Consider the following 288358-nt stretch of genomic DNA (forward strand, 5'->3'; position numbering starts at 1 on the left):
AACTTTCCGACCAGCTTTCTTCAGCTCCCACCAAGTGGTTTGTTGGATACCCGATAAAAAGACAACTACAACCATGTCATCTTTTTTTTCCTGAGAGGTACCTGGTGATGAGGTTATATAGAACCTACCACGTTCTGTATTGATGGCTTCAACGGTCACGTGAAGAGCCTACATTAAATGCGGCTAAAGACTTGGTTGTCCTCAGGCATGTTTCGTGTACTTGGGCAGTGTGTCTATCAGTTCTATCATTGTGAATTCCATACCATCATTTATTTTGGGTTTCCATTCTCTACATTTTTATCTTTGTTGTTTTCACACTCACAGTTCATAATTAATTTTGGGTTTTCATTGTCTAGATACTATTCCCATTTTCATTGTGTTTGGGCTTCTTAAGGCTTTTGGTGGGTTTCATTGAAATGGTGGTTTTCGATCATGTTTAGTTTAAGCACACGTTTGTGCAGAAGGGAGGTAATTGTTTTCGACTAATGAATTCAGGTACCTTTCAATTTGACATTCTTTGCTTCTATTCTTTGCATTTTTCCTGTGTGTTTTAGTGCTTCTTTTTCATGTTTATCCCTTGTAGTTAGTTTTCTTGTGTTTGTCCTCTGAAAATGTAGTATTTGGTTCTGCATTGTCTTTGGAGTCAATGCAAGTATATTTTAGGTGCTCTACGATTTTAGGATTTTACCATTGTACTGCATGCATTTGTTGGGGGTTATTTGACCTACGTTGTTCTAGTGCTCTTTATTTTTGTTGTTGTGTTTGTCAACTTAGGGTTTTGATATATACCTTTGATTGAGTTATATTTTTTTTATATGAATTTCTTTAAAATGGTCTCATAGTTGATGAAAGTATATTTCAAGTCCACAACATTTTTAGGATTTCGGACTTCTGCTATGTGTATCTCTTGTGGGTTATTCATGTTGCTTAATTTAGGGTTTTGAGATATATAGCTGTGGACATTTCAGGTTCTCTACGTTTTTCGGGTTTCAAGGTTGCACTATTGGCATCTGTTGTGCGCTCTAAGTTTCGATCATTTTTATGAACGTGCATTTTGGGTTCTTTGTGTTATATATTTCAATATCTCTGCATTTCTCTCGCAGTTAATGAAAGTGCATCTCAGGTTCTTTGCATTTTTTAGGCTCTTGTCCTTTTCTCTTTCAATCTGTTCTCCACTCCTTTGATATATGTATGTGTATCTATGTGTACATATGTATATATACATATACATATATATGGACACACACACACACACACACATATATATATATGTGTGTGTGTGTGTACGTATATGTATATGTATATGTATATGTATATGTATATGTATATGTACATAAATAATAGAAAGGAATGTTGTAATTTATATTCTTTAAGGGTTGTTGTCCTTTCTAGAATGTATATTGCACATTCACCTAGAAGGAAACGTTGCAAATTATACACTTAAAATTTATATAGTTTTTGTGAATATTTATATATAAGTAGGAATTCAAATGTATGTATATGTACACGTATATAAACCAAGGGAAACTTCAAGCAAGGTTAGAAGATTATTTTAAATCCAAAACATATGAAAAACTCAAATAAATGCATAAACTAACACAAATATTACCTTGCAAGAGAGGAGTCTCTCTTGTTCCTCCAATTTGGACACTCTTTGAATCCAAGCATGTGCCCCTACTTGACTCATTTGGATTGGTCCAATGGTGGGATGTGGATGGCTCTCCAAATTGTACAACAATGGATGAATGTGGATGAGGATGGATGAGCTTCAAGGATGGATTATGGATTCAAACTAAGGATATGATATGGATGCTCTTCATGGATTAAAACTCAAACTAGCAGCGTGAAGTTACTTGGATTGTGGATGATCAAGTGAGGGGATGGAGACCCCAATTTATAGAATTGAATAGAGGAAAATGGATCGTCAAGATTGAAGAGGAATGGAGGGCTAGAATTTGAGAGGAGAACACATGGATCAAAGGACAATGGCATGAAAAGGGGAGTGGAGACCAAGAGATTTGTCATAAAGGCATTTCTTGTCTTCATCCTCCTCAACATACATGGGGAAGAGTTCCCAATGCACCTAGGAGAAATAAAAGAAATTAAAAATTTCTTGGGGGATGCACATGGAATTAAAAATTCCTAAGATATTCTGTGCATGGAGATTGGAAAAGGGAAAAGGAATTTTAAAATTCCTTGGGAAGGTGAGAAGCATGAAAATCTCAAATTCACCCAAAAAAGGGAGCATTTAAGGTGAAAGGTAAGAAGGGGGACAAAGAGGATTTAGCCATAATTATATGGTTGACTTTTGTGTCTAATCATGGGGATTAGGTACTAGCAAGGGATTAGGGGGATTATTTAGAAGAATTAGGTGAGGATTAGGAGCAAGTGGGATTTGTATGAGGATTTGACTAGGAGAGAGAATGAGTGGGGGAATTAAAAATTGAAGAATAATGCTAAGCAAGATTAAGGGAGTTTCTAGAAGAATTAATTAGACTAATGATGGATTAGGACAAGGTGATTTGTAGGAATCACCTAGATTAATTAATTAATTAAAAGGGGGATTAAGGAGAATTAATTTTTTAGTACTTGAGAGGAAGAAGGGGGAAAAATCAATAATTGGCCTATAGTAACAATATTAATTAGATTAAATTTAATTAATATTGAGAAGAATAGAGACTAACCCAATTAAATTAATTAATTATGTAGAAGGGTTAAATTAATCAAACTAATTAATTTAGGTGTCTACATTTCGTCCCTCTTTTACACAGTGGCAAAATTTGGCGATGGGTAAAAGATAGAAGAAAGAGGATGCCCCACCGTAAAGTGTGGGTGGTGTATGCCCCCTCAAGAATTTTTCTGAATTTTTTGAAAAATTAGCGGAAAATTCTCGAAAACAAGAAAGAAAGAGAGAGAAATAATAAACATATGAGAAAGAAAAGAAGAAATGTTTGGGGAAATGCGAGAAGAGATAGAAGAAAGGGAGATACGACGGAGCGGGCCCGCGAGGGGGCCTCATATAAGCCACACAAGGCCCAATGAAAGGTCATTGTCACACATAACTATTAGAGAAAATCATAGCCTAGAGAGAAAAAGGAGAGATGGACCACATTCCCAAACACAAGCACCAGGCCAGAGGGTTGTTGGCACAAGAGGCCTGCTTATGGTCTATCGGTATGTACCCTGAGCCCACCTTGTGATTTGATAAATTTATGGGTAGAATTTAGGGGCTAAAATTAGGCCAAAATTTTAGTGGGATGGATGCATTGATCGTCATTTCAACAGATGTGCCCCTAGGTTAGCGCGAGCATTGGCAAATAGAACCAACACATGTGGGGATTAGGGGTCTAAGGGGGGTTTTAGGGCGGGCATACACACGTGGCACAAGCACCCGCATTGATCTAAGTTAGGGTTTAGATCAAGGGTGGGAAAAAAGGGCACTTGGCGCGAGCGCCCCCGCCGATCCAGGTTAGGGGGAGGGAATAGGGGTTTTAGCGCATTCGACTATGGCATCGTGTGAGCGTCATGAGTTTGGTGCATGCACTGAATGAATCAGCGCGAGCACCAAAAAAAGAAAAAATGAGGAATTAGGGGGGAGGGAAGGTGTAGAAGTTAGCATAGGATGCTTCAGGAATATGATAGGGTAGAATTAGGAAGAAATGACAAAGGCTAATGAAGTAGTTTGTGTGAATGCAGTCGAACTTACGACCACTGGCATCGAGAGAGAACTGGTCAGTGATAATGTGGCTATACAGGCGGTTAGGAGAGGATGAGCTAGAGATATTAAGTGCCATAGGTTTGGATTTTGTCAGCCAATGGTCAAGGATTAGAGCACAAACCATTATGATGACCACGTTGGTAGAGATGTGGGATAGCAGGATGTGCACCTTCCATCTGCCCACAAGAGAGGTCACTATGACATTATTGGATGTATGGACAATCTTGAAGATCCCCATTCGCAGCATGATTCCTGAGTACAGGTTGGATGCAGCAGACCTCTATCTATGGGAGGTTTGTGATTGGGATGCACTACCGATGATGGACAAGATGCAGATGCATTTGGAGAGGGTGATGGAAATCCGGTATATTCCTCATTTGCTTTTCGTGATCTATGGATTTCTTAGTGGATGGGTGATGCTTGACCTAGGAGGGCATGGATTTCCCATTGGATGGAGCAGGTGTGTGTACTATATGGTACATGACTGCATAGAGTATGCATGGGGATCAATGATGCTTGCTTAGTTATATCATGATATGGATTTAGTCATGTATAGAGATTATGCAAGTCTATCAACAGGGGTTACCTTGCTTCATGTATGGGCATGGGAGCACATTGCAGTGACTCAATTGCTCGGGGTACAAAACAGGCAGCCATGATGACCATATACAGATTGATACAAGGGATTACTGCACAACACACAAATAGGGGCTATATGGTTTTGGTGCCATATTTTTTATGAGCTCATGCAGTTTACATGGCGGCCATTTTTGGACAACGAGTAGTGGAGGGGAGACTGGAAGCTGCATTGGGTAGGTATGGAGATGTGACTTTTTGGTAGGTCTATGTATGTTATGGAGTATTATGCACCATATATAATGGCTCAGCAGTTCAGGGAGATACAAGATATAGTGGTGATATACCATTATACCCACAGATTACACGGGAGGTAGGCTTGTAGGGATAGACTATGAGTCCATTGGAAGGGAGGACTAGTTTTCAAACAACAACCTACCTAGTCTAGGATGAGCGGAGGGCGACACGAGAGGATCCAAGTACTATAGGAGGGCATAGGAGCTAGTGGAGGGCACACCTACCATTACAACTGACTATTCCAAGGGTGTTGGAGGATGATGAGGTGCAGCCAGTCGTAGATGAGATAGTTGGGTGAGAGGAGGATGCTCCAAGGGATAGGGATACAACAGGAGGAGTTAGGGGTGTCATGAGGTAGAGGAGGGGAGTGGTACGAGGGAGAGGGCCATGGGTGGCCATTCCAGTATAGGTGGCGGTGGCAGTGATAGGCCAGGTGGTAGGAGAGGGGGAGGGGGGAGGAGATGAGGTAGTGCCCATGGATATCCTTGATGTACAGGCACAGGACACTAGAGTGGAGGGTGGTGAATGGTTTCTTAGGCATATTTTGATAGGATCATGCAAGAGAAGGATGTTGCCAGAGCAAGAGTACACTCACTTGAGGATGAGATGCAGGTGGAGAGGGTGAGAGGGGACAGTTTGCAGGTGGAGGTGGGGAGGTTACAATGAGAGGTTGACGATTTGACAAAGAGCCTACAGATGGCTCAGATTGATGTGGAGGATCTATAGAGGGACAGTTAGGAGGTAGAGAGGATGTTGGAGGAGGCAAGGATAGGGACTTTCGTTAGGGAGCCGCAAAGCACACTGTAGTAGAAGGATGAGGAGCTGAAGAGTCTTCAGACTAGGGTACAGAGGGAAGAGGCAGATGTGACTCTCCTATGGGGGAGAGGGACTCAGCACAATAGATGTTAGTCTCTGTAGGGCTATGGCAGATGTACTCTAACATGATGTAGTAACAAGAGAGGGTGGAGAGGGCAGGATGGGAGGCTGCATACTACAGAGGGTTATATCACGAGGTGGCCCCAGCAAAGTAGAGGGTAGCATCGTACACAGAGAGTGTACAATCTCATAGGACCCATAGCCAACGACCGACTCAAAGTCAACAGACAGAGGGATTAGTGCGTATGAGGCCACCAAGGATAGGGGAAGCGAAGGCATCCAGAGGAGGAGGAGGGGATGAGGAGGGGGTTGGAGAGACAAGAGGGGGAAGGTAGTCTCCATGTCACATTATATATTATTTTTGACCCTTCGGTGCGGCCATTGTACTATAATTGCATTAATGAAATGTTATGTTGTCATTGATGTCAATTCTAACCGGTAATGATGTTGTTATAATGTTGTTTTGCAACCGGTAGGAAGAGTTAGTGAAGGGAACTGTAACCGGTAGGTGAGTTTATGGAGTGAACTGGTATTGCTAAGTATTGGAGCGTTGAACAGGTAAACCCTACCTGTTGATATGATAAACCCTAATTGATTAAGTTTGTTATATTGGTTTATAATCTGATGATGAGCGGTAATGATTATGACATATATGCATACTGTATGAGAAGAGTTTCAAAAAGTTTTTTGCGCATTGAGGTAATGGTTTTTATCTTGGGAATGAGCAAGTATATTGCATGTAATGAAAACCGCGTGATGAGTTATTGAGTTCGATGAAGCGGTGATAAAGGAGCGGTCAAGGCTATCTTGAAGGATGTGCAGAGATTGTTATGTAATCCAATGGTCATACTTGAACTGACTCGTTTGTAATCTCTATGGCAATTGTGTTACCGACCTATTGATTTGTTTATAAGGTCGATGAGTTTTTTTGTTTCAGAGTTGGCAAATTTCTAGTTGAGTGTGGTTGCCAAAGCGGATGATGTATCTGCAGTTTGTGTAAAGGTAGATAGGAGCATGAAAAGGATCTGAACAAGCAAGTGTAGTGATATTCAAATAGATCAACAAACCCCTATTGTTTACTAACAATTACAGCAGTTAAAATCCCCTAACTGGGTAGTCTCTAACAAGCTTAGTGTTATTCAAATCCTCTAACCAGTTGGTCCATTAGCTTGGATTTGAAATCCTCTACCGAGGCTACTCCTTACTGGGTATTGCTTTTAATAGGGCATTATAGTCAATCCCTTAACTGGGTGGTCCCTAACAAGATCTGTTCTTAACAGGACTTTTGTAAAGCTTTAATAGGCTTGGCTCCTAACAGGGCGAACTTCAGAAGAGTTAAGAATACTTGTGGGTATTCATCCCCACTGTGGTTTTTCCCATTTGGGTTTCCATGTCAAAAATATTGTGTCAAGTGGTGAATATTTTTGTGGTTATGTTTACTATGGTTAAATTGCTTAACTACTTAATCCACTTTGATATGTTATTTTAACTAACAGCAATCTGAAATGAGGTTTTACTTATGTTACTAAAGTATTTGGATGTTTGTGAGTTTCAAGTCATTTACTATTAATTTGTTATAACAGTCAATCGATTAAACTTGACAGTGATATTGCATTTGTAGTTCAGTGGTTTAACTTGTCAGTTTAGAGTTTGCTTTGAGAGGTTGATTTTGAGATTGGTGAAAGTTTATATCAGTTTTATATCTATTGATTCAACCCCCCCCCCTCTCAATACTTGACCGGATCCTTATTCTTTCATCATACCATCAATTTATATAAGATCTTCTCAGGTCTTCTAAGGTCTAAGCCTAATAGCTTGAGGTAAAGATATTTGTAGAAAATGATGAAGAAGGAGGGTCCAAAGTTTAATAGAGACAACTACAGAATATGGAGTGATAGAATAAAAATTTATATTAAGAGTCTAGGAAATTCAATACTGGGAACATGTTGGTACCTAATATGTTGCACTTAGTGGGATTATGACTGACGATCAGAAGAAAGAGCAACAAGAAAACAATCAAGCACTAGAGGCTATTATCAGTTCTTTGTTTGATGTAGAGTATGTTGATATCCATGGTCTGGAGACTGCATATGCGGTATGGAAGAAACTTGAAGAGATTTATAGCGGTGATGAACATGTGAAGATTGCCAAAGAAGAGAGTCTAAGAGGAAATTTTGATGACATGTGGATGGCTGAAGGTGAGAATATTCAACAGTATGGTCAAAGGATAAAAGAGATAGCTAGTGAGATCAAGAGTGTTGGTGGTAAAGTGGAAGATTCCATAGTGGTTAGAAAGGTGTTGAGAACCCTTCTACCAGTCTAGGCTATTCGAGTTGCGGCCATTCAGGAGCTAAAGTCAATTGACAAAACTAAGCTAACCTTTGACTCCATCATTGTTAAGCTTACTGGTTTTGAATTAAATGGTTATGATGGTAGTGTTCAGAAATCTGAATCTACGTTTAGAGCTTTAGTTTCTAACCCATCTATGAGGAAAATTAGAGATGTGAGTCACAGTTATGAATCTAGATCCAGCAAAGAAGTTGATGATGAAGATAGTTTGTTTGAGATTGAAGCATTGTTGGCGAAGTGGTTGCCCAGAGGTACCAGTAAATACAGAGGTAAATTACCTTTGCAATGTTTTGCATGCAACAAGATTGGGCACATTGCAGCTAACTATGCTAATGGTGATAATAAGCACAAGCGAGAGAAGTTCAAGAAGTACAAGGAAAAGGCAAAAGAGATTGTCTTATTGCAGTTGATGGTGGTATCACTGATGAGGAATCTGAGGGTGATGCTAATGAAAACATTATTTTTGTAGCCATTAAAGAGGAGACATCTGATCAGAAGGCATTAGTTTCTCTCATGGATAATTTTGATGATTGGATCATTGATAGTGGTTGTTCACATCACATGACCAATGACCGGAGAAAATTTATCTCTTTGAAGGAATTTGATGGTGGAGTTGTGAGATTTGGTAATGACTCACCCTCCATGGTAAAAGGTAAGGGAACTATTTCTTTTAATGGGAAGAGCAGTGCAGATGATGTCTACTAGGTTGAAGGACTAAAACACAATCTTTTGAGTGTTGCTCATCTCAATGACAGAGGATACCCATTGGAATTTAAGAATGGTATGTGCAAAATCTATGGGAGAAAAGGTGAACTGATTGCAACCGGCTAGCAGACTAAAGGTAACTTGTTTCACCTGAATACTAAAGTCAACAATTGTTTAATTGCTAAAGTAGATGATAGTTGGCTTTGGCATAGGAGATTTTGTCATATAAATTTTCATAACATTGTTAAAGTGAGTAAGTCCAAGACAGTGAGAGGTTTGCCTCAGTTGGACAAACCCGTTAATACTATATGTAAGGAATTTTAGTTGGGAAAGATGACATCCTCAACTTTTAAGAGCAAATCTTTTTCAATGAAACATCTATTAGATTTGGTTTATACGGATCTTTGTGGACCAATAAGGACCAAAAGTATTCAAGGTGACAGATATTTTATGATCTTCACTGGTGATTGCTCAACAATGATGTAGGTCACATTCTTCAAGGATAAAATAGAAGCATTTAGTAAATTCAAGGCATTCAGGGCCTTAGTTGAAAAGGAGAGTGGTAAGAAGATAAAGTGTCTGAGGACTGATCAAGGCGGTGAATTCACTTCTATGGAATTCACTAGATATTGTGAAGAAAATGGTATCAAATTGCAGCTTTCTACACCGAGGACACCACAACAAAATAGTATTGCAAAGAGGAACAATCGATCAATTGTTAAAGTTGCTAGAATGATGTTGATACAAGGAGTTGTAGCGAAAACTTTCTGGAGAGAAGCTATCAGCACAGCTGTCTACACTATGAACCATATTTTGGTAAAAAGAGGTAAGGATAAGACTCCTTATGAATACTGGTATGGTAGATCACCTAATGTCAGTTATTTTAAGATATTTGGCAGCAAATATTTTATTAAGAGAGGTGACTATGCTAGTAAGTTTGAGGCTAAAAGTGATGAAGGTATATTTCTTGGTTACTCCACCAAGAGTAAGACTTACAAATATTATAACAACCGGACACAGAGAATCATTCAGAGTGTTGATGTTCGAGTGGATGAGTATCCTGAAGTATCAGGACAAACTAGTGTGGAGAAAAAGGATAAAGATCCTTGCATTTTGTTTTTGGAACCAGAACCAGTGAAGCCTAAAACTAGTAAAGAGAATGTTGTCATACCAATTCAACTGGAGCAGGTAGAGTCAGAAGAAGATGATTTTAATAAAGAAGAAGAACCTGAAGATAATGATCATATTATTTTGAGGTATGTGAGACTCAATCACAATCCTGATTAGATTATTGCAAATAAGGATGTTGGAGTGTTAACCAGAAGAAGAATTAGAGAGAATTCTTGCATGATCTCCACTATTAAACCTAGAACTGCTAAGGAAGCATTTGGAGATGATCATTGGATTAAAGCTATGGAGGAGGAGCTTGATCAAATTGAGAAGAATAATACATGGACCCTAGTACCCAGACCGGTGAATAAAACCGTGATAGGTTCTAAGTGGGTATTCAGGAACAAACTGAATGAAGATGGTATAGTAGTCTAAAACAAAGCTAGATTGGTTTGAAAAGGTTATGCACAGAAAGAAGGCAAAGATTATGGTGACACTTTTGCACCAGTTTCTATATTGGAAGGTGTCAGGACTTTACTTGCATTTGCAGCACATAAGAGATTCAAAGTATATCAAATGGATGTGAAGTTAGCATTTTTGAATGGAATATTGGAAGAAGAAGTATACATTGAGCAACCAGATGGTTATGCTTTGACTAATGAAAAAGACATGGTATGCAAATTGCACGAGGCACTATATGGGTTAAAGCAAGCATTGAGAGCATGGTATGAAAGGCTTCATTCACACCTAATGAAGATAGGGTTTCAGAGAACCAGTGAAGGTAGCAACATATATCTCAAATCTGAAGGAGATAAGATACTGGTTAGTGAAGTATTTGTAGATGATATCATATTTGGAGGCAATGATGACATGAGAAATGACTTTGCAAATGAAATGAAAAGTGCGTTTGAAATGTCTCTAGTGGGAGAGATAAAAAATTTCATAGGCTTGCAAATACAGCAAATGAAGAGTGGTATTTTCATCATATAGTCTAAGTATGTGAAAGAGGTATTAAAGACATTTGGTATGAGTGACTATAAACTAGTTGGGAAACCAAAGGTTACAAAATTTAAATTGTCTAAGGAAGATGAAGCCACATATGTTGATGAAAAGGAGTACGAGTCAATGATTGGGAAATTGCACTATGTTGTTCACAGCAAACCAGATATAGCTCATGTAGTTGGTCTAGTTGCTGGATTTTAGAAGAATCCAAAAGGAAACACATTTGATAGCAACCAAGAGGATATTCAGATATTTGAAAGGTACTATTGAATATGGATTATGGTATCAATATGCAAGTAACTTTGACTTGAAGGTGTATACAGATGTAGACTGGGCAGGTAATGTTGATGATAGGGAAAGCACAACCAATGGAGCATTCTTTCTTGGAGGAAGACTTGTTTCATGGAGTAGAAAGAAGCAGAGTTGTATATCACAGTCTACTGTTGAAGCTGAGTATGTTGCAGCTTATATGAATTGTATCCAAGCTATCTGGATTAGGAACATTCTGGAAGGTTTCAAGATGAAGTTTACAAAACCTGTAAAGATCTTATGTGACAATAACAGTGCCATAAATATTTCCAAGAACCCTGTTTTGCATGCACAAACCAAGCATATTGAATTGAAGTATCATTTCTTGAGGGAAAAAGTGCAGAGTAAAGATGTGATACTGGAGCATGTTTCTACCAAGGAGCAGCTTGTAGATATCTTTACTAAACCTCTTCTGAAGACTACTTTTGAGTATCTTAGAAGTCAGCTGGGGTTTGTAGCACTTCATGAGGTCAACTGAGCATGATGTAGAGTACATCGGTCCAGGAGCTACTTGCATAATTTTACAACAAGATTGGTGTAGAGTGGATATATTCCACAAGGGGAGCATCAAGTTGTAGGTTGTTGATGTTGAACAGTGAAGTTTGAAATTGTATGTCTTACTTTCACTTTGGCATTGTTGTCAAAGGGGGAGAAGATTATGTGAGAAGAATTGTATGATTGACATATAGAAGGTCTATAGTCAGCTACCAGCTGAAGACAAGGAGAGTACATGGTAAAATGTAAACTAGGTTTCCTATTCACAATCATAGCAATCAATGGTATTGATATTTGTATTGACATCAATGCCAAAGGAGGAGATTGTTGGCATTTGCATGAAGATTGCATTAATGAAATGTTATGTTGTCATTGATGTCAATTGTAATAGGTAATGATGTTGTTATAATATTATTTTGTAACCGGTAGGAAGAGCTAGTGAAGGGAACTGTAACCAGTAGGTGAGTTTGTAGAGTGAACTGGTATTGCTAAGTATTGAAGAGTTGAACTAGTAAACCCTACCTATTAATATGATAAACCCTAACCGATTAAGTTTGTTATATTGGTTTATGATCTGATGATGAGCGGTAATGATTATGACACGTATGCATATTATATGAGAAGACTTTCAAATAGTTTTTGGCATGTTGAGGTAATGGTTTTTATCTTGGGTATGAGAAAGTATATTGCATGCAATGCAAACTGCATGATGAGTTACTGAGTTCGATGAAGCGGTGATCAAGGAGCGGTCGAGGCTATCTTAAATGATGTGTAGAGATTGTTATGTAATCCAATGGTCATACTTGAACCGACTTGTTTTTAATCTCTATGAGAGAATTAGGTTTTGTTGTGTTACTGAGCTATTGATTTGTTTATAAGGTCGATGAGTTGTTTTGTTTCAGAGTTGGCAAATTTCTAGTTGAGTGTGATTGTCAAACCGAATGATGTATCTGCAGTTTGTGTAAAGGAAGATAGGAGCATGAAAAGGATCTGAACAAGCAAGTGTAGTGCTATTCAAACAAATCAGCAAACCCCTATTGTTTTCTAACAATTAGAGTAGTTAAAATCCCCTAACCAGGTAAGCTCTAACAACCTCAGTGTTATTCAAATCCTCTAACCAGGTGGTCCATTAGCTTGGATTTCAAATCCTCTACCGAGGTTACTCCTTACAAGGTATTGCTTTTAATAGGGCATTATAGTCAATCCCTTAACCGGGTGGTCCCTAATAGGATCTATTCTTAACAAGACTTTTGTAAATCTTTAACAGGCTTGGCTCCTAATAGGGCAAACTTCAGAAGAGTTCAAAATACTTGTGGGTATTCATCCCCATCGTGGTTTTTCCCATTTGGGTTTCCACGTCAAAAATATTGTGTCAAGTGGTGAATATTTTTGTGGTTATGTTTACTATGGTTAAATTGCTTAACTGCTTAATCCACTTTGATATGTTATGTTAACTAGTGGCAATCTGAAATGAGGTTTTACTTATGTCAGTAAAGTATTTGGATGTTTGTGAGTTTCAAGTTGTTTATAGTTAATCTGTTATAATAGTCAACCGGTTAAACTTGATAGTGACATTGCATTTGTAGTTCAGTGGTTTAACTTGTCGATTTAGAGTTTGCTTTGAGAGGTTGATTATGAGATTGGTGAGAGTTTATATCATTTTTCTATCTAGTGATTCACCCCCCCTCTTAGTAGTTGACCGGATCCTTATTCTTTCATCATACCATTAGCAATGCCCATGGATATCCTTGATGTACAGGCACGGGACACTAGGGTGGAGGGTGGTGACAGGGTTTCTCAAGCACATTTTGACAGGATCATGCAAGAGAGGGATGTTGCCAGAGTGAGAGTACACTCACTAGAGGATGAGCTGCAGGTGGAGAGGGTGAGAAGGGACAGTCTGTAGGTAGAGGTGGGGAGGTTACAATGAGAGGTGGACGATTTGACAGAGAGCCTGCAGATGACTCAAATTGATGTGGAGGATCTGCGGAGGGAGGGAGAGGAGGCAGAGAGGATGTTGGAGGAGGCAAGGACAGAGACCACCATTGGGGACCTGCAGAGCACACTGCAGCAGCAGGATGAGGAGCTGAGAGTATGTGGACCAGGGTGTAGAGGGCAGAGGCAGATGTGACTCGCCCTATGGGGGAGAGGGACTGAGCACGACAAATCTTAGTCTCTACGAGGCTACGAAAGATGTAATCTGACATGATGCACTAGCGGAAGAGGGTGGAGAGGGAAGGATGGGAGGTTGTGTACTATAAAGGGTTATATCATGGGGTGGCCTCAACAAAGTAGAGGGTAGCATTGTACATAGGGAGTATACGATCTCACAGGACCCATAGCCAACAACCAACTCAAAGTTAGCAAACAGGGGGATCGATGGGTATGAGGCCACTGGGGCAGGGGGAGCAGAGACATCCAGAGGAGGAGGAGGGGATGAGGAGGGGGCTGGAGAGACAAGAGGGGGGAGTTAGTCTCCATGTCACATTATATATTAATTTTTACCCTTCGGGGTGGCCATTGTACTATGATTGTTATATTTATTTTTTGAGAAACATATATGTGATATATGATTTTTTGGTGGCGCTTATATATGCATGTACTTTGTTATAGACATTATGATGGACATTATTTATTATTTTATGATATGATGTATTTGTGATGATTATGTGTGTGTTGTGTTGACCTATTTGTGATGCGGGATGGATGTTTACATATGCATATGCTTATGATATGTTATTGACACTTTGATTGTTGCAGGATGGATGCATATATATGTTTTAGGATTTTATGATGTGGACGATGTATGATATATTATTTCTGGATTTTATGATGATTTGAGAATGCATAATGTGATTAAATGGATTGATCTATAATGAATATGTAGACTATGAATAGTGCAACAAAATTGGAAATGCAAACTAAGTGACGTGCAATACTAAAAAAGAGTAATACAACAAAATTTGAAATGCAACCTAAATGATGAACAAAAAATGAGTAATGCAACAAAATTTGAAATGCAACCTAAATGATGGACAAAAAAATTATTAATGCAACAAAATTTGAAATGCAACCTAAATGATGCACAAAAAATGAGTAATGCAACACACGAAAGATTAATGCACCAGATAAAAATGAGTAATGCACCTATATGAATAATGCAGAATTTGTTTGAGAATATGCCAATCATAATACAATGACCTTTAATAGGATACAAGAACATCAGGGGGGATAAATTAAAGTCTCCAAGATGTGAAAGGGGGATATGATGGGAAAAATGAGATGATATGAGATGGATAGGGAGATTTGTTGTGCATAAAATGTGGAGAGCCAACCTAGTTTGATATTTCAAAAGGTAGTCTACACCACTAATTATAAGAACCAAGATGTCATGAAAACCCAAGGCATGGACTGACTCTCAGACAAATAAGTATGCCTTGCACACAATCCTAAAAGTGTCGATAAACACTAATGCAGGGTTGTCAGTATGTGCAAGGGAAACCTTCAAACACACCATACCACAAAAACATGCCCCAGTATACCCCTTTCCACAACATACCAAGATATAGATTGATCCTAGCAGCCATGAGTAGGAACAAGCATAGGATAAAATGATGCAAGTCAAAGCAGACAAATCAAATCATGCAAACAAAATGCACAAGGCCAACTGGAATCTCTTGCCAAGAGTAGGACTTAGGATTCACGGATATACTGTCAGATAGGGGAAGGATGCATCCTGATGGGCAGAAGTGACTGATGGATGTAAATAGGCAATAGAGTAGATGATATGAACATTTGTATGCAGATATGACACATGACTATTGAGACCTGATGGAGTGCACATGGATGGGCATTTGAATAACACGCTAATCAAGAAGAAGTTGAAGCTCAGGACTAGGAATTAAGCTCAGCTAACTGAGATGGAAGCTTAGTATGAAGGGATGAAAGCTCAGTTTAATCAGACAATCCTTATTCATGATTTAGGAAAAGACTCACTATCATATGGGTGGTCATTTTGTGGAGTGTGACTTAGTGGATGAGTGGTCGGTTTTCATGCTAGAATGAAAGGGACAATCGGCAACAGACGGGGTGAGGGATACCATGGTAGAAGGTTTATGTAGTGGTGAGTATGGATATCTGGTGAGTGAGTAGTGCAGATAGAGTATGACCTAATAGACGATGGATCTTGATTATTTACCTTGACGCCTGTGAACAAGTTTTCACCAAGGTACTTGCCCATAGCACCACAAAGTGGTTTTCACTAATGGACAAATTGATTTTTTATTATTTTTTCTTTTTTGCTTTTTTCATTTTTTGTACTCTTCTTATTATTTTTTGATTTTTTTGTATTTTTTATTTTTAGATAATTGGCAACCTTCTAAGGACTAGGCATAAAATCTCTTCAAGTGCATGATGTTCATAGGCTCATCCAAGGGATCTCCTTCAGGAGTAGCCAATTGATATGCCCATGATCTATACTTTGTTGTGATTACATAAGGTCCAAGCCAATTAGGCTCGAACTTGCCCTTATTTTCTCTTTCTTGAATTTTTTTTTGATTTTCTATAAGGACAAGATCACCCACTTCAAATTCTCAGGTTCTGACCTTCTTGTTGTAGCTCAAGCCTAGGTGATTTTGATATACCTAGAGATGATTAAACGCCTTGAGTCACCTTTCATCCAATAATTCTAGCTCTTGTAGCTAGTCAACTATATATTCCATGTCTGGGAGGATATTCTGCAGTGACACCCTTAGGGATGGGATCCCGATCTCAAGAGGGAGGACAGCTTCAGAGCCAAAGATAAGGGAATATGGAGTGATGCCTGTGGGTGTGGTAATGGAGGTACGATAATCCCATAGAGCAGGATGGAGTTGGAGGTTCCAATCACAACCATCTTCATTGACTATCTTTTTAAGGATTTTAATTAAGGTTTTATTAGAAGCCTCATCCTGAGCATTACCTTGTGGGTAATAGGGGGTGGAGAAGCGGTGTTGAATATCAAACTTCTAACAAAGCTACTTAACATCCTGATTTTTGAAAGGTCTGTCATTATCTGTGATAATAACCTTGGGGATTCCATATCGACAGATCAAATAGTTCATAATGAATTTAGAGATCTATTTGTCAGTGGTGAAGGTAAGAGGGATGGCCTCCACCCACTTGGTGAAGTACTCAGTGGCGGTAATGATGAATTTATGGCCATTAGAGGATGTAGGGTGGACTTTCCCAATGAGATTGAGCCCCCACTATGAGAAGGGCCAGAGTGTGATAAAAGGCTATAGATCTTGTGATGGAGCATGAATCTTGTTGCCATGCTTCTAGCAAGGGATACATTTCTTCAAATAATTGTATGCATCTACTTCCATTGTAGGCTAGTAGTATCCTGTTCGTAAAAGTTTTTTAGCCAAAAAGAGACCACTTGAGTGTGCCCCACAGATACCTTTGTGCACTTCACATAGTGCCCATTTAGCCTCTTATTTGTCTAAACACCTTAAGAAGGAACCATCAAAATGCCTTCTAAATAGGGTGTCTGCAAGGATAGTGTGATGGGAACAACAATGAATAAAAGTTTGTTTTTGGGTTTTGGTGAGGTGTGGAGGAATGGTGCTATCTCTTAGGTAAGTGAAGGTCTCTTGATACAAAGGGGATTTGGGACCAATGAGTATGCACACCATTTCAGAATCTAGTAGATCATATGTTGATATGAAGAGTTGCTCGACCAAAAAATCACATTTCTAGTTGTGTGTTGGCATTTGAAGGAGGGAACCAATAGTGGCCATTGCATCCACAACTCTATTATTTGTGCGTGGAATCTGATCAAACTTGATTAATGTAAAGTGCTTCTTAACATCCTCAACCATACTTCGATAAGGAATAATCTTGTCATCTTTTGTTTGGCACTCATCATTGACTTGTTTAATGACAAGTTGGGAATCACCATAGACATGTAATTCCAATATCTTCCATTGGATAGCCAAATGGAGTCCAGTGATTAGTGCTTCATATTCTACAATGTTGATAGTGCATGCAAAGGCTATCTTGTATGATTTAGGGATGCAATCTCCTTGGGGTGTGATTAACAATATGCCTACCCCGATCCATAATGGGTGCAAGAACCATCAAAGTATAACTGCCATGTGGAAGATGTAGTGATAGTCATTATGAATTCATCTGGGAATTTTGTGAGGATAGGGTGATCACCTAGAAGAGAAGCATCGACTAGCTAGTATGCTATCACTTGTCCTTTGATTTCTTTTCTATCTACATATTTGATGTCGAACTCACTTAGTAACATGACCCATTTAGTAGTTCTTCCAATGAGAGAAGCCTTTGATAAGAGGTACTTGAGAGGGTTGATCTTAGCAATCAATTTTATTATATTTTTAAGCGTGTAGTGTTGGAGCTTTTGTGTGTTGAAGATGAGTGCTAAGCATGCTCTTTCAATAGGGGTATAATTAAGCTCATACCCTACTAATGTGTGACTAATGTAGTATATAACATTCTCTTTTCCCTGATCATTTGTATGTGCCAATAATTTCCCCAATACCACTACAGTAGGTGATATGTATAAAAGGAGTGGTTTTCCTAGAATGGGAGGCATAAGAATTGGAGGTGATGCAAGATATTCCTTGAGTTTCTTAAAAGCCTTTTGACACAGGGATTCCCTTTTGAATTTGGTATCCTTGCATAATAAATGTGCAAATGGGTGATATTTGTCTACAAGTTGTGAGATGAAGCATCTGATGGATTGGAGCTTTCCTTGGAGGCTACGCAATTATCTAAGGGTCTTTGGGGGAGGCATTTCCATGATAGCTTTCACCTTTGAAAGATCAATCTCTATGCCTCTGTAGGAAACAATGAAACCTAGCAGTTTCCCAAATGTGATGCCAAAGATGCATTTATTGGGATTTAGGCACAATTTATACTTTTCCAATCTTTCAAAAATTTGCCTTAGGATAGGGATGTTCTCATGTCTTGTCTTGGATTTTCCTAGGAGATCGTCCACGTAATCCTCCATGATTTTGTGCAAAAGGTCATGGAAAATTATTGTCATTTCTCATTGGTATGTGGCTCCAGCATTCTTGAGACCAAAAGGCATGACTTGATAACAAAAGGTGCCCCATGGTGTTGTGAATGTTGTTTTGTCTCGGTCTTCCTTTGTGATCCTGATCTGATTGTATCTAGAAAATCTATCCATTAGTGATAACATTTCATGTCCTATTCTAAGACTACAGTCATGTTTATGTTGGGGAGTAGAAATTCATCCTTAGGGCAGGCTTTATTCAAATCTTGAAAATTTGTGCAAATGCAGATGCCCCCAGTAGGTTTGCCAACAGGTACAACATTGGATACCCATTCAGGATAATCTATTGGTTTTATGAATCTAGCATCCAACATATTTTGAAGCTCTGCTTTGATGAGGAGTGCAATGTGCCGATGCATCTTGTGTAATTTCTGCTTAATTGGTTTTGCATCTGGACTAATAGAAAGATTGTGAACTACCAAGTCGAGATCTAGGCCTGGCATGTCAGCATCTGACTAGGCAAAATTAATCTTTGTTTTTGTGAGAAAATTGATAAAGTTTTGTTTCTCTTGAGATGACAAGGACTTAGCAATGAGCACGTTTTTGGGGGTGTCTTCAGTGCCGACATTGACAATGTATGTTTCTTCTATCAGGAAAGTTGACATGTCGTATTGTGGAGGCACAATGGTAGGGAGGTCAAGTCCCTCATCCTCAAGCACCTGATCCAGGTTTTCACTTTCGGATAGCCATTTGTTTTTACTTTTTCCTCATCCAAAGGTGCCTCGGGAAGGTTTTCACCTAAGGAATCATGATTTTTTGTTTATTATATTTTTCGCGACTAAGGGCATTGACCTGACTACCAAAGCATTCATTCTCATGTAATTGAATCCCATGAAATTTGTTGTAGTCTTCTAAGTTGCACATAGTCAGGAGAGCCATGAGAGCATTATCATCAGCACATATGTCTAGAGCAGGTTTGTCTTGTTGGTCCCAGTCTATAAGCTCAGGGTGAACAAGTTGCAGCTCATGTGGGGTGGAAGGGATTACAGGGGTGATAGTGCTGACATGGGTGTCAAAAAAGATATCCTCTTCGTACTCAAAAGACATTTCTTGGAATTCCTCTTCATCAGAGTCTTCGACATCCAAGGAGGGACTTGAAGGGGTACCAATGATAGTGATCTTAGGTACTGGAATATAACCTAAGCCCCTGTTATACTTGTATGAGATGGGATTTATTAGTACTTTGATTACTTTCTCTTTCGGCCCCAGGTCATGTCCTTTATAACCCATCTTATCCACTATGGTTGATGCTTTTAGATACATCTTCTTGGGAATATTTGTTGGTTCTTCATCTTCTTCGCAGTACAACCAGGAAGAAACATCTGCCTTGAGACTCCCTTCATCAAGTGGGCCCCATTGCTTGAAGGTGGTATCCTTACATTGTATAATAGGTTTCTGATCTTTTTTTTATTTCTTTGGGCTTGCCAAATGACTTAGGAGATAGGGGAGATTTCCTATTAATAGTACATCATCAAGTTTGTATTCTCCACATCCATTGTCTATGATCTTGATCTTGGGTTCTATTTTGGATGAGGTGGAGGCAACTTTAGATGTGTTAAATGGATGAGATGGAGCGGGTCTATTTAATGGGCAACGATATGGATGTTTTCCCTCTAAGAGCTTGCAATACTGGAAAGGTTGTGGATCACCTCTGATAGTGATCTCTCTACCATTGAAGGTAAATTTAAGGCATTGATGGTAAGTGGAGGGAAAGAATTGAAGGAAATGAATCCACGGGCGACTAAGGAGAATGTTATAGGGGAGATCAAGATCCAAAACTTGAGAAGGGGTCTCAATTGTAATAGGGCCCACTTGAAGAGGTAAAGTGATCATTCCTTTGGAAACCCTCACTGCATCATCATAGGCTTTGATTGTGATTTGTCGTGATGTATCAACTAGGTCCTCAGAAAGCCCCAATTTCTTTATTAACTTATATGTACAAAGATTGAGTCCAGATCTACTATCTATCAACATGTGTTTCTAGATAAGAGCTTCAATATGCAATGGTTTATTATGATCATCATCTGTGGGAGCATCATTGGAGGTGAAAACAAGGTGATGTTGGGCAACAAGGTTTCCAATGAGGGCTTTAAATTAGGCAGCATTGATGTTGTTGGGGACATGTGACTCAAGGAGGGCTTGTTCCAAAATCTCCTTGTGGACAGGGGAGGTCTTGAGGAGCTCTAAGATGGAGATCTATGTGGGGGTCTTCCCAAGATGGTCAAGGAGGTCATATCAGTGGGTGGATGACATGGGGGGAGGGTTTGGTGGAGGAGGGGCTCCTTGGATAGTTACCCTCCCATGACGGGTAGTTACATTGCAGTCATTCTAAATGTGGGAAGCGGAAGGTGTGGCGCCTTGAATGACTATTTTAGCAGGATTGGGTCTACTTGTCGATTGAGGAGGGGTGATACTTCCTTGAACAGTCATCTTAGATCTTATTTGAGAAGTAGGTGGGTTAGCTCCTTGGATAGTGATGAAATTGACATGGTTATCTATAGGTTCAATACGACCCACCAAGAAGTCAAAGCCGGATATATGATTGGTATACTCATAATTCACAGCATTAGATAATGAGGTCTTGCCTTTGTCATGTTTTGGGAAGGGTTCCTAGTATATCTTGACTTTATTGTTATTATTACTATAGTGGATGAAAATCAATTTTTTTATAAAGGAAAACACTAGTGCTTCATTTTTTATGGCCTTGGGCCATCAATCAGAGTGATTTTCTCAAACTATAGTATAGGGTACAGGGGAGGGAGGTTAACTCTGCAACCCAATAGACATGTACAAGTGTTTTCATACTTGTGCTAGTAACATGAAAACTAAATACAGTTGAGGGTTGAAGCTTTGGTGAGTTAGAATGGAACTAGAAAAGAAGCTAATACCAAAATGATGAATTACGGATGCAAGTCATGAAACTTGTACAAGGAGCAATTGCATTCAGTTTCCGGATAAACGTTTTGATCAAGATATGGAGTAACAAGAAGGAAGACAAAGGAAGGCAAGGTAAATTGATGCCATTTGCTCAGGCCCATATCCGATTCAAAGCAAGAGGGGAGAGGGTTTTCATTTCATATCTTATCCAAGAAGTGATAGATGTGGTCCTTGAATTTCCTATTCATGGACAATTCTTGGAATTTTACTTCTCCTGAAGTATTTCTTTTCCATGAGCAGTAGATTAGATCTTGTACATATTAGAATAGGTTTCCTTTCTATTTAGGGCTACCCTGTCTAGGTAGTTCCCTTTTTGGTCTGCTTTGCAGCTGGTCTACTCCACTAGATATTTTTCATCCTCGTACCATCCTAGAGTGATGGTCATCCCCAACTAGAGCCTCTAATAGTCCTGAAAATGACTATGCAAAATGGGGTGTCTCTAACAATAATTCTAGATATTTTGACTCTCTACTGTTCTCTATTTTCGCCCTCAGGGTTTATGTGTTCCTGGATGAATTTTTTTTATAAACCACAGGTCTATTATGTTTTCGCATTACCTTTTTCATTTTAAAGCATGAGGGTCTTTACCATCGTCAAAAGGGGACCGCGTTCTTTCCCTAGGTATTACTTTCTACTGACCTTTTAAGAAAATTATGTCTTTTGCATGATGGCCAAGCCCCCTCCTTTTTTATATTTCTATGGGCTCTCAAATTCCCTAAGTTTGACTTTAATATTTTGGTTTTTATTTCCTTGATTAAATGTTGAGCTAATAAGGATCCCATCAATTTGCACGAGTTTCAAAAGGATGGAGATGTTTTGACTTAAGCAGAAAAGATGCTCGTGAGATAACGGTGACTAAGTGGACTATGTAAGCGACGCATAATGAGCGAGAAGATTGGACGGCTCCCGCAAAACCGTGATGAAAGATGCAAGGAAGTTAAGGACCACGGCATCGCAAGATGATGCCACATGTCCCAAGCGGGTCAAACAAGTTCGATAGCAGGGTAGCTAACAGAGCGGAGTTCCCAAGATGATTTGGTGATGCATCGTCAAGTTTTAAAGGGCCCACTTGTTACGTGGGACGGTCAATATCAGTATTGATCGATGGTGATAATGCGATTTTTTGTGTTGGACAAATCAATGGTAGAAACAGAAGAGGTTTTCAAAAGGAGTGATTCAGACTATCTCAGTGTTGTTCATGCAGGAAAGCAAAGGCAGAAGGCAATAGGTATGCCGACATGGAAAACAAAGACAAATTGAGACAAGTGGATGCAGACTAATCTTCAAAACGCCACTTTAATGGGTGTTTTGTTAAGTCAAGTTGTATTTGTAGGACAAAGCTGGAAACACTTAAGGTGGCAATTTTTGCATGTTTTTATTGCCGCTATAGAGAGAAAATCAAGTTTTTTTAGAGAGATGAAAGGGATAAGGATAATTTTTTGAGCTGGAAGTGAGATGATCAAGGACCTGTCAAAAAAATCATAGGATGTGTACTATCATGGTTTCTCACAGTTAGATAGAAAATCAAGAAACTATTGTTGAGAAACTTTCAAAAGATAAAAGCTCAGTATCCAAGAAGAGGATTCTGGAGCAGAGAATTTGCAGTTAAGGAATCAAGAAATCAGAAACAAGATCGTTCACATAAGGTAAACTTGGTTAGAAAAGAAGTGAATTGGCGGTTTAAGTTTGACGATTTCTTGACTTGATGCATATAGTTTATTGAGTCCGTTTGTTGCCAAGATGAGTAGAAAAGCATTGAAAAGATGATTGTTCCATGCATAAACACCGCTAAGAGAGAAGTATTTTAATTATAAATACAACCTTGTGGTGTCTTCAATTGGTAGAAATAACAAAGAGTTCATTATTTTCTCTCAAGATTTTAAGATGATGAAGACAATTTTTGAGCCATATCGTGCCAGGAGTTACACTCCAAAAGCAGGTCGAGGATCACTGATAGCTAGCCACTCTATAGCATTCTCCCTCTTTGTTTGAGTCACCTTTTAGGAGTGAGACAATCTGATTTGTTTTAATTTTGCCTATAAGTGGGGTGCAAAGATTGCAGAAGTATTAAGGGAACACCCTCCTGGGTTTCACAGAGCCCAAAGTGTAGAAGGATAAATAAAAATTCCTTGTTATATTGTTGGTCCAAGTACTTGAGTATCCTAAATGGTCCAGAGGTTGGCCCCTCCATGCATAATTCGATGGCTCAACTTGGTTTCCGTCTCTAGGGGCAATGCAAAAACCTCACCAAGTGCGTTTTGAGGAACCAACATGATGATTTTTATGTATGTTAGTACGTAGAATCACCTTGGTGGATGGATGAATTTATATGATTCATGGATTTATATGTGATTATTGTTCATGTGGATTATATGACTTATGATGATATGATGGTGTATACACCTAAAAATGGTCTGAAGATAATTAATTAAATAAGCAATTATTTAATTAATCCCCCTTCCTAATTTAATTGAATTCATTAGCAATTTGATTAAATTCCCCCTTTCATCTACTTATTAATAAATCTAAGGATTTATTCATTAAGTTCATTTCATAGTCCCCTTTGATTAATTAATTCAAATTAATTAATCCTCCCCCTATTTCAATCATTTATTCTAATCCTCTAATTAATTAAAATAAATCAATTCATGAGTTGTTGAAAATTAATTAGTCTTTTCCTATTATTTGAATTTTTAAATTCAAATTACCCACATGCCTCCTAACTTCTAACCACCTAATCTAACCATCCCTCTAACCTAACCCATTCCACCATTCTGGGGTTTGCCTAATCCTATCCTACCTTGCACATCCTAACCTCCTTATCCTAACCTCTTAAGGTGTGGATATTCTTCCCTTGAGACACATGGAACTTTGGCCACATGTCTCCTCCCTTGGACACTTGTCACCACAGAGATGACAAGTGTCCTTTCCTCCAACCTCTTCTCCAACCTCCTCCAATTTCACCCTTGATATCTTCAGACTCAATCTTGACCGTTGATTCATGCCACCTCATCCCTGGCCTTGGAAATCCTATAAATATCACCCATTTTGGAGCACAAAGGATCCCATCTCATTATCAATTTAGGCATTGTTACTATAGGCATATCATTTTAATCATTGTTATTGTAGGCAATTGCATTAGCTTAATTTGATCATTTTCTAGCATAATTATTGAATCATGTAGCTTAATTAATCTCTTTTCTAGCTTAATTGCATCATCATCATAGCTTAATCATGCATATCATTAGCTTAATTAGTCTCTTGGATCAACCTAGCATAATCAATCTCATCTTTGCATATCATTGTCATTTCAAATCCTCCATCTAGGTGTAGTCAAGTCTTTGGGATTTTTTATCCAGATCTAAGAGAAAATCCATACTCGAATCTCTTAGGAGGCGATAGGTCACTTTGTCATGGTTCATCTTTCCTTTTCTTATTATTTACTAACCATGCTTGTAATGATCTATTGAGTGTTTTGTGTTGCAGTTGTAGGTATCACACTTCACAGGCACAACAGATGGTACTAACCCTATTTCATGACTATGATTCTTTGTGATGTTTTATGATTTATTGTCTACCTATCTGTGTGAGTAGAGACGATGTCATATCACTCATTGCGAGTATGATATTTCGTCACGATTCTCTATCACGTGCCTTCTTATTATGATGTATATTTATTGTATATGTTTTGTTTAGTGTTTGATGCAGGTACCAGACATCGACTCCACCTGGCTTCAAAGGTCTGAGAGTGTCTCTATCCCAATGACAAGTTATTAGACAAGACATAGTTTCCCTCACACACTATAGGTATAAGTTGTGTACCTTGTCGATTGCACCACGATGCAAATTAAGGTTAGAGTCTTGTGTCATGTTTATTTTCCTTTGGTGTAGGATGTTATAAGTTTATGTTTATTCCTAGTTAGAGATGTGTGATTATTTAATTATTAAATATTTATCTTTGAATTGATTGATGTTTATTTGGTTTAAGTTATTTATCATTTCAATTATTGTTTAATTGAGATTTAATTATTATTTTATTACTATTTATTTATATTTTAATTGAGTTTTATTTAATGTTGATTAATGTATTTTTATATTTATTTGATTTTAATGATGTCTCTTGTTATAATTTATTTATGGTTATTTATTTCATAATTGTTATTTAATTAATTAACATTATTTAACCTATACCTTGACATTTAATGGAATTTATAATGAATTGTGTATTGAGGATTATTATTTATTGGTTGGATAAAATATTATCCATGTTTATTGTGGATTATGATTCTATATTTTATTTAATTGTTTTTCTACCTACCCTTTTATTTGATTGGTTGGATGGGGAGGTAGTTAAATAAAAATATATTTATTTAATACCTTCCTCAAACTTTGAAAAGGTAGGTATAATATATCAATTATAGAATATTTTGATTGGTCGAATTTTTATATAGTTTTGGGTTTAATTTTTGAATAATTCGGCTTCTTGTGCATTCATAGGGTTTGGAATTTTTGGGAGCTTTTGGAGATTTTGTTTGAAGAGATTTAATTTAGCTTCAGATTCGATTTGTTGGAGGATTCTTGCTAGATTAGGAGCTTTCTACTTGAGATTTCATTTCTTTGCTTCTTTTTCCAAGTTGGCTTCATTTTCCTGCACTCAGCATTTGATTTTGAAAAGATTGTTTGTCATGTCCGCAAAAGACTATCTGGGGGACTTTGAATGAAATTAATTTGATTCCTAAAATAAAAAATTTGTAAGGAAAAAGATTACATTGTTTTGCACTTGATTTGGGAAAATTTGGTTGTTGTTTGCTGGGTATGGGAAAATGCTTCCTGGGGTTGTCTAAGATTTTAAATGTTGCTTTATGGTTTTGTGTTAGTATTGTAAAGGCTTTAATTTCCTTTGTATACCCTATTTTAGGGGCTTTTTGTGTTTAGGGTCCTATTGATTATGTTGTATGGAAGAGGTTGCGCCTTCAACTCTTCCAGTACATTGTTTTTGCCAGTTGAAGTCTATATTTTTTCTCGGGTACCCTTATTTGAGTCTTGGAACCTCTATTCTATTTTGTTTGTGGTTTTGGTGAGTTCTAGGTCATTTTTGGATCAATTGCAGGTCTGTGTTCAAACCTAGACCAATTTGTATACCTCTTTGTTCTTTTTTTCGCAAGTGGATTCCCAATTACAAAAGCGCTAAAACAAGTGACAAAAGCACCACTATGGGAGTCAATAGCACCAAAGTAAGAGAAAGGCACCAAAATAGGATCAGGACATTTTTGGTTAGGGTTTTTGACCTCCCGGTTGACTTTTCTTGTTGATTTTGGACTCTAGAGGCTAGGGTTTGCTATATTGATGATTGTTGGGCACTATTCCATGCTTGTGTGCTATGTTTGAATCAGTTTTGGGCTCCAACAAGTATTTTTTCACTTGTTTGTTGAGGTTTGAAATATTGCTCCAACAAGATGTATGCATCCCTTGTTGTTGAGGATGAGTATATGCAGCTCCAATGAGAGGTTGTGTTCTGCCTCTTTGTTCAGGACTATGTGGTATCATTGGATTCATATTATTGCCCTATTTATGTGTTTGTATCACTTTTGAGGCTCTCTTTATTGTTTCATTATGATGCTTTGAGATTTTGGCATGACTCTAGATATATGTCATTGGTTGGTATGTTTATAGTTATCTTTTATGATTCAGTTTGTGTCTGATATGTAATGACTCTTGGATGCTTCCCTTGATAAGTTTCATGTTGTAATGTGATGTATCTTGTTATGTATTTACCCTATGGTCTAGGTCCATGGTTGGGAGAGTGGGATCTTGCATGTGTTGGACCTAGGTCATGAGCATTAGATCTCTAGGAAGGGGGTCTAGACCTATGGAACCACATGAAGAGTTTATATTGTAATTCAAGTAATAACAATAATAATAATTGATTAGTGGGTTTGGGTAGCTAGGAATTCACCTAATCAAGATTAAGAATATGATGTTTGTATGCCCCAATTGGACAGACCCAAGGAGATGGATTTGGGATCTTAAATTGGGAAGACTATTGGAGCGGTAACTTGTACTCCCTTGTGTGACTCCAAGGTGGAGATAGATGCCACATGAGGTTAGCATGTGATGACACTGTACCCCACATGTGTCCATTATCCATTTGCCTTGGTTTTTTATTATGCCTCTAGAGGTTGATTGCTTTGATTTAGCCATGTGATGTAGTTTGGTGTTGTACTCTTATGTTGGAGTCTTGTGAGGTCATATTGTATCCTTTGGTTGATAGGTGTCAACTTAGGCCTAGAGTGTGGGTTGGAACCTTGTGTCATCTCCTAGCATGGGGGGTGGTTCCTATTTGGTTTCACATGGTCGGGTGGTTTGATGCCTTCTTCCATTGGGATATTGTTCTTGGATGTTAGCATGTGTGGATTGGACTCTTCATCATGTGGATATTCTTGGAGTTGATTTCTATGTACATTATATCATGATGCTATGTATTTGTAAAAGGAAACAAGTACCCCTATGTTATGTATCTTCACGTAATGGTTTATGCAATTGAAACAAGATAAGATGTAGTAGTTAAGAGAAGTTCTCATTGTGCATTCATAGAAGTATTGGACACTCATTATGTAATGCTAGATTATAGTTTTAAGTAAAAGAAAGAAATAGTATTTTGTACATTTGTATTATGTTGATATTGTATGAATGAGCTTATGGGAGATAAACTTAAAAGATTAGTAGTTGTTGTTTTAGTCTTTTCTTAAGTGATGGAAATCATTTAGGTGCGATGTAATGTGTTGCTTAGGAGATTGAGTTCTTGTCTTAAGTAATTGTAGTGAAGCTTACAGAATATTCTAGACTTATTGGAGAGAACGATTATATAATCTTGATGCTTTTTTGATGAATAAAAGAATGGATAATAGGGGTATTTGATTTGGTAGTTTTACTAAAAGGATCTAAAGGAGCATGTTATGTGATTTAATTATGTCTATGCGTTATTGATTTGTTATAATTGTGTGAGAAGTAATTATATACGTTGTATGATAATTTATGATGTTCTAGATGGATATGTGAAGTGATTGAGTTGTGTGAAGTAGTGACATTGAGATACCCTAGGGAATGATCATGCATTGTATGATTTAATGATGGAGTAATGTTAATTGTTGAAATGGTTATTTCGCTTGCGCAATATGGTTTTATGGATATGTTCATGTTGATTTATGCATTCATGTAAGTTTTTTAAGATGTTTTGATATGCTTTAGTTGTAAAGCCACATTATTAGCAACTAGAATTATGAGTAATGATGGTTAATATAAAAAATAAAAAATAAAAAAATGTCTTTTTGTTAGTAGATTTTTGTTTATTTCTCTAGGGTATTTTGGCAGGCATTACATCTAGTATTAGAGCCCATGTTCATATACTGGGTACTCTGGTTTCATATGAGCCCATTGTGCGTGATTAGCCTATTAGCAGGTAGCCTAGCGGTTTATCCTTGCTTGTTATTCTTTGCATTAGTTGCCTTAGATTCTTGCTTATATTATCTTTTGCATATTTGTTTAGACAAGATGCCTGCTAGAGGTAGAGGTTTTGGTCATGGTCATGGTGGTCATATGGGTACTCATCAGAATCATCATCCTGAGGTTTTTGCAGAGTCACACCATGAGGAGCAACAACAGAAGGATCAATAGGTGGAAGGAGCACAGGTTGGTGATGTGATTCCATAGTTGGTCAATGCACTTCAGAATCTTCTTAATCATTTAGGATTGGGACAACAAGAGAACCGAAAGGAGGAGTCTCGCCATTCTGGTCATGAGGATTGAGCTGAGTACTAGGAGCATGAGAGGGAGCATTCACGTTCACCTCATAGGAGAGGATGTTATACTGAATCAAGATGTAGTTGTGAATGGTCACATGAGAGATCTCCTTAGGTCTCGTCTCCCTACTTTTGATGGCTCTGGCAGTGGATTGGAGGTGGAGACTTGGTTGCTAGATTTGGGTAGGTGTTTTTCTATGCATCCATATGGTAGTAACACCAAGGCTAAGTGTGCGATTATGCATCTTCAAGATTTTGCTTCTACTTGATGGCCACAAAGAAGAAGAATCTTCGTTCGGATATTGTGATAGTGTCATGGGAGTTGTTCCTTGAGCGTTTTCGTGCACATTTCTCATCGGATCTTTGGAGACAACGTAGGGCTGATGAGTTCCACGATTTGAGGTAACGAAATATGATGGTAGAGAAGTATGAGAAGAGATTATATGAGCTTAGGCAGTATTCTGAGATAGCGGATGATGATACGATGCTTGTGCAATATTTTCTTAGAGGTCTTGACAATCGCATCCATGGTGATGTTCACGGTTTTGAGCCCAAGTCCATGGAGATAGCCATAGAGAAGGCACAAATAGTGGAGGAGAAGTTGTCTATGTCATCAGGAGGTTCGTATGTTTGCATGATCTATCAATGCTCCAACTGTAGGAGCAAATGTAAGAGGTGCTCAGCCACAGGGTTAAGGATTTTCTAGGAGATACCCTTCAGCTTTCAGGAGTAGATAGTGATCTTGGAAGAAGTTTGCATGGAGTCAGGGTGTTTCTCGAGGTACTAGATCACAATAGGAAGCATGATAGGCGATCAGTTCCCTCCTACCCAGCATAGAGCTTTCAGTAGTCTAGTAGAGGCAGTATGCAACAGTCTAGTGCTCCTCCAATTGCTTGAGGATTTAGTAGAAGGAATTGTTTCACATGTGGGCAGCAAGGTCATTATGCATCTCATTGCCCTTAAATATCCACATAGATGTCCAGATAGAGGCCAATGTCTTTCGAGCCTACAGTTGGTGATGCAGGTAGATCCCATCATGTTTTTGTGGTGGTTGATAACCGTCAGGATGAGCATCAAGGAATAGTTGTTGAGACTACAGGTGAGATAGGTGGTATCTCTTGCTCAATATTGTTTGATCCTAGTGCTTCTAATTCCTTTATTTCACCTTCTTTAGTAGAGATATGCGGGCTTGTTGTGGCAAAGTAGTCTAATAGGTGGCAGGTTGAGTTGGCCATGGGATCCAAGGTAGCTATGGATTCCCTTGTACATGGGGGTGTTTTGGAGTTGGTTGTGCTCTCTACCACGGTGGATCTTCGTGTCTTATCTTTGGAATCCTATGGAGTGGTGTTAGGCATGGATTGGATTGAGTCTCATCAAGCTAAGATTGATTGTCGGGGTAAGAGAGTATAATGCTTTGCTAATAGCAGGAAGAGTGTGGAGGTAATAGGTATTCATTGACCTATTTCTCTTCGCATGATTTTTGTGATGCAAAAGTGTTATGTGTGCCAAGGTTGTCAACATGTTGCAGTTAGAGTGGATGAGTTGGATGAGGGTGAGAGTCGAGATGATGTCTTTGCTCATCATAATATTTTGTAGGAGTTCTCATATGTGTTTCTAAGTAAGATTATAGGTATGCCACTAGGAGAAGAGCCTATATCTAAGGCTCCTTATCGGATGACTACTCAAGAGTTGAGTGAGCTGAGGTTGCAGCTAGAGGATCTATTTGTAAAGGGATTCATTTGGCCTAGTGTTTCTCCTTGGGGTGCGCTAGTATTGTTTGTGAAGAAGAAGGATGGGTCTCTTCGGTTGTGCATTGATTATAGGAAGTTGAATAAGGTGACGGTGAAGAACCGTTATCCTTTGTCAAGGATTGATGACTTATTTGATCAGATTAAGGATGCAAAGGTCTTTTTTAAGATAGACCTCAAGTCAAGCTATCATCAGTTGCGAATTCATGAGGAAGAAATTCATCGTACAACTTTTCACATGAGGTATGGTCATTATGAGTTTACAGTGGTGCCTTTTGGGTTGACGAATGCTCCATCGGTTTTCATGAGTTTGATGAATGGAGTGTTTAGGACCTATCTCAATAGATTTGTTCTCATGTTTCTAGATGACATTTTAATTTATTTGAGGACAAAGGAGGAGTATGAGGAGCATATGAGACAGGTTTTGTGGTGCCTTCACGAGAACTAGGCGTAATGTGGTGAAGTGTGAGTTCTTCCAGTCTGAGGTGAAATACCTTGGCCATGTTATTTCAGGAGAGGGTATCACAGTTGATCACTATAAGATTCAAGTGATTGTGGATTGGCCAACACCCACCAATGTGGGTGAGGCTCATAGCTTCATGGATCTTGGAGGCTATTATCATCAGTTTGCTTAGGATTTATCCAGGATTGCTCATCCTATTACTTCTCTTCAGAGGAAAGGGAAGAAGTTCAGTTGGTCAGAGAAGTGTGAGATGATTTTTTGGATCCTTAAGGAGCATTCGACCAATGCACCTATTCTAGCAGTCCCATATCCTTTGGGTGATTTTGTGGTATGTACACATGCTTCTTTGGAGGGTCTAGGAGCAGTTCTCATGCAGGGTGGACGTGTGGTTGCCTACAAGTTACGTAAACTCAAAGATCATGAGTTGAATTAACCACTCACAATTTAGAGTTAGTGGTAGTGGTTCATGTGTTGGTTAGATGGAGGCATTTTCTTCTTGGGCATCGATTCAAGTTGCATAGAGATCATCGCACTTTACATTATATCTTTACGCAACCGAATCTGAATGCTAGGCAGCGACGTTAGATGGAGTTTCTATGCGAATATGACTTCGAGGTGAAGTACATACAAGGTAAGGAGAATGTTGTAGCAAATGCATTGAGCTGCAGGAGCCATGGGGCATCAACATTATCTCTTAGTGTCGATTTGAGGAGTCGTATTCTTAGTGCACTCCCATTAGACGCTTGGTATCAGGAGGTCAATACAAAGAATGCTTCAAGGAGGCATTTGGATGATAGATAAATAGGTCATTCATTAAAGTCTGATGGTCTTCTTCGACATTTGGGACACATCTACATCCCACCTTCAGATGGTCTTCGAGCTTTGACTCTATCAGAGGCTCACAGTGCACCTTACTCAGCACATCCAAGTGTTAAGAAGATGCATGCAAATTTGCAAGAGTTGTATCATTGGGCATGCATGAGGAGAGACGTAGTAGATTATGTGTCATGTTGTTTGGAGTGTCAGTGGGTGAAGGCAGAGAATCGACATCTAGTAGGTTTGTTGCAGTCAAAATTGATTTTGGAATGAAAATGGGACATCATATCTATAGATTTCATTGCCAATTTGCCTATATCTTCACGTCATCACAATGCTATTATGGTCACCATTGCTAGGTTGACTAAGGTGGCTCATTTCTTGTCGGTCAGATCATCTTACATAGTAGAGTCAGTGGCTCGTATTTTCATGGAGCAGATAGTGAGGTTGCATGGTATTCCTTGACGGGTCATATTGGACCATGATCCAATATTCACTTCAGTATTTTGGAGAGCCCTTCAACATGATTTAGAAGAACAGCTGAACTTTAGTTCAATATATTATCCGGAGATAGACGGTCAGACATAGAGGGTTAACAAGGTGTTGGAGGACATGTTGAGGATGTACATCATGGATCAACAGTCTAGATAGGACGAGTACATGTTGAGGATGTATGTCATGAATCAACAGTCTAGATGGGAGGAGTACTTTCATTTGATTGAGTTTGCATACAATAATGGTTATCATAGTTCAATTGGTATGTCTCCTTTCTAGGCATTATATGGTCGTCTCTGTCATACACCCTTGAGTTAGGACAGATTGGAGGACATAGTGCTTCTTGGTTCAGAGATGTTGCATGATATGGAGCAGCAGGTGAGGCGTATTAGAGAGCATTTAGCAATAAAACAGGATAGACAAAAGAAATATGTAGATGCTCATCGGGTTGATCGTTAGTTTTCAGTGGGTGACAAGATGTTTTTGAGAGTGTGTCCACGAAAGAGTCCTATCCGATATGGAAAAGGTTCTACGTTGGTGCCTCATTTTGTAGGACCATTTGAGATTTTGGAGAGGATTGGTCATGTAGCTTATCATCTAGCCTTGCCACCCAACTTGTCCCGCACCCATGTTGTGTTTCATGTATCAATTTTGAGGCCATATTTCCCTGATGTGACACATGTTTTGGATTGGCATTTATTGCAGGTAGATGACGGACAACTTTCTCTAGAGCTCATATGCATTCTTCAACATCGAGGGCTAACCCTTAGGGGTTGGGACATAGAGTAGGTAAGGGTCCAATGGGATCCAAATGATGATTCTTTGGCGACTTGGGAGGATGTTGCATGGATGAGAGAGTTATACCCCTATTTGTTCTCAGGCTTCCAGGAGTAAGCCTAGGCAAAGGGGGGGAGGATGTAGTGTCCCTCCTAGACTTGCACTTTTATTTTCATTTTGATAGACTTATACAGACATATGGTGGATATGTAGATGGTTACTTATGACTTTATTACTTTCCTAGATGGTATTGTTGATGCTAGTACTCTATGTGGATTTATGTTATTTGATATGACTCATCATGTTTGGAGATTTATGTGATTGATGATGTTGGACATACTATATGATATATGACATTTGATGATTCTTATGTATGTTAGAACTTATAATCACCTTGGTGGATGGATGGATTTATATGATTCATGGATTTATATGTGATCATTGTTCATGTGGATTATATGACTTATGATGATATGATGGTACTAACCCTATTTCATGACTATGATTCTTTGCGATGTTTGATGATTTATTGTGTGACTGTCTGCATGAGTAGAGACAATGTCATATCACTCATTGTGAGCATGATATGTCATCGCAATTCTCTATCACTTGCATGCTTATTATGATGTATGTATTGTATATGTTTTGTTTAGTGCTTTATGCAGGTTTGTAGGTACTAGACATCGACTCCACCTAGCTTCAAAGATCTGAACATGTCTCTATCCTAATGACAAGTTGTCAAAGATGACATAGTTTCCCTCACACACTCTAGATCTAAGTTGTGTACCTTATTGATTGCGCCATGACGCAAGTTGAGGTTAGAGTCCCATTTTCCTTTGGCGTAAGACGTTATAAGTTTATGTTTATTCCTAGTTAGAGATGTGTGATTATTTAATTTTTAAATATTTATCTTTGAATTGATTGATGTTTATTTGGTTTGATTTATTTATCATTTGAGTTATTGTTTAATTGAGATTTAATTATTATTTATTGACTCTGAGTTTTATTTAATATTGATTAATGTATTTTTATACTTATTTGATTTTATTTGATTTTAATGTTGCCTCTTGTTATAATTTATTTATGGTTATTTATTTAATAATTGTTATTTAATTAATTAATATTATTTAACCTATACCTTGGCATTTAATGGAATTTATATTTATTCTATTTTATTTTATGGCTTCTATTATTAACATTTATATTGAATTGTGTATTGAGGATTATTATTTATTGGTTGGATAAAATATTATCCATTTTATTGTGGATTATGATTCTATATTTTATTTAATTATTTTTCTACCTACCATTTTATTTGATTGGTTGGATGGGGAGGTAGGTAAATAAAATATATTTATTTACTACCTTCCTCAAACTTTGGAGAGGTAGGTATAATATATCAATTATAAAATATTTTGATTAGTCAAATTTTTATATAGTTTTGGGTTTAATTTTTGAATAAATTCAGCTTCTTGTGCATTCACGGGGGTTGGAATTTTTGGGAGCTTTTGGAGATTTTGTTTGAAGAGGTTTACTTTGGCTTTGGATTCGATTTTCTAGAGGATTCTTGCTGGATTGAGAGCTTTCTACTTCAAATTTCATTTATTTGCTTCTTTTTCTAGGTTGGCTTCGTTTTCCTGCACTCATCATTTGATTTTGAAAAGATTGTTGGTCATGTTTGCAAAATATTGTTTGGGGGACTTTGAATGGAATTAATTTGATTCCTAAAATTAGAAATCTGTAAGGAAAAAGATTGGATTGTGTTTGCACTTGATTTGGGAAAATTTGGTTGTTGTTTGTTGGGTATGGGAAAATGCTTCCTGGCATTGTTTTAGATTTTAAATGTTTCTTTATGGTTTTGTGTTGGTTTTGTAAAGGCTTTAGTTGCCTTTGTATACCCAATTTCAGGGCCTCTTTGTGTTTAGGGTCCTATTGATTCAGTTGTATGGAAGAGGTCGTGCATGCAACTCTTCTTGTACAGTATTTTTTCCGATTGAAATCTAGAGTTTTGCTCAGATTCCCTTATTTGTGTCTTAGAACCTCTATTATTTTTTTTTTTATGGTTTTAGTGAGTTCTGGGTTAGTTTTGGATCAATTGCAGGTATGTGTCCGAACCTAGACCAATTTGTATACCTCTTTGTTCTATTTTTCGCAAGTGGGTTCCCCATTACGAAAGCGCTAAAACAAGTGACAAAAGTGCCACTCTAGGAGTCAATAGCACTAGAGTAAGACAAAATAACTAAAACAAGATTTAGACATTTTTGGTTAGGGTTTTTGACCTCTCGGTTGAATTTTCTTGTTGATCTTGGACTGCAAAGGCTAGGGTTTGTTGTATTGATGTTTTTTGGGCATTGTTACATGCTTTGTGGTATGTTTGAATCATTTTTGGGCTCCAACAAGTATTTTTGCACTTTTCCTTTGAGGTTTGAAATGTTGCTCCAGCAAGATGTATGCATCCCTTGTTGTTGAGGATGCGTATATGCAACTCTAGCGAGAGGTTGTGTTGTGCCTTGTTGTTGAGGACTATGTGGTATCATTGGATTCATATTATTTTTCTATTTATGTGTTTGTATCACTTTTGAGGCTCTCTTTATTGTTTCATTATGATGCTTTGAGCTTTTGGCATGAATCTGGTTATATGGCATTGTTTGGTATGTTTATAGTTATCCTTTATGATTTAGTTTGTGTCTAATATGTAATGACTCTTGGATGATTCCCTTGATGAGTTTCATGTTGTAATATGATGTATTTACCCTATGGTCTTGGTCCATGGTTGGGAGAGTGGGATCTTGCATGTGTTGGACCTAAGTCATGAGCATTAGATCTCTTGGAAGGGGGTCTAGACCTATGGAACCACATGAAGAGTTTATATTATAATTCAAGTAATAAAAATAATAATAACTAATTAGTGGGTTTGGTTAACTAGGATCACCTAATCAAGATTAAAAATATGATGTTTGTATGCCCCAATTGGCAAGACCCAGGGATATGGATTTGGGAACTTAGATTGGGAAGACCGTTGGAGCGGTAACCCGTGCTCCCTTGTGTGACTCCAAGGTGGAGATAAATGCCACATGAGGTTAGCATGTGATGACAATGTACCCCACATGTGTCCATTATCCATTTGCCTTGGTTTTTTAATTATGCCTCTAGAGGTTAATTGCTTTGATTTAGCCATGCGATGTAGTTTGGTGTTGTTCTCATATGTTGGAGTCTTGCGAGGTCATTTTGTATCCTTTGGTTGATATGTATCAGCTTAGGTCTAGAGTGTGAGCTGGAACCTTATGTCATCTTCTAGCACGGGGGGTGGTTCCTATTTGGTTTCACATGGTCAGGTGGTTTGATGCCTTCTTCCATTAGGATATTGTTCTTGGATGTTAGCATGCGTGGATTGGATTCTTCATCATGTGGATATTCTTGGAGCTGATTTCTATGTATATTGTATAATGATGCTATGTATTTGTAAAAGGAAACAAGTACCCCTATGTTATGTATCTTCACGTAATGGTTTACGTAATTGAAAGAGCATATGATGTAGTAGTTAGGAGAAGTTCTCATTGTGCATCCATAGAAGTACTGGACACTCATTATGTAATTCTAGATTATAGTTTTAAGTAAAAGAAAGAAATAGTATTTTGTACATTTGCATTATGTTGATATTGTATGAATGAGTTTATGGGAAATCAAGTTAAAAGATTAGTATTTGTTGTTGTAGACTTTGCTTAAGTAATGGAAATCATCTAGGTGCGATGGAATATGTTACTTAGGAGATTGAATTCTTGTCATAAATATTTGTAGTGAAGCTTAAAGAATATTCTAGACTTATTAGAGAGAATGGTTATATAATCTTGATGCTTTTATGATGAATAAAATAATGGATAATATGGGTATTTGATTTGGTAGTTTTACTAAAAGGATCTAAAGGAGCATGTTATGTGATTTAATTATGTCTATGCATTATTGATTCATTATAATTGCATGATAAGTAAATGCATAGGTTGTATGAAAATTTATGATGTTCTAGATGGATATGTGAAGTAATTGAGTTGTGTCAAGTAGTGACGTTGAGATACCCTAGGGAATGGTCATGCATTGTATGATTTAATGATGGAGTAATGGTAATGGTTTAAATGTTTATTCTACTTGCGTAATATGGCTCTATGGATATGTTCATGTTGATTTATGCATTCATGTAAGTTGTTTAAGATATTTTGATATGCTTTAGTTGTAAAGCTACATTATTAGTAACTAGAATTATGAGTTATGATCGTTAACATAATTTTTTTTTATCTCTTTTTGTTAGTAGATTTTGGTTTATTACTCTAGGGTATTTTGGCGAGCATTACATCCTACTTTATCTTCAAAGGCATGGTTAAAGAAGAAAACACAAAGTACAATAAACTAAATAGTCGTCGGGAAATTACTTTAGACCAATGCTCAATATTGAAACACTATGATGATAGTATCACACCTCCTAAAAAGGTTTCAAACTTTACGCCAATATGTGAGATTGCAAATTATAGTATCTACACTTTGGTTAGTATTGTTGGCATTTTAGTTGATATTGGGAACCCCACAATAGTGCAAAGAAAAGATGACACACAAATTATGCGCAGAACTCTGAAGGTTAATGACATATTGAATTTTTCTATTGATGTGAACCTTTGGGGTGATGCATGGCAAACTATAGATGAGGATTTGGAAAAAAAAAACATTGTACTAGAGATTTGGTTATCATTTATGTCATAAATGGTTGTGTAGGTTACTTTAATGGAAAGGTCATTAACAACACTATTGCGATAATATTGAATGTTAATCATTCTATCCTAGAAGTGGAATCACTTATAGCTAGAGGGGAATTAACATCTGATGTAGTGTTATTTCCCTCAACCCCTAGACAACTTAATACACCATATACGAGAATGACACTTGCCTCCATTTTGGAACGGTGTACTGTTATGACAGATATTATGAAAATGGTTGTTAGGGAAACCATTCAGTTTATCAAACCTGATGCTTTTCATATCCTACTTGTCTCCTAAAAGTGAATGGTAAAGAATGTAAAAAAAGTGTATTGAGCAGAATGTCGATGAATGGTTCTATCCTAGATGTCAAGTGCAAGTCCCAAAGTGTACTTATTGGTATTTATTGCAGGTTAAGATTTATGACCATACTGACAACATGTGGGTTACCATTTTTGATGAAGTGGGGACAAAAATGTTATGAATCCCATCAAAATAACTTTACATGCTTCAGTATGACACTGATACTTCTACTAAAGCCATTGATCTTATCAAAGTTGTTCACTACAATTGTTATGTCCTTACTCTTCACATCAAAACTAAGATGTACAACTTTGAGAGAAAATTGAAGACAACAATTACTAGGGCTTCGAAGGTTGATTTTGAGGCTGAGTCACAACTCTTGCTTTCAGAGATTACTCAAATCACTAGATCTACATAATAATTTTGTAGTTTTCTCAGTTCCCTGCATTTTCTTTGTGCTTAAGAACTCATCATAAATGACTTAATAATTTTGTTTCTTGTGTTTTGTTCACTAGACTATATTGCCACCTAATACACTTCTTTTCTTGCTATTGCTATGGAGTTATATATAAAATTAAAACTAACTTCAACATTTATAAAATTATCAAATTGTTTTCACCATTATACATCTTCTATTTTTTGTCCTCTCTAACTTTTCATATGTTTTTAAATAATTGGTTGGCATCTCCTGCACCTAGCTCAAATTAGCAAATTGTGTACCATCTTACCTTGCTCGTTGCTATTTTACCTTCCTTTGCTTCCAAATCATGCGACTACCATATTATTTGTGTATGTTGATGTATGTTGCATTTCTATTGTTAATACAATTGCTCATCCCTAGAAATTTAAATGCTACTTATTATTTACCTTTAGTATGCAATTTTGCTGGATAAATATTTGTTGTTGTGTATGGCTGTATTCGAGCGTTCCTATTTGTATATATTTATTTTGTAATTTTTGTATTAAAGAAATATTTGCACTTGTTAATAGATACATATTCACAGGTTTCTATAAATCCATAACATTGCATTGTGGCATACATTTACATTTCCATATGCATATATAAGTATCTATGCTTAAGTATATGTTTTATTATGGGTACATACAACACAAAACCCATCTGCACTGGGTATGCATACATCTCTTTGTTCATACATCTTAATGGTTGTCTATGCACATACAAATGTATATATGCACACACACAAAAATATCTTCCAAAAAATATGTACACGTCCATATATAGGTATATGTGCATAGATAGATAGATAGATAGATAGATAGATAGATAGATAGATGCATGTATATATGTATGTATGTATACATACATACATACATACATATATCATGTCTACACCAACCACTTCCTTCATTGTCAACATTGCATGTCTGCAATACTTCTTCTACTACCAAAGCAACCTCCTCATACTATGTAACCCTCTCAGATTGGTATACACTATAGGTTCCATTTTTGCTTTCACATTTATTCTTTCTAAACAATGTAAATTTCATCACTTCGCACCATTTTTTGTTTGGTTATTATTCATACATACATACATACATACATACATACATATATCATGTCTGCACCAACCACCTCCTTCATTGTCAACATTGCATGTCTCCAATACTTCTTCTACTACCAGAGCAACCTCGTCTTACTATGAAACCCTCTCAAATTGCTATACACTATAGGTTCCATTTTTGCTTTCACATTTATTCTTTTTGAACAATGTAAATTTCATCGCTTCACATCATTTTTTGTTTGGTTATTATTCATTTATGCCTTGCACTGACCCTCTTTTCTACCTTTTTTTGTTTGTATACCTTTTAACAAAATTTGTTGGAAAGATTATTTTTAGACGTTCCATAAATATCCAATCTTCCTTGTTCATTACTCTGTAAACATGTAACTTTTTTCTTCATTTATTCCTGCACATTTCTTTATTACTAAAACCATTTTCATTTGATATCTCACTATCCTTTTGCATTCCATACAGATGCCTTCAGTTGCTTGCCTCTTCCAACAAATTTGCATTCCACACCATCATCTCACATATTTAACACTTGAATGGTTGCATTCATTTTTTTTTTTGGTAAGTTCTCCTTTCAACGTTATGCCAACTCACTCTATGGACAATTATCTTCCTCTCTACATTTTGTTCATATACTTTTCATTTATTTCTAAATCCATTTCCATTGAACCTCTTGCTTTCTTTCTTGATTTGTTACTGATAGATCCACTTGCTTGGCCATTTGAAAGAAATTCCATTCCATTCCACTTGTCTCCCATCTCTAACTCTTACTTGCCTGCAAAGTTTACTTTTGTTGTTAAGTTCTTCTTCCAAGCTTCTGCCAACTCCCTACATTTATTTCACTCTTTACAGACAACATTAATACTTACATTTTATCTTTCAAATTGCAGGTTCCAACAACTTTACAACTATCCTGGAGTCGGCTGAAAGCACCATCATCAAAGCCAATTTACAGTTTATTGCAAGTACAATTTCCCACAAAGAAAAAAGTGCAAGATCATATATGGTTCTAATTGTCTATACAAGGCCATATCATCTATGCATATGTACATTTATCACAACTTACCACTAGTATACTTATATTCTAAAAAATATATACGTAAAATAGTGCCAAGAGATATCACATAATTGTCTTGCATGTTTATTAGTTGTCAAGAAGGACATGGAGTTAAATAATGTTGCACTCTTTCACTCTTATTAAAGATGTAAACATTTCATATACTTAGAGACAAGTGACAACGATTCTATTTTATTCAGAGTAATAAAATAATAGAGAAACTAAAACATGCATATAGTTACCTGTCATCTACATGTCAAATTTACTCAAAATCAATTTTTTATTTACAAATATTTGTATGTCATTGTAGATGCCTCTCGATATAAACATAGCTTTCCTCTTCTCTACCTACCCACACAAGAAATATAATTCTACTTGTTTACCCAATTGTACATCCATATTTCAACAAGGAAAAAAAATAATGTCTTGTATGGTTCTCGTTGTCTATACTGGGCCATATCAAACATATTACCGTGTTGTAATTGGTGTTTGCCAATTTCTCCAGTTGTACATACAGATTTCAAAATGACAATATTCTAAAGGTTTCATTTCATACTCTTTGCTTTTACTATGTACATTAAATATTTCTAAATATTCAATATATATTATTCATTTTTATATCTTGTTTCTCCCACTCTTTTCCTTGCATCATTCTTAATGATTTTTCACTTTCTTATTCGATATGGTAAAAAAACTACAATTTCCATTCTTTCTCGCATTTGCTTAAAGATCCACAATATTCTATATAATAATGCCCCTTTATTGCTTTTGAAAAAAAAAGCATTTATTTAATACATTCAACTTCAAACTACTATCTGTATACACCTAAAAATGGTCTGAAGATAATTAATTAAATAAGAAATTATTTAATTAATCTCAATCCCCAATTTAATTGAATTCACTAAGCAATTTGATTAAATTTCCCCTTTCATCTACTTATTAATAAATCTAAGGATTTATTTAATAGGTTCATTTCACCCGTTTAATTAATTAATTCCCTCATCCAAAATCATTTCTTCTAATCCCCTAATTAATTAAAACAAATCAAATTCATGAGTTGTTGAGATTAATTATCCTTGTCATATTATTTGAATTTTTAAATTCAAATTCTCCTAACTTCTACCACTCCTAAACCTAACCATTCCTAAACCTAACCCATTCTACCTACCACCATGTCCCCTTTCATCCAACATCTTCTAGAACCTTTGTGACACTTGTCACTAAGTGTTCCCTTTCATCTAACTCCTTCTAGAAGCCTCTTGACACTTGTCACCATAGAGATGACAGATGTTCCCTTTAATCCAACTCCCTTTGCCAACCTCCTCTAATTTAACCATTGATATCTTCAGATCAATCTTGACCGTTGATTTCTACCACATCACCCCTAGCCTTGGGAAATCCTATAAATAGACCTCATTTTGGAGCTCAAAGGGTCCCAATTCATTTTCATGTCCCAATTTCATATCATTATTGCATATCATTTGATTATTATCTTATGCATTGTTACTATAGGCATCTAGCTTATAGTTTATCAGTTTTAGCAATGTTATCATGCTCAATTTTAGCTTAAATCTTAGCTTAATCATGCTAGATCAATCATTCATGTAGCTTAATCATGCTATTTTTGCTAAGATCGTGCATTTTCATCTTTCAAATCCTCCATCTAAGTGTAGTCAAGTCATTGGAGTATGCATAATCAGATCTGAGAACATTTTTCATACTCGCATTTACTAGGAGGCAATAAGTAGATTAGCTATGGTTTTGTCTTTCTTTGATTTAAATCTTTTAACCATGCTTGTAATGATTTATTGAGTGCATTGTGTTTGCAGGTACATGTACACTTCACAGAGCACGGGATTTTGGTGCCCACCGTGGGGCCGAAATCATCATTTTCGGCCTCTTAATCTTCAGCAAACTTCATCTCTACCAGATCAGAATCATAATGTCGTACGAGTTGATTTTCTAACTCGTACGAACTACCTTTTAGCCCAGGACAACACTTCATCCTGACTCGTACTAGGTATATTTCTGACTCGTACGAGCTTTTACATTGAAAATTCTTTATATTTTCTAGCTCATTCCTATGTCGTACGAGTTGATTTTCATTGTCGTACTAGAGCTAATTTTGTTTCGTATGAATTTATGGCTTCAAAATCTTATGTCGTACGAGTCTGCTTTTATTCCTGTGCGAAATCTAAATTTGTGTCGTACTAACTGATAAATCATGTCTACGAGTCTCTGGTTCTGTGATTTTTTGAAAAACTGCAAATTAGAATTTTCAAGTTTGTCTATACGTTGGTAATTTGCATTTTTGAAGGCCTTCTGGTCATTTTTAGCCCTTGAAAGTACTTACTCTTTGAAAATCTCATCTACAACTCTTGGAGACCTTTCCAACGAGTTAAACGATTCATAATTTTGAGTCTCGAGTAGAAAGTTATGCCTATTTGAAGTTAGGATAAAATTTCACATAATTTTTTTGAAAATTTCATAATTTGGATCACTAATGCTAATCTTGTTATGTCTATGAGATGTTTGCAGCCTAACTCTTTTATGCAGGATGCTTGTCAAAGATACGCTTGTCAAAGACAAATTCAAAACACAATCATGACTACTAATGGATCTATTTTGCAGGTTGCCTCAGGATTCAACAAAAAACTTTGTGTATTCTTTAAGATTTTTAGGCACACTTCAATTTGGGCTTAAAGAAATGAACAACTATGTCTTATGTGCTTGTGATGATAGGCGAGTATGCTCTCACCTTTCTTAGGTGATCAGAAAGCTAGACTCATCTTTTGCTTTCATTAGTGCATTTCTTTAGCAAGCCTGGCCTCCCGAGGAGTTATTAACTCTTAGCCCTTAAGGCCGGTGAGAGGGGAACGACCTAAGTGGGAACGGCTAATGCCAAGTAATCCAACCCACTATAAAATAAATGTGTTTTTGATGAAAATAAAAGCAACGACAGTGCTCGGGAATAGCTCTCCTTCGTACCTTCAGGTATATCAAACCTTGGTTGTCAAGGCTGGGAGACCTCTTAATTGAGTTTATACCCCAACGAGCTGAATGGATCCCTTACTAGTGCCGGTTAAAATAGAAGCTACCCGATTCACCTCTGAAAGGGTGATAATCTTTGTGTAAGAGAGATAGTAACTCTCCCAAGACACTTGCCATATCGTGTCCCCATTAGTGTTTGGAGTCAGATAATACGGCGTTGAGAATCCATTGCATGAGACTCAACGGCCGTATTCTGATTAGCTATTGGGTGTGTACCTAAGTCAGCAAGCAAAGGTTTTCATTCTTAGCCAAATTCCTTAGGGTTTAGCTTGATTGGAGTCATTTATCACATCATGTGTTTGCTGTGTATTCATCCCTAAATGAGAAAATCAGACACCTAAAAACTGGAAAACATCAACAAAACATCATCAGAATTCAAAGATCAAAATCAGCAAAACAAACACTTTTTACCATTCTCTGCAACTTGTCGTACGAGCTTTTATTCTCTGTAGCATGAGTCATAATCTTTGTTAGACAAGTTAACTTGCATAAAATCATTTGTTGTACTATCAGCTATCCTATGTCGTACGAGTTAGCTGTTTTGTCATATGGTTCATAAAAGTGTGTCGTACGAGCATCTGCTTTTTAAATAAAAAACTATTTTCTGTCATATAGCTCTGTATCTTGTGTCGTCCTAAGTTGAATCTTATGTCATACAAAACTCTACATCTGTTAGTCTAGAGTTGTGTCTTACATGCTTGTTTCAGGTTTATCATTTCTGCCTGATCAATTTGCAATAAATATAAACACATGTTATCTGTCAATCCATGCTTAGATTGTCTTCTTGGTTTGCTTGGTCAAGTTATCATCCATCAAAATCAGACTCTAGAAGATAAACACCTCAAGATTTTCAAGTGCTCACCCCCAACAAGTTCAAAATCTAAACATCTCAAAGTGCATTATCACCCTATTTGATAAACTGATCACTCATACATAGTTTCTCATCAGGATCAATCATCCTTTATCACGAAACTAAAACGTTTGGTCAGGATAACCTTGTCCCACATCGTAGGATAGATCGTTCCTACTGGACTTGGTTCTTATCAAATCATCACCATTGCACTCCTAAACCGAAGATCGAAAAACTTGCAAACTTTTAAAAACTTGAATCCTCTTTTAGTGTCATATCACTCTATCGTCTTGACATTGACTATTGATCACTTACCCAAAAAAACTTTTAGACAATGAAACCCCTGAAATGGAAACAGGAACATTTGCAATAGCTGAAAATCATATGAACATGACATACCAAAGCAAAACACAAGAAGAAAACATGACAAGTCAACATATCAGAGCAATCAATCAAGTTCAAAATCAAAATCCAACTATGTTAAAACCTCACAAGGATTCAAATACATCTCAAAAGAAAGGTGGCTCTTTTATGCACCTCTTAAAGAGATCCCTAAAGGATTTGGCTAAAGAAGATCAAAATCGTGCACCTATATCTAACAATGATCCATCCATCCATAAGCAAATTGACACTCCAAAGGCATCTATTCCTACACCTCTTGAAAGCTTGCAAGAACCTTCCATAACATCCTTTCCAAATAATGCATCCAAAGCTGAAGTTCCCCAAGGGATATCCATAATTGCCATCAAACCTATTTCAGAGGATCCTATTCAAAGCTCATCTCCTTCATATCCAAGCATTAATTCATTGCAACATCCCCATAATGCTTCCTTGCAAATTGAAGTCCTCATTCATAGAACGCTTGTTAAACGTGTCCTAATAGATGGGGCAACTGGCTTGAACATTTGCTCTATGAATCTTGTCCATGATCTAGGCTATTTAGAAGACGCAACTAATCCCCAGAAAAGAATAAAAATCAAAACATCTGGTGAAGATGAACATTACTCCAAGGGAATTGTGATATTACCTATTAGAGTGGGACCCTTGCAAAAATATACAGCATGCCAAGTTCTAGACGTGGACCTACCATACAACATACTCTTGGGGAGATCATGGATTCAGGACATACAGGCTATCCCATCAACATACCACCAGTGTGTAAAATTTCCCTACAATGGACAGGAAATCACAATATCAGCAGATTCAAATCCATTGCAGTGTTGTAGTAATCTAAAATCAGCCCAAGAGGTCATTGTTTCACATAACAGAGAGGTAGCAGCTTCAAGCAAACAATCCAAGGAACAATCATTTGCATCAATTCTGTCAAACATGGAAAAACAAATGCAGCTGAAAGATCAAGGGAACGACGAATATTTGCTATCATGGAAAAACAAACAAGAGCAACTTAAAATTGAAAATGAAGAAGCAGATATAGTAGTCGATGTAGTTCACAGGTATGCAGAACAAACGTTAGGAACTAGCCTACTTGAATCAGAATCACATGCGACTGACATGGACTTAACTGAGGATGATCAGGATTTTCTTATGCGAGGTCATTCTGATGAGAGTATCATTCTAGACATGGAAATACATACTGAAAGCCTTGACATCTCTATCATGACCCCTAATATCTTTGAAGCAATTCAACCTGAAGATCCTTTATCCTTAAGCTATCCTAAACCTATGGACTGGGAAAATGAAGGACATACCACCAATGATACCTTACCTAATGACCATGCCATATCCTTATATCTTGATGAAATCAAACCCGCAACAACTTTCACCAGGGATTCCGCTAACGTATCTTCAAGTCAAATGGATGTCAAATCTCCTAGTCGCAAAAGTGAATATCAAGAAAACAATATCAGGTCTAATGCTGAAAACCATTTATTGGCAACATTAGATCAGAAAAAAGTAAAAACAAAGGATGCATCTAATGGTGAAAACCTCCTTGGGGCACCAAAAGATGGGAGATTTGACACCTTACCTAAATGTTATCAAGAGAAGTTATCTATCCTAATAGCACCAGCAAAGGCATTTATCATTGGCACAACTGATCTACATCTAGCAATTTCTCTATAAAAACTAGCGAGGCAAAGATATTTGAAATCCTTCAAAAGATGGCAAATCAACTTTACTTGGTCATATATAGACATTCCAGGGTTCGATCCATATCTTACAATACATCACCCGAATATCAGTCCAGGACCAAACATCAATAATGGAACACAACATGGATCAAGAGCAAGCATTAATAATGGAACACAACATGGATCAAGAGCAAGCATCAATAATGGAACACATCAGGGATCAAGAGCAAGCATCAATAAAGGAACACAACATAAATCAGAAGCAAGCATTCTATTCATCAAAATGGTTGTAGAATGGAATATTAAACAACTTCAAGTCTTTGGAGACTCTCAGCTTGTCATTAATCAAATAAATGATGACTATCAAACAAAAGATGACAAACTCCTACCTTATAAAAAGATGGTGGATGATATCAAGAAGTACTTTGTAGAAATCACTTTTGAGCAGATTCCCAGAAATGATAACAAAGCAGCAGACGCCATGGCTACACTTGCTTCTCTATTACAGACACAGGAAAATCAACAACGTTATGAATTCTTGGTTGAAGAGTTGTTTCATCCCGCCTTTAATTGTCCTAATTCCCAAACCATCTGTCAACTTATTGGACACGATTCCTCTCGCTATGGCCAAACTTACACATACCTGAAAGATAATATCTTACCTCCCGACTTATCAAAGAATCAAAAGAGAAACTTTATTCGCCAATCATCTCATTTTACTCTCGTTGCGGATACCCTGTATAAATGAGGTCTAGACGGTACTCTCTTACGATGTCTCGAACAAGAAGAATCTAAGAAGGCCTTACATGAAGTCCATAACAACATTTGTGGCACTCATTCAAGTGGTCTTACCCTTTCAAAAAAACTCATACGCTTGGGCTACTATTGGCCGACTATGGAATGAGATTCTTTTAAGATAGCAAGAACATGCAACACAATGTCAAATCCATGGGAATTTGATCCATGCACCAGCACAAGAACTACATGCTTTAGCAACATCTTGGCCTTTTTGTCAATGGGGACTTGATCTAGTAGGAAAGATAAATCCTTCCTCATCTAATGGAAACAAATTCATCCTTGTAGCTACTGAATATTTTACAAAATGGATTGAAGTTGTACCTCTCATAAACATCATAGGAAAACAAATTGCTGCATTTATCTTGAATTACATCATTTGTCACTATGGAATACCAATGACCATTATCACTGATAATGGGCAACCATTCAAGAATCAAGATGTACAAGAGTTATGTGAGAAGTTCAAAATCCAGCACAGATTCTCCACACCATATTATCCACAAGGAAATGGGCAGGCAGAAGCATCTAACAAAACTATTCTGAAAATCCTCAAAAAGACAGTGAATGATGCTGGGAAAGATTGGCATATTCAACTAAACCCTGCTCTATGGGCCTACCGCACTAGTATCCACACACCAACAGGTGCCACACCTTTCTCTCTTGTATATGGATCAGAAGCCATATTGCCAATCGAAGTAGAGATACCTTCTCTACGTGTATCACTAAAAGGTCTCATCCTAGATGAAGAACAAAGAGTATCTAGACTACAAGAATTAGAACTAATCTATGAACGAAGACAAAATGCCTTTGATCATCTAAAGGTATATCAACAAAGAATGTGTTGGAGCTATAATCATAAAGGTCAAACCACAAATCTTTCAAGTGGGAGAACTAGTGCTAAAGGAAAATCCACGCAACCAGGCAGATCGAGAAAAGAAAGGCAAGTTTGAACTAAACTGGTTAGGTCCATTTGTGGTCACAACAGTATTTGGATCAGGAGCATATCAGCTATCAAAATAGGATGACGATCAGCTCGAGGAACCTATCAATAGCATGCACCTGAAGAATTTCTATTTCTGAAAAATTAGAAAAATTAAAAAAAAGTGAAAAAGCAAAAAAATCAAAAACAGTGAAAAATTAGAGAAAATAAAAAAAAAAGGGAAAAATCAGAAAAATCCTAAAAAGTGAAAAAGAAGAAAAAGAAAAAAAAAATCAAATATCAGAAAAAGTGCAATAAAAATAGATGGCGAAAACCTGGCAAACAGACTCTATCTATCCGCTAGCTCTTCCATCTATTAGTTCATGCATTCTTTCTGCTTGCATTCATCTTCCATCAGTGCTGACCATCATAAAGGCTTTGGACATACGCAGACATCCCAAGTGGCTTCTTACCATGGTTTGGATCATTGGATATATCATAATGACTTTGTTTCTAGGATTGGGGAAAAATCCTACACCTAGCTAGGGGCAAAAACTCTTGATCATTTTGAGCTTAATCAAACAAGTAGAACAAACAGTTAGACAACTCTTATCAAAGTGAAAACTGAGACACATCCAACAGTGAACAAAAGATCAAACTATCAACTATCAAGCTATCATGAAGTCAATCTAAGCACATCACACACTTTTTAGTGTATAATATCTTTTTGAATAATGATTTTAACATGATTGTTCAATTTTTCTATATTGCTTTTCGCTATCATGATTTCTTAGTGACTCCAAGATGTCATTGACTAGAGGAACAAGGAAGAAACATGATATTTTTCTTGTCTGCTATCTGAAAATTAATCATTAATATGTGCAAATTTATCTCGGGACATGATCATCGGAGTATCATTGAAGACATTTCCGATTTGCGTATTGAAATGATTAATACTGCCTGTTTTACGCAAACAACACTCAAGTCATCTCGGTTCAATTATACCTAGATCATTGTATTAACTTGCTATATCAAAATCCAAGAAAGAAGTGCTCAGGTCATCATGGTTTAATTATACCATCGATGTTTGCACTCACTTCCCACATTTCAAAAAGTTCAATGATGATAAAAAATGCAAAATAATCCAGTGACTGGTCTGGTCATAGCTTTGCATTCCATTACATTTTATTTGCATTTTAGCTTGCATTTCATTCTTGCATGGGATCCTAAACGCTCCTTTTATCCAAGGTTAAATCTATCACAGGAATCATCAAAGCATCATCACAAGTGTATACGCAATCAGAATGACTCATATCTCTCATGATATTATCGACCTAGCAAAAATATTATGCTATCTCTCTCAACAACATCAACAATCAACATATCCAAATTTCTGCAACTTGATATCAACAAATTGTCAGTTCTTTATCTATCAACCTTATCAAATCAAATCAATCAATCAAACCTAATCAATCCTACCATGTCTTATATAGGATGAATCCTTTCTGAAACTAGACGATCTGATTTTGATTCATGTCTTATACAGGATGTGTCCTTCCTGAAACCAGACATTCTGATCATGTCTTATACAGGATGAATCCTTCCTAAAACCAGACACTTTGATCATCGTTATCATATACAGGATGAATCCTTCCTGAAACTAGACTGAATCAAATCAATCAAAATTTTTCAATCTTATCCATCTAAGCAATCAAGCTAATCAAAGAACTCGCATTTTCATCAAACCACAGTTGCAGAAATCAAATCAAATCTATCGGGATATCAATCTTGCAAAACTCCAAAGACCAATTATCTCAATCGATTTCCCGAGGGGGCATCATCATATTGGAATTTAGCAATCAAGAGCTGGGGCATCCTATCAAATCAATATCATCATCAAAATGAGATTATTCTTTGAATCAACACGTCATCACACCTAGCTTCAAAGAGGGGCAAAATGTATACACCTAAAAATGATCTGAAGATAATTAATTAAATAAGAAATTATTTAATTAATCTCACTCCCCAATTTAATTGAATTCACTAAGCAATTTGATTAAATTTCCCCTTTCATCTACTTATTAATAAATCTAAGGATTTATTTAATAGGTTCATTTCACCCCTTTAATTAATTAATTCCCTCATCCAAAATCATTTCTTCTAATCCCCTAATTAATTAAAACAAATCAAATTCATGAGTTGTTGAGATTAATTATCCTTTTCATATTATTTGAAATTTGAAATTCAAATTCTCCTAACTTCTACCACTCCTAAACCTAACCATTCCTAAACCTAACCCATTCTACCTACCACCATGTCCCCTTTCATCCAACATCTTCTAGAACCTTTGTGACACTTGTCACTAAGTGTTCCCTTTCATCTAACTCCTTCTAGAAGCCTCTTGACACTTGTCACCATAGAGATGACAGATGTTCCCTTTAATCCAACTCCCTTTGCCAACCTCCTCCAATTTAACCATTGATATCTTCAGATCAATCTTGACCGTTGATTCCTGCCACATCACCCCTAGCCTTGGGAAATCCTATAAATAAACCTCATTTTGGAGCTCAAAGGGTCCCAATTTATTTTCATGTCTCAATTTCATATCATTCTTGCATATCATTTGATTCTCATCATATGCATTGTTACTATAGGCATCTAGCTTATAGTTTATCAGTTTTAGCAATGTTATCATGCTCAATTTTAGCTTAAATCTTAGCTTAATCATGCTAGATCAATCATTCATGTAGCTTAATCATGCTATTTTTGCTAAGATCATGCATTTTCATCTTTCAAATCCTCCATCCAAGTGTAGTCAAGTCATTGGAGTATGCATAATCAGATCTGAGAGCATTTTTCATACTTGCATTTACTAGGAGGCAATAAGTTGATTAGCTATGGTTTTGTCTTTCTTTGATTTAGATCTTCTAACCATGCTTGTAATGATTTATTGAATGCATTGTGTTTGCAGGTACAGGTACACTTCACAGAGCACGACACTATCCAGTAAATAACTTACACTTTTAGACATTATTTCTTTCTAATTGTCCATGGCAAACAAAATGACAAAATTATTATTCTAAATTTAGTAGATTATCTCCGCAACATTTCCTAAATTTACCATTTGAAAACAAACAAATCTCAAAAAAATAATAATTTGTGTATAGTTTTTCTAATTGATTGAACTTCAAATAGTGCTATCCATATAATACCCTTTTTCATAGATTATAATCCTTTTTTGTATACTTGTAACGAACACACTTTTTTTAAACACTCGATTTTGCAACAAACTTGTTAAAGGATTTAATTTATTTTTGTTTGCTATTTAAATTTCATTCGCCTTGCTTTTTTTTAGTATTGTAGGCTACAATGTCTGTGCCCACATGCTTATTCCAATATATTTTCTTTCTCATTCTTTTACAAAGTTTGTTAATTTTCCTCCAAATAACACTAACAAAAAAGGACAAAACAAACTAAACAAACATTTTTGATTGCATGCATAAAGTATAAACCACACAAACACTTATAACTATCTCTTGTTGATCTTTGTTTTGAAATACTTCATAGAATCTCGCCTATTTTAAATCAAACACACTTGACATGTCACACTCTTAAATTTTTTTCTTGTTTTGGTTTCCTGCTTTACATTTGCACTCTTAACCATGGCGAAATATAAACTGTGCATAGACACATTTTGCTTTCAAAATGACTTATACTCTTGAATATATTGCATCTTAGTTGTACAGATTCATAGTTTTGTTTGATGTGACAGGGGGCTCGTCTTGGCGATAAGCTGCTTTAGGCCGAAAAAAGAACATGTCAATGAGGATGTTGTGGTCTTGGTGAAAAATTTAAGATTTCAAGGGGACCAAGGATGAATTTGAACTATTTTGCTCAATTGTCTGATGGTGGTTTATTCAAGTTGGATCCGACCCAGATGATTTTCTTCACTCAAATTGCAATTGGTGGGAGCCAATCATGAGCTCTTTTTGACAGCCATGGGGATGTTCAGTATATCTGAAGGCCCTGATTTTGTTGTAAGTGCCAACATATATAGGGGACACTCTATTTTCTCGTGCCTTTCGGGTTCAAAGAACTATAATGTATTTGTATCTAAGGGAAAGGTTGAAGTCCATACTACTAATGTTGGGTTTAGGATTGAGTTTTAATGGAATTCTAGGGTGGAATTCTTTTTGGGTTCAGATTGTTGAAGTGGTTTCTCTCCTTCAACATAGTATTATTAAACATTGAACGCTAATAAATAGCTAGAATTTAGTTCTTCAAATTTACAACATATCAAATAATAAGACACTAAATTGTTGGAACATTCAATGTTACATATATGTGTGCTTATAATCTTCAAATATAACTTTTATCCTCTTCAAAAACACTTTCCCTCGAATACAAACTCCGTCTTCTACAAAGTACTCCTCCCCAAAAGTGCATGCCACTTCTCCTAACCACAAGAAGAAAAAATATAATGCTACCCTTTCATTAACAAAAGCCCCAAACCAACAAAATAAACAATATATTGCTTTCATGCACTTGCTTGCTACTGCTTTTCCCATACATAACATTTTATAGGTATTTCTATTTCACTTACCATGCATAGCAATAACAAAAGCTTTTCATACATTCACCACAAAAACAAAAAAAAACAAAAAAACAGAGAGAACCAGAACAAAAAAACAACTAAACAATAAAAAAACAAACAAATAGCTATGCACCCCACAAAATTACAATCATAGACTCCTTCTCCCTATTGGCTTCTTCTTGCATGCAAACCATGCAACTGCTAGTTAAATAATATGGTATAAGTTGTAATATTCAAATCAGATTTAGATTTTAAATATTTTTCATTTTTAAAATATTTAAAAATAAACAAATAGTAAATGTAGGTATTCCACATATCTTAATCAATTAAAAAATAGTAAATAATAAATATAAATATTCTTAAAAATATAACTAGTAAATATAAGTATTCTATATATAAAAATAAATATTTAAAAAATAAAAATAAATTAATAAGATATTTAGTTCTAAATTTGATGGGGATATTATTATTTTCATCATAGAATTATAGGTGAAGGTTGTTTGTAACTTTTATTTAAAAAAATAGAGAGGATATTTTTTCATATTAAAGTTCTTTTTAAAATATCTTTGTTTTAAAAATATTTAATATAAATTATTTTCTAATCATAAAAATTTGGTGACTTGAAAATTTATTTTACAAAACATAATGTGAAGTACTAATCTCCTAATTTATTTTATAGAATTAGGTTGCATTAATAAATAAAATTCCCTTATAAAAATGTGTATTTATTAATTATATTACATCTAAGAACAAAAAAACATACATTTAAGTTTTACAAATAATTCAACAAAATTAAAATAAATAGAATTTTCATCAAATCTTATATTATGTATTCTCCTCTCAAGTTTAATTCTAACTTTGTAGATTTGATTCATTTATTTTCATACCTATAAATTCAACCCTTAAAGATTCAAGTGTTTTTTTTGAAATAAGGCTCAATGTGACTCCTTTCAAGCTAATCATTGTCTATTTCTTGCATCCAAGTATTAAATTGTGTGTTGAGTCTATTATAAAAGACATTGCCTCTCCCTCATTTAAGACTATTTATCGATTCCTTCATCCATCTATCATCCAAACTTATAGAGGGGTACTTATCTAGTTGAGTTACTCTCAAAATTGATCTAGCCTCTATCATAATGTCATGCTATATTTACATGTTTTGATTGCATTATCCTTTTGACAACAAGTTTTCAAAAACCTTAATTTCATAGAAGATCTTTGTATCACACTAATGGCAGGAACTCAACTCTCCTTTTTATCTCTTCCCCTACTTCTCTCTATCTATTTCTCTCTCTTCCTCTCTTCGTGTTTCTTCAACTCTCCTTTATATATTCTAGACTAACTAGATTAATGATAGGAATATGATGCTAGACTAATGATAGGAACATGATGCTTTACTTCCCTGGTTAAAAACAAAAGAAAGGGATGCAGGGCTTCGGCCTTAGCTCGTCCAGTCGTGGATCGCAATTTAAGGCGTGGGTATGCTCCCCATGGTCTTGAGTTCGAGTCCCCGACTATGTTAACTCTGTGTGTGTTGCTACCTTGTGAGTGAGTCGTACACACTAAGGGATTAGTCTTGCTTCGGCAAAAGACATCTCCGGATTCCACGATAGTGAATATATAAAAAAAATGGGATGCAAGGTCAAAGGCCTAGGGTGAGAAGAACGAAGTAGGGGAAGAGCCGGTGAGTGGAGAAGCGAGACTGAAGAGAGACCGAAAGATGAAGTTGACTAGAGGAAAAGAGAATGACATGAGCCCTGGGTTACAAGGAAATCTTGACGACGCGAAAGCCCCTGTTTTTCACTCACCAAATCATTTTATTTTTTCCTTAAAAAACATCCACATTACTAGGTAGAACATGAAGATTCACCTGACCCATACCTACCAACCAAGTTCACCAACTAATAACAAAGTCCTCCCCATTGATTTTAAGATCTGCAACAAACGGATGTCCTATCCTGGCAAAATTGTACAACCCTCACGGCACCATGGCGTCCAAAAAGCTTCCGCAATCTATCACTTGCAAAGGTACATACATTCTTCTTATCAAGATGATACAGGAATTTGGATCGTTGCTGTTCTGTAGCATTTGCATATAACAATAATTAATATTAATGGGTGATGACTCCAGCTGCGGTGGCCTGGGGGCCTGGGGAGCCTTTGAAGATGGAAGAAGTCCAAGTAGCACCTCCACAACCTCTTGAAGTGCGCATCAAAGTTGTATCCACATCACTTTGCAGAAGCGACATCACGTTTTCCGAGGCACAGGTCTTATATTTGCTTTGAACTCTTCTGGATTGTGTGTTCCTTCGGTTCACAGGTTTACCTATTTAGGGATAGGATAGAATAAAATAGAATGTTTTAAAGCTTTATCAGGTCAATGGCACTGTATGGGACAGTAGTAGATTTTTTTTTTAATTTGTTTTAAATTATAAATTTTGATTATTTAAACAAATTTTATTAAAAACTTTTTATACTTTTGTAATTAGTTTAAATGTTGCTGTAAGTTTTATTCGTTGAAGTTAAGTGTTTTTCTAATTTAAACAAATTTTAAAGCTTTATCAGGTCAATGCCAATGACACTGTATGGGACGGTAGTTGTTTTTTTTCTAATTTATTTTAAATTTTGATTATTTAAACAAATTTTATTAAAAACTGGTTTTACTTTTGTAGTTAGTTCAAATGTTGCTGTAAGTTTTATTTTTTGAAATTAAGTGTTTTTCTTATTTAATTATTCTGATTATACAAACTGCAAAATACACATACATTCTTTTTTCATTTTTCTAAGCTCTTTCATGTACTTATTTGTACCAAAAAAATAATGTGAAGATAGAAAAAAAGAAAGAAAGATTCTTTTATAATTCATGATACTGGATAGTCTGTATATAAGTGTACAGATGGCTTATAGTAATATGATACTACTCCATATTCTTTATATAGACACCTAACTATTCTACAAACGAAATATACATACCTTACCCCAATGAAATAACAGATAACCTAACTATAAAGATAACTGATAACCTAACTATAAATATCTTTGCATAAAAAATAGCAAGAATTTAATTTTGTTTCTATGTATTCCCCCTCCCCCTTTTGATTTATCTGTCAATATTTTAAGTTTGCCTAAAGCAGAATCCATGTCTAGGAACTGTTTACTAAGTACTTGATCAATCGTAAATGTTAGATCCAAAGTTATATCTTTAAGCAATGAATTAATTCATTAATTTAGGAAACCCAGTTTTCTGTGGGAGGCTTTTGAAGCTTGCTATTATATATCGTCAAGCAATACATTAATTCACAAGTTCAGGAAGCCAATTCTATTTCGGAGGATTTTGAAGCTTAACTTGATTCAACTGAATCCGTGGTATAAGGAATCCACAGATCTATATGTTTGTAAATTCTGCAGTCTCTATATGTACATCTGTGCAGTGAGAATCCTCTTCTTTTATAAGTATCCTACATGAATTCACGATTTGTTTAACAACAGAATAATTTAATCTACCTATTTGGGGCATGTCAAATTCAGATCATATTTCATTGCAAATTGAGAGTTATAGTTTTAATAAAAACAATATTGCTGATGTCTATAAAATAGAGACAATACTTGCTGAACAATTTGTGAATGGTGTGAATTTCTTTTACACGGAAAGGTGTAATATTAGTTGTCAATTTTACACTTCCTGCACGCAATGGTGAAAGCAGCAGGTTTCCCTGATTATATACTATTGGAAATCTTCTCTCCTCTATAATATAAGGGCCCGTTTTGACTAGTGGATCTACCCTAGAAAAAAATCACGGACCAATTTGTTTGTAGATTTTGCAGTCACAATCTGCACATCTGTGAGGAGAGCTTCCTCCTTGGTAAGTAAACTAAATACATTCAGAGCACATGATTTGCTTAACAGCAGAATAATATAAATTTTAAGCTATCTTTTGAGGCATGTGAAGTTCAGAGTATCATATTTCAAATCAAAATGGGAGTTGTAATTTCCATAAAAAAAAATCTTGTTGACATCCATAAACAGAGAGAATACCTACTGAATAATTTGTGAACGGTAAAATTTTTTTACACAGAAAGGTGGAAAAGTTAGTAGCAGGCACATAACTATAGCTAAGGTTAAATTTTAATTTCCTGCATGCAATGGCCAAACCAGCAACTCTCCCTGTTATGTAATATTAGAAATCTTCCTCGCCTTTCATACTATGGACCACGAAAAACTCTAAAAGGAAAACCCATTCCAACAAAAACCTTATGCTGCGTAACAGATTTACATTTGAAGATATGTGACAGCAAAAAATAAATAATGATTGGACAAGATTCATTTCATTCACTAGGTCATCAATTAGCAATTGTCCTAGTCTCTTAGACTTGTAACAATCACATCTTTCTAACAGACTCTGCCAACAATTCCATAAAAACCCACCCGTGAAAACCAAGGTTGCATGGTGTTGATGTGTCTTTTGTACACGACCTAAAGGTATTTTATCCTCTCTTGAATAAAGCTTCCCCGAATGCTGAAGATTTCGCCTAAGCATCAATCAAGGCAACTCCAAGGTTTTGATATGTAGGTTCTTTACTTGTGGATAAGCTCTTAGGTATGATGTGATTTGCTGGAATCACAAGGGGACTTACATCCGAATGCTTGAGCGTCTGATTTGTTGGAACTCAAGTCCTATCTACTCACTGGGAGAATGAAGAAATAGCAAAAGATGCAGGGTCTAGAGAGTCTAACCTAAGACCTAGAATGCGAGAAGATGGATGAACGACCAGGTGGAGTCCTTCTGGGCTGGGTCTCACCATCAGATTGAACAATCCGACACCAATTCAGTGCGATCTTCTAAAGGATGCTTCAAATATGTTCAAATCGTACACCATCAGACATTGGTCATCATTCAAGATAATGCATGAGCAATGGACGTGTAACGACTCGAGGTTAAGCTCGTTCTATGCCAATTGACCACGCAAGGTGCACTTACAGTCAGCAAGAGGCTAGTGGTTTGGACTAGGCAGATTCCATGAAAGTACATTCAATAATTTTCTCCATTCAATCTAATTATTTACCATCTCATACGAAGATTCAACAAGAGACCATGCATATTGTAAAGAAACGACACATTTCACCATGAATTCAATGAAAATGGAGTTTATTTACAATCAAGGGCAACAATTTCTTCCCTTGTCTTCCTAATCTACTCTAATTGCTATTTTATTCACTATTCTAGCTACTAACTCCTAACTCTTATCGATTCTCTGACTATTAACCTTTACAAATGAAGAGCTATGGCTTTATATAGAGAGCCCTTTACAAATTGATGGTTCTGATTTGACTTAGAATCAATGGCCAGGATTACAGGATAGAAACCCTAATTAGGGTTTGTTATTACAAACTTCCTTAGCCAATGAGAAAATTACATTCAAGGAATGAGGACCAATAGGAAGTAGGGGTAGGTACATCGAAGTTTGTGCCATCTCCGATGAGTCAGGTACATTGAATCTAGACATGTTGAGGTGGACCAATCCGACTGGAGGAAAAGTGACTGGGATGCCACCTTGTCTGACATTTGTGTCTTGGTTGATCATCCTCTGTCTTTTGATGTGATGAATGATGTACCTCTTTAACTTCCATGTGCTTGATGAGGCCTTCACATGGTCAAGTCATTTCTTTCTCTGATAGCATACTTTGCCTTGAAGTATTTGCAAGATCCTTCCTCTTTGTTATCATGTGGTTCCTTTGTGTGGCGAAATGAAGGTTTTGGAGATAGTTTGCAACTCTTCGAACACTTGTAGTCTTCCAACGCTTCAAAACACCTTGAGTCCTCCTCTTGTATTTGGAATGTCCTTGATGATGATGGGATTGGAATAGGTCGTCCTTGTCCTGACCTAACCTTTCATCTGCAAAACAAACCAAAAGATGATTAAGCACACATGATATATTTATCCTGGTCATAGCACTTTTACCTTAAATCATTAACAAAAATGGATCAAAATGGAATTTGCTTTAGGATCCTCCCCAGGGATAGGCCCTATAAGAATTTCACTCTGGACCCTTTGGAAGGGTCAGGAGCAAAATTTGAGTTTTAGCTCAATTAGACCTCCTTTCAATATTACCTTACCAAGATCAAGTCATTCTCCGCCAAAATTGCCTAGGAATAGGTTTTTCTCAAGGACCTAGGCAAAATATTAGACCTCCTAGGAATTTCGCTCTGGACCCTTCGGAAGGGTCAGGAGCGAAATTTTGCATTTTAGGCTTAATTCACATTCCTTTAGCTTTGAACTTCACTTGACCTTTGAATCGCTTTCTCCTGAAGACATCATTAACTTGACCCCCAAAAAGACCAAAAAGAAGGATTTCACTTTGGACCTTGGCCAAGGACAAGACCTATAAGGTATTTCGCTCTGGACCCTTTGGAAGGGTCAGGAGTGAAATTTGCATTTTAGCCAAATTTCATCATCTCCTTGCCTCAAATCTCTTCTCAAGGAAAGAACACATTAATCCCTGCCCAACCATGCCATAGGAACACAAATCTTGGTTTCAAACATAGAGAAAACTAGAGGTTCTAAGAATTTCGCTCTGGACCCTTTGGAAGGGTCAGGAGCGAAATTTGCAGTTTAGGACAAAATCTTCACATTTTGTGACCGCAACTTACTCAAATGCATGCCTAAGGATGCTTCTAATCTCAATCAACACTAGGCTTGATGCAAAATTGGGAGCAAAATAGAGGTTTTAAGAATTTCGCTCTGGACCCTTTGGAAGGGTCAGGAGCGAAATTTTTCCTTAGGCTCATTTCACACTTCTTTTCTCCTCTCTTTGCCTGGACTCTCATCTTTGGAGCCCTCTCTCATGAAAGCAACACTCGTTTGACCCCTAAGAAGGCCTGAAAGGAGAAATTCACTCCAAATCATGGCCAAGGATAGGACCTATAGAGAATTTCGCTCTGGACCCTTTGGAAGGATCAGGAGCGAAATTCTTGTTTTAACTCAAAACCTTCACTTTTGGTGGTCGCAAGCTATTCAAAGGCATGCCTAGGGGTATCTTCAAGCTCAATTCACCTTGATCAACATTTGTCTTGACACAAAATTTGAAGAAAAAAGAGATTTTGAGAATTTCGCTCTGGACCCTTTAGAAGGGCCAGGAGCGAAATTCAAGATTTAGGCTTGATTCTTCATTTCTTCAACTCCAATCTACCTCAAAAGGCAAGACTACATCACTCCACCCTCAATCACGCCATAAGAGCCAAGGTTTTGACCTCATCTAAGGAGAAAATAGGTGTTTTTAAGAATTTCGCTCTGGACCCTTTGGAAGGGTTAGGAGCAAAATTCCCAATCTTGGACAAAATCCTCACTTTTCAATGCTTTCATTCACTTCCTAAGGCAAGAACATATCAATCTACCCCCACCATGTCCAAGGAACAAGGATGTTGGCCCAAACAAGGAAGAAAATAGTGTTTATAGAGAATTTCGCTCTGGACCCTTTGGAAGGGTCAGGAACGAAATTCACACTTTGGGTTGATTTCACACCTCTTCTCTCCTCACTTCACTTCAAACTTGATTTATCCAACCTCCTTTCACCATAATCAAGGCAATCCACCACCAAATTAGCTCAAAACAAGGTCCTTCTAGTGCTTAAGGCAAAATAGAGGGTCAAAATGAGGATTTCGCTCTGGACCCTTTGGAAGGGTCAGGAGCGAAATTCTCATTCTAGGTTGATTTTCACCATTTCATCGCCTCAAACCTCCTTTCAAAGGCAAACATGCATCAAAGCCTTCCCAACACGCCTTAGAAGTCAACAAATTTGGTCATATCAAAGAGCAAAATAAAGGATATGGGAATTTCGCTCTAGACCCTTTGGAAGGGTCAGGGGCGAAATTCCTCCTTGGGCTCAAATCTTGACTTCATTCCCCACATTTCCTTGTTCCAACTAGTGTTTTGCCTTCACTAATGCCTGGGAATGAGCTAGTTCCTAGTTTGGGTCAAGGTGGAGTGCCCTATAGAGGAATTCGCTCTGGACCTTTTGGAAGGGTCAGGAGCGAAATTCCTATTCTAAACTCAATTTACCTTCAATTTGACTTGACTTCGCTTTAGACTTAATCCTTAATGCATTTCCTTCCCCATCTTTGCAAATTCTCTCAACCACTCATTGACTTAGGTCAAATCTTAGGTCCCTTGTGAAATTTCGCTTTGGACCCTTTGGAAGGGTCAGGAATGAAATTGGCGAATTAAGCTAAATTTCCTCATTTTTTCCATTCCAACATGTTCACAAGGCAAAAGATAGGTCACTGCTTACTCAGTCAAGACGTAAGAGAAAGCTTTGAGGTCTAGACTGGGAGCAAAAGATGCTTCAAAGGAAATTCACCCAAATTCCTCATCACTTCCTTGATTAAAATGCCCTAGGTCTCAAGAGGCAAGACTGCTAGCAAGATACAAGGGCTTCCTCAAACTCGCCCAACCTAGAAACAAGGGGAAGGCCTGACCCAGAGAAGGCTTCCAAAAGACCCTGACTTAGACCACCTATTGACTCATCCTAGCTCAAGCAGAGCCTGCCATCGAAATAATCTCTTTGACAACTCTCAAAATGCAAAGGCTAACAGACAAGAACCTAAAAGACCTAGAAAACAAACCCTAAAAAGCAAAAAAGGAGGGGTCCCCATTTACAATGGGGCGATTTGGGAATATGTCACAACACATGGGTATGGGGGTACTTGGAGACTTGTACTGGTACCGGTACTGCTATTTTTTCAAAATAGGAGACGGGGGTACTTTGAGACGTCAATTTGTTTTTTAATATAATTTAATAGTTTATAGAAAGTGTGAAAATATAATGACATTGAACTTTCAAAACAAGAATTAACATTAACTTCGAAGTTTAGGTACATAAATGTGAAATGAGTCAAATCTAAATTTCATTCAATCATGGTGTCAAAGTTTTAAACTGAATAGTGATTACATATTGAAAATAGCTTGATAAGCAAACAAAAAACTGAAAACAAAAATCAGAAATCTTATATCTATCATCTACTCTTCTTTGCCATGATCATCCATATCAAGGTCTTCAGCTATGAGGCTCATTAAATAGTCATCACTCTCAAATTTAGGTTCCTTTAATGGTAGAGTAATAGGAGGTAAATCAGCTAGCCATCTGCTTTAACCACTTCATCCACAATGGCTGCAACTTCTCCATTGGGTGAAATTTGGTCCCATTTTGCTGAAGGACCCTCATTGTATCTAGAATCTACACGAGAGAGAAGACAAAGTGAGCTATGAATACCAGGATCTTTGCTTTCTTTGATCCTAATTGGTTCCTCTTTAGTGAATTAATGAACCCATAAGTACTCCAATTTCTCTCACAAGATGAAGAGCTTGCTACTTGCGAGAGCAATTGTATTGCAAATGATTGCAATTCAGGGGCTTCAGCTCCATGGTTCCACCACCACTCTATAGGGTCTTTCTTTACTTTCATATCATATATAGCTTCCACAGAAGCAAAATCACCTTGCCCACATGAAAACTTATTCCATTGAGTCCTCATAACTGAAGCTTCTTCACCTTGGCCATAAATATTTTTAACCGCAGCCCAAAATCTCTTCATTACCTCTCTATCCTGACGTGGAGCCCTTGTTTTGGTCACTTCTATATCATACCATTTAGGATTAAGGGCATAGGTAGCACAATGAAGAGGTGTGTTAAGTTTCTTCCACCTTCCATGTAACTTTTCCTCTATCAAAGGATATAGAGAAATATCTTTTGCATCTGTTATCTTCTTTACTCTTTCACACATGGAATCTATTGCTTCATAAACCTCTCCCAAACATGCCTTGTCTGAATTTGCAAATCTGATCACCTCACATATGGGCTTAATAAAGTCAACAACAAACATAACATCAGCCAAAATATGCTCACCAAGGACCATACCTCTCACCTCAACTGCAATATTTGATGTAGATTGTTTCCAAGCTGCCCATGCATCACTAACAACCGTGGAACACAAAGCTCCTTTGACTTCACAAAGGCGGTCAAGAAGAATGAAGTAAGAAGCAAAACATGTATCAGCAGGTTTGAGAAGTTTTGCCTTGGCAAATTTACGATAAATGGCTTGTGTGTGGTGATGGTTACATATGACATTTGTATCTTTTTGCCCTTATCTATGAGATCTGAAATCCATTGGAACTTGCCAATATCTTTGAGTGCATTATTCAATGAATACACACAATATGGTGTCCAAAATATCTGCTCGTACCTCTTTTGCACCAACATGCCTGCTGCTTTACAAACAGGGGCAGCATTAGTAACAACTTGGACTACATGTGATGCTCCCACTGTAGAACACAAAAGTACTACTGAGAGGGGGGAGGGGGGGGGAGGTGAATCAGTAGTACACAAAGCTTTAATCTTTTTAAACAACTTTAAACTTTTACCAAGCTTTAATCTGGAAATTGAAAGTCATAAAAGATGGAATAACAAGAACACAATGCACAAGATTTTATGTGGAAACCCAATGTGGGAAAAGCCACGGTGAGAAATGCCGCTAGGATCTACTGTCCTAATCCGGCCTCATAATCTGTACTCCAGTTACAAAATTTTAAGGGCTCCAACCCTAAGGAGTCATCAAACCCCTGTCTATAAGTGCACCGACACTTTCAATTCCAAGACCTTTGAGCACCAACTCAAGTTTTAGAACAAGCTTTTACTTTCAGAATCAAATATACAAATTTTCTTTTACAAATCTGAAGTATCAAACTGATTTTTGTGCAAACTGAATAATCTGAAATTATAAGCACATTGAATCTGAAATTTATCTGTATATCAAATATCTTTCTGTATAAGCAGAATGTTGTATATTTGCAAGATCATATCCTGGAAATGACAATCAAATCTCTGTTTCTCTGATAGTCAAACTCATTGAAAAGATTGAAGATCTAAGACTTGTTGTCAAATTTTAGTAATGTTGTCTCCACACAAATTTCAGAACCCTGTTTCAACACAACGTTCAGAATCCCGTCTTAACACACTCAGAAAGATGTCAATCTGTACTAAATAGTCCTGTCACTGTTATGAATAAGGATCTGTAACAATTCTTAAACAATTCTGAACCTAAAGAACTAATCCGAAATAATATAATGATTCAATCTCACCAGAATTCTGCAGAATGAAAAATACATAGGAATATGACGTGTTATATCACCTTCATATCTGCTGTAATCGCTTTGTACCAGTCTCAACACACCTCTCTTTCGTGCAGAGAGATTTCTCAGAACAGAACATGTATTCTCCTTCTTTCACATATTTCACCCACCATCTTTTTGAACAAACCTGATCGAACTCTCTTATAATGCTTTCAGGTAGGACGGAAGTTATGATGTGGTTACATACAGTTAAAAGAAACTGAAAACTACCTACATAGTTACAACTTATTTTGGATAAAACTTCCTTGTTTACTTTACTGCCCAAGAAACATATGTCGTGTTTTTTTGTTTGTTTTGATTTGTGTTAAAAAACAAATCGATGTCATGGTTAATAAAAAGAATCAGTTGTAACTAAGTGATAACTGCCACATGAACCAAAACCGACTCAATAAATTAAACACCATACTGAAATCAATTGACCTTTTTTGAATAGCATTATCAATGAAGGATGATCACCACGTATTCATTAAGTTCCTCCATCACAATGAGAAGAAGATATGACAAAATGTGAGCACAAGCTTAAGTTTCTGTGGCATCAATTCACACAGTAATCAGATCGAAGGTAAAATAATTATCATTTCTTGATATGCTTTTGACTGACATTATCATCGAATGTGTTTGAAAAAGAAATCTGAGTATGCTTCTTAGTAACAGAGGATGATCAGCAGAGAATGCAAAGACAGATGTGTGTTCCTGTAGACATCAGTGACAAACTCAAGTCTAACACCCACCTCCTCAATTCTGTCACATAGCTGGTTATGAAGAAATTCTGCATTTTTTTCTTGCCCTGAACAATCTATTGCCTTCAAAAAATAAGGCCCTTTGCTGCATGTTACCATGATATTAAGTAGTGGATGATTCCTAGCATTTGTCGACACATCCATCACAATATTACATCCTTCTTGAGCCCCCACTCTTTCCAATGGTGCAATTTGTTCCTCTGATTGAGTTTTTTCTTTATCAACTAGAGTAGTGTGTAGCTTTTCATACCTAGGTGGTTTATAGCCTACTGGTGCATTATTGATAGCATGGACCATCTCTCCATAGAATGGAGAGCGAGCAACATTAAACGATATTCCATTTGCAGAAAAGAATCGTCCAATTGTTGCATCAACTGCTTCTCCACCTTGCACATCGAACAATCTTCCAATGGGGTTTGAGCTGCCAATGTGTGGTCTTTTGTGAGCCTGTTCAGTTGTTACATAACATATCTAGAAGTCACATCCACCTCTGACTCTATATTATGATTGTAAGATGTAGTAGTCGCCCCTGTTGTTGAAGCATGAGAGCTTCGAATAGCAACTTTCCCATCAACCCTTTCTTGTTCTTTCATAGCATCATATCTTTTAGACTCAACTGTACAACCTTCAACACCATTACATGGAAGGTGGAGGAAATGAGCCTTCACGCTCGTGTAGGTACCTTTCCATGTCAATGGACAAAGTTTACATTTGAGAGTGGCTGTTCCACCTGATCCTTTCGGCCCCGGAACACGGTCAACATACTTCTCGTCTTCCTCCACTTGACATTTTGAATCTGAACAAAAAATTAAAACAAAAGAATATTAGATTTTGACATTGTGTGCTTAATTTCTGAGTTTGATTATCTTAGGTCTAGTTCTCTCATTTTTTTATTGCTAATTTTGTGGTATTTGATTTTTGATTTCAATTTCTTAGTGTATAATACTTATGATTCAATTTGTTTACCAGTTTCTATTTCAAATTTTGTATAATAATTTATTAATTTTTGATAAATTGGTAAAAAAAATTATATACTTAGTACTATATTAGTAATATAGTACTGAGTATATAATTTTTTTTTAATTTTCCAGAAATTATTATACTGTTGTCAATTTAATAATTTATTAATTTATATAATTTACTACAACTCAGAAAAAAAATAGAAAATATATGCTCAGTAATTAAAAAAATTATACAGTGTATGCTCAATAAATACAATTATATAATAATATAGTAATATAAAGTTTAAATACACTCACTAATTAATTTTAACTAATTTATTAATTATAATTGACTATAAATATTAATATCATTCACAATGTAAATTAAGTTCAATATTAAAATGCTCGATGGTCGAGCATTTTAATATTTAACTTAATTTACATTGTGAACTAAAATATTTGATGGTAATTTAGTATTTACAGTCAAAGATTCAGAAACTTTTTTTATAAATTATAAATCACAATTGTTTTTAAAATAAAATCACATGAATATCTGCATGTAAATACACAACAAAATTGGAAATATTTGAACTGTATCTGGAGATATCTGCAGACTGCGTGTAAACATAAATTGAAATATTTGAATCGATGAACTTTGAATACCTTTTTTTTTTCTGCGAAGAAAATTGAATTCGTAAAATATCCTTTGTGCGACATAGAAAGGGTCAAATGTTTTTTGATCTGCAAAATCCCCCTTCGCGTGGCGTAGAAAAGGCTCTTGTTTGCAAAAACCCTTCGAACGACTTAAGAAATGGCTCAAAAAGATTTTCGTTTGACTCATAGATGTGTTTTGACGCGGTAAAAAAAGTCGCTTTTTAGGGTTGTCTATCTTTTCCGACGAGGAAACATTGGGATACCTTCTTTTGTCTCCACCTGTTATGACCTAATCACACATCACCCCATTCCAAATGGGGACCCCCTACGTTTTAGGCCTTCTTGGTCTTTTGGTTTTGGTTCTTTGGGTCTTTTGGTAGAAATCCCTTTGGTCTCCTTGGTTTGCAAGTGTTTTCAATGGTTTGATCAAGTCTGCAAGTGTTTTGAGCAAATTTGACTAAGTGTGGAACTCGTTTGGTCTATTTTAGGGTTTTGCTCTTCATACTTAGGTTTGAGGACTTTCTTAGGGTTTTGGAAAATCTGAACATTGCAATGAGGTTAGAGCCCTTCGAGGAAGCTACTAGTGAAATTTGAGTGAATTTTGAGTGCTTACTATTTTTAGTTTCACTGCGTCTCAGATTGGCCTAATTTTGCCAAAAATAAAACTTACTATTTTTAGTAGTTTCTATTGTTAGTAAGTCTATATTTAGTGTCACCTTGTCCCAGTTTGCCCTAATTTGATTTTTTGAAGTACTTACTATCTTTAGTAAGTCTATTTTGGCAGGTCCATCTTAGGTAGTGGTCAGGACATTGAAGGCTGAACATTCCTGAAAATCCAAGTCTAAATCTGTGTTGTGACCATTTCACACATCGCCCCATCGCAAATGGGGACCCCCTCTTTTTGCTTGTTTTTCGCTCGTTTTCGCTTTCGTTTTTAGGATTTTGTTAGTCAGTTAGTCGTCTGGGTTTAAGGTCAAGCCTTAGGGTTTTAAATTTTGCCTTTTCAGGCCAGAATCCAGTCGTTTTTGTGAGTTTTTGAGCTTCTTTTCTAGGATGCAAATTTTGAATGCAATGAATTCGCCAAAATGGTCTAATTTTCAATTGGAATGTTGATGCAAAGCTTAAATTTGTCTAAGTGTTGAAAGTGAAATGTGAATTTTTGTCCGATTGAATATTTGACCAAATTTTGACCTTTTTGATTTTTGATCCTGGGCATTGGAATTGATTTGTTTTCGCCTCGTGAAGTGTTAAAATGTGAAAAATCATGTTATTTTGGCCTGTAGGAGCTAAATCGCTCCTGTCCCTCAGTGAAGGACGGGAGCTCATTTTCAAATATCTCATCATCCCTGCAGAGTCCAGACAAATTTCGAGTTGGAAGTGATGGAGAACGGCGATATCTTTCCATTGAATATAAATTGAAGATTTTCATGAGCACTGAAACGCCTCCAGGAGGAAAATCGCTCCTGTCCCTCAGTGAAGGACCGGAGCTACAAATCAAATTTCGCCTTGTCCTTGCAAGATTTCGATGATTCGATGACTTAAAGAGATCCAAAGGAAGATGCTTCACCAAATGAATATAATTTGAGATGTAAATATGAAGGAGAATGACCCAGAATGCTAAAATCGCTCCTGTCCCTCTCCAAGGGACCAGGGCGAGGTACCTTGTAGCTCTCGTCCCTCTCCCAGGGACCAGAGCGATGTCCTTCATTAGACAGAATCCAGGCAAAAGTTAAGGCAAGTTTACGTTCAAAGACAAGGGAAAGCATGAGATGATTTTGTTGAATACAAATTGAAGATTTTTAAACGTCCACAGGGGTCCCAAAGGCCTAGTTCGCTCCTGTCCCTCAGGAAGGGACCAGAGCGATTTTTGTTATAAATGATTTTCTGGCCAAGTTACAGACGATGTCAAGGCATGGACGAATGGAGTGAGGCATCACGAGTCCGTTGAATATAAACTTGGAACCTGGCAAAATGAAATAAAGGCCACAAGGGATGGATCGCTCCTGTCCCTCTCCAAGGGACCAGGGCGATACAGTGGTGATGTTGCTTCTTATGCGAGTTTAAAATCAATCCAAGACAAGACGAGGGTGGCAAAGGACATTTCAGGGCGTCTTCATCATGCACAAGCACTCAAAGGTCGTTATAATGAGGAAATTCGCACCCTAAGACCTAGTTCGCTCCTGTCCCTCAGGAAGGGACCAGGGCGATGTTAGATATATTGGTCATTGTGTGCAAGATTTACGTAAGGACAAGATTTCGCAAGGTCTTAGAGGGTCCACGGAAAGATAGAAAGGTGATGCATGAAGATTTCAAACGTTAAATAATCGCCAAAATGGACTTAGGGACCATATCGCTCCTGTCCCTCTCCAAGGGACCAGGGCGATTTGTTTTGGATCCTCAATTTTGTCTCAAGTTCAAGCTAAGTCAAGACGTCATAAGATAGTATATGGTCCAAGGCATCGTTTGAAGATGATATGCAAGAGTTTTGAACGTCCAAATATGGCTAATCAAGGTAAAAGGTTCACATCGCTCCTGTCCTTTGGACAAGGACCAGGGCGATCTTATCAAAAGCACTTATGTTCCTTCAAAAAACGAAGCAAAACAAGGATAAGCGAGACAAGGGACGACGTTTGAAGGACATCACAACGAAGATCAAGGTTTAAAGTTGCCAAGGTCAAGGAGAAAACTTGGATCGCTCCTGTCCCTCTCCAAGGGACAAGGGCGATGATCCCTTTAATACGTCCAAATACCTCATGAGAACAAATGGAACGAACATGGAAGACACGAACAAGGATGTTATTCGCCAACAATGAAAGATCGAGGAGCAAAGATGCAAATCAAACGTAAGAAATTTAAAGATCGCTCCTGTCCTTTGGACAAGGACCAGGGCGATGAACATCCAAAAAGGACCTATGAACGCACACAAGGCAATCAAATTCGAAGGACCATCAAAATGATCAATGTTGAACGTGGAGATGAAGGAGTTGGACGTAAAAAAATGCAAAAATCAAGACAAAATCATGGATCGCTCCTGTCCCTCTCCAAGGGACCAGAGCGATGAGGTACGTCTCCTTTGTTTTCATATTTTTGGCGCCAAATGAACAAATTTAAATTTCCTTAAATGCTAAGTTCGATAAAAATTGAAAATCTTATTTATTTTGGCATTTAATATGGCATTGATCCTTTATTAATTATTTTGCCTTTATTAAAAATCGAAATTTGCAAATAAAAAACGCAAGGCATTAATAATTAATTAATTAATTAATATAAAATCGATTTCAAGCGCTCATTTAAGCAAGTCGGCCTTGTTATTTTATTGAAAATCATTTAAAAAAAAATGGTTTTATTTACCAAGTCGGCCTAAGGGATGAAAGGGTGAAAGCGCTATATAAGGGGGGTAAAACTATCATTGTTACATCATTGTTTTGTCATTCAAAGTGCGAGCTTTCATCCAATCGAAGGTAATGCGAGGTATGCTTGAAGAAGTGCGAATATTATCCAAGGTGGCGTAGACACTTCAAAGGTGGTGCGAATTTCATTCAACCAAAGGTGGCGCTTAATACATCAAGGGTGGTGCGATATCTTGGAGACTTCATTGGAGCGAATTTGTCAAGGATTGAAGACCACGTCAAAGGGTGCGAGACTTGCAAGATTTGGGTGGTGCGAACTTGAAGACCCATTTGAGCGAACTTGAAGATCACATCAAAGGCGAATTTGCTAAAGACTTGAAGATCACGTTCAATCCAAAGGTGGCGAAGTTGATTTTTTTTGAGGAGACCACATTGAAGACTATTTTTACCTCAATTTTGCCTAGGCGATCTTTTCCTTTTTTGCACTCTAGAGTTAGCTCTCTATTGAGGTATGGCGATTTAATTATTATTGCTTTATTCTTTCGTCGTCATATTTTAAATTTTTGAAGTTTTGAATTTTGATTCTCTTGGCTCAATCGTTGTTTTTTAGGAAATGATAACTCTAAAGACTTATCATGACGTTTCCTAAAAACCTCTCTCTCTTATCTATGTTATTCATTGCAAAATCTAGTCCTTATAATGAAATGTTGTGTAGGTATGGCGACCCCAAAGGCGGGAGCATCCACCAGCCGCTCGACTCTCATGAAAGAAGATCAGAAGACCGAAGAAGTGGAGACCAAGATCGTGTCGAAGTGGAGCAACATTGGAGATACCAACTTGGGGAACTTTAGCACGAAGAAGTTTCGAGAGGTCCCTTACATCGGCAAGCCATCACCTGTCGTCCGGAGAATAATAGAGAGTGGCATCATCAAGGCGGCCGGTTTTCCTCCAGCTATTCAGTGCCACGAGTTGATGATCGAGTGTGCCCGTCACTACAATCCACAGTCCAGGACAATTGTGTCCAACGAGGGAAACACTTTGGCGTACCTTTCAGAGGAAGCCATAAGTGAAGCCTTCCATCTTCCAGAGCACAGGGACATGATATACAAGAGCATTGAAGGAGCCAGATCAGTGTACGATGATGATCCAGATGCTTGCCTAAGCATAATCAATAAGAACTGGCTACTTAAGAGTCGTCCCCGTCTAAGCAAGGTACCGAACACACCGCATCGGATTGATTTCTAGGAGGAGTACAGAGATTTGATTACCATGCTCAACAGAGTTACAGGAGCACCTCATGCCTTCTATTTTGAGAAGTGGATGTTTTACTTCATCCAGGTGATTGTTCAAGGAAAGGGTACGATACATTGGGCTAGGATAATTAGCCATTGCTTAGACGTACAGTTGAGGAGACTCAGGGCTACTAAGTCCTTCCACATGAGTTCATACGTCATCTATGCCTTAATCAGGAGCGTTGAGTACGCAGGACTACCTCACAGAGGAGTGATTGGAAGAGGACCCGGTGAGGTCAGAGCTTGTGAATCCTATACCTTCTTGCATCATCCGCCAGGGAAAAACTACAAGTTAGTCAATGATACTTTCACGATGAACATCACAAGGACGTTGCAAGGTGGAATTCACAACAGATTATCTCAGGATGCCCAGGAGTTCATCAAGAGGTACGGTGCTTGGTTCATTCAGTTTCCCAAGTTCACTTACATTAGAGTGCATGGATGTCCTTTACCTCCATACATGTTGCCGAGATATCCGACAGACAGAATTGTGTTACTTGAAGTAACAAGGCAGTTGGCAGCGTATGTGAAGGCATTCAGACACAGACATCAGAATGGAGTTCAGGTACCTATTATTTTGGGTTATTCAGTTGAGGTATGTCCTAATGTCTTAGCCATGGATGATGCAGAGAAGGAGTTAGCCTTGTATTCTTTCTCATCTTTTGCTTGGAGAGAGAGCTTTGATCCATATGGACATTTAGAGGAGACGGTCGGTAGAAGATTTAGACATGAGCATCAAATTGAAGATTTTATGATGAACCTCCTAGATGATCTTGAAGTGAAACGTAAGATACATTCTAGATTGCCTTTGGATTTCATTAGGAAATGCAGGATTTACAGAGTGGCCGACCAAGCTCAGGACAATGGCAGGCACATCCAGTCCTCCTATGATCGAGAAAGTAAAACAATAAGTTTGAATTGGAATGAGCCTGAGCTCGTGGATTTTGATGCTTTGATGCCACCAGTCTTGTCTTGTACTCGCAGATGGGTAGACGTTCAGCATCAGAAGTTGAGAGAACAAGGCATAGCTATGTCTTTTACTTTGGAAGAGAAACCAGCCGAAGGTGGAGCAAGTGTGAGTGAAGGCAATCCTAATCCTAGGAATTCAGGTGAAGGTAACCTTTGATGTGCCAGTGAGGGCAATCTCCATCCGAGAGGTTCGAAGAGAAAGGAAAGATCAGAAAAGAAAGAGCCTTCCAAGAAAAAGCAAGGTGCCAATAAAGATCAAGCACCAGGTACTTCTTCTAGACCAGAGAATAGAACAATTCGAGTGGAAGAGTCCATGGAGTCTATGGTACAGAATGATAGGCAGGAAGAAGGACAGGCACAACATGTTTCATCCGATGGATCTCTCCAAGACTATGATTTAGATGATGGTAATGAAATGACATCTCCTCCCAGAGAAGAAGAAATAGTACATAAAGAAATTCAAGTTCAAGAGACAAGATCGAATATCCCAGATTGGTTGAAAGAAAGATTGACCAAGGTGATCGTAGTAGAGGACGAGGACAATGCAATTGATTTAGAGAGCCTTGTTGGACGTTCACATATAATAACAGAGAAGAAGAAGGCTACAAAGATGTCCAAGATGATTCGAGATGAGACTGGATCCAGAAAACTGCAGATAGCTACACCGGCAGCAGACAAATATGAGGGTGAGATCCTAGCAGAGGACTATCATATACAGACTATTGAGTTAGGACCATCCACAGCAGAGCAGACAATGGATGATGCTACCGACACATTTGAAGCAATGAAGGACAAGCTTAGAGAAGAAGTGGAAAAGAATAGAAAGCTTGAGAGAGAGGTCGGTGCATGGAGGACGTATTTCAGTCACATCAATGAACCTTTGGGATGTCAGGATCCAGTTAGGTCACCAGTGCAGGCATTGCCACTTCAATCAATCAATGAAGCAGAAAGATTCAGGAACCTGGTCCAGCGTACATGTAGTTGGATGGATAGATCTCATACAGTGGCTATAGAGTTTGTTACAAGGATGTCGAAGATCATTCATCAGGCTATCCAAGTTCTTGAGATAATCCACAGATTGATGGTAACAGTAGCTGCATTTGCCCATACCAAGGACGTTATCATCCCTGTCTTGAAGGTAATAAGACATACATCCAGAAGAATTTTAGCGCAGGAGAGGATCTTAGAAGGTGATTCTCACAGTTTGTTTCAGTGGTCAACCTTACTCCATATAAAGAGTGTTCTCTTCGAGGACATCAGTGTTAGATGTGGTCAAGTTGAGGAGGTGATCAATCCGATCCAGGACAGAGTATTTGAGGTACTTCGTACCATTCTTGGCAGAAGGATCGAGGTCGAGACAGATGTGGATATGCAGGAATTTGAGGATAGGATCAAGATCATCTTTCGCAAGGACGCAGATGTTACAGATGAGCAGTATGATTAGATGTATGCCACTATGCTCCTGATTGATAGAACGAAGGAACTTGAACCAACTTGGGACGCAGCTCTTCTAGATGCATTCGATCAGGTTATCCACTTAGAAGAGAGTATCAAGAATCTTCCCGAGATTCCAATCACAGAAATCGAAGGAATCGTGACAAAATTCATTGCATATGCTAAGAAAGAGAATTGGAAAGGGAATAAGATTCTAGATGAAAGGTTGTTACAGATGACATGACATCTTATTTCTCATTGGTTGATACCTCCTAGATTTTTGTGCCGAATTTAATATTTGGCTATGTATTTAATATTGTTCAGTAAAAAGGAGGTCATTTGTAACAAACCCTAATTAGGGTTTAGGTGTCATGATCTTGTCCATTGATTTGTTTTCAATCTGGACCTTTCATTGTAACTGGGGATGCTATTTATACCCCCATTTTTCATTTCATTTGGTAATAGATAATAGTCGAATAGTTAATAGAGTAAGAATCAATAGTTGATGTAAGAGAGATTAGAGTTAGAAGCAATTTTATTTTGTAGCAAGATTGAGTCTTGAAGAGAGAAATTCAAGCAATTGTTGTACTTGATGACTTGGAAATCAATAAAATATTGAAGTTATGGTGTTTTGTTGCAAATTTCTTGAGTTATCTTCATGGTTGTTTGGCATACTTGAATCATGCTCAATCGAAGTAGATTGTTAATTTGAAAGACTAAGTGTGAGATTTGATATTTGGTAGGATTCGCAATCCAAACCACTAGCTTCTTGCTGATTGTAGGAACGCCTTGCGTGGTCGACTGGAGAACACTTTGAGTCCTTAATCTTCAATTATCATTGTGTCTTGGATATGTACCTTCATAGTAGTGTCCTTGGTCTTTGATGCATTGAACATCATTATATTACCTTAGAAGATCGCACTAATTTCAATTGAGTTGTTATCTTATGGCAAAATTGAAGTTGGTTGAGTCTTGCCAAATCTCATCCATGCTAAGTCATTCATAGGGTTAGGCTAGATTAGACCTCTTAAACCCTATCCTTTTGCTATTTTTTTTTGAAAGTTCCCTTTTAGTTTAGTAAAATCTTCGAGCTTTGAATACGTAAGACCCCTTGGAGGAAACAGCAAATCACATCATACCACTAAAAAAGCTTGTCCACACGTGGAGACCCCACTAAAAGAACCTTGGAGTCCACCTAACTGATCCTTTTTGCAGATCTTCAGCAGTTAGAGACTATTTTCTCAAGAGAGGATAAGATACCTATTGGTATTTTATTCTGTGTATGATTGTGTATAAAATACACGTCAACAATCCGGAAAGTTGAAAAAGTAGACAAGTAATCAGAAAAAATGGCTTAGTATGAAATTCTTTCATGTAGTGGAAAACGCACGAAAATCCTTCTAGGGCAAGATAAATCTACTTCATTCCAAAAGTGGCATCAGAATCCAGGTGGTGAGCAAAAATGTATAAGGCAAGGAAATTTCCTAAACCTCACAAATTTCCTTCATCCTTGCCAAATTTTGCCCAAGTTGAAGATAGGGCGCTAGATTTAGGTCATGGAGGAATTTCCAAACTCTTCCAAAATTCCTCTTGCATAGTGAAATATCGCTCTTGGAGAAGAGAGGGCGCCAAAATGGCATGGTGGAGGAAAAGCAAGCAAGACTGATATTGGGTGCCAAAACAAGGTAGTGGAGGAATTTTCCTCCATGCAATGAATTCCTCCATAGGGTCAAAATTCTGCCCAATTTCGATGGTGGGTGCCAAACAAAGGAAGGGAAGGAATTCCTTCCAAAAGTCAAAATCTTCCTTCACAACAAATCAATGCCCAAACTTGAGGAGCATTAGACAGAGGGTAAGGAGGAATTTTCCTACATTTCTTGCTCCATGGTAGAATAGCGCCCAAACATGAAACATGGCACCAAAACGGTGAAGAGGAGGAATTTTCCTCCAAGATAGAAATTCTTGTGCACTAGGCAAGTGGCGCCCAAAGTTGGTGAAGGAGGGATTTTCCAAGTTTTTTCAAAAAATCCTCAAGTGAAATTAATGCCCAAGGACAAAATTGAGAAAGTAATTCAAGGCTAAGGAGGAAAATTTCGAAATTTCAAAGAATTCCTTCCTCGGGGAAGAAATGCTCCCAAGGTGAAGAATTTCAAAGCACAAGAAAAATTGGCTGTGTGAGAATTTTCTCTCTCTAGTACTCAGGACAAGATAAAATTCCCCCGACATGGAAAAAAGCGGTCAGTTGATGAAAAATATCCCTTCAAGATGAAGTGTGCATGAGAACACATAAATTTTCCTCGAGGACAAAAATCTCACTGGAAAGATTTTCTCTCTCCTAGAATTCCAGGCGTACAGGAATTCTTCAGAAGTGGACAAAATTGTTAAAATTCTTCCAAAATAGCATCAAGATGGAGAAGTTTTTCTCCAAGTGTGAAGAGGACATTTCACTGTTGGAATTCAAATCGGAGACTATGCCAAGTGTCTCTGTAGGAGAGCTGGAAGCCGTCTTAGCTAAATTCGTCACATTTGCCATAAATGAACAAGATAATGGTCATCCAACTTTGGACGAGAATCTATTGATTGAATGAAGGCACAATGACGCATTTATTGTTGGTGGACGTTTTGATTGAGTGGTGGCTTATTCATTGCATGGCAGCTGGCATATTCAGGGAGGTAGTGGCTCATTAATGCATAGTGGGCGATTTTAAATATAATGGGGCATTTATTGCATTATGGACGCTATTTTTGGGAGCAAAGAGCAATTAATAGGTAGTGGTGCAATTCTTCAATTAATGATTATTCCCACTAGTTGGCGTCATACTTGGAATTTTTGGTCAAACGCTAATTAGGGTTTTGCATGTTCAATCTTAGCCATTGATTGGTTTGTAATTTTGTCTGTCCATTTTTCTCATGGAGGCCTATAAAAGGGGGTCATCACTTCATTTGTAAAGCGGGGGAGATTGTATGAAATTGTTGCGATAAGCTATTGAATTAATAAACAGTGATATATTGTTCTTTGATGGTATACACTTGTGTTATTTTATAGCTCCCATGGTTTCACTTTCCTCACCTAGCCTAGATTTATTTCAAGCATTTAGATGAACAAGGTTGATTGCAGTGTTTTAAGGTGAAGATCGCTTGCTCATACCTTTTGTTGATAGATGATTTTTATCAATAGTGCAAGGTTGGACTAAGCTATTTTATGTGTGCGCCTAATCTAAATTGTTGTATGAACATTGTTCTTTGATGGTGTTCATCAATGATTTAAAAATCTTTCAAACACAACCTCTGAAGATTGCACACTTTATGTAGTTGTCTACTATTGGCAAAGTAAAGTGTGGTTAATCTCATTTGAGTCATTGCTATCTATTGAGTTCTTAGATTTAGAGTAGCTTTCTTAAACTATTCCTATTTTACTTTTAGCATTATCTAATTGAAAAGTCCCCAAAAAGAGTTATTTGTAGAACCTAAGTTACCGGTTCCGGTTCGGATTCAGGTTTGGATTCGGGTATGGATTCGCAGATTCGGCAAATTTATTTTTTTCTTGGGTACGGGTACGGGTTCGTCCATACATATATATATATATATTTTTTTTAAATTTTTTTTTTATATATATGTTCAAACTTCAAACATCAAAATTATATATGTTCACAGTTCCCAGTCCATCAACAATCTAGCCAACTTTAGACTAGTTGTTTTGAATGAGAGAAACCAGTTTCATAAGGTTGGCCTATCAAATCTATCCAGCACCACACCCAAAGAAAAATCATGACCCTCATACCTGAGGCAAGCACATTCAATAACCCCTTGTTTACAATCAGCTAGGCAACTGAGGACAGTAGAAAATATTTCAAATCAGGGAATCCATACAAGGTATCATCCAGCTCAGCTAGGAGACTGTTCATACATCTCATTACAATTTTTTAGAGTACTGTAAAGGTTTCCATACTTGGTCTAACTTTGGATCTGTAGAGCAACAGATAGTTGTAATTCTATTATTCCAGAGATAATAATAAAACAATTAAGCTGTCCTCATTTATTTATCTGTTCCTTTATAATTAATTTAAGTTGCAATCTAGCTATGTGAATCCAGGGGGAATAATATCTGTCGGTTGTAGTTTGCTGTGTTGAAAGGTCAGTGAAGTTTGGATAGTGTCACAATAACCCTAGGACATTACACCCGGGTCCTCCTTGGTTCAACTTGGGTCCCACCCGGGTCCTGCCCAGGCGGCTGGGTTCCTTGTGGGTCTTGCATGGCAGGACCCACAGGAAACCCAACCGCTTGGGCAGGACCCGGGTGGGACCCAGGTCGAACCAGGCTCGGACCAGGACCGGGCATGAACCAGGACCAGGACTTGGGCATTTTAGGGAAGAATCGATAACTGAGTGTAGAACACAACATGTCACTGAGAGGGGGGGGGGTGAATCAGTGATTTCAAACAATATCGAACTGTGTGCAACCGGTAGAGTAATGAAAACACTAGTGATCAAACACAAAGAATGCATCTCACAACACCGGATATATGAGGAAAACCCAATGTGGGAAAAAATTCAGTGAGAAATGTTGTTGGAGTCTATTGCTCCAATCTAGCCTCACAATAAAACACAGTATTGCAAAGATCTAGGGCACCAACCCAAGGAGCACCAACCCCTAATTTTATGGGCACCAACCCAAAGGAGCACCAACCCCTACAGCGAGCACCAACTCAGTGATATACAATGAAATAAAACTTATTACAATGAAAGAACCTTGTTACAAGGTGGTTTTTGTAACAGCTCCAATGAATACACTCCACTGGTTATTTTGTCTCACTGCTTCTTTTACTACTAGTTCACTACTCACTCACTCAGACCCCTTACTAGTCAGCCTCTGCCTCTCTTGACTTACTCTGATCCTCACCCTGCACTCTATTACTCTCTGATGCCTTCCTACCGGTTCAATCACTGCCGGTTTACTTGACTGTTATACACTGTAACAATTCACCGTTTTCCCTGTCTCTATCGGTTAAAGCCTCTTACCGGTTCTACCTTCAAATACTCAGTCAATTCAATCTTCTGCGATGAACTCTCAGATTGATTATCTCTCTGCTTGCTCAAGCGCACTCTCTTCTCGCAACTAGCATCATATGTCATCTCTTCAATCTGCATATTTATACATAAGCTTTCTCGCAAGAATGAGGTTCAAACTATCTGCGGTTAGGGTTTCTTCTACCTACCACGAACCGTATCAGATCACATCATATCTCCTCTCCACGATTTACAACCTGCAACAAATCAAGCTTCACCGCCATTTTCATTCCTTCCAGAACACGCTTGCTATATTTGGCAAACACGGCTCTGCTTTTTTGTCAATCACCATAAATGCTCTGGATGTTTTCTTCACCAAATCTGATCTGCTACTCAACATCCTGCATCGATCCTTACATCACAGTTCAATCTTATTCTGTCGTTCTGCTTCGAGCCGCAAACTTTTGTCATCATCCTGTGATTTATGCAGACTGCATTAAATCTCTTACCAATCACTGACTACTTCGATGATGCACTGTTCACTTGCCACTTGGAGACTACGTGGCATCTCAGTCGGCATCCAACTCAGCCCAGTCCATTGTGTCAGTTTAGACTTAGTCACCGACTAAACACACTACCGGTTTTTGCCTTTTGCTACCGATCTTCTTTCCCTATCGGTCATGCAGTGACCGGTCAACCCTTGTATCATCTCTTCACTGTTCTGCCGGTTACTTCATGCTAACTTGGATTGCTCCTGGTTCTGTGTTCACACTCTATGTAGTTCGACAATCATTACCTCTGTTAGTTTGTCTTTTGCTTGTTCATACATGCTGACCGGTGGCCCTGTTTACCAGTTAATACTATACCTTCTTGCATATTGGTTGACAATACACATGCTGATCATGCTATATCAGTTGACATAGCCTGTCTTACCTTTAGTTATCTCTATGCTTTCTTATGCTTGCTCACCGATGAACATCCATATCGGTAACATCTTCTGCTTGCATCTTGCATACACCTTGCATTCCGGTAGCCATCCATACTGGTGAATACATACCGATTGACATCAATGACAATACAATGCAAACAATCTCCCCCTTTGGCATTGATGTCAACACACTTTGCCTTTCTTCAACCAGTTCATTCTCCCCCTTTGACATCCATGACAAAGGGTACTAATAGTACCATCATCCACTATCATACCGGTTCCTTCTCTACCTTCTAGTATCCTCTATCTTTCTGCCTTTTTCTGGTAGAGCAGATCATAAGACTTTGCAATATCCGATCTGTACAATCTCCCCCTTTGTCCATCAACTGGTCCAAGAATCAAAAGATATGGCAGTGAACTCCCCCTGAACCATAGATCTCCATACACATTTAAGTGCATGAAGCAGGTGAAATCACACCTAACTTGTGGCGTAGATACTCAAATGAGCTTACCGGTAGAGGTTTTGTGAAGATATCAACCACTTGTTCACCTGTAGTGACATATTCTACCTTAACATCCTTCTCTGCCACCTTCTGCTTGAGAAAATGATGTTTGATGGCAATGTGCTTGGTCCTTGAGTGCATAACCAGATTCTTTGATATGTTGATTGCACTTGAATTATCACACCAAATAGAAACAGTGTCAGATGTTTCTACTTGAATATCCTTGAGGGTCTGCTTCATCCATAACACCTGAGAGCAACATGTAGCAGCAACAATATATTCTGCCTCAATAGTAGATAGGGAAACTGAATCCTGCTTCTTGCTGTGCCATGAGACCAACTGGTTATGTAGGAAGAATGCACCACCACTTGTGCTCTTCTGGTCATCAATGCAGCCTGCCCAATCAGCATCAGTGTAGGCTTGTAAGGTAAAATATCCTTGCTTGGGATACCATAGTCCATAATCAAGTGTCCTTTGTAGATACCTGAATATCCTCCTGATTGCATTCACATGTGACTGTTTGGGTGCAACTTGAAATCTAGCCACCATGCATATTGCCTACACTATATCTGGTCTAGAAGCAGTTAGATATAACAAACTGCCAATCATGGATCTATACAATGTTTGATCCACTACTGGTGACTCATCAACCTTGCTCAACTTGCAACTGGTCACCATGGGGGTACTTACCGGTTTGCTGTCTTCCATCTGAAACTTTTTCAACATATCTTTGGCATACTTGATTTGAGAGATAAATATTCCTTTATCTTGCTGTGAAATGCAAGCCAAGAAAGTATATCAGCTCTCCAAGCATTGATATCTCAAATTTTGACTGCATCTGATCAACAAAGTCTTTGCACAAAGTGTCCTTGTTGCCTCCAAAAATTATGTCATCCACATATACAACCACAATGATCATGTGGTTTCCATCTGCTTTAATGTATAGATTACTGTCTGCACTTCCCTTTCTGAAACCCTGCTCCTTTAGGTACATATCTAACCTTGAATACCATGCTCTTGGAGCCTGCTTCAAACCATACAATGCCTTCTTCAATCGGCACACAAAAGTTTCATCATCATGCATCAGAAAACCTTCCGGTTGTTCTATGTAAACTTCTTCTAAATTACCATTTAAGAAAGTAGATTTAACATCCATTTGATATACCTTGTATCCTTTGTAGGCAGAGAATGCTAAAAACATTCTAATGGCTTCAAGTCTTGCAACTGGTGCATATGTTTCTTCAAAGTCTATTCCTTCTACTTGAGAATACCCTTTGTACACTAACCTTGCTTTATGCCTAACAATCTTACCTTCTTCATTCATCTTGTTCCGATAGACCCACTTTGTGCCAATGACATTCTTATCTGTTGGTCTAGGAACTAACTCCCAAGTTTTGTTCTTCTCAATTTGCTGCAACTCTTCTTCCATTGCATCCATCCATTTCTGACTTTTGCTCGCCTCATTAATTGTTTTGGGTTCCATTTCAGTCATGAGGCAAAAATTGACTTGTTCATCATTCCGGGCAAGTCTTCTTCTGGTCTGCACACCATCATTCTTATTACCTAAGATCTGATCTTCCGGGTGATTTTTCTACACATACCGGTTGGGGGACTTGTTTTATACTTCTTCCGGTTCATTGTCAGTCTGAACTTCATCTTCATCACCGATGTCATTATACCGGTTTACTTGTGCTTGTCTTCCTTTATGCATATTTTCATCAACTCTTACATGCACACTCTCAATGACTCTTCTTAGTCTTTTGTTGTAGCATTTGTAGGCTTTGCTATGAGCTGAGTAGCCCAAGAAGATACCTTCATCACTCCTGGAATCAAAGCTACCTAAGCCATCCTGATCTCTTTTGATGAAGCATTTGCTTCCAAACACTTTGAAATATTTGACTGATGGCTTCCGGTCATACCACAACTCATTAGGTGTCATTCTGCTGTTTGTTCTCAACTGAACCCAGTTCAAGGTATATACAACAGTATGAATTGCTTCCTTCCAATACATATCTGGTATGTTTGCCTTATTTAACATGGTTTTTGCCATCTCTTTGACTGTCCCGTTCTTTCTTTCCACTACAACATTTTGTTTTGGTGTCCTTGGAGCTGAATACTATCTTCTTATTCCATGTCTCTCACAGTAATCTTCAAACTCATTTGATGTGAATTCTCCACCTCAGTCAGATCTTAGACATTTCAGCTTGCATCCACTTTCCCTCTCAACCATCTTCCGGAAAATCTTGAATCTTTCAAATGCTTGAGATTTGTCCTGTATTAAAGTGACCCATGTCATTCTTGAAAAGTCATCAATGAGGAGCATGAAGTCGGCTAGAGCTCTTGTTCTGGTTGGTCCACATAGATCAGTATGCACCAATTCAAGTGGCCTTGGAGTATTATGTTCTTTAGTCTTGAAGCTCACCTTAGTCTACTTTCCTCTTACACATTCATCACAAAATGTGCTTACCAGTTTGATGATGGGTGGTATATTTCTCATAGAGCCTTTTTTGCTTACTGTAACTAGATTATCAAAATTTATGTGGCCTAATCTCCTGTGCCACAACCAGCTCTCATCCACTTGTCCCATCATGCATTGGGACCCAAAGCATTCCTTCAGATTGTACACATTTCCATCTGTCCTTTTTCCTTCTACTACAATCTCACTGGTACTCTCTTTTCTTATCTGGCAACCGATAGAGTCAAAAGTGAATTTGTAACCTTTATTACACATTTGACTCACACTTAGTAAGTTGTGCTCTAAACCTTCCACATAATATACATCATGGGCCTTCAATTTTCCATCTATGTTCAGAGTACCTTTTCCTTTTATTTTGATGGAAGAGTTGTCTCCAAATATTACCGAACCTCCATTCCAATCTTCAAGCTTAATAAATTTCTTTTTGTCACCGGTCATGTGATTGGAACATCCACTGTCTACAACCCTTAAGTTCCTTCTCTGTGCATGCACGTCAGTCTGCACAATCAGACTTGATTCTGCCTTATTCCTGTCTTTTTCAACCCAAACCGGTTTGTCTTCCTTCTTCTTGTTTGCTACAATTTCATGTTCCGGTTTAACTATCGGTTTTTGATCTGGTGCTGACTTCTTTTGCTTGATTTTTCTGAGTTTGCAATGCTTTGCAATGTGTCCAAACTCTTGACAATTATAGCAATTCATATTGACATTAAAAGATGAACCTTTAAAACTATTGTAGGACACCGGCTAACTTCTCCTACATTCAAAACTCCCACGACCAAATCCATTACACTGATAACAAACAACATACATGCCTCAGAGTGCAGCAAATGAGTTTCTACTTTCAAAATTAACAGGGGGCTTATTCATCAGCCTACAATCAATAATTCTATGTCCAAACTTATTACACCGGTAGCAATAGCCATGGAATTTGGGTACATACCAGTCTTGTTGCTTTGGACCAGAAAACCTTTGTCTCACCGGATGTCTTCCTCTCATGCTGTTGATTCTAGTGAATCCTTCACTATCCACCTTAGGCTTGCCTTTATAATTTGCATACCGGTAAGGTGTGTGACCCTTCCGGTTCACAGGCTGATTTCTTGTAGCCTCAGCATAGGTCTTCTTACCGATATCTTTGCTGACTGTAAAGATTTGCTTCTCTTTACTTTCACTTGAGGAAGCGAATTGTATCTCCTTACCGGATGTGTCTTGGCTATTTGAACATTGACCTTCTTCAAATCCTAAACCACCGGTGTCTTTTGAATGCTTCTGTTTGCTCAACATCTTGTCTAAAGCTTCAGTGCTGCTCTCATACTTGCTCCTCATCTTCAATTCATCCTTGCTCTTTTCTAGCTCCTTTCTGAGCCTTACAATTTCTTCTTCTAGATTCTGCTGCTCTTTTTCCTTCTTTATCAAATCGAAGGATGTAACTTCACATATCCTCTTAGCTTCTTCCAACTGGAGTTGTAGATCAGAAATTGTTTTCTTGGATTCCTCCGAAGATTCCTCCAGCTGTTCTTGTTCCTCTGTAGCAGCATGCTTTAGCTTTTTGAGTTATTTTCTTGTTTTCTTCAACTCTTCAAGAGCGCTTATGAGCTCACCTTCTAGGTCCACTTCAACTTCAATATCTTCATCTTCCTCATCTTCAACAACCGGTTCTTCTAGTGCCATAAAGAGATTAACTTCTCTTTCATCCTCTTGGCAGTCATCTTCTGATGCACTTTCTTCATCTGTGGCATCATCTTCAAAGGTATATAGACTGTTCTGCTTCCGGTAGCTTCTTCTTTCTTGCTGGTAGACCTTCTTCTCTTTATCTTTACTGGAAGACCTGCCAGAGCTCCTTTGCTCATCTCCACCGGTTTCACCATAGGGAAATTTTGCAGCAAAGTGTCCTATTTTACCACAGTTAAAGCATTTTAGAGGCAGTTTTCCTTTATACTTACTGGATCCTTTTTTGAGCTTTCTTACAAAGTTTGCAACTTCAGTATCTGAGTCTCCACTAGATTTTCTATGAGCACTTTCTTCCTTACCATTTTTGGTGGAGTTGAAGGCAACTTCTTTCTTGGAAGTTCCTTCACCGGTTGTCTTCATCTCATAAGCAGTTAAAGAGCCAAATAACTCATCCATTGAAAAGCTTTTCAGATCCTTGGCTTCCTCTATAGCAGAGACCTTAGTATCATATTTAGATGTGAGTGATCTAAGTACCTTTTTGACAATAACTTTATCAGCTATTTCCTCTCTCAGTCCTCTGATGGTATTCATAGTTTCATCAACTCTGTGAAGGTAGTCTGCAATCTTTTCTTCATCTTTCATCTTCAAGCCTTCAAGCTGACCTCTTAGTGTTTGCAGCTTGGCCTCCTTGACCTTGACATCTCCTTCAAATAATCTCTGCAATTTATCCCAAATCTCCTTGGCGGATGAGCAGTGCATAACCTTGACAAATTCATTATCTGACAGCCCACTGAGAATATCATGTTTAGCTTTTGCATTGTTTTCATACTCCTTAGCATCCGGATCTGTGGGAGGAACACTAGGGACAGTATACCCATTTTTTACAGACATCCAAACATCAAAACCTAGTGAGGATAGATAGGTTTTCATTATCTGACAGCCCACTGAGAATATCATGTTTAGCTTTTGCATTGTTTTCATACTCCTTAGCATCCGGATCTGTGGGAGGAACACTAGGGACAGTATACCCATTTTTTACAGACATCCAAACATCAAAACCTAGTGAGGATAGATAGGTTTCCATTCTTCTGCTCCAAAAGGCATAGTTGGTTCCATCAAACATGGGGGCTTTGGAGGAGGAGGACTCATTTCTTGCCATTGTGTTCTTTAGACCAGAATCTACCCAAGCTAGAGAAAGCTTTGACCAACAGGGAACCTAAGGCTCTGATACCAATTGTAGAACACAATATGTCACTAAGAGAGAGGGGGGGGGGTGAATCAGTGATTTTAAACAATTTTCAACTATGTGTGTGCAACCGGTAGAGTAATGAAAACACTAGTGATCGAACACACAAAGAATGCATCTCACAACACCGGATATACGAGGAAAACCCAATGTGGGAAAAACCTCGGTGAGAAATGCTGCTGGAGTCTACTGCTCCAATTCAGCCTTACAATAAAATACAATATTACAAAGATTTAGGACACCAACCCCTACTGATTTATGGCACCAGCCCAAGGAGCACCACCAACCCCTAATTTTATGGGCACCAACCTCTACACCGAGCACCGACTCAGTGATATACAATGAAATAAAACTTATTACAATGAAAGCACTGTTGAGACATGGACCAGCTAGGACTCGAACCTAGGACCTTCCATACGTTGCTGGAGTGCTCTACCATTGAGCTACTGGCCCCTCTTGGACTAGTCCATCGTCGGTCCGGGTGTGGCTTATTTCCAACACCAACACCCCCCCTTAAGCCACACCTCTTGTGTGCTTGGGGCTCCTAGCCTGGACCTGGCTTTGATACCATGTTGAGACATGGACCAACTAGGACTCGAACCTAGGACCTTCCATACGCTGCTGGAGTGCTTTACCACTGAGCTATTGGCCCCTCTTGGACCAGTCCATCGTCGGTCCGAGTGTGGCTTATTTCCAACACCAACAAGCACCTTGTTACAAATGGATTTTGTAACACCTCCAATGAATACACTCCACCGGTTATTTTGTCTCACTGCTTCTTTTACTACCAGTTCACTACTCAATCACTCTGATCCCTTGCCGATCACCCTCTGCCTCTCTTGACTCCCTCTTATCCTCACCCTACACTCTATCACTCTCTGATGCCTTCCTATCGGTGTCGGTTTACTTGACTGTTATACACTGTAACAATTCATCTGTTTCCATGTCTCTACCATTTAAAGCCTCTTATCGATTCTACCTTCAAATACTCAGTCAATTCAATCTTCTGCGATGAACTCTCAAACTGATTATCTCTCTGCTTGCTCAAGCACATTCTCTTATCGCAATTGGCATCATATGTCATCTCTTCAATCTGCATATTTATACATAAGCTATCCCACCAAAATGAGGTTCATACTATTTGCGGTTAGGGTTTCTTCTACCTACCACGAACCGTATTAGATCACATCGGATCTCCTCTCCACGATTGACAACCTGCAACAAATTAAGCTTCACTGCCATATCCATTCCTTCCAGAACACGCTTGCTATATTTGGCAAACACAACTTTGCTTTTTTGTCAATCACCATAAATGCTCTGGATGTTTTCTTCACCAAATCTGATCTGCTATTCGACATCCTGCATCGATCCTTACATCACAAATCTCAATCTTATTCTATCGTTCTGCTTCGAGCTGCAAACTTTTGTCATCATCTCGTAATTTATGCAGATTGCACTAAATCTCTTACCAATCACCGACTACTTCGATGATGCACTGTTTACTTGCCACTTGGAGACTACGTGGCATCTCAGTCGACATCCAACTCAGCCTAGTCCATTGTGTCGGTTTAGACTTAGTCACCGACTAAACACACTACTGGTTTTCGCCTTTTGCTATCGGTCTTCTTTCCCTATCGATCATGCAATGACCAGTCAACCCTTGTATTATTTACTTCGCTGTTCTATCGGTTACTTCAAGCTAACTTGGATTGCTCCCAGTTTTGTGTTCACACTCTATGTGTTCCGGCAATCATTCGCTCTGTTAGTTTGTCTTTTGCTTGTTCATACATGCTCACTGGTGGCCCTGTTTACTGGTTGATACTACACCTTCTTGCATACTAGTTGACAATACACACATCTTGATCATGCTCTACTGGTTGACATAGCCAGTCTTACCTTTAGTTATCTCTATGCTTTCTTATGCTTACTCACCGGTGAACATCCACACTGGTAACATCTTCTGCTTGCATCTTGCATACACCTTGCATACCGGTAGCCATCCATACTGGTGAATACATACCGGTTGACATCAATGACAATACAATGCCAACATTATTTCATTGCCAAATCATTTGCAAGAAATTTCTTGTGTTGAAGTATGTAGTGACAGGAGATATATTCCTTGAGAGGCCGATGCTCATTAAGAATCACCACCCACTTTAAATAATGTTTATTTAATTATTAAGAGGATGTGTCTCTTACGGTTGACTCAAGGAGGAGTCACCTCTATTTAAGAGACGTCTCTCTTCACATTTGAATGGTCGCCTCTATCGGAGGTTGACTATTCAAGAAGGGGTACGATCCACATATTTATACATAAGGCTGGCTCATTCACTTGCATCGAATACATATACATTCTTCAGTTTGCTTCATACACACATACACAACAGTTCAAATACCTGTTCAAGGAGATTAATACTTGCTCTTGTTAATAAAGAGGTGCTCTTATATTAGTTGCAGATCGATCTGGTAACTGATCTCATTATTGGCCTTGTGCTTGGCCACATTGTAATCAAATTCTTTCAATATATATAAGAAATATTGTTGCTGGGTTTTTCCTTAAAAGTGGGAGGGTTTTCCTAGGGTATATTGCTGTGTCAATTGTTCAATAATTGTTTGATTTCCGCTTAATTTAATTCTGATCATAAAAACAATGCCTTGAAGTTACAAATTTTCCTAAATCTGCTTTAAGTGTGCGTAACTCCCCTTGGATTACCAGCATTTCACATCAACCCAACTGAGTTCACATCCATTGCATAATTGGAACCTTGGAGTCAATTGTATGAACTTGTTGCAATCTTAGCATACATTGGACTTTGATCAAGAGAGGATAAAGTGACCATGGGAAAGCTTTATTCTGTGTTGGTGTGGTCACAAAACACCCATCAACACCACCCATGTCTCCCAAATGAACCAAAGAATCTGCAAGCGCCTTCAGTACAAGATACGCAAACTAGTACCAGAGATGGGTACCAGGTGGTCAGGGAGACGTTTCCGTGCTACCTTGGTGAAAACTCATACTTAATGAAATGAACAAAGCAATTTCGTCCACAAAAGAATTATCAAATCATCTTGGAAGAAATAAAATACTAACCTAAAATTTCCACTATTCATAACAGTGATTTTATGGACCTGGAGCTGAAGCAAATTTTTTGCCTTATGTCATTTTCATACACACAAACATAAAAATTAAGTTTGTTATGTTCTCTGCTATGCTGCTGCTTTTTCCTGCTAAACAATCACATCTTTCTAATGGACTCTACCAACAATTCCATAAAAACCCACCCGTGAAACTGAAAACTCATACACAATGAAATGCACAAATCAATTTCGTCCACAAAAGAATTATCAAATTATCCTGGAAGAAATAAAATACTAACCTAAAATTTCCACTTATTCATAACAGTGATTTTATGGACCTGGAGCTGAAGCAAATTTTTTGCCTTACATCATTTTCATACCCTCAAACATAAAAATTAATATTTTTACGTTCTCTGCCGTGCTACTCCTTTTACCTGCTAATGAATGTCAAAAAGTGGGCACAAATTATAGGTGCAAGCATATGGAACTGACTCCATGTAGAAGAGGTCTTCTAGGGTTTTCATTATTAGGTGTTTTTACTTGGTGTGTATGCCATGCAATTGGATGCATGGCAGGAGCCATTGAACCCAAATGCCACCGAAACAAAAAATTGTTCAAATCCTGTATGCAGCAACCATTTATACAGGTTTTAGGCCATTCAAATGTGAAATGGCTGTGACTTATTTTATTTCTTGAACTGGTTAGATCTCTGTTTTGGGAGTTAAAAGTTTCTACTAAATATCTTCAGCGTAAATCTTAGCTTCCTCCAGTTTCTCTTTATAAAGTTTACACTATGCATATGTTATGGTAGCAGGACGCTTGTAAGGCAAGTTCGTAGTTACTGCCACAATAGCAAGTGTACCCCATATTGGAGGTCACATATCTAGAACTGGATGGGTGTACTCAAAAAAAATTATGGCAAATGGAAAAATAATCCCCTCAAGAAATGCTTGCATAGGTGGGGTATTGGGTGATAGGGGCACACACCAAATTGGTGTATTGCTTGGGGGTGACCTAAAATGCTAACTTTATCTTCTTGCATTTTGTGACTCTTCCGAGTCGATGCCAGTGGGTGGATTGTAAGTTCATGCGTATGCTTCTGGATTCAACTATGTAGAATTTGTTTTTGCATCAACGTTTCGTATCACACTCCGTGATCCATCATCAAGATGAGAGAGCTGTAGGATGTGTATGCTTTTGGATTCAACTGTATAGAATTTGTTTTTGCATCAACGTTTCTCCTACAGCTCTCTCATCTTGATGATGGTGTAGAACATAAAAGTACTACTGAGGGGGTGGGGAGGGGGGGGGTGTGTTGAATCAGTAGTACAAAACCTTTAAGTTTTCTTTGCAACTTTAAACTTTTACTGAACTTTAATCTGAAAACGGAAAGATATAAAAAGGCAACAACTGAATCTGAAAAAGATGCAACATTAAAAGCACAATACACAAGATTTTACGTGGAAACTCAATGTGGGAAAACCATGGTAAGAAATGCCACTAGGATCTACCGTCCTAATGTGGCCTCACAGATGAAAATTTTACAATACTTTGGGCACCAACCCATTAGAGTCACCAAACCCTTGTGAGCACCAACTCATCTGCTGTTACAACTCGCTGATCTGAGCACCAACTCAGTAACAATTACAGGATAGCATATATAAATAAAGATGTATGAAAGAAAACTTATGATCTTTTCAGAACAATTTCATACAAACTTCTGCAAACTATCAGTCTGAAAATTTGACAATCATCTTTCTGCAATCTGAAAGTACACAAAACACAATGTCAAGTTGAAGTAGTCTCTGTAAATCTTCTTCAGAATCTGTACTCCAACAAACTTCTCCAGTTCTTGTTATGACCACATTTCAGTGGTAATCTTCTGTAACTTGTCTAAAGACTCTGAATGCGAAGAACAAACTTAAATAAACTGTATACTGGAAAGATAGATTTAGCGAGATGTATTTTAATCTGTATGTAAAGATAGATAAGACAAATTCGCAGATACAGTATACCTTTCTTTTGACAATCACAACTTCTACCTTACTGCTGCAGATTACTGTCCAAATACAGACTGTTCAATTCTTCAATCTTCTGTGTATCAATAACTTGCCTTCCTCCAGTTCATGCCAGCTATTTACAGTATCTTTCAAATCTGCTACAAGTATAGTGATCACCGCTTTACAAACATTTTTCTTTTCAGTACGTATATCTTTTTTTTAACATTATTTCACACAACGCACACAACATTTGCAATTTAATGCGTCTCCAATCAGTTAGAAACTGTTTGCAAACAGTTATAACTATTCCCAGCCACTTGTGTAGCTTCATCATGGTTTGAACTTCCAAATAGTTATAACTGTCAACTGAATTTAAAAAACTGACTTTAACTTATCTCACGTAGAGATGATAAGTGCTTGTTTTTATTTACAATAAAGATGAAATCAATTTTCAACAGGATTTGCCCAGTTGGCGTTACAACTCACTGTTCAGTTATAACCGAACTCCACATACATAACCAGATACTCTTTTTTCTTAAAACTGAGTCTGATACAAATATAATTTGTTCAATATTTTTCAACACAAGTCTGAACCGATGATACATAGAGTTTAACACGAGCATAAAGTCAATAAGACTACAATCATTTTCACCAATTCAATCTGATTGTTCAACTTGACAGTAGTGACAAATACGTGGAATAAAGAAGAAAGCAACGAGTGAAGAAGACAAATCTGATAACAAAACCTTTCCAACCATTATTGTAAATATGATGTTGGTATGATTTCATTTCAGATTTAATTCTGTTTCATTTCGAATGTACTTTGTGGAACAATGCTGATTTCCTGTGATTTCAGATTCAACAATACTGAACAATGTTTTCCAGATTCAACAATACTTCACAATAACCACACTACGACAGGCAAATAACTTAAACTGTTGACATCAATGACAAGAGTGTCAACAGATGGATCACGGAGTGTGATCCGAAATGTTGATGCAAAAACAAATTCTACACTGTTGAGTCCACAGCATACACATGAATTACAATGGACTGAGGAAATCTAATCTCTCTGATGGATTGTTTTTTTTTTCAGTATTAAAGTGCAGGTAGCGCAGAATATTGGCCTATACATATAATATTTCAGTTCCTTTTCTGTTGAAGTTGTGTAATTGAAAAGCTGTGTTTTAATGGCGAGTTATTGAATCATTCCACAGTTTGTGGGTTTGAATGGAATATTCACAAGTTGCACTGTTTTGCTATTTGGGGAGTCAAAATGGCATGGTTGAACTACCAAAATTGCTCTAAAGCAAGTAATTGTGATACTTACTAAATGGCCATATCTACATGGTTTTTGGCTAAGTTACCGATTCAGGTATTGGTACGGAATTGCGGAATGAGCAAAATATTTTTTCCTTGGGTACGGGTGTGTCCACACACACACACACACACACACACACATATATATATATATATGTTCAAACATCAAAATTATAAAATATAAAATATCACTACCATTATTACAATGATACATTCCATACACTGTAACTTTTCCATACATAAATGATAAATCCACTTGCCAATGAATATTCATATATAATAAATGTGATATCATATTCATAATTTGCAAAAATGATGATATTCAACTTTCAAGTCTCAAAATGTCACGACACAATGAAAAATCAAATTACAAGCCATATGGCCTATGGGATTTAATCTCCATATTCATCTTCATCTGAAGCATCAAGCCCAAGCCCAAGGTCATCATTTGGTTCAAATTTAGCATCATTTGAACCACAATCCATTGGAATGCCACTCCCACTAGCTATGCCTCTCGCAAGTTCCATAGCTGCCTCGTCTACAAAGACTTGGGCAAGCTGTGCAACTGTAGCATCTAAATCAGCATACTCAGGGGCTAGATCCCAATTCCTTGTTGCACCCGCATTATATTTAGGTTTCTTATGTGACAATAGATGAAGGTTGGACTGTATGTAGACCAAATCCTTTGCTTTCTTTGCACCCAAATGATTATGTTTGATTGAGTAGATGGAGTATTGTCGACGTGTATTTTGTACACTATCAAACACAGAATAAAATACCTAAGGGTACCTTATCCTCTCTTGAATAAAGCCTTTGAATGCTGAAGATATCGCGAAAAGGATCAATCAGGGTGACTTCAAGGTTCTTTGCTGTAGGATCTCTACATGTGGATAAGCTCTCTGTGGTATGATGTGATTTGCTGGAATCACAAGGGGACTTACACTTGATGACTGAACTTCTGATTAGATTTGAATATTGTTGGAACATAGGATTTTACTGCCTTAGATTTAAAAAAAAAAGGAAAAAAGACGAGGGTGAGAAAAGGATCTAATCCTAACACTAAGAATGTAAGAGCAATGAATGATCTTTGATGAAATTCTAACTAAGTCTTGTTTTGACATCCCAGGACCATCTCCACAAGGTTAGTGCGATCTTCGAAGGAAAGCTTTATGATGTTCAAATCTTCACTGCAGGCATAGACACCATCAGGCTGATGCATATCAATGAAGAAGCGACAATTGAAGTTAAGCTTAAGCTAAATGATTCCAGTTGACTACACAAGGCAAGTCTACAATCAACAAACTGCTAGTAGTATGGATATACGAATTTCACCATCAATCAAGCACATTTCTTCCACTCATCTAATAACACGAAATCAAATATGAGAAGTATAGAGACCATGCAAACTGTGGAATTGACCCATAAATTTCACCATTTCTTCAATGAAGTTACAAGTCTCTTACAACAACATCTTGGCAACAATCTTTGCCTTCTCTCTCTACTCTACTCTAATTGCTATTCTAATCACCTTCTAACTACTCTCTATTCACTAACTCCTTTCTAACTGCTTTTTACTATCCTTTACAAATGAAGAGCCGGGGCTTATATAGTGCCCTCAATACAATTCGATGGCTTAGATCAATTCGAGATCAATGGCCAAGATTTTACAATGAAAACCCTAATTAGGGTTTGCTACAACCATTACATAACATTTAATGCTTGACTAATGAAATAATTGTATTGCTTGGACACATGTCCTCTTTGGAAAAATCGACCAATGGATAGTCGGGGTAGGTACATCGGAGTTTGTGCCATCTCCCATGAGATAGGTACATTGAATCTGGACATGCTGAGGTGGACCAATCCGACTGGAGGAGTGATGATTGGGATGCCACCTCATTTGACACTTGGTTGATACTTAATTTGGTAATGTTGAGAAGTTAGCTTTAATTAACTCTTCTAGAACTATCTGCTTCTTCAACGAACCCTTGCTCTGACTTCTTGTGTCCTTGATGTGCAGGATGATGATGTACCTCGTCTTGGAATACTGGACTGGAAGAGGTTGCCCTTATCCTGATGATGCTGGATCGAAGAAGGTCGTCCTTGTCGATGCTAGACTGGAGGAGGTCGCCCTTATCCTTGCTTGATCTTCTTGGAGGAGACCGTCCTTGATCTGGCTTGATTTTCCAACTCCGGGATCTCCATTTGATGCCTACACAAAATATTAAAGTTAGTCTTTTGAGCATCAAACCTCAAAGCATGAAATTTAAGACCTTTCAAAGGTAAAACTTAAGATATTAATTTGAAAAAAGTCATGATAAATCAAGAACTATACATTTTCAAATTAATAATGAATGGAATTTGGATCTTCAAGACTTAGACTTTACAAAATTGCAATGGGATCATGATAAGTCTTGAATGAGATCTTCAAAAAAGTAATTCTTCATACCTTCCCTTGAGTATTAAACTCTAAGAAATGATGCAAAAATAGATGAATTTCGCTAGGCAAAGTGTAGATCATAGCCTCCTCTTGGATGAATCACGCCTCCTCTAGCTTCAAAAGAATTTCACCTTCCACTAGCTTCTTCAAAATCTGGAAATTCGCCTTCAAATACCTTCAAAACATCTGGAAATTATCCTCCAATCTAGCAAGAAATTCGCCTCTCCAATAGCCTTCAAGATGAATTTCGCCCTTAAAAGGATGATTGAATGATTTGAATTGTGAAAAAACACCTCCAATATATAGAGCGCTCACCCCTTTGCTTCCTCTAGGCCGACTTGGCAAAAAGGAGGTTAAAAAATAAATAAAATCTCAAAAAGGAGAGGCCGACTTGATAAAATAATAAAAATAAGCCTTCAAGCGCTCCATTTTTAACTCTAATTTCACAAAAAATTAATTTTAAATGCCTTTATAATAAGAATTCGATTTTTTTGAGGCTCAAAATTAATTTATTAAATGCCACCATGTTCTTTATTAAATGCCAATTTAATCAATTCTTTCAAATATTTCGAAGTTGGTAATTTTGGCATCTAAAGCGATTTGGAGGATGTTAATGCCCAATTACGGTAAAAAAATACTGAATGCCACTAACTTCGCCCTGGTCCCTTGGAGAGGGACAGGGGCGAACTTGCAACTTTGCTCTTGCATTCCTCATTTTCTTGTCTAAAACTTCATATAGGCATCTAAATGGCATTTTTAACTGGATTTTTTGAGTTTGATTTCACTTGATCTCTAAGAGGAAGGTGCCTTTAAGACTTTTTCGCCCTGGACCCTTGGAGAGGGACAGGAGCGATTTTCCACTTTTGGTCTTAATCCTTCTCCTTTTATTTGTCAATTCTCGTTGTGGGGTAAGCAATGATCCCCTTCGTCCATTCAATGCATGCTCAACTTGCTTTTGCAAGGCAAAATTGATTTTCTAAAGATTTTCGCCCTGGTCCTTGTTGTGACGTTTTCACACATCGCCCCATTGCAAATGGGGACCCATGTTTTTTTTGCTTTTTAGGTTTTTTTTTTTTTTTGTCTTCTAGGGTTTTGTTAGTTAAGCCTTTGCATTTTGAGTGTTGTCGAGGAGATCAATAGGATAGCAAGTCCGGCTTGAGTGAAGTCCTGATCCTGAAATTTGGCTAAGTCTGAAAGTCCTGATCCTGAAATTTGGCTAAGTCTGGAATGTCCTGATCCTGAAATTTGACTAAGTCTAGAAACTGAAAAACCTCAAAAAACTAGATTTTGCAATATAACTCCTGGAGGTCTGAAACCACTCTCAAACATCCTGAAAGTATATATGGAATATAACTTAAAGTATAAGCACTTATACTTAAATGTTATATTCCATTAAAATTGTCCTGATAGAGAGTTCGAAAAGTCAAATTTCGCTCCTGACCTTCACTGAGGGTCTAGAGCGAAAACCGCTCATGTCCCTCTCCAAGGGTCCAAGGCGAATCGCTCCTGTCCCTCACCAAGGGACCAGAGCGATTTTATTCATATGCACATTTTTAGACCTTGTTTGGACTCGAACTTTTATTCATGGCGTGTAAAGAGGTGATATTTTCCTCAGCGAAGGAAATTTGAAGTGAAAAGTAAAAAGATTTGGCCCTGAGAGCAAAAATCACTCCTGTCCCTCACTGAAGGACCGGAGCTTGAAATCCAAAATTGCCTTGTCCTTGAAAGATTTGAACGATTTCGCGATTTGAGAAGAACGAGGGGGGTACATTTTACTCATTGAATATAATTTGGTTGCACCTCGAAGGAGAAAATTGGCCCTAGAAGTAAAATCGCTCCTGTCCCTCTCCCAGGGACCAGAGCGAAGTTATTAACAAGTTGATATTTTTGCCATGCCTAGACGCCAATATCCTCCAAATTGCATTAAATGCTAGATTCGCTAAAAAAAAAAAACTTGAAATATTTAATTAAGATGGCATTTAACAATAACGCATGGGCATTTAATTAATTAATTTAGCCTTTTAAAAAATCGAAATTATTAATTACAAAGGCATTTAAATTAATTAATTATTAAATTAAATAAAAAGAAAGAGCGCTTGGGGTATTATTTAATGTTTTTATAAAGTCGGCCTCCTTTTTATTTAAAATTTTGTTTATTATTTGCCTTATTTGCAAGGTCGGCCTCATGGGTAAGTGGAAGGTGAGCGCTCTATATATTGGAGGTGTTTTTTTTAATTCAAATCATTCATTCATCCATTATTCCAAGTGCGATTTGGAGAAGAACAACAAGGTGCGAAATTCATCTTGAAGGCTATTGGAGAGGCATATTTCTTGCTAGTTTGGAGGATAATTTCCAGATTTTTGAAGACATTTGAAGGCGAATTTCCAGATTTTTGAAGAGGAAGGTGGAGTTCTTTTCCAAGCTAAAGGAGGTGCATTTTATCCAAGGGAGGTCTTGATCTACATTTTGCCTAGCAAATTCTCCTATTTTTGCATCTTTTTTTAGAATTAATTCTCAAGTGGCTTAGTAAATTTAGGAAATGATAATTCAAAGATTTATCATGAGGTTTCCTAATTTAAAACTTAAATCCTCTTTCTAGTCTATATTTCCACGTTGCAAAATATATTACTAATTTTGGAATGTTGTGTAGGTATCAAGATGGCGACTCCAAGCTCGAAGGATCTGCAAGTCGGAAGGTTCTCCTCAAGGAAAATCAAGCCAGATCAAGGACGGTCTCCTCAAGGACGATCAAGCAAGGACAAGGGCGGCCTCTTCCAATCCAGCATTCCAAGGCGAGGTACATCATCATCCTGCAAATCAAGGACACAAGAAGTTAGAACAAGGGTTCGTTGAGGAAGCAAATAGTTCCAGATGAATTAATTAAAGCTAGCTTCTCAACAACATTAAGTTGAATATCTACCAAATTACAAGTGTCAGACAAGGTGGCATCCCAGTCATCGCTCATCCAGTCAGTGTGGTCCACCTCCGCATGTCCAGATTCAATGTACCTAACTCATGGAAGGTAGCACAAACTCCGATGTACCTACCCCAGCTATCCATTGGTGGAATTTTCTAGAGTGGACATGTGTCCAAGCAATACAATTTTATCATTGGTTAAGCATTAAATGTTATGTAATGGTTGTAACAAACCCTAATTAGGGTTTTCATTGTTGAATCTTGGCCATTGATCTCGAATTGATCTAAGCCGTCGAATTGTATTGAGGGCACTATATAAGCCTTGACATTTCATTTTGTAAAGGGAATATTTAGAAAGAGTTAGAATATAGTTAGAAGCAGTTAGAAGTATTAGAATAGCAATTAGAGTAGAGTAGAGAGAGAAGGCAAAGATTGTTGCCAAGATGTTGTTGTAAAAGACTTGTAACTTCATTGAAGAAATGGTGAAATTTATGGGTCGATTCGACAATTTGCATGGTCTTTATACTTCTCATATTTGATTTCATGTTATTAGATGAGTGGAAGAAATATGCTTGATTGATGGTGAAATTCGTATATCCATACTACTAGCAGTTTGTTGATTGCAGACTTGCCTTGTGTAGTCAACTGGAATCGTTCAGCTTAAGCTCAATTTCAATTTGTCGCTTCTTCATTGATATGCATCAACTTGATGGTGTCTATGCCTGCAGTGATGATTTGAACATCATAAAGCTTTCCTTCGAAGATCGCACTAGCCTTGTGGAGATGGTCCTGCGATGTCAAAACAAGACCTAGTTAGAGTTTCATCAAAGATCAATCATTGCTCCTACATTCTTAGTATTAGGATTAGATCCTCTCTTCGCCCTCATCTTTTTTCCATTTTTCAAATCTAAGGCAATAAGATCCTGTGTTCCAGCAATATTCAAAGGCAAATCAGAAGTTCAATCATCAAATGTAAGTCCCCTTGTGATTCCAGCAAATCACATCATACCACAGAGAGCTTATCCACACGTAGAGATCCTACATACAAGAACCTTGAAGTTTCTCCGATTGATCCTTTTCGCGATATCTTCAGCATTCGGAAACTTTATTCAAGAGAGGATAAGGTACCCTTGGGTATTTTATTCTGTGTTAGGCTATGTACAAAAAACACATCAACAGAATTGGCGCTAGAAGGAGGGCCTGAACAGTTGGACTTCAAAATTTTATCAAGGTACCCTCCTCCACGCTCGACAGAATTGAAGCAAAAGAAAGGTGAGCGAACACGAACTCTTGAATCCAAGGAAGATCAGTGGAAAGCTTTTTCTCAAACACTCGACGGAAGGTGATCGTTGGGTCGTCAGTTGGACTTACGCAAGAAGGAATCAAGCTGGAACCAGTTGAACGTTCAAGTTGAATCCGAGATATTCAAGATCTGTCTTATTCCAGAAAATCCAAAAAAAGTGAAAAATAGAAAATCCAAAAAAAAGTGAAAAATAGAAAATAAAAAAAAAAAAGTGAAAAATCAAAAAATCAAAAAAAAGAAAAGATTTCTCAATGGAGCGACAACAGTTTCACGAAGAGCAACAAGTTTATTTTCCTGAACTTTGGTGGAGATTAGATACACAACTTTATCCACAAAGATTGTCCAAGTTTGCAAGACAAGGGCAGTGTCGAGTCCACGAGACAGAGGAACATGATGAAATGCATTGCTTGAAGTACTTATCAAGGATGGAATCGGTAGCGCAGGGAAAAATCTTCTTTTGGGATGTCCCTAGGCCAGAAACAGAAGAAGGCAACTTCAGTGTCCCAGAGAGCAAAGATCCTCTTCTAAGCTTCATGTGGATGATCGAGAGTCAGCGCATTTTGAATGGCGAAATGCGTCTTGAGAACATATTGCTACCATTGTGGTGTAGAATTCACAACTCACCTCACTCTGAATTTACTTGCTCAGTATGTGAAATGGCTATCAATCAAGTCAGAAACCAGTTTGGAATGCCAACTTTGTCCGAGGAAGAGTGTATCATGAACAAATCTTGGGGTGCACATCTCGCAGCCGAATTCAAAAGAACCTATGAACAGGACATTGCTCCAACATCTGAATGTGAGAAGGATCAATTGTACGTTGATGATACCAATGCACTTGAGGAACAATGTATTACAGTGGATAGCTCGCCATGCCTTGCACCTGAAAAAGAATACCATGAAACAAAAGTTGAAGAATCAGTTGAGAATACTCAAACAATAATAAAGGAAGATCTAGGAGTTGAACAAGCAATTAAAGAAGACGACTCATCCCTTGAAGAATTCTCGTTTATGCTACAAAAGGAGATCCTTGAGATTGAATTGCAAGAAGTCTCAAATGGCCTCATTGAAGAAGACAATCAAGTTGAGATGTTGAACAAAGAGATGCAAATCGTCATAAGTGAGACCAGATATGAAGAACAATTCAAAGGGGCGCTTGAAGATTTCATTACCATTATGTTATTTGAGGAAGCATTGAAGGATCTTGTAGAGGAAAAACAAGTGGAATCACTGCCAAATTTTTTTCTAGATAAGCAAGTTACTGTGAGTGATATGATCCATCATCAGCTTCGACCTCCTGAGACTAAGCTTGAAGAAGACGAGACATCACCTGAGATTACATTTGATCAACTAGAGGAGATGTTTGAAGCTCAATCTATCAAGGAGACTCTCATTTTTGAGGATATGCTTACAATATTTCATGAAGATGCTTGGTTTATGCAAGATATCTCAGTGAAAGCAAAGAATCTTGAGCTATTCAAAGGGGCGCTGAGCTTGTTTCAAGAGGAACTTCCTAATCTAGATCAACATGTTGTGGATGCTCGTGGAATAGTTCATCATTAATGGCGACCTCCTGAAGCAGCTGGTGACCTCGCTTTCGACAATACAATTTCGTATGAGCCTGAAATATGCCAGGTTGTCTCTTTCCTTAATCCTAGCTTTGAAAGTTATTATGATTTTGATTATGGGGATTTTGGGAAAACAACTTGCATCTGGATTGATCATGGTCCTAACGAATTACCTCAGTTGATCATTTTGAGTGAAAACTTGCTTGAGTATGAGAGATGCATGGTGAGAGTTTGCCTTTCTGTATTTAAGGATGAATTTGCCCGATTGAGAACCATCACGTTTGCCATGCTCCTGTTGCACAACTTGAGAAATCATGTAAAGTCATGTATATATTTTGCTTCTTTGAGTCGTGTCGAGTCTAGGACTCTTGTATATAGGTTTAGAGTAGGTTTTCTTTTCATGTTTTAGATTAGAGGTCTTTTGAGCCTTGTTCTTAATTTGCCTTGAGTCATTTGACTCATGATCTAGTGTGGCTCAGGTAGTTTAGTTGTTTGCTTTCTTTAGACAGTTTGCTTTTGGTGTGCGTTTTAGTTTAGTTTGTTTTGAGTCGGTTTGCTTTAGTTTAGGTGTCTTGAGTGGGAGCCTCCATTTTGTGAGAAAGGCGTTTGTGTTGTTGCCCGCACACTGGCAATATCCTGGGTCTTATGTTAGACTCATTTCTTAGATGTCTATTCATGAAGTGCTTGGAATCCGAGGTTGTTCCTCTTTAGCTTTATCATCTGATCAGGACCTGTATTTGACTTGGAAGGGAATCATTTTCTGTGTCTTGATGCCGACATCTATTGATTACTATATCTTCACACATTAATAGACTCCGAGTCATTATGGTTTTCAGGCAAAGCTGTGATTGGTGAAAAATCTAAAATCTGGCTTCAGCGCCACCGCAATCCTCAAACCCTAGTAAGCTTTACTGCTTACGAGCCAAAGGAATTGACGGAGTGAAAAAGCAATATCAAAAGAAAAAAAAAAAAAAAATGAAATAAAGTGAAATATCAAAATTGGCTAAGGGGAATATACGAGTAACTCCATCGGGGCTATAGACGCCTGGCTGGCAATGGAGCAATGTTCGTGAGCTTGCGGCGATAACCTCGTCGAGACTATGGACGTCTGACTGGCAGCGAGGCTCTATCCAGGATGCTTTTGAAGTTCAGATAAACTACGTAGCTAATCACAGGGGAACCTGAAGGTTATAATTGTCTTGTCAAGAGGAATGAATACACTTGCACACACCTGGGTAATCAAAGACTAAGTGTCTAGATGTGGTCAAGGATTTTCCTTCCACTTTGAGTACATTTTCTAATCCCCTGATGAGCTAGGTTGAATTTTCCGGAGGTTCTAGGTGTCGATCGAGTCTTTATCTCTGAAATGTTTTAGGAACATTTATTCAAGGTGGCGCTAGATGTTGTGACGTTTTCACACATCGCCCCATTGCAAATGGGGACCCATGTTTTTTTTGCTTTTTAGGGTTTTTTTTTTTGTCTTCTAGGGTTTTGTTAGTTAAGCCTTTGCATTTTGAGTGTTGTCGGGGAGATCAATAGGATAGCAAGTCCGGCTTGAGTGAAGTCCTGATCCTGAAATTTGGCTAAGTCTGAAAGTCCTGATCCTGAAATTTGGCTAAGTCTGGAATGTCCTGATCCTGAAATTTGACTAAGTCTGGAAATTGAAAAACCTCAAAAAACTAGATTTTGCAATATAACTCCTGGAGGTCTGAAACCACTCTCAAACATCCTGAAAGTATATATGGAATATAACTTAAAGTATAAGCACTTATACTTAAATGTTATATTCCATTAAAATTGTCCTGATAGAGAGTTCGAAAAGTCAAATTTCGCTCCTGACCTTCACTGAGGGTCCAGAGCGAAAACCGCTCATGTCCCTCTCCAAGGGTCCAAGGCGAATCGCTCCTGTCCCTCACCAAGGGACCAGAGCGATTTTATTCATATGCACATTTTTAGACCTTGTTTGGACTCGAACTTTTATTCATGGCGTGTAAAGAGGTGATATTTTCCTCAGTGAAGGAAATTTGAAGTGAAAAGTAAAAAGATTTGGCCCTGAGAGCAAAAATCGCTCCTGTCCCTCACTGAAGGACCGGAGCTTGAAATCCAAAATTGCCTTGTCCTTGAAAGATTTGAACGATTTCGCGATTTGAGAAGAACGAGGGGGGTACATTTTACTCATTGAATATAATTTGGTTGCACCTCGAAGGAGAAAATTGGCCCTAGAATTAAAATCGCTCCTGTCCCTCTCCCAGGGACCAGAGCGAAGTTATTAACAAGTTGATATTTTTGCCATGCCTAGACGCCAATATCCTCCAAATTGCATTAAATGCTAGATTCGCTAAAAAAAAAAAAAACTTGAAATATTTAATTAAGATGGCATTTAACAATAACGCATGGGCATTTAATTAATTAATTTAGCCTTTTAAAAAATCGAAATTATTAATTACAAAGGCATTTAAATTAATTAATTATTAAATTAAATAAAAAGAAAGAGCGCTTGGGGTATTATTTAATGTTTTTATAAAGTCGGCCTCCTTTTTATTTAAAATTTTGTTTATTATTTGCCTTATTTGCAAGGTCGGCCTCATGGGTAAGTGGAAGGTGAGCGCTCTATATATTGGAGGTGTTTTTTTTAATTCAAATCATTCATTCATCCATTATTCCAAGTGCGATTTGGAGAAGAACAACAAGGTGCGAAATTCATCTTGAAGGCTATTGGAGAGGCATATTTCTTGCTAGTTTGGAGGATAATTTCCAGATTTTTGAAGACATTTGAAGGCGAATTTCCAGATTTTTGAAGAGGAAGGTGGAGTTCTTTTCCAAGCTAAAGGAGGTGCATTTTATCCAAGGGAGGTCTTGATCTACATTTTGCCTAGCAAATTCTCCTATTTTTGCATCTTTTTTTAGAATTAATTCTCAAGTGGCTTAGTAAATTTAGGAAATGATAATTCAAAGATTTATCTTGAGGTTTCCTAATTTAAAACTTAAATCCTCTTTCTAGTCTATATTTCCACGTTGCAAAATATATTACTAATTTTGAAATGTTGTGTAGGTATCAAGATGGCGACTCCAAGCTCGAAGGATCTGCAAGTCGGAAGGTTCTCCTCAAGGAAAATCAAGCCAGATCAAGGACGGTCTCCTCAAGGACGATCAAGCAAGGACAAGGGCGGCCTCTTCCAATCCAGCATTCCAAGGCGAGGTACATCATCATCCTGCAAATCAAGGACACAAGAAGTTAGAACAAGGGTTCGTTGAGGAAGCAAATAGTTCCAGATGAATTAATTAAAGCTAGCTTCTCAACAACATTAAGTTGAATATCTACCAAATTACAAGTGTCAGACAAGGTGGCATCCCAGTCATCGCTCATCCAGTCAGTGTGGTCCACCTCCGCATGTCCAGATTCAATGTACCTAACTCATGGAAGGTAGCACAAACTCCGATGTACCTACCCCAGCTATCCATTGGTGGAATTTTCTAGAGAGGACATGTGTCCAAGCAATACAATTTTATCATTGGTTAAGCATTAAATGTTATGTAATGGTTGTAACAAACCCTAATTAGGGTTTTCATTGTTGAATCTTGGCCATTGATCTTGAATTGATCTAAGCCGTCGAATTGTATTGAGGGCACTATAGAAGCCCTGACATTTCATTTTGTAAAGGGAATATTTAGAAAGAGTTAGAATATAGTTAGAAGCAGTTAGAAGTATTAGAATAGCAATTAGAGTAGAGTAGAGAGAGAAGGCAAAGATTGTTGCCAAGATGTTGTTGTAAAAGACTTGTAACTTCATTGAAGAAATGGTGAAATTTATGGGTCGATTCGACAATTTGCATGGTCTTTATACTTCTCATATTTGATTTCATGTTATTAGATGAGTGGAAGAAATATGCTTGATTGATGGTGAAATTCGTATATCCATACTACTAGCAGTTTGTTGATTGCAGACTTGCCTTGTGTAGTCAACTGGAATCGTTCAGCTTAAGCTCAATTTCAATTTGTCGCTTCTTCATTGATATGCATCAACTTGATGGTGTCTATGCCTGCAGTGATGATTTGAACATCATAAAGCTTTCCTTCGAAGATCGCACTAGCCTTGTGGAGATGGTCCTGCGATGTCAAAACAAGACCTAGTTAGAGTTTCATCAGAGATCAATCATTGCTCCTACATTCTTATTATTAGGATTAGATCCTCTCTTCGCCCTCATCTTTTTTCCATTTTTCAAATCTAAGGCAGTAAGATCCTGTGTTCCAGCAATATTCAAAGGCAAATCAGAAGTTAAATCATCAAATGTAAGTCCCCTTGTGATTCCAGCAAATCACATCATACCACAGAGAGCTTATCCACACGTAGAGATCCTACATACAAGAACCTTGAAGTTTCTCCGATTGATCTTTTTCGCGATATCTTCAGCATTCGGAAACTTTATTCAAGAGAGGATAAGGTACCCTTGGGTATTTTATTCTGTGTTAGGCTGTGTACAAAAAACACATCAACAGTCCTCCAGTGAAGGATAGGAGCACCTTTTGCATTTCAGGCTAGGATTATCAAATTTTAAAAGTCAAGTCTTTGTTCACCATGTTTTAGAAGACATTTCTCATCTTGCACAACCTTGCCTTAGCGTAATCTTGGAGGGAAATTGTTGATTTTGTAAAAATCGCTCTGGACCTTTGGTGAGGGAGAGGAGCGCTTTTGAGTCCTTGTGCAAATTCTTGATCGCTTCAATCTTCAAATTACCCTCAAGGCGTAGAACATCACACTTCACTCCCTCTTGAGTCTTGGAAACGAAAATATCATCTCAAAATGTAAGGTAAATGGGCATACTTGGAAATTTCGCCTTGGACCCTTGGAGAGGGACAGGAGCGATTTTCCTTATTATCATCAAAATTTGTGGTCCTTGCATCTCAATTCCACCTCAAGGTATTTTAAACATCATTTCAAACTTGTGCCTTGGCTTAGATTTGTCCAAACTTGGCGAGAAGTGCTGGATATTAGGTTTTTCGCCCTGGTCCTTCAGTGAGGGACAGGAGCGATTTTGTAATTTCAAGCTTATCCGTCCTTTGCTAGCCCTCCAAATTATCTTCAACGGGCAAAACACACCTTCTTCCATTCATTTCAATCACAAAACTTGTTTTGTCCTTGCAAGAAAATTGCACTTTTAGAAAATCGCTCTGGACCTTCAGTGAGGGACAGGGGCGAAATTATCTTTCTTGCCCAAAATTCAACAATTTTCAAACTTTCAAACTTTCAAATGCATCCAGTAACGTCCAATCTTCTCTCCGGGAAACCCTGCACAAAACAAGTTAGCCAAAATTAGCGAGAAATAAACTTGAACAACATTTTCGCCCTGGACCTTCAGCAAGGGACAGGAGCGAAATTCGCTCTGGACCTCCTGAGAGGGTTAGGAGCGAAATTAGCTCTGGATCCTCAGCAAGGGTCAGGAGCGAAATTTGACTTTTTGAACTCTCCGTCAGGATAATTTTATGGAATATAACATTTAAGTATAAGAAAGATATTCCATATATACTTTCAGGATGTTTGAGAGTGGTTTCAGACCTCCAGGAGTTATATTGCAAAATCAAGTTTTTGGAGGTTTTTCAGTTTCCAGACTTAGTCAAATTTCAGGATCAGGACATTCCAGACTTAGCCAATTTTCAGGATTAGGACTTTCAGACTTAGCCAAATTTCAGGATCAGGACATCACTCAAGCCAGACTTGCTATCTAGGTGATCCCCTTGGCGACACTCAAAATGCAAAGGCTAACTGACAAAACCCTAAAAGACCTAGAAAACAAACCCTAGAAAGCAAAGAAGCAGGGGTCCCCATTTGCAATGGGGCGATGTGTGAAAATGTCACAACAAGTATGTACTCCAATTCTACTCAGCTGAAGAACTTGCAACCTGATAAAAGTTAAAACATAATTAGAAATTTCTAAATTATAAAATAAAAATATTTTAATATGATAGCATCGAATGGAATTGGAGAACTATAAAAATAAAAAATAAAAAGATACATAGTATAAAAATGATATAATTGTGCCTGTCTTTTTGTCTCGGGTATGTGCACAAGACCAGTAACAAACTGTCTCACAAGCAATATTTTGTAAATTTCATGAATACAAGTAGCTAGGTCTAAAGGCTACATCAACACCTTCTCACTGGCTAAAACAAATACCAATAAGCAGACGTAATCAAGATTTCAAAGGAGTAATAACTACTTGATTGTTAATGTTCAAGTAGACTACATGGAGATAAGGGATATAGTTGATTCCAGATGTAAAATGATGCACACATCTTTACATGCAGTAGCTTGTTATTTGTAGCCTAAGCTACTTCGAAATGATAGACAAAATGATTATTAAGTCATAGAAAGGCTTTTAGAAACCATTGAGAGGTTTCAACCATATCCGATAGTTGTAAGTCTACTTAGACACCGATGTTTGAAATACTTGTCATGAGTTGACATACTTGGGTATAGATGGTGAATGAACCATGGAGCACAAACTCTTGAAATACAAGGCTTTGCTATTTGAATATTGGGTCCAAAGCACAAGTTCATAAACTTGTGAGTGGAATTGGAGTGGCTGAAACCACATTTGTTCCAGAAAGAGGAAAAAGTTGCTGTTTGAAAAGTAGAGAGATTTTTTGTACAGGTGCATTAATTTGCAATTGTTATGAACAAATTATAAAAAGACTTTACATCTTTTTAACAACTACAACAAGTTTCAGAATGCACAGTAGTTGTAGATGGGCTTGACATTTTGGATGGTGAATTGAGTAGTACATCTAGTGATGATGATATATCATCTCAACCAAGTGCTCTTGATGACTTGAGAATTTTTTTTAAGTTTTAGAGTTTTGACTCTTGATTGTCACTTTTTGATCAATAAATTATTTTTGCAATCATGAGTTCATATGTTTCTTATAGTTTAACTTTATAATTTTATCATGGTGTATAACTGTAGTCTGTGGCATTTTTTTATATAGCAATATTGTATTTTGACAATTTTTGTGGATTTATTAGTTATATTTAAAAAAACTCAAATTTTTATTAGATGAATTTAATCATGATTTTGTTTTAAAATATTTTCCTTGCTGAACTTAATTCAAATTTTATCATTGCTAAACATGAATCATGTGACATACGGTGATACATGTGCATGAAAGCAGGGATACGATGAAGGGCTCTAAATTCTTATCCTTCATTCTTGAAGAGCTGCTGTTACAAACCACTGAAAGCACTGTTTTTTCCATTTTAGGAGTCTGAATATCGTGCTGATTAGAGAGATGCTGCTAGGCACACTTTCTCATGCTGATAGACACTAAAAAACAGACCCTAGCTTGCTGAGGTGCTCTTTTCAGCGCTCCTTAATTTAGTCTTCCTTACATGCACCTAGGTACACCTATCGCTCATATTTGTTACTTAAGAGAACACTTCTGACACTCAAGTTCGTTCACATGCTGTTTCTGCCACTTAACCTGTCATAACAGACCCAGGAGTGCTTTTAGACTGATTTAGCCACTCAAAAGTTGTCCAACACTGCTCAAGCTTGCCATTTGGTCACCTACTTCCTCTTCACTCATGCCAAATAAGTGTTCAATCTCACCCTTGGCATGCTTTCTACTCACCTCTGCCACTTGACTGATGACTTAACTGGTCCAAGTGTGCTTTTACACATATCTGCCACTAACACCTGTCAATTATCGCATCCAGGCATGCTTTAGTCATTCATGCCACTTAAGACTGTCATCAAACCCGCAGGTGTGTGTGTTGGTCATGTCTGCCACTTAAAACACCTTTCCTGAGTTCCTCATGTTTGGTGTGCTTTTAGTGCACTTGTGTCACTCCACCTTGTCCTTTCCTTCAGCAAAGCATGCTTTTAGGTTCCTTTTGCAAGTTCAACTCTGATAGTGGCACCAATGTATTATTTGCAATGATGTTGTCACTTGAAATACCTTATATCTCCCAAGCATGCTCCAAAGCAGCTATTGGCACTTGAGTGTTGCCTTTCTTCATGTATAATGCATATCTATGCTGATTATGGCACTTGATCATCGGCTTTGTTAGTTGAGCTTCATGGTTTATCCCTTCTATTCTCCAATGCTCAGACAAACAATCTTCCATTGGACAGGCTTACTTGGTTTCCTGCGCATACATAGGCTGACAGACATGCAATACAAACATTGAAATGATGCACTTAGCCCAAAGCGAGACAAGCAATCAAACAAACAAACATTTCTGCCATCCTTAGTCTGTGACAATTTGACAGACAAATATGAAAAAATATGCACAAAGGATTTGACACTTATTGCAACACATTAGTCATCTGGACAAACATTTACTATGTTCTAAAACTAATGTTAGCTTATAGAAATCACATAATGTGTCATGCCCCCTCTTTGAAACTAGAGACTTGACCCAATACCCAAAGGACTTGCATAATTTAAACGATTCAAGTGTATTATGCAGGTATGCTTAGTAAGTATTTTCCTTAGAAAGAAACAAACTAATCACCATCAAGCCTAAGATGTGCAATTCTGATTGCATGTTTATTCTGCGATTACCTGGCAAGCACACAGGTTAATATGCTGGCTGTAATGGTAGAGTTACAGGCCTGCGATCCTTTAGAATCTACATTAGCAACAAGACAGAAGTCCAAGCACAATATTGAATGAATTAAGGAATAGTAAGGATCATTAATTAATTTTGTGATTAATTTCCAGTGTTCCACGACCGTTGGGGACGGGGGGTGGGATGCTGGTGCTGATATAGTTATACATATACTTATAGTACTTGAAAAACTAGTTTTGAAATGATGTATAACAGTATAAGAATTACATTTCAAATGAAACTATAGGAAATTAGTAAAACTATAAAATAGCAAAATTTGAAATAATAAATCTAAATACAAAGATTTCTTGAATGCTAATTGCTAAATAAAATTGTCAAATTGGAGATTTCTATTATATTGAAAATACGAATATCTGATGTCATATGAGATATCACAAAGTCTATAAAGATGATTACATGATTCATCATTGCAACGAGTAGCAAATATAGATGCTAATAGCAATAGCATTACAAAAAACAAAATGCCAAAATATCAAAACTCAAAATGTAGCGAAGGGAGGCCTCTAATCATCTGCAAACTCCTCATCACTAGAATTGTTGGACTCCTCAAGGTCAAGATCCCTCAAGCTCACACCAACCAACCCTGCATCTAAAGTGGTAGGATCTTCCTCATCAATCTGTGAAGGCTCCTCTGGCTCTACATCCCATCGTGTCGCTGGACTCTCCTTGTACACAAGTTTCTTGCGGTCCATGAGATGCAAAGCACTGTGTACAACCACAAGCTTCTCTGCTCTCTTAGAGGTAAGTCTATTCCGCTTAAGAGAGTGGATGAAGCTATATGTAGACCAGTTCCTCTCAACAGTTGAAGAATTGGAAACTTGGGATAGCAGACCGATAGCTAGAGTGGTGGTCAAAGATTTCAGACCATGACAATTCCACCACAAAAGTGGGTCCTCTTGTGCCATAGTTTCTATATCTATCTTTGCCACATCTAAATAGCCTCTAAGAGTGCAAGTCTTCCTCACTTAGTGCGAATTATGCTAGCATCTCTAGAGTCATACATCTTCTCTATGCACCTAAAGAAACCTGCCTTCATCTCATCATCCTGAATTGGTGTCACTCTACCCAGTTTAGCCTTTTACCACTTAAGATTCAAGGCAAAGGCAGCCATATGCGAAGGAGTGTTCAACTTCTCCCATCTGCGCTGAATGATTGGCTGGATGTGCTCATTGTAGAATGCTAGAGAGGGCTCCTTCACTCGCATAGCAACCCTCATTTGGTCAAGCATAGAGTTGATGCACTCATACACCTCTCCAAGGTTAGGTGCATCCCCATACCCATATCTGATGACCTGGAATACTGGAGAGACAATGTATTTTGCATCAGTTCAAAACACATCACTCTTCACTATCTCCATCACCCTTCTCCCCTGCCCTGTCTTGGCCTCGGCCCACCTATTCCACTCATTAGTCATAACCATGAGTTGCAATGCCTCTTACAACTCGATCATTCTCTCCAAGAGAATGAAATAAGATGCATATCTGGTCTCAACTAGTTTTAAGAACTTCTTCGCTAAGGTCCTGAAGAGTGCATGTGAAGTGTGGTTGTTGCAGATAAAAATATGCACATCTCTTGCATCGCTAACCACTCCTCTAATTCATTCAATCTTCCCCATATCCTTGAGTGCATTGTTCATGGTATGCACACAACATTGGGTCCACTAAATATGTCTATAGGCTGCCTCAATGAGTTTCCCTGCTGCTCTACACACATGGGTTGCATTTGTCACTACTTGGACCACATTTTGTGGCCCAACCTCCTCAATAGCCTCCCTGAGGACCTGAAACTGAAAATCAACATCTTTGCGATGCCTTGTACAATCAATTGCTCTACGGAAGTATGGGCCCTCTGCATATGTGACCATGATGTTGATGAGTGGACGATGGCTAATGTCCGTCCACCCATCCATAACTATGCTGCACCTAGATGCCACCCAACATGACTTCATCTTCTCCATCAAAATATTGATCTTGGAATAGCTCTTATCTAAGATCGAGGTCCTCAATTTCGTCTCACTTGGTGGCACATATGATGGTCCCCCCTTCACCACCATAGACATCATCTCCTTATAATAAGGAGACCGTGCAACATGAAATGGGATGCCATTGGCAAAGAAGAACTTGCCAATGGACTCATCTATTTCATCCTTCAACTGCACATTAAACAAATCAGCTACGAGGTTACTTTACGATGTGTGCAACTTGCTTTTCCTTGTCCCCCTAGCCTCTCGTGATTGGGGCATGGCACTAGAAGTGGAAGTGGGTGAAGATCTAAACATCATTCCTCTCGTCTGTGAAGACTGCAATGCATGAGGAGAAGTATGTTGCATTTGTTGGCTCTGCTGAAGGGCTGCCTTAGCAAACAACGTAATAGGGACTGAAACATCTGTGTCATCTGGAATGCCCCAAAGCTTGTTCATCTCAATTCTGTACTCTATATTTTTAGTTTCCTTAAAAAACTTACAATGATCCACACCTTTTCCTGTCCAAAAAAGGAAGTGTGCATTCACTCTAGTGATGCTACCAAACCATTTAACCCCACAAATGTTGCATTTCCACTTCCTTGTTCCCCCACCTGCACGTGATGTGCCTTCTACTCTTGAAGCAAATTGACTTAGAGGAGATTTAGGATCATAAGCACCCCTAGCGTATGGTGCCAACAACTCTGAAGGGCACCCTGTACTAGCTAGTGCACTCACTATGGTACTAGATTGGGCTCTAGGATTAGCCCCTTGGTCACCCCCCTTATCCTCAAGTTCAAATTCTGAATCATTATTACTATGAGAATGGATTTCCATCTCATCCTCACTCATGTCATGGGAGCTCATTGTGATAGTGACACTGCATTTCACAAAAAAAAATAAAAATTCAGCCTAGTTTAACAAATTGAAATACAAATTTGAAATTTCAATTTTGAAAACAAAATTTACAATTTATAATTTTATATTATTTAAAATAAAAATAATAAAATTTGATGTTGAACCTTGAGGGAAAAATGATGAATGATTCATTCATCATTTTGCTCTCAAGATTCAACATCAAATCTGATTTCGAGATGAAAAAAAAAAAAAAAGTTTAAACAAACAAAGAACTGAAAATCAGAAAATAAAACAAACAAAAAACAAGAAAAAACCCTACCTTGTGCTTGAAAAATCTCTCCAAAATGTTGTAGAATCCTCTTGCTCTTCTACTTGCTCCTTCTCACTCCTCTCACACTTGCACTCACTCTTTTCACTCCTTAAATCAGACTTCTCCAAGTTTTTCCTCCTCTTCAGCTTGCTGGAAAAAAAAATCAGACTTTCAAAATTTGAGCGAAATCACCCAATATGGTGGTTTTGTTTTGTTTTGAGGGAAGGGGTGGGGCTCATGTCAAATTAGGGTTACCCCCCAACCCCCAAAAATAACAATTTTTTTTTCTAAATTAATTTTTTCATGCCTTTTTACGTTTGGGTGGGGCTGCCACCTGAGAAACACCTAGATGTCTCCCAAGGAGACGTGGAGAGGTGGAGACGTTTCCCAAGGAGACTTGGGGATGTCTCCACGTCTCCATGTCTCCTTGGGAGATGTGGAGACGTTTCCCCGTCTCCGGCGGAGCACCGGTGGTAGTGACGGGACAGCGGGAGACGTTACGTCCCCATTTCCCTGTCCCGGAAATGTCCACATATCGGAAACGCGGCTCAAAAGGGGGGAAAACGCATTTCTGTCGAACACTGTTAATTTCCAAGTGGTGCGATCACCTAATGAGTAGTTAAGGGCCAAGGGGCACCATTTTGCAAAGGGATACACGTGGGAAAAGACATACCTCTCCACCCAGTAAGAAGATATAAATACAGCCAACCTCCAAATGGGATCATCGAAGGAACAAAGCATTAAGTTATTGGCTGATCATATTGCTGGCAATCATTGTGGAAGCAGCAGATTGGTATGTTGTATATTATTTATGAACTGACTGTTTATTCACAGTAATTTTATATCTGAATTCTATTAGGAATTAGGAACAGATATACAGCCTGCTATATAAGCTGTTACATTTATTCTTATATACACTTATAACAGAAATAATAAGATTTATATTGTTAGTCATCTTTATATAACAATTATGCTTAACTTCAATTATTTACATATATATTCATAATACATGAGAGAATAGTATACACATAGCCTAATCCTTAATCATTCTCTATTGCCTCTCATGAGGATAGGTTGGTTTTATTAGGGAAAGGTGGTCGTAATACCTCCCAAAATAGGTGAGCCCCAAGAGTTGGTATGGACGGATGTTCCTGAAACCCTTGGGCCTATTTGTGGAAAATGTTTTTCCTAGCACCCTAACAAGTAATTCCCCATCCTCACTTAGTGTTGATAATTAGGAAAGAAGTAAGGATTGGGGCTTTAGTATAGTAACTATCAATTGTATTATGAATGCTAATTTAGTGTTCTGATTTAAGGCATAATGATGTATGTTAATTATACAGGCAGCCTCTTAGTGGGGGACATTACAGAATGCATGTAGAAATAAAATTTACACACAGACTATGAGAAGAATACATTTATCAACAGTAGGATTTCTTTCAAAATGGAAATGGAAAACCAAGTGTAAGTGTGATAGATTGAGTACTTTTAATCGCTGTGGTCTTTGATCTTGTACATCATGTGACCTGAACTCTACTCCTTTGCATTCCTCAATAAATGGTTAGAGTATCTCATGAAAGTATAAAGCTCAATATGAATGATAGATGAGTCAAAAAGAATGGTCCTTGAAGTCTATGGGTTGTTGCATGAGCGCATTATGCTATTCTGATGTGGCATGTTGTATAATTATTGATTTGAATATATACTTGGCATTATAACGCGTAGGACTTATTCCTAAAGTGAGTTGTCAAATTTGACATTGTTCGTACTATATATTTGATACATGATGGTCCAAGTAAGAAAGGTGATTTATATTCCTGTTAATCTCCCTGCATGTCATTCTGGAGCCTAATTTTCCTCTTTTAATTTTTTAGGGGCACATTCCACTCTTCCCACGCATCTTTGGCCATGAGGCAACAGGGTTAGCAAATCTAACCCTACTCATATATTCTTGTTGATCATGGCCTTGTTTTCTCCTTATTGACACTGGTACTTATTCAAATACTATTCCAATATATCTGTTTTTGTGAACTAACCATGAATGAGATTGCAGGATTATTGAAAGTGTTGGAGAAGATGTAATCGATCTACATGAGGGTGATCATGTGCTTACCGTTTTTACTGGAGAATGCAAGGAGTGTATGCATTGTAAATCTGACAAAAGCAACATGTGTGAAACATTAAGAATGGAAAGAAAAGGTGTCATGCACAGTGATCAGAAAACCCGTTTTTCTATAAATGGCAAGCCAATTTATCACTTCTGTGCAGTTTCAAGCTTTAGCGAGTATACTGTTGTGCACTCTGGGTGCATTGTTAAATTGAGCTCAGATGTTCCCTTGGGAAAAATATGTGTGCTTGGCTGTGGTGTTGCAACAGGTACAAACTGATTAATCCTTTGCTGATAAGTTGATAACTATTTAGTTGAAATCAATATACAAAATATTTCTCTGGAATTGAGGATAATGGAACAGTGAATATAAAATCTCCTCAAAGAAATTGGAAAGCATGTTGTAAAGATGTAGGTTGCTTAGATGTGGACCTAAACAAACAGACTAAATTCTCTCTTGGAGATAGGTTAGTGTTCCTTTATAGATATCACCCCACAAATATTTTCCAGATTGCGATAAATACTTATGAGATCATTAGATCTGGCCAGTAAAATCCTGTCATTGATATAAGTATTCCATCTTTTAACAATTTGTGAGGGCTTCTGTAGAAAATAGGTATAAATGAGTTAATAACTTTATCATGTTATGTAATGGCAGAACTATTTACTTTTTAATATTTTATTAGCTTAGATTGCATGCAAAAGTTTGCATTACTACTAAATGAATTTTATTGTTCAACCATGAAAATGATTTTTGTCAAGCTATAGTGTCTTCTAATCTTATCTTCTTGTTTGTCTTCTAATCTTATTTTCTTGTTTTCCTAGTCTCTTTCCAAGGTGCTTTTACAATTGTCTCTTAACTTTGCTCAGGGCAGCCCAAGTCACCCTCTTGCATTAATCTAGCATATCACCTATAGATCATCAGAAAGCCTACTCATTTCTTTGTTTTATACTAAGAGGGTCTAAGAATATTTAATCACCTAGGCTTATTTGCAGTTTTCTTTTTCTAATTTTGCTATCATTCACAGTAAAGTACTGAAGATTAATTTATTTTGAAAGGATTTGCATGAATGAAACCATAAAATGGTTCATGATTTGGATTGCTGTATTAGATAAAAAATATTTTAAAGAAGCATAGCTGACAAGTATAAATTTTATGGAGATGAAACTTAAAGAGGGAACTAAGAAAGCAATACTTGGAAGGAGCTTTTCACAAGAAATAAAATAAACTGATTTGGAAATTAAATCATGCTTTATCTAAGGCTTTAAAATGTCACTGTCTCTGAAAGTTGTAAACATCTTATTATGAATTTTTGCACCGTATATCATCATAGATTACAAGCGAGTTTGTATTTTCTATAGGATTTGGAGCTGCCTGGAAAGTAGCTAATATTGAGACAGGGTCAACTGTTGTAATTTTTGGCCTTGGAACAGTAGGCTTATCTGTAAGTGCAAACTACAAAGAACCCAGATACAAAGGCTGTGAAATATATTTGATTTCAAATTAAAACATTCTAAAATTGTAAGGCTTTCTCAGTGCATTCTATTATTGGCCATTAAATACTTGGATTCTGTATTCTTGTTTTAACAAACAGGTGGCTCAAGGTGCAAAATTAAGAGGGGCATCTCGGATAATTGGTGTTGATATAAACCCTGAGAAACATGAAAGGGGTAAGGTTTTCTGTCTTATATATAATGCTTATCCACGTTTTTGTCTTATTTTTATATGATTGGTAGTTTGGAATTCAGAAAAAATATAGATTCTGAGTCTGTGCTGGGCATTATGTCCTTTGTGCAGGAAAGGCATTTGGCATCACTGAATTTATTAATCCCAATGACTACAAGCAACCAATTCAACAGGTTAGCTTCTAAAGAAGATGTTAATTTGGAGAGCAATCACTGAACACTCATATAATCAAGAAAAAATAGTGTTTCAATTTAAGATTAAAGACAGTTTCTCCACTCAACAGTAAGAACAAATCATAAAGTCAGAGATACTGGGGCTAGGTATCCTGGTATTGAATTAAGCTCAATAAACAAAAGCTGATGGTATGGCTAGAGGCATAGATGAAAAAATCTACAAAAAATCTTTTAACTCCCGATTTTTCACGAGTCATTGATGGCCATGATTTAATCTGGAAAAAAAACTCTTGGGCGAGTTTTTTGAAAAAAATCGGGGAGATTTATTGGAAAAAATTGCAAAAAATTGGGAGAAAACACAAAAGGAAGCTAACATGGAAGAAAATGGAGGAAATGAAACAGTAACAACCCTATTAACTTGGAGAAATAAAAGAAAAAGATTATGGGTCATATTCAACATGAAACCTGTCACTCTATGCTACCCAACTTAATGAGAACTATGTATCCTATGCAGAAAATCACTATGCTAACAGTCTACCCAATGCTAGCTTGATTATGCACTCTCAGAGCTCTACTCAAAACTGCCCTTTGAACTTCAGAATTGGTCATGCGATCAAATGTAACTGCTTAGGCATAGAAAGAAATCTGATTGCATGGGATCCCAATACTGAAACACACCACCCTGGCATTAATGCGCACCTATAACGAAATATAATTCAGGAGATAAAGATTGTGCAGTCATGAAATTTAAACTTTAAGGCCTTTCCACATTTACTCCAAAATATAATGCTGTCCCAGCATTCCACATTTGATAGGTCAGTAACTTCTAGCAAACAATCTTGTAAGCTTTCTTTTGTTAGAAGCCACTTGTTGACGTGCATTTTATGACTACCCCCAACACAGAATAAAGTTGCCCAACGGTCACTTTACTCTCTCTTGATCAAAGTTCAATTGTATGCTAAGATTACGATAAGTTCAGACAATTGACTCCAAGGTTCTGATTTGCAATTGATGTGACTCAGTTGGTTTGATGTGATATGCTGGTAATCCAAGGGGACTTACGCACACTTAAACAAGATTAAACAATTTTATGACTTTCAAGGACTTTGATCACGAATGATTTGTCAATAAGCTCTTTTTTAGGATTTTTTGATTTGAAAATGCTGAAAGTAGAATGAGAAAGGGTTTAGGGAATCTATACTAAATCTAAGAACAAAGGAGACAATGATTGCTTGAGTGAAACCAACCACACTTTGGTTCGCCAACTTCATACATCTACATAGAGGTGGTGCAATCTTCAAAGGTAGTGCAAGAGATTTTCATAACACCAATGAACACCTTCAAAGAACAATGTTCATCCGATGATCGAAGATAAACTTTCACATAAAATGGCTCAGACTAATCTTTCGCTGTTGATAACAATCAACTAGCAACAAAAGGTATGAGCAAAGATTTCACTACAAACATCATCAATCCCGTTCTTCTAAATGTTGGAAATAAATCTACTCTAAGTGAGGAAAGCAAGACCATGCAAGCTACAAAACAGGACAAGTATACACCATCAAAAGAACAATGTATTACAATTTACTGCTTCAATAGCCCTTCGCAACAATCTTAGACAATCTCTCCTCCCTTTACAAATGAGGGGATCATCCTTTTATATAGGCCTCAAGCCTTGATTACATGCAAACCCTAATTAGGGTTTTGACCCAAAAGATTCCACACACATGATGCAACAAGGTGGGAATAAACATTAAATGCCCATCATGCCCATTTACAATAAATTCTTTTCTGCCCAAAATGCTGTCCATTGTGCATCAAATGCACCAGTCTTCATCACATTTGCCTAGCATGCAATAAATATTCCACCATGCAAAATCGCCCATAATGTCATGAATGCTCCATCATCTCATAAATACGACGGCTACATGCAAAAAGATGCTCCACTGCTTTAGCATGCGTTGACCTAGCCGCCACTTGGTCAAACATTCCAGCCATGCATGCACCATTATGTCAAAAGATTCTCGTCCAGAAATGGAGAGCCATTATCTTGCTCATTAATAACATATGCAATGAACTTGGCGACAACGGCCTCCAATTCTCCTACGGAGACACTTGGCATGCTTTACATCTTGAATTCCATCAAAGCAATTTCTTCCTCGCACTTGGAGAACAACTTATCCCAATCCGCTGCCAATTCCCAAGTCCTCCGCATTGTGCTGGAGAATAAGGAAACATTGTCCAGATGTGCGTTGGAAAATGATTCCACAAATAAATACTCATGCAATCTGTCCCTAAGTCCACCGTCAACTCTTCTTCAACCACTCTTTTGGAAAATAGTGCCTCAACTGTCTTAAGGATTTCTCCTTCTACTTTTTGACTGAATCCCTCAAAGAAGATTTCCTGTTGAACCTTTCAAAATATTCCTTTCCAGTGTAGACGACATAAAACCACCGCAAGAAATCATAAACATCGTTCTCTTGGACAACTTTCATATCAATCAATGTCTGTCTGGGAATTTTCATTAACGCTCTGAGTCGCGGAATAGTTAAGTCCTGGTAAATGTGCACATCCTCCCATGAACTATCCACAACTTCCAGCCTGTTCAGGATTGCAAGAATTCTAGAGTGAAGGCGAGCCAAGTTCTCAATGAATCCTCCTGCTGAAGTGAAAACACCTTCCACCCACTCCATAGAGCATTGAGCTCTCTTCCTAATTTCTTCAACACCATCAACAGATTCCTTAGGAAGAGAGGAGGGAAGTACAAAAAATGGATCTTCTTCCTTGAGTAGATGTTTGAAGCTCTGCACATATTCACACAATACTCAATTTTCACTTTTCAGCCTCTTGCACTTCTTTTTCATCTTCTTCATTTTCTCCTTCATGGCCAAGGAAGATTCTTCAAAATCTTCCACTACCTGTGTTGTGGATGCATGCCCCAAATTAACTTCTCTAATCACGTATTCATCAGGCGTGATCTCATTTCTGTCTTTGTTTATTGTAGGCTTGGCCAAGTGCAAGGTTCTAGATCTAGATTCATCCCTTGTGATCTTTGAAAATTTCCTGGCTTCCTTTTTCTCTACTAGCTTGTCCATTCCACTCAAAAGTCTTTCTAACTCTTGTGTTGGATCTATCTCTTCTTCCAAATCCCTTCTCATCCTTTCTTTGAGCCAATCAGGAGCAACGGTTGGCTGATCATGAATTTTTGTATGCCCTTGATCTTGCGAAACTTCCTCTATGTCTCCAAAATTGTATTAATGAAAACATCCTAGCCTTGCTGTTCAGCGTTGGGAGGAATTTCTTGCCTTTGAATTTCTGACGGAACAGGTTTGTGAGAAGTGTTGGCGCTAAGCAAATCCTATGTTGAAACACTACCAAGAACATTATCTTGAGGTTGATTTCGTGGAATCTCCTGTGTAAACATTTCTACTTCCTGCAAACTAGAGGAATTGGCTGACGATCGCACCTCTTCCACCCTTGGCCTTTTCTGCTGAGGCTCTTCCGGCTAAACTTCTGGTTGCACTTCCGGTTGTGCATCTTTCCTCTTCCTTGTTCTGGACTTCTTAGGAACATCCATTTCTTTACTATGTCGAGCCCCTTTTTGTTGGATTTCTCCTTCTTCAGCTTGGGCTTGTGATGATCCTTCTGTGGCGTCACTATGGGAATCCAAGTTTCCCATCAGTTGGTAGCTTAAGTGAACATTTGCTTCTTTCAACGTCCTGATGTGCTGATCCACCCAATGTCTAGTAAATTACAAAATTGGCCTAGCCAAAACATCTAAATCATCAATTTCAGGTTCTGATCAATCTGGAGCCTAGATAGGTGCATCCTTCAACTTTTCAAATCCTAGCTGTATCATATCCCAATCTTTCTTCACCTGAATGATTTCACCATTCTGATCATTTCAAGGGGTAATTTGGAAAACATTCTTTTCTTGATCTCAGGATCATCGTTGGCATTTGCCCAAAAATCCTCCAAGTGAAATTTGTGCTTGAACTTCATTCCGGCGACCATCCTGATTTCGTTACATGGATCAAAGTAGGATGTGGTCGTATGGAATGTCAAGTGATAAAATGCGAATTCTTCCATAGACTTTTCAGCCGCTGCTAATGATGGACACAATTCAACATAGCGGCCTACGACAATAGGGAATTCAATGGACAACTTCTTCTTTTGAATCATGTCGTAAACTGTCAATTGTTTAGTAAGTGTTATCACAAAAGCTTGCACCCTTGCTGAACTATCAACTCAACAACCTCGTGAAACATGGAAACAACCTTGAAGTGTGGGACCTTGAGCAAGGGGGTTGAATCTCCAGAGAAGGCCGACTTCCTTCTCAATCCAGGTGGAGGTGTTGAACCAACTCAACACTTCAAAACTTACTCCTAAGCCTATCCTAACAACTTGCAGAGGTAAAGGGAAGAGAGAATTGTTTGAAATAAAAGGAGGTGATGCACCAAGAAGAGATTGTTCCTCTCCCTACCGGAAATGACGCAAAGAATCAACTAAAAAACCCAAGTGATGCACAAACTTCAGTTGTATGAGTGACCCCAATGTGTGTATGGAGGTTAGAATTCGCTGAATGCCAAGAGGGGAGAAGGTTTCCCACAAGTCACACTCATAAATAAGTTAACACAACATAAATGAGAGAAGAGCCACAAAACATACACCTATGATAAAGGTAAGGAAACATACATAGCACACATAAGTTTGAAGGAAGGCAAGAATGGTGATTTCAATTCATTATAAGGCCAATGGCCAAACGTACAATTGCATAAATGCAAAATAAATACAAGAGAAGCGAAAGAGTATATAATAGCTCAAACCAGCAGGGAGAGAACCAAGTTATCACCTATGATTAAGGAGAGATAGAAAGGGGGAGGCTTGCTGATCTTGCTTGTAGCTTCCTCCTCCTTGGGTTGCACCAAACTGGTGGAGACTACCTTTCTATTGACTGCTGCCTCATCACTTGACTGATCGATGTCCTTCAATGCCTCCTTAAGCAAATCCCTTTGAGATGGGATGGAAAGGGCCTCCCACATAGTGACGTTGAGGTTGGCCTTCTTCATCTGATCAACTATGTTGAAAGGAACACCAACTGATTTTAGAGACCCCTTGGAGGCTACAAGGTCTACGTTTGCTCTTTGGACGACTTGGGCCTCTTCCTGCCTCTTGCTCCCTTGCAAGGTATTTTGGCTTGTATCATGGACGACTATATTGGGCGTAGCTTGGGCTGATGTTGAAGGTGAGGCAGTCTCCATTGCTCTCTTCTTTGACCTTGTATATTGCAACATAGACTCACCATTTGTTTGGTTCAAACCATAGGATTCTGCCTCCTGCCAATTGACAAAGGTAGAGTCCCCTTGCAAGTAAGCCCGAGTGCTAACACTAGGCTGATTTGGATCATATTGCTCGCCATAAGTGGTCGGCTCATCCTGCACCACTAAGGCTTGGACAAACCCTCCATTTTGGCATGCGCCTTGGTTGTGTGGCTGATTGCATGGTTGACACCAATCCTGCTCTTGGGAGAGGTTATTTTGCATTGGAACTATCGCTTTTGAGTTGCTTGCACCTGTGGGGTTCACGCTATTCAAAGACCTGGCGTTACTCCATTGGTTTTGCCCTTGAAAGGGTGGCCTATTTTGTTGATAGTTTTGATTTTATGCCTGATAAGGTCTGCTATGCTGGGGTTGTTGCCTCTTTAGTGTCACCAACTCACTGCTAAAATTTTGCAATAGAGCCTTGACCTCGTGGAGCTCATTGGAGGATGTAGAGGGTGTGGATGATTGTCCTGTGGCTGCTATGGGGATAGGAGCCAAGGTGGGTTGTTGAGTAGGAGCTTCTGGGAAGAGAGGCATTGGAGGCCTTGGAGCTATCTTCCTAGCCTGAATCAAACAATTTTCTGCCCTTATGGCTATGTCATATGCACCTGGTAAAGAAGCTCCATCCATTGATTGTACCATGACAGCTATATCGTTGTTGAGAGCTCTAAGATAATACAAGAAGGCATGATTTGGAGATGGCTTCACTAGAGCAAGAATTCTATTCCATGTCTTATGGAATTTGAAATTGAAATCTCCCATGAACTCGTGGGGCGCCCTCTTGATCATAGTCAACTACTCCACAAGTGATAGGTGATCACTTTTGTCTTCGAAATGGTTGCACAACCTCTCCCCCAATTCATCCCAATTGGGAATGGAGCTAGACGACAACCCTCTATACCACTGCAAAGCTTTGCCTTCCAAAGATGTGGCTAAGAGTCTGACAGCAACATCATCCTGAGTGATATTATGGATGGAGCAGATGTTTGCAATGTCCTGAATGTGCTCAATAGGGGTAGTAGCTGTTTCACCAGTGAAGTATGGTATACTCTTCAACGCAGCCACTGGTATATCGTTCCATTGAGTCAAAATAAGGGGACTCCCCCCATTGAAGGTAACAAAAACCTGATTTCTTGCCATGTGAAACAATGGTGTCTATTGATATGAGTGGTGGGAGCCCTTGATAGTAATGGTCTTGTAAATGGAGGGGTAGAATGAGACCTGGGAGATGGAGTGTTTACAACCCTGACCTCCCTAACTGGTGATAATGAAAGTCTACCTCTCCGCCTTCTAGAGCCTGAAGATGAGAGTTCTTCGACCTGGAAACTACCTCTAGAGACGCTCTTGTATTAATTCTGGGCATGAATCCAGAGCTGCAACAAGTCATGAGCAAGCAGTGGACTCCTTGAGCAGAGACTTCCGAACCTCGAGGTTTGGGGGTTTCAGACTTAAGCACCTCGGAACCTGGGGGTTCTGGACCTTCGGAGTAGCAAACTTCGGAACCTGGGGGTTCCGGACTTCCGGAGTTGCGAACTTGCGATGACTTGGGAACGTGGGGGTTCCGGGGTCCCAGAGTTATGAACTTCGTATGAACAAGAACTGGACTTTGAGCAGAGTTGCCAAGTGCTTGAAAGGTGACTGCCTCTAAAGGCTGAAACACTAAGAATTAGCATTGAATCCTTAGCATGTATGTCGAACTAAGTCCCACCGGGCGTGCCAAAAACTGTTATCACAAAAGCTTGCACCCTTGCTGAGTTATCAACTAAACAACCTTGTGAAACATGGAAACAACCTCAAAGTGTGGGACCTTGCGCAGGGGGGTTGAATATTCGGAGAAGGCCGACTTCCTTCTCAATCCAGGTGCAGGTGTTGAACCAACTCAACACTTCAAAACTTACTCCAAGCCTATCCTAACAACTTGCAGAGTTAAAGGGAAGAGAGAATTGCTTGAAATAAAAGGAGGTGATGTACCAAGAAGAGATTGTTCTCTCCCTGCTGGTTTGAGTTATTCTATGCTCTTTCACTTCTCTTGTATTTATCTTGCATTTATGTAACTGTAAGTTTGGCCATTGGCCTTATAATGAATTGAAATCACCATTCTTGACTTCCTTCAAACTTATGTATGGTGTGTATGTTTCCTTACCTTCATCATAGGTGTATGTTTTGTGGCTCCTCTCATTTATGCTGTGTTAACTTATTTCTGAGTGTGACTTGTGGGAAACCTTCTCCCCTCTTGGCATTCAGTGAATTCTAATCTCCATACATGCATTGGGGTCACTCATACAACTGAAGTTTGTGCATCTCTTGGGTTTTTTAGTTGATTCTTTGTGTCATTTCGGGTAGGGAGAGGAACAATCTCTTCTTGGTGAATCACCTCCTTTTATTTCAAGCAATTCTCTTTTCCCTTTACCTCTGCAAGTTGTTAGGATAGGCTTAGGAGTAAGTTTTGAAGTGTTGAGTTGGTTCAACACCTGCACCTGGATTGAGAAGGAAGTCGGCCTTCTCTGAAGATTCAACCCCCTTGCGCAAGGTCCCACACTTCGGGGTTGTTTCCATGTTTCACAAGGTTGCTGAGTTGATAGCTCAGCAAGGGTGCAAGCTTTTGTGATAACAATAAGCTCCAACAATACCATTTTATCTGATGGATACCTTGGTAACTTGTGCGGCTGAAAGGAAAATCCTTGGGCTCAGATTTAAGTAAATCGTGGAAACTGAATGTACGAGGCTCCAAATTTCTGTATCAGTACTGTTGATGTGTGTTTTGTGACCACGGGCAACACAAAATAAAGTTTTCCAACGATCACTTTACTCTCTCTTGATCAAAGTCTAATTGTATGCTAAGATTGCGGTAAGTTCAAACAATTGACTCCAAGGTTCCGATTATGCAATGGACGTGACTTAGTTGGCTTGATGTGATATGCTGGTAATCCAAGGGGGCTTACGTTTGAATCATTCTTTCACTTCTTTGTTGTGGCTGGAACTTCATCATCAGATATAGCAATTCTGTGATGCCTTTTCTTCGAATGAATTGAACTGGAATGGACTGAAATTAAAGGGGAAAGGGTTAGAAGGATCTAGATCTACTCCTAAGGGCAGTGATATCAATAGATAATGCTCTAATGGACGAATTCTAAATAAACCAAATTTTGCTTCGCCAAGATTAACTACAACTCCACAAGAATTGGTGCAATCTTCCAAGGATGTTGAATGATTTTTACATCGGGAAAGTGCATTTGAATACCCAAAACGACGCAATCCAAATGACTATCCACAATCGAACTTAGCACAAATTTAGTGGCTCAGGCCAACTTTACACCGCAACTTATAATCAACAAGATGCAAAAAGCATGAACTGTGGAAATTCATTAAACACCATAACATTCTCCATTGAAATCAAAGCACTACTCTACTTCTATTCTAAGTGAGAAGGTGAAACCATGCAAGTTTTGGAAAATAACTTAAGTGGACACCATCAGAGAGCAATGTTTCACTGTTATTATCTCAAAAACTTATCGCAACAATTTCATACAAATCTCCCCCATTTACAAATGAAGGGGTCACCCCCTTATATAGGCATCCAACCACGATTACATGCAAACCCTAATTAGGGTTTGACCCAAAAGATTCCACACACATGATGCAACAAGGTGGGAATAAACATTAATGACCCACCATGCCCATTAACAATTGATTACATTTCTACCAAAAATAGTACCCATAAAGCATTAATTAACCATTACATTCAAAAAGTGCCAAAAGATCACCCATTGTGGAATAAATGCACCATCACCTCCAAATTCGTCCAATGTGCATTGAATGCACCATCACTTTTAGGAATATGGTAGCCACCATGCATTAATTATGCCACTAGTCGGTCAAGATGTCCACTAGCAATAAGTGTACCATCATGCTGCCTTGCACTCAATAGATTCTCGCCATGCAAATGGACCCTGCCATCATAGGAACTTTTAAAATGGAAATTTCCATTAGTTCCTTGAGTCATGTGTCATAACTTGGAATATTCTTTCTTTTCGTGTCGCCAACTCGCCAATCTTTCCATTTTGAATTTTGAAAGGATATTCAAAAGATTTACTTAGGATTTTGATTGTTTATCCACTTGGAAAGAAACCCTTGGAGAGAGAAAATTCCTGGAGAAATAAAATTTTATCCAGGAAGAATTTTCTTATTTTTGAATTCACCATGTCTTTGAGGAGATTTTTCATCAATTTTTAACATTTCCTATTTTTTAGGAATTTTTCTAAATATGAGTTTCGGGGTCCAGGAGAGAAAATTCTCTCCCTTGGCCAATTTTGTTATCGCCTTGAAATTTGGGCTAATTTTCATGCCTGAAAAGAGGATTTTTTGAAATTTATCCCAAGGGGATTTTCCTTTTCAATTTCATCCTTGACTCCTTCCTTGCCTTGGAATTTCTATCTTCAATCCATCCTTGGTTGTGGAATTTTGATGCTATGTGTTGATGTGTATTTTGTACACGACCAAACACAGAATAAAATACCTAAAGGTACCTTATCCTCTCTTGAGCAAAGTTTCCTGACTGCTGAAGATCTTGCCGAAGGATCAGTTTAGGCAACTCCAAGGTTCTTGTATGTAGGTTCTCTACTCGTGGATAAGCTCTTCGCGGTATGATGTGATTTTGCTGGAATCACAAGGGGACTTACACTCAATGACCTAAACGTCTGATTTGCTGGAATCACAAGTCCTATTAACTAACTGGAAGACAAACAAATGACAAAAGATGCAGGGTTCAGGACGTCTACTCTACTACCTAGAATGCGAGAAAATGGATGGATGACTAGGTGGAGTCCTACTGGGCTAGGTCTCACCATTAGGTTGAACAATTCAACGCCAACTCAGTGCGATCTTCTAAGGGATGCTTCCAATATGTTCAAATCGTACACCATCTGACAATGATCACCATTCAAGATAATGTATGAACAATAGACGTGTAACGACTTAATATTAAGCTCATTTTATGCCAGTTGACCACGCAGGGTGCACTTACCATCAGTAAGAGGCTAGTGGTATGGACTAGACAGATTCCACACAAGTGCATTCAACAATTTTCTTCACTCAATTTAATCATCTATCATAAAAAATGAAGATTCAACAAGAGACCATGCACATTGCAAAGAAACAACATATTCCACCATATCTTCAATGAAAAGAAGTCTTTACAATTAAGGCAACAATGTCTTGCCTTCTCTTCTTAATCTACTCTAATTGCTATTCTACTATTCTGGCCTCTATTACTAACTAATAACTATTAGCTATTATTGACTAACTATTGACTCACTATTAGCTACTATTCACCTACTATCAACTATTGACTAACTATTAGCCCTTATAAATGAGGAGCCAGGGCTTATATAGTGCCCTCCATACAATTCAATGGCTCAAATCAACTTAAGATCAATGGCCGAGATTTTACAATGAAAACCTTAATTAGGGTTTGTTACAACAAACTTAATTCTGACCAATGAAATAATTGCATTATTTGGACACATGTCTTCTCTGGAATATTTGACCAATGGATAGTCGGGGTAGGTACATCGAAGTTAGTGCCATCTTTGATGAGTCAGGTACATTGAATCTGGACATGCTGAAGTGGACCAACCCGACTGGAGGAGTGATGACTGGGATGCCACCTTGTCTGACACTTGTAACTTGGTAGATATTCAATTTGATGTTGCTGAGAAGCTAGCTTTAATTAACTCTTCTGAAACTGTTTGCTTCTTCAACGAACCCTTGCTTTAACTTCCTTTGTCTTTGATGTGCAGGATGGATGGTGTACCTTTCCTTAGAATGTTGGACTGGAAGAGGTCGTCCCTGATGATGCTGGACTGGAGAAGGTCGTCCTTGTTGATGCTGGCTTGGAGAAGGTCGTCCTTGTTGATGCTGGGCTGGAGAAAACCGTCCTTGATGATGCTGGGCTGGAGAAGGTCGTCCTTTTAACTGCAAGACAAACAAAAAGATGATTAAGGACAAATAATAAATTCATTTCAACATAGCATTTTATACCTTAAATCATCAACAAGAAGACATCAAAATTAAGTTTGTTCAAGAGTCTTTCCAGGGACAGGCCCTATAAGAATTTTGCCCTGGACCCTCTGGAAGGGTCAGGAGCGAATTTCCCTTTCTAGCCCAAAATCATAATTTTTTGAGACAACAATCAATTCAAGGACAATCTCAAGGGCATCCCTCACTTTGGTCTAGGCATGGCTTGGTACAAATTTTGGAGAAAATGATGGGTTTTAGGATTTTCGCTCTGGACCCTTTGGAAGGGTCAGGAGCGAAAATCTTGTTTTAGGCTTATTCCTCCATCATTTCAACTTGAATCCACCTTAAAAGGCAAGAAAACACTTCTCCTCACCCATCCAAGCTACAAAAACCCAAGTTTGACTTGACTTTGCTAGGAAAATAAGGGATTTTAGGAATTTCGCTTTGGACCCTTTGGAAGGGCCAGGAGCGAAAATCTCATTTGGCTTCAAAATTTGCATTCTTGGTGACCAAAATCCACTCCAAAGCAATCCAAATGACCTCTCTCACCCTTGTCCAGGTTTGACTTTGCTCAAATTTTGGAAGAAAAGATGGTTTTTAGATTTTCGCTCTGGACCCTTTGGAAGGGTCAGGAGCGAAAATCATTTTTAGGTTCAATTCCTTCATCTTTCATGGTTTCTAGCAACTTAAAGTCACTCTCAGGGGCAACTTCTCCTTGAATTTACCTTAGCCCACACTTGATCTAGCAAAAAATTGATAGCAAAGAGAGGTTTTGAGAAAATTCGCTCTAGACCCTTTGGAAGGGTCAAGAGCGAAAATCTCATTCTTTACCCAAAATCATCATTCTTTCAACTTGAAACTTCTTTGCAAGGTAGAATCTCATCTTTCATTGCCCTAGAAACAAGGTTTCATGTCTGTTGACGTGTATTTTGTACACAATCATACACAGAATAAAATACCTAAAGGCATCTTATCCTCTCTTGAGAAAATAGTCTCTAACTGCTGAAGATTCGCGTAAAGGATCAGTTAGGTAGACTCCAAGGTTCTTTTAGTGGGATCTCCACGTGTGGACAAGCTCCAGTGGTATGATGTGATTTGCTGGAATCACAAGGGGACTTACATTGAACTTCCGATCTGCTTTGCTGGACACAGGCTCTTACTAACTTAGATTAAAAAAAATGGAAAAAGGATAAGGGCGAAGAGAGGATCTAATCCTAATACTAAGAATGTAGGAGCAATGACTTGACCTTTTGATGAAACTCTAACTAGATCTTGTTTTGACATCAATGGAACATCTACACAAGACTAGTGCGATCTTCTAAGGGAGCTTTATGATGTTCAAATCATCACCGCAGGCATAGATACCATCCAAGTTGATGCATATCAATGAAGAAGCGACAAATTGAAATTGAGCTTAGGCTGAACGATTCCAGTTGACTACACAAGGCAAGTCTGCAATCAACAAACTGCTAGTAGTATGGATGTACGAATTCCACCATTAATCAATCACATTTCCTCCATTCATCTAATCATCTACCATCTAAGATTGAAGACTCAACAAGAAACCATGCAAATTGCAAGAAAACGACATATTTCACCATTACTTCAATGAAAATGGAGTTTGTTTACAATCAATGGCAACAATTTCTTGCCTTGTCTTCCTATTCTACTCTAATTGCTATTCTATCAATTATTTACAACTCTCTCTAATTCTATCTAAAAATCTCTCTTTACAAAATGAAATGCCTGGGCTTATATAGTGCCCACAATACAATTTGATGGCTTAGATCAATTCAAGATCAATGGCCAAGATTTTACAATGAAAACCCTAATTAGGGTTTGTTACAACCATTACATAACATTTAATGTTTGACCAATGATAAAATTGTATTGCTTGGACACATGTCCCTTTTAGAAAAAATCGACCAATGGATAGCTGGGGTAGGTACATCGGAGTTTGTGCCACCTTCCATGAGTTAAGTACATTGAATATGGACATGCTGAGATGGACTTCACTGATTGGAGAAATGATGACTAGGACGCCACCTCATTTGACACTTGGAACTTGGTAGATATTCAACTTGATGTTGTTGAGAAGCTTGCTTTAATTAATTCATCTGGAACTATTTTGCTTCTTCAACGAGCCCTTGTTCTAACTCCTTGCGTCCTTGATGTGCAGGATGATGTACCTCGCCTTGGAACGCTGGATTGGAAGAGGTCGCCCTTGTCTTGGCTTGATCGTCCTGGCGAAGACCGTCCTGGCGAAGACCGTCCTTGATCCGGCTTGATTTTCCTTGAAGAGACCTCCATTTGATGCCTACACAACATTTCAAAATTAGTAACATGATTTTGCAATACATAACATAAATTAGAGAGCAATTTTTAGGAAACTTAATGATAAGTCCTTTATTAATCATTTCCTAAAAAAGACTGAGCTAAGGCAAAACAAAATTCCAAAATTCAAAATTAAGGCAATGACAATCAAAATTCGAAATTAAAACAAGAGATCTTGCCATACCTTACTTGAGAGCTAACTCTAAAATGCAAAATGAATAAAATCGCCTAGGCAAAATTTGAAATAAGATGGTCTTGATGTGATCTTCAAAAGAACGTTCCTCTTATCAACTTCGCCACCCTTGATATGTCCTTGGCAAGTTCGTTCAAGTGAGATTAAGTTCGCACCACCTTTGGATAGATGTTTCGCCTTGGATAAAACTAGTGCCTTCTTTTGTTTTGAAATGAAATTCGCTCCTTCAAACACACTCGCACTCCCTTGATGATGTTTGCGCCTTCCTTGACAAGACCCGCACCTTGAAGATAATTTCGCCCTTCCTTTGTATGAAATTCGCTCCTCTTTTGCCTTCTCCAAGTTGCATATGAGAGATGATAAATGATGATGTGAAAATGAAATAAACACCTTCCTTTATAGGCGCTCACCTTCATATTGACCTTAGGCCGACTTTTTTGCAAAATATAGCAATTAAAACGATTTTTAAATAAATAATAAAGGCCGACCTTGACAAAATAAACCCAAGCGCTCCCTTTTGATTTTTATTAAATTAATAATTAATTATTAAATGCCTTTATTTTTAATTAATAAATTTCGATTTTTTACAAAGGCAAAAAATAATTAATAAATACATACCATGCGCTATTTAAATGCTTTTAATTAAATATCGATTTTTTTTCCAGCATTTAAATAAATTTAAAAAATGTTTGTTTAGTGCCCAAAAATGAAAAAGTGGGAAGATACGTACCTCATCGCCCTGGTCCCTGACTGAGGGACAGGAGCGATTTTGCTCTTGTGGGCCTCATTTCACTTCATCACCTTCGAAAATTATATTCAACGGATTCGCAATGCCTCCTTTCATTCATTCATGCCTTGAGATCGGTTGAAATTTGGCGAGAAAATCATCTACAACAAAAATCGCTCTGGTCCCTTCCTGAGGGACAGGAGCGAACTTAAGCATTTTGGTCCTTTGTTGACGTTTGATAATCTTCAATTTGTCTTCAACGGGTTCGATTGACCTCCTTTCTTGCCTTCGAACATAAAATTTGCTTGATCTTTGCCCAGATCGTACCTTATGAAGAACTTCGCTCTGGTCCTTCAGTGAGGGACAGGAGCGAATTTGACCCTCTAGGCAAAACTTCATCATTTCATTGTTTTTTGATCAAGTCTAGATGCTCTATCATGCTCATTTCGTCCTTCACCATGCCTTTGATGTCTCGATTCGTCCAAACAAGGTCAGGAATGGCTCAACTAAGCATTTTCGCTCTGGTCCCTTGGTGAGGGACACGAGCGATTCGCCTTGGTCCCTTGGAGAGGGACACGAGCGCATTTCGCTCTGGACCCTTGGAGAAGGACACGAGCTAAATTTGACTTTTCGCACTCTCAATCAGGACAATTTTAATGGAATATAACATTTAAGTATAAGTGACATTTCCTTCTATGTTTCTTCTTTCTTATACTTTAAGTTATATTCCATATATACTTTCAAGATGTTTGAGAGTGGTTTCAGACCTCCAGGAGTTATATTGCAAAATCTAGTTTTTGGAGGTTTTTTCAGTTTCCAGACTTAGTCAAATTCAGGATCAGGGCATTCCAGACTTAGCCAAATTTCAGGATCAGGGCATTCCAGACTTAGCCAAATTTCAGGATCAGGACCTCACTCAAGCCGGACTTGCTATCCTATGTGATCCCCTGGGCGACGCTTCAAGTTATATTCATTTGATAAAATGCACCTCTCTGGACCTTTTCACATCGTCAAGACGTTTAAAATCCTGCAAGGACAAAGCAAAATTGGATTTGTAGCTCCGGTCCTCCACTGAGGGACAGGAGCGATTTAGGCAATTAGCACTGTTATGGACGTCCCAAAAATCTTCAATTTATATTCAACGCATTTATCTCATGTTTTTCCTTGTTTTTGAACGTAAACTTGCCTTGACCTTTGTCTGGATTTTGCATAATGAAGGAAATCGCTCTGGTCCCTGGGAGAGGGACGAGAGCTACAAGGTACCTCGCCCTGGTCCCTTGGAGAGGGACAGGAGCGATATGGTCAATATAGGTCATTCTCCTTCGTTTTTGCATATCAAATTATATTCATTTGGCAAAGCATCTCCCTTTGGACGTCCTCAAATCATTAAGTCATCAAAATCTTGCAAGGACAAGGCGAAATTGAATTTGTAGCTCCGGTCCTTCACTGAGGGACAGGAGCGATCTTTCCCCTGGAGGCATTTCTGTGCTCATGAAAATCTTCAATTTATATTCAATGGAAAGATCTCGTCGTTCTCCATTATTTCAAACGTAAAATTTGTCTGGACTCTGCAGGGACGATGAGATATTTGAAATTGAGCTCCCGTCCTTCACTGAGGGACAGGAGCGATTTTGCTCCTACAGGCCAAAATAACAAGATTTTTCACATTTTAACACTTCACGAGGCGAAAACAAATCAATTCCAATGCCCAGGATCAAAATTCAAAAAAGTCAAAATTTGGTCAAAATATTCAATCAGACAAAAATTCATATTGACGGTCAACACTTAGACAAATTTAGACTCTGCGTCAACATTCCAATTGAAAATTAGACCATTCTGGCGAATTCATTGCATTCAAAATTTGCATTCTAGAAAAGGGAAAATCAAAAAGCTCCCAAAACTGACTGGATTTTGGTCCGAAAAGACGGTAATTAGAACCCTAAGGCTTGACCCTAAAACCAGACAACTAACAAACTAACAAAACCCTAGAAAAAGCAAAGCGAAAACGAGCAAAACGAGCAAAAAAACATGGGTCCCCATTTGCAATGGGGCGATGTGTGAAAACGTCACAACAATGTCCAAGAAAGATCAAAAAGTAGGTTTATAAGGAATTTCGCTCTGGACCCTTTGGAAGGGTCAGGAGCGAAATTTCGTTTCCTGGCTAGAATCCTTCATTTTCATAACTTCCAAACATTCTCAAACGCTAAATCATGCTCATTCTTCTTCTCATCATGTCTTGGTCATCAAGATTTGGCTAAACAAGGAAAGAAATGCCTCTTAGAGAGATTTTCGCTCTAGACCCTTTGGAAGGGTCAAGAGTGAAAATATTGACTTGGGCTAGATTCTTCATTTCTCCCTTTCAAAATGACCTCAAGAGGCAAAGACAAGTTATTTCTCTTCCATCCACGTCATAAAAAATCAAAACTTGATCTTCTTCATTGCAAAAATAAGAGCTTTTAGGAATTTCGCTCTCGACCCTTTGGAAGGGTCAGGAGCGAAATTTCCCTTTTGGTCCAAAATCCTTCATTTCTCAATGCTTTCAAACACTTCAAAGGCAACAAGAATGTCCATCCTTCCTTCCAAGATACCCTGCAAGTCAAAAATTAGTCAAACTTAGGAGGAAATGAGCTTTAAGAAGATTTTCGCTCTGGACCCTTTGGAAGGGTCAGGAGCGAAAATCTCATTCTAGGCTAGATTACTCACTTTTCAAACTTCAAACCACTTCAAGAAGCAAACTTAGATCATTTTCCACCTGAGGAAGAAGGTTTCAAGGTCAAACAAGGTAGCAAACGAAGTTTATGATGAATTTCGCTCTGGACCCTTTGGAAGGGTCAGGAGCGAAATTCTCCTTTAGGCCAAAATCTTGTTCTTCAAAATCAATCAAACTCCCTCTCAAGGCAAAAACATACCCATTCATCTCCCATCAAGCCAACGCCTAGCCAAAATAAGGAGGAAAACAAGAGTTATAAAGATTTTCGCTCTGGACCCTTTGGAAGGGTCAGGAGCAAAATTCCTAATCTGGCCAAGATCCTGACTTCATTTTCACATTTCTTCATTCAAACAAGCGTTTTTTCCTTCATTCAAGCCTGGGAATGCGTTAGTTCTAGGTTTTGGTCAAAGTAGAATGTCCTATGGAGAATTTTGCTCTGGACCCTTTGGAAGGGTCAGGAGCGAAATTCGCTTTGGACCCTTTGGAAGGGTCAGGAGCGAAATTTGACATTTTGGACTCTCCGTCAGGATCATTTTATGGAATATAACATTTAAGTATCTTATACTTTAAGTTATATCCCATATATACTTTTAGGATGTTTGAGAGTGGTTTCGGACCTCCAGGAGCTATATTGCAAAATCTAGTTTTTGGAGGATTCTTCACTTTTCCAGACTTAGTCAAATTTCAGGATCAGGACATTCCAGACTTAGCCAAATTTCAGGATCAGGACATTCCAGACTTAGCCAAATTTAAGGGCATTTGAAGATCAGGATGACATTTCAGACTTCATCACTCACCAACTCGACCTAGCTCGGACCTTCAAGAATGATACCCACTCACAAAGCAAGACACAATTAGCAATGAGAGCAAAACCAGGCCCTAAGGAAGACTCTCAAAGAAACCCTAATTCTGGGGCCCTGTGGACTCACCTTGGCTCAAGCAAAGCCTGTAATCCAACGATCCCCTCGACAGCACTCATCCTGCAAAGGCTAACAGACAAAACCCTAAAAGACCTAGAAAACAAACCCTAGAAAGCAAAAAGCAGGGGTCCCCATTTGCAATGGGGCGATGTGTGAATATGTCACAACACTATGGAAGAATTCATCTTTGGAAGGAAATTTCCTTCCTTATCTTTGTCTAGCGCTCTGATGCACACTTGGGCGCTAATTCACCTCCATGGAGGAATTTCATGTCTTGGAAAGAATTCCTTTATCCCCCTTGTCTATCGCTCTGTCTTGATGCCTGGGCGCAAATTCCATGTAGTCGAGGAATGTTGACTTCGTTGACTTTCCATGACATCTCTATTTTGGTGCCCAACTTTCTACATGGGCGTGAATTTGGCAAGGTGAAGGAAAAAGTGTCCACATCCTCAATTTGGCACCCACCTCCTTGAAAGCCATTCTGTCTTTGCAAGGATTTATCATTGATTGCTCATCAAACTTAGTCATTTTTTTTTCTCATTTCCGGATCAGGATGTCATTTTTGGATCGAAGTGATCCTGTGCCTTAGGAGATTTTCATGCCTTTCCTTTTTTGGAATGAATTCCACACTTAGTGATTCTTGATCAGTTGTCTGCTTTTTCAAACTTTTTGGATTTGGACAAATATTCAGGAATGCTCAGTCTTTAGTGTTGGGACTCTTGCTTGTGCTGAACCTACAAAAAAAAGGCTTACTAAAAATAGAAGTGCTTCAAAATGTCAAAATTAGGGCAAATCAGGGCAGGATGACACTTACTAAAAATAGAAACTGCTAAAAATAGTAAGTTTGATTTTTGGCAAAACAAAGACAATCTGGGAGGCAATGAAATCCCTAAAAATGGAACTTTCTAAAAATAGAAAGTTGCTCAAAATTCACTCAAATTTCACTGGCGGGTTCCTTGGAGGGCTTTGATTCCAACGCAACGTTCAATTTTTCCAAAACCCTAAAGGAAAGGCCTCAAATCCAAGTTTGAAGGGCAAAACCCTAAAATGGACAAAACAGGTCCCATACTTGGCCAAATTTATTCAAATGACTCGCAGACTTGATCAAATTCACCCAAAACACTTGCAAACCAGTGGGATCGAAGAAACTGCTGCAAAAAGACCTAGAGAAACACAACCAAAAGACCAAGAGGACCTAAAAAGTAGGGGGGTCCCCATTTGCAATGGGGCGATGTGGGAAAATGTCACGACAAGCGCTCTGGCCTCAGGCGACACTCTCGTGTGAAGTTAACCTTGCATTTGTCTAGTTAAATACATTGTGAACGTATCATTCACCAGCTTGAAAGAATCAGTGCTTTAGAGGTGCAACTAGGGATAGCATTCGTGGACTTTGAATTGTCCTGGCCCACATCCCATGGGCCCTTTTCCTGGTAATCCATCGAAGCTGCCCATCCTTGCCAACAAATAAATCACATACGAGCTCATGTAAAAGGATTGGGCACACTTCTCCTTCAGATTCTTCAATTGTTCATGCACATAATGGCTTATCAATCTCACCCAATCCACTATCTCATTGGCATTCATAACTTTGCCAATAAAGAAGAACATCCAAGTTTCAAAAGTGAAGGCATGCAGACATCCCCTTATCCTATTCAGCATCATTACAAGGTCTGCATATTCTTGCTTGAAGTCAAAACTGGTGATCTGTTTAGGCATCTTGGAAATATGTTGTCTTGATTTCTGCATCCAAGTCTTGTTAATAAGCTCAACACATTTTTCAGCACCAACCTCATATACTACCGCTGCCCTATCGTTGAGTTTGTAAGTCATGGAATGATAAGTCGGAATTCCAAAAGTTTCTCCAATAGCTTAGGTGGTCAGGTTAGCCAAAAGCTTGCCATCTGATGTCAAATTCACTCTTCTTTCTTCATCATAGTGCTTTGTGCATTCCAAAATCATTTTTGGACATTGAATGGCTGGAGGGAAGCCTGCAGTTGAGACAATTCCGCTCTTGACAAATTTAATAGCAGTAGATGATGGATTGTGTCCAACTGTTCCAAAAATCCTGTGCTCGAAAGTTCCTAGTTGGAAAGTTCCCAAGTTGGTGTCGCTGATTTCCTTCCACTTGGAAATAATCTGACTTTGGAAGGAATCCCTTCATCTTGTTCTTAATCTGCGCCTGTTGAGAAGTAGCCACAACCTTGCTGGATTCTGCCATTCCTACAAAACAAAGTAAATTAACTTTAAAAAAATCATCATAAGGAATGAAATAAAATGATGGAGAAGAAATTCTAGTTGATAAATTCCTAATTCGGAATAAAATAGAACCTCTGCGAACAAGAGCCTCTAGAAAATAAATAAATCCTTCAAATCTGATTTTTCTCCACCTCTCTCTGACTTCAAATTTCTCCAAATTGCATGTGAGAAATGAATTGTAATTCATCGTTTAAATAGAATTTCTCCACCAAGTTGCTAAGTTGGCGAGAGGTTAAACTTAGCAGTTGCATTTAGAATGCGTCATACTTTCCTTGCCAACTTGCCATGCAAACGGGTTCCGCCATCAGTGTTGAGTTCCAAAATGGAAATTTCTTAAGTTACATGTCTTAAATGCGGAATATTCTTTTTGCATGTCGCCAACTTGCCGATTTTTTGAAAATCTTTCCATTTTGAATTCAAAAAGATATTTTCGAAAGATTTTCCTTTAATTAAAGAATTTTGTTGATTTATCTTCTTGTTTGGATTTGGCTAGAGAAAATTCGTGGAGAGAGAAAATTTTATCCGAGAAGAATTTTGTGCTTTTTGAATTCATCTTGTTCCAATGGAGATTTTTCATCAATTTATCACATTTCCTATGTTTTAGGAATTTTCTCAAATTTGAGTTCTGGAATTCAGGAGATAGAAAACTCTCTCCCTTGAACAATTTTTTACCTTGCCTCGAAGTTTCTTCTATTTTGGCGAATTTCCATGCCTAAGAGGGGATTTTCCTTTCCTCTTTATCCTTGACTTAATTTCCATGCCCCTCTTTCCAACTTCTTCCTTGACTTAATTTCCATGCCCCTCTTTCCAACTTCTTCCTTGGGCATGGAATTGACCTTGTGAAGGAAAATCTTTCTTGGAAGGAATTCCTTCCTTACACCATTTTGGCGCCGTCCCTTTGATTTGGGTGCTAATTGCATGTAGTGGAGGAATTTGGGTGTGGAGGAAAATTCCTCCACAACCCCATTCTAGTGCTCCTTCCTTGACCTTGGGCGCTATCTCCACCATGTGGAGAAAAAATGACCTTTGTAGACTTTTCTTGATGCCTTGGGTTTAGCGCCCATTCCCCTAACTGGGTGTGGATCTCATGTTGTTCAAGAATTTTGCTTGAGGAAGAAAAATCCTCCATACCCGCAGTTTGGCTCTCCTCAACTGGACTTGGGCATTGAATTGACCCCTTGCAGCATTTTTTGTCATGGAAGAAAATTCCTCCACAACCCCATTTTAGTGCCCACACACCATGCTAGAGCGCTAAACTTGCCTTGTGGAGGATTCTTGGAGTTGGAGGAGAATTCCTCCATGATGCCTCTTTGGTGCCTATTGACTCTAAATTTTACCTTGGAAACGAACAGCCTTGTGGGAAATTCAGTGATGGGGGGACCAGTTGCGCAGGTTTCACTGAATGACCTCCGGGATTGAGAAGCCGACTCTTCCTTATGGGTTTGGAGGAAAGGGAAAAGAAGGAAACTTTAAGAACAATAAATCTAGACTATTGAGGCGATATGCCAGAGCATTTTAAAAAGACATGAGCATACAAAACCCAAGTACATATGATTTTAAAGCCCATTCAACAATCTACAAGTCTGAATCAGGAACATAACCAAGATACAATTAAATTTCTTTGCAACATAAGGAAATACTTATCATGCATTTACCAGATAACAAGTGCAAAACATAGTTTAATCGGCAAAATCTTAGATAAATGTACTCCCAAAGTTATTGGAATACTAATAGAACAGCACAAAAAAGACCATCACAACATATTGAAAGAAGTATCACAAAGGCCACAGGCATAGTTTGAATAACCTTCTCCAGAAAACAATAATAGTCTTAAAAGGCTAAAATTCCTACTAAAACTTAATTGTTCTTCTTGAAAAGTTTTGAACCCCTACTAACAGGGACAAAGCAAGCATAAATAGAGTCCGCGGCTCTGGAAACAACTCACAAACACGCCAAAAAGGCATAACCACCCCCGAACCGAAAACCATGCCGTGTCACCCTGAAGATCACACCCAGCAAAACGGCCCCAAGACTTCACTCCCTACCTGCAATGATCTTCATACTGTCATAAACCGAAAAGATTTCGCTAACCGCGAAGGGTCAAGCTAGGAAACCCTTTCAAATAGAAATGCACCTGTCAAAACGTGACGGTGTCAGGTAACCGTTTGCTTTGTGCGTTGAAAGGTGGGCCTCGAAAAGAAGTCCAGTCAGCAACGACTCTCCATTTGTCACCGTCGCGCTACTCCAAAAACTGAACGCCAAATACGGACCGGGGGAGTAACGCCGAGTTGACTGAAAAGGCAAAATAAGCAACCCGGCTGAAAACCTTAGTTACAGGAAAATTAATGTGAACATTTCTTGGCGACTAACAGGGGAAATTCTGCCTGCGGAATTTGGGAACCCAAAAACTGCTGGCTCGCAGACCAGACCTTATGCCAAAACGGGACAAAGCAGATCGAAGGCCTGCTGCAAAGGCAACCATTCATCCCCGGAGAGTGAAACCTGCGCTTCCAAATTCTGGAAATACTGATCCAAGGAAATCACTTCATCAAAAGGTAAGGGTGCAGTTTCATCCTGGACCTGCTTTAGGAGAGCAGAGAGCTGGGCCAGAGGGTGTAAAAGACACTCCACCTTGGCCGTCGAAATAGGATTGCTTAGGCCCTGCAGGAAAGCTCTATCTTGTTGCAAATGCTCAACTTGGCTTAATATTTGCTCAATTCCTAACACAGTATCATCCGCGGGAAACGAAGAAGGCAGGCCCAAGGAAACAAACCTCTCTAAACGCCGCTTGACGTCCGGAACTGAAAACTGCAAAGGTGCAAGGGCTGCCGAAGCCTGCATGATTACCCTGTGCCGGTTGATGAAAACATTCGTCTTTCTAATCAATTGCCGACGGTCAGCAATCCCCTTTTCCCTTAATTCTTCATCTTGAGCAGCATACAACAATTGAATAAGATCTTGGGCTATCGAGAACTTAGGACCGATGACAAGCATGGAACTGCTAATGAGGGCATTGGCCTTGGCATAGAGGGATTGCGCTTCACTAAGGAATCTTAGCACAGGTTGCAGCGAAGGGCAGTTTTGTTTTACCTTTTCCCAATGAGAAACATATAGTTCTGTCAACATGGTAGAAAAGTCTTGGGAAACCTGCTCCGGAGGTGGAATACTCAGCAATCGCGAAATTTCATCATCCTTCGCAACCATCTCCTGCTGGAGCCTGCTGCATTTGCTTTCTTCAATGGCTACTTGATTTTCCAAAGTGAGGATCTTTGCCTCTCCATTTCAGACAGCTTGCTGTAGCTGCGATGTCACAAATTCCGAAGCCACAAATTCTCCTTCCTTTAGATAGCGCAGCTCACAGACCTCGCTCGCACGCTGGTAAAAGACGGTCCGAGAAGCAGTCGCGTGAAAGCCCTCCAAAGAAGAGGCAACATCCTAGCACGTCAGGAGGGAGCCCGCCCTCTCAAACCCCAGAAACATCCTCAGATCTTCAGCGGTCGGCGTCTTCCTCTGCTCAGGTACGTCCCTTTTGTCATTCATCTCTTGCTCAGGATATTTCTTTAGCTGTCCCCATGACCGCAATGCAGGCCTCAGTCTCTACTGCTCTCACTTTAGCCTCGGCAGGTACGCCGATTAATCCCCAAAATGTTCTCCCGCAGGCCTCTGTCCCTTTCCCGGCGACGACTTTTATATCCACAGCTTTTTCCTCGCCAATATCAGAAACAACCCCTGTGTCGCGTAGGCTAGGTTTTGGAGAATCCTCTCCTCAGGTTATGGGAGTAGCGTCCTCAAGCCCTTTCCCGTTAGGAGCTCCCCCTTTTGTCCCGTTATTTTCCCTGTCGGGTTTGGCTCATCCCATCCAGACTGCTTTCGCTGGGCCTATTTTGCAATTCCCTTTTGCAGTTCCTCCTGGCGCAGCCTTTTCGGGTCATGCTATCGATAATCTAGATGAGTTCCTGCAGCAGGTCGCTTATGATAGAACTGCTCGCCTTGGTAAGACGGGAAAGCGAAAGGAAAAGGAAGGTGCTCGTCCAGCCCACCCTCATTTGCAGACACATTTCAGTGAGTAAAAGGATTGCCTCTACTTTGCAAATCTTTTCCCCAAGGTTGACAAGCCGGAATCTCAGATGAGACCAAATGATTACACACTACACGCCATCGGCATTAGCCTTCAAAGTGCCACGATATCTGATAAAGTAGAGATGATGGAGGAGACTTCAAAAGCCGTATCCATAGATTTTATCAAGAAGAGTCACCGTCTGGAAAAGATCCAAGCGGAGAATGCTAGTCTCCGAGATTCCCTCACCCAGCAAAGAAAGGAAGATAAAGCCCGAATCTTGGAAATCAATCGTTTGCAAAGCCTGCTGGCTCAGGCTAATTCAGAAAAAGGGAAGCTGCAGTCGGCCTTCAACAATGTGAGCTCTCAGCTAGAAGGCCAAGAGGCGACAAGGAACGTGGCTCTGAAGGAATCGCAGGAGAAAGGCAGCCTCTAGGGATGTTGCTCAGGTCCAAATGCAGCTGCGTGAGGAAATCCTTCTAAAAGAGGATTATGCCCGTCAAATGAGTGAGGCTCAAGTATCATTGTCTGAAGAAAAGACAAAATTCGAAGCAAAACTAAAAGCGAGAGAGGCTAGTCTCAGACAATCTGGTGAGCACATTTCAGAGGTGGAGACTCTTTTGCGGCATTAACAAGATCATACATCGTAGCTACAGCAAGCTGTCCGAAATGGAGAGGCAAAGATCCTCACTTTGGAGAATCAAATAGCCATTGAACAAAGCAAATGCAGCAGGCTCCAGCAGGAGATGGTTGCGAAGGATGATGAAATTTCGCGATTGCTAAGTATTCCACCTCTGGAGCATGTTTCCCAAGACTTTTCTACCATGTTGATAGAACTGTATGTTTCTCATTGGGAAAAGGTAAAACAGTACTGCCCTTCGCTGCAACCTGTGCTAAGATTCCTTAGTGAAGTGCAATCCCTCTGTGCCGAGGCCAATGCCCTCATTAGTAGTTCCATGCTTGTCATCGGTCCTAAGTTCTCGGTTGCCCAGGATCTTATTCAATTGCTGTATGCTGCTCAAGATGAAGAATTAAGGGAAAAAGGGATTGCTGACCGTCGGCAATTGATTAGAAAGACAAATGTTTTCATCAACCGGCACAGGGTAATCATGCAGGCTTCGACAGTCCTTGCACCTTTGCAGTTTTCAGTTTCGGATGTCAAGCGGCGTTTAGAAAGGTTTGTTTCCTTGGGCCTGCCTTCTCCGTTTCTCGCGGATGATACTATGTTAGGAATTGAGCAAATATTAAGCCAAGTTGAGCATTTGCAACAAGATAGAGCTTTCCTGTAGCGCCTAAGCAATCCTATTTCGGCGGCCAAGGTGGAGTGTCTTTTACACCCTCTGGCCCAGCTCTCTGCTCTCCTAAAGCAGGTCCAGGATGAACCTGCACCCTTATCTTTTGATGAAGTGATTTGCTTGGATCAATATTTCCAGAATTTGGAGGCGCATGTTTCACTCTCCGAGGATGAATGGTTGCCTTTGTAGCAGGCCTTCGATCTGCTCCGTCTCGTTTTGGCAGAAGGTCTGGTCTGCGAGCCAGCAGTTTTTGGGTTCCCAAATTCCGCAGGCAGAATTTCCCCTGTTAGTCGCCAAGAAATGTTCACATTAATTTTCCCGTAACTAAGGTTTTCGGGCGGGTTGCTTATTTTGCCTTTTCAGTTTTCCAGCAGCGTAGGGCGTACAAGACAATTGTCAACTCGATGTTACTCCCCCGGTTTGTATTTGGCGTTCAGTTTTGGAGTAGCGCGACAGTGACCAATGGAGAGACGTTGTTGGCTGGACTTCTTTCAGGGCCAACCTTTCAACGCACAAAGCAAACAGTTACTCGGCACCGTCATGTTTTGGCGGGTGCATTTCTGTTTGAAAGGGTTTCCTAGCTTGCCCCTCTGTGGTTAGCAAAATCTTTTCGGTTTATGACAGTATGAAGATCGTTGCAGGTAGCGAGTGAAGTCTTGGGGCCGTTTTGCTGGGTGTGATCTTCAGAGCGACACGTTGCTTTTTCCTTGTTAGTAGGGGTTCAAAACTTTTCAAGAACAATTAAGTTTGTATAGTAGGAATTTTAGCCTTTTAAAACTATTATTGTTTTCTGGAGAAGGTTATTCAAACTGTGCATGCGGCCTTTGTGATACTTCTTTCAGTATGCTGTGATGGTCTTTTCTGTGCTGTTCCATTAGAATTCCGATAACTTTGGGACTACATTTATCTAAGATTTTGCCGATTAAACTTTGTTTTGCACTTGTTATCTGGTAAATGCATGATAAGTATTTCCTTATGTTGCAAAGAAATTTAATTGTATCTTGGTTATGTTCCTGATTCAGACTTGTAGATTGTTGAATGGGCTTTAAAATCATATGTACTTGGGTTTTGTATGCTCATGTCTTTTAAAAATGCTTTGGCGTATCGCCTCAATAGTCTAGATTTATTGTTCTTAAAGTTTCCTTCTTTTCCCTTTCCTCCAAACCCATAAGGAAGAGCCGGCTTCTCAATCCCGGAGGTCATTCAGTGAAACCTGCACAACTTGTCTCCCATCACTGAATTTCCCATAAGGCTGTTCGTTTCCAAGGTTAAATTTAGAGTCAATAGTATCTTCCTTGAAGGGTCATGATTCCAATGCAATGTTCAATTTTCTCAAAACCCTAAGGAAAAGACCCCAAATCTAAGTCTGAAGGGTGAAACCCTAAAATGGACCAAACGAGCTCTTAAGTTAGCCAAATTTGCTCAAACGACTTGTAGACTTGATCAAATTCACCCCAAAACACTTGCAAACTGAGGAGACCTGTTGTGACGTTTTCACACATCACCCCATTGCAAATGGGGACCCCCTATTTTTTAGGCCCTCTTGGATCTCTTCGGTCTCTCTAAGTTTGTAGTTGACTGGGGTCAATTTGATCAAGTCTGCTTTGTGTTTGAGCTAATTTGGCCGAGTCTAGGGCTCGTTTTGTCAATTTTAGGGTTTCTGCCTTCAGTCCTAGATTTTAGGGGTTTCCTTTTAGGGTTTTAAAAAACTGAATGTTGCATTGGAGCCAGGACCCTCTAAGGATTCAACATGTGAAATTTGAGTGAATTCTGAGCAACTTTCTATTTTTAGAAAGTTCCTATTTTTTAGGGATTTCTCTGCCTCTCGGAATGTCTTCATTTCTCCGAAAATCAAACTTGCTATTTTTAGTAATTTCTATATTTAGTAAGTTTCTATTTATAGTGTCTCTGCGTCTCGTCTTGACTTAACTCTAACATTTTGAAAAGTTTCTATTTCTGGAAAGTCTATTTGTGGCAGGTCCTTGCAGGCAGACACTGAAGACCAGATATGCACAACCATTTCTAAATCCAGAGAACTGGAAAAGCAGACTAAAGTGATCAAAATTTGGCTAAGTATGGACATATATTCTAGAAGTGGAATGCAACTTGGAAATCTTCTAAGTCTAGGAAATCACTTCAACCCCCCCAAATGGCATCCTGATTAGGAAAGTTGGAAATCAATCAAGTCTGGAAAAGAAATAAGGCATTTTCCTTCATGTAGTGGTTTTAGCGCCCAAGGAATAGAATGGGCGCTAGATTTAAGTCCTCATGGAAAGATAAAAATGGAAAATTCTCTTATGTCTTGGAAATGACGCCCAAGTCCTTAGGTGGGTGCCAAAATGGTGTCTTCATGGAAAATTGTTTGAAGTTGCAAATCCATCACTAGGTGTTTTTAGTGTCCTAGGGTGGAAGAAGGGTGCCAAAGTGGGATCTTCTTGGAAACTGTGGAAATTTGGAAATTTTTTAGCATATGTATTTTAGTGCCCTAGGATGGAATAAGGATGCCAAAAGGAGGTCTTCATGGAAAAAAGCAAATCCACCAAAGTTCCATGCCTAAGCAAAATTAGTGCCTAAGGAAGAGTGGAGGGCGCCAAATCCTTATCACCATGGAGAGTTTGAAAAACGTGCAAGTTCCTCCATCAACTGAATCTAGCGCTCAAGGGGAAGTGAAGGCACCAAGGTTAATATGCCATGGAAAATGAATGAAATGATAAAATTCCACCACTTAATGCATTCCACGCCCAAGAAGCTAGGAGGGCGCTAAAATCACAATGTTAGGGAAAACATTGAAAAGTCAAAATTCCTCCTTGAAGAAGAAAATGCGCCCAGGTGATTAGGAAAGGTGCTAGAGTGGTCAAGGCAAGGAAGAAATGAAGGTGATGAAATTCCTTGACACATGCAAAATTCCACTCAAGGATGGAGTAGGGTGCCAAAATGCCCATGGCATGAAAAATGTGAGAAAAGTGAATATCCTTGCTCCGAGTCAAAATTCCACCCATGGAAGAATTAAGGCTCCAAAATCAAATGGGCATGGAAAATGGATGAAATGAAGAATTCCATCACAAAGTGAAATTAGAACCTAAGTGAAGGAATTCAAAATCTTCTAAGGCAAAGGGGTAATTGAGGGTCAGGAATGGAATGAAAAAGTAAAAACTCCCCTCAGTAAAAAACTTAAAAAAATCCATTTTTAGGCATTAAGTCTCATCAGAATTTCAATTTTTTTGCAGATTTGGATTCATGAGGGAATTCTCTCTCTTGGACCCAATTCCTAAAATTTAGGAAAGTTCCTAAAAAATAGGAGATGGTGGAAAATCATTAAAAATCTCCTCCAAAGCAAGGAAAGTTCGAAAAACTTCAATAAAATTCTTCATGGATCAAATTTTTCTCTCCTGAAGTTTTCTCTCTTCAGGGGTTTCTCACCAAGTGGCAGCCAGGTCAGTGCATGATGAATTAATGGAGTATCTTTTGCATGCAACCATCGCATTTAAGGCATTATGGCAGATTCCTTTTACATGCAGCCATCGCATGTGGAGATGATAGTGCATTTATGGCATGATGGGGTGATTTGTGCATGGAGGAATATTCAATGCACGTTGGACAAATTTGATGTAAGGAGTGCATTTAATGCACAAATGAATGCCATTTTGGGCTTATTTGAATTAATTGTATATGGGCTTAGTGGGTATTAATTGTTGATTCCCACCTTGTTGCATCATGTGTGAGGAATCTTTTTGGGAAAACCTTAATTAGGGTTTGCATGTAGCCAAGGCTTGAAGCCTATATAAGGGGGTGACTCCTTCATTTGTAAGAGAGGGAGCTTTATATAAAATTGTTGCAATAAGTTTTTTGAAATAATGACAGTGAAACATTGTTCTCTGATGGTGTCCACTTAAATTATTTTTTCAAAACTTGCATGGTTTCACCTTTCTCACTTAGAGTAGAATTTTATTTTCTGAGTTGTTAGATAAAGTGTTTTGATTTCAATGAAGAATGTAATTGTGTTTGATGAATTTCCATGGTTCATACTTTTTGCATCTTGTTGTTTATAAGATGCAGTGCAAAGTTAGCCTGAACCCCAAATTTATGCTAAGTTCGATTGTGAATAGTCATTTGGATTGCACCGTGCTGGGTATTCAAGTGCACTTTCTCAATGTGGAAATCCTTCAACATCCTTAGAAGATTGCACCGGTTCTTGTGGAGTTGTAGTTAAACTTGGTGAAGCAGAGCTTGGTTTATTTGGAATTTGTCCACTAGAGCACTATTAATTGATATCATTGCCCTTAGGAGTAGATTTAGATCCTGTAACCCTTTCCCCTTTAGTTTTAGTTGATTTCGAAGCAGAAGCATCACATAATCGCCATATCTGATGATGAAGTTCCAAGCCACAACAAAGGAGTGAAAGAACGATTCGAACGTAAGTCCCCTTGGATTACCAACATATCACATCCGCCAACTGAGTCACGTCCGTAGCATAAAGGAACCTTGGAGTCGATTGTTTGAACTTCCTGCAATCTTAGCATGCAATCCTACTTTGATCAAGAGAGAGTAAGGTGACCGTTGGTAACTTTATTTTGTGTTAGGCCTGTTCATAAAAAACACGTCAACAAGACCAAAGAGACTGCCGCGAAAAGGCCCAACGAACCAAAACCAAAGACCAAGAGAACCTAAAAGGTAGGTGTTGATGTGTTTTTTAGGCACATGCGAACACAAAATACAATACCTAAAGTATCTTATCCTCTCTTGAACAAAATCTCTCAAATGCTGAAGATTAGCTTAAGGATCACTTGAGAAGACTCCAAGGTTCATGAATGCAAGGTCACTACATGTGGATAAGCTTTGTTGGTCGTTGTGATTGCTATTTCATCAAGGGGCATTTATGGTTACAAAAGATTTCTTGAAGTAATTTGCAGATGGTATGCAATGAAGTTTCTTCCTAACACTACTGAATGATTATCAAAAAATGGTAAAAGATAAGGGTTTAGGGAAGTTCTAAGCTATCCTAAGAATGAATGGATGCAGAATGACCCAAGTTAAACTCAACTAGTTATAGCATTGCCATACACGAACAACTCCACTAGAACTAGTGTAATCTTCTAAGGATATTTGGAGGTTTTCAAATTGTTGCTAAGCATAAACACCATTACTCAAATGCTTATCAATGATTAAGTAACAATCGAACTCAAACAACTTTAAAGGTTCCAGTTGACCACACAAGGCTCATTCACAATCAGCAAGAGGCTAGTGGTATGGATAACGAGTTTCACAATATATCAAATGCAACATTCCATCATTTAATCTAAATGCTTAAACTAACATCAAAGATTGACTTGAGAAGATAAAGAACCATGCAATAGGCTTCAAAGATTAAGCAAAAAACACCATAATTTCAATGTTTAATTGATCCAATAGCCAAACAACAACAATTCTTCATGTCTTTCTCTTGTCACTTAAAATCTCTATCTCTCTATTCACTATTCTAGCACTTTTGCCTATTTCTCTCCTATTCTTATTCTTATTATTATTAACCTTTTCAAATGAAATGAGTAGAGTTTATATAGAACTCCCAAATACAATGAAGGGCCGAGATCAAATGAAGATCAAGAGTCAAGATCTTGCCACCTAAACCCTAATTAGGGTTTGATACAAATGAAACCCTATCTAGATAAACATCAACACAAAATCAACCAATGACAATGTGTCGATACGGAAATCGAGGAAGCATCTTCCAATAGGAAAATGAAATGCCAAGTGGGATCATAACAAATTGTCTTCTAGAATCTGGTTCCCTTTCTCACATTCCTTCTTGGTATATTCGATGAATTTGGTCACCATATCATCTATCTCTGTCATCGGGATCTCAAGTAAAGACTTCAACCGCTCCTCCATGTGCATGACCTCATTGAAAGCTTTGACAATGGCATCTTCCCATTCATGTTCGAGTTCTTGAGTTTTGCTTGCTAAAACTACGAACTCGAGCATATTGTTCAATAGTTCCTTGGTGATCATTCCATCAGTCCCATGGAAGATAGCTCTTATTCTTTCCTCCAACTCCTTAGCTTCTATAATCGTTCTGGGATCAATCTTTCTTTCCAAAACAATCTGTGCTACTTCTAGTATCTTATCATGGATTTGGTGCATATCATTTTGAACTTGACTACACCCATTTCCAATCTCCTAAAAAATGATCTTCTTCATGCGAAGTAAGCTACTCCATTGTAGAAGGCTAGGTGTTGTTCCTTCTCTCCTTATCTTCTCTCTTGATAGGACTTCCCTTGGTGTTTTCCTTATTACTTGAAGTATTGGAATGACGATATCTCTAGCATGAGCAAATGCTTCAGAGGCTTCTATGAGGACATGAGTTCTCCCAAGGACTTTTATGACTGTGTCAAGTGTCTGCATTATGTCCTTCATGAATTTGCTAAATCTATTATATGAATCCTCTATCCATGCATCCATCAACTGTGTGGAGTTCCTCATCTTCTCCATGTGATCAACTGATTCTGGAGGGAGCAAAGGTGGTGGTGTAGCTGCTGGACTCTGATGCCTCAATGGTTGCTGAAATTGCTGGACATAATCCCTCCACACACTTTTTTCCTTTTCTAATCTTCTATTCTTTTCTATTTCAGCTCTCAACATGTCATTAACTGCTTTCAATGAATCAGTTGCATCACCTATAGCTTGCTTGGAGGTGAGTGGACCCAAATCAATAGTCTCCATGTCATACTCTTCCGCTGTGATCTCACCTTCGTAATTCTCAACCCTTGGAGTAGCTATTTGCAACTTCCTTGATCCCGAATCATCTCTAATCACCTTTGACATCTTTGTAGCTTTCCTCTTCTCAGTGATTTCTCGAGTTTGGCTTAGAAGACTCGCTATATCATATGTTTGCTCTTCCTCAACTACTATTGCTTCTTGAGCTAGTCTTTCTTTTAGCCACTTTGGAATAGAAGATCTTCCTTCCTGAATTTGTGCTTCCTCATGTATTTGCTCATCTCTTGGTGGTGAGGTAGTCTCATCATTATCTTCTTCTTCACTTCCTTCGATCTCTTGAATGAGATGGGTGAGATCTTTTTCTTGAGATGCTTTTTCTTTGCCTTTATCAATATGGATTGTAGATTCTGCTGATTCATTGGCCCCTTGGCTCAACTCCTTTTCTATCCTTTGTTCTTCATGCCTAGAGGAAGGACGACTTGTACTTGATTTATGCTTCTTTCTTGAAGTCTCCTTTTCTTCATGATCTTTTTTTCTCTTTGATCCTCTTGAATGAGATGGTTGAGGTGCGCTCTCACTTGCGCTTGCTTCATCTTCATCCTCTGCTCTTTCCTCTATGTGGAATGTCAGTGCTATATTCTGCTCTTTCAGCTTCTGGTGTTGCACATCTATCCTTTGGTGCTTCTTGGGTGGGAAAGAACCTATACACTCCAGTGTGAACTAATTATTCTTCGAATTCTTTCAGCCTTTGCTTCTTCTCGGTCTAACAAGGTTCGAACTCTCGTGTACTCTTCTTCGCTTCTCCTGACTCTCCAAGCTAGGTCGTTCAATCCCGAGAGGATGTCTTCTTGCACGTTGCCTAATTCCAAGTCTGGTTGCACTACTTCGTCCAATCCTCTATGTGGCAATACCATTGAAAATGACGACCCCTTGAATAGAGTTTTACTTCTTATCTGGGAGCAACTCGATCTTGTAATCTTTAAGCGAGCAAATCTCTTTCGACTGGAGCTTCAATTTTGTCCACTATCTCTTCTTCTTTGTCCAACACAAAAGTAACTCCAATGTATTGTGGTGCACTTGTTTTCACTTCCCAAGCAAGGTTGTTTAAACTGGCTATGATATCTCTTTCGTCTCCTAAGTCTGGTTGCTTGAATTCGCCTTCTCTAGCTGGTTCACCTCTTCTAACAAGAGCAGGTAGCACCATAGTGATTCATGTTCAGTACACCATTTTTTTGCACAGATTTCAATTTCTTCTTTGTTGATTTGTAGCAGGTTGATCTCGGTATTGCTCGCTCTTGGAATGATGATGATTGGAGGCAAATTCCCCAGCTGTTCTTCTTTATCAATTACAACTCTCACTTGTCAGAATTCAGCGCGGCTTCTTTGATTTCTCCAAGCAAGAGTGTTCAACTGTGAGATGATGTCTTGTTGTTCACCTAAGATGAGATATTCTTCAGGTAGTACGATTCTGCATCATGATCTACAAGAAATCTTTCACTTTAGCGAAGTGGAGGCCCTCCTTCTAGCGCCAATTCTGTTGATGTGTTTTTTATGCACATGCGAACACAGAATAAAATACCCAAAAGTATCTTATCCTCTCTTGAACAAAATCTTCCAAATGCTGAAGATTAGCTTAAGGATCACTTGAGAAGACTCCAAGGTTCATGAATGTAGGGTCATGTTGTGACGCATTCACACATTGCCTCGTTGCAAATGGGGACCCCTACTTTTTTTGCTTTTTGGGGTTTGCTTTCTAGGTTTTTAGGGTTTTGTCTGTTAGCCTTTGCATTTTGAGTGTCGCCAGAGGGATCACGAGGATGGCAGGCTTTGCTTGAGCCAAGGTGAGTCAGTGGATGCTCCGGGTTAGGGTCATCTTTGAAAGTCTTCCTTAGGACAAAGTTTTGCTCTTGTTGCTAATTGTGTCTTGTTTGAGTTTGAGGAGGTCAATGAAGCTTGGTAAGTGAATATCATCTTTGAAGGTCTGAGTTAAGTCAAATTGGTGAGTGATGAAGTCTGGAATGTCATCTTGATCTTCAAATGTCCTGAAATTTGGCTAAGTTAGGAATGTCATCCTGATCCTGAAATTTGACCAAGTCTGGAAAATTGAAGAATCCTCCAAAAACTAGATTTTGCATTATAACTCTTGGAGGTCCAAAACCGCTCTCAAACATCCTGACAGTATATATGGAATATAACTTAAAGTATAAGAAAGAAGAAAGATATAAGGAAATGTCACTTATACTTTATTCCATATATGAATCTTGACGGAGAGTCCAAAATGTCAAATTTCGCTCCTGACCCTTCCAAAGGGTCCAAAGCGAATTTCAATTTCACTCCTGACCCTTGCAAAGGGTCTAGAGCGAATTCCTCTATAGGACATTCTACTTTGATCCAAACTTAGAACTAACTCATTCCCAGGCATTATTGAGGGCAAAACACTTATTTGGAGGGAAGAAATATGAAAATGAAGTCAGGGTTTGAGCATAAGGAGGAATTTCGCTCTTGACCCTTCCAAAGGGTCCAGAGCGAAATTCATACAAGACCCTTTTTCTTCACAAAACCTTGAAGTGAATGCTAACTTGGACTGGAGGATAATCAGGAGAAGCCTAATGAGTTATATCCAAGCCAAAGAAGGGAGGAAAAAAGTGAAAATGAGCCTAGAAGGAAAATTTCGCTCCTGACCCTTCCAAAGGGTCCAGAGCGAAATTCATTTTTTCTCTATTTTGCTCTTTAACTTGATCGAGTTTGGAGCTTCTAAGGAATGATTTGGGAGACTTGGATGCATATTTTCCTTGGATAGGAGGTTTGAGGCGATGAAAGGATGGAAATCAACTTGGAAAGAGAATTTCACTCCTGACCCTTCCAAAGGGTCTAGAGCGAAATCCTCCATTTGACCTCCTTTTTTGCCTTAAACCCTAGGTTGGCCTTGTCTTGAGCTAGTTTGATGATGGATTACCTTGATTATGATGAAAGGAAGTTGAATTGATCACATTTGAGAAAGAATTGGATGAATGAAGTGGAAAATTAACCAAGAATGAGGATTTCACTCCTGACCCTTCCAAAGGGACTAGAGCGAAAATCCCCGTAGCTCTCATTTCCTTCCTAGTTTTGGCCAAGTGTTGGTTTCTAAGGCATGTTGGAAGGTGGATTGATATGTTCTTGCCTTGAGAAGTGGTTGAGAGCATTGAAAGATGAAGATTAAGCCTAAAACTTGAATTTCTCTCCTGACCCTTCCAAAGGGTCCAGACCGAAATTCTTCATAAGCCTCATTTGCTTCCTTGTTTAGGCTACAAACCTTGTTCCTTGGGTAAAGAGTGATGTATTTTTGCCTTCCAAAGAAGATTGGTTGTTGAAAAGATGAAGAGTCAAGCCTAGAGTTGGAATTTCGCTCCTGACCCTTCCAAAGGGTCTAGAGCGAAATTTCACAAAACCACTCTTTGCTCTCAGTTTTGTGCCAAGTCTAGTGTGGGTCAAGGTGAATTAGGATTGGAGATGTCCTTGGGCATAACTTTGGGTTGCTAATAATCAACAAATATGAAGGAATTAAGCAAAAACTAGGATTTCGCTCCTGACCCTTCCAAAGGGTCTAGAGCGAAATTCCTAAGATCACCTATTTCCCCTTCAAAACAAATCAAACTTTTGGTTCTTATGGCCTAGATAGGAATGGAGTAATGTTTTCTTGGCCTTTGAGGTGAATTGAAATGGAAGAATGAAGGAATAAGCACAAGAGCAAGGATTTCGCTCCTGACCCTTCCAAAGGGTCCAAAGCGAAAATCCTAAAACCTATTCTATCTTCCAAAATTTGTGCCAAGCCAAGCCTAGACCAAGGCGAGAGAAGTTGGGAGATGCCCCTAGGATTGCCCTTGGATGGATTTTGGCCACCAAAAACAAAGATTTTGAGCTAGGACAAGGATTTCGCTCCTGACCCTTCCAAAGGGTCCAGGGCGAAATCCTAAATAGGTCCTGTCCCTAGCCATGATTCTTAGCGAAATTCTCCTTTCTAGCCATTTTCAGGGTCAATCAAGTTTTGTCATGTTGAGAGAGGGATTCAAAAAATGGAAGTCCAGGTATGAAAAGTGAAAAGAGTAGACTTAGGTGAAGGATAACAAGCAAGTCAAGAATTTCGCCCCTGACCCTTCCAAAGGGTCCAGAGTGAAATTCTCAATTTCACCTAATTTGCTCATGATGAAGGTCAAGAGATAGATTCCTAGGCCTTGGTGGAGAGAGGACTAGTGTATGCTTGCCTTGGAAGACATTTTGGAGTGGAGAAGTGATAGAACTTGAGCCTAAACAAGAATTTCACTCCTACCCCTTCCAGAGGGTCCAGAGTGAAATCCTAAAAGACTCCATCTTGCTCCAATATTACCTCAAACTTGGTATTGGTTGAGATTAAAGGGATCCTTAGGCATGCATCTAAGCAAGTATGGTCACAAAGTGAGAAGAATTTAGGCCAAGAATGCAAATTTCGTTCCTGACCCTTCCAAAGGGTATAAAGCGAAATTCTTATAGAGCATGTCCCTGGGGAGAATCTTGAGCAAACTTGATTTTAATGTCTTCTTGTTGATGATTTAAGGTAGGAAATGCTATGTTAGAATGAATTCATTATGTGTCCTTAATCACCTTTTGGTTGGTTTTGCAGATGGAAGAAGACCAAGCCAGGGCAAGGACGACCTCTTCCAGTCCATCATCATCAAGGACGATCCACATGCAAAAAGGGAGGACTCAAGGTGCTTTGAAGCGTTGGAAGACTAGGGGCGTTCAAGGAGTTCAAGTTAGCCTCAAGACTTCATTCTACCACAAGATAACAAAGAAAGGCTTTGCCAGCACTTCAGGGCGAGATATGCTACTGGAGAAGGAAAGACTTGACAGTAAGGAGGCCTCATCAAGCATATGGGAGTCAAGGGGGTACGCTTTTCATCAAAGTACATCAAGGACGAAGGAAGATCAACCAAGGCACAGACGTTAGACAAGGTGGCATCCCAGTCACTGCTCCTCCAGTCGGATTGGTCCACCTCAGCATGTCCAGATTCAATGTACTTGACTCATCGGGGACGACACGAACTTCGAGGCACCTACCCTTGTTTCCTATTGGTTCTCAATATTGAATGTAATTTTCTCATTGGCTAGGGAAGTTTGTTATAACAAACCCTAATTAGGGTTTCTGTCTTGTAATCCTAGCCATTGATTCTAAGTCAATTAGAGCCATCAATTTGTAAAGGGCTCTCTATATAAAGTCCTGGCTCCTCATTTGTAAAGGTTAATAGTTAATAGTCAAAGAATAGGAAATAGTTAGAGAGGATAGTCTATAATTAGTAGCATTTTAGAGTAGAGTAGAAAGAGAAGGCAAAGATTGTTGCCAAGACATTGTTGCAAAAGACATGTAAACTTCATTGAAGGAATGGTGAATTCTATGTGTCGATTCTACAATTTGCATGGTCTCTATACTTCTCAAATTTAATTTCATGTTATTAGATGAATGGAAGAAATTTGTATGATCAATGATGAGATTTGTATATCCATACTACTAGTGGTTTGTTGATTGCAAACTTGCCTTGCGTAGTCAACTAGAATCATTCAACTTAAGTTTAACTTCAATTATCGCTTCTTCATTGATATGCATCAACTCGATGGTGTCTATGCTTGTAGCGGTGATCTGAACATCATAAAGCTATCTTTAAAAGATCGCACTAGCCTTGTGGAGATGATCATAGCATGTCAAAGCAAGACTTAGTTAGAATTTCATCAAAGGTCATCCATTGCTCCTACATTCTTAGCGTTAGAATTAGATCCTTCTCCAACCCTTATCCTTTTTCCCTTTTTTAAAATCAAGGATCAATAAAGACCCACGTTCCAATGATATCCAAAGCAAATCGGACGCTCAGGTCATCGAATGTAAGTCCCCTTGTGATTCTAGCAAAATCACATCATACCGCAAGAGCTTATCCACAAGTAGAGAACCTACATACAAGAACCTTGGAGCTACTCCGATTGATCCTTCCGTGAGATCTTTAGCATTCGGGGAAGCTTTATTCAAGAGAGGATAAGGTACCTTTAGGTATTTTATTCTGTGTTTGGTCGTGTCGTGTATAAAAGACACATCAACAGGTCACTACGTGTGGATAAGCTCTGTTGGTTGATGTGATTATGCTGGAATCACAAGGGGACTTACGTTGAATTGAATGCTTGATTTACTGGAACTTAGGTCCTATCTACTCAATTGGAAGATAAAAAAAGAGCAAAAGAGATAGGGTTTGATAAGTCTACGCTACTCCTAAAGCTTAGAATGTAAGAAGATGAGTGAATGACTAGGTGGAATCCTATTGGGCAAGGTCTCACCATCAACTTGAACAATTTGACACAAGCTCAGTGCAATCTTCTAAGGATGTTTCAAAGATGTTCAAACCATTACCATCAAACATTGCTCACCATTCAAGTTGATGCATAAACAAAGGATGCATAACAATTTGAAGTTAGACTCTTATCATTCCAGTTGACCACGCAAGGCACACTTACAATCAGCAAGAGGCTAGTGGTATGGACTAAATGGATTCCACACAAATACATTCAACAATTTCCTCCATTCAAACTAATCAACATGAAAGTAAATTGAGAAGTAAAGACCATGCGAGTTGTTGAAGCAACAAATCAAATTCACCATAACTTCAATGAAATCAATTGTTCTCTACAACAAGTTTTGGCAACAATCTTTGTCTTCTCCTAATCTTATTTCTATTCTAATTGCTATTCTATTCTCTCCTATTACTAACTATTAGCTATTTATTCACTATTCTAGCTATTAGCCTTTACAAATGAGAGACTTGAGCCTTTATAGACAGCTCATTTACAATGAATGGGCAGGATTGAATCTCCATCAATGGCCAAGATTCTACAATGAAAACCCTAATTAGGGTTTGTTACAACAATCTCAATTTGGCCAATGAAATGATTACAACATTTTGGCATGACCAATAGATAACAAGGGTAGGTGCCTCAGAGTTTGTGCCATCACTGGTGAGTTAGGTACATTGCATCTAGACATGCTGATGTGGAACTTCTCTGATTGGTAGAGATAGTGATTGGGATGATGATTGGGACGCGACCTTTATCTTGTACTTGTAGGCTTGATAGATCAGCATGAAGGAATATTTCTTGATACTCAACATTACCCAGCTTCAACGATGATAGCAATGGTCTTCTAACTTGATTAACTCTTCTGAAACTGTCTTCTCGGATGCCTTGATCGTGGAAGTGCAAGGTATAGATCTTAGTTTTGAAGTATTGATGATCTTTCGATGTCACCATTGTCTCTCTCCTTTGGTATTCCTTCTCTTGTGACTCCCTTCACGTCATTGATGTCGTAGATCATGTCTTTGTGTAAGTGAATGCTTCTTGTGTGATCTCCTTATTTCTTTCTTCATCTTCTGCAAAACAAACAAGCATCAAATACACTTGATATATAGGTTTAATAAGAGTATATAAAGAGAATTCCCCTTCATGAAGGGACAGTTGAAGTTGTTTTTTTTGCTCGTGGAGAGGAGCTCTTGAAGTTTACTCCTAAACCCTTGCTCATGAAGTTCACTTTGATCTTTCTTCTTATGAAGTGATCTTTGAATTCTCACCTTTCATCTTTTCAACTCAAAATGACTCTTTCCAATCATCAATTCTCTTCCAATGTAGTGGTCTTGTAGTCAATCTTGCAAATTCACCCTCAATTAGGAACACATGAAGTAGAATTCACTCCATAACTTTTACACTTGAAATTCGCTCTTGAAGTTCAAAACATGAAGTTCGTTCCTCTTTGTCCATTCACGAAGTTCACTCCTGTATGCTAGAGGGTGAAGTTCGCTCCCCTCCTTGAATTCATGAAGTTTTCTCATGTTGTTAAGTTTGTGAAGTTCAATATGAAATTCACTCATGCATGTTAATTCATGAAGTTGAGGTTTGCTTATGTAGGTTTGCACATGAAGTTGAGATTCGCTTATGTATGTTTGAAGATGAAGATTGCTATAGATGGTGTGCACGTGAAGCTTGTTTCAATCACCTTGCTTATTAAGTTCTTTTGTCTTTCTCAACTCATGAAATTTACTCCAATCTTCCAAGTCATGAAGTTCGCTCCAAACCTTGAACTCATGAAGTTCGCTCTTGTTTCTCAACTCACGAAGTGTATTTGAAATTTGCTCTAAGTGGTGTGCACATGAAGTCTTATTTCAGTCACCTTGCTTGCTAAGCTTGCTTGTCTCTTCCAAACATGATGTTCGCTCCAAATTCCCAACTCATGAAGTTCGCTTGAAATCTCTCAAACATGAAGTTCACTCCAATTTGTCAACTCATGAAGTTCGCTCCAAATTGTCAACTCATGAAGTTCACTTTTGCATGAAATTCGCTCCATTTCCTTGACTCATGAAGTTCACCTAAATGGAATTCTCTCCTAATCATCAACTCATAAGTATACTTGTATGAACTTCGCTCTATTTTCTTGACTTGTGAAGTTCATTCCAAATGTCTCCAACATGGAGTTTGCTCCAATTTGCCAACTTATGAAGTTCGCTCCAATTTGTCAACTCATGAAGTCGCTCTTGATCATCAACTCATGAAGTTCATTTCAAATTGAATCCATTCAAGGCTAAATGCTATCAATCATCCTTCATTTCTCTTTCAATTTCACTCATGTAGGCTCGCTCATGTGTGCTCATTGATGAAATTCGCTCCAAAAGGTGAAGTCATGAAGTGCGCTCCAAAATTGCAACTCATGAAGTTCGCTTGAAATCATCAATTCATGAAGTTCTTGTTCTCAAATTTGCCTCATTCCTTTATTCCAATTTCACCCATGAAAGCTTGAAGGCAAAATTCGCTCCAATTCCCAACTTATGAAGTTCTCTCCAAAAGCTCAACTCATGAAGTTGAAATTCATTCATGTGTGCTCATTCATGAAATTCACTCCAATCTTCCAACTCGTGAAGTTTGCCCCTGAACGTTTGAACATGAAGTAGGCGCTCTTAAATTTCCCTCATTCTTCCATTTTCAACATGAAGAAGTTCGCTCCAAATCTCTTAAGCATGAAGTTCGCTCCAAAAGTCTAACTCATGAAGTTCGCTCCAAGATGCCAAGTCATGAAGTTCGCTCCAAAACATGAAGTCATGAAGTTCGCTTGTGAATGCTTGAACATGAAGTGGTCCCAAATTTCCTTCATTTCTTTATCTTCCATTTCGCTCATGATGCTTTGAAGGTGAAATTCGCTTCAATTCTCTCATTCATGAAGTTCGCTACAAAAGTTGAACTCATGAAGTAGGAAATTCACTCCAAATGTTGAACTCATGAAGTAGGAAATTTGCTCCAAATGTTTAACTCATGAAGTAGGAAATTCACTCCAATTTGTCAGTTCATGAAGTTTGAAGTTCACTCACCTGACCTTGAAGATGAAGTCCTTCTAGAGGCTGTGGATTTCAAATCAAGACCAAACTCTCCCTTGCTCACTTTCACCTACACTCTTGACTTCAATATATGATGGCATGAACATCATGAGGTCTTAGAGTGAATTTTAGATCTTTACATAAGGAGTGTTCTTGAAGTGAAATTTGCTCCCCAAGAGTAGCACTTGAAGTGACCCTTTAATTAACAATCCTTCTTCATTTGAGCTCATGATATCTAGACTTTATAAACTTACCTCGTACTCATGCAAGACTATCTACCTAACTCCTAGCCATTTGAGCACCTATACCTTTCTAATGCAAAGGCTAATAGCTAAGGACCCTAACACGACCTAGAAAGCAGGAAAAAAAAAGTGGGTGTCCCCATTTGCAATGGGGCGATGTGTGAATACCTCACAACAGTAGGGAGTCCCCATTTGGAATGGGGTGATGCGTGATTAGGTCACAACACCACTCTAACAACCTAACCATGAAATCTAACATCTTACATTCATTGACTTCTCCTAAGGTAGAGGCACCTTTGAGTTTGCATGGAATTGTGACTTGCACACTGAGTTCCGTGGGGTTTTGCTAGAGCTTGAGAAAAACTTACATAGAGAGGATTTATACACCTAACAAAAGGTTGTGCCAAAGTGTACTTGAGACTACAATTGTATGCAAAGGCTAGTCATGGTTGCTTGGGATGAAATGTATTAGAACAATAATATAATAAAGTGGATTCTTGAACATTATTTAATTAGTGGTTGTTGTTGAGACATGGACTAGCTAGGACTCGAACCTAGGACCTTCCATATGCTGCTGGAGTGCTCTACCACTGAGCTACTGGCCCCTCTTGGACCAGTCCATCGTCAGTCCAAGTGTGGCTTATTTCCAACACCAACACCCCCTCTTAAGCCACACCTCTCGTGTGCTTGGGGCTCCTCGCCTGGACCTGGCTCTGATACCATGTAGAGACATGGACCAGCTAGGAATCGAACCTAGGACCTTCCATACGCTGCTGGAGTGCTCTACCACTGAGCTACTGGCCCCTCTTGGACCAGTCCATCGTCGGTCCGGGTGTGGCTTATTTCCAACACCAACAATTGTTAGTCTTTTATGAGGTTGTTTTAACTATCGTCTATTTTTAATTTGTGACTACTTTCTATTTTTAGTATATGTTCAATAATATAATATGATGCTTTGAACCTGAGAAAGCATGCCATTATCTCTCAATCTCATTCTTTAGTTTTTATCAACATTGGCATTTGAGCTGGATTATGTCAATCATATGGAATTCGAAGAAGGTTAAGAATAATGAAGGTTGAGTATGTGGGAAGTTGCTGAAAAATGAGGTTTGTTGAGATCATGGGTTGCCTGAAAAATTGCAAGCATGTTTGAAGGATGCACAACTGAAGATTGCAGGAATCCATAGAAAATCATGGCAACAAATAATAGTTGCAAGTTGCAAAATATTCATTTCCTCGGTCTATGCATGGGAAGAAAAGATACCAAGATTTGTAGATAAATGTGAGGGCTGAAGCTTAAATTAGTTGTGGCTAGGCAATGTGATCTTTACTAGTTGCATAGGATGAAGATAGGGTCACACTAAAATGTCCCTTATGAAAATAGTCATATAACAAACATAGAAAAGGTGAATATTGCTGCAATGACCCTTATGAAAAGCACAAATAATAGACACAAAAAAAATGCGCCAACCACAATCATATATATTTTTTATAATTTTAATTGACAACATACTGTGAATTGGAAAGCTGACAAATTGGTACAACTTACTAGATATTCCAATATTCAAACTACACACTACCAAAGATTCTATTGACACTTTAGAACTTGTACCACAGCCTAAGGGTTTTCATCCTAAAGAAAATGACTTAATTCTATCCATGCCTGAAAGGTTTCATCTCCAAAGCATAGTTGCTGAAGCACCATGTCCAACTTATAAAGGAAAATGGTTTGTTTGCAATTTTCATGATATCCTTTCTTCTTTCTTAGTATGTCATGCCCCCATCAAGACAAGTTCACAAGGCTTTGAAAATATAACATAGTCGGTTCTATTGGTACCAACCTTATGACGTTTAAATATTATATTGGTCATTTGGCAAAGGTTAAATTAACTCTTAAGGGCATCATGGTAGTACAGAGTTGGACACAACAATGAGTAAACATCACTTGGTGAAGAATTTTCAAAATTATATCAGAGTAACATAGCAGAAGCTAAAGGAGGATCTAGGTATTACAAATCTCCAAAGTTGATTTGGGATCCTAGCATTGGCAAAATGATTCCTTAACAGATTTAAACTGACATTGGTTGAAGACAAGCAATTTTGGGAAGGGTAGACTGTCATGCCCCCACCAAGACAAGTTCATAGGTCTTTGAAAATTTAACATAGTTGATTAATGTGAAAATGGTGGTACCATGAGTCCTAACAATTCATAAAATAATAAGGCATTCAAAATAAAATTAAATAAAGAACATTATGGGGCAGCATAAAGAACATTATGGGGCAGCAATTTCCAAATAGCATGTAATTAAAATCTGTCATGCCCCTGCCAAGTTAAGGATCTGTTGATGTGGTTTTTTAGGCACTTCAAACACAGAATAAAATACCAAAGTATTTTAACCCTCTCTTGAACAAAATCACCTCAGATGCTAAATATTTTGATCAACTAAGAAGATTCTAAGGTTTCAAATATCTGTTCTTGACATGTGGGTAACTCAATGGTTTGATATGAATTGCTGTTTTCACTTGGGGACTTACACAATTGTTCTAAAGATTTCAAACTTGTCATGAATGGGAGTAGGCTTGCCAATGATTTCGAATAATTTTGCAATTTGAGTTCTCAATCTACTACTTCTAACAAAGATTTTCAAATAAAATGCAAAAGAGGATGGGTTTAAAAGTTCTATTCTAATCCTATCTTAAAACCTAGAATGCAAGAGATGGTGAACGATTCAATGAAATTCAACCAAGCAAGGCTTTGTCATCAAAGAACAACTCAACACAAGCTTAGTGCAATCATCTAAGGTGAATTTATAGATGTTCAAATTCAATACCAAACAACATCAACACCATCAATTTGATGCATATCAATGAGCAAGCACAAATTGAAGTTAAGTTCGGTTTAAGTTCCAGTTGACCAAACAAGGCAAACTTACGATCAGCAAGAAGCTAGTGGTATGGATTAATGAATTTCATGCAAATGCATTCAACAATTCTTCCATTCAACTAAAAAAATACTTGAAAACAAATTCTAATCTAAATTTGGAGGCAATGAGACCCACGCAATGCTACAAAATCACAACAAAATCACCAAACTTCAATGATTAAATACAAACTTGCAGCATATAGGCGACAATTCTCAAAAATATGCTCCTACAGAATTCACGAACATTGAAACCCCCAATGGACAGTAAGCAATGATATCTGATCCTACAGAATTCACGATTCCTCCAACTCCTTCCAAAGGCACATTCAGGTTTGCAACTGTTTTTCTGAGTGCTGCTGAAGCTATTTCTCACCTTCCAAAGGTCAGTTTGTTCCTGAGTGCTGCTGTAGGTTCCTTATACCTCTGCCAGCCTAGCAATGGCTTATATGCCTCCAAAAACCCTTCCAGATCAACCTAGCAAGCAACAACACTTCAGTTATACCCTAAATAAACAATCTTTTTGCACGATATCATCTGATATAAATCCCACGACATTCCTGGATTGTCTCATGCCACCATACCATGTTTTTAGTTCCTTTACCAGTAGAGGAATTGTTCTTCATACAACTTCATTCACTCTATCAAGAGAAATGTTTACCTCAAGGAGAATGGATAAATTTGTAGTCATACTGTAAAGTGAATTGTGTCGCATGGATTGCAACATGCTTATGTACAAGGAATCTAGCAGCAGGATGGGATGTAGGCCTAGAGGGGTCAGTGAAAATTAATGAGGAATTCGTTTGGAGGAGCTTCAATTAGATGGCTCCACATCTAGCAATTCTAGCAATGAGGACTTTGCCATGACATTTGGGGGGAGATAATTAGACTACTAAAACATCGGTTCATTGTACTTCAATGTAATCATTGTATTGAAATTTTGAATATAATATTGATATTTGACATTTTCAATGTATTGTGTTTAATAATTTATTATCTACTATTTTTGATTCTTATATATTTTTTATATCTTTTTTTCCAAATACTATATTATATTTGCTCTATCATTACTCAGTCGTTCCTCCATTTACCCTAATTTGTGTCCATGGTTCACCTGTCCCCCAAAACCCACACCTTTATTCTAAATTTCTGCAGAACTTTGGTGAAACATAAAGTTGAGATGGACAATGGAGGTATAAGCAAGATGTTTTGCAAGAAAAGTATAGAGAACCCAAGCAAATGCCCAATCAAATTGTAAGTGGAGTCAAATCTAATTGTGAAATAATTACACAAAAGCTACAAAGAGGTAAAGGGAGAGATCCTTTCTTATCTTCTAAACAAATAAAATTTTGTGGGATCACCTAAAATGGGGAGGTATGACTGTAAGAATCTAAGAAAAAGAGATCCTTGGACATGTCAAGATTAATAAAGTCAATGAGAGGCAATAATGTACATTGTTACTTCTGACAAAAATTCTGTCTACTTTAAAAAGATTAAAGATAAGTAATGCTTCAGCAAAAGTCAATTCTGATTGTATATATGGGTTTGCAATGTTAGTATCATATTACCTTTATTTTAATAACTCAATAACTAGTTACTTAATTGGTTTTTCTTCCATTTCATCTTCTTGACTCTAGCTTTAATCATTGCTTAAAAAAAATAGCTTCAATGGGTTCGAACGCTATACTGCGCTTGAAGCTAAACATTGGATATATATGTATATATATCATCAATTTTCATACTATGCTGCTCTTGAAGCTAAACTTTGGTTCATATTTACGTGTAGGAATTTCTATCATTCGATATATATGCCATTTATGCTTGTGTATATGATAGTTGAATTATTTATTTTTGCATAATATATCAATCAGTACTGCTCTTTGGCTCTTGAATGACTATACATCCCAAGTTTGAGAATCTACAGACATCCTCATGTAGAAGACTTTTCATTATCCCATTTTCAAATATAACATTCGTTGGAAACGTGTTTTTGTTTCCAGTTCCAAAGAGAGTATTCTTTAGAAGTATTTTTTTCATTGAAAATTTTCTTAAATGAATATGGTCGATTGGCAGTTCTAGTCTTGAACATGTATTTGCTTTTTTGGCAGGTTCTAAAGGAAATAACTGCAGGGGGAGCAGATTATTGTTTCGAATGTGTTGGAAATGTTGACGTGATACGGATTGCTTTAGAATCCTGTTGCGATGTAATTTTATTTTATAGTTGAAATTAATCTTTGTGTTCTTTTCGGCTCACTATTCATAGATAATATTCATACGAAATGTGGGATTGGGATTATCTTTAAATTTTACTAGTTAAGAAAAAGACAAACCATTTTTAAAAGACAAACAATTTTTAAAAGCTTTTGTAAATTTCATTGCAGGGCTGGGGAATGGCAGTTGTAGTTGGAGTTCCAAGTGGCAAAATGGAACTTTCAGCACATTATGGCCCACTTCTTAGTGGGCGTACTTTAAAAGGCACATTACTTGGTGGATGGAAACCGAGGTCTGAGTTGCCCATTTTAGTCGACATGTACATGAAAAAGGTAAAATTCAAGCTATTACAATAAATTTATAGTTGTTCGATTTTCTGTCATTAAAAGAGACATGGTTTTATTTTTGGCACTGTTTCATCTCATCTATGGATCGCATTCATCTATCTGATCTTATTTAATAAAAACATTAATCTTTATTAGAAATGAATACATCAATTGTATAAAATAGTTTCCTTGTCTTAATTCCCCCCCTGATAGAAATGTTAGAGTTGGAGTAGAGCTCTCTTAAAATTAATTTGCATTATGCCATCCTACCAGCTTACATGGAATTTCTCATTACAAAAGTGTTGTCCCTAAACGATTCTGAAGATAGGAGGAATATTGGAACAATTATATAAATTTAGTGGATGGAAAGTTTTTTTAAATTGTTCCACATAGTGTGGCAATATGAGATGGGGGATGGTAGTGATGATATGACAAATATGAAGAGACCGTTTCAATAGAATGATTCTATTCAGAGTACCAAAACTCGCTTGTTTGTCGAGTTGGCGAGTCGAGCCAAGCTCGGTGAGTTTTGACAACTCGTGACTCGGACTCAGACTCGGCGAGTTTTGCTCATAACTCATCTAACTCGGGCGAGTCAGGCGAGTTATGGTAAAACACGCCGAGTTCGAGCTCCAGGACTCGCGCCGCGGCATGTCAAACATGGCAGACAGAGAGGCTGAGGCTGTGGCTATGGCAGAGGAGGAGGATAGAGCACGATCCAGCACAGGCACAACTGATTTTGATCATTGTGGCACCTCATAGGCCGAGACTATGGCTACTCTGTCATCCAGGACCTACCTTAGACGCCTTTGTAGGAGGCAGACAGACTACTCTGAGGTTGAGCCTGAGGATGAGCTAGAGCTTCTATTTGATGATGTTATAGTGTCTTTAAGCTTTATTAATAATGGGTGCATAAAACAAGTTTTAAATTGTTAAAAATCTCTAAATTTCAAGTTTTTTTTAATTTTGCCGAGTCGTTGCCGAGTCACGAGTCGAGTCGGCCTTGCCGAGTCCGAACCGAGTCTGAGTCTGAGTCTGGAAACTTTGGTTCTACTCAACAATGTCAGGCATTTGTATAGAAGTGATGGTCCTTCCCATGGGAAGGATAGACTTAGACTATCTCCACCTGTAAGGTTTGCCTCAAAGGCCCCTCTTGATGGCAACATGAACAATTTTTTCTTTCCATGAGATAAGAGATCATAATGCTAGGTATTATCCAAACATGCATCACATTGTGCAGCTTATGTCTTCTTCCTATTCAAACCATCAAAAGGTTTTTGGTAACCTCCAACATTTTTGAGATGAGGCCAATGGCGACTTTATGACAAGATATTCTTAGTATGGATCCATTTGTGCTAAAAAGTAAATATGTTCAATGACTACTCGTGCGCGTGGAGTCGAACTAAAAGAGAGTATGTATTCAAGAGGAAAATGCATTAAGAGAATCCACGGAAGGATCCTGTCCTTAAAAGCTTGTCTTTGCCCTTTTAATCAAGAAATAAGGATGATGGGATAGATTTCCTTTCTACCTCACAATCCTTGCTCAACTTTTTTGATGAAGAGGAACAATCATCCATGTTGATCTAGAAGGAACTGCATATCATTAGTTCTCTAAAGGAGACATCTCAGATAGAGCAAGATAATTACTCAATTATTCCAAGTAAACAAGAAGACAATGGAGAGCACTCAATTATATTGAGTGGGGAGGGGTTGAATCAGTATAACAAGAAACTTTTACTTTTCAAAACTTAATTAATCACAATAGCAATACTTCAAAACTTAATCATCCATAACAGTATAGCAATGAGGAACACAAGACAACACATGATTTGCATGGAAACTCTTGCAAGAGAACACCATGACAAAATACTTGTATTAGAAACTTGTTACAATTTTTGTAGGCACCAACTCATAGGAGACACCAACCCACTAGAAACACCAATCCTCACAAGTGAGCAGCAACTCAGATTGAAAGACCAATCTCCTTGAATACACGACACCAACCTCCAAAAGAGTAATTTGATAATTATTTGACCTTCATTACAAATCTGCCTTAACATATGCTTAATGTGTCTCTTAGTTCTACCCAAAAACTTTATAAATCTGCTCTAAATATGCTTCTCTAAATCTACTTGTGATATTCAACAACTTCTGCTCATAAATCTGCTATAATATCTTCCATAAATCTGCAATGATATCTCTCACAAATCTGCTCAAATAATTCTCACAAATCATTTTTATTTCTGCTCTTTCATAGGAATGTTATTCGATGAATTCTTGTTTGTAAAACCTCGTAGCATCTTCTATTTATATCTAGCGTTGCACCTCTTCATCAAATGATGCTACCCTCCAAAAGAAGGTCAGCAGCAAAAATAAGTTTTTTATTTAATTAAAATCTATCTCCACACCACAACCACTTGTGCCATCTTATGACATGGGTGGAAATTGTTATTCATTGCAGTATGCTTAAAATGTGTTGGTTGAAGTTTTTGTTTGGCATTGTCACCTCAGATCGAAGGTGGAAATATTTAGTGGTATCTTGAGGTGGCAATACCAAACAAAAACTTCAACCAACACATTTTAAGCATAGTGCGATGGATTACAATTTCCACCCTTGCCATAAGATAGCACAAGTGGTTGTGGTGTGCTGAGCTCAATTTCACCATTCAAATGCTGGTGCACATTTGACATGGTCAAGCTGTCATAAAACTCAACCAAGTTGTAAAACTTGTTGAAAGCACATGAAAACTTCACCAAGACTTTTAAGTGCTTGGAAGATTCTTTCCCGAGCATTCCATCATCCTAGGTTGGCCACATTTGCATGAAAAAGGTGGCGCCACAATGAAAACAGTTGACCTTGAAAGCAAAAAGGCAAGAATAAGGCACCGAAACTTTTTTCATATATGTAAGTTAAGACTTCAGCATCTTTCTCAAGTCTGTTTTTGCCATACTCAATTTTCGATATTAGCTGTATTAGAATTACTATAAAGTTTCTTTCTTTCCAGCTTTTGATAGCCTTTAAGCATTTCACTTTATAGTTTGTTTTTGGGATAAAATAAGATTATTTGAGAGTCCCAAAGGTTGAACATTTGTAACTTATTATTATGCTTTGAGCACATAAACATTGGAGGATAGTGGATACTATACTTGTGCTGCATAAATTGTTGTTCAAACTAGTTCACCTCTGTTTGTATTTGCATGAATTAAATTGAAATTGAGTAATTTTAAGCTTTCTATTGACGTCATTTATTAATTATCAGTTGAGTTCCAAAAATGAGTTCCCAAATCCTGAATCTCAATCTACTGCAGCTCGAGTTCCTAAACTTAAAGAAGGTCCCACTTTGGTTTGCGAATTCCTCTTTTATTTTTTTTTCACTTTTGCTGCCATTTTGAATCCTCGAATAAAACCAACCTAGAGACTGCTCTAAAATCGGAATTTATGAAATAAAATCTGCTTCTTATCTATGGATTTTGTACGTAGTTTCCAAAATAACTCCCGGAAAACAAAATTTTCGCTAATGCACTGGAACATTAAATGATAGAAAAGTCTGAAAAACAGAGGAAAGGGGATGCTTTTTGGTCTTTGAGAACACAGGCCTTTTTCCAAATGGGAGAGGCTTATGCCTTTGCCAGTTCATAGACGCAATGGCTGAACCTTACAAAAAAAAGCAACAGAAAGATTCATTCTGATTTCAACGAGTAACGTAATATAATGATCTTAAATATAAGTTATCTGTAATGATAAATTCCTCCTGTGAATGATAAAATTTATGTTATAGACACTTAAATGATATTGAGTTCAATTTTCTTACAATAAAAATTCATTCTAAATAATCTACTGGATAATTTTGACAAGGTTGAGATTACCTAATTATGCCACCATTATGTTCGTGCTGTACGGTCATGATGACAATTATAGAAATTATAAACTGCAAAGCTTGCTGCATCATAATCAATTTATTCTCACACTATTATTCCATTTAAACAATCGACCTACGCGACGTGAAAATGCGATGTATTCATACATTGCAATTTCATTAATTTAGTCATCAAGTATCATACAATTGCTTTCTTGAGCTCATTTTCAGCAGAACTACTTATACAATTAGAACGAGGAATATACTCTTAGAATGAATAGGATTTCACAAATTACATTAGATGAAAACTCTATACAAGAGTCTTATATTGCAAATTAAAATTTCACTCTTAAACACAACGGTGAAAAATTCTCTTATCCCATGGGAGTGAAGATGATAGTAGTATAATGAATGCAGATATGTGATATGTCAATCTATTTTTTCCAATTATTAATTTATGGAAAGAAATCTTGTTTACAAAAGATAAGCAAGGTGTAAAAAAATAGTAGTTTTGAGGTACAACATTGAATGCATAAGTCTCCTTTACACAATAATTCGACATGAATGAACAATACAAGTTCTTAACTTATTTTCTAGAGAGATTGTTTGTTCCTTCATCATTCAACATGAAAAACACAGGTTTTTGAGACCGTTGCCACTAAAGCTATCAAAATTTCTAATGAAAAACCTTTTAGAGTAGGAAATATCACTTGATAAAAGGATTTTAAATGACTATTAGGGAAGCATTTTGCCAAGGTTTTCAAGTATGCAAGAATAAGTCATGAGTGTTGTAGGTTTTAATGATTGACATAGGTTGTATGTTGCATTTTTCCTTTTAGGAAGACATCTCCAACGTTATTTTAAAATTTTTTAGCCATAAAAATATAATGCCTCAAAATAATCTTAGGAAAGCCATAGGAAGGCATCTTTAACATTATTTAAAAAAATTTTAGGCACAAAAATATAATGCCTCGAAACAACCTTAGGAAAGTCATAAAATCTTTCTAATATGAATTAGAATTAAGACAAAATATGTGGTATCTATTTGATCAATTTCTCTTGTGACATTGTGTTTGGGTGAAGAGCATGACATTGACCTCATCAGGCAAGGGTATGGAATTTGGCTTTAGTTGAACACTCTTTATTAATTAAACACCATATAAAATAGATGCGAAAATAATTGTTATGGAATCATTTGTTCAAGCATCACATAGAGAAGGTTGTTGAGAGTAGTAAATAATCACGTAATTTGAATGATGAGGGGGGTTTGAGCTCAAGCCACATTTTGAGACCCATAATCAACATTTTAAAAACAAACCCTTCACCTTAAGAGATCTATATCTGATTCAAATTAGGAAATGAATCCTTGAATGTTTATATCAATTAGTTTATTTATGGTTTTCTTCTTTGGTGGGCCCAATTAGCTTCTTATGGTTGATTGAAGACATCTATATAAGGAGCTCAAGACACAAATCTTGACAATTAATTCTTCCCAATGATATTGATAGTGGTGTGATTTGAAAAGTCAAATCTCTTTTTTTTTTTTAACATTTTCTTCCCTTTTTTAGCCTTTTATATTCCACAATGTCAAAATTAATTGAAATGAGCTATTTTTATAAATTATTTCATCCATACAATTCTTCACACAACATGTTAAACTAACTAGTAAATTTTCTTTAGTTTTATTTATTTGATGATCTTTTGAGATGAGATGCACCTTATTATCTCATTTGTAATGTATGTGAAGAGAATGTTGTAGGTCTTTATAAATTACATTTACATTTCATCTCATTCTAAACTTTATTATATGGTGAGCACAGGAAATTCAAGTTGATGAATATGTTACACACGAGTTGCCATTTTCTGAGATAAATAAAGCTTATGACTTGATGAGAGAAGGGAAGTGCTTGAGATGTGTCATGCATGTATTAAATTGAACATTTTGGTGATCAAAATTCTTGCGAAGGCAAGACTATGTTTCGTTAGTTGTACATCTAATGCAATTGAGCTAGGGTGTTTTCTTATGGCATTCCATTTCTTACATAGAGATAATGTGTTGAGATTTCAACACATTATGTAATTTTGTTCTTTGAAAATGAGTCTTATACAATTAAATATAGGAAGATTATAAATTTAAAAAACTTTTTATTCGATGCCCCCATGAGTTCAGATTTTTTTAATATGGAGTGAATGAAAAGTGAGGGAGAGGGGAGGCTGTGTAGTTTGATGTCAAGGTTGAGCTTTTGCAATCTACTAGCCTTTATACCCCTTACTAGTAAAAACTTTAGATAGTTGGTTGTCATTTCAAACAAGATTGTTGAGATAGTTATGCACATGTATGAATGCATATTACTTTTATAGTTCTTTTTGCATCTTATTTGGTGGCATTGTATATTATCAAGTGTTTCTTCATTGCTTGTGGTGAAGCTTTTTTTTCCCTTCCAAAATGTGTTACATTGATATTAGAGCAATTTTTGTGACCACAAGACTTGTATGAAGTTGTTTGGAGGTAACCATAAATTTTAGCATCCATTGGAGAAAATATTGTTTGTTTGAATCTCTTAACTTATACAAATCAAAGCAAGTGAAAATGTGGATTAGTTTTCTATTCTGAACTAGTGAAACCCAATGCTTCAACAAATTACTACCTTGGCTACCTGGGAATCTTCTTGAGATACGCCACAATTTTCCACACCTTTTGTGTGTATGTAATGATTTCATTTACATGTGATCCCATAAACTTGAGGAATTATATAGATAAAACACAAAGTTAGATTGGTCAATCTCCCAATTTTCTACCTTTGCAAATTGTTGAAGCGCACATGTACACCTTTTATTACCCATCAAAAGGGTGTGCCTACTGAATGGGTGTCTGCATGAAGTCATGCAATTAATTTTCCTTAAACAATAAATTAATTTTCCTTGTAGCTTACAAGGTATAATCCGTTGTCAATCTGAAATTTTATTTTAGATAGATTGAGATTTGTTGATTTAAAAATGTAGTTTCCTTGTATATTTTTCTTTTTACATTGTTCACATGTTGATTTATAGTGGTGATAAGAGGCTGTTTCCCTTCTTATAAAGAGATGTAAAACATCCACTTATTGTCTACATGGGATGCACATATAGTGACAATTAGTTTTAAATTAATGACCAAAGAATCAATCTAAAGTTCAATGAATATTGCAATCATAAGAGCATTTTTTAATTATAATAAGCAAAGAAAAGTTCTTACATACTCAATTCATGTAACATTATCAATATTGTATTTGATGTTTGGGGACGCCTTAGACTCAACCTCTTGATTATGAGGGCCTACCCTTTAGATGTCGCCTCTCGCATCGTAAGGGCTTTGCTACGTGGTATAAGGATGCTAATGGAGGCCACTTAACTATCCATGTTCGTGATTATTTGTTAGATGACTTTTCCTAAGATGATGACATGCCTCCTATTGATGTGGCTTTGATGCCCTTAGATCCTGTTATGGAACCTCTTGCTCTCCTTGTGGTCTGACATGTTCCATTGGCTTTGACTAACTTTAGTTTCCTAATGTGAATGACCACCTTTCCCCTCACCGTCCTCCTCATGCTAATAGGCTCCTCATGGGGGAATCCCCCCTTGATCAACATGGTCTTGTGCATGTGAATGCTCCCTCTTCATGTGTTGATGAGCCCTTCGTGGGGATTTCTCCTCACGCTTCTCTTTGTAATGAGAATTTAGATGGTATTATTGCTTGGATTGTTGGTAGTAGGAGGAAAGGTCTTTCTTCTTCGTCTTCTCAAACTCATACTCAAGTTGTGTGTGAAAGATGAGCTTGCTTGTGACCTAGGTTTGACTATCTAGGACACCAATGGTCAATTCTATCTCTTCCGTCTGTAGTATTGTTTGGTAGCTTGGTGGCAATTGTTCCTCTTTCTCTTGCTTGTGCTATTTCTCTATCGTTTTTGGCTTGTTTGGGCTTATTTCATCTAGCCTTTTAGTAGTCTTTGTTTAGGGTCAGACCCTTGTTTCCTACTTCTTTTTCTCTATTTCTTGCTTTCGTACAAGAGTTTGGGTGGTTTCAAATCCTTTCTTACCTTAATATAAAACATTCTTAATGTTGTAGCCTTGAGTTTACAATAAAAATAATCCTCATTAAGTCTTAACACAATCACAAGGTGTACAAGGAAGACACCCAATCTACAAGTTCTCCAGGAACTTTAATATACTATTTGCAAAATTGATAATAGAGACCATTACAGGTGATATAAAGGAGATTAGGTAGACACCTAATTCTAGAGTTCTAAATGCTCAACTATAAGGTGACTAAGCAATCAATATTTGCATTGCATGAAAAGTTGTTTTAGGTAGATTGTGATGCTAATAACACAACAATTGGTGCAATGTTGAGTCAAGAAGGGAGAATAGCTGCATACTTAGTGAGAAACTAAATGATGGTAAGTGTTAAAACATCTAAGGTAAGTTAAATCAAAAGCATGCAAAGTAGATTAAAACATTGTAGAGACCCATTCATGTCAAATCATAATAGTGGTAAATGCATTCATGCAGTATATGCATTGAGTAGGAAAATAGCATTGCTTATATAGATGAAAGTTAAATTTGTTGGATTTTAAGAGATGATTAAGTTTTACTAAGATGTGGAGTTTAGGGATGAGCGAAGTGCATGCCAAATTGCAGTAAAAAGGATGAAACATGGTGTTTGGACAACTTCATTTATGATGGTTTTCTATTCAAGAAATTATAGTTGTGTATCCTACAAGGTTCAATGCAGAAGAGGTTGATTAGACAAAAGCATAGTGGTAGAATGACATGAGACTTGGGAGTGAACAAAACATTGGCACTCTTTGAGTGAAGGCTGGTAATTTTGGCCAAGAATGGGGGTGGATGTGTAGAACTCTGCACCAAATTGTAAAATATGTTAGTTTGCTAAGTAGGACAATATCAATGCATTTGTATTAGATGGTATTAATAACACAAAATCCTAACATGGATTTTATCGTAGGATTGTCCAAAGCCTCATATTTTAGGTTCGGTGGCCAATTTTTTGTAATATTGTTTATTCTATTTGTGGTTGACCTACTCAAGGATTTTAATGAATAATCTTGTATATAAATGATAGCAGATGTGTGAATGCTGCATGGGATGTGTGTGAATTGACAAGCAATGAACACAAATGCTTTGCAAGCAAATTTGATGATGGAGATGTGTGAAAGTCAGTTGGAAGAGCACTGATGATGATATCTTCAGTGTGACAGTGTTCTAAGCTAAAGCTTGAAGTCAGATGTGTTTGACATGATCTTGATCGTCTGGCGTAGTGGTTCAAGGAAAATCTCATGATCATGAGATCTTGTTCTTTTCAATTCAACTATTCCTTTATTTGTTGAAAGACAGTGAGTCTCTTGGCAACTTTCCATGTCTTGCCCCGAGATAGTGTCTCAGTCCTACAGGTCATTTTGTATCTTGCCCTAAGGCTGTGCACCTTAATTCTACATGTCCTCTCATGAACAGTGGGTTGCAGATGCAACATTGTCATAAATTATATTCATATTGTGAGTGTGATTCTCACTATGGTTTTTCCCTTTTTAGTGTTTTCCATGAAAATTTGGTGTTCATGTGTTTATTGTGCGTTGTGCTTTCATGATTCATTATTGTTGTAATTATATAGTTGTGGTTTGAAGTTTAAAGATTAAAAATTAAGTATTTTGAGGTTTGGACTAATTCACCCACCCTTTCAGTCTTGTGGTGTGTTAAAAAAACTGCATTTGTTCACTTGCTTTCTCTGTTCTTATCTAGGTCTGAACATCACTATCTTTATCTCTTATAATCTGATGTACAAAATGGTTCTTCTGCACATACCTTGCCAAAGTCTTAGTGCTTGTAATATCTAATTCACTTTTGGAGTCTTCTTCACTTCTATGGCCTAGTTCAATCTTGTCATCTTCTGCTGGAACCTCAAGTGAATGCATTGTTTTATCAATGCTTACATTCACACTTTCCACTACTCTATTCAATCTCTTTTTATAACATTTGTATCCTTTGCTTGTCATGGAATAACCAAGAAAAATGCTCTGATCATATCTAGAGCCAAACTTTTCCAATTTTTTTCATTCCTTTTGATGTAGCATTTGCTGTTGGCATTGTGTTGTCATTGATGTCAACCGGTATAGAAGGACAACCGGTATGGGAGTATTGTTGACCGGTAAAGAAGAAGAATGTCATTAAGAGGAATGACCACTGGAGTCATTGGTACACAAGTTAGTGTTTGACTTGTGTGGATGATATGGACAGGTTACTGGTATAACCTATCACTGGTAAGGAGAATATGTGTTGACATGGAGAAGATAAATCAACCAAGTGAGTAGTTGCCAACCGACAAACTTATGACCAGTGTACAAGAAGGATGTATAGGTCACCGATATGATGTGTGGATGTAGAACAACATGACTCCCACTTGATAAAGATGTAGTCACTATGTGAAGAGATGATTGCTAGTGAATATGCCCACACCGGATCACATGTGCCTGTTTGAAGATATGTTGCACAAACAGGGAAGCCACATGAGTGCATTCCAGGATGCAGATGACAAGGATCCACTCCCATCGGTAAGTGGAGCTTATCTCCTATTATGCATAGTGTGCATCATAGTTTTGTGAGATAAGGAAGAAGAGGTAAAGTCTGGTGTTTGCAGGCTCACACCGAATCTACTGATGAATCAAAGGGATGCCTCAAGGGCATGAAATTAGGGATGTGCATTGGACTAGCAAAGAAGGCATGATGGATTGTCGGTACAAAGATTTAAGGGTATGTTTGTCAATTTGACAAACCAATTAATAGGTGAGCCGGTTTATTGAAGAAGGCAAGGTTGAGAAGTTGCTACAATTGGGGTGTGTTGAAGATTGATGACATGATGTCATCAAGTTGTTTTTCCAGTAAGTATGTTCATCGGTAATGATGTCAAAGTATAGATGCAGAAGGCTCCCAATTGATGGAGATGTGCATGAGTTGGTTGGCATGTGTGCTGATCGATTTGGGTGCTTCACCGGTAAGAGAGCAAATAGGCTAAGTGATGTGCTCCTACCTGATGAGAATGTGCATGCTATGGATAGGCATGTCTAGCGACCGGTTAAGGTGTTCCACCGACATATCAACAAAGTGCAGACATGATGGTTAACCGATAAAGTGTGAGATATCAGAAGGATTAGAGAACCAACAGGAAAGGACCGGTTGAGTGTTTGGTTGATGATCCTTTCTGAACCAACACAGAGGACCAAGCTAAGGTGGATGTTGAGAAAGGTGCCATGTGGAGTCAAGGTGGCGAACATGCATGCAATGGTAGATGTACAAAGTTGGTCAACATTAATTGTAGACCCCGTAAAACATGGGATGTGTTGTAGAGGCGTTGCAGAGGTATGCGGCTCGAGGAAGGTCGAACTAAAGTGATCAATGCAAAATGAGGTTGGTGATGAAATCTGTAGAACCATTTATGATGATTGATCTTCTGTCTCGTCGACTGACTGTCCGTGTTTGCTAAGTTTAGCAAACGTGTATTGAAAGGCACGTTAATGGTAGTGATGTGCAGATAGTTGTCTTGGAGCTCAGATCGAATGAGATTTGATTGGATTCGATGTGCCTCGTGATCAGTGGAAGAAACCCTAAGGTGCCAAGTTTGAATGTTGCTTTTGGCGGGAAAGTCTGAATACAAATATGCGTGCCAAAGACAGATTTGATAATGCCTCTAAGAGAGAGATGCTACCAAGGAATGCCAAAGGCTGAATAGAGAAGTAGATGAAGAGTGATATCTGTAGAGGGTCATAGAGATTGAGCAGAAGGGAGACAACCGGTAATAGGTTTTAGCTAAGGTTTAACTGATTATGTTAAAGCAACCAGCAAGCTGCAAGAGAGTATCAGTGAAGTCAACTGACAATGCTAGAACCAGGTGGAAGACAGTATAGAGTGTTGAAGTGCAGAGCAAGTGAAGAGAAGATTTGATAGAGAAAAAGAAGAAGAAAGGTAACCAGTAGAATTGATCCAGTAAGGCAACAATAGAAGAGTGTAGCAAAGAGCAGAAGATAGTGATCTAACAAAAAGCTGAAGAGAGACAGAGTGACAAGAAGAGTAGAGAACCTATAAAGCAGGGAAGGGGTGATGTCGGTAGAGAGATTATATGTAGTGGTTGCAAGATTCACTTGTAATAGGTTATTACTTTTGTAATTGATGATATACTTTTTAGATCACTGAGTTGTCGCTCGGTGCAGGGGTTGGTGCTCCAACAACATTTCTCATAGAGGTTTTTCCCATCTTGGGTTTTCCTCGTATATGCTTGTGTTATGTGATGTCCCTTTATGTGTGAATGCATTTGTGATTAGTCTCCTCACTAACCGGGAAGCCTGCATTGAGTTAGATTTGATAACCGGTATACACACATAGGATTGCTAAAGGGAAAAGATTGAGAACCACTGATTCACCCCCCTATCAGTGGTGCATTGTGTCTAACAATTAGTATCAGAGCCTAGGTTCCTAGTCAGACGAGCTTTCTCCAACTTGGATAGATTATGGCTTAAGGACACAATGGTCTGTTTAGTGTCAATCCCAGCTCTGGTGTTTAGTGGGTCTAACTATTCCATTTAGAGTTGTAGAATGAAAGTTTACTTATCTTCTCTAGGGTATGATGTCTAGATGTCTATTGTAAATGGCTGCCCTAGTAAAGTCTGTCCTCCCACCGATTCAGATGCAGAAAGAATAAACCAGTGCAATGAAGTAGTAATGAAGGCTATACTCAGTGGGCTATCCAGTGATGTCTCCTCACAGGTGGACAGATGCAGATTGGAAAAAATCTTATGGGAGAGATTGAAGAATCTCTATGGAAATGAACCCACTACTGTAGAACCGAGTTGTGTTGATAGAATGAGAAATGCATCTCATGTATTTGCAGATGATGAAGGCAGATCTGCTAGCAGTCACAACATCATTGAAGAAGGAACCCACCTCTTCATGGCTCAAGAATCAGAAGATGAGAGGCACATGTCTGAGAATGATCATGTAGATCACTCCTACTAGCAAGATGTGTTTGGCAGTGATAGTGAAGGAGAAGAAGAAGAAGATGATGAAGTAAAAGTTGATCTTGAAGGTGAGCTTGTGAATGCACTTGAAGAACTTAATAGAGTAATAAACAAATACAAGCTATTCAAGAATGCTGCTATTGTGGAGCAGAACCGGTTGATCAGATGCCTTGAAGAATATGAGAAGTGTGTCTCAGAGTTAAAGACTCAAGAAGAAGACACCAAGGAGTGTCTATGTAAAGATCTAGCATTTGAGCTAGAGGTAAAAGATAAAGAATATCAACAATTGCTTGGAGAAATGGAGGTTCTCCAAAATGACCTTGAGAAATGTTAGGATGAGCTCAAGGTAAGAATCTGATTTGATGGCAGCAGTGATGCCTTGGACAAGATGTTGAAGAAGCAAAAGCATTCCAAGGATACCCGAGGGTTAGGAAGTGGTACCGGTGAATGCTCCACCAACAAAAATGTCCCCCACAATGACGTTCTATTTGTCTCCTCAAATGGAGAGAACAAAGGACCTTCACTGTCCCGAATTCTCTCTAGAAGAAGGTTGACCTAACCACAACCGGTGAAGACTTGCAGACAAGAATGAAGACCGGTGCTGCAAGAAGGAGGAACAATGCAGATCCCAAAGGAAAAGGGAAGATGGGAGAAGACAACTTCACCAGAAGAAAAATCATGAGAAGACAACAAAGAAGACATCCTATCGGTAGAAGACAAAGAAATGCTACAACCCACATGTCAAGACAAGTGTGGAAGATGAAAGGACCAGATGGAGGAAATGCAAAGAATGAACAACCCAAGATCCATCCTAAGAGAAGGAGAAATGGAGATGCCAGACCGGTAAGATCTCCCCATGCATGACAGGATAAGTTTGTAAGTTATAAACCTTCCTTCTCTAGTTATTGTTTTGCATGTAATGGTCATGGCCATAGGGTAGAAGAATGTAGAAAGGGATCCAGAAGGAATAATCTAGGATCTCATAGGGTTCATGCATTTGAGAAAAATGTATCAAGGAATAGAAACATTCATAATTCTTCTCTCGGTTATGCAAATAATATTTGTTATAACTGCAATAGATCAGGCCATAGAAGTTATGAATGCAGGAAGAAGGACGTGTAGTCACATAGAAGCCGGTATAGAAGCTATGCTCAACTTAGAAATAGATACAAAGACCTGCATGGAGTCAAAGGAGAAATGTCCGAATAGGATCAAGAGGTCCACCGGTTTTGGTTGCCAGTGCAACAACATGACTAGAAGAAGATGGTCAAACTGGTATGTTAAGAGATTTCCCAATGATGAAGTTGGGATGGATGTTGTGTGTTACTATAGCACTACTTCTGGTTGTAATGCAGAGTCCGGAAATGAAAGGACCCATTAGCATAAGAAGGTAAGACCCGCTCCCATAATTGAAAACAGGAAGAAGAATGAGACCAAGCAGGTGTTGAGGAAGAAGACCATGGACCGGAAATGTGCATTCAATGCACATGTGATATCTCCTAAGTCTTAAAGGAGATGTAGGACCTTAGGGGGAGTAGTTTATTGAACCTATCATTCACCCCCTCAGTGAAGAAGGACACATTGAAGAACACGATGATGTCGGTATGAAGGATGGAAATGAGATGATATGTATGTGTAGTGGCGGCCTTGGCTACACATCTACAAGATTAGAGTTGGATCACTACTGCATGTGTCAATGGATAGAGATTAACAATTGAAATTGGATACATAGTGACACAAAATGTCAGGAGTCACAAGAAGGTGCTCCGGTAGTGATGATGGATCAGTACAGGAAACCGATATGTGCAAGATGTTATCGACATGAATGCTAACATGTACTTGCAGGTTATGTAAGACAATGAGGTTGGAGATCATTGCATTACCCCCAGTAACATGGAATTTCAAGTTATGTCTTAGGTGGTGTTGATAAAGAGCTGAATGACATTAGATGGCCCGGTTGTTGATTATGTATGCATACATCTCTTGAGGGATAACTGGTTTAACTCTTGGCATGATGATGACATTGTATGGCATTGTGTACATCCAGGTTCATGTCATAGGATGTGGTGGATATAATAGAACTGAAAGATCATCAAATGATCACATACGCACAACTCAACCAATATATAGTGAAGTTTGGTGCTCCGGTTTTGGACCTGACCGATAGTGTGGATGTTGGCTTGACGATGATTGCAATGTATCCATCATTTGTTGTCATTGATGAAACACTCACACACACACACACATGATTATATTGACTACCAGTGTAACTTCAATTGTTTACTTTGTCAACTGGTATGTTAGAGGTTATACTAAGAGGTTTATCTCTAACCGGTACTTTGTGTTAACCAGTATGTGCATAAGAGACAATCTGTGATTATACTAAGTCAGCATCAAGATGAAGATCAAGATGGAGATCAAGCGAAGATTCAAGGACAACAGTTCATATGTTTTACTCAAACCGGTATTTGATTGATCCAATCGGTATTCGGTAATTTTGTGATGAGTTACCACATTTCGTGATGAGTTATTAGCATCGACTACTTGGCAGTAATTTTTGTGATGCATTATGTTCACTTGTCCAAATACACTGTACCTAGGAAATTGTGTTATGATTTCTTAAGGCCGACATGAAATTATAAGGTCTATATATTGACATCGCAATGAATTATTTGATAGAGTGAAAGTGTCATGTTATGTGCGAAAGGAAAAAGAGTTAAGTTGCACAGTATACAAAAGAGCAGTGTTGAATATGTTCAGAAGGATCTGATTAAGCAAGTATTGTGCTACTTAGAACATATCAAACCATTCTTGTTGTTTTCTAACCATTACAGCAGAATCAAATCCCCTAACCGGGTAAGCTCTAACTGTTAGAGTAATTGGGTCTTTACTTGATTAATTAAACAATATTTGTTTAATTCTTTAAGTTCTCCATTATCTTTTTACACTTAAGCTAACATTAGGTGCATATTAATTAATTATTTTATTAATTATTATGTGCAAGCCTAGGGTTTTCCCTTTTTAGGGTTTATTGACCTATTAGAGGTTAATTTTTCTTTTCATTGTATTATCTTTTCACAACACATTTTTGGTGACTTGGAGCTCTCATTTTTTTAGAATATTTTTCCTGTGTTTTGTGTGTTCTTCAGATTATTGCTTCCTTGCTTCTCCTTGTAACAGGTTATTCAGCTTGTAGAAGATCTTCAGGCTATTGTGGGGTTGTATTTCTCAACACCAACATGGTATCAGAGCTCAGATCTGCAGCTATCTGTTCCTGTTTTTGAGAATTTTGCATTGGAAGCAGATCTGGTGTTTTAGGCTTTTTTTGTGTGCTTAGGGTTAAGGTTTTTTTTTTGTTTTGTTTTGTTTTGTTTTTTTTTTTTTTTTTTTTTAAAATTTTTTTAAAATTTATTTCTGACCACTTTGGGCCTAAACGGACTTCACCATCGTGCTCAGAAGGCCCAAAAACCCCTATAGTCATATAAAATTTGTCCATTTTTTACTCCTGAGCATTTGGGTGATTTTTTTTTCCCAACCAGGCCATACAACTCTGGCACACAAATCAAGAAAAAAAATTTCAAACTATTTTTTTTTTTTGCCTTTTTATGGCATGCAAGCCGGATTTTTGTTTTTTTGAGGAAAAAAAATATATAAAAAAAATACAAAAAAAAAAAAGAAGGGCGAAGAAATTTTTTTTTTGGGGTTTTGAGGGTACTAGGCCTGACATTCGGTCGCCGTATGGCGCCTGCGGTGCTATCAAGCCGGCCCCACCGGCCCCCACCGGCCCTCCGACCACTCCGGCCCCTGCCGCCCGCTCACGTCGGCAGCTTCACCCAGCGCCGCCGCCTCTGCGGCCCCCTCCGTTGCGCTGCCCACCTCCCCGACCGTTGTGCCTCCCCGGCCGCTGCGCCTAGCGTCGCCACCTTTGCGGTCCCCTCCGTTGCGTTGCAACTCGCCGCTGCGCCTCCTCGGCTGCTGCGCTCAGCCCGCTGTGCAGCCTCCAGCACCTCCGCTCCGCCTGTGCTCCTCCCACCGCCCGTCGCCCCTCCTTGGAGCACCATCGATGTGCCATCAGAGCACCACCGGAACCTAGCTCCTCCACCAGAGCACCACCTCCTAGTCCTTTTTGAGAGGGGGTTGGTTTTTTGGCTCTATCTTGCGCATCTAGAGTAGGATTTTGGCAAACGAATAGGCGTCGGAAAGGTGATTCCGAGCCGGACCTCGTGTTGGTGGATTTTTTTCCTGACTCTAACATTTGACTGTACTTTTTACCAGTCAAAGTCGGACTTCTTTTTTACACTTTCGAGGCCGTAGAATGGGCAAACAGACTCCGTTTTTTTAAAACGAATAGGTGTTGGAAAGCTCTCAGCATGCTCTATTCAGATTTGTGATTTTTTTCTCAGAATATTCATCAGGTACATGAGATATCAATTTGAAGTTTTTTTGCTTATGCACTAGTTCCTTCTCATTACTATGTACTAGGGTTTGGGTTTCTCTATTGTGGGGGGGTGTTTTTTTCTTGCTTTCTATCATTTATATCAGAAATCAAGAACACCTAAACTCTCAAAACAAACAAACCGTTCTCATCTTCTGTCTATTCTGAAAGATCACATAATAAAAAAGACCAACAAGCAGGTGCAGGTGCAGAGTTCTTTTTTGTTCTCATGGCAGATCCTTCAGTTGAGTTGTTGACTTCCCACAACTATCACACCTAGAAGCCCCGCATCACGAGGCTTCTCAGGGAACGAGGGTTGTGGTCTTCTTTGGATGAGGTTCAGCCAGCACTACAACGTCCTTATGAGATTCTTATGCACAGGAACAAGCTGGATGAGGCCATGGGTTTGCTCTCTTTGCATGTCTCCGATAATCTTTCGTTTCACCTTAATGAGTTGCTTACTCCTTTGGATATGTGGTTGAAGTTTGATTCTCTCTTCGGGAGGGTCAATGAGATTGAGGCATTACAGATTGAGGCAGAGTTGGTTTCTTTGTCACCTGATTCCTTTCCCACTATTGAGGATTTTTTGAACAAATTCAAGACTACTAGATCTGTTCTTCAGGGATGTGGAAAGATCAAGACGGATACAGAATGCATTCATTTGATTCTTTCGAAGCTTCGAGGTCACTTTTAATTTTTTGCCTCTGCTTTCTACTCCACCATGGATGGCTTGGGTGCTCGTTTCAACATGTCTACCTTTGATGTCTTTTGTGAGCGATTGTCTCGTGAGCAGTCTCATCTTTCTCAGTTGGATACGCTCTCAGGCTCCAAGAACAAAGCATTGGTTGTTCAATCCTCTAAGGAGAAGGATAAACAAAAGTAGAAACCGAAGCCCAAGAAGAATTTTGTAGGCAGCGAGTCTTCCTCCAAGCCACCTCCTAAGTCTGATTCTAAACCTCCATTTCCTCCCAAGCAAGGTAAATCTTCACAGTTTGGTGAGTTTTCCTCCAAGACTAAGAAGAAATCAGGAGACACTTGCAGTTTTTGTGGCAAGGAAGGACATCCAGTTTCCAGGTGTTGGAAACGATTAGAGGCTTTAGAGGAAGCCATGCAGCAGCATCATATCTCCTCACCTCAAGCATCTTCTCCTTCCATAGGGAAAGGTCATGCTCTTACTGCTCGAGCTTCGACCTATGGGTCCACATGGATTCTAGATTTTGGTGCTTCTCACCATATGACACACACTCAGTAGTTGATTACTTCTCTTGTCTCTTGTGGTACTTCACAGATTGCAGTGGGTGACTCGGTTCAACTTTCAGTCTTAGGTTCTGGTTTTGTCTCCTTGGATGGGGGTACTCTGCAGGATGTTCTGGTTGTCCTTGACATCTCGACGAACCTCCTGTCTATCTATCAGATTTGCCACTCTGGCTCTGGTAAGACAATTGAGTTCTCCCCACATGATGCAGTTATTCGGGACCTCCATGACTCTGATTTAGTTGTTGCTACTGGGAGTGTTGACACTGCATCTCGTCTATACAGATTTGATGGATTTGAGCCCTCTGAGGGTGCAAGTTCTTCTCTTATAGCACATGCAGATTCCGTGAGTAAGCTTTGACATGAGCGCTTGGGCCATGTCAATTACAGATATCTTTAGCAGATGAGTACATAGGCACTTGTTCTTGAGCTTCCATAGATTTCCTGCACTGATGGTGTTTGTCATGGTTGTGTGCTTGGCAAGCATCACAGAGATCCCTTTCCGAAGGGAAGAGCCTCTCGTGCTTTAGCACCCTTGGAGTTGATTCATAGTGACCTCATGTCATTTCCCACTCCTTTTTCAGGGGCCAAGTATGTACTCACTTTCATTGATGACTTCTCCAGACGCACATGGGTGTACTTTCTTAAGTACAAGTCTGATGTCTTTGATTCCTTTCGAGTCTTCAAGACATTTGTAGAGAAGCAGTTTGGCTGTTCTATTCGACGGATATGTACAGATAATGGGGGGGAGTATGTGAATCAGGCTTTCAGAGATTTTTGCATTGAGCATGGTTTGCAGCATCAGTTTACTGTTCCCTACACCCCTCAGCAAAATGGTGTCACTGAACGCAAGAACATAACTTTACGGGAGATGACGAATTGTATGATTCAGTCCAGGTCCATGGATTCATCTTTTTGGGCTGAGGCAGTCAATTGTGCCAACTATATTCAGAATCGGATGCCTCACAAGGCTATTTGACATATGACTCCGGAGGAGGCTTGGTCTCATGACAAGCCTGATGTTTCCTTTTTCAGAGTATTTGACAGTGAGGCATGGGCTTTTATTTCTAATGCTCAGAGGTAAGCCATGGAGCGGAAGAGCCGACCACTCATTTTTGTTGGCTACTGTGAGGATGTTAAGGCGTACATATTGTTTGATCCTGATTCCAAAGAGGTCCTGTTTCGACGGGATGTTCAGTTTGATGAGCACCTTCCCACAGTGGATACCCCGACTCCAGTGTCTACTCCTCTGCCTACTTCGACCACTGCACCCCTTCAGGATCTTTTTGAAGATGATTTTGATGATGGTGCTGATGATCCACCATCCCCACCTCCACCTGCTCCTCCTCCTATGCCCAAATGGGCTCGCCTTACTGTTGAGGTGGTAGGTCCTATGGTCGATGATCCTTCAGATACTCATCGCACTCGTTCTCATACCGTGGGTTCTAGTCTTTTGAGTCATGCTATTTCAGATGATCCTCAGAAGTTTTCAGAGGCGACAGGTCACCCTAAGTGGGATTGTGCTATGGAGGAGGAGTATTCTTCTTTGATGAGGAATCATACTTGGGATCTCTGTCCTATTCCTAAGGGCAGAAAGATGGTTAGGTGCTGCTGGTTGTATCGCACTAAGTATGCTGTTGATGGTTCCATTGATAAGTATAAAGCACGTCTTGTTGCGAAGGGGTTTTCACAGGTTGAGGGTATTGATTACTCTAAGACATTTGCCCCTATCGCCAAGATGAACTCCATTCGCTTTGTACTATCTCTTGCAGCATCTCGGAGTTGGCTTGTTTTTCAGATGGATGTGAACAGTGCCTTCTTGCATGGGGATCTACAGGAGGAAATCTACATGGAACAACCTCAGGGATTTGTGCAAGGCAATTCTTTGGTTTGCAGACTTTAGCGTTCATTGTATGGTTTCAAACAGGCCCCTCGGGCTTGGTATAAGAAGATGGACTCTTTCTTGCTCTCCACTGGGTTCTCCCGCAGTCATTCTGATCACACAGTGTACATTCAGCTTCTTGAGGGTGACATCCTGATTCTTGTGCTATATGTTGATGATCTCCTCATCACAGGTAACTCATCCTCTATGATTCAGCATACACAACGTGCCTTGATGGATCAGTTTGAGATGACAGATCTCGGTCTTTTACACTATTTCCTTGGTCTTCAGGTGATTCAGTCTTCTAATGGGATCTCTCTCTACCAGCAGAAGTATGCTCTTGACATGCTTCAGCGCTTCGGCATGCTTGATTGCAAGCCTGCTTCCACTCCATTTCAGTCAGGGGTTGTTTTGATTACTGCTTGTCCCACTCCTTCAGTCGATTCTACACTTTACAAGCAGTTGGTTGGCAGTTTGTTGTACCTGACTCACACCTGTCCTGATATTTCCTTTGCAGTTGGTCTTGTCTCTCGATTCTCCCATGATCCTCATGAGAGTCATTGACAAGTTGCCAAACGTATTTTGAGGTACATTCAGGGCATTAGTTCTCATGGCATTCACTACACATCAGGGGAACCTCACATTGTTGGCTACACTGACTTAGATTGGGCTGGTGATGTCACTGATCGGAAGTCTACTTCTGGCTTTGTTTTCTATCTTGGCTCTGGTCCTATCACATGGTCTTGCAAAAAGCAGACTGCTCATGCATTATCATCTACAAAGGCTGAGTACTGAGCTGCTGTGGTCGCTAGTTAGGAGATCTTATGGCTTTGACAGTTGATGACTGAGTTTGGTTTTCCTCTTGACAGTCCCACTGTTATTTGGTGTGACAATTAGAGTGCTATTCATATTTCCCGCAACCCGGTAGAGCATCAGCGGATGAACCACATTGAGCTTCACATGCATTTCATCTGCCAGTTGATTCAGGATGGTGTTCTCATTCTAGAGTACATTCCCACTTCCGAGCAGGTTGCAGACATCTTCACGAAACCTTTTGCATCGCCGCGCTATCTTCAGTTGCGCTCTATGCTTGGGGTGAAGGAAGTTGTCCTTGGGGGGTCTTTATGAGGCCTTCCTTCCTTCTTCTTCTTTCAGCATGTTCTTTTATCTCTTTTTGGAGAGGAGTTTTTTTTACCACTGGGTTTTCTCCTTTATCTCCGTTTCATAGAGATTTCTTTGTATTTGGGTACCTGATCAGACTTTGTTGTCGGGACCCGTCTTTCATGCTTTCAGTAGTTGTTCTAGGTTTTAGCTTCTCCCTAAGTCTACCTTAAGGGGGGGTGTTAGAGTAATTGGGTCTTTACTTGATTAATTAAACAATATTTGTTTAATTCTTTAAGTTCCCAATTATCTTTTTACACTTAAGCTAACATTAGGTGCATTTTAATTAATTATTTTATTAATTATTATGTGCAAGCCTAAGGTTTTCCCTTTTTAGGGTTTATTGACCTATTAGAGGTTAATTTTTCTTTTCATTGTATTATCTTTTCACAATACATTTTTGGTGAATTGGAGCTCTCATTTTTTGAGAATATTTTTCCTGTGTTTTGTGTGTTCTTCAGATTATTGCTTCCTTGCTTCTCCTTGTAATAGGTTATTCGGCTTGCAGAAGATCTTCAGGCTACTGTGGGGTTGTATTTCTCAATACCAACACTAACAAGCTTCAATGTATAAATCCTTTAACAAGGTGATCCATTAGTTTGGATTCAAAAATCCTCCACCAGGGTTACTCCTAATAGGGTACTACCTTTAACAGGGTATAAGCTTCTAATAAGCTTTGGGATCTCTAACAAGATTCGCTCCTAGCAGAGCACTTTGTAGACCTTAACTGGTCAGTTATCTATTACTGCTGATAGTTAACTTGTGAGTTCCATCTCACCGTGGTTTTTACCTATTTGGGCTTTCAAAGTACAAACACTTGTGTTATGGTGGATGCTGTTATATCATTTTGGATTGCATGCATTGTGTTTAAAAGCTTTGTTAAGTTCATCTACCAGTTAGTCTTTGAAGTAGTTTTATTTTTGATGTCACTGATTCACCCCCCCCTCTCAGTGGTTTTCAAGTCCATCAATTGGTATCAGAGCCTAACTTCTTTGAAGCCTAATCGCTTAGAAGGGATCCTTGAAACCACCATGGGGGACATGAGCTACTTCAAGATGGCTAGAGAGCTAGAAGCTAGCAGAAATGAACTTGAAACCCTTAGGGTCAAATTGAAAGCTTCTCAAGTCAAAAGGAGAAAGCTAACTGAACAACTATTAGAGATATCTAATAATAGTTCTTCAGATGAAGCCAATATTGATGCTTTAGCAGAGGAAGTTGAAAAGTTAAATGGTGAGAAACTAAATCCGAGGAGAGAGCTAGAAGGTCTCACTATCCGCATGAGCCTGGAATTGGAAGCCATAAGAGTTGGTGAAGATCTTATCAAGGAAAGAGATCAAGAGATTACAAAGATCAAATGGGAAAATGTCACTATGCATGAGCATTTGGTTGTTGAAAGAGAAGAAAAGGAGAACCTACAACTAGATCTTGAACTTGCATCATCTCTTAGAGAGAACCTGTCAAAGCATAATGAAGATCTCACCAAACAACTTACTGAAGCCAATGAGAAATTGGAGAAGTTCAACAGAAGTTCTACCATGCTGGAAGAACAAATTCAATCACAAAGAATGAAGGGTGATATCTCTCGACTTGGTTTTCACACAACTAAAAAAGGTGAATGCTCTGGTACAAAGAGCAACAATCCTAAGAACAAATATGCTCCTAAGATCAATAAGCCTATCAGTAAGAAGGTCTTTAAACCTATTTGTTTTGTTTGCCATAAACTTGGTCACACTGCAAATGTTTGTAGAGACAAACCTAACAGAAATGCAAGTTACAATACTAATGCTAGGTATGTGTCCAAGAAATTTGAAGGTCATTGCTTCACATGTGGAATGTATGGACATAGATCTATTGAGTGCAGATATGGAGCAAACAATCCTGTACCACACATGCATCCAAGACCAAATGGTGATCGGATGAGGAACTTTGACAACTGGGTAAACCTGAACTGACAAAGACCGTATGACAACCGGTTTAGTCCATTTGAGATGGAAAATGTAACAAATGTTATTTGCACTATCTGTAATAACTTTGGTCATGTGGCTATGAACTGTAGAAGAAGAGTGAGAAGAGGAAATGCAGGACCTTGGAGATCATCTGGCATGGCCTGTTATCATTGTAACAAACTTGGGCACTTAGCAAAATTCTGTAGATCCAGAAATAGCAAACCGATCAATTCTTCTAAGGATCAGAAAGGAAAGCAGAAAGTTAATGTTGAAGAAACCAGAGAGGAAATGAATCGGATTTGGAAGAAGAAAAGTGATGACTCACTTGGAGAAGAAACTGTTCCTTCACCTAGTGAAGAGAACCCTACATCGGTGACTTAAGCCTTTTTAATATGGCTAAGGGAGCTTAACAGTTTAATTACCTTCGGACCCCTTGAGAAAAATGAGCGGGAAAAGAATTTTGAAACATGAAATTTTGGTAACTTTTTGTCAATATGTTATCAACCAGTTTTCTCCTTGAGCGGTGAAATTAGGGTTTGTAACCCTAACGAGCGAGCATTTAATGCAGTAGGTAAAAAGGATAAAAGCGAGTTTTACTTTGTCAATTTTACCCTAACGCATTCGAGAAAGAAATTTGGAGCGCTTGCTGAGCTGAAAAAGATTGTTTTGATGTTAATTGCCGAATTGTTTTGTGATTTGTGAAATTAAGCTGAATTGAAGGTTGCAGAAGGTCGAAATGGTGCGCACTCAGGCATTTCAATTGGTAAACGGGGCAACGTGCACGAAACAAGGTATTTCTTTGAACATATCGCTTCAAATCTTGTTCATTTGGAATGGCATCAACTTCAAAGACTGTAGAGAGGTTAATGATTACTTCTGAGCCTATGGAAGCTGTAGAGGTAGAAAAAATTGTGTCGTATAATGCATTGTCACAAGTTTCGAGTGGAGTTTTGGTCAAAGGTGATTTGTCTAGTTACATTGACTGCAAGATAGAAGATTTAGGATCTCTGTACATTTATACAAAGTTGAAATCACTTTGTGATGAGAATGCTAAGATTGAAACAAAGTATGCTAGGGTTTTCAAAAAGGGTTTCGCTTACTTTCTTGAAGATTTCGAGGATGAGCATATCAGAATCATTTTGAGTCGAGTGCATGGAGAGAATATGTATTTAGAGAGAACTCACACGATAACCAAGGAAGCCATTCAGGCTGTAATTGGTTATTTCTCAATCGGTGAAGTACCTGTTCTCAGAAGAATTTCAAAAGACACGGTTTCTCTTTAACCCGTTCTACTTCTGATAAGCGTGCCTTTTCTATCAACAATATTAGAGACCCTGTAGTGAAACTAGTAGCAATGGTGATAAGCTACCGAGTATTTTACTCTAGTAGACTTAATATTGTTCCATCTGCAACAATTCATACAACTCACAAAATGATTGTTGATAATGCAAATTATGATCTCTGTGAAGCCATCAAAAGGCAGTTATTTCAAAATTTGCAATCTATTAAAAAGGATAACAGTAAAAAATTCAAGTATGGTCAGCTATTGGTCGGATTATTCTTCTATTTTCATAACTTTCTACCAAGAATTGGAGACATTGAGTGGTCAAAAGACCTACCAATTACTGCACAGATCAAGAACAACATTAAGGCTATAAAGAATACTTTCCTTGCAGCCATGAATAAGTACTTTAATGAATTTTAGAAAAAGATTAGCATGAGAATGAGACTACCAAAAGATGTGGTAAGGCACTTTGCAAAAGACACACTCTTCACTGTTACCACTGACTTTTGCTTAATGCAAGCAATTGCGCCAAGGGAAGAAGAGATGGAAGACATGAGTTATGAGGTGAACCATGATCTACTGGTTGGTTATGCTAATACCCTGTTAACATCTCCCAAAGACAAAAGGCAAGCAAAATTGGACATCGTGTCAGTCCAAAATGCACCAGCAGAAACCAGTACTGCTCTTGTCACTAATGTGAAAGGAAAGAAAAAGAAAACTAACTCACCTCGAGTGATAAAGACTACAAGGGTGACTCGGAGTGTCCTAACAAAAAAGGAACTGACACCTAAAGTATATACAAAGAAGGAGAATGCACCAAAGAAGAGGAAGCAAAAACTTATCCTCCAACCAGAATCTGAAGGTTCAAATACTGAAGAAGAAGAACCTAAGAAGGTAAAGGCTACCGGTAGAGTAGCAAAATCAATTAAGGAAGTGCCAAAGACAACTGTGCCTATAGATATAGCATCTTTCAAGCTAGAAACCCATTTTGAAAGAACAATGGCGACACTAGGGAGGAATAGGTTTGACAATGTCAAAGAGCATTTTGATTCCTTCACTATAAATGAGAAAGCGCAAGTCATTCAATAGGTAATCACTCATTTGTGTCATAACAGTAGATATCCACATGAACTAGAAAAGGATATCTCAAATTCTTTGTACACTATTCTTTTAAATAAATGGGAGGAAGATATTCAATTAGAAAAAGAAATCATTGATGAGGTATTTGTACAATATTAACTGAATTTTCTAAAGATAATATTAGTGCCTTAGTTGTTCAATACAAATCTGGGTTTACATTCAAAGCAAGAAGATTGAAGTTACTCAGTGGAAAGAAGGCAATTGTTGAAAATGAAACCCATCGAATAGCCTGTGAAATCGAAAGGATGGAAGAACTCATCCAATCCTCTATGAATGAGGATAATGTTGCCGATGATGTTAATCGACCAGAAATGGATGAAGAAGAGATTATTCAACTTGATGAGGTCTATCCTCTCAAGAAAAAGGATGACTCCATTATTCATGTTGTTGATGATGTTTAGGACACAGTTGATCTATCTGGAGACAACATTGCACCAGATATGGAGCCTCCTGCAAATACAGATGTACAGGTTACCTTAGTTGAGAAACCGACAACTCAACTAAAAGTGGACAATCCACCGGCAACAGAACAACTGGAGAAACCCCAATCTCCACCGATCAATGAAGATAATACGAAGGAGTCTTATGAAAACATTGTCACATGGTCCTTTGAAAAGGAAACAAAGAAGAATACAGAGAAAGCAATCATTAAGGTTATATCCTCTGAACCTGCAAAGCAGAAGCAACTTGATGAAGATGCTGACGATTCTTTAAATATTTCAGGACCTATTGATATGAACAACATGAGCGCATTAGAAATGATGAAGATTGCAAGTGTCATGCAATCAAGAGCACATAGGAAGAAACTGAAAGAGCAAAGGGTTGAAGTTGAAACAATTCAGACTGCAGTAGATATTTTATTTGGTCTGCTACCGGAAACATCTACAATAAATCTATCTACACCTATTAGCAAACTTGGTCAGTTAGTTGCAGATGCATCTGATCAAATCAAGCCACTAGAAGATGCTGCTCAACTCCATGCTAAAAAGAGTCGTAAGAAGAAGTATGGAGAAAAATTGGCAAAGGATATTGATAATGGAAGAATGGCTCTGTCGCACAATAAAGATTTGTTGAGTAAAGCTATTGAAACAGGAGGAAAGTATCTTGCTTCCACCTCTAATGTTTCTTTCTGTTATTCTGATATCTCAAAAAGACAAACAGAAACAGAGCAAGAGTTGGAAAAGATATGCAAGGCATATATCCCACTTCAGGACTCTATATTTGCCTTTAGCAAATCTGTAGATGAGTTGCACAACAAGATGGATATCCATGATATTGAGAAGACAAAGATGCTCCGGTCTCTCAAGGAACTCAAGAGTCTACTCACATCACAGGTAGACATATTACAAAGAGCCTGCTCAAATGCAGAAGCTATCTTAGCAACTCCTGAAACCTGCACACTGGACTCAATGGAAGAATTCCATACACAACTTATGTCTACAAAAGAGTACACTGAGAATGTGCTAGCAACATGGTCAAATGCCATATCACAGTTACTTTAATGATATTTTTATGAGATTAGCTAATGCATGAACTTTTAAGTTATTGTTGTATATGCTGAACACTTTGATACAAATTATATATATATATATATATATATATATATATATATAAGAGCATAGTAGGAGCAATACACATGGTAGGATAAGAAGGGAAACATACATAGTAGTAGGAGTCGGAAGACACATAATGGGCAGGAATCATTGCATATTGGGCAGGGGAGGGAAACATCGATAGGCAGGGATACCCACATTTTATTTAGTGAACATATTTTTATTATAGCCTATTACCAACAACACGACACTAAACGAGGTGGAAAAAAGAGGCCCTACTATCTATAGTGGCTGGCTCGTAGAGAGATATACTGTTACCTTTATGTGCGAGGTGCGCATAACATAACCCCCCACCCATCAACTAGCCATAGAATAGTAGGGGCCTCCCACCCGGGAATTGCCCTACGGGGCGCGTTGTTGAACTCCGAAAGGCTTTCTCCCCGACTAAGAGAGCCCTAAACAATAGGCCTGTGGGCATGTTACGTATATAATCTGGCCCGGGTTGGGTGGGGGGTATTGGTGAGAAAGATTTGCTGGGTGGGAGGCCCCAAACCTATTCTGTTTTTGAAGCCGGGTGGAATAGGCGCTTAGGAAGCGGACCTTCTTTGGCTGGATCTAGCCCCTATGGGGTTTATCTGAGCGTGACTTGGGAGTGGGGTGTGGCGAATAAAACTTATCTCAAAGCACACTGCATAACGTATATATATATATATATATATATATATATATATATATATATATATATATATATATATATATATATATATATATATATATATATATATATATATATATATATATATATATATATATTGCTTTTTCAATTTGGCATTGTTGTCAAAGGGGGAGTAGAAATATGTATGTGTGTTTTTGAAAATTTTGTATAATGTATGCATTAAGGGGGAGCATGAGTATATGTGTAAATTTGTTGTGTATGCACACTTAGTGGTATTACTGTAAAATTTTCTAAGTGTTGCCATCAATGCCAAAGGGGGAGATTGTTGGCTTGATGATGATTGTAATGTATTCATCATTTGTTGTCATTGATGAAACACTCACACACACACATGCACATATGATTATATTGACTACGGATGTAACTTCAATTGTTTACTCTGTCAACCGGTATGTTAGAGGTTATACTAAGAGGTTTATCTCTAACCGGTACTTTGTGTTAACCGATATGTGCATAAGAGACAATCTGTGATTATACTAAGTTGGCATCAAGATGAAGATCAAGATGGAGATTCAAAGACAACGGTTCATATGTTTTACTCAAACTGGTATTTGATTGATCCAACCGGTATTCGGTAATTTTGTGATGAGTTACCACATTTTGTGATGAGTTATTAGCATCGACTGCTTGGCGGTAATTTTTGTGATGCGTTATGATCACTTGTCCAGATACACTGCACTTAGGAAATTGTGTTATGATTTCTTAAAGCCGACATGAAATCATAAGGTTTATATATTGACATCGCAATGAATTATTTGATAGAGTGAAAGTGTCATGTTATGTGCGAAAGGAAAAAGAGTTAAGTTGCAGAGTATATCGAAGAGCAGTGTTGAATATGTTTAGAAGGATCTGATTAAGCAAGTATTGTGCTACTCAGAACAGATCAAATCATTCCTGTTGTTTTCTAACCATTACAACAGAATCAAATCCCCTAACCGAGTAAGCTCTAACAAGATTCAATGTATAAATCCTTTAACTGGGTGATCCATTAGTTTGGATTTAGAAATCCTCCATCGAGGTTACTCGTAATAGGGTACTACCTTTAATAGGGTATAAGATTCTAATCAAGCTTTGGGATCTCTAACAAGATTCACTCCTAGCAGAGCACTTTGTAGACCTTAACCGGTTAGTTATCTATTATTGTAGATAGTTAACTTGTGAGTTCCATCTCACGTGGTTTTTACCTATTTGGGTTTTCCATGTACAAACACTTGTGTTATGGTGGATGCTTTACTTTTTGTGGATGCTTTTATATCATTTTGGATTGCATGCATTGTGTTTAAAAGCTTTGCTAAGTTCATCTACCAGTTAGTGTTTGAAGTAGTTTTATCTTTGGTGTCACTGATTCACCCCCCCTCTCAGTGCTTTTCAAGTCCATCAGTGGACCTGAGATGTATGACTCAGAGGGAGTTGACAACAATGTTTTTTGATGTGTATTAGACTTGTTGGATACAATGGGTGTGCAAGTGTCTATGACTGTACCGATATGTTTGTGTTTTGGAGGTATCCGGTTTTGTGAGATGTTTCAATGCCTATTCAATTGAATTCAACTGGATCACCAAGAGTGTTGCTTGCTAAGAGAGAAAGCTACCTACACAAGAGAACATGTATTTGGTATCAAAAGAGATACAATTGGTATCAATGTTAGCCTTAACACAAGGTATCAACTTTTTGGGGTCAGAATGGCTTCTGCATATCAAGGGGAGATGATGTAGTCTGACCAATAGGTAAGAAGTGATTCACTGACACACTCTTCAATAAATTGAGTGCTTTAACAATTAGTATCTGTTTTGTATGCTCAATTGGTGTTAGTTGATGGTTGAGTCCTCTATCTCAAGAGCTGTAACTTGAGAAATTGTACCAATCGGTATCAAAAGAGAAGATGCATCCAATAAAGATAAAGGGTGAGAAAGATTTCTCTCAGTGCCCCATGGATACAAGGAGGAATGATATCCTGACAGTGCTCTTTGACATTGTCAAAGGGGGAGAAAGATTCTGTAGTATACCGCATACTACATGTGTAAGAATCCATGGATTATACAAAGGAGAAGAGTTGGATCACACGAAGGAGGAGAGAGATTATGTAGTATGCCAGATACTACATGTGTTGACATCAATGCCAAAGGGGGAGATTGTTGTCATTGTGTTGTCATTGATGTCAATTGGTATAGAAGGACAACCGGTATGGGAGTATTGTTGACATGCAGTCATTGATGTCAACTAGTGTTGCAGGTCATCGGTAAAGAAGAAGAATGCCATTCAGAGGAACGACCACTGGATTCACTGGTACACAAGTTAGTTTTTGACTCCTGTGGATGATATGGACATGTTACAGGTATAGTCTGTCAGTGGTAGGGAGAATATGTGTTGACATGGAGAAGATAAATCAACCGAGTGAGGAGTTACCAACTTACAAACTCATGACCAGTGTACAAGAAGGATGTACATGTCATTGGTATGCTATGTGGATGCATAACAACAAGACTCCCATCGGATAAAGATGTTTTCACTATGTGAAGAGATGATTGACAGTGAATATACCCACATCAGATCACATGTGCCTATTTGAAGATATGCTACACAAACAGGGAAGCCACATGAGTGCATTGTAGGATGCAGATGACAAGGATCCACTCCCATCGGTAAGTGGAGCTTATCTCCTATTATGCATAGTGTGCATCATAGTTCTATGAGATAAGGAAGAAGAGGTAAATGCAAGTGTTTGAAGGCTCACATAGGATCTACCGGTGAATCAAAGGGATGCCTCAAGGGCATGAAATCAGGGATATGCACTGGACCGACAGAGAAGCCATGATGGATTGCCAGTACAAAGATTGAAGGATATGTTTGTTAGTTTGACAAACCAATTAATAGGTGAACCAGTTTATTGAAGAAGAAGGCAAGGTTGAGCAGTTGCTACAATTGGGATGTGTTGAAGATTGATGACATGATGTCATCAAGGTGTTTTTCTGGTAAGTATGTTCACCGGTAATGGTGTCAAAGTACAGATGCAGAAGGCTCCCAATTGATGAAGATGTGCTTGAGCTGGTTGGCATGTGTGCTGAAAGATTTTGGTGCTTCACCAGTAAGAGAGAAAAGAGGCTAAGTGATGTGCTCCTACCTGATGAGAATGTGCATGCTATGGATAGGCATGTCTGGCGACTGGTTAAGGTGTTCCACCGATAGATCAACAAATTGCAGACATGATGGTTAACCGGTAAAGTGTTTAGAGAACTGGCAAAAAAGAAGGACTGGTTGAGTGTTTGGTCGGTGATCCTGTCTGAACCGACACAGAGGATCAAGTTAGGGTGGATGTCGATAAAGGTGCCATGTGGAGTCAAGGTGGCAAACATGCATGCAATGGTAGATGTAGTGTGCATCGACGAGGTTGTTACAAAGTTGGTCGACATTAATTGTAGACCTCGTAAAACATGAGATGTGTTGCAGAGGTGTGCGACTCGAGGAAGGTCGAACTAAGGTGATCGATGTAGAGTGTCCATGTGCAAAATGAGGTTGGTGATGACATCTGTAGAACCATTTATGATTTATCTTGTGTCTCAACGACTGACTGTCCATGTTTGCTAAGCTTAGCAAACGTGTATTGGAAGGCACATTAATGGCAATGATGTGCAGATAGTTGTCTTGGAGCTTAGATCGAATGAGATCTCATTGGATTCGATGTGCCTCATGATTAGTGGAAGAAACCCTAAGGCGCCAAGTTTGAATGTTGATGATGCCTTTGAGAGAGAGATGCTGCCAAGGAATGCCAAAGGCCGAATAGAGAAGTAGATGAAGAGTCATATCTATAGAGGGTCATAAAGATCAAGCAAAAGGGAGACAACCGGTAATAGGTTTTAGCTGAGGTTTAATCGGTTAGTTTAAAGTAGCCAGCAAGTTGCAAGAAAGTGTTAGTGAAGTCAACCGACAATGCTAGAACCAGGTGGAAGACAATAGAGAGTGTTGAAGTGCAGAGCAATTCAAGAGAAGATTCGACAGAGCAAAAGCAAAAGAAAGGTAATCGGTAGAATTGATCCAGTAAGGCAGCATCAGAAGAGTGTAGTAGAGAGTAGAAGATAGTGATCCAAAAGAAAGCTGAAGAGAGATAGAGTGATAGGAAGAGCAGAGAACCAGTAAGGCAAAGAAGGGGTGATGCCAGTAGAGAGATTATATGTAGTGGTTGCAAGATTCACTTGTAACAGGTTATTACTTTTGTAATTGATGATATACTTTGTACATCACTAAGTTGTAGCTCGGTGTAGGGGTTGGTACCCTAAATATTATAATTAGAGAATTACCATGAGGCTGGATTGGAGCAGTAGACTCCAACAACATTTCTCACCTAGGTTTTTCCCATCTTGGGTTTTCCTCATATATGCTTGTGTTATGTGATGTCCCTTTGTGTGTGAATGCATTTGTGATTAGTCTCCTCACTAACCAGTAAGCGTGCATTGAGTTAGATCTAATACCCGATATACACACATAGGATTGCTAAAGGGAAAAGATTGAGAACCACTGATTAACCCCGCTCTCAGTGGTGCATTGTGTCTAACATTTGCGTCCAAATATTTTGAAATGCGTAACTAATGTTGGTTTCCCATTCCATAGTTCATATGGTGTCTTTGTAGTTCATTGCTTGATTCGAGCTTTGTTCAAAATGTATGCTTTTGTTTGACAAGCTTCTTTTTGGTACATATCCAATAACCATGTCTGGTTAAACATAGTTCTATCCATTTCTTGAATAGTAGGAGCTAAATATTGTCTCCAAATCTTGTTCTTTTTAGAGTATTCTTCATATTTGTCAAAAGCAAATTCTCCACCTATATCAGATCTTAAACATTTAATTGTCTTACCAATTTCATTTACTATGAAAGCGTTAACGACCTTAAATTTCTCAAAAGCATTTTGTTTTTTCTCTTAGAAGACCAATCCAAGACATTCTAGAAGAAAATACTACCACTTTGTAAGCTCTTTGTCCTCATAGGTCCAACTAGATTGGCATTAATCAAATACAATGGCTTTGTGGTAGAATACTTCTTAGTAGAAATGTAGTTTTCATCTACTTGCCCTCATGACATGTTTTGCAACTAGTGGATGGAGGCTTCTTGATCTTAGGCATGTCCCTTACCATTCCCTTTGAGATAATTCTTACAAGATCATCAAAATTGATATGTCCCAACATTCTGTGACAAAGCCAACTTTGTTGTCATTGAATAAAAAAAATAATGTTCATTTACTTCACTTAGATGATATACATCACTATTAGTCCTGATTCCTTCTGCAACGAACTCTCCAATATTCTTCTTCCTTATTTCACATCCTTTTGCATTGATGAAAGAGTACTTCCATTATCACACATTTGACTTAACACTCAGAAAAATAATTTGTTTCAAACCTTCTACATATAAGACATTGTAGGTTTTTGTCATACCACAATCAAGAGTCAGTACCTTTTATGAGCAATTCTTGCAACATAGTTTCTACCAAGAGTAACATCTCCATCAAACTTCTTGACATTCATGAGATTACTCTTATCTCTATCCATGTGACTTGAACATCCATTGTCTATGATCCATAAAGTTTTCTCCTCTTGTGCATGAAGAGCAGGTTGAGCCACCAGAGACTTCTCTGTCTTCTATTCTTCCATTTTCTATTTCCAAACCTTCTCTGAATTACTACCTTGACTCTTTGTGTCCTTTCCTTTTATCTTTGACTTATAAGAAATCACAAAATTACTACTACAGCTTCTTGCAATTTGTCCAAGTTGCTAGGCTTATGACAAATGATATTGAAATCAAATAATGGAGCAAACACTTTTTTGTCAACAAAATTATTCCTTATGACCAAACCTTTTCTACAATCCACAACCTTATGACCAAAATGATTGCAATTAAAACAATAACGAAAAAAAGAATGATTGAATCTGATATTGAGTCCATGTCCTCTTGGTGCTTGCCTTTCTAGATCTCATATTCTACCTCTAGACACAAGTCAAACCATCACCCACCACTCTACTCTCTTTAGTTGTCACAACTTGTTTAGATTTTGAACTTCCATACCCCTTTTCTTTTGGATTCTTTGTTATTGACTTCATAGACTATTTTGCAATCTTTTCTTTTAATTATTTAGTAAAACCAATTCCAATTTCGATAAGTAGTGACCTCTGACTTCCAACAGTGTGATTCAACATCTTAGAACTCTTTTCAAAGTTCAATTTCAATTGATTATTTTCTTTGTCCATATCGTTTATCAAGACAAATTTTTTTCTCTCTTGCTTTTCATAGTCCTTATCCTATTTAGCAGTTTCTCTATCAACATTTCTTCAATCCTTTTTGCTTCTATTTCAACATTCAATTCAATGAATTTCCTTTTTACCTTCTCAAGGTTCTAATTCAATTTATCTTTAGACTTCACTTCTTTAGTGATCCTCCTCTTCAACTTCTTTATCTCTTTGCCAAAAGAGAGCAATTCTTGCACGAGATCAACCTCATCATCATCATCTTTGCATTTCATTTCATCTTTGCACTTCATTCCAGTATCATGATAGGTGTTTCTATTGGCATGAGTAGTGCCTTTTCACCATCATTCGTGAAAGTGGCTTGATCTTCTTCTTCATCATATGAACAACTATTTTCATTTACAAAGAAACTCTTCTAATTTTCATTAAATTTATTCTTCTTATTAAAAGGGTTTTTCCCATTATCTTGACCTTCATTGTTAGAATCTTTATAGGGATACTTAGCCATAAAATTTCCTATCTCACAATAATTGATAGATGTTTGAAAGACATATTACCCTTATACTTACCAAAACCTCTCCACAATCTTTTAACAAATTTTTCCTCTAGATTTGATTCATCATCAAAATTTGAATCTTCTTGCTTCTTACACACCTTGAAAGCAACTTTCTTGAGGATTTGTCATTGTCAAATAACATTTCATAGGTAGTCAAGGACCCATGTAACTCATCCATTGTCAACTTGTTCAAATGTTTAGCTTCTTTAATTACAACCACCTTGGGATCAAATCTTGGAGGTAGAGATTTGAGTATCTTCTTTACAATAGATGGTTCATTTAATTATTTACCAAGTCCTCTAATAAAACTGACTATCTCATCAACCCAGAGTAGAAATGTTGTAATGTTCTCATCCCCCATCTTAAAACCTTCAAACCGAGGTTTGCAAGTCTGAAGCTTTGCTTCCTTGGCCTTGGAATCTCCTTCATATATGGTATGCAATTTAACCCTTACATATTTTGCTATCTTGGACTGCATAACCTTCACAAATTTAGAGTTAGTTAAACCACATATAATAGCATTCTTTTCTTTATCATTATTTTCACAAGCCTTCTTTTTAGCTTGATCTCTTCCAGGGGACTTTGAGGGATTTTATATCCATCCACAATTGATTGCAAAGCCTCAAACCATAGAGCCATCAAATACTATTCCGTCCTAGCACTTCACAAAAAATAATTAGATACATCAAAAAAGTGGAGCACAGTTGAAGACAAACCATCTTGAGCAAGTGAATGTGCTATGTTAGATCTACCTCAAGCTATTAAGATTATCCAAGGAACTTAACTTTGATACCAAGTAAAGGGAACACAATATATTGATATGGGTGGTGAGTCAGTATATCACTCTTTTCAACTCAATTAAACATTAATCACCATATATTATTTCTCCAAGCATAGATCATGAAACATCAAATTAATTGAATCTAATATTTTTAATCAAGCATCAATTAAACAACATTAAAGAACACACATCCACACAATAAATACCATCTGTGAAAAAGAAAGATGGCAAAAACCATGGTGAGAATAGCTACTTGGATCTACTACCCAAATCTAGTGTCACAAAGATTTAAATCACTTACAATATTAAGTAGGCACCAACCTACCAGAGATACCAATCCCCTATTGTGTTTGTAGGCACAAACCCATTGGAGACACCAATCACCAACACAAATATCTGAACATCAACTCAATAGGTAAGACACCAATCCTATCGGAATAAAAGATATGATTTGCACACTTTCAAGATTGATAATTCACGTTGCACTTGATGTGATAAATCTTCAGATGCTCACCTACACATCATATGATCTTTTGATAATTTCACACATGATTGAAATGTAACTCATATATAATTACACACATTCTGATAGTTGCATGAAAAGCCGAAGAGCATAACATTCTAAAAACACACACAACTAAAACACACCTAGGAAAGATCCCACACACACAAATAGACACATGTATATGTATACGTATATACATATATGTATGTATATGTATGTATATGTATATATATATATATGTATGCATATGTATGCATATGTATATATATGTATATATGTATGCATGTGATAAATCTTCAGATGCTCACCTACACATCATATGATCTAATAATTTTACACATGATTGAAATGTAACTCATATATAATTACACACATTCTGATAGTTGCATGAAAACCCAAAGAGCATAACATTCTAAAAACACACACAACTAAAACACACCTAGGAAAGATCCTACATGCACATGATCATTATATATATATATATATATATATATATATATATATATATATATATATATATATATATATATATATAACCATCATCATCATCATCTTTGTATTTCATTCCAGTATCACCATAGGTGTTTTCATTGGAATGAATAGTGACCTTTCACTATCATTCTTGAAAGTGGCTTGATCTTCTTCTTAATCATATGAACAACTATCTTCATTTACAAAGGAACTCTTCTAATTTTCATTAAATTTATTTATCTTATTGAAAGGCTTCTTCCCATTATTTTGGCTTTCATTGTTAGAATCTTTATAGGATACTTAGCCATAAAATGTCCTATCTCACAACAATTGATACATGTTTGAAAGACAAATTATGCTTATACTTACCAAAACCTCTCCACAATATTTTAACAAAAGTTTCCTCTAGATCCGACTCATCATCAAAATTTGAATCTTCTTGCTTCTTACACACCTTGAAAGAAACTTTCTTGAGGATTTGTCATTGTCAAATATCATCTCATTGGTAGTCAAGGACCCATGTAACTCATCCATTGTCAACTTGTTCAAATGTTTAGCTTCTTCAATTATAGCCACCTTCTGATCAAATCTTGGTGGTAGAGATCTGAGTATCTTCTTTACAATAGTTAGTTCCTCTAATTATTACCAAGCCCTCTAATAGAACTGACTATCTCATCAACCCATAGTAGAAATGTTGTAATGTTCTCATCCTCTTTCATCTTGAAACCTTCAAATCGAGGTTCGCAAGTGTAAAGCTTTGCTTCCTTGACCTTAGCATCTCCTTCATATATGGCATGCAATTTAACCCATACATATTTTGCTATCTTGGATTGTAATACCTTTACAAATTTAGAGTTAGTTAAACCACTTATAATAGCATTCTTTTCTTTATCATTATTTTCACAAGTCTTCTTTCTAGTTTCATCTCTTCCAGGGGACTTTTAGGGAATTTATATCCATCCATAATGATTGCCAAACCTCAAATCTTAGAGCCATCAAATATGATTCCATCCTAGCATTCCACAAAACATAATTAGATACATATAAAAGTGGAGCACATTTGAGGACAAACCGTCTTGAGAAAGTGAATGTGCCATCTCGGATCTACCTCAAGCTATTAATATTATCCAAGGAACTTACCTTTGATACCAAGTAAAGGGAACACAATATACTCAGATGTGGGGTGAGTCAGTAAATCACTCTTTTCAACTCACTTAAACATTAATCACCATATATTATTTCTCCAAGCATAGATCATGAAACAACAAAGTAATTTAATCTAATCTTTTTAATGATGCATCAATTAAACAACATGAAAGAACACACATCCACACAATAAATACCATCTATGAAAAACCAAGATGACAAATATGACGACGAGAATAGCTACTTGGATCTACTACCCAAATCTAGCCTCACAAAGATTTAAATCACTTGTACATTATTAAGTAGGCACCAAAATACCAGAGACACAAATACTCTATTGTGTTTCTAGACACAACCCCTTTGGAGACACCAATCCCCAACACAAATATCTGAGCAACAACTCGTTAGGTAAGACACCAGTCCTACAAAAATAAAAGATATGAGCTGCAAACTTTCAAGACTGATAATTCACCTTCAAATTGATCTGATAAATCTTCATATGCTCACCTACACTTCATATGATCTTCTGATAATTTCACACATGATTGAAATGTAACTCATATATAATTACACACATTATTATAGTCACAAGAAAACTCAAAGAGCATAACATTATAAAAACACACACAACTACAACACACCTAGTAAAGATCCTATATATATATACACATACACATACACATACACATACACATATACATATACATATACATATACATATATGTTGGCCATTTGGAGGAATTGATTATGTGTTGCATTGATGTTTTGTCATTGATGTCAACACTAGCTGTTTTGGATGCTTTACCAACACCCTTCTAGTTCCGGTAGGTTGAGTGGTTTCTGGTTGGATTGGGTCCGACATGATCCGGTATGCTTCGGTATGATTTGGTTATGGAATTGGCTTACTCGTGTTCATATTCAGTTAGTTGGTTTTGGTCTGGTGATCAGATGTTATCATGTTTGCTTAGAAGCTTGGTTTGTGATTCCAACGAGGGTTTCGCTGGAAGATCTTTGATGATATGCATAAGTGGTGTTGGTGTAGCTTCTGGTATGGATTCAGGATGCTGATGGTGATCATGTTCGAGACTTGGCAGATTGAGATCATTATTTTAGCGTGTGGACCTATATTGGGTCCCAGTTGATCTAGGTTATGGACTGACTTAATGTAACGTATAGATTGGACCTCTCGATGTCTCATGAGTTGGATATTATTTGTTTGGTCTAAGGCTGACATGTTTTGTAATTATGTAATTGGTTTATTGTCTAGTGGTCGATCTGATTGTTTATGGTCGAGGGTTTGTATATATATGATGTAAGATCTCATTGTAGATCATGGTAATAGGAAAGGGATATGGATATGTAATGTGCGAATAATGTAATATCATTCAGGAAGAGGATTTGGTTGATCATTGGAGATCAAATTGGGTTTATGTAAGAGGATTTAGTCTTCCGGTATTGAGCTTAATCGAAACTGTACTTAGGCATATGAGATGCTATCTTTGCAGTTCAATCATTTCTCTGGATTGTAGTCTAGATTTCTATGTAGTTAGTGAGACTCCTTTTGTGATGAGTAGTGAGCTCTAGGCTGTTGGCCTTCCGACAAGTGCAGACACCTCAATTATAATTCACATACTTACTGCAGAAGTATTATCTAACTATGGGATGGCTTCCCACCATGGTTTTTCCCTTTATCGAGTTTTCCATGTATAAATCTTGGGGTCATGTGGATGGTATTTATTCTCTGATTATTGTTTATGCTTAATTGGTTTAACTGCTATTCCGATATTTGGTTTAAGCATTTTAGTATTAATGTTTTGGGTTCTGGTATTAAAGTTTTAATTGCTAAATGTTCTAGTAATTAGTGATAACTGATTCGCCCCCCCTCTCAGTTGTCTTCTGGTTATTTGAACTGTTTAACAATTGGTATCAGAGCTTTGATCATCTTTACAGAAAGCTTAACCGCTTGAGGAATATCCTATGGCAACTGACAGTTCAAGTTCATCTAGAGCTATCTTTCAGAGAGATATTCCTAGGCTTGATGAAACAAATTACACAGTATGGAAGATTCAGATGGAGACTCATCTGAGGTGTCTTGGTAAGGAGATTTGGGAGATCACACAGAATGGTGTTACACCTCATAATCTAGCATCTGACAACCCTCCTCCGATAAACTTGGATAAGGAGCTTGAGAATGATTGTAGAGAAAGAGAAGCCCTCTTGTGTGCACTTTTTGATCAACAAATAATGGGATTAACTGAAAAATCATCTAGAAAGGCTATATGGGATAAGTTGGAAACTTTTAATGAAGGTGACCCTACTGTGAAGATTGCTAAAATTGATGGTTATCGGGTGAGATATGAAAACCCGAAGATGGAAGAAGATGAAAGGGTTACTGCATTCATAGAAAGGGTAAATGCGATTGTTATGGGAATTCAATGTTGTGGTGGAACTTTGAGTAAAGATGAAATAGTTTCTAAAGTTTTGAGAGCCCTACCAGTGGCTTACAAGATGAAGGCTTCTGCAATTAATGAATTGAGAACAATGGCTAATACTTTTGTCAACAGAGATACCTTGCTTGGGAAATTATCTACTTTTGAGTTTGAAGAATTTGGACCTTTTGGAACTATGAAGTTTGAACCTCATTTTCATGCATTTGCGTCATCAACTGGCAAAAAAGATTGGAAAGCTTTATATGCAAAGAAATTGGATGATATGAAGAGAGAAGATGATGAGTTTGAGCACCTTGAAGCACTATTTGCTAGAAGGGGACCTAAAGGACCAATAGGAAGTAAGTATGAAGGAAAAACACCTTTTAAATATTTTGCATGTAATAAGATTGGTCATTTTGCATCTAGATGTCCTGAAAGGAAATTCAATATTTGAAGAGAGAGTGAGAAGATCATTTAAGCCTAACCTTGTATATCAGAACAAGTATAAGTACAGGAAAAATAGAGAAAAATCATGCTACATAGCGGATGAGGAAGGTATTACTGATTCTGATGTTGAACAGACAAAAGACTCTGCTAGTGGTTCTGGGAATGGAAAGGAATGAGTGTTTTTGGCTATCAAGGAAGATGTTCCGACATTGGAAGAGAATGTATCTGAAGAGAAGGCGCTTGCTGCTAAAATTGAAGATAAGGATGAATGGGTAATTGACAGTGTTTGTTCACATTATACGACTGGAGATAAAATGAAGTTTTTATCTTTGCAAGAATTTGATGGCGGTCTGGTTAGATTTGGACATGGCAAAGCATGTATGATCAAAGGAAAATGAACTATATCATTGGATGGTAAGCACAATATTGATAATGTTTATTTTGTTGAAGGTTTGAGGCATAATCTTTCGAGTGTAGAACAATTAGTGGATAAGGGATTTCAATTATAGTTCAAGGACGGAAAATGCAAAATCATTAACATATCTAGTTTGGAGATTGCAATTGGTACATAGACAAGGAGTAATATATTTCATTTGAATTCCGGTAGAAAGAAATGTTTGATTGCAAAAATTGATGAGAGTTGGCTATGTCATAAGAGGCTGTGTCATGTGAATTTTTATTGCATTGTAAAGATCAATCCAACTAAGGCAGTTAGAGATATACCTAAGATTGTGAAGCCTTATAATCCAGTATGTAAAGAATGTCAAATGGGTAAACAGGTCAAAAGCTCTTTTATGAGTATACAAGATAAATCTAATGATGTTCTTGATCTTATTCATACTGACTTGTGTGGCCCTGCTAGAGTTAAAAGTTTTCAAAGTGATAGACATTTTATGCTAATCATTGATGGTTATTCTAGAATGATGTGGGTTACTTTTCTAAGGGAGAAATCTGAGGCTTTTGAAAAGTTTAAAATCTTTAAAGCTAAAGTGGAAACTGAGACATGATTGAAGATTAAATGTTTGAGGTCAGATCATGGTGGAGAATTCACATCTGATGAGTTTAATAACTTTTGTGAGAAGCATGGTATAAGGAGACAATTTTTTACTCCCCGAACACCTCAGCAGAATAGAGTTGTGGAAATGAAGAACTAAACTATCTTGGATGTTGCTAGAACAATGATGATGGAAGCTAGTCTACCTCATATTTATTGGAGAGAAGCAATGAGCACAACAGTTTATACATTAACAAAGTACATATCAAAGGAGAAACTAGTAAGACACCTTATGAATTATGATTTGGCAATACACCTACAGTTAAGTATTTTAGGATCTTTGGTAGTAAATATTATATTAGGGGAGATGATATCATTGACAAATTTGATCCTAGATGTGATGAAGACATATTTCTTGGTTATTCTAATGAAATCAAGACATATATATTATAACAAGAGATTGTAGAGAATTGTGGAGAGTGCTAATGTCAAGGTGGATGAGTTGAATAGAAGTCACATCAGAGTTTATGAGCAAGAACCGACGGTGAAAATGATTGTATCTGAACCGGTAGCATTTTTACCAGAATAGAGTGTTGAACCAGTTACTCTGCCAGTATCAAAAAATTCAACAGTAACTGAAGAATCGGGAAGAGGAACAGAGAGTCAGAATGTAGTACCCCTGCCCTAATCAAATTCTATTATTGGTTTGACCTTAGTTAGTTTACCATGTTATAATGCTATAGTCAGATGTTTTGATTATTGTACATACCTATTAATGTGGTTTTCACATCAATTATGTAAGATTATTAGTTCTCCTGATTCGTGTTATTAATCTCGGGCTAACCCTTTCATTATATATATATATATGTATGCATGTATGACTCTTGGTTGCAGGAGATTGCAGGTACAATACCGCAAAGGTACGAGGTTTGTCTCCACTTGGATTCATAGGTTTGAGTGTACCTCTTTGGTCCTTAGAGATTGGATTAGGTGGTCGTAAGACCCTCATTTGACCATAGTCATGCTCAAGTGAGCGTCGTCAGTCGTCCGTTAGTATCCCCTTTGGTGGCGTATGCAGGTCGTCAGTCTGTTTGGCTTTCTTGGGTTGCGTGTTTTGTGTGTGGTTAAATTGAGTATATAATCCATAGTATTTAATTTGATTAAATGTGTGTTTACGCATTAGTATTTTAAGGACTAAATTAAATAGGTTCCCTTTTTATGTGATTAATCGTTAATTAGAATTGCTCAATTCAAGTTGGTAGAAAGTTCGATTAAATGGTTAATTTTAAATGATAAATATTTTTAGTTATGCTTTTTGAAAGGAAAGCTTTAAATTTAATTGAAATAAGAAATGATTTAATTTCTTTGGCATTTTGGAATAGAAAAGGGTAATTATTTTTTTTATAAAAATAAGGAGTAAACGCTTTTGATCTGGAGCTATGAACCAGTGAGGCCACAAACGGGGTACCTCATCCCCACACTTCACTTGTTCAAATCCGTGAGCACAACGACCCAGCGAAGACACAAAGGCTTGTGAGCACAAAGGACCAACATGGATTTGAACCATGGTGGCCACTTCACCAATGAAGTGTTTTAATCGCGACACTACATGTCAGAAGACATACAAAAGGGCAATTTAAGTTATTTGGGAAAATCAATTTTAATTTGAAAAACAATTTTAATATATATTTGATATAGTTTGAAAGAATGATTTTTTTGAGATTTTATTTTAAATGAAAATATTTTAAATCCAAAAATGAATTTTTGGTCAAACTTTTCCAATTTAACCTAGGTTTTGGAAAAATATTGGGAGGATTATTTTTAGAGAGTTATTTTTTGGAATGGAAAATTTTGGGCATTTGGAGGAGAAATTTGCATACAAATTTTGGGGTTTTTTGATTTGCTTGAAGAATTTGAGATGACTTTTCTACAATTTGTCTTCCAGGAAAGCATTTGCAGGTTGGTTGATTTTGATTTTGATTTGGTATTGTTGAATTTTGAAACTCTATGAATTTCTTGAATTCTCTTTGGTTTGATAGTTAGTTTGTCTGATTGGAAATGAAATCTTCATTTTCCTTCTTAATTTGTGTTTCAATTTGTGAGTAAATTGATTTTCAGTATGGATATGCTGTCAAAATTTGGAAAAAAACCCAAATTTAGTTGCATAGAAGTTAATTTGTTTTAAAATATAAAAATTATTTCCTGCTTATTTCACTCAGAAAAGTTTCCAAATAAACTTGGCAATGAGAGTTTGATTTGTACAGAAAGAAAAAGAAATAAAAAATTTATAACCCGTGAAAATATATATAAAAACAAATAAATCAAAATGACTGTTAAAATATTAAGTCATGAAATTTATGAGTTTTTCTTTGTGTTCTCGGAAGTGAAATTTTTTGTAAAAAGAAATAAAATAAAATGACTCTTTTTTTTATTCAAAAAAAAAATATATTAATGTGGTGTGTGGGGAGCACGAGGCTCAACCCACACACCACAATGGGGACAACTGTATGGGGAGCATTGCCCAAAAAGTAATGCTTGTCCCCCATACATGGGAACACACAACCCACGTGGTAGGCCAGCCCATGTGGGCTTAAAACATTATTTAAAATAAAGTTTTTTTTCTTTTAAAAGAAAAAAGTTGTTAATTAATATTTAATATAATCAATGTTTTTGTTTTATTTAATAATGTTATTTGATATATATATATATATATATATATATATTGGAGGTAGGAAATGATATAGTTTTAATTGAGAATTCATTAAGATTTTCTTTTCAAATGAAAAAGAGATTTAAACCGGGATGAAAATAATATTTCAATGAATTATTTATATAATAATAATAATTATTATTTTTAATCAGAGGATTAAATATTATGTTAATTTGGGAATTTGAAAGTAGGAAATGAAAATAAATTTAATTGGGAATTAAATAATTTATTTTCATTTTAATGAAATATATATATATCTAATTGTAATTTTTAATTTGTAAATTGTAATTTCCAATTTAGAATTTTTTTTTTGATTGAAATATGAGATTAGATTATTGTGTTCGACCATGGATAAAAATGATGTTTTATTTTTGAAAATGAAAATCATATTTTTATGTGAGTAATGAATAATTGATTTTATATCATGTATACTGCATACATTATAACTATTGTCATGTGATTTTCGTTTGAAAACTCATGATGAAATATTTAAATTATTGTATGATGCAATCAAACTTTAGTGAGTTAGTAAACCATGAACGACCTGTACCTAGACAAGGTAAACAAACTACAATCAACTTAGATCCTTTAAAAAACTGGATCAATTGTTGTGTGTAAACAATAGGAAATAAGATTGTTTTTTCCAATCTATGCCTATGCATGTTTAATTTTCTGTATTTGCATTTGCTTATGAAATGATAAGATTTTGGTTTTATTTGTTGGACCCTATCGTATGATTGATTTGGGTACCTACTTATGTCATTGATCCTGAGTTTGACTATTTTCTTGTGATGGTGTTGTAACCGGTCATGTCCTTTATACGGCTTTCGAATGTTGATTCGTGGTTGACCATAGCTGGTCAGGTCTCTAGTTAGAGTACCGCCAGTCAGTGCACCTCGTATGAAGTCTTGTTTAACCAAGTGGGTATTCTTACCGTTTTGAATTCCGTTTGCTTGACCTTGTGTATTCTTGGGTTTTAGGAGTTGTTGGTTTATGGTTTAGTGTCATATGAGAAAGTGGCTTTCGATTGGGGGCCACACACAAAGTGGTTGCTGGGTAACCCATCGAAAGTGTGTCTAAATAAGTGATAACCTAATAGTATATTAGAGAGTTAGTTAATGAATCACTAAGGAAGATAATTGTGTGTCACATATGAGATGAGTGCTAGTACAGACTCGACATGCATTGATAAGGCCTGAAATAGCAAACCATCATCCTTGTCTTCACGAAATGTTGTGTGGGTCCACATGGGGCTTGGATGGGTCGGAGGTTCGGAATAGGTTGCCAGGGTAACCCAGTGGATGGGGCTGGAACCTATGAAGATCTGCCATGGTAACCATACCAAGTTATGTGATGACACTTGTCTCTTATGTTTGCTAATGCGTTGTTGTGTTGTCTTGATAGGAGCACTATTGTGGAGTCGTCTTATTGTCTATGCCCTTTTGAGAATCTGATATCCATGTTAGACCCTTGGTTGTGAAGACTTAGTTTCGTGGATGCTCCAGTTGATCTTTTGTAATTGTTTCTTATTATATTCAGTTGGATCCTTTCCTATTGAGGGATCATTTATGTATTTATTTGACCGATGTGGTCACATGTATTTTTGGTTATGTTTGCCTTGATGGAAGGATTGTAAATGATGTGACCTTATGTATTCTTCACTATTATTTAATTATCAGAGAGGTGTTGCTGTTGAGCAGACCCAAAGATGTAGCCCTCTAGACTCCGATATCAATTTGGTGTTATGTGATGCTTATGTCCTTATGTTTCCTTTTTAATTTAGCATGTATGGATGACATTATGTTAGAATGTATAATGTGGATTAGATGAAATTAATCCTAAATTCATGTATGCAGTCATCTTATTAAATGCAGTAAATTGGATCATGAAGAATGCAGATTTGAATAGTGGAATGTGTTCAGATATTGATTATGCAATTAAATATGCATGGAAAGTATTCATTAGTTTGTGATGAAATTAGATGCATGGCATATGTTTAATGTAAGATTGTACGTAATGTATGGTTAAATTTTATTGGATGAACTTAATCATGTCACCTATACTTTTAACCTTAATGGATGAACCTTATCTTGTTATCTATAGTTCTATTTTACTGAAAGAAATTATCCTTTGTTTAAGTATTATCTTGTCATTAAGTTAATCAATGTAATTGAATTAATTAGCGTGAGTTGAGTTAAATGTGGAATTAATTAATCACGTTGGAAAACTCTTTAGGTGTTAATTGAAGTCTTCCGCTGTGTAATCTGAACTTGATATCTCATTGTATCATTGTGTTGTGTTTAAGTTTTAAAAAAAAATTATTTACACTCTATTTTTGTGTTTTAGTTTTATGCGTTCGGGGTTTCTTGATAGGGCATTACATTTGGTATCAGAGCCCATGTTGCAAACACTGGGATCTCTGGTTTCTCTTGTGCCCTTAGTTGGTGTGAGGTGTATTAACCTTATATTGTATGCTTGTCCTCCTTTTTGTATGTGTGTGATTGAGCAGACCTTAACTTGTGTGTAACGGTTATGTTCACACCTTGTTTTGACCTTCTTGATGTTGGTGTTTTTGAGTGATTATATGTACTTTATTTTCTTTTTTATGTCTTGGTCTATGATTACTCATATTCTAAAAGAGAGTCGTATGTACCTTCCTCATTGATTATTGTACTCTTCAGACTAATCCTTTGGGTTGGTCAGTGCTTGTTTTGAATTTGAAAGTATGGTATGTGCTTGTTTTAATATTATGATCTAGCTTAGTGTTGTCCACTTGAAGGACTTGTATGGTAGATATTGAATGCTTATTTTGTAGCAAATTGAATGATTACCACCCTTCCTCCTGTTTCTCTCTAGAAATTAAAATGTTTGTGATATGTGTAATTATCTCTTATGTGAGTTTTCTTATTGCGAGAGAAAGGTTGTGACTTCTTGAACCCTTGTGTGAGCCTTATGATGCTTCTGTGTTTTTTAGATAATAAAAGGGCTATGGGTTTGAAAGTTCATATTGGTTATTGGGAGAAAATTGTATGTTTTCATTAAATAATTCTCCATGTGTATTGTAGGAGTAACATAATTAAATGCTATCTTAAGTAATGTGCATTAGCATGCAAATAGTTATTATGTGAAACTGCCTTGTTTGTAAAAGATGTATAAAAGGGGGAACATGTTATAGTGGCTAAGAGTGTATTAATGTGTTCCATGAAAGATTGTTTTATATGTTTCATTAAACCAATTTGATTGAGGACCTATTTTACAATGCTACATTGAACTTATATATATATATATATATATATATATATATATATATAGAGACTTATTGTGATTAGAAAGTGCAAATGAAAAGCTTGTTTTATGTGCATGCATAAATATGTATTATTTAGTTGATAGTTCCTCGTTTACCTCCTTATCGTATTTTGATTTTCAATAAAAAGGTTGCAAATTATGATATGTTTTGTAGAGAATTAAGGGTAGTGAGTGTTCGCATGAGGTCTTGCATTATCGAAAAGATTGCCTATTTTGATATCTGTTGTTTGGAAAAACTAGAACATTTTGTTGCAACCATAATAATTGGAGATGTCGTGTAGGCCAATTGACATTCTTCTAAAAATGGTAGTGAAATGAAAACCATGCAATTAAGATGATAGACTTATAGTGAGAATTTTATAATGTAGTGTGACCTTGTTGATCTTGTGTCTATGTAGGAAATAGTTTGGTTATCAAACTCTCTTTCCCTTCTCTTTACCTAGATTATAAGGTTTTTAAAAATGCTACTAAAGGATACATTGATTTACATAGAATGTTTATAAAACATGTGAAATTGTACTGTTGCATTTTGGCTTCATATTGAAAGATGAAAGCCTTTCGCTTTGGAAAAGAAATTTGCATAGTTAGTAATGCAGTTATGAATGCTTAGTGGAATTAGAGAAAGATATAGGAATGATGTTATTTCCTTATGTAATTGTGAATTGTTAAGAATTTCAATACTTGTATCTAGAGTAAACTCAATTCAGTTATTCATGTGAGAAGCATAATTAAAACCTTCCTTGAGTAGATGATACTGTACTGAAAAGTACTCCCCGTAAATGTGAATAAACCAGTACTGGTGCTTTTGTTGTGTATTGTAAGAACCCGTGCTTGCTATATGTGCCCATGGGATGGTGTGTTGGTATTTTGGTATGGTTTTGTCATTGATGTCAACACCTACTAAACACTTATCAACTCTAGCACTTTGGAGAATCAACAACATTCACCGACAAACTAATGACTTATGAACAGTCACCGGTATCTGGTACACTGACAAGATATAATGATCACCAACACTTGGAATAATATGGAAATCACATGATTATGTCGAAGACATTGTTTGGACACTTTGTATTGAAGGTTTGTTAATTGGCATATTCGTATTTGCATATTTGTTGTTACCGACAAATAGGTCCAGGTTACACCGACAGGTTTATCATTTCCAGATCAGCATGACATGCTATGAAGATGATTTATTATTGTTGTAAATGCATCAAACCGACATGTTGAATCGGTTATTGCATCAGATATTGTTTTGTTTGTAAAATGATTTTATTGTATTATCTTTTAGAGCCGACCTACTAAAATTGGTCTTAGGGTATGGTATAAATGTAAGATCTTATTTGTAAGATCGAATGTGGAATGTGAAAAAGGATTGTGTGAAGGTATATGTGAGAATAAGTAGAGCTATACACACATACATCATATGAAGGTTAAAGTAGGGTTTTTGTGAAGACAATCAGAACTACACCGGTACTGAATCCAGCATATGAAGATGCTATTTTGAGCTGTACATTCTTATTTTTAACCATCCATTTGTAGTCAGTGTGACTCCCATTTTGTGTTTGCGCAGTGAGCTCTAGGCGCTTGGCCTTTCTACATGTGCAGACCCCATTTGTATACACTTACTATCTATAGTAGTATCATTTGATTGTGGGTAAGGTTTCCCACAGTGGTTTTTCCCCTTATAGGGTTTCCACGCACAAACATTGGTGTTATGTGTTGTGGATGACTTTGTCTTTTTGTTTTATGCATTAATCTTTATTGGTATTGCAATTATCTGATAAAACTGTCCACCGGTATAATAGATTGTTTCACCAGTATTAAGCAGAAAGTTGATTAAGTTGTTTTTGGTTTAAATTCATTTGACAACTGATTCACCCCCCCTCTCAGTTGTCTCTGGGACCTAACAATTGGTATCAGAGCCTAGTCCCCTTTTGCAAAAGTTTAACAACTTGAGGAGATCCAATGTCTACTAACTATTTCAGGAAGGACAGTCCTAAACTTGATGGAACCAACTATAGCATATGGAAGATCAGAATGGAGACACATCTAAATTGCATTGGAAAAGACATCTGGGATGTTACAAAGAATGGTTATACTACTCCTACTCCTGGTCAGCCTAATCCACCTACCTTGGGAAAAGATGAAGAAAATGATTGTAAAGCAAGAGAAGCACTTTTGAGTGCATTAACAGATCAACAAATAATGGGACTATCAGATAGGTCTACTGCTAAAGCTATTTGGGATCATTTGGAAACACTGAATGAAGGAGATTCCACAGTCAAAATTGCAAAACTTGAAAGCTTTCAGGTCAAGTATGAACATTTGAAAATGGAAGAAGATGAAAGGATTTCTGCTTTTATGGAAAGAGTTAATGAAATTGTTTTGGGTATTAAATGTTGTGGAGGAACCTTAAGTGAAGATGAAATTGTTTCAAAAGTTTTAAGAGGATTGCCATCGACATATAAAATGAAGGTTACTGCTATAAATGAGTTAAGAACAATGCCTAATACATCAGTAACTAGGGATACATTGATTGAAAAACTTTCAACTTTTGAAATTGAGGAATTTGGTCCTGTTGCTACTATAAAGACAGATTTAGCCTTTAAAGCATCTACATCATCTGCACCATCATTTGACAAATCAGATTGGAAAGCCTTTTATGCAAGAGAACTTGAAGAAAGCAGGAAAGAAAATGAAGAACTTGAAGAACTTAAAGCACTATTTGCAAGGAAAATGCCTAAAGGTCCAATTGGAAGTAAGTATGAAGGTAAAGCACCCTTTAAATGTTTTAATTATAATAAGATTGGTCATATGGCCTCAAGATGCCCTGATAGACATGCTAGACTAAGAGAAGAAGCTAGAAGGACATATAATCCTAACCCTGAATATCAGAGATACAGATTTAAGAAGAATAAAGACAAATCTTGTTATTTTGTTGATGAAGGTGTGATTGATGATTTTGATGAGGATCCGATAGACAATGGATGGGTCTTTGTTGCTATAACAGAAGATCAACTGACATTTACTGCTCAATCGGTAGAACAGGCCTTGGAAGCTAAAATTGAAGTAAAGGATGAGTGGATCATTGATTCAAGATGCTCACATCATATGACAGGAGATAAAGGCAAATTATTGAACTTTCAAGAATACAATGGAGGCTTAGTGAGATTTGGAGATGATAAAGCTTGTTTGATCAAAGGTAAAGGTACAATATCTCTTGATGGTAAGCATAATATTGACAATGTTTACTATGTTGAAGGTTTAAAGCATAATCTTTTGAGTGTTGGTCAATTAGTTGAGAAAGGATTTTAGTTACAATTCAAAAATGGAAAATGCAAAATCATGAATAGAATTGGTTTGAAAATTGCAACCAATAATCAAACTAGAGGTAATATCTTTCATTTGAATAATAGTGAAAATACATGCTTGATTGCACATATTGATGAAAGTTGGCTATGGCATAAGAGACTCTGTCATGTAAACTTTGATTGCATGGTGAAAATCAGTACTACTAAGGCAGTTAGAGATTTACCTAAAATTGTCAAACCTCACAATACAGTATGTAAGGAATGTTAATTTGGAAAACAAGTTAGAGTTAGTTTCAAAAGTATTCCAGAAAAATCCAATAATGCTCTTGATTTAATTCATACTGATTTATGTGGTCCAACTAGAACTAAAAGCTTACAAGGTGATAGATATTTCATGCTAATCATTGATGACTATTCTAGAATGTGTTGGGTTACTTTTCTCAGAGAAAAATCAGAAGCACTTGGAAAGTTAAAACTATTCAAAGCAATGGTAGAAAATGAAACCGGTAAGAAAATCAAATGTCTAAGATCAGATCAAGGTGGAGAATTTACATCTGAGGAATTTAATACATTCTGTAAAGTGAATGGAATCAGAAGACAACTATCAGCACCTCAGACACCACAACAGAATGGAGTTGTTGAAAGGAAAAACAGAACTATCTTGGATGCAACAAGAAGTATGTTATTAGAAGCAAACCTACCACATGTATATTGGAGAGAGTCAGTAAGTACGACGGTTTATACATTCAACAAAGTTCACATCAAAGGTGAAATCGGTAAGACCCCTCATGAACTATGGTTTGGTATTACTCCTACTCTTAAATATTTTAGAATATTTGGAAGCAAATGTTATATCAGAAGAGATGAGTATATTGGCAAATTTGATCCTAGAAGTGATGAAGGAATATTTCTTAGTTATTCATCTAAGAGTAAAACATATAGATGTTTTAACAAAAGATTGCAGAAAATTGTTGAGAGTACAAATGTGAAGGTTGATGAACAATTCAAAGGAACTTCAAGGTATATAGACTCTAAACCGGCAACAAAAATTTTGACAAATGAACCTACACTGAACCCACCGGTACAAAATGAAGATCCAGTTACACTGGTATCATCTGAAAATTCCACTATAACTGAGGAAGAACAACAAACAAAGACACTCCGATATGTAAGACTGAATCATTTTGAAGATCAGATAATTGGAAACAAGCATAAAAGAGTTATGACAAGAGGAAGATTGGCGAATGAAGAGGTATGTCTTATTTCTCAAATTGAACCATCATCAGCTAATGAGGCATGTGAAGATAAATATGGGATCAAATCTATGGAAGAAGAATTAGAACAAATTGAGAAGAATAACACTTGGACATTAGTTCCCCGGCCTAAAGATAAAAATGTAATTGGAACCAAATGGGTATTCAGAAACAAACTTAATGAAGATGGCAAGGTAATAAAAAATAAAGCAAGACTAGTGTGTAAGGGATATTCTCAGAAAGAAGGAATTGATTATAATGAGACTTTTGCACCGGTAACTAGAATTGAGGCAGTCAGATAATTCTTGGCTTTTGCAGCACACAAGAACTACAAAGTATATCAAATGGATATTAAATGTGCATTTCTGAATGGAGATATTGAAGAAGAAGTTTACATTGAACAACCAGATGGATTTTCTTTGATAGATAACAAAGATATGGTTTGTAGGTTAAGGAAAGCTTTGTATGGATTAAAGCAAGCTCCAAGAGCTTGGTATGCAAGGTTAGATAAGTATCTTTTGAAAATTGGTTTTTTTAAAGGTAATGTTGACAACAACTTATATTATAAAGTGACTAATGATGACATCTTGGTTATAGAAGTTTTTGTTGATGATATAATCTTTGGAGGAGAAGATGGATTGTGTAAAAAATTTTCTATTAAAATGCAGCAAGAATTTGAAATGTCCATGATTGGAGAAATAAAATTCTTTTTAGGATTGCAAATTTCTCAGACTGATAAAGGTATATTCTTGAGTCAATCCAAGTACTTAAAAGAGTTACTAAAGAAATTTGGGATGAAGAACTCTAAACCGGTAAGCACACCTATGACTACAAATGAAAAACTATCACTAAGAGATGAATCTACACCTATAAATCCAACAAGGTACAAATCTATGGTAGGAGGTCTACTGTATTTGACACAAACTAGACATGATATTATGAATGCAGTATGTATTGTTTCAAGATTTCAGAGTAATCCTAGAAAAAATCATGAATCAACAGTAAAAAGGATTTTCCGGTACTTACAAGGCACTACAAATCTTGGATTATGGTATCCTAGAGATGAAAACTTTGAATTTTGTGCATATACAGATGCAAATTGGGCAAGAGATGTGGATGGTAGAAAAAACACCACCGACGGAGCATTTTTTCTTGGAAGCAGACTAGTTTTTTGGTTAAGTAAAAAACAGAGTTGTACATCTTTATCAACAATAGAATCAAAATATGTTGCAGCAACAACTAATTGTACACATGTACTATGGCTTAAGCAAATGTTGAAAGACATAAAGGTAAAATGCAAGGAACCTATTACTATCTATTGTGATAACATTGCAGCAATTGATATATCTAAGAATCCGGTATTACATTCTAAAACCAAACATGTTTCTATCAAACTGAATTTTCTAAAGGAAAATGTTGAAGCAAAGGAAATAAAACTAGTTTATATGAATACTAAAGAGCAGATTGCAGATATTTTCACTAAACCTCTGCCTAAGAAGACTTTTGAATATTTTAGAGACCAGGTTGGGGTCATACCCCCATCAGTAGAGACTTAGGAAGTTGATGATTGTCATCAACCGACAGAATTAACAGAGAAATCTTTTATTCCGGCTATGATGAGGAAGCTACTTCTCAAGGGGAGAAGTTGGCATACTGAATTGGTTGGTATTTTTTTTACTTTGGCATTGGATGTCAAAGGGGGAGAGATTGGTATGGAAAAACACAAGAAAAACACATGTTGCTCCCAGGGGGAGAAATTGTTATTTGGGAGAGATTACTACTCTCTGTATCTGTATTCTAATTTCTGGTTATGATCTCTTTTTGGGAGATTGTTGGTTTTTGGTATTTGGCATTTTTGTTTTGGCACTTTGATGGTTTTTCCATCTTGTGTTGCCATCAATGCCAAAGGGGGAGATTGTTGGTATTTTGGTATGGTTTTGTCATTGATGTTAACACCTACTAAACACTTATCAACTTTGGCACTTTGGAGAATCAACAACATTCACCGACAAACTAATGACTTATGAACAGTCACCAGTATCTGGTACACTGACAGGATATAATGATCACCGACACTTGGAATAATATGGAAATCACATGATTATGTCGAAGACATCATTTGGACACTTTGTATTGAAGGTTTGTTAATTGGCATATTTGTTGTTACCGACAAATAGGTCCAGGTTACACCGGTAGGTTTATCTTTTCCAGAACAACATGACATGCTATGAAGATGATTTATTATTGTTGTAAATACATCAAGCCAACATGTTGAATTGGTAATTGCATCGGATATTGTTTTCTTTGTAAAATGATTTTATTGTATTATCTTTTAGAGCCGACCTACTAAAATAGGTCTTAGGGTATGGTATAAATGTAAGATCTTATTTGTAAGATTGAATGTGGAATGTGAAAAAGGATTGTGTGAAGGTATATGCGAGAATAAGTAGAGCTATACATGCAGACATCATTTGAAGGTTAAAGTAGGGTTTTTGTGAAGACAATCAGAACTACATCGGTACTGAATCTAGCATATGAAGATGCTATTTTGACCAGTACATTCTTATTTGATTTAACCATCCAGTTGTAGTCAGTGTGACTCCCATTTTGTGTTTGAGCAGTGAGCTCTAGGCGCTTGGCCTTTCTGCATGTGCAGACCCCATTTGTATACACTTACTATATGCAGTAGTATCATCTGATTGTGGATAAGGTTTCCCACCGTGGTTTTTCCCCTTACAGGGTTTCCACATACAAACATTGGTGTTATGTGTTGTGGATGACTTTGTCTTTTTGTTTTATGCATTAATCTTTACCGATATTGCAATTATCTGATAAAACTGTCCACCGGTATAATAGACTGTTTCACCGATATTAAGTAGAAAGTTGATTAAGTTGTTTTTGGTTTAAATTCATTTGACAACTGATTCACCCCCCCCTCTCAGTTGTCTCTGGGACCTGACATGGTGAAGTAATCAACCATGGAGGATATGTTGCTTATGAGTATGGGGAACCATACTGTTTATGTGATGTTGCTTATTTGTTACCCTACTGAGTACCAAACCTCAGGTTGTTGGTAATTCAGCATGTTAAGGGGTAGTATTAGAAGTCACCATTCCTTGAATAGTATGGATCAGTGTACGAGTAATGTCAGCGTGAAGCGAATTTAGCTTCTCTATTTTGAGGAAAAATATAGTTATACAATGAAATTGTATTAAAGGTGTACTCAATACTTTCCCTTTTGATGAATCTATTTATAAGGTTTATGTGTGTCAGCCTATCCCTCTCCTTTATTTGAGCATATTGATGGCAGTTCTTGAGCATAGTAATGATGTATCTTGGAGGATCTTTTGCCTTGTCTTCATGAAAGGTAGGTTTTGTCCACATGAGCTGCCAGTTAGTAGGTGTTGGTGGACATGTGGGTGGGCCTTAGCCATGTATACCTCTGGCTTATAGTGAGCATCTTGATAGATACGTTGCTATGCGTGACGTGACCTGCGCGTGCTTGTTTTCGCGACGTACACTACCATGTAGGATACATCCATTGCGTGTCTTCTCCGCTTGGAGTATTTCCATGTTGCGTGATGACGTGATGCAGCGTGATGTCGAGGTGCACACTGCCATGCCGTGTGGTTGTGTGACTAAGCCACACCACATGATGAGCTACTGCAATAGCTTGATGATTGTTCCTTCCTTCCTCGTTGGTGGCTAGATGCTAGTCACATAGTGATGTTATGTATAGTTGTGATATTCTTATTTATTTCTTTGTGGACCAGCAATTTATTCTATTTTGACTTTGAAGGTTTAGCCAGGATCTTGTGATATTTTTCTTACTTGAGTTTGTGTTGCAAATTCTAGATTATTTTCTTGCTTTACTGTTGTAATTAATGATTTATTATCCTTATTCTTCTATACTTTGGTGGCTAAATTGGTTTATCCTTATTGTTTTCGTATGATGATCTTGTGTTGAAATGTGAAATTCTTCTCCAAGGACGTATGAGATGGTCTTGGTTGAGTGTGTACGAGGAAGTAGACATAGGGAACCTTGAGGATGGGGGTATGTGAGGTTGTGATGCGGCTAGGATCCACTACCTACCTATGTGTGGTGACTATCTCTTGGAGGAAAACCAGCTTACTCAACAAGGGATGTTCACGAAGGTCTTGTATAGAAGGTAGCACCGCTATGGTGTGCCCTAGCACCATTAAGCCTTTGAGTGAGATATTGGATATTTATGATCATATTATTGTTTTGAGATCAAGCACAAAGATGCTGATCATGCATGTTATCTTTGACCGAGCATTATACATGCTCACATGTGGCCTTTTGAGTTGTGCATTCCAGTTATGTGGATGGTTATTATGTGTAATCAAGGAGTAAATTATGTTAACTTGTCACTATGTTATGGGACATAGTCATTGGAAATGATTTTATATTCTTGGCAAGTGTAAACAATTATGTACTATGTGTTACTCTTATTTATTGAAAGTTAACTTGGTTGTAGAATTTGAATTTTGAAGCTAGTTCTATGCGATAAATTTTATGATGAGGATGGATTGGTAAAAGGAATTGCTCATGATGGCATTTTTATTCTCATAATTGGTTGATGAGTATGGTAATTTTTGTTTACCTCTTTTTAATGCTTTAATTTCATGTAATGAAGGAAGACAATTCTTGTTTCTCTGCTAAGATAGTGGATAATTCCTAGAGTGTTTTAATAAATGTATGGATTTAGATGTATCTTGCCGATGTATAATGACATTCGTAGAGATTTTAGCAATAATGTTTCATTTATTTGTGAAAACATTCCTATGTACAATTTGATATTTGTTAAATGAGTTTCAAGGCTAAAGCGTGCCACATGTTCTCCGTCTAGCCTTACAACTTCTAGGAGTAAGTTGGAACCTAGGGGGAGAATGTAGTACCCCTGCCCTAATCAAATTTTAATCTCAGTTTGACCTTGGTTAGTTTACCATGTTATAATGTTATAATCAGATGTTTTGATTATTGTGCGTAACTGTTAATGCGGTTTTCACATCAATTCTTATGTAAGCTTATTAATTCTCCTGATTCGTGTTATTAATCTCGGGCTAACACTTTCATTATATATATATATATATATATATATATATATATATATATATATATATATATATATATATATATATATATATATATATATATATATATATATATATATATATATGACTCTTGGTTGTAGGAGATTGCAGGTACAACACCGCATAGGTACGACGCTCATCTCCACCTGGATTCACAGGTTTGAGTGTACGTCTTTGGTCCTTAGAGATTGGATTAGGTGGTCGTAAGACCCTCATTTGACCATAATTGTGCTCAAGTGAGTGTCGTCAGTCGTCCGTTAGTATCCCCTTTGGTGGTTTATGCAGGTCGCCAGTCTGTTTGGCTTTCTTGGATTACGTGTTTTGTGTGTGGTTAAATTGAGTATTTAATCCTTTGTATTTAATTTGATTAAATGTGTGTTTACGCATTAGTATTTTAGGGACTAAATTAAATAGGTTCCCTTTTTATGTGATTAATTGTTAATTAGAATTGCTCAATTCAAGTTGGTAGCAAGTTCGATTAAATGGTTAATTTTAAATGATAAATATTTTTAGTTATGCTTTTTGAAAGGAAAGCTTTAAATATAATTGAAATAAGAAATGATTTAATTTCTTTGGCATTTTGAAATAGAAAAGAGTAATTTAAGTTATCTGGGAAAATCAATTTTAATTTGAAAAGCAAGTTTAAGATATATTTGATATAGTTTGAAAGAATGATTTTTTTGAGATTTTATTTTAAATGAAAATATTTTAAATCCAAAAATGAATTTTTGGCGAAACTTTTCCCATTTAACCTAGGTTTTGGAAAAATATTGGGAGGATTATTTTTAGAGAGTTATTTTTTGGAATGGAAAATTTTGGGCATTTGTTGGAGAAATTTGCATACAAATTTTCGGGGTTTTTGATTTGCTTGAAGAATTTGGGATGACTCTTCTACAATTTGTCTTCCAGGAAAGCATTTGCATGTTGGCTGATTTTTATTTTGATTTGGTATTGTTGAATTTTGAAACTCTCTGAATTTCTTGAATTCTCTTTGGTTTGATAGTTAGTTTGTCTGATTGGAAATGAAATCGTCATTTTGCTTCTTAATTTGTGTTTTAATTTGTGAGTAAATTGATTTTTAGTATGGATATGCTGTCAAAATTTGGAAAAAAGCCCAAATTTAGTTGCATAGAAGTTAATTTGTTTTCAAAAATAAAAACCATTCCCTGCTTATTTCACTTAGAAAATTTTCCAAATAAACTTGGCAATGAGAGTTTGATTTTTACATAAAGAAAAAGAAATGAAAAATTCATAACCTGTGAAAATATATATAAAAATAAATAAATCAATTTGAGTTTTTAAAATATTAAGTCTAGAAATTTATGAGTTTGCTAGAAAACTCATAAATTTATGAGTTTTTCTTTGTGTTGTGGGAAGTGAAATTTTTTGTTAAAAAAATAAAAATAAAATGACTGTTTTTTTTATTAAAAAAAAAAATATTAATGTGGTGGGTGGGGAGCACAAGGCTCAACCCACAAACCACAGTGGGGACAACTGCATGGGGAGCACTGCCCAAAAAGAAGTGCTTGTCCCCCATACATGGGAACACACAACCCACGTGGTGGGCCAACCCATGTGGGCCTAAAACATTATTTAAGATAAAGTTCTTTTTCTTTTAAAAAAAGAAGAAGTTGTTGTTAATTAATATTTAATGTAATCAATGTTTTTGTTTTATTTAATAATGTTATTTGATATATATATATATATATATTTTAGTGATATAAATAATTTTTAAATTATTTTGGAGGTAGGAAATGATATAGTTTTAATTGAGAATTCATTAAGATTTTCTTTTCAAATGAAAAAGAGATTTAAATTGGGACGAAAATAATATTTCAATAAATTATTTATATAATTTTATTTTTATTTTTTTAATCAGAGGATTAAATATTATGTTAATTTGGGAATTTGAAAGTAGGAAATGAAAATAAATTTAATTGAGAATTAAATAATTTATTTTCATTTCAGTGAAATATATATATCTAATTATAATTTTTAATTTGTAAATTGTAATTTCTAATTTATATATATATTTTAATTGGAATATGAGATTAGATTATTGTGTTCGACCATGGATGAAAATGATGTTTTATTTTTGAAAATGAATATCATATTTTTATGCGAGGAATGAATAATTAATTTTCTATCATTGTGTATACTGCATACATTATAACTATTGTCATGTGATTTTGGTTTGAAAACTCATGATGAAATATTTAAATTATTGTATGATGCAATCGAACTTTAGTGAGTTAGTAAACCATGAATGACCTGTACCTAGACAAGGTAAACAAACTGAAATCAACTTAGATCCTTTAGAAAACTGGATCAATTGTTGTGTGTAAACAATAGGAAATAAGATTGTCTTTTCCAATCTATGCCTATGCATGTTTAATTTTTTCTATTCGCATTTGCTGAAGAAATGACAAGTTTTTGATTTTGTTTGTTGGACCCTGTCATATGATTGATTTGGGTACCTGCTTATGTCCTTGATCTCGAGTTTGGACTATTGTCTTGTGATGGTGTTGTAATCGGTCATGTCCTTTATGCGGGTGTCGAATGTTGATTCGTGGTTGACCATAGCTGGTCAGGTCTCTAGTTAGAGTACCATCAGTTAGTGCACCTCATATGAAGTCTCGTTTAACCAAGTGGGTATTCCTACCGTTTTGAATTCCGTTTGCTTGACCTTGTGTATTCTTGGGTTTTAGGAGTTGGTTTATGGTCTAGTGTCATATGAGAAAGTGGCTTTTGATTGGGAGTCACGCCCAAAGTGGTTGTTGGGTAACACATCAAAAGTGTGTCTCAATAAGTGATAACCTAATAGTATATTAGAGAGTTAGTTAATGAATCACTAAGGAAGATAATTGTGTCTCATGTATGAGATGAGTGCTAGTACATACTCGACATGCAGTGAGAAAGCCTGAAATGACAAACCATCATCCTTGTCTTCACGAAAGGTTGTGTGGGTCCACATGGGGCTTGGATAGGCCAAATGTTCAGAATAGGTTGCAAGGGTAACTTAGTGGATGGGGTCAGAGCCTATGAAGACCTGCCATGGTAACCATACCAAGTTATGTGATGGTACTTGTCCCTTATGTTCGCTAGTGCGTTGTTGTGTTGTCTTGATAGGAGCACTCTTGTGGAGTCGTCCTGTTGTCTATGGCCTTGTGAGAACTTGATATCCATGTTAGACCCTGGGTTGTGAAGACTTAGTTTCGTGGATTCTCTAGTTGATATTTTGTAATTGCTTCTTATTATGTTCAGTTGGATCCTTTCCTATTCAGGGATCATTTATATATTTAATTGACCGATGTGGTCGTATGTATTTTTGGTTATGTTCGCCTTAATGGCAGGATTGTAAATGATGTGACCTTATGTATTCTTCACTATTATTTAATTATCAGAGGGGTCTTGTAGTTGAGAAGACCTAGAGATGTAGCCCTCTAGGGGTGAACTCCGATATCAATTTGGTGTTATGTGATGCTTATGTCCTTATGTTTCCTTTTTAATTTAGCATGTATGGATGACATTATGTTAGAATGTATAATGTGGATTAAATGAAATTAATCTTAAATGCATGTATGCAGTCATCTTATTAAATGCAATAAATTGGATCATCAAGAATGCAGATTTTGAATAATGGAAAGTGTTCAGTTATTGATTATGCAATTAAGTATGCATGAAAAGTATTCATTAGTTTATGATAATATTAAAATACGTTATGAAATTAGATGCATGGCATATATTTAATGTAAGATTGTATGTACTGTATGGTTAAATTTTATTGGATGAACTTAATCATGTCACCTATACTTTTAACCTTAATGGATGAACCTTATCTTGTTATCTATAGTTTTGTTTTACTTAAAGAAATTATCTTTTGTTTAAGTATTATCTTGTCATTAAGTTAATCACCGTAATTGGATTAATTAATGCGAGTTGAGTTAAATGTGGAATTAATTAATCACGTTGGGAAACTCTTTAGGTGTTAATTGAAGTCTTCCACTGTGTAATCTGAACTTGATATCTCATTGTATCATTGTGTTGTGTTTAATTTTAAAAAAAAATTATTTGCACTCTATTCTTGTGTTTTAATTTTATCCATTCGGGGTTTCCTGGAGGAAATTTATTTGACATTTTGTAATAGAAAGGGTAATTTAAGTTATTTGGGAAATTCAATTTTAATTTGAAAAACAAGTTTAATATATATTTGATATAGTTTGAAAGAATGTTTTTTTTGAGATTTTATTTTAAATGAAAATATTTTAAATCAAAAAATGAATTTTTTGTCAAACTTTTCCCATTTAACCTAAGTTTTGGAAAAATATTGGGAGGATTATTTTTAAAGAGTTATTTTTTGGAATGGAAAATTTTGGGCATTTGGAGGAGAAATTTGCATACAAATTTTGGTGGTTTTTGATTTGCTTGAAGAATTTGAGATGACTCTTCTACAATGTGTTTCAATTTGTGAGTAAATTGATTTTTAGTATGGATATGCTGTCAAAATTTGGAAAAAAGCCCAAATTTGGTTGCATAGAAGTTACTTTGTTTTCAAAAATAAAAATCATTCTCTGCTTATTTTACTCAGAAAATTTTCCAAATAAGCTTGGCAATGAGAGTTTGATTTTTACAGAAAGAAAAAGAAATAAAAAATTCATAACCTGTGAAAATATATATAAAAATAAATAAATCAAATTGACTATTAAAATATTAAGTCAAGAAATTTATGAGTTTACTGGAAAAGTCATAAATTTATGAGTTTTTCTTTGTGTTCTGGGAAGTGAAATTTTTTGTAAAATAAAATAAAATAAAATGACTCTTTTTTTTATTCAAATAAAAAAATATATTAATGTGGTGGGTGGGGAGCACGAGGCTCAACCCACACACCACAATGGGGACAAGAGTATGGGGAGCACTGCCCAAAAAGTAGTGCTTGTCCCCCATACATGGGAACACACAACCCACGTGGTGGGCCAACCCATGTGGGCTTAAAACATTATTTTAAATAAAGTTCTTTTTCAAAAAAAAAAAAAAAGAAGTTGTTAATTAATATTTAATGTAATCAATGTTCTTGTTTTATTTAATAATGTTATTTGATATATATATATATATATATATATATATATATAATTTTTATATTTTAGTGATATAAATAATTTTTAAATTATTTTGGAGGTAGGAAATGATATAGTTTTAATTGAGAATTCATTAAGATTTTCTTTTCAAATGAAAAAGAGATTTAAATTGGGACGAAAATAATATTTCGATGAATTATTTATATAAATTTATTTTATTTTATTTTTATCAGAGGATTAAATACTATATTAATTTGGGAATTTGAAAGTAGGAAATGAAAATAAATTTAATTGGGAATTAAATAATTTATTTTCATTTTAGTGAAATATATATATATATATATATATCTAATTGTAATTTTTAATTTGTAAATTGTGATTTCCAATTTAGAATTTTTTTAATTGGAATATGAGATTAGATTATTGTGTTCGACCATGGATGAAAATGATGTTTTATTTTTGAAAATGAATATCATATTTTTATGCGAGTAATGAATAATTGATTTTCTATCATTGTGTATATTGCATACATTATAACTATTGTCATGTGATTTTGGTTTGAGAACTCACGATGAAATATTTAAATTATTGTATGATGCAATCGAACTTTAGTGAGTTAGTAAACCATGAACGACTTGTACCCAGGCAAGGTAAACAAACTGCTTGATCAATTTAGATCTTTTAGAAAATTGGATCAATTGTTGTGTGTAAACAATAGGAAATAATATTGTCTTTTCCAATCTATGCCTATGCATGTTTAATTTTCTGTATTCGCATTTGCTTAAGAAATGACAAGTTTTTGATTTTGTTTGTTGGACCTTGTCGTATGATTGATTTGGGTACCTGCTTATGTCCTTGATCTCGAGTTTTGACTGTTGTCTTGTGATGGTGTTGTAACCAGTCATGTCCTTTATGCGGGTGTCGAATGTTGATTTGTGGTTGACCATAGCTAGTCAGGTCTTTAGTTAGAATACCGTTAGTCAGTGCACCTCGTATGAAGTCTTGTTTGACCAAGTGAGTATTCCTACCGTTTTGAATTTCATTTTCTTGACCTTGTGTATTCCTGGGTTTTAGGAGTTGTTGGTTTATGGTCTAGTGTCATATGGGAAACTGAGTTTCGATTGAGGGACGCACCCAAAGTGGTTGCTGGGTAACCCATCAAAAGTGTGTCTAAATAAGTGATAACCTAATAGAATATTAGAGAGTTAGGTAATGAATCACTAAGGAAGATAATTGTGTCTCACGTATGAGATGAGTGCTAGTACAAAATCGACATGCAGTGAGAAGGCTTGAATTGGAAAACCATCATCCTTGTCTTCATGAAAGGTTGTGCGGGTCCACATGGGGATTGGATGGGCCGGAGGTTTGGAATAGGTTGCCAGGGTAACCCAGTGGATGAGGTCGGAACTTATGAAGACTTGCCATGGTAACCATACCAAGTTATGTGATAGCACTTGTCCCTTATGTTCACTAGTGCGTTGTTGTGTTGTCTTGATGGGAGTACTGTTGTGGAGTAATCCTATTGTCTATGCCCTTGTGAGAACCTGATATCCATGTTAGACCCTGGGTTGCGAAGACTTAGTTTTGCAGATGCTCCAGTTGATATTTTGTAATTGCTTCTTATTATGTTCAGTTGGATCATTTCTTATTCAGGGATCATTTATGTATTTATTTGACCGATGTGGTCATATGTATTTTTGGTTATGTTCGCCTTGATGTCAGGATTGTAAATGATGTGACCTTATGTATTCTTCACTATTATTTAATTATCAGAGGGGTTTTGCAGTTGAGCAAATCCGGAGATGTAGCCCTCTAGGGGTGAACTCCGATATCAATTTGGTGTTATGTGATGCTTATGTCCTTATGTTTCCTTTTTAATTTAGCATGTATGGATGGCATTATGTTAGAATTTATAATGTGGATTAGATGAAATTAATCTTAAATGCATGTATGCAGTCATCTTATTAAATGCAATAAATTGGATCATGAAGAATTCAGATTTGAATAATGGAATGTGTTTAGTTATTGATTATGCAATTAAGTATGCATGGAACGTATTAATTAGTTTATGATGAAATTAAAGTACGTTATGAAATTAGATGCATGGCATATGTTTAATGTAAGATTGTACGTAATGCATGGTTAAATTTTATTGGATGAACTTAATCACATCACTTATACTTTTAACCTTAATGGATGAACCTTATCTTGTTATCTAAGTTCTATTTTACCGAAAGAAATTATCCTTTGTTTAACTTGTAATTAAGTTAATCAGCGTAATTGGATTAATTAGCGTGAGTTGAGTTAAGTGTGGAATTAAGTAATCATGCTGGGAAATTCTTTAGGTGTTAATTGAAGTCTTTCGCTATGTAATCTGAATGTGATATCTCATTGTATCATTGTGTTGTTTTTAAATTAAAAAAAAAAAATTATTTGCACTCTATTCTTGTGTTTTAGTTTTATCCCTTTGGGTTTTCTTGGCAGGGTATTACACAGAAGACTCTTTGGTATGTGAGATTGAATCATTCAGAAGATTAGATCATTGGGGATAAGAGCAATGGAGTGATGACAAGAAGAAGATTGACAACTAATAAGGTATGTTTAATTTCTCAAGTTTTATGAGTATTAGTAATTGAAGCATGTAAAGATGAATATTGGTTGAAGCTATGGAAGAAGAATTAGATCAGATTGAGAAGAATAACACATGGACTTTAGTTCCCTGACCTACAAATAATAATGTTATTGAAACTAAATGGGTTTTAAGGAATGAATTAAATGAGGATGGTCAAGTTGTAAGGAATAAGGCTAGATTGGTTTGTAAAGGATATTCTCAGAAGGAAGGAATTGATTATGGTGAGACTTTTACACCTGTAGCTAGGATTGAAGTTGTAAGATTATTTCTTGTCTATGCTACCCATAAAAACTACAAGGTTTATTAGATGGATGTTAAGAGTGCATTTTTGAATGAGGATCTTGATGAGGAAGTTTATATTGAGCAACCTGATGGTTTTTCACTTTCAGATGATACAAACATGGTTTGCAAGTTAAGGAAAACTTTATATGGATTGAAACAGGCACCTAGAGCTTGGTATGCAAGGTTGGATAAATACATTTTGAAGCTTGGTTTTACTAAGGGTAATGCTGACAATAATTTATATTATAAGGTCATTGATGATGATGTACTGATTATTCAAGTATTTGTTGATGACATCATTTTTGGAGGTGAAGATAAGCTATGCATGAAATTTTCTAAGAACATGGAGAAATAATTTGAAATGTCTATGATTGGGGAAATAAATTTTTTCTTAGGTTTGCTAATTAATCAGACTGATAAAGGTATTTTCATCTATCAAACTAAGTATGCTAGGGAATTGTTGAAGAAATTTGGTAGGAGATATTCTAAACCAGTAAGTACTCCTATGGTTACAAGTGAGAAATTGACAAGAAAATATGCATCTGCACCGGTAAATCCTATGAGATACAAATCTATGATTGGATGTCTTCTTGATTTGACTCAGATTAGGTCTGACATAATGAATGTTGTTTGTATTGCATCTAGATGTCAGAGTGATCCTAGAGAAAATCATGTGAGTGCAGTGAAGAGGATTTTTAGACACTTCTAGGTACATCAGAATATGGTTTGTGGTACCCTAAGGATGATGACTTTAATTTATGTGCATATACAGATATTGGGCTAGAGATGTTGATGACCATAAAAGTACTTCCGGTCAAGCTTTCTTTCTTGGAAAGAAGTTGGTTTCATGGATCAGCAAGACATAGTCATGTACTTCTTTATCTACTGTTGAAGCTGAGTATGTTGCTGCTGCTACTAACTGTACACAGGTTTTATGGATGAAGCAAATGTTGAAAGATATCAAAGTACATTGCACTAGATCGGTAGTTATTCAGTATGATAACTCTGCTACTATTGACATATCAAAGAATTCGCTATTTCATTATAAGACAGAGCACATATCTATCAAGTATAACTTTTTGAAGGAGAAGGTGGAAGAAAATAAAGTTAGACTGGTTTATGTGAACACTAAAGAGAAGATTGCAGATATCTTCACTAAACCTTTGCCTAAGGAATCATTTGAGTACTTCATAGACAAATTGGGAGTTTCTGCCATTCTTGTAGAGACTTGATTGATGCGGTTTGACATCAGTCTAGTATTCATTATCAGAGATATTTTCATTCTGGTACTGATGTGGGGACGCTACTACTCAAGGGGAGTAGTTAGCTTTGTGATTTAGTGGTTTATGTTTTTGCTTTGATATTTTTGTCAGATTTCTGGCATTGATGTCAAAGGGGGAGAGATATTGATGTGAAAAACTTAAGGAACTATATACATTAGGGGGAGAGATATATGTGTAATTAAAAGCTTGACAGAGTTATCATTTATAGGGGGAGTTTGGTCTTTGTTTCAAAACTTCATTGTTATATCTTTGAGTGGGAGATTGTTGGTTGTCTTCCATTGGGGGAGACTTATTTGGAAATTCTTGGTACTTAGATGTTTTTCACATCTAGTGTTACCATCTGTTGAGCACTATTTTTTAAAGAAAAAATATAATAAAAATAAAAAATAATAATATATGTTTCCATAAGCATGAAGACTAATGGATATTTCGGCCAGTAAGCTGTGTCGAGCACTGCAGGAGAAGTTTCATCGAAAGAGCGTTTTCATCGACACAGGGCATATAAAGCGCTAAGCAAAGGTGTTTCGGCAAGAAGTTACCTTCGATGAATGCAAGAAACCGCTCATCGATACCCCATGTTTCATCGAAAAGGTAAAAGCAAAAGGCGAAAAGGCAAAAGGTGATTTCGAAGAAATATCGTTACCGAGGAAACTCAAGAGACATTCATCGAAATGCAAGTTTCATCGATGAACGTGGTGTCGAACAAAAGAAAAGCTGTTTCATCGATAAAAAGGATATCGATGAAAAAGGGGATATCGATGAACACTCATAAGCCTTCATCGAAGAAAGAAACTCATCGAAAGTATGGCATCGATGAAACTCGCGAGCAACTTGTCGAAAAGGGAGACTATCGATGAAAAAGTAATTTCGATGAGTCTTAAAAGCGGCTTCTCGACGTAAGTTTTTCACCGAAACAGTATTATCGAAGAAAGTGAGCTTTCGATGGAAGATTCGAACACTCGGCCGAAGGCAAGGGTTTCATCGATAATTTGAAACGCGCGCACTTTGAGCGGACTGTACTTCCCGCGAAGGAATTAAAGGCCCAGTTGAAAAGTGTCACATCTGCAATTAAATTTAAAACACTTGAGTAGCCGTTACAGATGCAGAACATTAACTATACACAAGTTGCCCATTCAATTACAGTTAAGCCGAGTGAATTTTCGTAAGAATCAGATCGATGCTAAGAGATTGAAAGCTGTGAAGAACTTGCAGAGATTTGCAAACGATAACCAGAAGAGTTGAGCATTTTACCAAGTAAGTATTGTCTCTCTTATTTACTGTAACTATGGAACCTTCGTCTTCTTCTTCTAAAAAGAGTAGGAAAGGAAAAGAGTTAAACCCTGAAGAGAAGCCCAAGAGGCAGAAGAAAGAAGGGAGAGCTTTGACTCAGGACTTATTAGACCAGTGTCCATCGTCTAGTGTAAGGTCCAAGAAGATTAAAAGTGAAGAAGAAGGATTAGAGGACAAATTTGAAAATCTAGGAGACATTTGGACTGAGATAAGAGGGCATGAGTTATTTTTGTTTGGTTACAAAAGAAGGGATGCACCCGAACCCATTAGTAATCTGTGGAAGAGGAACTTAGGCAAGTTAGTAGTTCCAAATGTATTTGTAGACGTAGAATTAATGAAAGCACTGGTAAATTGCTACAACCCGAGAACTAAAACCATATGTGATTACAGAGGGAATACATTAGTAGTAATCAACAAGCAGACTATTGATATGGTTTTTGATCTAGACTGGGAAGTCGAGGAAAGCATCGATATGAAGAAACTCTCACAGGAATTCTTTAGTCTGGAAAATATCTACAGGACTTGGAGGCTACCTGTTCATAGGCCAAAAGTGGGTGGGTCATTTGTTCAGTTTGGCAAAAGTGACAAGGTGCCATTTGATGTCAACCACTTCCATCCATATTTCAAATATACGTATTATACTGCAGCCCAAGTACTAGGCATAGAGGCTCATCCACTCATGGATGTTGGGATTATGGTTTTGTGTGCTGATATTCAATCAAAAGACCCTAGGTCATTTGATTTTGCTACTTATGTTGCGGATACCTTGAATCATGGGCTGGAAAAAATGAAAGGAGACCTTGTGAATGTTCACTTTTCATTATACTCCATGTTAATGCATATTCTTCTTTATTGTGGACAAGAAATTAACTTCTGGCCAGATGAGTTCAGCATCAGGTCTTATGATAAGAATGGTCTGAAGAAGCCGGTTCAGTTGTGGGTATCAGCATGGGACCAGAGGTTTATGAACAACCAATATTGGCATTTTCAAGAATACTTTGTGAAACCTCTTAGTGCAGCTTTTGGACAACGCAGGGATTATACTTTGTCCCCTGAAATTAAGAGGTTCCTCAGGCCAAAGGATTTCTCTCCAGAATCACAGATTGAACACAATTGGGGTGATTGGTATTGCCATGATAATCACACGGAGATAAGGGTATTTGGATATGAAGGGCAACCACACATGCTTCCAATTACGGTGCCAGACAGAGTGGCTAGCTTGGAGATTATAAGGCAATTGTCTATTGCCAGTGCTAAACATTTAACTGATTTTGGTAAACAATCTATTGTTCCAGGTCTATTAGTTTTCTCTGATTTCATTGTCAAAAGTTCAAAGAGTTATCATTTATTACAGAATAAATTAAATTACTATGGCATGACTCTGGGTGAGCCTAGGGAGAATTTTGATCCCGAAGGATATATAAAAGCTGCCAGAGCCTCACAGAAACTCAAAGCTGGGATACATATGGCCAAAATGCCAGACGACCTAATTAAGAACCTTGAGCGAGAGGAGGCCAAAGTTTTGAAAGGAAAGAGTGAGTTAGTCTGGGAGGCCTACAAATGGAAAAGGGCAAGGGGAATGATAGATGGAGACCTAATTGGAAATCTCCAAGATCCTCTGGAGGTAGCTAAAAGGCTGCTTCAACATGAAGCTGAAATTATGCACAGAGTTCCTTCACAATTCCTTCGCTTCATTAATACTGAAAGAGACAATCAGCCCCTAGCTCACATGTCACCAAAATCAACCGCCAGTAGTATCCCACCTGATTCTCCTCGAGAGGATTATCCTCCTGGTTTTGAAACAGAAATGAACATGGACACAGGAGAAATCAACATCAAAGATGTTGTTGACATAAGAATGACTGAGCATGAGGACTTCATTGCTGATGATGGATTCGCCTCCTCTAGGGAATTCCTCTCATTTCTATATCAATACAAAGGGGCTCATGTCAAACGAAGCATGGCTGGAAAACCAGAGGAAGAACAGATGAAGAGATTACAGGATGAAATTGATGTCCTCATGAAAGATATGACTCCTGAAAAAGGGAGGAAATTATTAAAAGAGGCCGGTGTGATCATCTTCTCTGGTTGGGATATCAATTCAGCACTCTTATTTGATGGTTTTTTGAAGAAGCAAGATTTGAATCAGCAGGTATTGCCCCAGGAGGTAGATAAACTGTTCCTAGGCTCTGGATATGATCCAGACAAGAAGGCTCTCCTACAGTGGGCACTATATCCAAAAGGGAAGAGGCCAATCATTGTGGATATAGAAGAAACCTTTGGGCACCTCATGGTTCATCAGGTTGGAAAGACCGATCCTAGGGTCACTGCGAAGCTCAACCTGGATGTTGCAAGATTGAACTTGGACCAGACAGAGTTTCTGATCAGAGAAAACATTACATACAAGGGATTATATGAAAAATCCAAGGAGGAAAACCAGAAGCTGCAAGCAAAGGTATTGCAATTAGAAACGGGGACTCCTATCAGCGAATACACCTCATACCCTGCAGGACGCAGCTTGGATGACGTCTCTGATGCCCTGTACTGGAAATATCAGACAGAGAAGGCCAATAAACGCGCAGACAATATCTAGCAAAAAATGGACAAATTGGTCATTGACATCATAGGACATCGGTTTAACACCCGCCTAGGTATACCCGCCTAGGTCCTGCAGAGCCTAAAGAGAGAGAGTTAGTAACTAATAGGTTCACTCTATAAGTTGGCCAAGTCAATTGGAGGGTTTGATCATAGGAGTTGGCATTGCCTTTGAACCCATCCAATCTGTTGATTTGAGACCCAACACCATCAATGCCAAAGGGGGAGATTATTGGCCATTTGAAGGAATTTATTATGTGTTGCATTGATGTTTTGTCATTGATGTCAACACTAGCTGTTTTGGATGCTTTATCGACACCCTTGTGGTCTCGGTAGGTTGAGTGGTTTCTGGTTGGATTGGATTTGGCATGATCTATTATGCTCCGGTATGATTTGGTTGTGAAATTGGCTTATTCATGTTCATATTCAATCAGTTGGTTTTGGTTTGGTGATCAAATCCTATCACGTTTTCTTAGAAGCTTGGTTTGGGGTTCCGGTGAGGGTTTCACTAGAAGAGCTTTGATGATATGCATAAGTGGTGTTGGTGCAACTTCTAGTATGGATTTAGGATGCTGATGGTGATCATGTTCAAGACTTGGTAGATTGGGATCATTGCTTTAGCATGTGGACCTATACTGGGTCCCAATTGATCTAGGTTATGGATTGACTTAATGTAACGTGTGGATTGGACCTCTCGATGTGTTTTCGAGATGTCTTATGAGTTGGATATTATTTGTTTGGTCTAAGGCCGACATGTTTTGTAATTATATAATTGTTTTATTGTCTGGTGGCCGGCCTAATTATTTATGGTCGAGGGTTTGTATATACATGATGTAAGATCTCATTGTAGATCATGGTAATAGGAAAGGGATATGGATATGTAATGTGCAAATAATGTAATATCATTCAGGCAGAGGATTTGGTCGATCATTGGAGATCAAATTGGGTTTATGTAAGAGGGTTTAGTCCTACGATATTGAGGTTAATTGAAACTGTACTCAGGCATAGGTGATGCTATCTTTGCAGTTCAATCATTTCTCAAGATTGTAGTCTAGATTTATATGTAGTCAGTGAGACTCCTTTTATGATGAGCAGTGTGTTCTAGGCTGTTGGCCTTCCTGCAAGTGTAGGCCCCTCAATTGTAATTCACATACTTACTGTAGAATTATTATCTGACTATGGGTAGTGGGCAGGCTTCCCACCGTGGTTTTTCCCTTTACCGGATTTTCAACATATAAATATCGGTGTCATGTGGATGGTATTATTCTCCAATTATTGTTTATGCTTAATTGGTTTAACTGCTATTCTGGTATTTGGTTTAAGCATTCTAGTATTTATGTTTTGGGTTTTAGTATTAAATTTTTAATTGCTAAATGTTCTGATAATCTGTGACAACTGATTCACCCTCCCTCTCAGTTGTCTTCCGATTATTTGAACTATCTAACAATACACACACACACACACATATTGTACATTTATAATTACATTCATGTTTCATCCCAAAACATAGAAATAATATCTGGAAGTTGGTCACATAAACACTCCTTAACCAAACATGTCCAAATGTTTGATAGGCTAGGTCCAATAGCCCATACGCTCCTTTATAAGAAAGAACATGCCACACAATTTCCAATGTAGCCTCATATGGTCCAAATGGTCATCCACACACTATCTTTAGAGGAGAGACACCACAAACCATTGCTACATCAAGACAAATTTCCTAATTGGTTAATTCACTCTCATAATGATCCTTCTATCATGTCAATCTTGCTAATCACTACACACCAACTCTAGAATCTTTAGACAAAAATGAAACATGTGTAGGCATACTCTCCTTTCAAACTGCATGAGATAAATCTCTACTATGAAGCAATGCAGATAGGAACAATTTATCATGGAACAAGCTCACTATCTAGATAATTATCTTCAAACATTTCAAATTAGACTTCCAAATCACTTTTATCAACATCAATAGATACAACATTGAAGCAGTCACTAGTGAGGAGGCACCTCAAGGAGATCAATCCAGACTGGTCAACAAGAGTAAACACAATGGAAACACATAGATATGATGGAGGCAACACATAAAATATAGTTTTATTTCATGGAATTTGATTACATCCAATTGGTAACAACTGTGTTACAACATACCGACACACAAGCCTGGTAGAATAGGTCACGACCGGGACCTTGAATCGAAAGATCTAACTTCTAGGCATACTTTATCTATCTGGTACTCCAATTGATTCTAATTTCTTACATTCTAAAGAATGATTAAAAATATATATATTGATCCAAAGGATCCAATCAACCCAAAAGGGATAAAAACCTGAAGAACAAGACCTAATGTGCAAAAATGAACAAGGTCAGCCTCCGCCAAGAGTTTCCTCTGGAAAATCCAAATGATGAAAAATAGATCATGGAAAAAGGTGGGCCACACACCAAAGAACATTGAAATCAATGATCAAGGCTCCACAAGCTTCAAAATGGGTTCTGGTAGATCACCATAATATGTCTTAGGCAACTGGTAAGAAAGGAACAACCGGTAACAAGAAACTATCATGAAAATCGGTAGCGATATCTTGCCAGTAAGTGATCCAAATGCGACGTGGTCTAAAAGAAAGAAAGATGATCAAGTCTTCAATTAGAAACCAACTCCACAGGATCCGGTGAGCCAAAACCGAGACACACAGAAAGGAAAACTGAAATTGAAAACTAAATAGAAAGGAAAATGTTTTTGGTTGATGGAAGATTGCTATGAACCAGGGAGGCTCCTGCATCAGACATCCGGGGTTAATGAAAAAGTGTGCCTCTCACTTTGTTGGGGTCAAAGGGAAACCAAGGAGGTCTACCTCTTCCTGAGAAATCCAAGATGAATCTTCAACCGACCTACTCTTCCACTTCACAATATATTCTTTATACTGACTATTCTAAGTACTACGCCCAATCTTACTGCCCAAAATATTTTGATTCTGATCTAGTTCCTTCCAGGGAAATTGTTTCTCAAGGTCTGCAACACTTTCCTCATTGAGTTCTCATTCATGGGACTCATGAAGATCTAAAATGTTGAATATAGGTGAAATACTTGGACTATCTAGTAGCTCCACTTCATATGCATTTCCTGAATTGAACTTCCTCAAAATCTTAGAGGGTCCAAACTTCTTCATCTGCAACTTATTATAATTTTCAACCGAGAATTATTTTTTTCTCAAATATACCATCACTTCATTGCCAACTTCTAATTCCTTATGTCTCCTCTTCTCATTTTCCTTCTCCTTATATTTGTTATTCATGTCTTCCAAATGATGTTTAACTTGAATGTGCAATGCTGCCATGTAATATGCAAAATCTTCTGCTTCTGAACTCTTTTGGTCTTCACTGCTAATGTCTCTCAATTCCTCTATTCCTCTAAGATGCACTCTGGTAACAATCTCAAAAGGTGTTTTTTTGGTACTTCTATTCGTTGAATTATTGTAGGAAAACTCTTCTTGTGCAAGGATCAAATCCCAACTTCTGGTTTTATCTCCCACTAAACATATCAACAAGTTTCCCAAGCTTTGGTTAGCTAATTTTGTCTATCCATCGGTCCGTGGATGAAAAGTAGAACTGAACTTCAAATCTATCTTCATCTTCTTCTAAAGTGTTCTCCAAAAATAGCCAACAAACTTAGTGTCTCTGTCTGAAACTATGCTCTTAGGTAATCCATGCAATCTCACCACTTCCTTGAAAAATAGGTCTGCTACATGTAATGCATCTGATGTCTTCTTACAAGGTATGAAATGAGACATCTTCAAAAATATATCCACTACCACAAATATAGAATCATTCCCTCTTGGTGTTTTAAGCAATCCAAGTACAAAATCCATGTTTATATCCTCCCAAGGTTTTACCGGTACCATCAAAGGTTTGTACAATCCCACATTCTGACTACTACCTTTTGCAACTTGACAAACTCTACAACCCTACACATATCTCTTAACATCCTTATGAATTTGGGGCCAAAAGCACTACTCACTCACCAATGCAATTGTTTTGTCAATGCCAAAATGTCCAGCTAAACCTCCACTATGTTTCTCTTAAATTATTAGGTTCTCTCTCATGGAACTCTTAGGTATGCACAACTAAACTCCCCTAAACAACATCCCATCCTGAATGAAATAATCCAACCATTTGCTCCTATCAACCATAACCGGTTCTCTACATGCTTTCCAAGGTTCTGCAAAATCCGGGTCCTCATCATACAAGGTCTTCAAAACTTCAAAACCTAATACTGTCACTCTCATCTCTGTCAGCAAATTTCTTCTCCTACTCAATGCATCAACAACTTTGTTAGATTTCCCACTTCTATGCTTCAACACAAGGGTGCAACTCTTCAAGAATTCTACCCATCTCATATGTCTTTGATTCAACTTACTCTAACTATTCAAATACTGCAATACTTGATGATCTGTATACAACACAAACTCCTTAGGCAACAAGTAGTGTCTCCATTTCTTCAAGGCTTGAATTATGGCATAAAATTCCTGATCATACACTTAATATCTCTTCTGGGCATCATTTAATTTCTCATTGAAATAGGCTACTGCTCTACCTTCTTGACTCAAGACTACTCCTATTGTTGTTCCACTTGCATCACAATTCACTTGAAATACCTTATTGAAATCCGGTAAAGCTAACACAGGCTGCTCAGTCACTTTCTACTTCAATAATTCAAAACTTTTCTTTGCTTTGGTGGTCCACTTGAATTCCTTCCGATCTCCCCTCATGGTCTTAGTCATAGGGTTACAAACTGAACTAGAATTTTTGATAAACTTCTAGTAAAAACTAGCCAATCCATGAAATGATCTTACCTCTCCAATGCTTTTCGGTGTATGCCACTCAACAATGTATTTCTCTTTCTCATGGTCAATCTTCAAACTATCTTCAAATATCACAAATCCTAAATAGACTAACTCATCCTTCATGAAAGTACACTTCTTGATGTTGACCAACAACTTTTCTTCTCTCAACCTTTACAAAACTTGTCTTAATTGCAACAAATGCTCCTCTCTTATTTTATTGAAAATCAGAATGTCATCCAAATACACAAAAACAAATTTAACCAAGAATTTCTTCAATACCTCATTCACCAGCCTAATGAAAGTACTGAGTGCATTAGTCAATCCAAAAGGCATCACCAACCATTCATATAGTCCTTCATTTGTCTTAAATGTTATCTTCCACTCATCACCTTCTCTAATCTTGATATGATGATATCCACTCTTCAAATCTATCTTTGTAAAATATTTTGCTCCACTCAAATAGTCCATATGTCATCTATCCTAGGCAAAGGAAACCAGTATTTCATGGTGATCTTGTTTATTTATCTTGAATCGATACACATCCTCCATTCTCCATTCTTCTTAGGTGCTAATGCTGTTGGTACTACACAAGGGCTCAGACTCTCCCTGATCAAACCTTTCTTCAACAACTCCTGCACTTGTCTATTCAATTCTTCATTCTTTGCCGGTGTCAACCGGTGTGCAACTTTGTTATGTAAACTAGCTTCGGGAATCAAGTCCATGCAATGACTAATACTTCTAACATGTGGCAATACATTAGGTACATTATCTGAAATGATGTCCTCATATTCTGTCAGCAAATCTCTTATCTCTTCTAGGTGCTCTTCTTAGGAATTAAGGCAAAACACACATTCTCATATCTCAGTCCATCCATGAATTCCTTCCATCTACTAAATAGATTCTGGCATTTGTATAGACTTCATTCTTCAAAGGTTTCTCCAAAGGAAACAAGGTTTTCTTCATGCCATTGGTCACAATAGTGTATGTATTATTCCTCCCATCATGTATTGCCTATCTATCAAAATGCCAAGGTCTACCCAACAAAATTTGACAAATATCCATAGGCATAATATCACACAAAACTTCATCATGATAATTCACAATTTTCAATTTCACCAAACACTGTTCACTTACTAACAACTTATGTTCATCCCAAATCCATGCTATCTGATAAGGCTTAGGGTGTTTCAATCTCTCCAATTTCAACTTATTCACCATCTCTTTTGAAACAAGATTATCTAAACTACCACTATCAATAACAACTTTACAACATTCGCCAGATACCTTACATCTGGTCTTGAATAGATTCTTCCTCTGCAAGGGTTCCTCATCTCCTCTGACATGACACAAAGCTCTCCTCATTATCAATAGTTCTCCATCTTCTGGTTTATTGTCTGATCAGGTGGGGTTTTCTTCCACCACTGTTGCTCTTCCAGTAGCCTCTGTCTTCTTGCATTCAAATGCATGGTGTCATTCTCCTCCACACTTAAAGCAAGTTCCTCTAAATGTCCTCTTGTCTTGTTTTCCAAAGTTCTCGTTTCGGTAACCATCTGGTTCTCTCCTCTGGTAGAAATTTCTATCATCCTTCTAGTATGAATTACCTTCTTTGCTCACTTCCTTTTCCTTGTTCTGAACTGTACCGGTTCCTCTTCCTTTGGTATATCCTCTTCCTCCTTGAAATCTTCCTCCAGTAAACTTTCCACCTCTACCTCTTTGTCTCTGCTCATGTGTTTTTCAATTTTTCTTAAGCCTTTAGTGCATACCGATAAGCATCTTCAACACTCTCCAGTTTGATCATACTGAGTTCATATTGTATAGACATCCGCAATATGTTCAAATATATTTCAATTTGTTCAGCTTCATCATCAACATGTCCGGATCTGATGTTCAACTTGTAAAATGTTTCGGTGTACTCCTTCACACTAGATTCCTTCTGTCTCAGGTTTTGTAACTTCTGGAACAAATCCACTTGATAATTCACCAGGACAAACTTTGATTTCAACTTAGCAATCATTTGATCCCATGTCTTAATCTTTTCTTTACCTCTTCTTTATCTATCAACTTGCAAATGCTCCCACTAAAGAGATGCACGACCTTTCAACCATGTATAGGCATATTTCACCTTCCTCTCTTCTGCAGTTTTTTCAAAATCAAATTACTTCTCCATCTCTAAGATCCAATCCATCAATTCATCCGAATCTAACTTCCCATCATATTTCGGTGGGGTAAAATGAGGTTTAGTGTTTGTCCAACTTAAAACCCTTAAAAACCTTTTTTCATCTGGGTCAATTGCCGATAGGTTTACTTGTTCTGTTGGGGCTTCTTCTCCTTCATCTTCACTTACATCTTCAATATGCCAACCTCTTCTCTGGGCTGTCTCCACGAATTCTAACCGGGTTGCTATTCCTCGCAACATATCTATCACAACAGGGTCTGCATTCCCACGCGCTCCACCATTCCTAGTTCCTCTTCGCACCATCAATTCATGCTAGTCCTTTGCAATTGCAGGTTGGATTTGCAATCCACCACCCTACAAAAAAATTCAAGGCACGCAACTTCCGGAATGAAATTTTGCTCTGATACCACTTGAAGCAGTCATTGGTGAGGAGGGACCTCACGAAGATCAATCCGAACTGGTCAACAAGAGTAAACACAACAGAAATAAATAGATATGATGGAGGAAATGTAGAATGGAGAGTTTTATTGCATGGAATTTGATTACATCAAACTGGTAACAACTGGGTTACAACATACTGGGACACATGCCTAGTAGAATAGCTTACAACCGGGACCTTGAATCGAAAGATCTAGCTTCTAGGCATAGTCTATCTATCTGAAACTTTGATTGATTCTAATTCCTTACATTCTAAAGAATTATTACAAATATATATATATCAATCCAAAGGATCCAGTTGGCCCAAAAGGGATCAAAACCCAAAGAACAAGACCTAACATGCAAAAATGAACAAGGTCGGTCTTCGCCAAGATATTCCTTTGGAAAATCCAAAGGATGAAACGTAGATCGCGGAAAAATATCGGCCACATTCCAAGGAACATCAAAATGAATGCTCAAATCTCCGCAAGCTTTGGAATGGGTTCCAGTAGATCACCAGAATAGGTCTTAGGCAACCAGTAACAAGAAACTGTCATGAAAACCGGTAGCGATATCTTGCCAATAAGTGATCCAAATGCGATGCAGTCTGAAATCAAGCAAGATGATCAATTCTTCAAGTAGAAACTAACTCCACAGGATCCGGTGAGCCAAAAGTGGGAAACACAGAAAGGAAAATGTTTTTGGTTGATGCACGATTGCTGTGAATCGGGGATGCTCCTGCATCAAACATGATACTTCAAATATTCCTCAACTAAATCCATCTTCATGGAAATCCACTGTACTGTTACAAATCAAAATTCATCATAAATATGTTTGGTATTACATGACAAGTAATTGGACTCTTCTGGATACTTTGACAACAATGACCACAATTGGTTAAGTCTTCTTTGACACTCCTTTGTTATCACTTCTTTGAAATCAATGACAATATATATCCAAGAGTCATTACTCATAGGTTGTGTTTGGAAAATGGTGTCTCAACCTTGTAATAATAAAAAGGTTGTTGTTGATAAAAGGGTACTATTGATATGTGAGCATGGGGAGGTTTGGGGGTAGTGCTCCCAAAACAATTTCTTATGTATAATTTATTTATTTTTCTTGAATGTTTATTGGGTAAGTGCAAGAAGATGAGTACAGTTAGTGGAATTTCTACACTTAGACAAAAATGGCAAATCACACAGAGCGCATGAGAAACAAAATGGGATCCCGTTATGGTTCAGGGTCTTGAACCAAAATTTGAAATGGGATCCCATTTCGTGTTGGGGTCACAAGCCTAAATCTAAGAAACAGGATCCCGTTTTGAAAACAAAATGGGATCCTGTTTTAAAAATAAAATGGGATCCCTTGTTTCTTTTTTAACAAAGATTTTTAATTTATTAAAAATAACCTATATATATGAAATATAACATTTAAGTTAATGCTTTAAGTTATATTTCATGTATATATTGGCAGGATGTTTGAGAGTGGTTTTAGATCTCTAAGAGTTATAATGCAAATTCTAGATTTTAGAAGATCTTATAAATTTTGAGACATAGTCAAATTTTAGTAATCAATAGTTCAACATTTTCTAGCTCTCTTTATCTTAATCTCTTTATCTTCCTTGATCTCTAGAATCATCTCTCTCCAAATATATATTGGCAAGATGTTTGAAAGTGGTTTCAAACCTCTAGGAGTTATAAGGAAAATTCTAGAATTTAGAAGATCTTATAAATTTTTTAGACAGTCAAATTTCAATAATTAGTAGGCTCCTATCAACATTTTCTAGTTCTCTTTATCTTCCTTTCGCTCTAGACTCATCCATCTCCATAGAAATCTTCCTCTATCCCCTCTCTACCTCTATATCTCACTCTTTTCTCTCTATCCCAAAATCGAGACCTATATGTCTATCTCTCTCAAACAACCCTAACTCTCTACTCTTTGTCTCCTCTCTCTACACACCTCCCCTCACTCCCTACCTATCTCTATTTCTATACATATATAAATCTCTCTCTCTCTCTCTCTCTCTCTCTCTCTCTACGTATCTTTCTCACCCTCCCTACCAACTTATCTTTCTCTACATACATCTCTCTCCCACTCAATATATATATATATCTCCATCTCTACCTCTCCACTCCTCCCTCCTTCCCTCTCTACTTTTATCTCCCCTCTATCTCATCTCTACCTCTTTATCTCATTCTCCCCTTTCTCTCTCACAATCTAGACCTATCTCTAGCTCTCTCTCACATCCTTAACTCTTTACTCTCTATCTCATCTATCTCTACACATCCCCTCACTCCCCACCTACCTTCATTTCTCTACATATACCTGTCTATCTCTCTCTACATACCTTTATCTCCCTCCCTAACAACATCTCTCTCTCTCTCTCAACCCCTCCCTCATTCCCTCTCTACCTCTATATCTCACTCTAGAGAGAGGTAGAGATATAGGTAGGGAGGGAGAGAGATGTAGGTTGAGAAAAAGGTAATAGAGAGAGAGAGTGGAGAGAGAGAGAGATTGATAGAAGTGGTAAGGGAAGGTTTGAGAGATAGAAGAAAAGATATAAATAGAGGTCTTGTATGGAGGGAGATATATATAGAGAAAGAGAGAGAGGAAGAGGGGAGATAGTGATAAGTTGAGAGGGAGAAAATGGATAGAGAGAGGTGGATATGGAAGGAGAGAGATTGAGATAGGTGATATATACAAAAGTGGAGGGGAGACTTGGAGTGAGGGAGAGAAGGAGATGTATTTAAAGAGAGCTCAGGTAGATAGAGATAAGTAGCTAGAGAGAGAGTATGGAGATGGAAGGAGGGAGGGAGAGAGATAAAGGGAGAGCTTGACAGAGAGAGAGGTGAGATAAATAGTAGAATGGAGGGAAGGAGGTAGAGAATGAGGGGACATAAAAGTAGATAGGGATGAAAAGAGAGGTAGGTAGAGAGAGGGAGAGGGGAGATAAAGAGAGCAGGAGGGAAGATAGATACCCATATCTAGAGAGAAGAGATAAATACATAAAGGGAGAGGGGAGATAGAGAGTATAGATAGATGGGTACTTGATAGAGACATGGAGTAAAGAATACCTCTCCTTCCCTCCCTCTCTTTGAATATCTCTCATTCTCTCCCTTGCTCGAACTCTCCCCTCCACTTCTGTATATCTCAATGTCTCTATCTCCTTCCCTCTCCACCTCTCTTTATCTATTTCCCCCCTCTAAACTTATCACTATCTCCTCTCTTCCTCTCTCTCTTCCTCTCTCCCTATTCATACATCCCTCCCTCCTTCCCTCCACCTCTCTACTTACCCCTCAGGAGACAATATGATGCCTTTTAACATCCTAGTACATGACATGAGCCCTTAGGACACCATATGACCCCTTAGGACAATATGATCTCCTAAAGGGTCATATGGTGTTATAACATATGTGTGGCCCCTTAGGACCTCATATGACCCCTCAAGACACCATATGACCCTTTTTTACATCTTGGTATGTACGACATAACCCCTTAGGACACCATATGACCCCTTGGGACAATATGATGTCCTAAGGGGTCATATGGTGTCCTAAGGGGTTATGTCGTACATACCAAGATGTAAAAAAGGGTCATATGGTGTCTTGAGGGGTCATATGAGGTCCTAAGGGGCCACACATATGTTATAACACCATATGACCCTTTAGGAGATCATATTGTCCTAAGGGGTCATATGGTGTCCCTAAGGGGTCATATGATGTTTTAAGTGGTCATATGGTGTTCTAACACATGTGTGACCCGTTAGGACCCCACCTGACCCCAAGACACCATATTAAGCTTTTTAACATCATGGTATGTACATTATGACTCCTTAGGATAGCATATGAGCCCTAAGGACACCATATGACACCCTAAGGGGTCATATTGTGTTCTAACCAAGTGTGGCCCCTTAGGACCCCATATGACCCCTAAGGACACCATATGACCCCTTAGGAAACCATATGACCACTAACGACACCATATGACCCCTTAGGACACTATATGACCCCTCAGGACACTGTATGACCCCTCAGGACATGACATGACCTCTTAAGACACCATATGAACCCTTAGGACACCATATGACTATTTAGGATAATATGATGTACTAAGGGGTCATATGATGTCTAAAGGGGTCATATGGTGTTCTAACATGTGTGTCCCCTTAGGACCCAATATGTCACCTAACAACACCATATGACCCCTTAGGACCTGATAAGACCCCTAATGACACCATATGACCCATTAGGACACCATATGACTCCCTAGGACACCATATAACCCCTTTTAACATCCTAGTACATGACATGACCCCTTAGGATACCATATGACCCCTTAAAACACCATATCAATCCTTAGAACAATATGATTTCCTAAGGAGTCATATAGTGTTCTAACACGTGTGGCCCCTTAAGACACCATATGACCCCTTAGGACACTATATGACCCCTTAGGACACTGTATGACCCCTTACGATAATATGATGTCCTAAGGGGTCATATGGTGTATAAAGGGGTCATATGGTGTTCTAACATATTTGTGGCCCCTTAGGACCCCATATGATCCCTAACGACACCATATGACCCCTTACGACACTGTATGACCCCTTATGATACCATATGATGTCGTAATGGGTGATATGGTGTCCAGAGGGCTCATATATTGTCTAACAGGGTAATATGGTGTTGTTCCAGGTAATATGGTGTCTTGAGGGGTCATATGGTGTCGTTAGGGGTCATATGGGGTCCTAAGGGACCACACATGTGTTAGAACACCATATGACCCCTTAGGACACCATATGACCCATTAGGACATCATATTGTCCTAGGGGGTCATATAGTGTCCTAAGGGGTCATGTCATGTATTAGGATGTTAAAAGGGATCATATGGTGTTGTAAGGGGTCATATGGTGTCCTAAGGGGTCATATGGTGTCGTTAGGGGTCATATGGGCTCTTAAGGGGCCACACGTGTTAGAACACCATATGACCCCTTAAGACACCATATGACCCCTTAAGACACCATATGACCCATTTGGATCCATCATATTGTACTAAGGGGTCATATGGTGTCCTAAGGGGTTATATGGTGTCGTTAGGGGTCATATGAGGTCCTACGAAGTGACACATGTGTTAGAATACCATATGACCCCTTAGGACACCATATGAACCCTTATGATACCATATGACCCATTAGGACATCATATTGTCCTAAGGGGTCATGTTGTGTACTAGGATGTTAAAAGGGTTGATATGGTGTCCTAAGGGGTCATATTGTGTACTAGGATGTTAAAAGGGGTTATATGGTGTTTTGAGGGGTCATATGGTGTCCTTAGAGGTCATATGAGTTCCTAAGGGGCCACACATGTTTTAGAACACCATATGACCCCTTAGGACACCATGAGAGAGAGAGAGAGAGAGAGAGAGAGAGAGAGAGAGAGAGAGAGAGAGAGAGAGAGAGATGTACTAGGATGTCTTAAGGGGCCTAGGATGTACTAAGGGGTCATATGATTTGTCTTAATAGGTCCTAGGATGTACTAAGGGGTCCTGGGTATCTTAAGGGGTCCTAAGATGTACTAGGGTGTCCTAAGGGGTGGTATGATGTCTTAATATGTACTACTTGGGGTCCTGGGTGTCTTAAGGGGTCAATAGATGTCCTAGGATGTACTAAGGGGTCATATGAGTCTAAATAACTCCTAGGATGTACTAAGGGGCCATATGATGTATTAAGAGGTCCTAGGATGTACTAAGGGGTCCTAGGTGTCTTATGGGCTCAAAATATGTCCTAGCATGTACTAAGGGGTCCTATAATGTCTTAATAGGTCCTACGATATACTAAGGGGTCCTAAGTGTCTTAAGGGGCCATAAGTGTCTTAAGAGGTCCTAGGATGTACTAAGGGGTCCTAGGATAAAATTTTAACATCTAACTATACATGTATAACATTTATACATAACATTGAAAACATATAGAACGTATACATACCATTTAAACATATTAGAATGAAATTTAAACATTTAAACATCTAACTAAGTAGATATGGAGAGAGAGATAGAGAGGTATATAGATAGAAATAGAGGTAGGGAGGGAGTGAGGGGAGGTGCGTAGAAAGAGAGAGGAGACAAAGAGTAGAGAGTTAAGGATGTGAGAGAGAGGTGGAGAGATAGATCTAGATTTTGGGAGAGAGAGGAGAGAGACAGAGAAAGGTAGAGAGGGATAAAGGAAGAGTAATATGGAGAGAGATAGGTTTAGAGCTTGAGGGAGATAAAGAGAGTGATATAGAGAGAGTGAGAAGATGTTGATAGGAGCCTACTGATTGTTGGAATTTGACTAAGTTTAAAAATTTATAAGATCTTCTAAAATTTAGAATTTGCATTAGAACTCCTAGAGATTTGAAACCACTCTCAAACATCTTGCCAATATATACATGAAATATAACTTAAAGTATAAGTTCACATAAATGTTATATTTTATGTATATATTGTTGGAATTGCATGAAGATTGCATTAATGAAGTATAGTGTTGTCGTTGATGTCAATAGTAACTGGCAATGGAGTTGTATTACAACTGGTAATGATGCAATAGTGCAACCAGTAGTAAAGCAGTGAAGGAAACTGGTATTGGTATTGGTATTTCAAGCAGAGTGATCAACCGGTAACCCTAACTAGTTGATAGATAGAACCCTAACCGATGGAGCTTGGTGGATCAGTTGTGTTGATCTATGACCGAATGATGATCAAAGATGAAGATGCCATGTATGCATGATGCACGTGATGAGTTTCAAAGTGGTTTTGGCACGTGAAGATAACCGTTTATCTTGGGAATGAGAAAATGCATAGCATGAAGTGGAAAACGTGTGATGAGCTACAAGATCCATTGTACAGTGATCCAAGAGCAGTTGATGTTGTCTAGAACAATGTGTAGTTGATTGGTATGTAATCCAATGATTATCTTTGATCTGATACATTTGTAATCTCTTTGAGATTTGTAGGTTTTGTGATGTGTTATCGACCTATTGTATTTATATTTAAGGTCGATGAGTTGTTTTGTAATTGTGTTGGCAATTTGGTTAAGTGTGGTAGTGAGATTGTTGCCGAACTGGAAGGATTGTCTGCAAAATGTTGTGAAGGTAGATAGGAGCATACAAGGATCTGATTAAGCAGAGCAGTGCTATTACCAGATCAACAAAGACCCTATTGTTCTCTAACCATTACAACAATTAAATCCCCTAACCGGGTAAGATTTAACAGGCTTGGTGTCATTTAAATCCTCTAACGAGGTGATCCATTAGCTTGGATTTGAAATCCTCTACTGAGGTTACTCCTAACATGGTATTGCATTTAATAGGGTATTGTATTCAATCCCTTAACTAGATCTGTTCTTAACAAGACATTATTGTATAAGATTCTAACAAGGCTTGGCTCCTAATAGGGAAAAATTCAGAAGAGTTCATAATACTTATGGGTATTCATCCCCACCGTGGTTTTTCCCATTTGGGTTTCCACGTGAAAAATCATTATGTCAAGTGGCGAATGATTTTGTTGATATGTTTTGATATGGTTGATATGATTAACTGGTAAAGCCACTTAGATATATTTAGATGACTGGAAGTGATCTGAAATGAGATATTAATGATGTTAGTAAAGTGATTTAATGTTTTGGTTAAATGGTATTTGAGTTTCAGATTTGTTACATTGTATCATTGATGTTTTGGTCAACTGGTAAAGTTTGATAGTGCAGTTTTTGTTTTTGTTACAACAGTTCAGTTGTAGTTTTTTTTACAATGACTAAACCGGTTAGTTTAGAAAGTTGTTTCTGAGTTGGGTTTAAGTTTGGTGAAAGTTTAGTATATTTTCTATCTACTGATTCACCCCCCTCTCATTAGTTGACCGGATCCTTATTGTTTCATCATATTGTCAATTGGTATCAGAGCATTTCAGGTCCTCTTGTGTTTAAGCCTAATAGGTTGAGGAAAAGATCTAGGAGAACATGATGAAAAAAGAAGGTCCAAATTTGAATAAGGAAAACTACAAAATTTGGAGTGATAGAATGAATATCTATATCAAGATCTTAGGATGTCAATATCGGGAACATGTTGTTACTAAATATAACTTGCCTAGTGGGATTTTGTTAGATGATCAAAAGAAGGAGCAACATGAGAACAATAAATCATTGGAGGCCATTATCTATTCCTTGTCCGATTCAGAGTATGTTGATGGTCATGGATTGGAGACTGGTTATGAAGTATGGAAGAAACTAGAAGATATTTATAGTGGTGATGAGCATGTTAAAATTGCCAAAGAGAGTCTAAGAGGTAACTTTGATGATATGCAGATGGTTGAAGGAGAAAATATTTAACAGTATGGCCAGAGGATCAAGGAGATAGTCAGAGAGATCAAAAGTGCTGGTGGTACAGTGGAGGATACCACAATGGTTAGCAAGGTATTGAGAACCCTTCTACCAGTCTATGCTATTTGAGTTGCAGCCATTCAAGAACTCAAGTCTATTGATAAAACAAGGGTAACTCTTGACTCCATCATTGATAAATTAACTGCATTTGAATTAAATGGTTTTGATCGAAGTGTTCGAAGATCAGAATCTACATTTAGAGCTTCAGTATCAACCCCACCAGTAAGGAAAAGAAGAGAAGCTAGCTACAACCATGAGTCTAGATCCAACAGAGAGGTAGATGATGAAGATAGTCTGATTGATCTTGAAGCATTGTTTGCCAAGCGGTTACCAAGAGGTACTGGTAAGTACAAAGGTAAATTATCATTGAAGTGTTTTGCATGTAACCGAATTTGACATATTGCTGCTAACTGTCCTAATGGAGATAATGAGCAAAAATGAGAGAAGTATAAGAAGTATAAAGACAAAGGTAAAAGAGATTGTCTCATTGTAGTGGATGGAGGAATTGCAAATGAGGAATCTGAAGAAGATGCATATGAGGACATTCTCTTTGTTTCTATTAAAGAAGAGACATCATATCAAAAGGCATTAGTCTCTCGCATGGATAGTTTTGATGAGTGGATTATAGACAGTGGTTGTTCACACCACATGACTGGTGACCGGAGTAAGTTTCTTACTTTGAGAGAGTTTAATGAAGGTGTTGTGAGCTTTGGGAATGACTCACCTTGCATGGTGAAAGGAAAAGGATCCATCTCTTTAAATGGAAAAAGCAGTGCAAATGATGTCTACTGGGTTGAAACACAATCTTTTGAGTGTTGCTCAACTCAATGACAAAGGTTACCCATTGGAATTCAAGAATGGAGTTTGCAAGATTTATGGAAGCAAAGGTGAAATGATTGCAACTGACAAAAAGACTAGAGGTAACTTGTTTCATTTAAGTTGTAAAGTCAACAAGTCTTTAATTGCAAAAGTAGAAGATAGTTGGCTTTGTCATCGAAGATTCTGTCATGTAAATTTTGATAACATTGTAATAGTCAGTAAGTCCAAATCAGTAAGAGCTTTTCCATAGTTGGACAAACCAGTGAATGCTTTGTGCAAGGAATGTCAGTTAGGGAAGATGACATCCTCAACCTTTAAAAGAAAATCTTTCTTAGAAGAACATTTGATAGATTTGGTTCATAGTGACCTTTGTGGACCAATGAGGACTAGGAGTATTCAAGGTGTTTGGTACTTCATGATTTTTTATTGATGACTTCTCAAGGATGATGTGGGTCACATTCTTGAAAGATAAGATAGAAGAATTTAGTAAGTTTAAGGCATTCAAAGCCTTAGTTGAAAATGAAAGTGGAAAGAAGATAAAGTGCTTAAGAACTGATCAAGGTGGTGAATTTACTTCAAAGGAATTCACTAGATACTGTGAAGACAATGGAATAAAGACGTAGCTTTCTGCACCTAGGAAACCACAACATGATGGTATTGTAGAAAGGAACAACCGATCGGTTGTTGAAGCTGCTAGGACTATGATAATTCAAGGAGATGTAGTTAAGACATTCTGGAGAGAAGCTGTTAGCGCAACTGTTTACACAATGAACCTGATACTGGTTAAAAGAGGTAAGGATAAAACTCCTTATGAGTACTAGTATGGTAGATCACCTAATGTCAGTTACTTTAAAGATTTTTGGTAGTAGATGTTTTATCAAAAGAGGTGATTATGTTTGTAAGTTTGATGCCAAGAGTGATGAAGGCATATTTCTTGGTTACTCCACCAAGAGAAAAGCTTACAAGTGTTACAAAAATCGGACCAAGAAGATCATTGAAAGTATTAATGAGACCTGAGTTGATGAATTTCTTGAGAATTCAAGAGAAACTAGTAAGGAGAAGGAAGAAGAAGAACCTTACACACTATTTTTGGAACTGGAACAGGTGAAGCCAGAAGTTGGAGAATAGAACACAACAACCCTAGTTCAACCGGAACATGGAGGTCCAACAAAAGAAGAAAGTGAAGAAGAAGAAGAACTTGAAAAATAAGATCATGTCATTCCAAGGTATGTTAGACTCAATCATAACCCGATCAGATTATTGGAGACATGAATGTAGGTGTGCTAACAAGAACAAGGCTTAGAGAGAACTCTTGTATGATTTCCACCATGAGCCTAGAATTGCAAAAGAAGCATTTGCAGATAAAGATTGGATCAAGGCAATGGAAGAAGAACTTGACTAGATAGAGAAGAACAATACTTGGTCACTAGTACCTAGATCGGAGAACATGAATGTAATAGGTACAAAATGGGTATTCAGAAATAAACTGAATGAAGATGGAGTGGTGGTCAGAAATAAAGCCATAATGGTATGCAAAGGACATGCACAAGAAGAAGGTGAAGACTATGGTTAGACATTTGCACTAGTTGCAAGATTGGAATGATTAAGGACTCTACTTGCATTTGCTACATACAAAGGATTCAAAGTATATCAGATGGATGTTAAGTCAACATTTCTAAATGGAATATTGGAAGAGGAAGTCTACATTGAACAACTAGATGGTTATGCTTTAACTGTAGAAAAGGACATGGTGTGCAAATTGCATAAGGCTTTATATGGACCGAAGCAAGCACCCAGAGCATGGTATGGCAGATTGCACTCCTACTTGGTGAAGATAGGTTTTCAGAGAACTAGCAAAGACAGTAACATATATCTCAAGTTAGAAGGAGATAAGATACTGGTAAGTGAGGTATTTGTGGATGATATCATTTTTGGAGGAAATGATGATATGTGTCATGACTTTGCTAATGAGATGAAGAATGAGTTTGAGATGTCACTGGTAGGTGAAATAATTTTTTTCATAGGTCTGCAAATTCAACAGATGAAGGAAGGTATTTTCATCACATAGTCCAAATATGTGAAAGAAGTTTTGAAGACTTTTGCAATGGGAGATGGTAAAATAGTTGGAACACCAATGGTTACAGGTTGTAAATTGTCTAAGGAAGATGATTCTGCATCAGTGGATGAAAAGGAGTACAGGTCAATGATAGGTAAACTACATTATGTTGTCCATAGTAGACCGGACATTGCTCATGTAGTAGGATTGGTTGCCAGATTTCAGAAGAGCCCGAAGGAGACACGCATGATAGCGACTAAAAGAATTTTTTAGATATTTTAAAGGCACAATTGATTATGGATTATGGTATCCATATGCATGAGACTTTGATTTAAGTCTATACAAATGTAGATTGGGCAGGTAATGCTGATGACAGGAAGAGTACAACCAGAGGAGCATTCTTTTTTGGAGGAAGACTAGTATCTTGGAGCAACAAGAAAAAAAGTTGTATCTTTGAATCTACAACATAAGTTGAATATGTTGCAGCTTATATGAATTGTACCCAAGCAATATAGATGAAAAATATTTTGGAAGGTTTCAATTTGAAGCTATCAGAACTGGTAAGGATTTTCTGTGATAACAACAGTGCAATAAACATTTGTAAGAACCCAATGTTGCATGCTAGGACAAAGCATATTGAGATGAGGTATCATTTCTTGAGAGAGAAAGTGCAAAGTAAAGATGTGTCACTAGAGCATGTATCTACTAAAGAACAACTAGCAGATATCTTTACTAAACCTCTACCTAAGGATATTTTTGAGTATCTTAGAGGTAGTTAGGGGTTGAACCCCTACATGAAGTCAATTAAGTAGATGTGGAAGACATCAGTCCCAAAGCTTATTGAAAATCTTGAAGTAGGATTGGTGTAGAGTGGAGCTACTCCATAGGGGGAGCAACTTGTTGCATATCAGTGAAGCATGAAACTATATGGTTAACCTTCACTTTGGCATTGCTGTCAAAGGGGGAGAAGAACTGTATGATTGATAGCCAGTTACCAACTAAATAAATAAAGATACAGTTGAAGGAGAGTATATGGAAAAATGTAAACCAAGATTCCTATACCTGTGTATGTGTTTTACTCTCAATCATCACAATCAAAGGGTATTGATATTTGTATTGCCATCAATGCCAAAGGGGGAGATTGCTTGCATTGCATGAAGATTGCATTAATGAAGTATAGTGTTGTCATTGATGTCAATAGTAACCAGTAATGGAGTTGTATTGCAACCGGTAATGATGCAATAGTGCAGCTGGTAGTAAAGCAGTGAAGGAAACCGGTATTGGTATTGGTATTTCAAGAAGAGTGATCAACTTATAACCCTAACCAGTTGATAGGAATAAACATAACCTATGGAGCTTGGTGAATCAGTTGTGTTGATCTATGATCGAATGATGATCAGAGATGAAGATTCTACGTATGCATGATGCACATGATGAGTTTCAAAGTGGTTTTGGCATGTGAAGATATTGTTTATCTTGGGAATGAGCAAATGCATAGCGTGAAGTGGAAAATGCATGATGCTCTATAGGATCCAATGTGTAGTGATCCAAGAGTGGTTGGTGTTGTCTAGAATAATGTGTAGCTGATTGGTATGTAATCCAACAATTATGTTTGAACCGATATGTTTGTAATCTCTATGAGATTTGTAGGCTTTGTGATGTGTTACCAACCTATTGTATTTGTATTTAAGGTCGATGAGTTGTTTTGTAATTGTGTTGGCAATTTGTTTAAGTGTAGTAGAGAGATTTTTGTCGAACCAGAAGGAGTGTTTGTAGAATTTGTGAAGGCAGATAGGAGCGTAAAAGGATCCGATTAAGTAGAGTAGTGCTATTACCAGATCAACAAAGAACCCCTTGTTCTCTAACCATTACAACAATTAAATCCCTTAACCAGGTAAGCTTTAACAGGTTTGGTGTTGTTGGCTTGGGAAATGGCTTGGAGTGCCAACCCTTTGGCTTGGACTTGGTTTGACTTGCAACTTGAAGGCCAAATCAATCTTCATACAAAATAATGACTTCAAAAATATATCTGAACACCAAATTTTCAGAATTTTTTTAAACAATGAAAACCCATTACAATAGCGACTTTCTAGATTCCAAATATGTACATTTTTTAAAAAATGGATAAATATTTTTATTTTTAAATTAATTTCTAATGAAAGAGGTCCATAAACTTGAAATAACAGGGTTTTTTAGTTTTTTAATAACTTTTTTGTCTTTAAGTATTTTGAAAAAAATTTATATGCCATAAAACTAGAGACAATTATATATAGTTTTAAAAAAATAAAATAGAAAAATGTTTAAGTTTAGTTCAAATCATGCTTTTTGTACACGAAGATTTTTTAAAACAATGATTATGCCCAATAAAAAACTTTAAAAAAAAAAATGCTGAAAAAAATTACAAAAAAATATCCTCATCAAAGGTGAGTGAATTAAATATCTTTTACCAAAAGTATTTAGAAAAATACTTTAATTTAGATCAAATTATGCTTTCCATACACGAGCATGGTATGGTCCTAAAAAGTGACTTTTAAACTATAGGTTTAATTAATGCCTATTCAAACTTAATTTTTAAGATTTGGGTGTTAAAATAAATTACATATTAGGAAAGTACACTTCGAGGAATACATTTTCTATTACTGACTTTTTTCAAGATTCATTCTTTAAGTGCTTCAAATTTTTTAGGTCAAACAGGACGAAATGTAAAAAATAGGTAAAACACTTCCACTTTTTGGCCAAAAAGTAGACTCAACTTCTTGCAGGCACCCTATCATTAGGTCATAGATCTAATGATGGATATTTTGTGTGATTTGTTTTCTCTAGAAGGAAACCTTATATCATGAGGGAATTGTATTACAACTATGTATTGTGATGTATTCTAAGAGTCTGATAGCTATTGAGTTGCCACTAGATATCCATTAGTGATACTCCTGTGAGAAGCTTGCTTTGCAAGTATATTGTGATTTGTTGTTGATTTTTGAATAATATATTGGGTAACATTTGGAGTGTCAATTTTTTCCTCCTGAAAGGGTTTTCCCCACATAAACCACTGTGTTGTGGTATGCATGCAATTTATGTTCATTTCTATTAAGTTTCAATAATTATTGTAAAGATTTGTAAAATTTTTGCACTTCCCTACTCTCAGGATTAGAGTAGGAAGGTTTTTTTATACTTAAATTAATTACAAGTTCTATTAGAGACTAATCACATGATGAAGTATAGGGGTTAGACTCACAATAACACCCTCAACATCTAGGGTTTCTACCTTATAAGATTCAAACATAACTTCTTTAGGCATATTGGCTAAACTCCATCATTAGTCTCTACAAAAATTGAACCCTTGTGTCAACTTGGGAGTGGGAATTTCATTGGGCCTTGGACATCAACTTGGATAGAATGAACATACTATTTAAGGACTGAAATATTGTAGTACAACCAATTTTGTGGTCTCCAAGTTTCTACCTACAGTTCTTTTTGAAACAAATTAGTCCTTACAAGTAGGACTGCCTATGTGATGGACAAGGAGCACCATTTTATGTTCTTATTACCTAAACTCCTTTAGGACATGCTAGGTGAACCCTAAACAAGTCGTGCACACTTCCTATGGCCTCACAAACAGGAATGCCTTCTAATATGTCACTGTTTGCAACATGTCTAAGTCTGATTTTTTGATTGTGACAGTCTAGACGTTTTGGACAATCACCTTAACTTGGATTGTTGTCTCTTACTTAGAATTTCAAACACTTCTAAGGTTTTCTTGGGGCCCTCCTCTCTCCTTTCTCTACCACCACACATTCACCAACCACTTACTCAACCTTGCGAGTTAAATTCTCCATGTCACTGGTTAATTTGTGACAGTTAGTCCTTTAGGATAATCAACTATATATGATGTAATTCCTTTTACTAAATCCCCCAAACCCTTCAAAAGGGTGTGCAAGATCCCCACACATCACTTTCAACACCTTAGTTAGGATAAATTACCCTTTATGTGTCTTATGTATTACTTTTCTCTATACTACTGTCTTAGATGCCTGATACATGATGAATATCAGACCAATTAGTCCAATTTAGCACATGCCTCAGAGGCTTTAGAGACGTGCAAGAAAGAGAAATGAAAATAAATATTTACAAGAGCCTTTCCAACTAGTGGTATAAAGTTTTAATAGTGGAAAGGCCAATTTAAATATATTTTTTCCCACTCATTGGTAACCCTAGTGAGGTTTTTCACAATTTTTGAAAAAAACAGTAATATCTCCTACAAATATGAATGGATTTCAATACCAAAAAACCAAAATGAAGGTAATTCAATTCTCTACCACATCCAACTTATTTACAACCAAAATATGATGAATTTCACAACGAAAAATTTAAGAGATTAAGACTGCAACATTTTTTTGGATACATAAAAATTGTTGGTAATTTAAACTCAATTGGTTGGTTTCACTATGTTGTCATTGATGGAAACATGGTATCTTGTTCCAACTTCATGTTTTGGTTCAGTTGTGCACCAACAGGAACTTCACAGGCACTACACCAACACTGGCACTGATAGGATAGAAGGATTTCTTTGGTTACCGACAATCCAGACCGACATGGTTAAGAATAAGGTTACCAGTATTCGAGGCCAACATCTCTTGGATTCAGCATTGGCAATTTTTTTTTATTCATGTATTTATGTTATCTAGCCAACATGTAATTTGATATTTTATATATCTTTCTAAGCCAACATAAGTCATGATAGGTTGTATAGGGTATATAGGTAAGTTGGATTAGATCATTTTGATCGGAATAGACATAGCTTAACCGGAACTGTATTCTGGCATAGAAGATGCTATCTTTTGCATTTCAAAACTTCTCCAGATTGTAGTCTAGATTTATATGTAGTCAGTGAGGCTTCTTTTGTGATTGAGAAGTGAGCTCTAGGCTGTAAGCCTTCCTGCAAGTGCAAGCCCCTTATATTTTGTAATATCTCTTCATATGGATAGTGGATTGATATTATGGGTCACAAATTCCACCGTGGTTTTTCCTCTTCGAGGTTTTCCATGTATAATTCTATGTGTTATGGATCTCATTTTTGCGATTGGCTTATTGGTTGCTTTACTTCTTTCTGATTGGTGTATGCATGTTTTAATAAGGCTAAAATTGTACTTTCTGGTATAACACTGATTCACCCCCCCTCTCAGTGTTATTGGATTCCAACAATTGGTATCAGAGCTTTGTACCTCAGATGAAGTTTAACAACTTGAGGGAGATCCTAAATTTGGAATCCATGGACATGGGTTTGGAGAAGCAACTTGAGATGACACTTGAAGATTATGATGTTGAAAGGTTGAAAAACTTAAAGCTACAAGATGAATTGAATTCTGCTAAGGAATTCTTTCTTGTCCTATAAGAGAGACTATTATTTGTTCAAGCTAGGAGGAAGGAAATTTTGCAAAATTAGGATGATGAAGAGAAAGATGCATTTAAGGAACAATGTTAGAAATTAAGTCAGGAGAACATGGTTATGAGAAATGAAATGCAAGCTATAACTATGAGAATGTCTAAGGAGATTGCGGACTAGAAGAAAAAAGAAGAAAATCTTATTGTATCCCTGAAGAACAAATTTGAAGAATGTGGTAGGTTGGTTCATGATAATGATATGTGTGGAACTGATTTAGTACAATCCTAGAGTAATGAAAAAGAGCTTGAGAGACAAATGATAATTGTGAGAGAAGATCTAACTACTACAAGTGAGTACAAAGAGAAATTCAAGATTAGTTCAACATAACTAGATGAGTTATTGAAGAGACAAAGGCAGATTGGAGATTCTAGTAGACTTGGATTTGAGCAAGGACAGAGTTCCAGTACTGCTAATGGAGATGAAAACCATAAGGCACCGGTAAGGCAATTTAATGCTTATAAATTTAATAGTAGATGTTTTGTTTGCAATAGATTTGGTCACATGTCTTGGCAATGTAGAAATAGAGAAAATTAGAACCCTAATTCTGCTCTCGATCAATGTTCTAAATGTAATAAGCATGGTCATAAGACAAAAGATTGCAAAATGAATGTTAAATGCTATGCATGTAAAAAATCTGGACATATGGCTAATCAGTGCAAGTCAAGCAATTATATCAGTTTTAGCAAAGCAATTCAAAAGAACAATGTTACATGTTATGCATGTAATGAGGTTGGACATATTGCTGAATTCCATAGAAGTAGAAATCCACCGGTGAGCAATGGAGGATCAAATGAGAAAGGGAAAGAGAAGGTTAGTGAAATCTGGAAAGATCATATTCAGAGATGGGTCAGGAAGACTGAAGAACAATCAGTAGATGGGAATGCACCAGTTACTTATCTGACAGAGGAGGTTGCTCCTACACTAGAAGGTAGGTCATTCAATAACTAAGGCAAATGCCTTAGGGGTAGGAAAAATTCATGAAGATACTGCACATACCTCGAAAAGAGGTTCTAGAAGATGTTCTAGACATTGGAGATGCTTAACTGACATGGAGGTGTTCTGTTTGAGATCTAATATCTTTCACCTATAGTCATTGATGTCAATGAAAGATTAGGGTTTTTCTCAAAGGATAAAGGGTCAAATTCACTTCATTTTTTATCACCTTGCATTCAGAGAGATTCGGTGTGATTAAGAGTGACTAAGAGCGATCAGAGGCTATTCAGTGCGATCAGATTTCTTCTTGAGCAATTTCACCGACGACTTGAAGAGTTTGTTAAGGGTTTCACCGAAAGAAATCATCAGGTATTTATCTTTAATCATGGAAGTGAGATCATCATCTATTCCTATATTTGTTGCAAATCCGACTGTAGTAGAGATCAAGGACCGCTCCATGCCAATTTTCAAGCGGTATCCACATGTGGCAACCCTGGAAGATTTGGTTGGAGCATTTTCCCATGTTCTAGAGGGAGTTGTTTATGCTGAAGACGTTAGAGTATACATACATTATCACATTGAGGACTTAGGGACATATGAAATAAAGGGCATGTACATGAGAAAGCTTATGGAATATTTTGGAAAGATCAAATCGACATATAAGAACATTAAAGACTTAGGGTTTACCGGCATTCTGGACATTCTAGAATTCGAAGATGAAATTATTGGGTATGTTTTGAGCAGAGTACATGGGGACTTTATCTAGTTAGATAGACCTTACAAGATTACCAAGGAAGCCATCAGGGCAATCACAAGTTTACCATAGGTTGGGCAACATCCAAAAAAGAAGGTTTCAAATGATTATATCAATAAAATCACTGACATGACATTTGACAGGCAATCTATAAAAATAAGCACTATTACTGATACAAACATTAGATTCGGTAGCATGATCATCGGCTATAAGGTAACTCAGTCAAGCCGACTGAGTTGTGTTTCTAGTTCCTACATTTTCACAACATATAAGATGATGAGAGAAAATGAGAAATTGGATCTATGCAGTTGGGTGTTAGATGAGTTATTAATAAACCTAGAAAAAATTAAAGGTGAAAAGAAAGGGACTTTCTAGTATGGAAACTTAATTGTCTGCTTAATGTTATTTTTCATGAATGACACTCCTGGTTTTGGGAAGAGGCAATGGACATCTGATATCCCGGTAGGGAGACAATTGAAATAGTCAATTGCTACTTTAGGCAGTCAGAGAGATGATAAAGTATGGGGATATTTTAAGGGATTCTAGAAGTCTGTGAAATCTAGGGAAATGGTTCCTAAGCATATTGTTGAAAAATATTTAATTGACATATACTTCATGGTGAAGAAAGATGAAACACTTATGGAAGTAGTTAAGACACTGAATATTTGGATTGAGGAAATGGGCTATGAAGTTGATGCACAAATCCTTGAGGCTTATGCAAAAATGTTGATTGATGCACCTGCTAATGAGGTAGAGACGCCCTGTGGTACTGCAAAACAAAAAACACAAGAGGTTGAAATAGAGTTCAACAAGAAGAAAAGAGAGAAGAAGGAAGGAAAATAAAGAAAATTCGTTGAGAAGGTCTAACAGGACATTAACGCATTAATTGATGCTGTCCCAGAGAAAGGTAGGAAGAAGAAGGATCCAAAAGTACACATTGAGCCTATTACAGTTGAGTCTGAATTTGAGGATGACACACCCTTGGAATTCAAGAGGGTTGTAAGGAAGAAAACAGAGGAAACAAAGGTAGAAGCTAAAAAGCAACTAGTTAGGAAGGTTACATTCAAAATACTGGCATAGAAGCAAGTACCAAAGGTAACACCTTCAACCCCATTTGGTACTGCAAGAAGGAAGAAGAATGACATCGATCTGGCAATTCAATCTGGTAATGTAACTATCATTCCACCAAAAAATTGTGCAGAGTTAGTTGATGAAATAACTAAGGATGGCATGTTAAAGAATGTACAATTTTATTATGAACATTTAGAGGATGATGAACAAAGAGAGGTAGAGGAAGCAGTATTATTATATTTGGATATTTATAAGAAATCCTTAATAGAAATTGAAAACCAAATACCAGATGAATTATATAATATGTTAGATGCTAGAAGACTGTCAACAATGCAAGAAGACAATCATATTAAAATTCAAGAGTTGTTATTTGTTTATGTTACTACTGCTCCAGAGGAAATGGAAAGGACACTTGAGGTGGCAGATAGAAAATTCTTTAACAACAAACATAGAATAACCAATCTAATGCTAGGAAGGGTAAATGAGATAATAAAGGAGACCCACAAGGCATTGGTTAAGTTCTTAGGAGAGAACAAAGGTTTCTTTACTTCACCTGAATCAAAGATAGACAATGTAGACACCCCGGTTGAAGGAAAAGGAAAGGTTATTATGGGTACTTCACCCTTAATTTTGAAGAGAATTAAGATAGTGTAAATTGAACCCCCAATAGATACAAGTGTACAGACAAATATTGAGACACCAACAAATATAGAGAGTGAAAAGGTTGATGTTGTACAGGGTACTAATATTGAGGATAATAGTCCTCTAGATACAAATGTAAAGGTTGAGGTTACAACTCCTACAGGAGAACTGACAGTTACAGAGACTGTACCAAGTGGCGAAGCCACCGATGCAAGTGAGGAAGCTATAAAGGATAAATCATTAGAGGAGAAGAAAGGGGAATCTGATAGTAGGTCCATCATTATTGTCAATTGACACCTCACAGGTTGTTAAAAAAAACATAATAAAGATGAGTCCTACTGAACTCATGATGATGACTACACAAAAATTAATGAAGGAGGGATCTATGGATAAAAGGATTATTGATCAGTCAATCACCATTTTACACAGACTAGTCCCAGATTGCAAGATTGATAGGGAAGTGAGCCCATCTAGAAAGATTAAAACAATTACTAAGCACATTTGAAAGGATTTTCAATCCTTGCAGCAAATTTCAAACCAACAAGCACTGGAGAGGTTCACACAAGCTAAAAGCGCTGCATTTGATCAGGTGATTGAATCTGAGAAGAAGAAGATTGATGAAAAACTGAAACTGATAGATAATTCTTTGAAGCAGTGTACACATATTTATAGGGTATGTTGTAACACATATATACTTATAGTTAATGTGGATAAGAAGATAAAGGAATTTCAAGAGAAAATTGCAAGTATAGCTAATTCTTTTGATGAATTGACTTCATTGACTACATCCATTGATGGTCAAATTTTGATTTTGGAAGCCCAAATTTTTGTTCTTGACAAGAAAAAAGACAAAATCATAAGAAGAGCTAGAAGTTTGAGAGGCTTGGTGAGTCCCCAGTTGGACTCACTTAGTGTAAGAAGGAATGTATGGATATGGTTGGGAAGCCCACACTGACAGAGCTAAATGAGAAAGAGTCATTTTTATATACACTGAATGGACTTCTTTTTATCTCCGACACTTTCAAATCTGGTTGGGATACTTATCTTGAGCTATTGTAGAAGGCATATCTAGAAATTTTCAAATTTGTTAAGCTCTGGTAAGATATTTTTGGGATATTCATTGTACAGTTTTGGATCTTTGACATTCTTTTTAGAATTTTTGATGGCATTGATGTCAAAGGGGGAGTGATATAGATGTGAAAAAGAAAAGAGGAGTTGTGTACATTATGGGGAGACACATGGAGTATTTTGCATTGATGAATATTCAGCTCAGGCGGAGCAGGGAGGATGAAACCGACAGATGAAACCTTGACCATTTTTCACATGAGTGTTGCCATCAATGCCAAAGGGGGAGATTGTTGGTAATTGACACTCAATTGGTTAGTTTCACTATGTTGTCATTGATGGCAACATGGTATCTTGTTCCGACTTCATGTTTTGGTTAAGTTGTGTACCGATAGGCATTTCACAAACAATACACTAGCACCATCACCGACATGATAGAAGGATTTTTTTGGTTACCAAAAATGTAGACCGACATGGTTAATAATAAGGTTATCGGCATTGGAGGCCGACATCTCTTGGATACGACATCGGCAATTGTTTTTGTTATTCATGTATTTATGTTATCTAGCTGAAATGTAATTTGATATTGTATATATCTTTGTAAGCTGACATAAGGCATGATATGTTATATAGGGTATATAGGTCAATTGGATTAGATCATTTTGATATAATCATGGTAATTAAAAAAATGTAATGAAGATGTGGATGTGATATTATGTGAAATATATCAGAGAGATCATGTATGTGAGGATATTTATGTAAGGGTTATTCTGGTAAAGGGTTTAGGGTTTAAGATTGGAACAAGCAAAGCTTAACCAGAGCTGTATTCTGGCATAGAAGATACTATCTTTTGCAGTTCAACACTTCTTCGGATTGTAATCTAGATTTATATGTAGTCAGTGAGGCTTTTTTTGTGATTGAGCAGTGTGCTCTAGGCTGTAAGCCTTCCTGCAAGTGCAGGCCCCTTATATTTTGTAATATCTCTTCATATGGCCAGTGGATTGATATTGTGGGTCACAAATCCCACCATGATTTTTCCTCTTTGAGGTTTTCCATGTATAATTTTGTGTGTTATGATTCTCATTTTTGTGATTGGCTTATTGTTTTCTTTACTTCTTTCAATTCTGTATGTACCGGTATACCAGTTGGTGTATGCATGTTTTAATAAGGCTAAAATTGTACTTTTCAACATAACACTGATTCACCCCCCCTTAGTGTTTTTGGATTCCAACAAAAATCTCCAACTTCATTAGAAAATCTTTCCAAAAATCAACAAAAACTAACCTTGGATGGTGTGTCAAAGGCCTATTTATGCCCATCTAAGTGGGTTACAACCTCAAACCGCCATAAAATAACTTTCCAACCATATTTTAAAAAGTTTCTTCAAAGTTGCAAAAGTTGTCATGGCAATAATGACAACATTTTATAACTTTTACATTTTATGTCATATAGACCCCAAACTTTCCCAATTAGGTCTAGTTACATCATAATGACCTCAAATGGCCTATTTACATGAGAGAACACAAAACAAACAAAAATCTCAAATTTGTAATATTTGTAGAAGCAAAGTGCATGAGTATTACTTGAATACTCTTACATTTCCCCAGTTCTTGTAGATTCGTAGACAACCTTTACAAATCCTTTTATGGTAATCACCAATGTTTGACTGGTTCGAAAGCATACTGGAGCTAACTTGGGTTAAGTTTTTTTTGGTCACAAATTTGACTTGAGATAATGAATAGATGTAATGAGAATAAGGTTGATCCTTGGGGATTTATGTAGGTGAAATTAAGTGAGGTTTAGGTTATATAAAAAAGATTATATTGAAGCATGTTACTTTTATATTAGTCATTGAATTGAGGATCTCCTAGTCAAATTGAATCCAAAAAGGAGGAGAGAAGTGTAGGGTTTCCAGTTTTTAGCATTATATTTTAATTTCTCTTTTAGTTAAGATCAATTTTGAGAACTCACACAATTCATTTAGGTGATTCATCCGAATAATTCTCTTTGAAATAGGTTCTAAAAGAAGGTAAATGTAATGTAGATCTCTTTTTTGTAGATATAAAACAATACTAGACTAAATATATGCACTTGTATCAAAGTGCAAAAAAGTCTCTATATAATCTCTCTTTATAAGAACCATAACCCATGAAATATTTTGCACCATATTTTGTTAAAGGCTTCCCACAAACATATTTCATGAACATCTTCCTCATACACAAAAATCTATGTTCCAATCTTACGATATGTAGAACATTTGTGAATCTTTTAATCCTCTAATCACAAAGCTTATCTTGACTAAGGATCTACACCTAATAATACTAAGGAATATATATATTTTTACCAAGGTAGACATTTCCTTATAGATAGTGCGTATTTAGATTAGAATTAGCACACTAATTGGACACATTCAATAGACTAGATCAAGACTTCACCCTCAATTAGTAGACTAAACCATCGTACATATCCTCTAAGGGGAAGGGAAAAATGATATAGGTTATCTCTCACTCGCACCTTAAACCCCTTTACATAGTTATCAATATTTATTTCTTAGAAATAACTATATCAAGATATATTAGTGTTTGTAATTCTTAGAAGAAATCATGTTTATCTCACTTCAAAGTAGATTGGCATTCATATCAGTTGTTTATTTATATTAGCTGAAAAGGTATAGGAACACAAATATGGTAAATCAATTGAATGAAATATTGATATTACCATATGATTAATTGATGAGTGACTACATGAAATCCTAACTAGTTATTATCTCTTAGACCCTTCACCTTTATAGTGCCATTTGTTTCTTTATTTCTCTCTAGAAATCATTAAATAAAGAAAATTATATATTTTAAACAAAGATAATAAGAACACATAAATAGATGACATAATTTATACCATGGGAAAACCATTTTGAGAAAAAAACCTAGCCTCCAAATCTTGAACTATTATATTATTAGTAAACTTAGTTACAATATAATTTGGCTCAATACTTCATATGAGATCATATAGCTATATAATTATAGAGATATTTCAATAGGATTTAATAGTACATATGATCATATTATTAATACTCACAACCCATCCTCAATATATAGAAAATAACAACACCATAAACTAGAAGTATTATTTAAATACATCTATTTTAAAACATTGACTAAGTTAGGCACTCAAATTCATGCATAAAATTTAATTCCCAATCTCATTATAAGTTAACTAAAAGCCAAATAGAAAATAATGTTGTCAACTTTTGTGCTCTATTTGGACTTATCCTTGTTTTTTGAAAATATGTTCCTTGTTTTTCTCCTCTTTCATGCTTAACACTTCTTATAATTCATTTTCTATAACAATATTACACACCTTAGAAAATTGTCATAGTTGCATTTAGCAAGTTTCATGATACTACTAGATACTTTCAAATAGTTGTATTCAAATTATAGCTGACATCTAGTGCCACTCCAAGTAGGATGCCTCATCTACGTGCCTATAATAAATAAACAATTAATTAAAAATTAAACTTTAAACATTAGGATGGAATAGTGTATGACACCTATCCCAACATTTACCTCAATTTTGACTTGCATGGAACTAATATGAAGATGCATGCCAAAGTATACCAAGTAGCCAATATGAAAAAATATTTAGACACCCATAAAGAGGATATCATAATGATGTAAAATTTTATACTCTACTTGCAATGATTTATTTATGTAAAGACCTACAAGCACAAATGAAAAGGTTCCAATAAATTCCATTTATCAATGATTAAAAAACATGCATAAACATACTTTCTAAATTGTTCTTGAACAAAAAATTAAAATGAAAAAGGATAACAAGAATTTTTTAGCACAAAAAAATAACTCTAGGTGATGTAGAAATAAGATTTTATTCAAATAAATTAATAAGATCCTATTTGGCACAAAAATATGACGCGTAAAAATTAAAAAAGTAAGGATCTATTTGCCAATTATTATGAGCAAGAGCTCACAACTACAACCATAATTATGTCCAAAAATAATAGTGATAGCATATGCTCCCCTCAAATTATTTGCACATATAGGATACAAATAATTTGAGGGGAGGAGAAAATGATGTGGTCATGTAGAGTATAATAATCATGTAATAGTTTCCATCAATAACATCATATATATTAAGATGTAAGTAGATAAACACATATGAAAAGGGATAATGAGGTGCACCCAATGTTTCCCCTAATATCAAGGACATAAAGGAAATAACAAATCTACATAATTAGATCCTATAAGAATAAGGAAAACCTATCATAGAAGATGTGAATATGTAAACCTAAATATGAAAGAATATCCAATAAAATGTAAGCAAGAAAGAACATGACAAATATAGTAGTAATACCACCTAGAATTAAATATATGACAATGATGAAACATACATGAAAGGATAAAAAAGAAGAAGAGTAATAGGCTTGGAAGATCTAACACCATTTATGATTGCTTTATAACATTGTAAAGCACTAAAACATGATACATTTAAAATTTCAAAAACATTGAATACCATGTGAATATATTCAATGCAATAACTTTGAAATATATCCTGTATAACATTATAATTATAAGAATAGGATCAGATAAGATGATCCATTAGATAACCTATAAATAATCTAAATGGAAATTGTACAAATTGGGTAAAAACTTAGTTTTGAACATTGATGTTATATGTATCCTTTCATCACAGAGACATAAAGTGAAGAAATTTGAGAAAAGCTTTATAACAATATTATGTTAATTTTTTTGGGATACATATAATTTAAAGAACCAATTAATCGCGATAATTTAAACTTACCTGACACCTTTGTAATATAGCTAAACCTGCAGTGCTAGGAAAAAAATACAAAAATATATGTATATGTAAAAAATATATTAAATACACATTCAATATTTGTATCAACATAAAAAAGAAAACATTTAAATAAATTTATAAAAATCAATAAACAAATGTAATCACTACATACTAGATAATTTAAAAGCTGAGTGCATAAAAATAAACAGATATATTATCAGATCTAATGTCATTCCTGTAGCAGAATGGGTGGAATTTTTTTTTTCTAGTTTGTTCAACCCAGTGCCTAAACATATGCGTTAACCCAGTTGTGCTTTTCTTACTCAGCAGGTACCTAGCAAATGTGAGATTCCCCATATTGAGAGCAAGTTGCTTAATAAATATCTATTTATTTTAGTCCATTTAACTTCCGCAGCGTGCCAACGACAATTTGAATTTGATTTGGATTATGTGCGGGAATTGGGGTGGGTGACAGCTGTTTATTACAGTGGACAGCTTAGCTTACTTTGGCTAGCAGCAGCTGCTCAATTTTTTAAGGAGCAATTTGTGGAGCAGGTGGCCCCATGGATAGTCAAATGATTGCTTATTTTTATGCAATCTTCTTAAATTATTTTGTAAATGAAATTATTGATAATATGTTTTACAAATAAAATTCATAAGCAAAATTTTATTAGGCAAGTAAATAGGAGAGCAAAAAATTAGCAAAAGATTCCAATTTATCTTTTTTTCAAAGCTTATTTTCATTTTTTAAGCAGCCGCTGCTCCACTAAAATAGCAAAAGATTCCACTTTATCTTTTTCCCTTAATTAGAATTTCACATGAGAACACTCTAGGTGCTTAACTTTAAGCAGAAAATGCTCATAAGCAGATGCATAAAGACATGAGGTTAATGTGTGCTGTTTAAAGTTAGCCCAATAAAACATAAAGTTAGCCCAATAAAACATATGATCGCTAGCAAAAAGCAATTGCATATTTCCCCATAGATTGTAACAAACAACAAACAACAACGTAGCAAAGGTATCGGTCGAGGTGTGGAAGGATAAGAGAAGAAAATAAAGTAAGTTTGAAAAATGAAATGAGATGTTATAGTTTCCTCATCGCAAGCTTAGGAGAATTAAAAACAAAAGCATTGGTGTTGCAGGGAGTGGAAAGAATAGCAAAACGATGCCTTAAACTTCAAAGTTTCTAAAACGAAATGAGCTCCTGATAAACTAAGTTGTACGCATTTGTGGGTAACTAGAGAGAAAGTGCCAAGTGAGGTAAACTTTTTGGTTCACGACTTTCACGACTTCTATAATAGTGTTCCTAGTGGACATCAACCAATTATAACGAAACTTAACATTAGAGAATATAAAGGTGAACAAACACTAATCGTTTCGAAGCTCGTAGAGTATCTAAAACCAAATTGGATCCTAAAGTTAAAATAAGGAGTGAGAGCGATAGAGAGAAAACATAAGGACACATGTCATGCCAATGAAGAAAGATACATTCTGACATTGAAGTACCAGTGCCATAAAGATTGTCCTATTTTTTTATATCCCACCATAATAGGTGACTTTATAGAATGATTAGGAAATATTTTCTCCATTCTTAACTGTAAACCATCCGTTTTCTATGGGTTGTTAGCAAAATTCATAACGGTTTAAATTTTGCAGCAAAGGAAGGGGAATTCACGCAGCAACTGATGCTCTCCTCAACTTCTAAAGTTGACTCTACAAGTTGCACAGGTATGTATCGAAAACCTAAACCTCAAATTACACATTGTTGCAGGTAAATGAAAAAGTGATTGTTTGTTAGTTTTCAATTTCAAAATAAACTTTGTAGCTAGATTTTTAGTAATTATATATTTTCATTAGGAACCATAGAGGGTAAACATATGGGTTCCAGAAAAGTTGAATTTAAAAGGGAGTTTGAATTGGGTTCCTTGTGGCTACAGAGGCACATGAGCTTGTGGAACAATGCTTACTCACTTATGACTTAAATCAACGAAGGGTTATCAAGAATGGTCAGGTGTATGCAAATTTAACCCTAGAAGGCATCACATGGTTATTGGGTATTGTTTGACCCAAATCAATCATAGTAATGAATAAAAACCAAGCAGAGGCCGATTTGTCAAGCTCAAGGGGATCTTGTGAGTAAATTATCAGAGAAGAGTGGTTTAAAAGAAGACAAGAGAAATTGATAGCTAAATTGGCTAAGATTATACTAAGAATAGATTTTCAACCAGAGTTATATGTTCTTGAGTCAAATAGCAGAATTATAGGTTAGTGGGCAGTTCCAAGATTGGATGTTCGTGTTCATTCAAAGTATTAGGAAAAGAAAGGGTTTCTTTGATTGGGATCAGTTCATTGGTGATGCAATCCATGAATTCGTGGAGTTACATGGCAGGGGTAGAGGTAGTTACAACTGATCCAGATTTAAATTAGATGGAAAGAAGCAAAATCACAGAACCCTAGTTGTTCAATTAGTCAACATAAGTGCTCAAAGCTATACCTATAGTAACTTCACAACCAGTGACACATTTATTCACTTCCTCGCCATCAATAGATAAGCACTAATTGAAATAATGAGAGTAGTGCCAATGCTAGAGGAGGACCCCGCTAGAATGTAGATGTGTCAAGAATTGACTCAAGTACTTTCAAAATTCATAAGCCCGGAAGGACTGAAGGTCATGTATTCGAAATTGGAAAATGGAAAAGCTTCGCAAGTTACACAGCAAGAAGAAGAACTAGCTATTTAAAATGAGGCCCCATCTAAGGTTGCCATCAGTGACTTCATAGATGTGGACCAAGGAGGATTCACATATCCAGAAAATGAAGAATTTATGGAATTAGAAGAAACAAAGACATAATAAACTCAGAAGTAAACACCACCAAGGGAAGAAAAGTAGATGGTGAAAATCATGTCCTTGAGGACGGGGAAGAAAACCTAGGTGCATAAATGGGGTTAGGTGCTTAGACCAAACATCGTGAGGAAGAAATAGGTGGAAGTACATAAAAGGGTGGAAGTGAAATGGTCATACAACTAGAAAATGCTCTGTCAGATACTGAGAAATGGTGAAGTAGGAGGGAAAAAAGGTTTCGATCAAAATGTACAAACAGGTGAAAGGAGGTGGTAGAAGAGGCTCCTATATTTTTAGTGCACATTGTAGATCCAACTTACAAATTTTCATATAAAGTTGAATTTCTTTGTAATATAAAAAGATCATGTGCCTGTAGTCTATAATTTTGTATTGTATTTTATTTCATGTTTAAAAGCAATACAATTTGGTTATTTTTCTTCTTGTATTTTTTGTGTGTTAATCTTTGTTGTTGTTCCATGTGTGAGTGTTTAGTAGAGTTATCCTACATTGACTCTCTTGATTGGCCTTTCTTTATGGTTATGTAAAATAACGAAAGACAACAAGCATGCATGTAAGTAACCTAGATGATGCATTACATATGGTTAGATTCCATTTACTGCTCCAAATGAAGCATTCCTATAATTACTCTTCTCTTCAATTAGTAGGGTTCTTGAATGATTACTTAATGCATTGTAATATCCAAGTAAATGTCTTTAAGCATCATGACAATCATTTATTACGTAGACATGTATAGAGTTACCTTTAAACAACTAGGGAAATAGGATAGGTGCTGATAATTTTCAATTTGAATTTTTGGTAGCTTGTGTTTAGTTTTGCATAGTGTAAGATTGATTCAAGACCAAAATAATGCTAATGTGAAGGAGACATGTAAAGACATAATAAATGACTCATATATAAGAATATGTATAAATACTGTAGCATAGGAATTCGGGAAATCATCACAAACATTCTAAAAACTAATCTAGCTCAATCACGAAAGCTTAAATGTAATGATCTATCCTAAACACACTCAATAAAGACATAAAGACAAAACATTCAAAACTAAATACTATGCAAACCAAACGTAGATCTGAATGCTTCCTTCATGCGGCTCCATTGTTCTTCTTTCCTTTCCAAGTAGCCTTTGTTTGTGGATCTCACCTTCAAGTGCATACACATGAGATGAAAGCAAATAGACAAAATTATGGCGCAAGAGTACTCGAAATGTGATTGTTTTGACAAAGTAATTCCAAACAAGCGATTATTAGATCGAGATTGAAGAAATTCATCCAATTTATAGACAAATTGGAAAAATGGCAAGATTAGCATGAAATTGATTCAAATGGAAATTCAAATCAATTATGTCAATTATGACAAATTATGATAAATTATGCACTTTCTATGCAAAATTTGATTGATTGATGATTATGACAAAATTATGACAAACTTCTATGTCAAAAATTGATTGATTGTCAATTATGACAAATTATGACAAATTGAAATGTCATTCCCATGAAATTAGGAGAAAAATAGGAGAGAATTGAAATTAGGATTTAGAAAATTAGAAAAAAAGAGGAAAATTAGGAAATAAGAAATTAGGTGAATTAATTAATAATTTGGCATTTATTAATTAATTCACAAAAAGAGGAATAATTAGCCAATTAAATGAACATTTAATTGTGATGAGAAGACTTAGGATAAATAAATAATTTATTAATCCTAAAGGGAGAAATGACAAACAAGGTTAAATGATTAAATCACTAAACCCTAGAAAATGAATTAGCAATGCAAGGATGACAATTAGGTCTTGATGAAAGATAATTGACTCGATCATGATTCTGATTAACAAAGAACCAATGTGATAAATGATTTGATTGATAAATGCGCCAATTGACGAGGAACAATGACTAATTGATCCAAATTGACATAATTGAGACAAACAACAATCAATGACAAATTGATTGCAAAATGACAAGATTGACAAGAGGACAAGAATCGATGACAAAATAAATTGCAAGATTGAAAATGACAATGATCAATGACAAATTGATCACAAAATGACAAGATCAAACATAACAATGATCGATGACAAATCGATCGCCAGATGATAAGATTGATAAGAGGACAAAACCCTAATTAGGATTGACGATGTCCAAAATAATGATAAATGAGCACGCACATTGATGCGATAGGATAAGATCGATCAAAATCATGACTGAAGATTGTTGTCGACAAGACCAAATTTGAGAGCGAGATGAATGAAGAATGTAGAAGAAGGACTCAATGCTCACAAATGATAAAAACCAAGTGTGTGACATAGGAGAAATGTTAATGCGACGCAAAAACCTACAATGAGGCAATGCGCAAATGTTAAAGTATGACTCTGCAAGCGTTGACCATTTTTAGGTGTCTACATTTTGCCCCTCTTTGAGACAATGCGATTTTAAGCGTTGTTTCAAAGAACAATAATGAAAATGCCCTAGACAATGACAATGACATATGCATGCCCCCTGGAGGAATTGGCCGGAAACATGCAGAAAATAGGCCAATTGATCGATAAAAAATGATAGGATTGAACGGATTGACAATCGGATATCGGATGCATGAAGAACAAGCAATTAATGACACAAAAGACCATGACCAACATAAGATGGAGAGGGTGCACGTCCATCTATGCACTGACAAAGATCTATAAATGAGACCAAGAGGTTGAAAAGAGCTCATTTGCACTAGCCAAAGAGGTGAATTTGTTGCTCTAGACAAGGACATTTGCAGAGAGATGGCGAACATTCCAATGGTGGATCACCTCGAAGAACATGTACGCACATTCAGACAACCGGACGACGCAGGAGTAGTGGTATGTATCTCAAAAACTCATATTTTCAATTTCATGAATTTTGCTTGCTTGCGGGACATTGCGGGGCCCACAAGGAGTGCAGAAATTGACTTCTGTGCCTGTGTAGGGCGAATCCTACGCTTGTGTAGGGTCTTCTATGCTTGTGTAGGGTACACAGGCGCAGGTTACATGACACAGGCGCAGATTCCTTGAAACAGGCGTAGTTGTGCATTGGGAACTCAATTTTGGTCCAAAACGATATGCGAATGATCCGAAAAGGGGGGATAAGGGTAGGATAGGTTAGAATAGATGAAAAACACCCTGAGTTGGACATGAAAATGAGGAAATGCAACCCATAGGAGAAAACCCTAAAACTGACAAAATGTGCCCCAATTGTGATATAGAGTCGACTTCCCACTCGCTGGAGAGGAGGAGGGAGATGATGAGGATGAGGAGGAGGAGGACGGTGATGAGGATGAGGGGGATGACGAGGATGGAGATGAAGAGGGGGATGACAAGGATGAGCCAGATTCAGGCGAGCATGAGGCATTGCAGGATATACCCATAGAGCCGGAGACAGCTAGCATAGAGGAGATGGAGATGTGTAGGGCTACCATAGCGAGTCAGCAGGATCATATTGCGACTTTAGAGAGAGGGCATGAGCAGTTCAGAGCGGAGATAGCTAGACTCATAGTGGCTCGAGATGCAGCAATAGCTCAGGCACAGCGAGAAGAACAGAGAGTCACTGAGTATATTGGGTCGATTTGGGATGCTAGTGCACGTGAGATGGCACAGATGCTGGTAGAGACCGGAGAGGAGATACGCCATTGGAGGACACTATATGAGAGTGCAGTCCCACCAGAGTAGAGAGCACCTTCATATCGGGCATGATCGAGGACAGAGAGCAGGGCACGCTCTCGGAGGTCATTGAGCAGCATGGGGGTGAGTGGACCTATGAGACCACCACAGCCAGGACCAGGAGGGACATCATCCTTGAGACATGACAGGGATGAGGAGGATAGAGGGAGCACCCAGTGATAGAGGCACATGCTCCTAGTGGACATTTATGTAGTTTGACATCTTGTAGTTAGCCTGCGGGCCATACTTAGGACAGACAGTCCAATTTTGTACTCTGATATTATTGTGACATATGATATGATATGCATCGATATGATGGGATGCAATGTGTTATGACTGATAGCTATATTTTTCATGTATGGATGACTTATGCACTGTTGATGTACCATTGTGGAACATGTATGGATATATATATTTTATGTGTTTTTGATGCATTTATAATATGAAATGGATAAAATGCTTGATGTAATGCAAATGTACTAACCAAATGGATGCAGGATGCAACATATGTGTGTGGGAAAATCGGAGCACTAGACCAAACTGACTATCCGAACTGATGGAAGAAATGTTAGTAAGAAGAAATGAGACAGAGGACAGTTAGAGACAAAGAAAAACTTGCTTTCACTAATGCACTTTGTAGGTGAGAACCTTTATTTTAATGTAGCAAAATGGATGCGTAGCATCATGGCATGGAAGGCCAGAGCTAAAATGCAACCCTTTTTGCAAAAGACACATCACAGACAAACAACAATCACAACAAAAAAAGAAAAGGACCATGAACCATCCCGGTCACTCTAAATCACTCAGTGACATCATCGAGCAACATAGGAACATGATCGAAGATAAAGATAAATCAGTAAAAAGATAAGATACACAAATTCCAACAAATCAAACAAACATCTTGATCTTCATTGTCAAAAGTTGAAAGTGCTGATAGGATGATCATGCTGTCTAGTTTCAGGACATGCGGTACCCCGTCTAAGACAAGACATAGTCTTGTTTCGAGTATACCACACCCTGTATAAGACTCATGATAGTAGAGACAAGGACAAATGATATTGAGGTTGATTGATATGACAATTTTGATCAGTTTGAATGTCTGGTTTGAGTAAAAAGTTCATCTGTTTATGCATGATTTTATTAAAGTATAGTGTTGGATTGCGTGTCATTGGATGTATACTCAGTGAGCTGTCTATGCATAGAGGGGTTATTTATTGTTTTGTTTTGCTTTTCGAGTTTTTACAATTTTGTGTTTGTTTTTTCAAGACTTTATATGACTTTTTTGGATTTTTTTCAGGACATTATATGATTTTTTTTTTTTTTGGATTATTTCAGGACATTTTTCTTTTTTTTTTTTGATTATTTCAGGACATTTTTCAATTTTTAAGAGATTTTTTCAGTGCATTTTTCAATTTTTAAGAGATTTTTTCAGGACATTTTTCAATTTTTAAGGATTTTTTCAGGACATTTTTAAATGCAAAAGTTCCAGTGATTGATCATGACAAGGGGAACGCACTCAATGCGCATCTGAAAGATATACATAGACCGTGACCAAAACATATGTACAAGAAACTAGAGTATGCAAGATAATGATGTTGACCAATAACAGGCCTGGAATAGGACATTGGGTCTAGACAAAGATAGACATGATAAACCGGCCAAGAGAAAGCATAGCTAGAGGTCATGACAGATGACAGAGCAATAATCTCATTACTCATGGCGCCTGATTGCCAGGTTTTCACCATGGTACTTGCCCAAAGCGCCTGTTTGCCAGGTTTTCACTAGAGGGCGAATCATTTTTCTTTACTCTTTTGCTCTTTTTTTTTTTTTTGTATTTTCTTTTTTCACTTTTTTTTGTATATATATATTTTTTTTCATTTTTTTTGTATTTTTTTGCTTTTTCCATTTTTTTTGTATTTTTTCAGGATCATACTTGAAGAAGTGCTGATAGAAAATTATGCCCAGTACTTGCAAAGATGCATGTTGTTTACAGGATCAGACAGAGGTTCACCTTCTGGAGTAGCAAGCTGATATGCCCCCAAGCCATATGCTGCAGTTACTATGAAAGGCCCAACCCAATTAGGTTCAAACTTACCTTTGATGATGTCAGTAGACTGTGCATTCTTAGGGTTTGCCTTTAAAACCAGATCTCCCACTTTGAAGTGTCGCCTTTTGACCTTCTTATTATAAGAGCGACGAAGATAGTTTTGATATGCTTGCAAATGTGTCAGAGCTGTCTGACGTTTCTCATCTAACATCTCAAGCTGGTGCAACCGAGAGACTCTGTGTGTCTCATCATCAATCAGGTGTTGCAAGGAAACACGCAAGGAAGGAATCTCCACTTCCAAAGGTAAAATGGCTTCCGCACCATACACCAAGGAATAAGGTGCTGCGCCAGTAGGTGTGCGGATAGAAGTGTGATAGGCCCATAGTGCCGGATTCAACTGAACATGCCAATCTCGACCAGCGTTGTTGACAACCTTTTTCAGGATCTTGATAATGGTTTTATTTGATGCTTTGGCTTGACCATTCCCCTGTGGATAGTATGGACTGGAGAAATGGTCTTGGATATGAAACTTTTCACAGAGTTCCTTGACATCTTTATTCTTGAAGGGGCGACCATTATCAGTGACTATGGAAAGAGGAACCCCATACCGGCATATGATATAATTCAATAGGAATTTTAAAATTTGCACACCAGTGATATAGGTCATGGGGATAGCCTCGATCCATTTTGTAAAATACTCTATGGCTGTAATGATAAACTTGTGTCCATTTGCAGATGTCAGGTGAATCTTGCCAATAAGATCCAATCCCCATTAAGAAAAGGGCCACGGAGATATGACAGAATGAAGCTCTTGGGCTGGTGCATGAATGTAGTTTCCATGGATCTGGCATTTGTAACACTTCTTAACAAAATCGTGAACATCTTTTTCCAGAGTGGGCCAATAATACCCAACACGGATCAACTTTTTGGCTAAGCTCAGACCATTGAAATGGCCTCCACATTTACCATCATGAACCTCATGTAAAGCCGTTTGTGCTTCATCAGAATCCAAACACCTGAGGAGGGTATGGTCAAAAGAATGATGGTAAAGGGTGTCGGCGATGATGACATATTTGGCTGTCTGTCGGATAAAGGTTCGGCGTTGGTTAGCAGAAAGGTTGGGTGGTAAGGTTTGGGATTTCAAATATTGATATTCATCATTGTACCACGGGGAGTTGGGACCAACAAGAATGCACATCACATCCACTGTCGGAATGTCAAAAAAAGGAACCAGCAATTGTTCAACTAAAAATTCACATTTGTCCATATTGTGGGGCATATTCAACATGGAAGCAATCGTAGCCATCGCATCTACCGACTTGTTTTGCATTCTTGGAACTTGATTGAAATGGATAGCCGTGAATTTGGTCTTGAGGAAATCTACCATATGCTTATAGGGAATAAGCTTTTCATCTTTTGTTTCGTAGTCATCATTCACTTGTCAGATGACTAATTGAGAATCTCCATAGACTTGCAAATGCGTGATGTTCCAGTGGACCGCTACTCAGAGTCTTGTGACCAGTGCTTCATACTCTGCAATGTTATTGGTACAATGAAAAGTTATTCTGTAGGACTTGGGAATAGCATCACCTTGAGGGGTGACAAACAAGATGCCTGCTCTGGATCCAAACTTGGTATGGGACCCATCAAAGTATAACTTCCATTCATTAGAAGATGTGAGAGCAAAGATTGATTCATCTGGAAAATCGGTCAATATGGGATGATCATCAGAAATAGGAGCCTCTGCAAGTTGATCTGCTATGACTTGTCCTTTTATCGCCTTTCGCTCCATATACTCAATGTCAAATTCACTGAGAATCATGACCCATTTTGCTAGGCGACCCGTCAAAGCTGCTCGGCTAAGCAAGTATTTTAAGGGATCAATTTTTGCAACCAACAATGTTTGGCGGCTTAACATATAATGTCGAAGCTTTTGTGTTGCAAATACCACTGCTAAGCATGCCCTTTCAATAGTTGAATAATTTAGCTCATAACCTACCAGTGTCCGACTGATATAATAAATAGCTCGCTCTTTGCCATTCTCATCTTGTTGGGCCAAGAGAACTCCTAATGCCATTTCAGTTGCAGAAATATACAATAAAAATGGCTTTCCTTCTATAGGAGGCATTAGGATAGGCGGCCACAACAAATATTCTTTGAGAGCTTGAAAGGCTGATTGACATTGCCCAGTCCATTTAAAAGCGACACCTTTGTGCAGTAGATGCTAGAATGGATGACATTTATCGGCCAACTGAGCTATGAAGCAGCAGATTGACTGGAGTTTTCCTTGCAGACTGCGTAATTGACAGAGATTAGAAGGAGGAGGCATATCCATTATTGCTTTAACCTTGGCAGGGTCGACCTCAATGCCTCTATGAGAAACAATGTACCCTAGTAACTTGCCAGCTATGACACCAAAGACACACTTCTTTGGATTGAGTCTAAGCTTGTAGGTCTCCATTCGGTCAAAGATTGGGCCTAGGATGGCTAAATGACTATCTCTTGTGACAGATTTGCATAACAAGTCATCAACATAGTCCTCCATCAAAGTATGCATGAAATCATGAAAAATTGTCGTCATTGCTCTTTGATATGTTGCGCCTGCATTTTTAAGACCAAAGGGCATCACATTCCAACAGTAGGTACCCCAAGCACAGGTGAATGCTGTCTTATGCTGATCTTCAGGAGCAATGTGAATTTGGTTATAGCCGGAGAAACCATCCATCAATGAAAGCATCTCATATCCAACAGTCATGTCCACTATGATGTCGATATTTTGCAATGGAAAATCATCCTTAGGGCATGCTTTATTGAGATCCTTAAAATCTGTATAGATTCTAATGCCCCCAGTTACTTTTCTAACTGGTACTAAATTTGAAATCCAGTCTGCATAATCGATGGGTCTGATAAAGCCCACATCCAGTATTTTTTTCAGTTCCACCTTGACCAAAAGAGCCACCTGGGGATGCATCTTTCAAAGTTTCTGTTTGACAGGCTTGGCATCGGCTTTCAATGGCAAATGATGAAGGACTAATTCTGGATCGAGGCCAGGCACATCTATATAGGACCATGCAAAGCTGATCTTCTTCTCAAGAAAGAAATTGACAAAATCTATCTTTTCCTGTTGTGATAGAGAAGCAGCAAAATGAATGACCTTAGGGTTGTCAGGTGTACCCAAATTGATTTCCTCGGTCATTTCCACAAGCAATGTTGATTTGTCTTGACTTGATAGGGGTATGTCCACTCTTCCACCTTTGGGCACCTCAGAGAAGTTTTCGCTCGCAAGTACATCTTTTATTTTTACTTTTTCATGGTCAGAGAGTGCCTTACGGTTTTCACTCAAAGACCTATTCTTTTGTTTTTTTACTTTTTCTTTTCTTTTTTCATTTTGATGACTGGAAGAGGGAGTTGACTCCCCAAAATATGCTGTGGAATCCAAATCGTTAGCAAATCCTGCCTTATGATCACCTTGTGGCATGCCTTCCCGTAGTCCAAGGAATTCTGCAATTGCTTCGTCATTTTGAAAACAGTCCAATGTGAGTGGTTCTTGTTGGTCATGTTGGATAAGCTGGGGATAGATGAGGGGCATGTCATCAACGGTTGTAAGGAGAGAAAGGGCTGATATGGTAAAGATGTTAACATCTATGGTGTCACTATCTGAATTGCTTGTATCTGATTCGGAGCTTGGATCCCAGAATGACTCTATCCAAGCATGAGGACATGTTTTAGGAAGAGGAGTTATTTCATGTTTGTCTTCCATAGGCAAATTATCAGGGTCAATGAAAATATTGTCGAGGGCATAGGAGCTAGAAGAAAAAGAACTCCACTCCCATTCATTGGAATCAGTTTTGGGTCAGGTATCCTCAGGTGTTATTTCATCATCAGAGTCATGCCCTTTTCTACACGTGGGCACTTTGGAAGATGAGGGTCCAATTTGCAATGGTACAAAACCTAACCCTAAAGTCAGAGGTCGCATCTTGGGTATAACAGGTTCTAGCCTTCCATTGTTGTTCAGGCCTAAGCCACTGCAGCTGTCATATCCTTTCTTTTGCAGCATAGTAAACCCTTTTCCGTATCATTCCATTGGCAACCTTATAGGTGGGGTCTTAGTTGGATCTTTATAAAGCCAATCTATGACATCATCATCTAAAGTTTCTTTGTCAAGTTCACCCCATCTTGTAAATGTAGTGGGAGGCTGATATTGAATAATGACCTTAGGTTCCTTTTGCAATAAATGCGGTTTGCCATATGATTTTGGAGATATTGGTAAATTCCCGATGAGGAATGTTTGATCCATTGAATATTCTCCGCATCCTTGGTCTTGTATCTTCAATTTTCCTTTGACAACATCTAACAATTCATTAGGATCCACATAACTATGTGAATTGGCCTCTCTATTGACTGGGACTTGCTGCTGAGGGGTATCCTTTAGAGTAGCACAAATTTGAAATGGATTAGGATCTCCTGGAATTGTTATTTCAGTTCCATTGTAAGGATATTTTAAACATTGATGATAAGTGGATGGAACTGCTTTCATGGCATGGATCCATGGATGACCAAGAATCATATTGTAAGGGAGATCGAGGTCCAAGACTTGCAAGAAAGTGTTTTCTGTCACTGGACCAACTCTGATAGGCAATGTAATTATCCCTTTGGATGGGCGTTTAGCATCATCATATGCTTTTATTGTTATTCTTCTGGAAGCATCAATATCATTTTTTGTATATCCAAGGCCAATGACCACTCTCAAGGTACAAATATTAAGACCCGCTCCGCCATTTATCAAGACTCGTCAGATTTTGCAATTATGGACAAAGACTTCAAGGTGCAAAGGATCATTATGAGGGAGCTTATCAGGTGAGATATCATTATTAGAAAATGCGACATTTTGGGTAACAGCTAGATATCCAATCCGGGCTTGAAACTGGTCAACATCAATATCTGTCGGGATAGTGGACTCAATTAAAGCTTTATCCAGGACTGCACAATGCATGGGAGACATTGTCAATAACTCAAGGATTGATATTTGTGCAGGTGTCTTTCCTAGATGATCCAAGAGATTATACTGGCTTGCAGGAGTTGGTTTGGAAGGAGCTGCAGGAGCTCCTTTCAGGACTATTCTAGATCGACGAGTGGTGACCACGCAAGAGGGATCTTGTCCCTTTATTCTCAGGGTAGAAACATACTCATTTGACACATGAAAACAATTAATGACATTGTTATAACCAGTATTCGCATAATTTGCTGTTTGGGTAGAGTTTGAAGAAGATGCTTTACCCTTGTCATGATCAAGCAAAGGAGTTTTGAAAATAGTATGATCAGTGTTAGAGGTCGCATGGGGTGGATCTACCTCAATTACTCCTTGCTCTAACAAATCTTGAATCATATGTTTCAATTGAAAACATGACGTGGTTTTATGTCCTTTGGACCGATGATATTCACAGTATGCATTATCATTCCACCAATGCAGTTTTACCACTGGTTCTGCCTTGATATCTGGTAGCTTAATAAATTTGGCTTGTATTAATTGCTTCATTACCGACTCAATAGGCTCTCCCAATGGCGTAAATTACTGAGGAGGCCCATCCCTTGATCAGAAAGGTTTGCGCTGTTGGCTTTGTTGCTGGCCTTGTTGTTGATTATATTGTTGAATGTATTGTTGAGCATGCTATTGGTATTGCGGCTGTTGAGTAACATTGCTCATTGGTGTTTGATTTTGTTCCATAGTTGACATATTAGGAACACTCAATTTCTTGATTGTGAATGGGGGTTGATTTGCATTCACCGCTCTTGCATCAACAACACCATCATTAGTGACATTCTTATTTTTATACCAAAATCTGTTTCTGTCCCCTGAATTGTTCATGTTGTCACTGTCTTTGTTGAGCTTGATAATTCCTTTAGCTACAAGAGCCATTTCAATGCTCATTCCTTTCTTAATGAGTTTCTCAATAGTACTGGGACTTTTCAATTTTAGTTCATACATCATTTCTGGGACCAAATTTTGGATAAACAGATTCACTTGTTGTTCTTTGGGTATATCTAGGGAAGAATGACTATACAAGCTTCGCCATCATTGCAAGAAAGTCACTAATGGTTCACCTTGCTTTTTCTTGGTGTTGCATAAATCTGACATGGTCACGTCACTGTCGATGTTGAACGTGAAGTGAGATAAAAACTTTTGAGCCAATTCCGACCAAGTCTTTATATTTCCTGGCAGATGTGAATACCAATCCATGGCTTGTCCCGTGAGACTTCGTGCAAATAAGCGCATTACATATGTTTCCTCATAACTCACTTCAGTACATGTCATGAAAAATGCTCGAATGTGATCTTTTGGATTGCCATTCCCTTTATATTTCTCAAAATTAGGTGCCTCAAAATGCTTAGGGAATGGAGGCATGTATAAGCTCTTATCAAATGGATTAGGACACAAATCCTGATCTGTATACAACTTCTTTGTTCCTTTAGTTTCTAATGCATCAACTTGTCGTTGCAATTTCTCAAGTTGTTGCGCAATTGTATCAGATTTTGGAGGTCCATCATTAATCCTGGTGGGTACTCTTTGTCGATACATCGTATTTCCAATCGGTTGTTGATGCTCTGAAATGGCCATTTTTGGTGTCTCCGGCATATAATGTTCTTGGTACATCTCTGGTTGTTGTGGTTGTGCCATGCTTTGATATCGACCTTGTTGTTGTACTTCTTGTAGCCTAGGTTGATATTGCAATTGAGTATGTTGTTGATATTGCATAGGCGCCAATTGCGGTTGTGAAGTAGGATAGCTTGTTTGCCTTGGCACATATTGAGGCACATGTTGTTGATGCTGACGAATCGGAATTTGTTGACTTTGTGCCAATTGTTGTCGTGGTGTGTATCCCATCATTTGTAAAAAACTTTGTTTGGGTGGTTTTCGTTGCTTCTCCTTAAGATGGGGTATAGCACTTGCATTAACTTGCTGTGTTGTTTGTCCAATCCATTGTGATGGTTGCAAGTTTGCATTAACTTGTAATGGTGTCGAAGGCGCTACAATTTGTTGTTGAATGCGAAATTGTTGTTGTTGTACATTGCTTGTTTGCACATTCGATTGTACCTTTTGTGTATTACTCAATTGTTGCAACAATTATTGTTGGTGCAAACCACTATCCGTAGCTCTTTGTGTTGCCATTATCGAAGGATCTGTCACAATATTGTTTGGTAAATATATTGAGCTTAACGGGACATAAGAACTTTGTTGCGTCATGGAATTGTTTTGGACATTGGTGATACTAGGCATTCCAGTCGTGAAGCTTTCTTGCATCTTAGATGTTGGTCCAATTTTATGCATGTAAGGAACCACTTCTTGTTGAGGGATAGTTGTCAATATTTGCGTGGTCTTCATTTGATCTTGTTGCACAGGTGTTGTGTTGAATAATGGATTATTTATTGTCTCAAATGGTGACTTTTGAGGAATAGTCACTGTCAATGCCTTTGAAGCACGTTTACTCATCAATGTAGGTTGAGTTGCTTGTTGTGCATTTTCTTCATTTGGATGCGGAGAGAAACTTAACAACTCACCGCTTTGTTGTTCTTGCACATTGATTTGGTCACTTGAAGAGGTCACATTACTCATCATGTTAAGATACTTTTGTGGAAACATCTTAAAGACCTTGTTCAAGAACTTATCCATCTTTTTTGTTATCCTTGGATCTTGAAGGAACATGTCAACATCATCAGAAGCATTGGAGTCGGATGAAGAATCTAGTTGGATATTTGGATTTGTTTCTTGGTGAATGCCTTGATCTGAACCAAATCCTTGTGAGATGGTTTGTTCTTCATACAATGTTTGAGTTTGAATGTCATGTTGCAGGTGTGGTTGATTCAAATTGAAAGGTGCACTTCCTCTTGGAGTTGGTGGAACACTCCCATGTCCTAGTTTCATAGGTACAAACATTGGTTCATATAATGGAGGTGGTCCAAGTTGAACCATTCCATATGGTGGTAAAGATGTGTTTGATGAACCTTCAATTTGTACTGTTTGACTGGTTTGAAATTGTGAATTTGATATGTTGTCAATGGGTTGATACATTGGTTCACCCATCTTTTTAGATTTTGATCTTGTTTCAACAGGCATGTCACTTATGCAAATGCAATATTTTTGGAATTTTTCAAAGACAATATATGATATGCAACTAAATGCAAACTAAATGAATGAGAATGCAATCTATGGCAAGAAGGCAACCTATGTTTTTGGTTGTTTTTCAAGATTTTTGACAAACTTTTGAATGCAAATCTAAAAATGAGACCCTTAGGAAATTGAAATGATGTCTAGACCTCAAAGGACAAATGACAAAGTCTCCCCTATATGCTTGGATACTAAGCTAGGTTTGACCAAATGACAATAATGACATAAAAAGAAAAGGTTTGATAAGGTCTAGACTTCTTAACAATAACTTAGGGTTTATCAAATATTTGGATTACTCAAGTATGACAAAACCTAGTCTTAACACTATATGCAAAGGGACAATTACTATGCAAATGACCTTAATATGATATGATAATAACCTAAACTTAATGAGGAGACCTAGGGTATGCAAATATGAATGTATGACAATGGTATGACTTTAATGCAAGAGGACACATGCAAATGGATGACCCTTATTTATATGCAAAGGAGTATGACTTAGGTGAAACCTAACCTTGGTAGTTGACAATGAACTTTGCAAAATGCAACCTAGGATGAACCTAAATCTAAGTGACATGAATGTTGAGACAAGATCCTGAACAATGTTTGACAACCATGTTTGAAGGTGTTTTGAAGTTTGTTGGATGAAATGCTCTTATGTTTAACCTTGTTTTGAATCAATTTGTCTTGTTCTTGAAATGAGATGCAATTCAACTTTTGACAAGCAAAGAAGACAAGATATTTTAACTTAGACTCAAGACAATCATGCTCACTCACACATTTCTTATGGTAGGCAAGGACATTAGGTACTTGAGAGGTAGACTCATTATGGGATTCAAGGAGAATACATAGATGCTTGACCCCACGGGCTCCCCTCCACAGAACTCACTTCTCAGGGCAGCCAAGCATCAGTCCCCATGGAAATCTCCCCATGGTGAACTTAGTATCTCTTCCAAGTATCCGAACTTGTCCTTCTCAAGCAACTAGAAGGGTTTTTTGGCCTCTAAAAACAAGGTGTTTAGTAAGGATTTCTGTTAAGCGTTACTCCTTGATGTCACGCAATCATGATCGAGACATTAAGCCCATCAAGATACCAAACAAATGTAGTCGCGCAAGCATGATTTAGACCATGAGGTCCTACTTAGATGTTGATATGAGAAAGAGTTCAAGGGTCATCACTTCCCAAGTAACTGTAATTCCCACGTAACCCTTCCTTCAAAGCTTTCGCCCATCAGGTATTTGTTTATAGTGAGTTAGAATGCCAAGGTATTCTAGCCGTACTCACTTTGGGTCGTTCCTTCTCATGATTATCACTTGCTTGTAAAAGCAAATGGTCGGGAAGGCAGGCCCTCTAAGGGTGACAAACAATCAAAGACATGAGCGTGGTATTGAAGATCTGGATTTCTGATCACCCTAAAAAGGATGAGAGCATACTCTCCTACTCCAATGTCAAACTCAAGAATCAAATCAAGCATAGATTCATTCCATCCTATTTAGAAATCACTAGGTACCTAAACATTAATTTCAAACACAAAGTTTATTTGTATTCCAAGGCAACTTGCAAAACCCAAGTCAGAAGTTTGATATGCTTAGTCTTTGACTATTGAACCTGCACAAAAACATGTTAGTAGTTTCATTTATTGCCTTTTTCATGCGTATGCCAAGGTGCTGCACAGAGAATCAGTACCAAAAACCAAAAAGCAGAAAACAGAATGCAAAACAAATAATTTTCAAGTAAAACACTGCATTTTTACTTCTGTTTCTGGACTTTACACAGGCGTAGAAGTCATGACACAAGCGCAGAAGTCATGACACAGGCGCAAAATGTCTTTAACATAGGCGCAGGTTGCTTGACACAGGCACAAGTTGTCTTACGTAGGCACAGAAAGTCCCTAGAAAACCCTGCACTACCCTGTTTTTGGTTTTTTTGACCTGCAAATCAACTCAAAAGCACTCAAAAACACAGTTAAGGGGTTAGATGGTTAGTGTTCACATCGGGTTCACCAATTAATGTAGCATAGGAATTCGGGAAATCATCACAAACATTATAAAAACTAATCTAGCTCAATCACGAAAGCTTAAATGTAATGATCTATCCTAAACACACTCAATAAAGACATAAAGACAAAACATTCAAAACTAAATACTATACAAACCAAACGTAGATCTGAATGCTTCCTTCATGCGGCTCCATTGTTCTTCTTTCCTCTCCAAGTAGCCTTTGTTTGTGGATCTCACCTTCAAGTGCATACACATGAGATGAAAGCAAATAGACAAAATTATGGCGCAAGAGTACTCGAAATGTGATTGTTTTGACAAAGTAATTCCAAACAAGCGATTATTAGATCGAGATTGAAGAAATTCATCCAATTTATAGACAAATTGGAAAAATGACAAGATTAGCATGAAATTGATTCAAATGGAAATTCAAATCAATTATGTCAATTATGACAAATTATGACAAATTATGCACTTTCTATGCAAAATTTGATTGATTGATGATTATGACAAAATTATGACAAACTTCTATGTCAAAAATTGATTGATTGTCAATTATGACAAATTATGACAAATTGAAATGTCATTCCCATGAAATTAGGAGAAAAATAGGAGAGAATTGAAATTAGGATTTAGAAAATTAGAAAATTAGAAAAAAAGAGGAAAATTAGGAAATAAGAAATTAGGTGAATTAATTAATAATTTGTCATTTATTAATTAATTCACAAAAAGAGGAATAATTAGCCAATTAAATGAACATTTAATTGTGATGAGAAGACTTAGGATAAATAAATAATTTATTAATCCTAAAGGGAGAAATGACAAACAAGGTTAAATGATTAAATCACTAAACCCTAGAAAATGAATTAGCAATGCAAGGATGACAATTAGGTCTTGATGAAAGATAATTGACTCGATCATGATTCTGATTAACAAAGAACCAATGTGATAAATGATTTGATTGATAAATGCGCCAATTGACGAGGAACAATGACTAATTGATCCAAATTGACATAATTGAGACAAACAACAATCAATGACAAATTGATCGCAAAATGACAAGATTGACAAGAGGACAAGAATCGATGACAAAATAAATTGCAAGATTGAAAATGACAACGATCAATGACAAATTGATCGCAAAATGACAAGATCGAACATAACAATGATTGATGACAAATCGATCACCAGATGATAAGATTGATAAGAGGACAAAACCCTAATTAGGATTGACGATGTCCAAAATAATGATAAATGAGCACACACATTGATGCGACAGGATAAGATCAATCAAAATCATGACTGAAGATTATTGTCGACAAGACCAAATTTGAGAGCGAGATGAATGAAGAATGTAGAAGAAGGACTCAATGCTCGCAAATGATAAAAACCAAGTGCGTGACATAGGAGAAATGTTAATGCGACGCAAAAACCTAAAATGAGGCAATGCGCAAATGTTAAAGTATGACTCCGCAAGCGTTGACCATTTTTAGGTGTCTACAAATACAAATGAACCTTATTTTACACAAAATTATATTATTTATTAATGTATAATTATATTGAATCA

General features: G+C 37.4%; 1 protein-coding gene across 1 annotated transcript; it reads left to right on the forward strand.

Annotated features, from left to right (window-relative positions):
* Positions 1 to 55151: 55151 nt before the first annotated feature.
* Positions 55152 to 169900, forward strand: LOC131057775 (alcohol dehydrogenase-like 6). The gene is made up of 10 exons (XM_057991945.2): positions 55152 to 55520; positions 55624 to 55760; positions 114143 to 114189; positions 114322 to 114644; positions 115738 to 115820; positions 115971 to 116046; positions 116174 to 116235; positions 163458 to 163553; positions 163731 to 163892; positions 169564 to 169900. The coding sequence occupies exons 1-10, from the start codon at positions 55481 to 55483 to the stop codon at positions 169678 to 169680; spliced, it is 1143 nt and encodes a 380-aa protein (XP_057847928.2). The 5' UTR covers positions 55152 to 55480; the 3' UTR covers positions 169681 to 169900.
* The last annotated feature ends 118458 nt before the right edge of the window (positions 169901 to 288358 follow it).

The sequence above is a fragment of the Cryptomeria japonica genome, chromosome 7 (assembly GCF_030272615.1).
Source record: "Cryptomeria japonica chromosome 7, Sugi_1.0, whole genome shotgun sequence".
NCBI lineage: Eukaryota > Viridiplantae > Streptophyta > Pinopsida > Cupressales > Cupressaceae > Cryptomeria > Cryptomeria japonica.

Coding starts and splice junctions, on each gene's coding strand:
- LOC131057775 (XM_057991945.2), top strand. CDS start 55,481: ATGGCGTCCAAAAAGCTTCCGCAATCTATCACTTGCAAAG. Junction 55,761..114,142: donor TCACGTTTTCCGAGGCACAG/GTCTTATATTTG, acceptor TTAATTTTTTAG/GGGCACATTCCACTCTTCCC. Junction 163,893..169,563: donor TCGACATGTACATGAAAAAG/GTAAAATTCAAG, acceptor TGGTGAGCACAG/GAAATTCAAGTTGATGAATA.